This window comes from Hippopotamus amphibius, chromosome 15, assembly GCF_030028045.1.
Source record: "Hippopotamus amphibius kiboko isolate mHipAmp2 chromosome 15, mHipAmp2.hap2, whole genome shotgun sequence".
NCBI lineage: Eukaryota > Metazoa > Chordata > Mammalia > Artiodactyla > Hippopotamidae > Hippopotamus > Hippopotamus amphibius.
The window spans coordinates 15438085-15714952 of record NC_080200.1 but is presented as its reverse complement, the minus strand read 5'-3'; the positions used below and the strand labels follow the sequence as shown (position 1 = coordinate 15714952).

The following is a 276868-nucleotide window of genomic DNA, read 5'->3' as shown; positions in this document are numbered from 1 at the left end:
CTGGGGACTGTCTTTGCTATGAAGGAACTGAGTGACTCAGGCATGTTCCTCCCCCTCCCTTCTCATTAAAAACAGGAGTACAGATCTTCTTCAACTTACGATGGGGTTACGTCCCAATAAACCCATTGTAAGTTGAAAATATCATAAAATGAAAATACATTTAATACATTTAGCCTACTAAACATCATAGCTTAGCTTAGCCTAGCCTCCCTTAAACGTGCTCAGAACTCTCACATTGGCCTACAGTTGAGCAAAATCATCAAACACAAACCTATTTGATAATAAAGTGTTGCATACCTTATGTAATGTATTGAATGCTGTACTGGAAGTGAAAAACAGAACCATTGTAAATGTATCAGTTGTTTACCATTGTAATTGTGCGTGACTGACGGGGAGCGGAGGCTCACTGCCAGCCACCCAGCATCAGGAGAGGGTATCTTACCACATATCACTGGCCCAGGAAAAGATCAAAATTCAAAGTTCTGTTTCTGCTGGAGGATTGCTTTCGTACATCGTGAAGTTGAAAAACCTGAAGTCAAACCATCATAAGTCCAGGACGGTCTGCGATCATCTCTGCCAATCAGGGTTACTGTGTGGAGTTATCAAATGTGAAACCCGTAGTCCAGGGCGTCACAGCTGTCCTTCATGTCCTAGTTTGGGGTCTGCCCTTGTTGCAGAAATTGATCCCACGAGAAACCCAGCACCACACTCGGAGGGTTGGAGAACTCAGGTTTATTGAGCTGGCGGCACCAGAGGAGCTAACACTCCAAAATTCTGGGCCCCGTTCTAGGTGAATTCTCTCCTTATATAGGTTAAAACACATAGCTACAATTGGCATTAATTGATTGGATTATTTGATTGGCTACTCAGTTTCCATAGGTAACAGGTGATTACAGAGCACGGGCATTGCTGGGGGTTACATGCAAAGGGTTTTCAAACGAAGGCGAGCGGGCATAAAGCTATGAACTCCAAATTTCCTTCATCATTCCCCGCTCTTGACGCCCCTAAAAATCTTTATAAGGTGTCAACTTCTTTTTTTTTAATTAATTAATTAATTTTATTTATTTATTGGCTGCATTGGGTCTTCGTTGCTGCACACGGGCTTTCTCTAGTTGCTGCGAGCGGGGGCTACTCTTCATTGAGGTGCGCAGGCTCCTCATTGTAGTGGCTTCAATAGTTGTGGAGCACGGGCCCTAGGCGTGTGGGCTTCAACAGTTGTGGCACATGGGCTCAGTAGTTGTGGCTCACGGGTCCAGAGCACAGGCTCAATAGTTGTGGCACATGGGTTTAGTTGCTCTGTGGCATGTGGAATCTTCCAGGGCAGGGCTCAAACCCGTGTCCCCTGCATTGGCAGGTGTATTCTTTACCACTGCGCCACCTAGGAAGTCCGATAAGGTGTCAACTTCTTGATCGTTTAGACCCATGGGTTGATAACCTCTCAGGGCCAGAAAGTGTAACCAGTCTCTACAAGGCAGGATGTCATCATAACCCTGATTTTCAGATGTCCCTCCTCGAATTCCTCAAGCTTCCACCGTGCATAGACCGGTCAGCCCTGGAGTGACTGGAGCAGGGCTGAAACTCTTAGACTGGACTTGGTCGTCTCTGTAGGAAGACCCGAAGTGGCTGGTTCAGATGAGCTTTTGCAGTCCAGCTCTCGCCATTCCAGAGGTGCTGCTTTCTTTACCTGGGTGTGGTGGATTGTGTAACTCATCTCCTGGCTGATAGGGATGAACCCAATTGCCCAAAGGAATGGGAGTCCTTTCTAAGGCTCCTTGGGTAATATGGCGAAAGACCTTTCCCAGGGCCTGGAGGTGTCAAGGCATCTCCAGGTCAGCTAGTTGTTGGGGGTCTCCCTTGAGTCTCCCTATCACTTGGTGGCGGGGGGTGGGTGTCTCCCATATAAGATTTCAAAGGGAGAATATCCTGAAGACCTCGTGGTGCACTGGGCTCGGAGCAAGGCTAGGGGCTGCATGTCAATCCAGGGTAATTGGGTCTCCTGACAGAGCTTAGCTAACATAGTCTTAAGTGTCTGATTCATACACTCAACTTTCCCTGAGCTTTGTGGCCTGTAAGCAGCCTGACGCTTCCATTTGATTCCCAGTGACTTGGACAAGGTCTGGACTATCTCAGACACAAAGGCTGGCCTGTTATCAGACCCTATGGAGAGAGGTAGCCCATATCTGGAGACTATGTCTCTTAGCAAGGTCTTGGCTACCTCTTGTGCTCGCTCAGTGCGCGTGGGGTAGGCCTCAGCCCGTCCCGAGTAGGTGCAGACTATCACAAACAAATACCTACCTATAGCCCCGGCAAGGCTCATGGTATTGCTTTATTAGCTGAATGGCTATAGTACTAGGAACAAAGAGCCTTTGGTCTGGAAGCTTCCACCAGCCATCCTTCCCCTTAGTTCCTCCCTCATGTAAAGCCCATTGGTCTTCTTCTATGGTATACCTCAGAGACGAAGGCAATTCTGGTGCCAAGAGGATTTCAGAGTTTGGTTCAAGGCTCACTGTAGGACTCGGTTGGGTTGCTGCCTCCTTGGCCGCCTGGTCAGCCAACCGATGCCCTCTGCTGTTCGTAGTCCCCTTTCTTTGTAGATGGCCCCATGTACACGTGAAGTAGTGACGGCATGTCTTGAGTCTGTGTAGATGTGGGCTCGCTTCCCTTCGGCGTGCCTTAGCGCCTGGATGAGCGCCCATAGTTCAGCCGGTTGTGCTGACCACCCCTGGGGCAAGGGCTCCGCTTTTATTACTTCATCTGTTGTTGTGATGGTCCATAGCCTGCTTTGTGTTGTTCTTCCTGGACGAAACTGCTTAATTACAAGAATTCGTGAGTCACCAAGTGGCCCCCAAGTTGACACGAGCGGGCTTTATAGAATGAGCGAGCAGTCTTATCTCCTCTGGCCCCAGTGAGAGTTGCTGTCCGACCTGTAAGGGGAGCCACAGGTGTGGTCACCACAGAGTGTTCAGCTCCGGTGTCTACCATGAAAGTCATTGATTGGCCCCCAATTTTCATTGCAACAGTTGGCTCCCAGGGGCCCAGGGTCAGGAAGCCCAGTTTCTCCTATTCTGACTCTGTTCCAGCCAGGCCAATAAGGTCTCAGACGACTGGCTCAAGCTGGTACCTTCCTCTGCCGGGTTGATTGAACTTCTTTGACCCTTCAGTTGCCTCTCTGCGGTGGGGGCATTCATTTTTCCAGTGCCCGGTTTCTTTGCAACAGGTGCACTGGTCACAACGTAGCGATCTATTCTTGGTTTCCCCTTTCCGTGGGGGACAGCCTGCTTCAGCGGACCTGGGTTCCCCAGTGCGATGACCAGCAGGGACACCTTCTGCTTCATGCGCTTGTCAGCCATCTTTCGGGCTTCACGGTTGCAATTCACAAACGTCTTGTTTGCGACGTCCAGCAGTTGGGTGGCATGCACCCCAGCGAAGCCCTCAAGTTTCTGAAGCTTACGGAGGATGTCAGCATGAGACTGGGCCACGAACGCCGCATGAACCGTGCGTTGATTCTCTCGTGCCTCAGGGTCAAAAGGGGTATACACCCGGAACGCTTCACATAATCTCTCGTAGAACTCCACAGGTGATTCATCTGGCTTTTGGTGCACTTCCGTCGTCTTGGACATGTTGGTTGGTTTCCTAGCCCCTGCTGTCAGCCCCTGCAGCAGGACTCATCAGTACTTGTCAAGAGAGCCCTTCCCATCCGGGGTGTTGACGTCCCAGTTGTGTCGCACATCTGGTACGGCCCCCAGGGCCCAGGCTGCTGGATCTATTGTACCAGCTGGTGCCTGCTCTTGGAGCCATCTCCAAGCCTCTGACAGGATCCGGTACCGTTCCTCAGTGTTGAAGAGAGTCAGGAGGAGATGGCGACAGTCATCCCAGGTAGGTTGGTGGGTGTGAAACATGGACTCATTGCTTGTGGCTTCTCCGAATAGGACAGGGTATGGAGTTTCCAGTTGAGGAGGTCAGTAGTACTGAAGGGCTGATAATAAAGGACTGGGCGTCCTGGCTGGATGGAGCCATCCTCATTGATCTGAGGAGGTCCTCGGGCCTCTCGCAATAGCATCTGCAGGGCTATGGGCTGCTGCGCTGGTTGGCCAGCCGAGCGAAGCCACCGTGGGCTTGGAGGGGGCTCCGGATTTGGAAGTGGTAGAGACACAGAGGGCGGAGGGCTGTCTGGTAGAGGATGCGGAGGCTGAATGGGAGCTGGTGGATCTGGTGGTATATAGGGCAGAGGCAGAGGGGGCTCTTCTTCATGGTCCTCTTGGTGGATAACCTTGGCCAGTTTTTCTTTACTATTTCTCGGAGCCGGTTGGGCTACAAAAGATCCTACACTGTCCCTGCTTATTCGCACAGAACTGAACCCAGGGAGGCAGCTGAACAGCAATTTGTAACCAGGAATCTATGTATGGAAACTGGTCTGGGTGCCCGGGGGTCCCTGTCACGACTCGGTACACTGCTCTAACCATAGGGAGGTCCAGGGTACCCTCCATAGACCATCCTACCCTGAAGGTGGGCCACTCCAGCTCGCACAGCGTGTGCAACATTCCCATGGTCATCTTAACCCCATAGTCTCTGGAAAACCCTTTCTCAAAGTTTTTCATCATACAGTCCAAAACAGTTGGCTTTGAGGAATTTCCTCCCATCTTAACAAGTCAATCTGCTTCCTTAAACAGGAGGGAGAAGGGAAAACCCAATATACTGGCTCAGAAGGTTAGCGGAGGAAAGGGGAGGATAATCTAAAGTTGTAGGGGCTCTAAAACAAAGGGCAATTGTTCTTTTCCTCTCCGTGTATCCCACCCTGTGTTGATGATGCAGAGGCAAACAAGGATGGGTGCCCTCTCCGAAGAGGAGACCACTCAGGTGCCCACCTGCCTGCATCCCCGTGGGGAACTTAGGTGCCTCTTAGCTTTGGCGGGTGGTATAGAATCCTGACTTGAATCTGACTCACAGTGAGGGACTGGGTCCCCCAGAGGCAGATACCACCCTGAGCTGTATGAGGTCACCACGGAACCACAGGTTAGGGCCCACTCAGACTCTGTGGCCATGAAGGCAGTGGAGCCACACAATCGTCCTGGAGTGAGGATGAACCAGGGCGCTCACTCACACACGCATTCAGACCAGAGCTCATCACAGTGCCTCCCCACTCTGGGAAGGTCCCTAACTGGTGGTCTTCTTACCCAAGATCTTAGGAGGTGATCAAACTCCGCTTCCATCCGGAGACGGGACCTGACTGGGTTCAGTGCCCTGGGGCCTTACCTTATCCCGTGGCCATTCCTGGTGAGTTGGTCTGTCCCTCCAATGAGTCCGGTTGGGGCCCAGCTGTCCGGAGACTCGGAGCACTGGTCTGAAAGAGAACCTGGAATATCGTCAGGTGGCGCACCTCTTCTTTCGTCTCGGAGCTCCTTCTCCCCGACCCAGCCAAGCCACCAGTCTGGCGGCTCAAGGGGCCGGTGTGGTTGGAATCTTGCTAGGCCTCCAAAAATGTTGCAGAAATCGATCCCACGAGAAACCAAGCAACACATCCAGAAGGTTGGAGAACTCAGGTTTATTGAGCTGGCGGACCCAGACGAGATAACGCTCCAAAATTCTGGGCCCCATTCCAGGTGAATTCTCTCCTTATATAGGTTAAAACACATAGCTACAATTGGCATTATTTGTTTGGATTAATTGATTGGCTACTCAGTTTTCATAGGTTACAGGTGATTACAGAGCACAGGCGTTGCTAGGGGTTACATGCAAAGGGTTTTCAAATGAAGGCGAGCAGGCATAAAGCCATGAACTCCAAATTTCCCTCATCACCCTCCCCAGAAGCTGACCCTGAGATGAGGACACATAGAGTATTCAGGGGGTGACCCCAGGAAGTCCCACTGGGGATGGAGACCTGAGACAGGGAGGGAAGGATCCCTGCAGTGAATGCCAATGAGCAGGTGATACAGTGCGTCCCTGAGGGTTAATGTACCTGTGGACTTTAGGGAGATAGCACAAGAGCTTGTGTCTCAAAGTGGTCCCACCCAGGGTCAGGGCAGACTTTATTTTCCCCTCTATCATTGGCCTGGGGATGCTCCCAGGGGTGCTGGTGAGGTCAGGGGAGTGTGCAGGATGCTAGGAGGTGGCCAACAGTGATATGCCGATTGGGCTAGAGGGATTGGGGTGACCAGCCAAGACTTATTTGCCAAGGGGAAAGGCCGCTTTGCTGTAAACAACAGAAACTGGGGTACATGAAGTGCTCCAGCATTAACATGGTGGTGGAAGTAGGAAGAAAATTGCATGCTGGTTCACCTCTTTCTGACTTTTCTAGACTTTTCTATGTATAGTCTTTCTCCTTTTGCACAACTGACAAACTCCCATTCATCCTTGAAAACTCTGCTTGGGTGACCCCGTGTGGCGGACTGTGGGTACTGCAGATTTGGTCAGCTCGTTCAACATAGGGGTGGCCGATCAGAGTTCTCCCTCCACTTGGGCATGATTGGCTAAAGAGGAGCTAGTGACCAACCAAGGCCAATTAGAGTGTCCCATGGGAGGGATACTGAGGGCTAGAAGGGAGAAAAGCACTTTCCATAAAAGTTTTTTAAAGTGCAATAGTGAAAGCCCAGTGCCATCACGATTGATCTTCTGGAAGGAGCTCTCTGCAGGTTGAATCTAACATACACAAGAATTCCTCTGTGGAAAAGAGGCACGGTTTGAGCCCCTGGATCTAGCTATACCTGAAGTCATAAGGTGTGACTTTCCACTTATATAAGCCACGTTATCCTTTATTGCTTAATGCACTTGGAGTTTAGACTCTTTCTCTAGCAATTGGCAGGCCCTCCAGCTAATGCGTAGCTGCTCTGTGACTTCTTCAATGATTGCGCCCCCCAAATCTAATCATTTCTTTTCTTATACTTTGAACTTCAGTACCTTGCATTGATTTTCATCATTACCTGGTTTGTAACCGTACCACGCTGTAATAGCTTGTTTGTGCACTTAAGCCTTCTTGACCCAGACTTGTACAAGCAACATGAGAGTTTGCATGGGCCACTATTTGAGGGTGTCAGCACAGTTTTTCCTTCCCCCCATCAAGACCCAGGCTTAACCAATCAGAGTTCTTCCCTGGGAGTCCCCTGGAATTGCAGAGCTGGAGTAATGTGAGTCAGGTACAGACATGGCCATCTTTTCACTTCAGAGTCTTGGCCCTGTTTATTCCTGGATCCAGCTGTACCTGATGCTTCATAAATCGTCATCCTTTCCTATCGTTTGAAAATACTCCTCAATTTTTTTCCAGTCCAGTTTAAATTGTATTTCTGACAGCAGAAATCTAAAGAGTGTGAACCAATGTACCTATCAAATTTAAAAAGATACACTACCCTCCACTTTTTAGAAAAAGGGACGGGGGGAGGGAGATTGTAAAACTCAGTGCTGGCAAGGTAGTCCTGAAACTGTTGACATGTATTTTCTTTTAAGTGGTGGTGGTTGGGGGGGATGGCATTATGTTTCAAAATCCATAAAAGTGTTACACCCTGCAACTCAGTAATTCATTTCTGAAAATTTATAGGAAGGAGGTCTTACAAATGAAGGGAACTGCTGTATGCCAAGGCCTTGCAGCAATGTTGCCAATTTTAAAATAGCAGAAAGAATATAAATGTCTAACAGCAGTGGACTGGTTGAGTAAGCTGTTTCCTCCATTAGACAGACTATTTTCCATTCATTAAAAAATTATATGTAAATCCTCCCCACTCCCCTGGAGGGGGGAGCAGTGGGCTGAACTTAGTGGTTAGATTCTAAAAAACACAGAAAAGGGAAAACAGTAACTTGCCAGTGGAAACACTGGCAGATACCACCTGTAGTGGATTGAATGGTGGCCCCTTAAACACACATCCAAGTCCTGACCCCAGTAACTGTGAATGTGACTTTATTTGAAAAAGGAGTCTTTTCTGATGTAATTAAGTTAAGGATCCTGGGATCATCTGGGATTTAGGGTGGAGCCAGAACCCAATGACTGATGTCCTTCTAAGAGCAGGCAGAGGGAGATTTGAGACACAGAGAAGACAGAGGCAGGGATTGGAGTGATGCAGCCACAAGCCGAGGAACACCTGGAGCCCCCAGAAGCTGGGCAAGACAGAGAACGATTCTTCCCTAGAGCCCCTAGAGGGAATGTGGCCCTGCTGACACCTTTATTTTATTTTCTTAAAGATTTATTTATTTATTTGCCTGTGTTGGGTCTTCGTTGCTGCCCACGGGCTTTCTCTAGTTGCAGAGAGCAGGAGCGCGTGGGCTTTTCTTGTTGCAGAGCACAGGCTCTAGGCATGTGGGCTTCAGTAGTTGCAGCACACGGGCTCAGTAGTTGTGGTGCACAGGCTTAGTTGCTCTTAGGCAGGTGGGATCCTCCTGGACAAGGGCTCGAACCCATGTCCCCTGCATTGGCAGGTGGATTCTTAACCACTGCGCCACCAGGGAAGTCCTGACACCTTGATTTTAGACTTCTGGCTTCCTGAAATGTGAGAGAATAAATTTGTGTTGTTCAAGCCACTGTATTTGTGGTCATTTGATACAACAGCCATGAGAACCTCATACACCATCTTAACCAAGTGATTGAGATTACATCACTGTGATAAGTCATGTAGATATCAGGGATCCCTGATATGGTGAGATGAGAAGGGTGCCTTACCTGTGCGGTTTTCCCCAAACACCTATAACCCCATTCTAATCATGACAAGGACATCAGACAGACCCAGATTGGGGGCAGCCTGTAGGATGCCCTGCCAGTCTCCCCAAGACTGCAAAGGTCATAAGTGACAAGGAAAGCTCAAGGAGCCATCCCAGCCAGAGGAAACTGGGGAGATGTGACAACTTAATGTAACAGGGTTCCCTGGCCGGGGTCCTGTACCAGAGAGAGGTCACGAATGGAAGAACTGGTGACATCTGAGTGAGGTCAGATAGTTGGTTGATGGCAGTGCACTGCTGTTGATTTCTTAGTTATACAAATACAGTAAGTCCCCTACATACGAGCCTTTAAGCTGTGACCTTTCAAAGATGTGAACTGTGTTTCATCAATGTCAGGAGTGTGTAAAATTGCAGCTTGTCCCCCATCTCCTATTGCTGACGATCCTTCAGCTCTACCATCTCCCACCCCTCTCTCCCTCCTCCCAATTAGTCATCTTCTCGCCTGTTCAGTCGATCCCAGCCTCCGCATGGGAGCTGTTGTACTGTACTACCCTACTTTTCAAGATACTGTACTGTAAGATTAAAACTGTTGATTCTTTGTGTCTGTTTTTTATGTATTATTTGTGTGAAAAGTATTATAAAACTATTACAGTACAGTACTATATAGCTGATGGTGTTAGTTGGGTACCTAGGCTAACTTTATTGGACTTAGATGAACAAATGGGACTTATGAATGCGCCCTTGGAACAGAACTTGTCCGTCTGTTGGGGACTTACTGTAATACAATTGATAATGTAAGATGTTCACATGTGGTGAATATGGGTGAAGGGATAGGGGACTCTCTGAATTGCAACTTTTTGGTAGATCTGAACTTATTCCAATATAAAAAGCTTATTTAAAAAAATCAGGCTATGTTGGCAGGTCTTAAGATGGCTGCTGGGCGGCCGGCTCCGGACCGAAAAGATGTGGAGTGGGCTGTTACCTCCTGGCCTAAATGAAAGTGATGTTGAGTTGAATTCTGATGATGAAGCCACAGTAGAGAGGTCTGAACTTAACTTACAGGAAGATAAAGAAGATGGGACCATTACAAAAAAAGACATCTCAGATATCCTTACAGATGGACCAAAAACTGAAGCAGAGGCAAATGTAAATGCGTATGAAGAGTGTCCCTCCGGAGTTCCCTTAAATATGTGGAACAAATTTCAAGAACTGCATAAAAAACATTCTGAACAGAAAACCTCAACTTCAAAATCCAGAAAGAAAAAAAGAAAACGCTCCAGAAAAGGTAAATTGAAGAATGAAGAAGAATCTCGTAGTGAACAGTCCTCAAGTGAAACCCAGTTAAAGGAGCTTAGTCAGTATTTTGGAGTCAATGATAGGTTTGACCCCCCTGTTAAAAGGAAAAAAATTGAAAAGTCAGGTCTTGAGAAGAGCATAGACCAGGCTGTGGAAGAGTGGAACATTGAGAAGGCGGAGGAACTCAGCAACCAGCTAGCTACTCGAGAGCTTGGTGTAAAAATTGCCAAAGCGATTGCCTGCCACAACTTTGTAAAAGCCAAAAAGGATGCTGAAAATTCACAGGTTGCTCGAAAAAAGAAGAAGCTTGCCTGGGGGTTTGAAGCAAAGAAGAGATGGGAAACCAAAAGCAACATGGGGTATATGTGACTTGCCAGAGTTCTTCAAGACCTTTGAGACTTCACTTGCATCTTCAGTTGCTCAATTTACTGAAAAGGTTTTCCTGCTTATGTTAACTATGTTGGGAAATTGATGGAAATAGAAAAAATAAGCATAAAATTTGGGAGTTGATTATCCAAAAAAAAAAAAATCACATGATCAAGAGATGGAAGCAACCTAAATGTCCATCAACAGATGAGTGGATGAAGAAGTGATATATATATATAAATGTCAAACATATATAAATAAATAAAATGGAATATTACTCAGCCATGAAAAAGAATGAAATAATACCATTTGCAGCAACATGATGTGTGGACCTAGAGATTATCATATTAAGTGAAGTAAGCCAGACAGAGAAAGACAAATATCATTTGATATCACTTATATGTGGAATCTGGAAAAAAAATGATACAAATGAACTTATTTACAAAAGAGAAATAGACTCAGAGACATAGAAAACAACTTATGGTTACCAAAGGGGATAGCACAGGTGAGGGGAAGAGATAAATTAGGAGTTTGGGATTAACATATACACACTACTGTATATAAAACAGGAAAAGAGCAAGGACCTACTGTAGAGCACAGGGAACTATATTCAATATCTTGTGATAACCTATAATGGAAAAGAATCTGAAAAAGAATATGTATATACGTATAACTGAATCACTTCACTGTATACCTGAAACTACAACACTGTAAATTACTCTACTTCAATTAAAAAATCACATGTGACATACGCGATACATGTAGCAAAGGTTATGAGGTTATGTGAGATGCACTGTACAAAAGTAGCTGTGATAAAGAAGAGGAGGAGGGGGAAGAGGAGGATGAGGGCAAGGAGGGTGAGGTGGAGGTCGGGGGCCGCTTGTGCAGGTTAAGCACTCAGTTCCTCCTTGAATCCCGACATCCAACTCATGAGGTGTTTGCAGGGTTTTCCTCCACGTGAGAGGTGCGGAAACTGAGGCACCACACGTGCATTCCCCGTCAGTACCAATCTCTGAGTATCAGATGCTCCTGGGGTTCAAGGACCACCAGGGGAAACATCGAGGGTTGTGTGGGCTTCCTAGTGCATGAAGATTTATCTTTCTTAATTTTGTTTTCTGCTGTTTGAAGTTGCAGGTGGAAACCGCCTCCCCCCACCCCTCTCCTGCCACGATGTTCACAGCTTCTGAAGATTGCCAGAATCCACTCAGCAAAAGGAGTAGAGGAAAAAAAGAAAATTGTTAGAAAATTATATGCATCTTCCCTTCCTTCCTTCCTTTCTTTTTAAATTTTTGGTCATGTGACTTGTGGGATCTTAGTTCCCTGACCAGGGATCAAACCAGCGCCCTTGGCAGTGAAAGCGCAGAGTCCCAACCACTGAACAACCAGGAATCAGCACGAGCTGATCATATACCCTGCGACCTCCTCTCTCACTTGGCCTTTAAAAATGCTTTGCTGAAACCCTTCTGGGACTTTGGGGTTTTTGAACACAAGCCACCAGAGCCACCGTTCTCCTTGTCTGGCATCTTACAATAAACGCTGCACTTTCCTTCACCACCGCCCAGTGCCAGTAGATTGGCTTTACTGCACGGGTGAGCAGACCAAAGTTTGGTTCAGTAACAAAAGCACCCCTCCATCTTCTAGCCTGAACCCCCTAAAGGACTCACAGGTCTCAAGACCACCTGGAGAAAAAGAGGCATTCACCCTTTTAAATGCGCATGTCTACCCAGATGTCCCTCTGCCTAACTCAGCCAAAAGGCCCATCCAGTCCCTGAACTGGGCCCAGTTTGCCCCTGACAGAGCCAAAAGGAAGGAGACCCAAGAAGGAGCCATGGGGTCCCATGGGCATCCATTCTCTCCCTCCTCCCCCAAGGCCAAACCCGGCAGGAGCCGGCTATGCCAAGAGTCTTGGAGATCCCAGGGGCTGGATCTGAACCCAGCTCCAGTCCCAGGCTTCCCCATCTGGCTCTCTGTGGCCATGAGCCCCTCATCTCCCAGTGCTGTCAGGGTGGGAGCCCACAGAGAAATGCAGCTCCTTTCCCAAGCCAACTTCCAGCACGGTGGGTTCTGCTCTACTTAGCATATTTACTGAGCACCTACTGCGTGCTGGGCCCTGTGTGCAGTGGTGACCAAGTCAGATCAGGTCCTTGCCCTCCCAGGCTCACAGTCCAGAGGGAAGGACACTCAGCAGCTGTACAATCGCATGAATAAATGTGAATACCTCAGTGACGTGTGTTAGGAGAGATTGGAGATGGCATGGCAGGAGGGCACATGGAAGAAACTGGATAGACTGTGGGTTTGTTGATTAACTAAGCAATACATCACACTCATCTTTCTATATGCAAACACTCAGCCCATTCTATTAAAAACAATACTGTATAGCACAGGGTACTATATTCAATATCCTGTGAGAGACCATAATGGAAAAGAATATGAAAAAGAATGTATGTATACATATAACTGAATCACTTTGCTGTACAGTAGAAATTAACACATTGTCAATCAACTATATGGCAATAAAATAAGAATTTTTTTTTTAAAGATGCCCCTTGAAGACATTCTGTGCAACTACATTGTTACCTATGCTAATGCTCCTATTATATACTTTACCTTTCTTCCCAGGATTCACTGAGGCCCCAGTACTCTTTGATCCCCATTTTATAGATGAGGAAACTGAGGTTTGGAATGGGAAAATTACTCATCTGAGAGCAGGCACCACGTGAGGAGCCAGGAAGAACTTGAACCCAGGCCAGCTGGCTCTAACCACCATATTTGCTGCCATCCATTCTCTCCCTAAGAAAATTGCATAAAAATTTTAAGAGGAACAATTCTTTACAAATGAAATGATGTTTGTTTTTCTCTTTCTTTTCTTCTTCTTCTTTTTTTTTTTAACAACTCTGGGAAATAAGGTGTGGTACCTGAGTCCATTACATTGTACTATCAATTTCCTGGTTTTGACAATGGTTTAGTTGAGTTAAGCATCCATGGAAACGGAACTATTTTTGAAACTTTGTATCAGTCTTAAACTACTTCCAAATAAGAAGTTACAAAATAAGAAGTTACAAAAGTCGAATGGTCAAAAGAATTGAAAGCAAGATCTCAAAAAGATACTTGCACATCCACGTTCACAGCAGCATTACTCAAAATGATCAAAAAGTGGAAGCAACCCAAGTGTCCATGGACCGACAGATGGATAAACAAACGTGGTCCATTCATACCGTGGAATATTATTCAGCCTTAAAAAGAAAAGACATTCTGACACATGCTACAACATGCATGAACCTTGAAGACATCATGCTAAGTGAAATAAGCCAGTCACAAAAGGACAAATACTGTATGATTCCTCTCATGTGAGATCTCTAGAAGTAGTCAAATTCACAGCAAAAGAAAGTAGAATGGTGGGTGCCAGGTGCTGGGGGGAGGGGAATGGAGAGTTGTTGTTTCATGGGTACAGTTTCAGTTTTGCAAGATGAAAAGAGTGTTGAAGGTTGGTTGCACAACAATGTGAAGAATGTACTTTTAATACTGCTGAACTGTACACTTGAACATGGTCAATTTTATGTGTTTTACCGCAATTAAGAAAAATCTACTGGTGTTTTTTAAGAAAGAGAGTGTCTGTATCATCTTTATTTCTGAGTAGTTGATGTATGTACACAGTGGAAGAAACGTTGAGGGTGTCTCCCCTCCGCCCCCACGTTCACCTTCCCCACATCCTGATCCCCTCCCCAAACGCCCCACTGTTATCAATTTCTTACTCTTCTTTCCTCAGATATTTTCTGCGTTTGCAAACACATCTTTTCTTTCTCTTACATTTGTTTTTCATTCCATCAATGCTTCCATGCTGCTTTTTATTCTTAAATAATCATTGTGATAAAATACACATAACACTTACCACGTAAAGTGTATGAGCCAGCAGCATTACATACATTCACCACGTTGGGCAACCGACGCTTATCTAGTTTCAGAACACTTTCATCATCCCCAAAAGAAACCCTGCCCCCATGAGCAGTCACTTCCCATCTCCCCTCCAGCAGCCCCTAGCAACCACTAACCTGTTTTCTGTCTCTATGAATTTGCCTGGACATTTCATATCAATGGACTCGTACACCACGTGGCCTTAGGAGTCTGGCTTCTTTCCCTCAGCTTGATGTTTGTTCTGTTTTTGTTTGTTTAATATTTATTTTATTTATTTGGTTGTGCCGGGTCTTAGTTGCATCTTACCAGCTCCTTAGTTGCGGCATGCAAACTCTTAGTTGCGGCATGCATGTGGGATCTAGTTCCCTGACCCCACATTGAACCCAGGCCCCCCGCATTGGGAGTGCGGAGTCTTAACCACTGCGCCACCAGGGAAGTCCCCCAGCCTGATGTTTTTAAGGTTCATCCATGCGGTAGCATGTGTCAGTGCCTCATTCCTTTTCACTGTTGGGTACTATGCCATTATATGAATGGAACACAGTTTATGTCTCTGCTGATGAACACGTTTTCTTTTCTCCCTTTTAGCGATTGTGGCTAGTGCTCTCATGAACTTTCACCTACAGTATTTGAACACATTTTTTTTAAACTCTTTATTGGAATATATTTGCTTTACACTCTTGTACCATTTTGTGAGGTACACCAAAGTGAATCAGCTGTATTTATACATATATCCCCATATCCCCTCCCTCCTGCGACTCCCTCCCCCCCGCGACTCCCTCCCCCCCTCCCTGTCCCGACCCTCTAAGGCATCACCCATCATCAAGTTGATCTCCTTTTGTTATAGAGCAACTTCCCACTAGCTATCTATTTTACAGTTGGTGGTGTAAATATGTCTATGCTACTCTCTCACTTCGTCCCAGCTTCCCCTTCGCCCCCCCCACCCCAGCCCCGTGTCCTCAAGTCCATTCTCTACTTCTATATCTCCACTCTTGCCTGTCACTGGGTTCATCTGTACCATTTCTTCAGATTCCATATATATGTGTTAGCATACAGTATTTGTTTTTCTCTTTCTGGCTTACTTCACTCTGTATGACAGACTCTAGGTCTATCCACCTCATGACATATAGTTCAATTTCATTCCTTTTTATGGCTGAGTAATATTCCATTGTATATATGTGCCACATCCTCTTCATCCATTCATCTGTTGATGGGCATTTAGGCTGTTTCCATGTCCTGGCTATTGTAAATAGTGCTGCAATGAACATTATGGTACATGTTTCTTTTGGGATTATGGTTTTCTCTGGGTATATGCCCAGTAGTGGGATTACTGGGTCATATGGTAGTTCTATTTGTAGTTTTTTATGGAACCTCCAAACTGTTTTCCATAGTGGCTGTACCAGCTTACAATCCCACCAACAGTGCAGGCGAGTTCCCTTTTCTCCACACCCTCTCCAACACTTATTGTTCCTAGATTTTTTGATGATGGCCATTCTGACTGGTGTGAGGTGATACCTCATTGTGGCTTTGACTTGCATTTCTCTAATGATTAGTGATGTTGAGCATCTTTTCATGTGTTTGTTGGCCATCTGTATGTCTTCTTTGGAGAAATGTCTATTTAGGTCTTCTGCCCATTTGTGGATTGGTTTCTTTGCTTTATTGGTATTAAGCTGCATGAGCTGCTTGTATATTTTGGAGATTATTCCTTTGTCTGTTGCTTTGTTGGCAAGTATTTTCTCCCATTCTGAGGGTTGTCTTCTTGCCTTGTTTATGGTTTCTTTTGCTGTGCAAAAGCTTTTAAGTTTCATGAGGTCCCATTTGTTTATTCTTGATTTTATTTCCATGATTCTAGGAGGTGGGTCAAAAAGGATCTTGCTTTGATGTATGTCATAGAGTGTTCTGCCTATGTTTTCCTCTAGGAGTTTTATAGTGTCTGGCCTTACATTTAGGTCTTTAATCCATTTGGAGTTTATTTTTGTGTATGGTGTTAGGAAGTGTTCTAATTTCATTCTTTTACATGTAGCTGTCCAATTTTCCCAGCACCACTTATTGAAGAGGCTGCCTTTTTTCCATTGTATTTTCTTACCTCCTTTGTCAAAGATAAGGTGCCCATACGTGCTTGGGTTTACCTCTGAGTTCTCTATTCTGTTCCATTGATCTACCTTTCTATTTTTGTGCTAGTACCATACTGTCTTGATCACTGTGGCCTTATAGTATAGTCTGAAGTCAGGAAGCCTAATTCCACCAACTCCATCTTTCCTTCTCAAGATTGCTTTGGCTATTCGGGGTCTTTTGCGTTTCCATACAAATCATGAGATTTCTTGTTCTAGTTCTGTGAAAAATACCGTTGGTAATTTGATAGGGATTGCATTGAATCTGTAAATTGCTTTGGGTAAGATAGTCATTTTCACAATGTTGATTCTTCCAATCCAAGAACATGGTATGTCCCTCCATCTGTTTGTATCGTCTTTGATTTCTTTCATCAGTGTCTTATAGTTTTCTGCATACAGGTCTTCTGCCTCCTTAGGCAGATTTATTCCTAGGTATTTTATTCTTTTTGTTGCAATGGTAAATGGAAGTTTCCTTAATTTCTCTTTCTGTTCTTTCATTGTTAGTGTATAGGAATGCAAGAGATTTCTGTGCATTAATTTTGTATCCTGCTACTTTACTAAACTCATCAATTAGTGCTAGCAGTTTTCTGGTAGAGTCTAGGGTTTTCTATGTATAATATCATGTCATCTGCGAAGAGTGACAATTTTACTTCTTCTTTTCCAATTTGGATTCCTTTTATTTCATTTTCTTCTCTGATTGCTGTGGCTAACATTTCCAAAACTATGTTGAATAATAATGGTGAGAGTGGACACCCTTGTCTTGTTCCTGTCCTTAGAGGGAATGCTTTCAGTTTTTCACCATTTAGGATGATGTTGGCTGTTGGTTTTCATATATGGCTTTTATTATGTTGAGGTAATTTCCTTCTATGCCCATTTTCTGGAGAGTTTTAATCATAAATGGATGTTGAATTTTGTGAAAAGCTTTTTCTGCTTCTATTGAGATTATCATATGGTTTTTATCTTTCAATTTGTTAATATGGTGTATCACATTGATTGATTTGTGTATATTGAAGAATCCTTGCATTCCGGGGATAAACCCCACTTGATCACGGTGTATGATCTTTTTAATGTGCTGTTGGATTCTGTTAGCTAGTATTTTGTTGAGGATTTTTGCATCTATATTCATCAGTGAACACTTATTTTTAATTATTTTGGGTGTAGCCCTAGGAGTGGAATTGCTGGAGCCTATGGTAACTACCTTTAACTTCCTGAGGAACTGCCAAACTTTTCCACAGTAGCTCACCACTTACTGCACTTGGCTTTCCAATGTAACCATCTTGTTTTCTTAAAAAAAAAAGAGTTTTGCATCCTTCCCCCTCCTTCCTCCTAACCCCTCACAGGCACAGAGCTGCTGGTTACACTGCTGCAAAGCTACACTGAGTGAACACACAGCTTGGCCCCGCCAGTCAGCTTTCTTTGGCCCTGCTTGTCCTTCCCTAAGGACTCACCCACTTCTTTTTTTTAATTTTTAATTTTTTTGTAAAATTTTTGGCTGCATTGGGTCTTTGTTGCTGCACGTGGGCTTTCTCTAGTCATGGTGAGGGGGGCTACTCTTCCTTGCGGTGTGCAGGCTTCTCACTGTGGTGGCTTCTCTCGTTGCAGAGCACGGGCTCTAGAGCACAGGTTCAGTAGTTGTCGCGCATGGGCTTAGTTGCTCCAAGGTACGTGGGATCTTCCCAGACCAGGGATTGAACCCATCTGTCCCCTGCATTGGCAGGTGGATTCTTAACCAATGCACCACCAGGGAAGTCCCTCACCCATTTATTTCTGATCCAAATCCCAGCCCCTTCCATGTGTGGCTTGGGACCGGTGGCTTAGCTGCTGTGGGTTCCTTCTCCTAACCTGCAAAATGGGATTAGAATCATTCCTCCCTCCAAAGGTTTGTGATATTAAAAAAGAGAACACCAGTGACATGCTTAAACAGGGCCCACACCCAGTGAATATGAACTTTTAACCCAGGTCACTCTCGGCAACAGTGATTCAGTTTCTCACTGCTAACTCAGTGTCATCAGTTTCCTCTTGTTTTTCCCCAGTGTGATGGGGGGAAAATGAAACCCACTGTGGTTTCCCTCTCTTCACATCCCCGGCTTCTAGTAACATAAGCACTTTGTACCAGACACTCATTTACATGTTTGATTTATAAAACCTAATTCTTGGTGAGACTGTTCTTCCGTTCCTTTCTTCCACTTGGCTGAGGTCTTGCTTCCACAGCCGGCCCAGGCCAGATCTCAGATTTTCTGAATTCTACCTGAAGCTGCCAGAGACCAAAATAGCCACTGAGTGTGTGACCTCCCCTCTGAGTTTGCAAACAAGGCTCCCGGGCAGTTCAGAGAACACTGCCTTGGATATTCCGTGGCCTGGGCCAGAGGCAGACGGCTCTCGGTCAGCATCCTAGCTAATCCAGGCCAAGGCTGCTTGGAATGGGATGTCAGTGACCCAAGTCCAAGGTCCAGTCATGTTTCTAAGGATGTGGCCAGAAACTCAGCTTTATTTTTCTGGCTATTTTTGGAAGAATTCTGGCCTCTGCTGAACATGGGTTGGGGACCTACTGTGTGCCCCGCACAAGGCACTAATGGAGACATGGCTCCCCTCTGGAAGTCAGGGCAGGAAGTGAGAAATAAACCAGAAAAGCAGTGCCTATAAAGGAATGATTTCTGAATGTGATCAGTGCTCTGAAGAGGATGAAAGAAGGAAACGAGATGGACCTACTGGGGTGGTGATGAGGTGGGGTGGGGGATTTCAGCCCGGGTGAGGAGGACCCCTAGGAGGAGGTGATGTTCCAGCTGAGCCCTGAAGGAGAAGCTGCTAGTTTTGCAGGTACCTGCAGGGCGTGTTCTAGGCAGGCAGAACAGCAAGTGCAAAGGCCCTGAGGTTGGACTGTGTTGGGCCCTTGGAGGACTGCTGGGGCTAGAGCCGCTGTGTACTGGGGAGAGGGAGGGAGAGAAGGCCCAGGTAGGTCTCTGGGGCCACATCAGCCTCCTCAGCAACACAGGAGCCTGCTTTGGGTCCCACTCAGCCGTGGGTGCCAGATTTTCACTTTATTTCATCCCCCCTCAAACACCTGGACTGAATGCCTCGGGGCTTCCTAGGTGGCGCAGTGGTTAAGAATCTGCCTGCCAATCAGAGGACATGGGTTCGATCCCTGCTCCAGGAAGATCCCACATGCCATGGAGCAACTAAGCCCGTGTGCCAAAAAAAAAAAAAAAAAAAGAAAAAACAAAAAACAAAAAAAAACTATGGACTGAATGCCTCATCTGCGACCCCAGGAGGCTTTAGGTGAACGGCTTGCTGAACTATGCCTCAGCTTCCTCATCTGTAAAGGGGGCCGAATAATGGAGCCTGGCTCACAGGGAGATAGGGGGCACTCACCCACATAACTCACAGCAACCGGTCAGTGAACACTTGTAGAATAAACGACCGGCTCGCGACTCAGGGAGTTCAAGCGGCCACAGACTGCGGGACGAACCGTCCCCATCCTACAGGAGCTGAAACTGAGGGTGGGGAGCGCGGACAGCCACGCACCCCAGCGCTGAGAGTTAGGGGCCGGGCGCGCACGCTGCGTCTCGGGCTCGGGGACGCGCACGCCCATTGGTCCGGCCGGGGGCGGGGCCAGGGCGGGGCCAGGCTCGGGGGCGGGGCGGCGCGGGGACCGAGCGGCGGCAGCTGCGGCGGCGGACTCGCCAGTCGCGACAGGAGCCGGTCAGAGGCGCAGCCTGAGCCCGCCATGGAGCAGCCCAGGAAGGCAGTGGTGGTGACGGGTACGCGGGTAGTGCCCTGATGGCGGCCGCGGCGGCAGCGGCCCGGGGCAGGGGCGGGTCGGGAGGAGCGCGGTGGCCCGGGTGGGGCAGGTGCTGGGAGTCGTCCCATGTCTGGAAGATGTCATCGGCCACTGGAGCCCAGCTGAGTCCGCGCGACAGAGAAAGTGGAGGAGGGGGCGCCTCTGTGGTCCCACTGACCGGAGTCGGGGCGGGCAAGGACGTGGGGGTGCTGGCAAGTGCCCCCCACGGAGCAGGCCCCTCTGGCGTCCTTCTTTCCCCGGTTGGGGACAGTGACCCTCGGGGCACCTGTTTGTTGTGTCTGCCCGGCCGGCGGGCTGGAGTGGACTCCTCCCTACCCCTCCCGAGGTCGGGTTTGTCACCACCCCCGGTCCCAGGGGACAGAGGCCGATCTGCGGGCAGGAAGTGCCCCGTGACAAATTAATCTCTTGGCAGCCCCTGCTCCCCGAGCCCTGCGCCGATGCGGGGCTGCTCCCCCGAGGCAGGGGCAGATGGAGTTCGGGGGACCTCGGGCGCCCGGCCGTTCTTCCGGTTGTCCCAGGGACTGTCTTGGTCAAAATCTTTCCTGCCCAGGGCTGTCTGTGGGTGAACTCGCCTCCCTCCGCCCCCCCCCCCCCCGTTAATGTCACCAACTCCCCGAAACTAATTGCTCCTCCTCCAGGAGACTCCGCCTCGGAGCCTCGTGGGCGTCAACTTCCGCCGGGCCTCTGGTGGGGGGGTGCGGTTATTTTGACCCTCAGTCAAGAGGGGTCAGAGTGAGAACTCCAGCTAAGGTTCAGACAGGTGTTTTGTGGCCCAGGGAGGTTGGGGCTGGCCCTGGAATTCCCAGGAATATGGAAGAAGCCACTTATCTGACAAACAGGTGTGTCAGATTGCCAGAGGGTGGCTTTCCCCTGCAGCCCTCCTGTGTCTGCTTACTTATTACTTTAGGGCGGGCTCCGGACTCCGCAGGCAGCCAGGGAACCGGGCATTTTCTTACATGAGCTCATTAAATCTTTACTGTCTCCATTTTGCAGAGGAGGAAACTGAGGCTCACAGAGGTCACCTTGTTTGTAAGTGGCTGAGCCGGGACTCATGTTTGGTCCATGCAGGAGGGGGAAAGGGGTGGAGAGGTTCTGACCCCACTCAGGGGGCCCCTGCCGTTCCAGGGAACAGTATCACTCCCAGGGCCGTGATACCACTTGGGATTCTTGGCCCAGCTGGAGTGACCCATGGTTCAATGACAGCCTCTTTTAGAGAGGTTTATTTTTTAGGCTGTATGTTGGGGTGATTAGAAGAGGGAGACCACATACTCTCCCTCTGGGTTTGGGTTTGAATCTGTGCTCGTCTGTCTTATTGCTGTGTGACCTTGGGCAGCTGGCTTCACCTCTCTGTGCCTCAGTTCCGGCTCCCCTAAAATGGGCCCAGGAAATGTCCTTGCCTGAAAGGGAGGCACAGTGAGGCTGAATGCCACAGGGAGTACGGAGCACTTAGCACATCCTCAGATGACAGTCTGGTTTGTAAATGGGGTCTGGAAGTTTGAGTCATCAGGGAGGAGAGCGGCAGGATCATGTCTGGACAGCCTGACCTGGGAGATACCCACGTGCATCCCTTAGGGGCCGTTCCTTACCAGGTGGTGATTCACAGAGCGCCTACAGCCTTGCAGTTCCAGAGCCCAGGGAAGAGGCACCAAGACAATGATAAAATAATTATATTTGGGGAACAAATCAACAAGGGAATAAGGCTAGCCTTTTTGGGGGGGCAAAAAGAGAGCACTGGCCCCTTGCCGGGCATGAAGGTCAGATGAAAGTGAGGACAAGAAAGGACTCACAGCTTCTGTTAAGAGCAGACAAGTTTGTGAGGTGGAGGGCTTTGAAGGGCCACTGGGTGCACCCCAGACCTTGGGAGCAGGCCCCTGACACTATCCCAGGTGGCAGCTGCTCCCGAGACTCCCTGCTCCATTCTCCTGGATGAAAGCAGCAGCCTGGCCCTGGGCAGGCCAGGAGGGGCCACTGGGTGGTGACATGCTGCCTTTATTACTTTTTTTTCAGGGTTCGGCCCTTTTGGGGAACACACTGTGAACGCCAGCTGGATTGCAGTCCAGGTAACTGGATCCAGAGGGGAGGAATCAGGCTTGGGGCTGGGCTTCCCCTGGAAATACTTGGCACCAAAGAAGGGAAGGAACCTGTGAAGAGAACGTCTCCCGTGAAGCTTCGTGAGAGAGACTTAAGTTTGATATACACTCCTTCTCACAGCGTTATCACTGTAGCTTGCGTTTGTTGAGTGCTTGCTCTGAGCCAAGCTTTTTTGGCTGCCCAGCACGCAGAATTCTCCCAACAATCCTCAGTGCGGTTATTCTTGTGCCCACTTTACAGATGAGGAAACTGAGGCCCAGAGAGAGTGATCTGAGGTCATCCAGCTCAGAAACCAGAGTGGCATTTTTTCAGAACTGTCCCATGCCCCAGCCAGGTTTGGTGGGGGACCAGGCAGGGATATTGGGGGAGGTATTAACCTTACAGAGGGAGTGCAGTGACCCTCAGTGTTGCTTCCTGGCAGCTGGAGGAAGCAAACTGCATATTAGGAGGCGGGGGTTCTTTCCTGCTGTCTTGAGCCTTCCAGTTTCTTTGTCAGCTGGGGCATTTGAAGGGACAGACTGGGGAACAATGGGCAGAGAGAAAGAGAGAAGCGTTTTCTCCTTATATAAATCAGATCTGCAGAGACCGGAGCCAAACTCGTGTTAATCCTAGTCCATTAGCTGCTTGATTTAAAGCATCCCCTGCTTTCCACTCCAGAGCCCTGAATTAGAAGGAGAATTGAGTTGAAACCTCAGCACGTCTACTCCCAGTTGGGGCTCTCCACCTTTTTTGTAACCCTTCTTCCAGACCTCAGAATCTTGGCCACATTCCTCTCCCTTTGTAAAAATGTTCACCCCACTTCGCTAGTGGGACACAGGGACGGGATCCCCAGGACTCCGCAGATGGGAGCGTGTCTGAGGCTCTGCCCGTCGCACCCGCTCCCTGGAGCCCCAGACAAAAAGGAAACAGCGTGTTTCTGAAGACGTGTGTGTCTGGCTTTGTGCGAGTTTCAGACAGGAGTCTTCACGGGGCTGAGTGGACACAAAGCCATGTGTCTGAATTCCTGGGCCCCAGACACTACGATCTGCATCTAAATAGGAGAAAAATCAATTAAACAATCTTTGGAAATCCCTCCAAGCTTTGGGACTCAGATGGTGGAAGATGGTAGCTCTTCATCCTGCTGCCGGAGGTGAAATGCCACTTATATTTCAGTCGCCCATGTCTCCGGGCGTCACCTCTAGAAGACTTTCAGTTTTCTTCCTCAACTTTATGAGACAAGAAGAGAGGATTCTCCACCATTCCCCAGCTAAAAAGATGCCAGCCTTCCCAGATCCCATTGTTTCCCTAAGAAACAAAAACCTAAAAGTAACTGGAGCCGCACATATATACCCTGGGTGCGCGCGGCAGTGTTACTCCGTGAAATTTTACCCATGTGCACCTGCACGGCACCTGAGTCCAGATCAAGATCTAGAACATTCTCAGCCCCTTCTCTATTCTTCCCCATTGCAGAAGCCCCTTGTGTCCTTTCCCAGCTACTCCCACCGCACCCCCACCGCACGGGTGTAAACCTCTCTGCTGACTTTATGGCCGCCATAATGTGTTTTACCTGCTCTAGAACTTGGTGTTCATGGAATTGCACTCGGGTCCTGTGCCTTCTTTGCAGCAGAGGAACTGCAGGATCCACCTGTGGGGTGGCTGGGAGCTGCTGGTGGCGCTTTTCAGTGACTCTGGATAAAACAGATTTGCCCGTGGAAAGGCTGGAATCCTGGGATGGGTCAAAGCCACACCTCAAGGAAATATGCCTGGGAGTGTTCTTGGTGTGATCCAGACATAAGTTGCAGGCATCCATTGCTGTCTGTCACCTCAAACTGAAGATGGGTGTTTGGTGAGGCGGAGTGAGCAGTGGTTACTTCCTGTCCCAACTGATTGTTCTGAAGCTCAAGTTGCCACCTGTGGAGGGAACTCCTCCTCCTCTCCCAGGGACCAACTCATTTCTCTCTTGTCTTTCCTCTTCTCTCTGTCTCTCTGTTACTGTGTCACTCTCAGTCTCTCTCTGGGTGTCTCTCTCTGGGTCTCTGTCTCTCCCCTTCTCTCTTCATATCTCTCTCCATATATCTCTCTCCTCTTCTGTCTCTCTCTCTTTGAGTTTCTCTTGGCCTCTCTGAGCCTCTGTCTCTCCCTGTCTCTGTCTCTCACTCTCTCTCTCAATCTGTGTCTCTCTCCCCTTCTCTCTCCGTGTCTGTCTTTTGCTCTCTTCTCTCTCTCTCTGTCTCTCTCCTGTCTCTCATCTGACCTTCCTTCCTCATGCCCTGGATGAACTTGTGCCCTAGCAGAGAGTGAACTGTTCCCCACCAGCCACATTCGGGAGGTGGGAGCTCTGGCGACAGAGGGGCACTCCCCCCTTTCCTCTTTCCCAGCATGCCACTTCCCCTTGGCACCTCCTGCAGGAGGGACTGCATCGAGTGTCCTGTCTCCCCACGGGTCTTGGGTGGTGGGCGTGGGATGCTGGCTGCAGGTCTTTCTCTCCCTAGGAGGCTCAGGTAGGTGTCGAGGGCTTGGACCCGGTTGGCTTGGGGCCGTCTGGAGCCTTCCCTGCCCAAGCGGGGCAAGGAGGAGTCAGGTCACAGGTCCTGGTGACATCACGGGACAATTACTGCCACAGTGAGTCTAGACAGACCTGCTAAGGATATTAACCAGGGAACAAAGGGGGTCTTTGTTATGGGGTCAAGGGAATCGGTCAGACGCAGCCACGCGGCAGGGTCTTGTCAGGTAGACGGGGTGTGGACAATGTGTCGTCTGGGGCGCACAAGCCCCCTTCCTTTCACAGTAGGTGCGTGGTGGCTGCGCGCGCTGCAGACTGTGAGTCGTGGGGTGCGCTGCCACTTGGCCCCCCCACCCCAGGAGAACCATCCAGCCCTTTGGGAGCACAAAGTGTTCTAAGGCCAAGAATTTAGCTCGATTACGGGCCACCCACTTCTCCTACCTTCAGAGGAACGGTATAGCTGCTTCTCCCCCATCATTGCCCTTATTAAAATCAGGGACTCATTTCTGTAAAGACACGTGCAGATCTTCAGTGCACCAATCACGTTGGTGAAAAGTGTTCATGCCCGTGTCACCTCTACTTTGATCAAGAGAGTTGGTCGGTTTCCTTCAACCCGGAACATTCTTTCCTGCTCACCCCCCCGCCCCCCATCCCCCATCAGCCCTCATCCTGCCCCATAGGCAGCTGCTTCCTGAGCTCGGTCACCACAGATGAGTTTTGCCTGGTCTCAGGCTGCGAGCAAGTGAACGGGATGGCATCGCCCCTGTATTCCTCTTGCGCCAGCTGCTTTTGCTCAGCCCGTGTGTGGGGGGGGCAACTCTCTCCTTTCCCAACCCACCTCTCCTCCCATTGGCACTGGCACTGGGGGCTTCAGGGTTTGCTCCCCAAGAATAAAGCAGCAAGGATGCCCCTTTCAGGGTCTCTGGCAAGCATGTGGACGCCTCTCTGTGGGGATGCACGTGGGGGGCGTGTATCTTTGCTCGTGGTTTTCTTAATTTATTGTTTCCCCCAGTTGGGGAGGGGGTAGGTGGGGACCTAGAGGACATGCAGAGGAAAGGTTAGGACAAGAAGGCAACTTACTCCGTGGCTCGCTGGTGGCACCTGGTCATTGCCTACATCCAAAGTCGATGTGGTCGATTCTTCCCACTAATGCTTGGTAAACATCCCCCAGTGGGAGAGACCCTTGAGTTACTGTGGGCAGGCAAGTGTGCTCAGCGTGGAGCGCCCATTCTGCTGGGTGAAAGGAGAGGGGCAGAGAGAGGACCCACAGGGCGGGGCTTCTGCCCGGAGCTGGGGGGGGGGGGGGTCCGGCCTTGGCGTATCATGTGGCATGATGGCGACTGGGAGGTTTCTGCACCCTACAGAGGGTTCCTTGGCTTGGTCACTAACCGAATTAGCAGCATCCTCAGTCCCCACCCCATAGAGATGGTTCCATCAAATTGACTTGCCTGGGCAGATGGGTGGCTCATCCCTGAACAGCTTTGGGGACAGTTCCCGGAGTGAAACTCTGAACAAATGAAAGTGATCGTTTTAAGTCCTCACTTAACCTGGGAGATGGATTCTTTCCATTACTGGCCTTTCAACATGTTGCCAGAAAGGGCTGCCAGGGCCACAGGGAGGTGGGGGGGGGGACGGGGGGGGCGACGGGAATTTCAAGCTCTGGGGGACAGGTGGGTAAGAAAAAGTGGGTTTGTGGTTGACAGGATGTAAAGATAGATAAGATTATTAGCCTTTTTAAAATATAAACTCTATTTCTTTATTGGCTATGTTGGGTCTTCATTGCTGCATGGGGCCTTTCTCTAGTTGCAGAGATCGGGGGCTACTCTTCGTTGCAGTACTCAGGGTTCTCATTGTGGTGGCTTCTCTTGTTGTGGAGCACGGGCTCTAGGCATGCAGGCTTCAGTAGTTGTGGCATGCAGGCTCAATAGTTGTGGCTCGAGGGCCCTAGAGCGCAGGCTCAGGAGTTGTGACACATGGGCTTCGTTGCTCCAAGGCACGTGGGATCTTCTCGGACCAGGGATTGAACCCGTGTCACCCTCATTGGCAGGCGGGTTCTTAAACCACTGCACCACCAGGGAAGTCCCCAGAAGCAATCTTTATCTCCATTCAAGTAAAAAAAATTTTTTTGACAAAGAAGTCATTTCACACCCAGATTCCCCAAATGTTAACATTATATTGCATTTGCTCTCTCTATAGATAAATAGGTAGGTAGCTACATATAGTTAAAAAAATTTTTTTGACTTCTAAGCCAGTTTTTAAATTGTAATAAACTATATGTAACACAAACTTTACCACCTTAACTGTTATTAAGTGTGCAGTTCAGTGGCATTAAGTATATTCACATTGCTTTGCAACCATCACCATCATTCCTTTCCAGAACGTTTTCATCTTCCTAAACTGAAACCCTGTCCCCATTAAACACTAACTACCCATTCCTCACTCCTCCAGTCCCTGGCAACTACCATCCTACTTCCTGTCTCTATGGACCTGACTGTGCTAGGGACTTCATATAAGTGGAACCATACAGTTTTGTGCTTTTGTGGCTGGCTTATTTCATTTAGCATAATGTTTTCAGGGTTTATTCATGTTGTAGCAGGTGTCAGAATTGCCTTCCTCTTAAAGGTTGATTAGTATCACATTGCATGTGTATGCTACATTTTGCTTATCCATCAATCAGTCAGCAGACACCCAGGTCTCTTCTACATTTTAGCTCTTGTGAATAATGCAGCTATGAACATGGGCATACAAATATCTCTTTAAGACCCTGCTTTCAGTATACACCCTGAAGTGGAATGGCTGCATCCTATAGTAGTTTTGTGTTTAATATTTTGAGGAACTGTCACGCTCCGTGTCATTTAGGGGTCAGTTGCAGACATGATACCCCTCTATCCCTAAATAAGTCACTGTGTATTTTTAAAATTATTTGTCAGTTTGGTTGCACTGGGTCTTGGTTGAGGCTCAAGGGCTCCTTAGTTGCAACTTGAGGGCTCCTTAGTTGCGGCACGTGAACTCAGTTGCGGCATGCATGTGGGATCTAGTTCCCCAACCAGGGATCGAACCCGGGTGCCCCGCATTGAGAGTGTGGAGTCTTAACCACGGCACCACCGGGAAGTCCCAAGTCACCATGTATTTTGTAAAACACAGCCTTAGCACAGTGATCAAAATCAGGCTCATTGAACACTGATACAATTCTGTAATCTACAGCCCTGATTCGGATTTTGCCAACCACCCTGTTAATGTCCTTCACAGCAAAAGAATATTCCGGATTATATGTAGGGTTCAGCTGTCCCATTTCTTTAACTCCCTGTGATCTGGAACGTTCCTCAGTCTTCCTTTGTGTCTCATGGCCTGACACGTTTGCTAAGAACTGCTCAGTCCTTTAGAGAGTGTCTGTCAGGGGGGCTTCTCTGGTGTTTCCTCATGACTAGACGGAGGCTGTGTGTGCATTCGGGGCAGGAATCCCACAGAAGTGATGTTGTGTCCTTCTCTGTGCAGCATATCAGGAGGCACTGGGTATATTGATGTGTCTCATTCCTGGTATGGTTCACCTTGATCAGTTGCTAAAGGTGAGGTCTGATGGTGTTCTTCTCTGCAAAGTTACTATCTTGTGCTTTGTGATGAAAAAGCATCCTATAGAGAGATCCTTTGAGACCCTTTAAAGAGATACTTTGAGACCATCTTAGTATCCCCTGGTGAGTCTTGCCTGAAGCAGTTATTATTTTAGTACAGTGCTTGCCAAATGATGGGTTTCTAATTCCATCTTGCCTTCAACACTCTTTATGGCCTTCTACTGTATGTTTGTTTATTTGTATCTGTGTGGACTCATGGATATCAGCTCTCTTCAACAGATGATAATTTCTTACTCTCTTAATTTTTTAAAAAAATTTTATCTCATATTGGAGCATAGTTGATTTACGTTGTGTTAGTTTCAGGTGTACAGCAAAGTGACTCAGTTATACATATACATATAGCTACTCTTTTTCAGATTCTTTTCCTGCATAGGTTAGTACATCTTAGTCTCTTAATTTTGATGTTCAAATTGTCCCAGATTTGGCCCATGGCAGCCCCGTCAGGCTGGCTCCTGTGTCTTTTTGTCCAAGTGCCTATTGTTCTTGAGCACTTCCTTTCTTTTTGGTTCCAGGCTCACTTTTTGGAAATACATTTTTAATTTCACAGTAATTTTAGATTTCCAGAGAAATTACAAAGACAACGCAAAGAGTTCCCACATACCCCTCACTCGATTTCCCCTAGTGTTAACATCTTACCTTTAATGGCTACATTTCTCAAAATGAAGAAACCAACCGTTACTGTTAACTAAACTCCAGTCTTTATTTGAGTTTCACGAGTTTTCCCACTCATGTCCTTTCTCTGCTGCAGGATCCCATCCAGGACATTACATTGCATTCAGCAGGGCATCCTCCCCACCCATCCCCACTTTTTTTTTGGACTGGGTTGGGTTTTAGTTGCAGCAGGTAGGATCTTTCATTGCGTCGCGCAGGTGGGCTCTTCATTGCAGTGCACGGGCTTCTCTCTAGTTGTGGCATGAAGGTTTTTCTCTCTAGTTGTGGTATTCAGGCTCCAGGGTGCGTGGGCTCTGTAGTTTGCGGCACTCGGGCTCTCTAGCTGAGGTGCGGGAGCTCAGTAGTTGTGGCGCGCGGGCTTAGTTTCCCCACAGCATGTGGCATCTTAGTTCCCCAACCAGGGATCGCCACCAGGGCAGTATCTTGAGTTAGTTGTTTGTTTTTTACAAATTTTGTTTGTTTGTTTGTTTGTTTACTTATATATTAGCTGCGTTGGGTCTTTGGTGCTGTGCATAGGCTTTCTCTAGTTGCAGCAACCAGGGGCTATTCTTTGTTGCTGTGCGTGGGCTTCTGATTGTGGTGGCTTCACTTGTTGCGGACCTCAGGCTCTAGGGTGCACAGGCTTCAGTAGTTGTGTCACGCAGGCCCAACAGTTGTGGTGTGCGGGCTTAGGTGCTCCGTGGCATGTGGGATCTTCCCGGACGAGGGATCAAACCCATGTCCCCTGCATTGACAGGTGGACTCAACCACTGTGCCACCAGGGAAGCCCCTGGTTATTTTTTTAAAATTGAGTCATAAGCATTCTTCACATACAGCTGACACTTGAACAACTTGGCCGCTAGGGGCGCCAACCTCCTGCACGATGGAGAATCTGTCTATAACTTACAGTCAGCCTTCCACATACTTTGTCCCTCCGTATCCACAGTTCTGCATCCGCAGATTCAACCAATCTCGAATTGTGTAGTGCTGTAGTATTTACTGTTGCAAATAAGTCTGCATGTAAGTGGACCCATGCAGTTCAAATCCATGTTGTTCAAGGGTCAACTGTATTCCAGATATTGATCCTTTGTCAGATATACAGTTTGCAAATATTTTCTTTCACCCCAGTGCTGTCTTTTCACTGTTTCTTGTGTCCTTTGATTCACAGTTTTTTTCATTTTTATGAATTCTTAATTTCTCTATTTTTTTAAGCTCTTTATTGGAATATAATTGCTTTACACTCTTGTACCAGTTTTTGAGGTACACCAAAGTGAATCAGCTTTTTTTTTCTTTTATTGTCTATGCTTTTGGTGCCATTGAATGTGTTTTTAAGATGGAAAAGAGCTCAGTGGGTCTCCTTTTGGGGATTAAGGGAAGTTTCATTTATAAACCCTTAAGTTTTTCCCCTGCTTCTAGGATATACTGAGTCTGAGGTCAGAAAGGCAGACTTCAGGAGTTCCCTGGTGGCCTAGTGGTTAGGATTCTGGGCTTTCACTGCCGTGGCCCGAGTTCAGTCCCTGGTAGGGGAACTAAGATCCTGCAAACCGAGTGGCGTGGCCAAAAGAAAACAAAAATAAAAAAAAGCAGGCTTCAGGACTTCGCTGGTGGCTCAGTGGTTAAGAATCCACCTGCCAATGCAGGGAATACAGGTTCGATCCCTGCTCTGGGAAGATCCCACATGCCACGGAGCAGCTAAGCCTGTGCACCACAACTACTAAGCCCACATACTGCAACTACTGAGCTCGCGTGCCACAACTACTGAAGCCTGTGTGCCTAGAGCCCATGCTATGCAGCAAGAGAAGCCACCACAATGAGAAGCCCGAGCTGCACTGCAGTGATAAGTAGCCCCCTCTCTCTGCAACTAGAAAAGCACAGCAACAAAGACCCAACACAGCCAATAAATAAATAAATATTAAAAAGAGAAGTGGGCTTCAATTTGATAATATCACCCACTAGCATATATGTACAGATCTTGCAGTGCAACTAGGTCAGTTTTGAGCATTTGTGCTTTGCACATGGGCACGAGAAATGTGCACAAGGGTGCATTGCTGCGGCATGGCTTATAACTGAGGAAAATTGGAAGCCACTTAAATATTTCGGTGTAGGGGAATCTTTAAATCCAGCTAATTTCTGAGGTGGAATATTATGCAGCAGGGAAAAGGGAAGGAACAAGATTTATGTGTAACAATGTCTCTGGATCTCCAAAACCAGTTTCTGAGTGGAGAAAACATAGTTGCTGAAGAATGCAATTGATGTAAAAATAAATACAATGTGTTTTCTCTGATAGGCATGTATAAGGGGTAGAAATAGGTCTGGATGGGTGTGTGTGCAATTAACAGTGCTTTCTTCTGAAATGTCGGAATTGGACCCAGGCTCTGGGTGAGGGAGCTTCAAACTTGATCTGTCTGGCTTTTTTTTTTTAATTAAGTAATTTATTTTTTAGCTGCATTGGGTCTTCGTTGCTGCGCGGGGGCTTTCTAGTTGTGGTGAGCGGGGGCTACTCTTTGTTCTGGTGCATGGGCTTCTCATTGTGGTGGCTTCTCTTGTTGTAAAGCATGGGCTCTAGGTGCACAGGCTTCAGTAGTTGCAGCACACGGGCATCAGTAGTTGCGGAGCACAGGCCCTAGAGCCTGTGGGCTCAGTAGTTGTGGCTCGTGGGCTCTAGAGCACAGGCTCAGTAGTTGTGGCTCGTGGGCTCTAGAGCACAGGCTCAGTAGTTGTGGCTCATGGGCTTAGTTGTTCTGCAGCATGTGGGATCTTCCTGGCCTGGGGCTCAAACCCATGTCTTCTGCATTGGCAGGCGGATTCTTAACCACTGCACCACCAGGGACGTCCCTGTCTGGCTTTTAAAAAATATTTTAATTGTTTTCATGTCCTTATCTACTAATTCTACTGTCTGTTTCTAGTCCTGTTTTCTTTTTTGGGGGGTGGGGGAGGTGGGGGCACTTAGGGGCTTAGTTTCTTTTTTTAAAAAATAAATTTATTTGTTTGTTTATTTTATTGGCTGTGTTGGGTCTTTTTTGCTGTATGCGGACTTTCTTTTAGTTGAGGTAAGTGGGGGCTACTCTGTTGTGGTGCGTGGGCTCCTCATTGAGGTGGCTTCTCTTGTTGCGGAGCACAGGCTCTAGGCGCGTGGGCTTCAGTAGTTGCAGCACATGGGCTCAATAGTTGTGGCTCACGGGCTCTAAAGCGCAGGCTCAATAGTTGTGGCTCACGGGCTCTAAAGCGCAGGCTCAATAGTTGTGGCTCACGGGCTCTAAAGTGCAGGCTCAATAGTTGTGGCGCACAGGCTTAGTTGCTCCGTGGCATGTGGGATCCTCCTGGAGCAGGGATCGAACCCGTGTCCCCTGCACTGACAGGCGGATTCTCAACCACTGTGCCACCTAGGAAGCCCGGGGCTTAGTTTCTTGATCAGGGATTGAACCTGGGCCCTCAGCAGTGAAAGCATGGAATCCTCACCACAGGATCACCAGGGAATTCCCTGGTTCTGTTTCTATAAATTGATTTTCCTCTTCATTATGGGTGGTAGTTTTTGGCTTCTTTGCTTGTCTGGTAAGTTTCAGTTGATGCCAGACATATTGCTTTTTACACCATTGATCCCCTGAGAAGCTCTGGAGATTTTAATCTGTGCTCCTTGTTTCCACTCCCATGAGTTTATCAGTATTCACCCTGTTTCTGCTCGCTGCACACCTGGAGTGATTATTTTGAATGGTCACACATTAAAATTAATAGGATATTACAGACCACTGTTTGCTTGAGGTTTGTTGGAATCACCCAAGTTTTGTTTGGTAAATTGATTCGGAGACCAAGCCCTATCTCCTCCCCTGCACTGCCCCAGCCTCCTGATGCCCAAGCCAGAATCTAAAATCACATCACAGCCTTTCCCTACTTCCACCCTGCTGTGGCTCCTGCCATGCGCAGAATAAAAGTCTTAACTCCCAGGACTTCCCTGGTGGCGCAGTGGTTAAGAATCCACCTGCCAATGCAGGGGACACGGGTTCGATCCCTGTTCCGGGAAGATCTTACATGCCGCAGAGCAACTAAGCCCATGCACCATAACTACTGAGCCTGCATGCTGCAACTACTGAAGTCCTTGAGCCTAGAGCCCTTGCTCTGCAACAAGAGAAGCCACCGCAGTGAGAAGCCCATGCACCACAAGGAAGAGTAGCCCCAGCAACTAGAGAAAGCCTGTGCACAGCAACAAAGACCCAACACAGCCAAATAAATAAATGAATTAATTAAATTTAAAAAAATCCATCAACTTATTTCCTCCCCTTCCTCTGTTAAAAAAATAAAAAATAAATAAAATAAAATTGAGCCTAAAGCTGCTTAAGCAGCTTTAAAAACAAAACAAAACAAAACAAAACATTAATGTGTTTCCTTTTTTTTAAAAAAAAAACACAAGCCCAGTGACTTCTGGCTAATATGGAATAAGTTAAAAAAAAAAAAAGATAAAATGTGTAAAATAACAGTTTTCAGGCAATGAGCTGACAAGTCAAAGCTGAGGTTCTAGAAAGTGTGAAAAGGCTATAGTTTGCAAAATTTGTTTTAACTACCTTCTGAAGTTAAGTACTTTATTATTCCCCATTTTACAGATGAGTACACTGAGTCTTAGAGAGGTTAAGTGACTTGCCCAAGGTCACACAGGCAGGATTCAAATCCAGGAGCCTAGCTTCAGAGGCCACAGCACCATGCTGCTGCCCATGGAGATGCTGAGAGAGTGGGTGGGGAAGGGGCTGAGGGAGGAGCTTTGTGATAGACCAACACAGATGTCTTCCTGCTCTACACAGTGAGTCAGAAGCCCCCACCTGTTTTCTGAGGCTAGGTCAGTTTATCCTCAGGGATTGCATTATCCCTGCAGCCCTGACCTCATGCCACAACATTTCCTCTGCTTTTGCTCCCAGGAGCTGGAGAAGCTGGGGCTCGGTGACAGCGTGGACCTGCATGTGTATGAAATTCCAGTGGAGTACAAGACAGTCCAGAGGCTCATCCCTGCCCTGTGGGAAAAACACAGTCCACAGGTAAGTGGGGTAAAGATGAGTGCGGTGAAGGTAGGTGCTTCCCCATCAGCACCAGCAGATGAGTGCCCCACGCATGGAAGGTTTGTATGGCTTTGTTCCTGCTCTGATCACATGGTTGATGCCACAGCCTTATCTCCCAAAGTACCACACTTTCCTGAATTACCCTTGGAGGTGAGGGAGGAAAGCAAACACCTGGAACTTCACAGAGCCTGGTTCTGTCCCACTGGGGTTCTGTATCAGTCGTGACATGTCTGGTTATACGTGACAGTCAAAACACACCTCAGCCTAGCTTGAGCACAAATGTTTGTATGCTTCAGGTATAGCTTGATCCAGGTGCTCACCCAGTGTCATCAGCCTCCTCTCTTGACCACTCAGCTTTGCTTTGCTTTTGCTTTGGCAAAGATAGGTGGCTGCTGGCTGATAGCCTCCCAACTCAGCCCCTCAGCAGAAAGAGAATACTTCTCCTCCAAATAATTCCCCAAAGCCTATGGCTGATTCTTATTGGCTTGCTCTGATCTGTGAAGCTTGGGTCCCACATGCCCAATGTGGTGGCCATGGGGTGGTGTCACCTCTCTCCAAACCTCCTAGAATGAAAAGAAGTGGAGAGTGGTCCACAAAGGGAAAATGGCTGTGGGAAGGAGCTGTGGTTTTAACCAGATGTGATGGAATGGAGGCCAGACAAGCAGGAACCACACCCTCCCACCAGAGGTAGTTGTGGCTTGGTCATGACCTCAGGCAAGAGCTGTCTGAGAACTTACCTGGGCTGGTATCTCTGACAAGCAGTCCCAGTCCCCTTTGGGGGGGCCCACTCAGCTTCCTACCCTAGCCTGCTATTTCAGATTCTCCAGGGCTGGCTGAGGAATCTTCCTTTCTAAGGAGCCCTCTCACTGCACCTCAAGTAAAATATGTCCCATAAGGGTTGTGGGGAGGATAAATTGGGAGATTGGCATTGACATACACACACTACTATATATGAAATAGATAACTAATAAGGATCTACTGTATAGCACAGGGAATTCTACTCAATAGTCTGTAATGACCTATATGAGAAAGTAATCTAAAAAAGGGGTGGATATATGTATATATGTTACCGATTCACTTTGCTGTACACCTGAGACTAACACAACATTGTAAATCAACTATACTCTAATAAAAAAATTTTTTTAAATTTAGTTAAAAATTTCTCACTTTATAGAAAGGAATAAAGAAAAAGGATTTTGGGTCCAGGCTGCTGCTGCTGAGCTGTGAGGTCTCAGGCAATCTCCTTGAGCTCCCTGTGCCTCAGTTTCCTCCTGTGACAGGTGGAAATAATAATGGTTTGGATTCAAGCAAGCATAGATCAAAAATATTGGGAAAAAAATTTCAGGGAATTCCCTGGCAGTCCAGTGGTTAGAACTCCTGCTTCCACTGGTGGGGGCCCAGGTTCAAACCCTGGTTGGGAAACTAAGATCCTGCCAGCCAAGCAGTGAGGCAAATAAATAAATATATAAATAAAGTAAACAAATTCAGAAAGTTCCAAAGAGCAAAACTTGAATTTGCCTTGAGCCGGCAGCTATTTACTTGTATAGCATTTGCGTTCTATTAGGTATTATAAGTGATCTAGAGATGAGTTAGGGTATACAGGAAGATGTGCAGTAGGTTATATGCAAATACGATGCCATTTTAGATAATAGACTTGAGCATCCTCAGATGTTGGTATCCGAGGGAGGAGGGGGGAACCTGGCATCAATTCCCTCTGGATACCGAGTCAAGGGGTGACTGTAGTACTAAAATTCTACCACCCAATTCCAGTGTGTGTGTAGGGGGGATTTCCCCACACCAAGCAATTCTTGGACAACAGCTGGGGTCCTACAATTCAACTCAATTCTGACACTACCTACCTGGAGATAGAATCACATTCCAGGGACTTCCCTGGTGGCTCAGTAGTTAAGAATCCACGCCTGCCAACACAGAGGACGCGGGTTCAATCCCTGGCCCAGGAAGATCCCACATGCTGCGGAGCGACTAAGCCTGTGTGCCGCAACTACTGAGTCTACACACCTCAACTGCTGAAGCCCATATGCCTAGATCCTATGCTCTGCAACAAGAGAAGCCACTGCAATGAGAAACCCGCGCACCACAACGAAGAGTAGCCCCCACTCGCCACAATTAGAGAAAGCCTGCGCGCAGCAACAAAGACCCAATGCAGCCAAAAAAAAAAAAGAAAGAAAGAAAAAAAAAAAAGAATCACATTCCATAGGGTAAGGGCTCCATCCCACAGAACTACCCTCCACTTCAGATGCCCATCTTCTTTTTTTTTTTTTTTGAAATATAGTGGATTTACAATGTTGTGTTAATTTCTGCTGTACAGCAAAGTGATTCAGTTATACATATATATACATTCTTTTTTAAATATTCTTTTCCATTATGGTTTATCACAGGATATTGAGTATAGTTCGCTGCGCTATACAGTAGGACCTTATTGTTTATCCATCCTATATAGAATAGTTTGCAGATGCCAATCTTCAGTCCAGGTTGTTACCTGTGCTTCTGTTCAACTGGCTATAAATCAGGGGTTCCCACAACCCCTTCCTTGGGTTCGATTCATTTGCTTGAGTGGCTCACACAACACGTGAACCCCGTTTACTCACTGGATTACCAGTTTATTTTAAAAGCATATAACTCAAGAACAGCCAGCCAGATGAAAGAGAGGCATCGGACCAGGTATGTGGGAACATGTGCAGAGCTTCTACGCCCTCCCCAAGCACCCTATTCTCCCCAGCTGAACTCCATCTCCAGGCCCTCTCCCCTCCTCTGAGGTAGGGCGGTAGGGCTGAAGGTTCCAACCCTCTAATCACGTGGTTGGTTCCTCTGGCATCCAGCCCCCATTCTAAGGTGCTTTCCAAAAGTTACCTCATGAACACAACAGGGAACTTCCCTGGCAGTCCAATGGTTAGGACTCCAGGCTTCCACTGCAGGGGACACGGGTTCCAACCCTGGTCAGGGAACAAAGATCCCACATGCCATGCAGCAAACAAACAAACAAACAAAACAAAGCAAAACAGGACACCTTTATTACTCTCATCACTTAGGAAACTGTAAGGATTTTAGGAGCTCTGTGCCAGGAATAGTGAACTAAGAACAAATATATGTATATGTATCTATATTTATATACACATATTTATATTAATATTTATTTATTTATTTATTTATTTATTTATTTATTTATTTATTTATTTATGGTGCACCAGGTCTTAGTTGTGGCACGCGGGATCTTCGTTGTGGCATGTTTAAGTTGCAGCATGCAGGATCTGTAGTTGTGGCACGTGGACTTCTTAGTTGCGTCACGCAGACTCTTAATTGCGGTATGCTTTTGGGATCTAGTTCCCCAACCAAGGATCGAACCTGGGCCCCCTGCATTGGGAGCACAGCGTCTTATCCACTGGACCACCAGGGAGGTCCCAACAAATATATATTTCTTACTATAGATCACGATATCACAAGTACTAACATCATGAGTTTGTGGTGGGGATGAGGGAGATGAGGCCAGGAGGGCGATGGACAGTTCTCAGCCTACTGCAGGGTTTCTCAGCCACGCTGGGGCCAGAGGCTTCTCTGTGATGGTCAGGTGCTGAGCAGCGTCCCTGGCCGCCACCCATTACGTGCCAGGAGCGCTGTGTCTCCAGTTTGATACCCCATAATGTCTCGAGATGTTGCCAAACATCCTCTGGGGGCAGGCTCAGCCCTGGTTGAGAACTCCTGGTCTATAGTAAGGTCTTTTTTTTTTTTAGTATTTATTTATTTACTTATTTTAAGCTTTTTGTTGGAATATAATTGCTTTACACTGTTGTGCCTATTTATTTGTTTGTTTTGGCCGCACCGGGTTTTCGTTGCGGCATTTGAACTCTTAGTTGCAGCCTGCAGACTCTTAGTTGTGGCATGCGTGCAGGATCTAGTTCCCCAACCAGGGATCAAACCTGGGCCCCCTGCATTGGGAGCGCAGCATCTTACCCACTGGACCACCAGGGAAGACCCTATAGTAAGCTCTTAATGATGGTTAACTGGTACCATGTTTATTATCACTCACATCTTCTTCACATGCACATGTCTGTGTATAGGTGTGCTCACCCACAAGTGCTTTTTAAGCAGCGAACTGCATAGATTAGTGTCCTGTGGCTGATGTAACAATCGACTGCCAACTCTCTGTCTTAAAACTGCAGAAATTTATAAGCACGTAGTACTGGCAGCCAAAAGTCCAAAATCAAGGCATCAGCAGGGCCGTGGCTCCCTCCCAAGGCTCTAGGGGAGGATCCTTCCTTGTCTCTTCCAGTTTCTGGGAGCTCTAGGCATTCCTTGGCGTGTGTGGTTGCATCGCTCTAGTCTCTGCCTCTACCTCCATAAGACCCTCTCCTTCCCCCTCTCTCTGTCCCACCTCTCTGTGTCTCTCTCTCTTTTTTTAAAATTAGTTAATTTTATTTTATTGGCTGTGTTGGGTCTTTTTTGCTGTGCGCGGGCTTTCTTTTAGTTGCAGTGAGTGGGGACTACTCTTCCTTGTGGTGCTCGGGCTCCTCATTGCCGTGGCTTCTCTTGTTGCGGAGCACGGGCTCTAGGTGTATGGGCTTCAGTAGCTGCAGCACATGGGCTCAATAGTTGTGGCTCAGGCTGAACAGTTGTGGCTCACGGGCTTAGTTGCTCCATGGCATGTGGGAATCTTCCTGGAGCAGGGATCGAACCTGTGTCCCCTGCATTGGCAGGCGGATTCTTAACCACTGCGCCACCTAGGAAGCCCCATCTCTGTGTCTCTTTTAAGGGCATTTGTCAATGGATTTCAGGCCCATCCAGATAATCCAGGAGGACCTCATCTCGAGATCCTTTACTTAATTACATCTGCAAAGCCCCTTTTCCCAAATAAGGTCCCAGTCACAGTTTCCAGGTGTTAGGACAGGGACATATATTTATTTTTTTTTTGGTGGTGGTAGTGGTGGTGGAGTTGCCATTCAACCCTCTAGTCTACAGCTAGCTGCTATTTTGTTTCTGCATTCACAGGAATTACTGTGTTACCTGGTGTTCCACAGGTTTATGGAGGACCAGGTACCACAGTGTGGGTGCCAGGTGTCCAGTAGCAGGTAAAGTGGCCCAGGAGTGCCCGCTCCTGGCTAGTTATGTTCTTTTTTAAAAAAATTATTTATTTATTTTTTTATTTATTGGCTGCGTTGGGTCTTCATTGCTGCATGCAAGCTTTCTGTAGTTGCGGAGATCAGGGGCTACTCTTCATTGAAGTGCATGGGCTTCTCATTGTGATGGCTTCTCTTGTTGTGGAGCCAGGCTCTAGGCGCAGGCTTCAGTAGTTGTGGCACACGGGCTTAGTTCCTCCATGGCATGTGGGGTCTTCCTGGACCAGGGCTCGAACCCGTGTCTCCTGCTTTGGCAGGTGGATTCTTAACCACTGCGCCACCAGGGAAGCCCTAGTTATGTTCTTGAGTGTTGTGGCCCACTTAACGTTTCCATGCCAGCTATATAGGACAGATTAAACTTTCTAGAAACCACAGTTAGAAAGCATACAAAGAGGAAGTTCCCTGGTGGTCCTGTGGTTAGGACTAGGCTCTTTCACTGCCTAGCTCGGGGTCAATCCCTGATTGGGAATTAAGACCCCACAAGCCACATCCAAAAAAAAAAAAAAAGCATACAAAGAAATAGGTGAACTTAATTGTAATAATACCTTAAATGTCACCACTTATTTCTAAAATATTATGTCAACATGTAATCAACATTTAAAAAGTTATTAATGAGACATTTTCCTTTTTAAAAATTATTTTATTTTTTATTACTTTCTGGCTGCACCACGTGGCATGTAGGATCTTAGTTCCCTGACCAAGGGTGGAACCCACCCCCGCGTGCAGTCGAAGGGCAGAGTCTAAACCACTGGACCTCCAGGGAAGTCCCTACATTCTTTTTTTCATGCCCAGTCTCTGAAACCTGGTGTGTGTGCTACATTGACCACACATCTCAATTTGTACCAGCCACATTTCAAATGCTCAGTAGCCACATATGGCCTGTGGCTACCGTATGGGACAGTGTGCTCACCAGCCTATATATATATATTTTTTTAATTTTTATAAATTTATTTATTTATTTGGCTTCTTTGGGTCTTCGTTGCTGCACACAGGCTTTCTCTAGTTGCGGACAGCAGGGGCCACTCTTCGTTGCGAAGCACAGACTTCTCATGGTGGTGGCTTCTCTTGTTGCGGAGCATGGGCTCTAGGCACACGGGCTTCAGTAGCTGTGGCACGTGGGCTCAGTAGTTGTGGCTTATGGGTCTAGAGCGCAGGCTCAGCAGTTGTGGTACACAGGCTTAGTTGCTCCCAGCATGTGGGATCTTCCAGGACCAGGGATGGAACCTGTGTCCCCTGCACTGGCAGGCAGATTCTTAACCACTGCGCCACTAGGGAAGTCCCTCAGCCTATATTTTAGATGCTCATCTATTTTCTTACAGTGCCCCTTCTTTGTACAAGCATATACACAAATAATTAATATTTGAAGTTAAACTGTGTTGTTTGTATTCTGCCTCTTATAAATGTGTTATCATGAGCATTTAATCTCGCAGGTTATGAAAAATTCTCTCTAAACATTATTTTAACATCTGGGGTAGTATTTAGCAATTAATACAATCATTCTCCTATCACTGAGCATGCTAGTTGTTTTCATGTTGGTTTTTTCTTCTCGCTTTTATAAATAACACTGAAGTGACCATTGGCAAATTATTATCCCTTTGGTTGTTTTTAGGTTAGATTCCTGGGAATGATACCTTGCCTTTTGTATTTGGTGATATGTCTTGAAGATTATTCCATACAGAATTGCCTTGGACATGTTAATAGCTACACAGTAGCTCATAATTTATTTATCTAATCCCCGCCCACATGAATGGCTAATTGGGGCCTTTCCAATATTTGATTGTAATGACAAAGCTGCAATGAACATCATTGCGTATTTCACATTCTTGAGTGTTTCACTTGGCATACCTTTCTGTAAGAGTGACTGTAGGGTCTGTTCCAGCAGCAAGATGTCAGAAAGCATGTACCCCCAGCAGAGCTCTGCAAGGAGGCTGCCCTCTCCTTGGCCGGGGGGACTCCCAGTCCCATGACCAGACCCTATTAAGCCCTGCCCATCTGTCTGCAGCTGGTGGTGCATGTGGGGGTGTCAGGCATGGCGACCACAGTCACGCTGGAGAAGTGCGGGCACAACAAGGGCTACAAGGGGCTGGACAACTGCCGGTTCTGCCCCGGCTCCCAGTGCTGTGTGGAGGACGGGCCTGAAAGCATTGACTCCATCATCGACATGGATGCTGTGTGTAAGAGGGTTACTACACTGGGCCTGGATGTATCAGTGACCATCTCACAAGATGCTGGCAGGTAAGGCACCGTGGGGCCCTATGGTGTAGGTGTGAGTTGGGGTTTCCCTCCTACATCAGCCCAGGCTGAGTGTTGAGTACTGAATAAGCCAAGTGTGTTTGACTCTGGCTTCTTTGGGTCAAGCGCTCACTTTTTTTTTTTTTTTTACTTTTGAAAACATAATTGATGTACCACCACCTGATTAAAGCATGGAATATATATATATTTAAAGCATGGGATATTTTAACAGTATTATACATAATATTTTTACATAGAATTTCACAGTATATAATCCTCACCATGCGTGAGGCAAAGAGTGAAATATATACTTATACAGATTCCACGGATTTTGCTTCTGGAACTCACTGTGTGTGAATTCTGGCATCTTCCACCTGCATGTTGTTCCGGCTGCCTCCCTGCTGTTCCTCCTGCCACCTCTACCCCAACCCTGACAGTCCTTCTCTCCTAAGCAGTCAGTTTCTTTTTTTTCTTTCTTTCTTTTTTTAAAAATAATTTTTTTAATTTATTTATTGGCTGTGTCGGGTCTTTGTTGCTGCTTGGGCTTTCTCTAGTTGTGGCAAGTGGGGGCTAATCTTCATTGCGGTGTGTGGGCTTCTCAGTACAGTGGCTTCTCTTGTTGCGGAGCACAGGCTCTAGGTGAGGGGGCTTCAGTAGTTGCGGCATGTGGGCTCAGTAGTTCTGGCTCTCGGGCTCTAGAGCGCAGGCTCAGTAGCTGTGGTGCGCGGGCTTAGTTGCTCTGTGGCATGTGGGATTTTCCCGGCCCAGGGATCGAACCTGTGTCCCCTGCATTGGAAGGCGGATTCTTAACCACTGCACCACCAGGGAAGTCTAGCAGTCAGTTTCTATATTAGTTTCCTGTGGCTGTTATAACAAATTACCATGTTGGTGGCTTAGGACAACAAACATTTATTCTCTCCCAGTTCTGGAGACTGAAAGTCCAAAATCAAGGTGTCAGCAGGATTGGTTCCTTCTGGAGGCTCTCAGGGAGAATCTGTTCTATGCCACTCTCCTGGCTTATGGTGGCTGCTGACAACCCTGAATGTTCTGTGGCTTGAGATGCTTTACCCCAATCTCCACCTTCATCTCCACATGGCCTTCTTGCCTTTGAGCTACTCTTCATTGCGGTGCACGGGCTTTTCAGTATGGTGGCTTCTCTGGTTGCAGAGCATGGGCTCTAGGCGCTCAGGCTTCAGTAGTTGTGGCTCGTGGGCATTAGAGTGCAGGCTTAGTAGTTGTGGCGCACGGGCTTAGTTGCTCCACGGCACATGGGATCTTCCCAGCCCAGGGGTCGAACCCATGTCCCCTGCGTTGTCAGGCGGATTCTTAACCACTGCGCCACCAGGGAAGCCCTGTTTCTGCTTTATGTTTTGGTTTTTTGGCCCTGAGGAAGATGAGATCCCCGACCAGGGACTGAACCCACTTCCCCTGCAATGGAAGGCGAAGTCTTAACCACTGAACCACCAGGGAAGTCCTCACATGGATTTCTTACAAGGACACCAGTCATTGGCTTTAGGACCTACCCTAGTCCACTATGACCTCATTTTAACTAATTGCATCTGCAAAAACCCTATCTCCAAATCAGGTCACATTTTGAGGTTCTAGGTGAACATAAATTTGGGGGAGAAACTACTCAGTCTATAGGAGGGTCTTTTATTAAGTCTGATGAGCTCCCTAACTTGCATAATTCTTCCCACAGCTCCCACCGCACCTGGAATAAAATCCCCACTCGCCACCATCCACAGGTTCTGTGTGGTGTGGCCCCTGCCCACCTCTCTACCCTCCTCTGCCTTCACTCTCCCCTCACCCACTGCCCTCCAGACCCACAAACCAGCCTCCTCCTTTTCCTCAAACACACCAAGTTCACTCTAGCCTCAGGGCCTTTGCACATGCTAAGACCTCTGCCCAGAACTCACCTCCCTCTGATAATACCTCTTCCAGGTCTCAACTCCAACATGTTGCCTCCTTAGGAAGGCCTCCCCAGCCTCCCACACCTCTCTGTTCTATGCCCTCTCAGTACCGGCTACCCTGATGTCTCAACACTTTGTATGCCTCTCCAGCCCAAAGGTGGCAGGTGGCAAATTCAGTTGACAGAATGAAGAAGTAGCTGAATTTACCATCAGTCTTTTTTTTTTCTTTTTTATTATAGTTGATGTACCATAGTATATGTTACCGATGTACAATACAGTGATCCACAATTTTTAAAGGTTATGCTCCATTTATAGTTATTGTAAAATATTGGCTATATTCCCCATGTTGTATAATATATCCTTGTAGCTTATTTTTTACCTAATAGTTTGTACCCCTTAATCCCCTACTCCTATATTGCCCCTTCCCTGCCCCCCATCAATCTTTTTCTTAAACTTTTTTTTTTTTTTTTTGGCCAAGCCACATAGTTTGAAGGATCTCAGTTCTCTGACCAGGGACTGAATCCAGGTGCTGTAAGTGAAAGCCCAGAACCCTAACCACTAGACCATCAGGGAACTCCCCTAAAACCAGCTTTTATTTATTTATTTATTTATTTATTTATTTATTTATTTATTTATTTATATTTTTGTCTACATTGGGTCTTTGTTGCTGCACATGGGCTTTCTCCAGTTGTGGCGAGCGGAGGCTACTCTTTGTCGCGGTGCGCAGGCTTCACATTGCAGTGGCTTCTCTTCTAGAGCATGGGCTCTAGGCATGCGGGCTCCCATAGTTGCAGCATGTGGGTTCAGTAGTTGTGGCTCACAGGCTTAGTTGCTCTCGGCATGTGGGATCTTCCGAGACCAGGGATTGAACCCGTGTCCCCTTCATTGGCAGGCAGATTCTTAACCACTGCGCCACCAGGGAAGCCCTAAAACTAACTTTAAGTTACTCAGATAATTCTAGAATATATGCTCATACGTTTCCATTGTGAAAGATTCTCTTGCCCTCTCTTCTCCCCCACCCCAGGGATCCCTTGGTTAAATCAGAGACTTAAGTTGTGACCCTTCCTACTCACCTGCACATATATTTCCGTACATATGTAGGACACTTGGTGTGTGGCTTTTGAATTCCGTCCTGTTTTGCTTTGCTTTTATGTGGATGGGGTTACATGGTGTGCATTTTCATGAGAGTTCCCTTCCTCGGTTTCAGTTACGGGCATGCGACATAGGTCTTAGTGAGTTCTATCTTCCTGTGGCTTCACCACCTGCCTTGTACACTGCTGCATAGTATTCCACAGTGCAGATGGACCAGAGTGTATTAAGCCACTCTTCTGTCAGTGGACATTCAAGTGGTGTCTTAGTCTGTCCGGGCTGCTATAACCAAAGAAAAACAAAAACAAAAAAAACCCCAGACTGGGCAGCTTATAAAGAACAGAAAGTTATTGCTCACAGTCCTGGAGGCAAGGAAGTTCAAGATCAAGGTGCCAGCATGATGGTGTTCTTTTACTTACTCATTTATTTATTTATTTATTTATTGGCTGCATTGGGTCTTCTTGCTACGTGTGGGCTTTTCTCTAGTTGCAGTGAGCAGGGGCTACTCTTTGTTGCAGTGTGCAGGCTTCTTATTGCGGTCGCCTCTCTTGTTGTGGAGCCTGGGCTGTAGGCGTGGGCTTCAGTAGTTGCGGTGCGTGGGCTCAGTACTTGTGGCGCACAGGCTTAGTTGCTCCACGGCACGTGGGACCTTCTTGGACTAGGGCTCGAACCCCTGTCCCCTGCATTGGCAGGCAGATCCTTAACCACTGAGCCACCAGGGAAGTCCCCATGGTGGTGTTCTGATGAAGGCCTTCCTACGGAGTGTAGACTGCCGACTTCTGGCTGTGTCCTCACAGGGTGGGAGGGGATTTGGGGGAACATTCAGACCGTAGCAGTTTGCTTCCTGTTATTCTGCTTTTACGTGTCATGCTGCAGCAGATACCTTGTCCATCTTTCTTGCGCTCTTGTGCAGGGGGCTCCTGAGATAGAGTCTAAAAACTTGAAACATCAGGTCATAGAGTCAGTGCATTTGTAATTTTTTGAAACTTATTTTTAAAAAATTTTATTGAAGTATAGTTGATTTACAATGTTGTGTTAATTTCTGCTGTACAGCAAAATGATTCATGTATATATAGATGTAGATGTAGATATATTTTTTAGCTCTTTATTGGAGTATAATTGCTTTACACTGTTGTGCCAGTTTCTGCTGTACAACAAAGTGAATCAGCTGTATTTATACATATATCCCCATATCCCCTCCCTCCCGCAACTCCTTTTCACCCTCCCAATTATATATATATTTTTCATATTCTTTTCTATTAAGGTTTATGACAGGATATTGAATATCGTGCATTTGTAATTTTTCTAGCCTGCCAGATTGCCCTCCCCTGGGGCAATTTACATCCCAACCAGCAGCATCTCACACTGCTTCCTTCCCCACATATACACCAGCACTTGGAGTTATTGTTTTTTTGTGTTGGTGGTGGTGGTGGTGGTGGTGGTGGTGGTTTTTTTTCAACTTAGCCAGCCTGGGGAGTGAGAAGCAGTATTCCATCTTGCAGATGACTGGTGAGGGTAGGCAGGAGCGGGGGGCGGAGCTTATGATGCATTTGGATGGAACCGTCACTCTCTCACCCCATTTTGATCTCCCTCCCATCCCCCACGCCCTGTGGCTTAGGTACCTCTGCGACTTCACCTACTATACCTCTCTGTACCAGAGTCACGGCCGCTCAGCCTTTGTTCACGTGCCCCCTCTGGGCAAGCCCTACAATGCAGACCAACTGGGCCGGGCACTTCGGGCCATCATTGAGGAGATGCTGGACGTTCTGGAGCAGTCAGAAGACAAAATCAACTGTTGCCACAAACACTGATTGCTGCTCAGGCCTCCCAAGACCTCATCCTGGACCCTGAGAGAGATGTCCGCCCTCCGGGGCCTGACCGGGAAGCACAAGCCCATCAGCTGGGGATCTGATTTGGATCACACATGCCAACTTACACACCTCCTCTCCCTTTTTCTCTGCAAAAGCGCTGGTTGATTTGAAGGCAACAGCTGAAGATTTTTTCTCTGTTTCTCTTCACATCTGGAGATACAGCTGTGGCAGCCGGGAAGCCGGGAGGTCCTTATTTCTGCAGAGAACCCCGATCAGGTGTCTCTATTCTGTGATGCCACGGCTGGGGCCACCTGCTTTTCTAAGTCTGCGGTGGAGGGATTCCAGAGTTTCCTCCGTCCATGACTGGCTTTTCCCAAATTTCAAAGCCTCACGAAGACTCTTTGCCCTGATCCGTATCCCAGCAGCCTGGACAGCTCCAGCAAGGGCTGCCTTGGAATCTGGAATGGCTTTTTTTCTTTCTTTCTTATTCTCTTTTTAAAAACAATAGTGCTAGTTGGAGCACAGAGTAATTTATATTCCCTTTGGTTAAAATGCAGGCTGTAGCCAAACACAAAAGTGTCTTTTCGTTTTCCTGGGATGCAGCCTCTCTGCCTCCTGCCCTGAACACTGGACCTATATCTTTGTTTTGGGGGTGACATTGAGGTCCCCTTGCTCGGGGAGTGGGGGTCCATGGCCAGACCCTGGGGGGTGGTGTATGAATGCTGCCCCAGGAGACTGTAAGGGTTGGCTGATCCTTTCAACAACCGAGCTATGAGCTGCACCCACGGGGCCTCTGGGGCCAGGCTGCCGGTGAGAAGGCAGACTCTCATTTCATGACTTTTTTTTTTTTTTAATATGTAAAAACGTGTAGCAGCTGCAAACCTACCCCACATCTGACCTGGATTTTCAGTCTCGGTGGTGGGGACCAGCTTCTTGTTTTCCTTAAGAGGGGGTGGGCACAATGGAGGCTGGGAACTGAGCTCCATGTGTGCTGGTGTGTTTGAGCAGGAGGGCAGCAGGGCAGCCAGCGGGCTTTTGTGTAGAAGGTTTTCGGACGCGCCTAGGACTCAGTAAATTTTTATCGCACTCCCTGGTGACTTTGAACTTTCCAGCCAGGGATGAGAGTGACATCTCCCAGGAGGCAACTAAATTCAGCCGGACCTTGACACCCATCAGAGAGAGGGGGTGGCGGCAGCAGCCGTGAGGAAAACATGCATTTTGGAAGTGTTCTTCTATTTTTTGGGAGAACACGCGGTTTTATTGCTTCCCTAAGTGTGAAGCGTGCTGGAGTCTGATGCCATGTTGGATCCTGTCTCCCACCATGCAGTTCTTTTGAAAACAGCTGGGATTTTTGTTTTGTTTTGTTTTCTTAAACATTCACCCTCTTTCCCTCCTGTTCCGATGCCCAGGGTGGTTGCTGCCTCCGTTGAGCTGCTGTGTTGCTCGGAGACCAGGTTGATGGGTTTCTGAGTGAAATGCATTTTCTGAGGGGCTTTCTCTGGAGGGGATAGGTGGGCGTGGGTGGGTGATGTGAGGTCAGCGTGTGGCAGTGGGTGTGGGCCGTGGCCCTCAGGGTAAAATGATCAGGGCCCCGCTCCCCTCTCCGTTTCAGCCCTCCCTCTGCCAGAAATGCCCCCTCCACATCCCCAGTCCGAGTTTGCAGTCTCCTGAGAAATCTGGAGCGTAGGATGTCATTGCATCTACTCACTCAGCCTGCTTCCGTGAGCAGAGGTTGTGGCTCTTTTGGATGTAGGGGGCTCAAGTCCAGGGCATCCCCCAGAAGTCTTATTCAGAATGACATCAAACTCTAACTTGCTCTGTTCTCTAAAGGTCTGATCAGTGGGGCTCTGAGGAAGCAATGGTTCCAGGCAAGCTGGAGAAGGGAGGGGACACTGGAAATGAGCCAGGTTTGAGCTTAGGTGGGTCCCTGTGGAATCCAGACACACCATCCCCAAACTCTGCATTTTCATCTTTCTTTTGTCCTCACTTCTCCTCTCCGTTTAAAGCACCATGGGATTTAGCAACTTAGAGAGATAATTTATTGTCTGATCATTGTCGAATGTGTGTGTGTCATTTTTCTGTTCCTGCCATGGTTTTAGATTTCCTCGTCAAGTCAAGCCAGAACCCTGTCCTTGTCCACGATGCAGAGCACATAGCTCATTTTTATTTAATCGGACAGCCATTAAACATTTCACCCGCTCCTTGCCAGCTTTGAAATGTTCCTGTTTTAATTATTTTTATCTTTTTCTTTGGGGCAAATGCATCCATTCACTCCATGGTGTATCTGTCTGCATTTGTGGGGTCCCGGACGACAGTGTCCTTGTGTGAGAGGAGGGGGGCCACGTCCCATGCCTTCTCCTTTGTCATTTCAGAGTCTCAGGTTGTGGGGGGCACAGAATAGGGAAAGGGATGAGCCTGTGAGGTAGGTGCGGCTCGGCAGGTGTGGAGGTGAGCAGTGCCAGAAGGGTTGGGTGCGGTGAGTGTTAATGGTGGAAAGATGGGCTGAGGGATGTGGTGGGAAGGCCGGTAGAGGAAAGGTGAGAAGTGATGCTGGGGGTGGACTTGTAGGAGAGCGGAGGGGGCCTCTCTCTGCTGAGTCCCTGTACTGAGGTGGGGGATGGGGGCAGAGACAGTGATCTGGGTGTCAGGTGATGGCATCTCCTTTAAGATGCTAGAGCCTCTGCTCCTTATAACTTGATTCTTCCCTCAGCCCCTTTGACCCCCTGCTTCCCACCAAAAAGAAGGTCGGTGGTCTGCGTGTTGCGTACGCAGCTTGAAAAAGAAATAAGACAGAGTGGAATGAAAGAAGAGTGGGAAGAAGCAGCCGTTCCAGTTGGTGGACTAGGCTTGGTGCCTCCTGGCCGACCTGGTCCAAGCAAGGCACAGCCAAGGGCTCCTGGTCACCGAGAGAGACGGGGCCACGGGGCAGCAGGGGGTAAGGGGCAGAAATCATGGCTTCCCAGTCGGTGCCCGGTCTTTGGGGAAAGGTCAGACTCTGATAGTTTCAGCCAGAAAAATAGTTTTCAGCTACCCTGCTCTTTGCTGGCGTGGAAACTTCTAGAACAGAAAGGGCCTGCTCAGGGGGATGACTGGAAAAGTATCCTCGTGATGCCTTTTTGTTATCTTAGAAGTTTCTGCCAGGAAGCCAGGCCAGTGGGTGTGTGTGTACGCCCGCAGGCCTGTGCCCCCCGGGGGTGACCGGGAGGGGGAGGGGAGCTGCTCGTGGAAATCCGCCCACCCCACTGGCTTCTTTTTTCTGCCACTGTCTAGACTGTTGACCTTTGACCTCTCTGCCTCTTGGAGCGTCTGAACCCAGAACTCCCCTTCAGGGATGGTGGGACAAAGCCCCATTCTTCTCTGAGGCCCCAGCCTCCACCCTGAGACCACCAGAAGCCCTCCTGAGCCCGCAGCCGGCGTGAGGCGCTGAGGGTGGTCATACAGGCAGGTCACCCCTCGTGGCCAAGAGTCTCATGGCCTCCACAGACATGTGGGAGCCGAAAAGGGCTTTGTTTTTATATCTGCCGTTAAATTCCCCTTCTCATGGAACAAGTGCCTCGTAAAGGGACCGGGGCCGCCACTGGGAGGAAACACATCTCCATTTTTGCAGTGAGGACGTGCATTAAAGGCCAGGGTCCCCCTTACCCAGGGCACGGTGGCTGTTGAGGGGGAAGGACTTTTGCCAAGAATCCATATCTCGAAAGTTAGTTCTTGGATGGATGCTGGACATACCGGCTAAGAGACCCTGTCCTCCAGTTCGGGGGCAGCTGTCACCGCTGCGTTTCAGGGGCTCCCAGACCTCCAGGGGCTCCAGTCCAGCCCAAGCTGCTCCCCGCACTTAAAATCCGTTTCTCCTCCTCCCTCTCCTCACCCAAGCCTTCCCTTCAGCTGCCCAGAGACCCACAGAAGTGCCTGCAATACACATGAGACACAGAGAAAGGGGACAGGAACGGGAGGGAGAGAAGCATCCCCCAGGTCCTCGTTCCCCACTGCCCGGGTCAGGCTCACCCTCATCTGTAGGGGTGGGACCTGCGGCCACTGGCTTTTGTGTTCTGCATGATGTGAGGAAATCCCAGACAAAGCCAGGTTGGAATTGGGTGCTCTGCTCCCGAGGCCTGGCTGGATGCCACGGGAGACCCACCTGGATTCTGGAAAGCAGAGCTGGCGTTCCGCCTGCCCAGGGGGTACCTGGCATGTTCCCGGGACTCCCTTAACATCTCAGGTTTCTATCTTGTCCTTAGTCTCTCTCTAGGAAGAACCCTTCCTGCTGAAGGTGACCCTGTGTTCTGTCCCCAGAGGAGAGTCCAGCCCCTGCAGCTTCAGGGTGGCTTCTCCCTGACCCCAGGGAGACTCCTATGAGTGCCTTGTCTGAAAGCCTTGTGTCTGGGACCCCAGGCCGGGCAGGGGTCCACCGGGCTTTGCTGGGGGCTGGGCCCTGGGAGACCCCAAACTTGACACCCCAGAAAGCAAATAAAACAGTTGAAATATGCAATTTCTTGCGTGTCTTTGTGAGAAGCTGGCGTCCGCCAGGGTCATCCTCAGCCTGGGGGCATCAGCTGGCAGAGGGGGCCTCAGATCACCAGTATTTCTGTCCTTGGTGCTTGGTGTGTGACCTGGTATTTGGTTTGCGGCCTTTGCAGTGAGTGCGCCGAGTGGATAATGATAACAGGATTTCTATATTGAGTTTTCTCCCTCCTACAACCCACTGCCTTGGTTCTGATGCACAGAGAGGTTGAGTAACTTGCCTATGGTCACACAGCAAGGGGGGTGGGTGCTGGGATTTGAACTGTGATCATGTTGACCCCCAGTGTGTGCAGAATTCCCCTGTTGGGGGGTGCTGTTACCACATTTTACAGATAGGGAAACTGAGGCTCTGTCAGTTGAAGCCCCTTGTTCCAAGGAGAGGAAGGGCAGAATGTGAACCCAAGCTGGCTTCTCTGGAGCTGAGGAGCTTGAACACTGGAAACAGGATTCGATTATCCCCCCATATCTGTCCTCAGCAGGAATGGGGACACCCCAGAGTCAGTGGCCTTCAAAAAAGAAGGGGCTTGCGGAGCAACTAAGCCCATGGGCCACAACTACTGAGCCTGTGCTCTAGAGCCCATGAACCACAACTACTGAGCTTGCGTGCTGCAACTACTGAAGCCCACACATCTAGAGCCTGTGCTCCGCAACAAGAGAAGCCACCACAATGAGAAGCCCGCTCACCACAAGGAAGAGTAGTCCCCGCTCACCACCACTAGAGAAAGCCCGCTCACAGCAATGAAGACCCAACGCAGTGACTTCCCTGGTGGCGCAGTGGTTAAGAATCTGCCTGCCAACGCAGGGGACACGGATTCGATCCCTGGTCCGGGAAGATCCCACATGCCGGGGAGCAACTAAGCCTGTGCACCACAACTACTGAGCCTGCACTCTAAAGCCCACAAGCCACAACTACTGAGCCCACGTGCCTAGAGCCCATGCTCTGCAACAAGAGAAGCCACTGCGCTGAGAAGCCCGTGCACCACAATGAAGAGTAGCCCCTGCTCTCCAGAACTAGAGAAAGTCCACATGTAGCCACAAAGACTCAACACAGCCAAAATAAATAAATAAAATAAAATAAAATAAAAAAAGAAGGGGCTTCAGCAATAAAGAAGTGGCTTGTCTTTGGGAACATGGATCCCAGGGGAGGGGGTACCGCCTCCAAGTCCCTGAGCCCTCAGGGTCTTTGCACTCCAAGATGAGATGTCTATAGCTCAGTGGTTTTGCTCCTAAGGCTGGCTCTTTCTACGGCCCCAGGGTGTGAGCTGGGTCCCAGGTACCATATAGATGCTCCTGTGGTCACTGGAAAGGGCTGTGTCCTTTTTAGATGGGGACTCCTTTTCAAAATCCTGGACACCTCCCCTCGCCTCCTTGGTTCAGCAGGACCCCCCCCCCTTGGCTACTCTGCCCAGTTAGCAACCCCCTGACCTCAACCATACCCTACAAGTTGCAGGTCAAGAGGCAAGGCTGTGTGTGGAGGGGAGTGGGTAATCCAGGTGGAGGGGGTGTCGGGGGATGGTGGTGGTGGCAGGGCTGATGGCTCAGGGCCTCAAGGCTTGGTGAGTGGTTGGGGTGTTATTCCAAAGGCCATGAGAAGCTGGGAGGTGGGGGACGATCTGCATCCCACTTCCTTGAGCCTCAGTTTCCCCACGCTCATGGGGCTTGTGTGAGAATTCAGTGAGATTCTGTTTTCATCGCTCTGGCACATAGTAGTTACTTAAGTACAATTACTATTACTTCTTCCTCCAGGAAGCCCTCCTGGCTGTCCCGGCACCTCCTCTGCCTCCCATAGCTGCCCGGTTCCCCCACCCCCCACCCCCGTGCCAACATACTCTGGGTAGTAACTGACTGGTTCCATGGGAGCCCCGGAGGACAGGTAGATCTGTCTGGGGTCCCCTGTGTCTGTTGCACCCAGCATAGCACTGGGCACGTGATAGGTGTGCGATAAACCACAGGAGAGAGGAGAGGAGTCAGTGCTGGGTGTTCCGTTCTGAGGCCAACAGGGGGCGCAGGGAGGCGCGGGAGGCGCAGGAGCCTCCGGCGAGGGGAAGGGGGATGACCCGCCCCTGAAGGCCAGGCATCTCCTCCAGCTGAGGGCCCCAGCTGCCTTTTCCCTGCTTCTAGAGCCCCATCTCCTCTTGGCTGCGCCAGGAGCTTATAAATTACCTACTGTGCGCTGGGCTTTGGCCTGGGGATGCACCAGGAATCCAGCAGCTCCCAGGCTGGGAGTACAGTGCAGGGGTCCCAGCTGTGATGGGAGACAGACAAGCAGCTGAAAGGTCTGAGGCATGTTCAGGGAGGTTCATTCAAGAGTAAGGCATGGCCCCATTCAACAGAGTTTCCCTCAGCTCTTGCCCGGATGTTCTCAGTCCTAAAGGTGAGGGTCTCAGACAAGAGTCTATCCCATTCCAGCGATCTGCCTGGGCCCCTCTCCACCTCTCCCACCCTTGGCGGCTCCCCTTGGCCCACAGGAGAAAGCCAGACTCCTCTGCTGAACATCTGAATGCTTTGTCTCATCTTTTCTGCCTGGAAGTCCTCCCCCCCCCACCCCCCATTTACATCTAGAGAACTCCTATGCATCCCTCAAAACCCAAACTTTGGGGGGAAGATGCTGAAGTCATCTTGGGACACTTTGAGTGTGGCAGGCCTGAATAGGGATAAAAGGGGCAAAGTACCACACTGGAAATCCCAAACTAGTGCTTCTCCCACACCTTCTTCAGCCTTCCTACTGGCTCCTTCCTGCCCTGGCAGCTTGCCACTAGGCATTCAGCAGTTTCTACAAGGAGTGCCCAGACCTGCCCGGACATGTCCTGGTCCCCCGGAAGAGCAGAGGAATGGGTTCAGGCTGCCCCCACCTCCAGCGCACGCGCACACACATACACACACACACACACACACACACACACACACTGATGGGCGTGGTGGTGAGAACTGAAAAACAGAGATGCAGAGAGGACGAGAGAGAGAGAGAGAGGGACTGCAGGAGGCAAAGAGAAAAAATGTGGAAACTTCCAAGCTGCTTTTTCTTCCACCGTGCCGTGTGTAGGGTGAGGACACTGAGAGGCAGAGAGGGCGCCCGCCAGCCAAGGAGGAGCACTTGGGATGTTGGGTGACTGGCGCTCCATGCTGTGTGAGTCACGCACAGGGCTGCTCTGTTCTGGGCCTCAGTTTCCCCCGGTGTCAGGGAGCCGATTCCCACACCCACCTGGCAGGGCTGGGTGTCCACACTCAGCCAGGCCCTGGCACACCGCAGGCACTCCATAAATGCACACCATGGTCCATGAAACCATTACAGAAGCAGGCATGCAAACCAGGGTGCTGGAGAGGGGAGGGCGGGGGCGGGAAGTGGGGAGGGGGGGCTCAGGGTTCCGGGCAGCAAGCATGTGGGGCCCCAAGCCTGATGCCTCAGCTGACCCACTTCCTGCCCAGCCTGGGCTGTCCTGGTGACCCCCTGCAGCCAGGAACCCGCACAGCCGGTCCCAGGGCCTGAGCTGACCACTTCCGTCCCCCCTCACCCCTGCAGCCCAGGCCCTGCTGACTCACACTCAGCTGTCCCCATTCTTCCTCCACTGAGCTCTGATTTTGGTGGAGGGGGGGATGCTGGCAGAGGTCCAAACCCAGAAGTCCGGGAAGTCACAGCTGGCTGGGAGTATCACAGAGGAGTGAGAACCATACCCCGGGCTTAACTGCCTGAAAAATGAAAACCTGCCCTTAATAAGGAAAAAAATGAATACTTTAGGGACAGCCCATTGGAATCGATCACAATTTCAAACTTTCAGCCACCAAAAAAAATCCATAAAGAAATTGAAAATATAAGCCAGGGAAGAGAGGAGATATCTGAGATGCATTTAACTGACCAAGGAATAGCTTCCAGAACATATGAAGCTCCCCCCCCCGCACCCCCCCCCCCACACACACACCAGACACACTAGGCAGAAAGAAAAAACGCCAAACAGAAAAATGGGCAGATGGCATTGTTTTTGCCCTAACAATGACCACGAACTGGGTCTTACATTTCTGGCTTACAACAGCAGAAATTCCCCCTCTTGCAGTTCTGGAGGCCAGAAGTCTCACGTTAAAGTGTCAGCAGGGCTGGAGGTTGTGAGGGAGAATTGGTCCCAGGCCCCTCTGCTGGCTTCTGGTGGTTTCTGGCACTGCTTGGCATCCCTTGGCTTGTGGCTGTCCCACTGCAATCTCTGCTTCCATCTTCACGTGGCCTCTTACAAAGAAATCAGTCACTGGATTTAGGGCCCACCCTACTCCAGTATGAACTCATCTTAATGTAAATGATCACATCTACAAAGATCCTCAAGGTGACAACCTGAGGCTCTGGGTGCCCATGAATTTGGAGACATACTATTCAATGTAGTACAGGTGTGAACAGGCAATTCCGGGAAGATGAACCCAGGACAAAGAATAAATAGAAGCTCAATCTAGTCATCAGTGGAAAAAAATCATTGAGACCCCTCTTCACTCTTAGGCAGGGGACGGAGGCACTGGTGATGGGCGTGGGAATCGGCTTGACCACTCGGAAGAACAATTCGGCCACACAAATGTAGCTGAGGATGGCTGGACTCTCCCTCCTGGCTGTTCTGGTCCTGGTGTGAGCCCCAGAGAAACCTACATGTGCATGCCTTCCCAGCAGCATGATTCATAAAAAGAAGGAACTGGAAACTAGGGAGATGTTAAGGTGTGTTCTTACGATGGAGTACTATACAGCAATGGAAAAGGATGAGCCAGACCCGCAGGCAAAAATCTCCAACCCAGATCCTTGAGTGAAAATAATTGTAGCAGTGTGATACCATTTTTACAAAGTTTTTTTAATTTGCATTTCTGTATTGTGGTAAAATATATATATAACATGCATAGAATTTGCCATTTTAACCACTTGTAAGTGGACTGTTAGTGACATAAAGTACATCCAGTGTTGAACACACACACAGTACATCACCACTATCTACTTCCAAAACTCTTCCATCACCCCCAAACAGAAATTCTGTAACCATTAAGCAATAATTCCTCATTTCTCCCCTTCTTCCTCCAGCCCCTCGTAACCTCAAATCTACTTCCTGTCTCTATGAATTTGCATATTCTAGACATTTCATATCAGTGGAATCATATAATATTTGTCCTTCCGTGACTGGCTTATTTCATTCAGCAAAATGTTTCAAGGTTCATCCTCGTTGGGGCATGGATCAGAATATCATTCTGTTTTTATGGCTGAGTAATATTCCATTGTGTCTGGGCTTACCTGGTGGCACAGTGGTTAACAATCCACCTGCCAGTGCAGGGGACATGGGTTCGAGCCCTGGTCCGGGAAGATCCCACCTGCCCCGGAGCAGCTAAGCCTGTGTGCCACAATGACTGATCCTGCGCTCTAGAGCCCAAGAGCAACAACTACTGAGCCCACGTGCCACCACTACTGAAGCCTGTACGCCTAGAGCCCATGCTCCGTAACAAGAGAAGCCCTCACACTGCAACAAGGAGTAGCCCCTGTTCACCACAGCTAGAGAAAGCTGGCGCACAGCAGTGAAGACCCAACGCAGCCAATAGATAAAAAAATAAATTAAAAAAAATTCCATTGTGTGGCTATACCAAATTTTGTTTCTCCATTCAGCTATTGGTGGACATTCACGTTGTTTCCACCTTTCAGCGATCATGAGTAATGCTGCTGTGGACATTGGTGTACAAGCTCAGTTTGAGTCCCTGCTTTTAATTCTGTTGGATATATACCCAGAAATGGAGTTGTTAGATCATATGGTAATTCTATATTTAGCTTTTTGAGGAACTGCTAAACTGTTTTCCATGGCAGCTGCACCATTTCACATTCCCCCCAAGAGGTGCAAGAGGGTTCCAATTTCTCCACACCAACACTTGTTATTTTGCTAATCGCCGTGCTAATGGGTGTGAAGTGGTACCTCACTGTAGTTTTCATTTGCATTTCCCTAATGATTAATGATGTGAGCACCTTCTCACCTGCTTATTGGTCATTTGTATATCTTTCATGGATATAAAATCCTTTGCCCATTTTTACAGGGGTTTGTTTTGGGTTGTTTGTATTTTTGTTGTTGAGTTGCAGGTGTTCTTTATATATTCTGGATATGAAACCCTCATGAGATATATGATATATAAATATTTTCAAGCTTTCTTTTTTTTAAGTCTTTTTTTAAAAAAAGATTTATTTATTTATTGGCTGCGTTGGGTCTTTGTTGCTACGAGTGGGCTTTCTCTAGCTGCGGTGAGAGGTGGCTACTCCTTGCGGTGCGTGGGCTTCTCATTGCAGTAGCTTCTCTTGTTGCGGAGCACAGTCTCTAGGCACATGGGGCTTCAGTAGTTGCGGCTTGCAGGCTCAATAGTTGGGGCTCACAGGCTTGGTTGCTCCATGGCATGTGGGATCTTCCAGGACCAGGGCTCGAACCCATGTCCCCTGCATTGGCAGGCAGATTCTTAACAACTGTGCCACCTAGGAAGTCCCTCTGAGGGCTTTTATCATAAAAGGATATTGGATTTTGTCAAGTGCCTTTAATGCCTCCATTGAAATGATCATATCGGGGTTTTTTCTCTTCATTCTATTAACATGATGTGTTATATTGATTGATTTTCTTTTTTTTTTATGTGGACCATTTTTTAAAAGTCTATTAAATTTGTTGCAACATTGCTTCTATTCTATGTTTTGGTTTTTCAGCCGAGAGGCCTGTGGGATATTAGCTCCCCAACCAGGGATTGAACACACAACCCCTGCATTGGAAGGCAAAGTCGTAACCATTGGACCACCAGGGAAGTCCCTGATTGATTTTCTTATGTGGAACCACCCTTACATTCCTGAGATCAGTCCCACTTGGCTATGGCATGTAACTTTTTTTAAAAATTAATTAATTTATTTATTTATTTATTTTATTGGCTGTGTTGGGTCTTTTTTTGCTGTGCACAGGCTTTCTTTAGTTGCAGTGAGCGGGGGCTACTCTTCGTTGTGGTGTGCAGGCTCCTCATTGCTATGGCTTCTCTTGTTGTGGAGCACAGGCTCTAGGCGTGTGAGCTTCAGTAGTTGCAGCACATGGGCTCAACAGCTGTGGCTCACGGGCTCTAAAGCACAGGCTCAATAGTTGCGGCGCACAGGCTTAGTTGCTCCGCGGCATGTGGGATCTTCCTGGAGCAGGGCTCGAACCTGTGTCCCCTACGTTGGCAGGCGGATTCTGCATTGTTTTTTTGTTTTGTTTTTTGTTTTGGCACACGGGCTTAGTTGCTCCACGGCATGTGGGATCTTCCTGGAGCTGGGATCGAACCCGTGACCTCTGCATTGGCAGGCGGATTCTTAACCACTGGGCCACCTAGGAAGCCCCATGTAACTTTTAATATGCTTTTGGATTCAGTTTGCTAGCATTTGGTTTAGGAATTTTGTATCTTTATTTGTAGGGGATATTGATCTGTGTTTTACAAAAATCCTCAGTCCTCTTCCTGTATTTCTCTTTTATTCTCACACTACTATCACACTCACAACACTTCTGACCCAGAAAAAACACTTCTGACCCAGAAAAAACGCTTCTGTGTTTTCCTCCCCCGCAACAAGCAGTTCTCTGTGATACCACCTGGGTGTCTGACAATTTAACTCCATTGTGATACTATCGACCTGGAGATAGCATCACATTCCACGGGTTAAGGGCTCAGTCTCACAAGACGGCCCCCACTTAAGATGCCAATCGCGAGTCCAGGTTGTGACCTGTGCTTCTGGCCAATTGGTTATAAGTCAGAGGGTCCCATGACCCCCTCAGGTTCAATTAATTTGTTAGAGCAGCTCACAGAACTCAGGAATTTACTTAGTGTTGACCTGTTTGTTATAAAAGAATATAAGAGCTGAGGGTGGGGATATGTGTATAAATACAGCTGATTCACTTTGGTGTACCTCAAAAATTGGCACAGCAGTGTAAAGCAATTATATTCCAATGAAGAGCTTTTAAAAAAAAAGAATATAAGAGCTGAAAGCTCACAGAAGCTTCCAACCCTGAAGCCACACAGTCCAAGGTAAATTGCTTACTCATTTGGTGAAAATAAGAGAAAAATTGGAATGACTTCATTGGAATGGTAAATTTATGGAGGATAACTTGGACGTGCTCTCTCAGTTCTTCTCTTTTCTTTTTGGGGAGGACTTTTGAAAGGGGCAGGCCCTCCCATGGGGAGACCCACTGAAGAGCTGATTGACAGATGAAATCCAGTTATAATGAAGTCATTCTGTAGTAGCGTGGACCCTTAATCCAATATGAATGATGTCCTTATAAGAAAGGAGAACAGACAAGGAGACAGGTACATACAGGAAGAAGAAAGCCATGTGACAATGAAGGCAAAAATTAGAGTCATACATCTACCAGCCAAGGAACACCAAGGATTGCCAGCAAACAACTGAGGTTAAAAGAGGCAAGGAAGGGGACTTCTCTGGTGGCTCAGTAGTTAAGAGTCTGCTTGCCAATGCAGGGGACACGGGTTCGATCCCTGGTCTGGGAAGATCCCACATGCCACAGAGCATCTAAGCCCATGCACCACAACTACTGAGCCTGCGCTCTAGAGCCCACATGCCACAACTACTGAGCCTGAGTGCTGCAACTACTGAAGCCCTCGCGCCTTGATCTCGTGCTCCTCAACAAGAGAAGCCACTGCAATGAGAAGCCTGCGCACTGCAACGAAGAGCAGCCCCTGCTTACCACAACTAGAGAAAGCCCACACATAGCAATGAAGACCCAACATAGCCAAAAAAAAGAGACAAGGAAGAATTCTTCCCTATAGGTCTCAGAAAGAGCATGGCCCTGTCAATATTTCAGACTTGTATCCTCCAGAACTATAAGAAAATAAATCACTGCTGTTTTAAACCAAAAAAAAAAAAGAATAAGATACAAATACAGGGATGCGGAAGGCAAGGCATACAGGAAGCGGTGCGAAGCTTCCACGCCCTCTGCCTGCCGGCACTCCCACACGTTCACCAGCCCGGAAGTTCTCTGAACCGGTCCTTTGGGGATTTTTCTGGAGGCGTCATCACATAGGCAGGATCAATCATTAACTCCATTTACTGGCCATCTCCCCTCTCTGGAGAATGGGCGGCGGGGGAGTGTGGCTGAAAATTCCAAACTCCTAATCACGGCTTGCTTCTTCTGGTGACCAGCCCCCACCCAGGAGCCATCCACGAGCCCATCCAGAGTCGCCCCGTTACAACGAAAAACACTCCTATCACCCAGGAAATTCCAGAGGATCTAGGAACTCTGTGTCAGGAACTAGGGTCAAAGACCAAATATTAGAGCAAAAGATGCTTCTAGTGTTCTTATCACGTGGGAAGTTACAAGCGTTTCAGGAGCTCTGTGTCAAGAACCGGGGGCAGAGACCAATAGATATATATATATTTTTTCCTATTATCTCACAGTGTGCAATTTTCTTTTCTTGTGACATGTTTGTCTGTCATTATTATGAGAGTAATTCTGACCTTGTTAGAGCTGTTGCTTCCTGTTCCATTTTTTGGAAGAATTACATAAGAATTGGTATTATTCCATAAATGATTCAGAATTCACCAGTGAAGCCATCTGGTCTTGGACTTCTCTGTTGGAAGGTTTTTTATTATTATTATTATTTATTATTATTAGCATCACTGCACAGCATATGGGATCCTAGTCCCCTGACCAGGGATCGAACTCAAGTCCACTGCACTGGAAGTGCAGAGTCTTAATCACTAGATGGCCAGGGAAGTCCCAGAAGGTTTGTTTGTTTTTTTGTTTTTTGACTTTTTTTTTGGCTGCGTTGAGTCTTTGCTGATGAAGAGTAGGCTTCCTCTAGTTGCAGCGAGTGGGGGCTTCTCTTGTAGCAGAGCACGGGCTCCAGGTGGGTGGGCTTCAGTAGTTGTGGCATGAGGGCTCAGTAGTTGTGGCTCATGGGCTTAATTGCTCCAAGGCTTGTGGGATCCTCTTGGACCAGGGCTCGAACCCGTGTCCCCTGCACTGGCAGGTGGATTCTTAACCACTGCACCAGCAGGGAAGTCCCTCCCAGAAGGTTTTTGATTTTTGATTCCATCTCTTTATTTGTTATAGGTCTGTTAAAGATTTTCTATTTCTTCTTGAGCCAGTTTAGGTAATTTGTGTGTTCCTAGGAATTTTGCCATCTCATCAAGGTTTTCTAATTTGTTGGCATACAATTTTTCATAGTATTCTCTTATCATCTTTCTTATTTCTATGGAGTCAGTAGTTATGCCCCACTTTGATTTCTTTTCTTTTTTTTTTTTATAAATTTATTTATTTATTGGCTGTGTTGGGTCTTCGTTGCTGCACACAGGCTTTCTCTAGTTGCCGCGAGCGGGGGCTACTCTTCATTGTGGTGCATGGGCTCCTCATTGCAGTGGCTTCTCCTCTTGTGGATCACAGGCTCTAGGTGTGTGGGCTTCAATAGTTGTGGCACATGGGCTCAATAGTTGTGGCTTACAGGCTGAGTTGCTCTATGGCATGTGGAATCTTCCCAGAGCAGGGCTCGAACCCGTGTCCCCTGCATTGGCAGGTGGATTCTCAACCACTGCGCCACCTAGGAAGTCCCCCACTTTGATTTCTAATTTTAGTTTTTTGCATCTTCTCTCTTTTTCTTTTGTCAACCTAACTAAAAGTTTGTTGATTTTGTTGATCTTTTCAAAGAAACAACTTTTGGTTTCATTAATACAAGTGATTCTATTATGTCTTTATTCTCTATTTAATTTATCTCTGCTCTAATCTTTATTATTTCCTTCCTTCTACCAGCTTTGATTTTAGTTTACTCTTCTTTTTCTACTTCCTCAAAGTATAAAGTTAGGTTATTGACAACTTTTAGTATGTTTGTAATTGACCAGGACTCTATGGGGCCTTCCTGGGACAGACCTCCCCCCCAACCCTGCCAATGCCCCCACCATGTCCTCTGCCTACCTCTTGTCTGTAGAAAAATATTAGCCTCCTAGGTCTTAAGTTCCAAAGAACACATGTAATCAGAGAAGTGAAAAAATGCAGAGAGAAGGGAAAACAGTCAAGGAAGACAAAATAATAATAGTTTAGCCATTATACAAAGTCAAGGACCTTTAGATCCATCTCAAGGTCTACAGATAATATTCTGAGCCATGTCCTCTGAGCTGTTTTCCAGATACTGAAACCTCCACCAGATGGAGGAAGTTAACCATATGCTGCCCGTGAGCACATAGACCTCAGACCAGTTGGAACCAGAAGGTTGATGATGTTGACTCCTGATTACCTCACCACCAGCCAACCAGAAGAATGTCCATGAGCTGATTGCACACCCACAACCACTCTCCCTCACCTTGTCCTTAAAAACCTTTCCCTGAAAGCCATCAGGGAGTTCAGATGGTTTGAACACAAGCTACCTGTACTCCTTGCGTGGTGCATGCAATAAATGCTGCACCTTCCTTCACTACAACCTGGTGTCAACAGACTGGCTTTACTGCACATGGGTGAGTGGACCCAAATTTGGTTCGTTAACATGTTGTATTTCTGTTTTCATTCATCCCTAAGTATTTTCCAATTTCTTTCGTGATTTCTTCTTTGATCCATTGTTTCTTTGAGTGTATTGCTTAATATCCACATATTTGCACACATTCCAGCTTTCCTTCTGTTATTGATTTCTAGTTTCAATTCATTGTAGTTGATTTCAGCCTTTTAAAATTTATTGAGTGTACACCTGTAACTTATTGTACATCAACTATACTTCAATAAAAAATAAAATAAAATAAATCAAAAAAATAAAATAAAATAATAAAATAAATCATGCCAAAAAATGTACTGAGAGTTGCTTTTTTGCTTAGTAGCTGATCCATACTGGAGCATGTTCCATGTGCATTTTTTTTTAAACTGGGCAGTCTTTTTTTTTTTTTTAATTTTTTTTTTTATTTATTGGCTGCTTTGGGTCTCTGTTACTGCACATGGGCTTTCTGTAGTTGCAGAGAGCAGGGGCTACTCTTTGTTGCAGTGCATGGGTTTATTATTGTGGTGGCTTCTCTTGTTGCAGAGCACAGGATCTATGTGCATGGGCATCAGTAGTTGTGGCTTGCAGGCTCAATAGTTGTGGCTCATGGGCTTAGTTGCTCCATGGCATGTGGGATCTTCCTGGACCAGGGCTTGAACCCGTGTCCCCTGCATTGGCAGGCGGATTCTTAACCACTGTGCCACCAGGGAAACCCTCCATGTGCCTTTGATAGAGATGTGTATTGTGCTGTTGAAGGAGTATTATATACATGTCTGTTTGGTCTAGTTGGTTTAGAGTATTGTTCAATCCTCCATATCTTTAATCTTCTGTCTAAATGTTCTATCCATTATTAAAAGTGGGGTATTGAAGTCTCCAACTGTTATCATAGAACTATTTACTTCTCCCTTCAATTCTTAGATACAGCTTTGAGTTACTGTTTAGGGTCCTTTCATTTCTACTGGCGGTACTCCCTTTAACATTTCTTGCATGGCAGATATGATAGTAACAAACTCCCTCAACTTTTGCTTACCTGAGAATGTCTTTATTTCTCCCTTTTTCTTCCCCCCTCCCTTCCTCTCCCCCCTTTCTTTCCCTTTCTTTCCTTCTTTCTTTCTTTCCTTCCTCCTTTCTTTCTTTCTTTCTTTCTTTCTTTCTTTCTTTCTTTCTTTCTTTCTCTCTCTCACTTCCTTCCTTCCTTCCTTCCTTCCTTCCTTCCTTCCTTTCTCTCTCTCTCTTTCTTTGTTTCTTCTTTCTTTAATGCTGCATGACTTATGGGATCTGGTTCAATTCCTGGTTTTCCCCAACCAGGAATTGAACCTGGGCCCTGGTGGTGAAAGCACCAAGTCCTAACCACTGGACCACCAGGGAATTCCCTCTCCCTTATTTTTGAAGAATGGTTTTGCTGGATATAGAATTCCTGGTCAACAGTTTTTCTTTCAGCAGTTTAAATATGTCATTTCATTGCCTTCTGGACTCTAGGGTTTCTGATGAGAAATTGGCTGTTGATCTTATAGAGGATCTCTTGTACTTGATAAGTAGCTTTCTCTTGCTACTTTCAAGGTTCACTTTTTGTCTCTGGCTTTCAACAGTTTGATTACAATGTGTCTTAGTGTGGGTCTGTTTGAATATATTCTGCTTGGAATTCATTGAGCCTCTGAGATGTGTAGATTTGTATCTTTCATCAAATTTGGGAAGTTTTTGGCCATTATTTCTTAAAATATTCTTTCTGCCCTTCCTCTCTCTCTCTCCTCCTTCTAGAACTCTCATAATATATATGTTGGTTCTCTTGATGGTGTCCTATGGGTCCTTTAGACTCAGTTCACCTTGCTTCATTCTTTTTATTTCTGCTCTTCAGACTTGATAATTTTAATTTTCCTGTCTTCAGATTTGCTGATTCTTTCTTCTACCTGCTCAAATCTTCTATTGAACACATCTAGTGAATTTTTCACTTCAGTTGTACTTTTCAGATTCATAATTTCTGTTTGGCTTCTCTTTATAATTTGTATCTCTTTATTGACAATCTCATTTTGTTCACAAACCATTTGCCTGATTTCCTTTAGTTCTTTTTTCATGTTTTCTTTAGCTTTTGAGGGTATTTAAGACAGTTGCTTTAAAGTTTTTGTCTAGTAGGTCTGATGTTTGGGCTTCCCTAGGGATGATTTCTGTCAATTACTTTTGTTCCTTTAAATGGACCATACTTTCATGTTTTTTTATGCGTTGTAATTTTTTTTAATGAAAACTAGGCATTTGAATATTATAATGTGGTAAATTCTGAAAATCAGGTTCTACGCCTTCCTGAGGGTTTGCTGTTTTGATTTTGTATTTGAATTGTTGAAGGCTGTAGTATTCCTTTTATTTAGGTACTTTTGCAAACTATTTTTGCAAAGACTGTATTCCTTTTCCATGTGTGGTCACTGAAGTCTCTGTCCCTTTAGCTCATGTTCGGCTAATGTCCTGACAGAGATTTCCTTGAATGCCAGAAGCTGAAAACGAAAAACTCAAACAAACAAACAAACAAAATCCACATCTCTCAGTGTTTGTAGATGGGTTCTGTGCTGGGATACTCCTTTAACTTTTAACCAGGTTTGTTCTGAGACTAGGGATCAGCCTGAGGTGAAAGCTTAGAGTCTCCTCAGTTCTTTACTGAGTATAAGTCTTGCCCCTGAGTGTGCACATAGATTTCTAAATTCCCTCCATATACACAGATGCTTCTGAATGTCCTAATCTCCCAGAGAAGATCCCCAGTTTTTCCTCCCAGGGTTGAAGTGGTTGATAATATGTTGTGACCATAACCTTTTGCCCTAGGTGTCTGTATGTGGTTGGTTCAGCTTGCAGTGTTTTTGAGCGACGCCCACCACTTTTCTAGCCTGAGCTCCAGGTTAGGCAATTCAAATGTGAGCACCCATGTCCGTCCTTCGAGAAGCCTCCAACAGGCTGGAATAGACCTACACAGTCATTTGTGAATAAGATCTGCGCTTCTCCCTCCAGTTCCAGGGACCAGGGTCCTGCGCTGGGAGCATGGGTTACTTCTGCTACAAAACCACAGCTGAGCTGCAGAGTGGGCGGGGCAAAGACAAGAAGAAATGCCACAGAGCTTTCCTACCATTTTCAAGTGGCCTTTTTCTTGTTTCAACATGTGTTTGTTTGCTGCGAACTTCTGACTGTTTTCCAGAGTTCTAACCAAGTCGATTGTGATAGTTTTTGTTTGATGGTCCAGTAGGGGAAGGAGAGGTTGGAGCTGCCTACTGCACCATTTTGTTAATGAAGATTTGAATACACTTACCATATACATATATATACACATATTTATGTAATATATATATTTATATGTGTAATATATATTTGTATTTGTATGTTATATATATATATATGTGGTGTGCATGGGAATGATGGAAAAATCCCAATTTTAGACAAAGGCTTGATGAGTGATGGATGGTGGAGGTGTACAGGGCCTTCAACTCTCTTGGGAATGTTTCTTTCTTCTTTGGGGTGCTGGGGATGTGGGTGTTTGTTATTTTATAATTTACACTTCTGTGTATGCCTGGGCTATTTCATAATGAAAAAATAAAACTTGACAGGAGAAGGCTTGGTGATTTCTTAACAAGTTAAACGTAAAATTACCACATGACCCAGCAATTCCACTCCTTGGTATATACTCAAGGGAAAAAAAACAGGTGTTCAAACAAAAACTCATACACACATGTTGATACCAGTGTTACCAAACCAGGTCCATTTGCCTGACACGCAGCAAGCCAAACGCTGAGACTCTGAGGTTTGCAGCAGAGAAAGAATTTAGTCACAAGGCAGCCCAGTGAGGAGATGGGAGAACCAGTCTCAGATCTGCCTCCCCAAAGGCGAGGGGGTTGGGATATTTACGGGATAAGAAGGGTGATCTTGGGCAGGGGGAAAGGTGACTGGAAGTAGGGAAAAGATGAGGTAGTTGGTGCTCTGCACAGACGTAGCTGCTTTACATGTATCTTAAAAAATGGAGGCACTTAGCCTGACTCTCTGACGTCAAAAGGCCATTCATCCAACACCTGCACGGGCCCAGTTTTAAGGTCAGTGGTTCCCATCAGCCTTAGTTGGACAAGAGCTGACTCCAAGTTTCTGTAAAACAACTGGGTTATGTGCTGCTGGGAAGGTATGCAATTAAAGAAAGGAAGAAAAAAATGAAAGAAAAAAATAACTAAAGCAAGCTTAATCAGTGAAGGAAGTTTACAAGCAGAGGGGTTTCAACAAGCTGTTCCCCTATCTGTTGCTCTGCAAGGCAAACTCATGAATTCCTGTTACCTGCTTCTGTGAACTCTCTGAGGCCGGTTTTCGTGGTTGCCAAGGGCTGGGGAGGGGGCATGGGAGTGACTGCTAATGAGGACATGGTTTCCTTTGGGGGTGATGGAAAAGTTCTGGAAATATGTAACAGTGATGGCTACACCACACTGAGAGTGTGCTAAATGCCACTAAATTGCACATGTTTAAATGGTTAAAATGATACATTTTATGTGATATATATTTTACCGTAATTAAAAAACTGTTTTAAAAACAAGGTCCTATTGTATAGCATAGGGAACTATATTCAATATCCTATAATAAAACCATAATAGAAAAGAATTTTACATTTATTTTTTAATTTTTAAAAACTTATTTATTTATTTGGTTGCACCTGACATCAAAAGGCCATTCATCCAACACCTGCACAGGCCCAGTTTAGTTTCGGCTCATCGGCTCCTTAGTTGCAGCAGGCATGCTCCTTAGTTGTGGCATGTGAACTCTTAGTTGCAGCATGCATGTGGGATCTAGTTTCCTGACCAGGGATTGAACTTGGGCCCCCTGCATTGGGAGCACAGAGTCTTAACCACAGTACCACCAGGGAAGTCCCAAGAATTTTTTGTTTTAATAATGAAATGAAATATGAAATGAAGTAAAATAAAATAAAATAAAGGTGACTTTACTCAAGTAACCCCGGCCATCAATTGGGCACTTTTGGGGGTGCGTTCACATGCTCACAGATGTTTTATAAACTTATCTTGACTGTGTAGCGCTGCAAAAAAAACCTCTCCAGGTGAGGAAAAATATCTTTGACAAGGAAAAGATTCTAGGATGTGGAGTGCTTGCTTGGTCAGGTCACAGAGCCAAGAAGAAGCCAAACTGGGATTTGAACCAGGCCTGCCTGCTGTGAATGGCCTTATGGGTCTGGGTCAGCTTTCAAGTTCCTTTGCCAGCCTGGTGTCTGGAGTTGCCTGTCTGACCTCAGGGTCTTTGAACATGCCTTGTTCCCCTGTCAGGATCACACTTTCCTCTACTCCTCCCATGCCTAGAGACTTTTCTTTTGCTGCTTGAAAGGAGGCCTGGCACATAATAGATGTTAAAGAAATATTTGTGGAACGAATGGATGAAGGAGTGAATGGGTAAATGAATAGATAGGTTCCTTTCAACATAAGGAGAAAGACTTGTGGATCCTCACAGCTGTGGCCTGTCCAGGGCTCAGGACATTGACGGAAGAGTGGCACAGAGAGGCCAAGCCACCTGCCCAAGGTCACATAGCCAGGAACTGGCAGGATCAGGGTTCGAGCCTGGATCTCTCTTCCCTGAGCCTGGGTTCTTTCCACAATGCCCAGGTATCGCAAGCCCATCATATACCCAACATTGCAAGTTCATCAGTCCCATCTGAAGGGTAGCGGAAGATGCCACTCCGGGGCCTGCCTCTTTGGCATAAGGATTCTTTTGAGAAACTTCAGGTACAGGAGAAGCTCTGAAAACAGAGTAGAAGTTATGCTTTTCCAAGGCATATTTACATTTATAAAAAGGAGTCTCCATTTGTAGGTGTGTCTCCCTCTCTGTACCAGGAGGAAGAGCATGGCTCTAAATCACTGGCGATTCTTTTTTTTTTAAATAAATTTATATATTTATTCATTTATTTATTCATTTATCAGCTGTGTTGGGTCCTTGTTGCTGTACACAGGCTTTCTCTAGTTGCAGCGAGCAGCGGGCTACTCTTCATTGCGGTGGCTTCTCTTATTGCAGAGTACAGGCTCTAGGCACGCAGGCTTCAGTAGTTGTGGCGCATGGGCTTAGTTGCTCCTCGGCATGTGGGTTCTTCCCGGACCAGGGATTGAACCCGTGTCCCCTGCATTGGCAGGCAGATTCTTTTTTTTATTATCATTATTTTTATTTTTTCCTTTAAGAACTTTTATTGATATACAATTGACATACAATAAACTGCATATATTTAAAGTGTACAGTTTGATTTTTTTTTCTTATTAGTAATGTATATATGGCAATCCCAATCTTCCAATTCATCCCACCCCAACAACCTGCCCTGCTTTCCGCACTTGGTGTCCCTATGTTTGTTCTCTACATCTGTGTCTCTATTTCTGGCAGGCAGATTCTTAACCACTGCGCCATCAGGGAAGTCCCAAAATCACTGGAGAATCTTATCAATGGAGAAAGCACAAAATAAAACCTGCAGAGCGAAACTTACCCTTATTTACTGTGCTTTTCCTGGTCACCTCCCAGAATTAGTCTCAACACCTACGCCCCCCCCCCCAACACCTTTCTTTTATCTTTAGCGGAAGATGGTATTTAAGGGAGTGGCTTGGGCTCTCTTAGGGAGTTTTACTCAATTTTCCTTCGTATCTCACATATATACACAAGATATACATGTTAAACGTCAATGTGTTTTTCTCTTGCTAGTCTGTTTTTTATAACAGGGGGTCTCAGCCAAGAACTCAGAAGGGTAGAAGGAGAATTATTCTTCCTTCCCTCTCCCCACCCACATCTCATGCTGGTCCCTGAGAGTGGCCATATCCCCTCTTTTTAGAGGCTCTGGGGGAGACGGAGCATGCTGGAGAGCTGGCTGCCTGGGGCTCCAAGCCCAGCTTCACTGGCTCCTGACTTTGGTACACCCACCTCTCCAGACTCAATTTGTCACCTGTGAAATGAAGATCATGGTCCTACCTCATCAGGTCTTAGAAGGATTATGTCTTACCTGCCGGACACATAGTAGTGAAACTGAGCGCCGCCCCCGCTCTAAAACCGAGTTCCCTTACGAAGTTTATGATCAAGCCCTCTGTCCCAAACTTCATTCCCTTTCTTGCCCTGTCTGACCTCAATCCTGTGCTGACTGAACACTAATCAACCAGAGTCAGATGATTCAAACTGCTGATGTTGATAACATCGTGAATGTACCAAAATGCTTGCTGTAGATTACATCGCTAACGTACAAACTCAGGTTGTTTCTCCGGGGCAAGATGAGCTCACAGACCGCACAGCTATGGACCACCTGGCCAGAGAATCATAAACCAGAGACATGCTGATGTCTGAAACTACAATTAAGAAATGTCACAGCAATGTCACAAGATGATTAATTTCAGCCACTGTTCTTCCCCTTTAAAAAACTTCTAGGGACTTCCCTGGTGGTCCAGTGGTTAAGAATTCACCTTCCGGGGCTTCCTAGGTGGCGCAGTGGTTAAGAACCTGCCTGCCAATGAAGGGGACATGGGTTCGATCCCTGCTCCAGAAAGACCCCACATGCTGCGGAGCAACTAAGCCCGTGTGCCACAACTATTGAGCCTGTGCTTTAGAGCCTGTGAGCCACAATTATTGAACCCATGTGCCGCAACTACTGAAGCCCATGTGCCTAGAGCCCATGCTCCACAACAAGAGAAGCCACTACATTGAGGAGCCTGCGCACCACAATGAAGAGTAGCCCTTGCTCACTGCAACTGGAGAAAGCCTGTGTGCAGCAATGAAGACCCAACACAGCCAATAAATAAGTAAATAAATAAATAAATTTATTTTAAAAAAAAAAGAATTAGCCTTCCAGTGCAGGGGACATGGGTTTGATCCCTGGTTGGGGAACTAAGATCCCATATGTCTTGGGCCAACTAAGCCTGCATGCTGCAACTACAGACCCCACACACTCTGAAGCCTGCATGCCACAACTAAGATGCAGCCAAAAAACTCTGTTTTCATAAATTATTTTAAAAATTATTAGGACTTCCTAGGTGGTGCAGTGGTAAAGAATCCGTCTGCCAATGCAGGGAACACAGGTTCAGGCCCTGTGCTGGGAAGATTCCACATGCCACGGAGCAACTAAGCCCCTGCGCCACAACTATTGAGCCTGTGCTCTAGAGCCCATGAGCCACAACTACTGAGCCCGTGTGCCACAACTATTGAAGCCCACATGCCTAGGCCTGTGCTCCACAACAAGAGAAGCCACTACAGTGAGGAGACTGCACACCACAATGAAGAGTAGCCTCCGCTCTCAGCAACTAGAGAAAGCCTGTGTGCAGCAATGAAGACCCAATGCAGCTAATAAATAAATAAATAAATAAACAAATTTTAAAATTATTAAATTTTTAAATAAATTTCTAAAATAAATTTTAATAAATTTTTAATAAATTAAAAATAAAAACAACTCCTAACTCGGGAGCCAAGGTGGAGCAGATTGGAGGCCTGTGTCCCACTCCCCTGCTTGACACCCTGAAATAAACGTGGTACTTTCCTTCAACACAACCTGGCATCAGTAGATTGACTTTGTTGTATGTAAGGTAAGCTGACCTGAGTTCAATTCAGTAACAGTAGATGCTCAAAATTTTTTCCCCCTGCTATTTATTCTTCGCTCCACATTCTGCTTCAGATGTAGGTGTCTCCCCACACCATCACCACCATTCACTACTGTGATGTTTCTCAGGGAATTTCATGGCCCTTCTCTGGACCGCACCTACCTTGATGAGCTGATAGGCATCCCTCAGTTCCCGTGAATGTGACCTAATGTGGGAAAAGGGTCTTTGCAGAGGTCATTAAGTTAAAGATCTTGAAATGAGATTGTTCTGGATTTACACTGGGCACTAAATACAGTAAGCCCCCTACATACGAACCTTCAAGTTGCGAACTTTCAAAGATGTGAACTGCAGCGTTCCATCAATGTCAGGCGGGAGTGAAATTGCAGCTTGTTCTCCATCTCCTGTTGCTGAGAATCCTTCAGCTCTACCATCTCCCAGCTCCTCTCCCTCCTCCAGTCAGTAACTCTTCTCGCCTGTTCACTTGATGCCAGCCCTTGGATGCCAGCTGTTGTTCCGTACTACTGTACTTTTCAAGGTACTGTACTGTAAGATTTTAAATGTTTATTTTTTGTACTTGTTTGTTATGCATTATTTGTGTGAAAAATATTAGAAACCTATTACAGTACAGTACTATATAGCCGATTGTGTTAGTTGGGTACATAGGCTAACTTTGTTAGACTTACAAACAGATTGGGCTTATGAACGCACCCTCAGAACAGAACAGGTTCGTATGTAGGGGACTTACTGTATACTGACATGTGTCCTTAGAGAAGAAGAAGAATATACAGAGAAGAGGGGAAAGCCATGGGAAATCAGAGGCAGAGACTGAAGTATATGCAGCTGCAAGCCAAGAAACACCTGGAGCCACCAGAAGCTGGAAGAGCCAAGGAAGCATCCTCCCCGAGAGACTTTGGAGGTATCACAGCCCTGCCAACCCTTGATTTCAAACTTCTGTCTTCCAGAACTGTGAGAGAATAAATTTATGTTGTTTTAAGCTGTCCAGTTTGTGGCAATTTGTTACAGCAGCCCCAGGAAACTAACACAGTGATATGGGGACTTGGTCCTTGAGAAGGCTCTGGTCTGGCAGGGCATGGAGCCAAACTCAGACACTCCGGGCTTCTGTAGTCAGCATGGGGGCCAGAGGGAGGCCCCTCAACCTGAGGGAACCTAGGCAGAGAACAAGGAAGGCTTCTTGGAAGATGGGGCATCAAAGCTGGGGTTTAAGAGGTAAATAGGAGTTTGCCAGTGGGGGCCATTCTTTCTAAGCAAGCTTGCCCAGACCTACCTGAACTCAACTCTAGCTGAAGTTGAGACATTATTGGCCAATTGCCTATGATAACAATAGTTATTAGTTCTAAAACATCAGGATTGTAGCTCCAATTGAACTCTGTCTACTCAGTTTTGCCCTATAAGAGGATAATACTGAGAAACAGGTTGCACTGAGAAACTGAGGTTTGGAGAGATTAGCAACGCTTCCTAGATCTGCTTGGCATCTCAAGGACTAACCCAGGATTCGAACCCAGGCTGCCCATGGACCCCCCTGATCCCCTTCGATGACGCAGGCACATGTTGGCCTGGAGAGACGTTCACAGCTACAGGACATCAGTTCTTCTTGTTCATTGAACTCAGAGATTTTTAAATAACCTGCTTTATCACTTCTTCCGGATCTCGTGCCATGACCATGTTTGCCTCACATCACGAGAAACAAACAACCGGGTTTCGTTTGTTTCTTCTGTGTCATGTGTGTTTGATAAGGGTGCCTATGGCCAGCAGTAGGTGGTGAGGAAAAATTCTAGGAGGTTGGGAGCTGAGCCAAGTGGAGGAAACAGCCTGACCCCGGGCCTCTGTGCTGTGTTTACCTCTGCCCTGGCTTGGCCTCCGGGGCTCGTGGAAGCTGCCAGTGAGGATTGCAGGGTCCCGACTGACTGAGCTCATCGTTGGCTGGCTGCCTGCAGCCTGCCCCACTGCTCCTCCCAGCTTGGCCATGGGACTGGCCATGAGGTCATCGGCTAAAGATGCTGTGAAGGGGAGCCAGATGGGCCTGGCTGCCAGCCCTATAAATTTAGTGAAGTTGGAAACCACCATGGAGCTAATGTCCCCCTTTCCTCTCCCTAGGGACCACCCACGGGCTGTGTCCCGTTGAGAAGTTCCAGGAATAATGGAACTGGAATTACTGGTCCTGCTCATAAAGTGACAGACACCCCCTCATGAATCAGCAGCTCCACTCCTGGATGTGCACCGTGTAATACTACACAGCAAGGAAAAAGGACAAGGCGCATAACAGGTGAAGAACACAGCCATTCACAGCCCTGGGGTTAAGTGAAAGTCACCAGGCAGAAAAGAAGATGCCCGGGCTGGTTCTGTTTACATCAAGTTAGGAAACAGGCAAACTCATCCATGGTAACAGAGGTGGGCACAGCTGTTATCTGAAGGTAGGGAGAGTGATGGAGTTGGGAATGTTCTGGAACCTCATTTCGGGAAGTGGTTATGTGAAATGTCATTGAACTGAACATCTAAGTTTAGGCCTTTTTGCTGTCTGTAACTCATACCTTGATAAAGTTTAAAAATGAAAAGGCAGAGTGCTGTAGAAAACATCCTTGTGATGCCTCAAAAAGTTAAACATAGAATGACCGTATGGGGGACTTCCCTGGTGGCGCAATGGTTAAGAATCTGCCTGCCAATGTGGAGGACACGGATTCAAGACCTGCCCCAGGAAAATACCACAGGCCGCGGAGAAACTAAGCCCGTGTGCCGCAACTATTGAGGCTGTGCTCTAGAGCCCGTGAGCCACAACTATTGAGCCCATGTGCTGCAACTTCTGAAGCCCACATGCCTAGAGCCTGTGCTCCTCAATAAGAGATGGCACTGCAATGAGGAGCCCACGCACTGCAATAAAGAGTAGCCCCTGCTTGCCGCAACTAAAGAAAGCCCGTGTGCAGCATCGAAGACCCAACACAGCCAATAAATAAATAAATCCAATAAATAAGTAAATAAATAAATTTATTTATAAAGAAAAAAAGAAGACTCTGCTTGCCAATGCGGGGGACATGGGTTCAATCCCTGGTCCGAGAAGATCCCACATGCTGAGAAGCAACTAAGCCCATGTGCCACAACTACTGAGCCCGTGTGCCACAACTACTGAAGGCTGCGAGCCTACAGCCCATGCTCTGCAACAAGAGAAGCCACCGCACTGAGAAGCACATGCACCACAATGAAGAGTAGCCCCCACTCGCGGCAACGAGAGAAAGCCCACACACAGCAACGAAGACCTAACACAGCCAAAAATATAAATAAACAAACAAACAAACAAATAAATAAAACTACAAGGCTAGACGAGAGGGGGAAAAAAAAAAGAATGATGGTATGATCCAGCAGTTCCCCCTCTGCGTACAACCTCAGAAGAATTGAAAACAGGTCCTCAAATCTTCATGGATGAAATTGGGAGACTGGGATTGCCATATATACATTACTAATAAGAAAAAAATATATCAGATTGTACGCTTTAAATATATGCAGTGTATTGCATGTCAATTATATCTCAATAATAATTCTTAAAAAAAAAGAAGAAAGCACTACTCACAATAGTTCAAAAGGCTGAAACAACCCCAATGACCCTGAGTGGCTGAAAGAATGAACAAAGTGTGGTGTCTTCAAGCACTGGAATATTATTCAGTCATAAAAAAAGAGTAAAGCAGTGACGCACCCTCCAACACAGATGAACCTTGAAAACATGCTAAGTGAAAGAAGCCAGATGCAAAAGGCCACATGCTCTGTGATTCCCTGTATATATGTGGTATTGTGACTTAGAATAAGAAATATATGTTTCTGGCATAGAGCCCTGTTTCTGGCATAGAGCCCTGTTTCCTGTGAAGAGAGAGATAAATATGTCTTCATTATGTTATAGAGATGACTTTTTATTCATTTATTTATGTATTTATTTATAGGCATGTTTTTTAATTAATTAATTAATGTGTTTATTGGCTCTGCTGGGTCTTTGTTGCTGTGCACAGCTTTCTCTAGTTTCGAAGAGCGGGGGCTTACCCTTCGTTGGGATGTGCAGGCTTCTCAGTGCAGTGGCCTCTCTTGTTTCAGAGCACAGCCTCTAGGCATGCAGGCTCCAGTAGTTGTGCTCAAGGGCTCAATAGTTGTGGTTTGCGGGCTCTAGAGCTCAGGCTCAGTGGTTGTGGTGCACGAGCTTAGTTGCTCCAAGGCATGTGGGATCTTCTTGGGCCAGGGATCGAACCCGTGTCCCCTGCAGTGGCAAGTGGATTCCTAACCACGGCACCACCAGGGACGTCCCTATTTATTTATTTATTATTTGGTTGTGCCGAGTCTTAGTTGTGGCAGGCATGTTCCTTAGTTGTGGTCAGCAGGCTCCTTCGTTGTGGCACCTGGGCTCCTTAGTTGTGGCATGTGAACTCTTAGTTGTGGCATGTGGGATCTAGTTCCCTAATCAGGGGTCCAACCCGGGCCCCCTGCATTGGGAGCTCGGTGTCTTAACAACTGTGCCACCAGGGAAGTCCTGAAGTGACTTTTGAAAATCAACTCAAGGATGGGGGTTGGTTGCTAGGAGCACAAACCATGTAATTAGAGGGTTGGAACACTCAGTCCCAACCTCCCTCTACCCCCCAATTCTGGGGATGGAAGAAGGGCTGGAGACAGAGTACAGTCACCAATGGCCAATGACTTAATCAACTGTGCTGGGACTTCCCTGGTGGCACAGCGGTTAAGAATCCGCTTGCCAAGGCGGGGGACTCGGGTTCAATCCCTGGTCTGGGAAGATCCCACATGCCACGGATGCAACCAAGCCCATGCGCCACAATGACTGAAGCCTGCACGCCTAGAGCCTGTGCTCTGCCACAAGAGAAGCCACTGCATTGAGAAGCCCGCATACTGCAACAAAGAGTAGCCCCAGCTCGCTGCAACTAGAGAAAGCCCCCATGGAGCAACAAAGACCCAATGCAGCCACAAACAAACAAACAAAAACTCCTTAAAAAAAAAATCAACTGTGCTTGTGTAATGCAACTTCCGTAAAACTCCAAAAGGATGGGCTTTGGAGAGCTTCCAGGTTGATGAATGTGCGGATGTGCTGGGAGGGCATGAGGTGCGCTCAGAGAGAGCGTGGAAACTCCATGCCCTTTCCACATACCTTGCCCTACGCATCACTTCCATCTGGCTATTGATCCATTTCCTTGAATATCCTTTGTAATAAACCTGTAATCTAGTGAGTAAATGGGTTTCCTGAGTTGTCCAACTTGCTCTAGCAAACTAATTAAACCCAAGGAAGGGTTCATGGAAACCTTTGATTTATAGCCATTGGGTCAGAAGTACAGGTGACAACCTGGACTTGTGACTGGCATCTGAAGAGGCACAGGGATGGAGGGCAGTCTTGTGGGACTGAGCTCTTAAGCCGTGGGGTCTGACGCTATCTCTGGGTAGACACTGCCATACATGAGTTGAAGTATAGGACACTCAGCTGGTGTCGGAGAATCATTCACGTGGGGAAAGAATGTTTAATATGGAATGTCCAGAACAGGCAAATCCATAGAGACAAAAAGCAGATTAGTGGTTGCCAGGGCCTGGGGGAGGGAGGATGAGGAGTGACTGCTAATGGGGACGGAGTTTCCTTTTGAGGTGATGAAAATATTCTGGAACTAGACAGAGGTGATGGTTACACAACATTGTGAATGTACTAAGTGCTACTCAATTGTTCACTTTAAAAGTTGCATTTTCTGTTAAATTTTTGCGGAGGCTCATATTTGGGAGGCATGAGATGCTGTCCGGTGACAGCTTTCCAGGAGAGGTAAGGAAGTGAGTGGAGATGTCTTCCGAGAAATCCTCCCAAGCCTCCAACCTCTGGGTTCCCAGGGAACCCAGGCATTCTAACAAGACTCAGATGAGGTCTGCATGGTCCGTGTGGACACATGCAGGATCTCATGGTGGGACTGTCCCCTACAACTCTAGCCACCTTACTTGCTGCTCAGAGTCTTGGTTTCCTTATCCCTGGAAAGGAAATGAGTCCTATGGAAAGAAGAGGACTGGTCCAGCCTCCCAACCAGCTGCAGTCAGGTGGACATGATGGTGACGTGAGCAGACAGATGTCTTTACTAAGCACGTGATGAGTGTCCTGGGTATCACGTCGAGAGCCTCAGCCTTCCACCCCCATAGCTGTGTGATACTCCCATTGCACAGAAGCCCTGGCTAAGACCCAGGGGGGCCTGAGGCTTGGTGGAGCTCACACAGCTGGAGGTTGGGAGGGCCGGGACCCCATTCCTCCGGTGGGAGCCTTGCTGTGTGACCCCCACCTCCATACCTCTTGTGTGCACAAGCCCTGTCACACTTTACACACTCCCACAGTCTCCCTCCCACAGTGGTCCACCCTCTCTGAAGCCAAGAAGCTGGGAGTAGGCACAGGGAAGGATGACTGGGGCCAGGAAGTTTGAGCAGTAGAGCAAGGGCTGGGTGCCAACGGAGGAAGGGTATTCCTGGGGCACCCCCTGCTCCTCCATCCTCTGGTGGCTAGACCTGACACCAGCCCGCCCTGCCCTAGGCCTCAGCACTCTAATTCCCTGCCACTTTCTCTTTGGGTCCAACCAAAGGATTGGGGCCCAGAGTAGCTTCATCCCTGCCCAAGCCTTCAAGAAGCCCCCAGCCTGGGGCTGACAGAACCAAGCACACACACTCCCAGTGCTGTGGGGTCAGGGCTGGGCTGAAGGAAGGGATGGGGTTGGACGCATCCTGCTGAGCCTGGAAAGGTAATGTCAGAGAAGCATTCCTAGAGGATGGGCTTTCTGAGTAGGGTTTTGAGGAATGGACAGGAGTTCCCCAGCTAAAGATGAGTAACTGCAAAAAGCACCTGCTATGTGCCTGGTCCTGTCTTTTATACCTCATTTGACCCCTCTCCAGTGAAAGTCTCAATCCTTATTTTTCAGATGAAGAAATAGAGGTGTGATGGAGAGGAATGACTTACTGCAGGTTGCACTTTCTGGCTCTTTCTGATCCTTTTTCCCTCTGCTTCCTGTTTTTCAACATCTTCAGCCTCTGATCCTAACCAGAAGGGGGAAAGAGGGAATCCCATGGGGGAAGAAGGCCACCACCTCTCAAGCTCTTGTTATGGAATTTAGCACACACTGGTGACTGAAAAGCTTTTTTGGTTTTTTTTGTTTTTATTTTGTTTGTTTGTTTGTTTTACAGAACCGTTCCTTCCACAAGCCCATCAGGCTGGGATGATGTTCTCAGTTAATGGACGCAGATACTGAGGCTCAGAGTGGTGCCTCTGCTTCCCCAGGAGGACATTCCTGGTACCAGGCCCAACGGTGACCTCTTGAGTGTTTATTCTTCACACAGAGGCAGACAGAGGATACTGGGCTGGGCAGGGTTAATAGGTTCAGACTATTCAGGGAGGTCCAGTGGTGTCAGTCCCAGCTCAGAGCACACCCAGCATAGCCATGCCTGGGCTTGTCACCGCCCTGCTCTGTGCTGCTGCTGGTGCTTTCTGGGGTGTATCCTACCACTGGCCCAAGGGGGCCTCCCAGCTTTCCTGGGACCCTCAGAAGCACAATCCAGCCTGGACATCTCCAGATTCCGGGAGGTGTAGAAATGCTACGAAGACTTGCTGATTAGGCTGCGGGTGAACCGGAACACGAAAGACTGGAACCTTGACCTCAGCCTAAAGCTTGAGTGAAAGTGCTGAGACCCTCCTGGGAAGCCCCCACATCTGACCAGTGTTTCCATGTCATAGGGACCCAGAGCTGCCACGAAGCCTCAGTTTCCCTGTCTGTGGACCCGGCAGGAACATCCCATTCTTCTTTGGGACGGATGGGGGAGCTAGTGGCCTCCTTTATGGCCGGACAGGGTGGGACTCAGGCACCATGGGATTGTCATAACCCCTCCCCAGATCGCAGATGGGGGAACTGAGGCCCAGAGAGGCCAGCGACTGTCCTGAAGGGGCACAGCACCTGAAGAACCCAGAGGCAAAGTCGCCAGGAGGGCGTAGTTCCTGCCCTTGGCTGAGGGGAGGAGGGAATCCAGGAGTAGGGGTCCGGGGAAGCTTGTGGGGGTGGGGGTGCAGGTGGGGGTGGGTGGGCAGATTGCTTCTGGATTTGAAGCAAACGTGTGTCAAAGACCACTGAAGCTGGCAGCAGCAGGAGCCCTGGAGAATTTTCCCCAATTCCTTGCATTCCAGGGAGACTCCAGAAGGGCAGGAGATGTGGGCTACACTAGGATCTAAAAGGAGTGTGTGTGTGTGTGTGTGTGTGTGTGTGTGTGTGTGTGTGTGTGTAGGGGAGGCGGGGGGGGGGGGTGTCATGCCCTGGAGAGTGCTTTAATCCCTCCCTAATCTCACCTGTGCTGTGTGACTCTAAGTAAACCCCTGTCCTCTCTGAGTCTAGCGACTAGGTTGAGGGCCCTAGAACCATAGCCCCACCTCACAACTGTGCCCAGGATCTGGACCACTCTGGGGTAGGCCTGAGGATCCTGGGGGATCCAGGGATTCCAGAAACTGGGTGACCTGTGTGGTCTGGTACTCTTCACTTCTCAGATATGGAAACTGAGACCCAGAGAGTTGAAAACACAGTAGCTGGTTGCCCTACTCCCAGCCCGGGGCATTTAGTAGACCTTCAGTAAAAATGATTTTGGCTGCCAGAAGGAGGAGGAAGAGCCAGCAGTGGAATCTCAGTCTGTCTAAAGATGAGATATGCATTCATTTCTGCAAGTATTAACTAAGCACCTACTGTGTGCCAGGCACAGTGGTGACCAAGCAGACAGAAATCCCTGCTGAGATTCTACTAGGAGAGGCAAATGTTAGACAACCAAATAAAATAAGGTGGTACCTATTCTAGGCAGGTGGGAGGTGATATGTAACCAGCTGTGCTGAGATTCAGGGGAAGAGTGTGGCTGGTAGCGGCAGTAGCCTGTGCAAAGGCCCTGAGGTAGGATCCAGCTTGGGATGTTGGAGGAAATGGGCTTCCTGGCACCTGGCACATAGAGGCCCATGGGTGACTGGCTTCCTCTCTCTCCCCCAGGGAACGTCTAGCCTAGCATCCCCCTTGCCCATGAGAAATCCCATTCTTTCTGGACCCTGCTTCCTCTGTCTCCAGTGGCACCAAGCCCACTGGGAGTCTCACGGTTCCCACAGCATCAGGTGGGCCTTGGGGGTCCGTTCATTCACCGACCTGAAGTGCTGGATCTGCCAGAGAGGGCACCTGTTGCCCAGTCTAGAGTTCCTGTCAGTCCCCTCGTCCAACCACGACTATGTCAGTTGAGGGTCTCAGTCGACACTAGACCCACAGGTCAGAATGGCAGCGTTTAGGGTGAGGGGACATTGGCCAGGGTGCATGCCTTGAAACTTAATTTTTTTCTTTTTAACTTACGTTTTTGGCTGCATTGGGTCTTCGTTGCTGTACATGTACTTTCTCTAGTTGTGGCAAGCGGGGGCGACTCTATTGTGGTGGGAGGGCTCCTCAGTGTGGTGGCTTCTCTTGTTGCCGAGCAGGGCTCTAGGCGCTCGGGCTTCCGTGGTTGTGGCTCACAGGCTCTAGAGTGCAGGCTCAGTAGCTGTGGTGCACGGGGTTACTTGCTCTGTGGCATGTGGGATCTTCCTGGACCAGGGCTCGAACCAGTGTCCCCTGCATTGGCAGACAAATTCTTAACCAATGTGCCACGAGAGAAGTCCTGAAACTTAATTGTTTTTTTGGTTTTTTGGTGGGTTTTTTTTGCCTCAAGGTTTGTGGTACCTTAGTTCCCCGACCAGGGATCGAACCCCTGCCCCCTGCATTGGAAGCATGAGTCCTAACCACTGGACCGCTAAGGAATTCCTGAAACTTAATTCTAATTGATGCTGAGCACACATTCCAACAGACCCTATCCCATGGCTCACTCAGTCACTGTGAGTCCTCCCACAGCCCTGTTAGGGGTGACATTAACACCTTGTACAGATGAGACATCTGAGGCTCAGTTGTCCCAAGCTGAGTTTTGGTGACTCCCAGACCTCCAGGGGCTCCAGTCCAGCCCGAGCTGCTCCCCGCACTTAAAATCCGTTTCTCCTCCTCCCTCTCCTCACCCAAGCCTTCCCTTCAGCTGCCCAGAGACCCACAGAAGTGCCTGCAATACACATAAGACACAGAGAAAGGGGACAGGAACGGGAGGGAGAGAAGCATCCCCCAGGTCCTCGTTCCCCACTGCCCGGGTCAGGCTCACCCTCATCTGTAGGGGTGGGACCTGCGGCCAGTGGCTTTTGTGTTCTGCGTGATGTGAGGAAATCCCAGACAAAGCCAGGTTGGAATTGGGCGCTCTGCTCCTGAGGCCTGGCTGGATGCCACGGGAGACCCACCTGGATTCTGGAAAGCAGAGCTGGCGTTCCGCCTGCCCAGGGGGTACCTGGCATGTTCCCGCGGCTCCCTTAACATCTCAGGTTTCTATCTTGTCCTCAGTCTCTCTCTAGGAAGAACCCTTCCTGCTGAAGGTGACCCTGTGTTCTGTCCCCAGAGGAGAGTCCAGCCCCTGCAGCTTCAGGGTGGCTTCTCCCTGACCCCAGGGAGACTCCTATGAGTGCCTTGTCTGAAAGCCTTGCGTCTGGGACCCCAGGCCGGGCAGGGGTCCACCGGGCTTTGCTGGGGGCTGGGCCCTGGGAGACCCCAAACTTGACACCCCAGAAAGCAAATAAAACAGTTGAAGTATGCAATTTCTTGCATATCTTTGTGAGAAGCTGGCATCCGCCAGGGTCATCCTCAGCCTGGGGTCATTAGTGGGCAGGGAGCCCCGAGTCACCAGTGTTTCTCCCCTTGGTGTGTGACCTGGTGCTTGGTTTGGGGCTGCTGCTACGAATGTGCTGGGTGAAAAGATGACAGGATTTCTTTCTTTCTTTCTTTCTTTTTTTTAGCTCTTTATTGGAATACAATTTCTTTACCTTCTTGTACCAGCTTTTGAGGTACACCAAAGTGAATCAGCTGTATATATACATATATCCCCATATCTCCTCCCTCCCACGACTCCCTCCCACCCTCCCCATCCTGGCCCTCTAAGGCATCACCCATCATCGAGCTGATCTCCCTTTGTTATACAGCAACTTCCCACTAGCTAGCTATTTTACAGTTGGTAGCGTAAATATGTCTATGCTACTCAACAGAATTTCTGTACTGAGTGTTCTCCCTCCTACAACCCACTGCTTTAGTTTTGATGCACAGAGAGGTTGAGTAACTTGCCCATGGTCACATAGCAAGGGGGGTGAGTGCTGGGATCTGAATCGTGATCATGTTGACCCCCAGTGTGTGCAGAATTCCCACTCACACCCGACCCTGTGGGGGAATGTCATTACCACCTTTTACAGATGGGGAAACAGAGGCTCCGCGAGTTGAAACCCTTTGTTGCACATGACACAGGGAGAGGAGGGACCGGAACGTGAACCCAGGCTGACCTCTCTGGAACCAAGAGCTGGCCAGATGGTTGGAACACTGATCAGGGCAAACTCTTCACAAGGCTTTTAAATTGGGGGAAAAAGGCAGTCACAGATGGAGGGAACTTCAGAATCCCATCACAAGCCTCGAAGTGCCAGGTCACAGATGGCCCAGCCAGAGGCTAGACATGTACAGCTCCCCTTTGTGGAGTCACCCCTTACAACCCTATGCATCTACTTGCCCCCTGAGGCTTGGTTCCCTTATCCATTAAGAGAAGTGCGTGTGAACTGTGAACACAGCCTAGAGTTCAGCAAATGTTGGCTTCTCACCATTATTGATCTTGCCGTGATGCCGCCCCAGACAGCATCCCCTTTGCCCCACCTCGAGTCAGGCCTGGGCATGGTGGCCCTTGCTGATCGGCCCCTGACTTGTTAGCATTACTCAGCACTCTGCCTTGCCTCTGGGGGGTGGGGGGGAGGGGGGGTGTTGAGCCTCTGCAGGGGGCCTGGCGGGGTGGCTACACAGCAACCCTTGTCCAGTCAGCCCTGCACCCTTTACTGAGCACTTACTACATGTGCCAAGTTGGTGGTGCAAAAGGCCCAGTCTCCCAACAGCCACAGTTGGGATGGTAGCGTGTTTACCCAGGTGTGTTTACTGAGCCCAGAGCATCGCCAGGGGATCTTCTGGACCCCTCCCATAGCTGGATGACATCCCACCGCACAGAGGCTGACACGGAGACTCGGGGGTGCTGGAGGCTTGCCTGGGCTCACGCAACAACTGGGTGTGTGCCAGGGGTGCAAGAGGCTGGGACCCCACTCTTCTATGGGGATCCTTGCTGTGTGACCTCTAATAAGACCTTGAATCTCTTACCTGCTCACAGCCTTGTCACACTTTACACACCCCCACGATCTGCTGTGCACAGCTGCCCACCCTCTCTGAGGCCAGGAAGCTGGGAGTAGGCACAGAGAAGGATGCTTGGGGCCAGGAGTGCTAAGCAGTAGAATAAGGTGTGGGTGCCCCAGGGGGAAGGGTATTCCTGGGGCACCCCCTGCTCCTCCATCCTCTGGCGGCTAGACCTGACACCAGCCCGCCCTGCCCTAGGCCTCAGCACTCTAATTCCCTGCCACTTCCTCTTTGGGTCCAACCAAAGGATTGGGGCCCAGAGTAGCTTCATCCCTGCCCAAGCCTTCAAGAAGCCCCCAGTCTGGGGCTGACAGAGCCAAGCACACACACTCCCAGTGCTGTGGGGTCAGGGCTGGGCTGAAGGAAGGGATGGGGTTGGACGCATCCTGCTGAGCCTGGAAAGGTAATGTCAGAGAAGCATTCCTAGAGGATGGGCTTTCTGAGTAGGGTTTTGAGGCATGGATAGGAGTTCCCCAGCTGAAGCTGAGTAACTGCCAAAACACCCAGTTGATCAAGCACCTGCTATGTGCCTGGTCCTGTCCTTTACACTTCATTTGACCCTCTCTCTAGTGAAAGTCTCAATCCTTATTTTTCAGATGAAGAAATAGAGGTGTGATGGAGAGGAATGACTTACTGCAGGTTGCACTTTCTGGTTCTTTCTGGCCCCTTGTCCCCCTCTGCTTCCTTTGCTTTTCACTATCTTCAGATTTTGACCCCAAGAAGAGAGGGGAGAGAGGGGGTCTCATCAGGGAAAAAAGCCACCTCTTAAACTCATCCTATGGGGTTTAGCACATAGTCATAAATCTATTTTGAGAAAGTTATTCTTCCCACTAGTCCACCAAGCTGGGATGATGTCCCCATTTCACAGAGAGGATACTGAGGCTCAGAGAGGTCTTGGGGGGGTTCCGCAGCATACCTAGGAGCACTGCCCCCCCAATCAAAAGCACCGCTCCCTGAAAAGCAGCCGAAGACCCCGCCCAGTTGTGGTCCCTGGAGTGTTTACTCTGCACCCACGGTGGGCGGGACCCGGCAGGCGGGGGCGGACAAAGTCCGGGGACTATAAAGGCTAGTCCAGCAGCGACCGGTCAATCCCAGCTATGAGCTTAACTAACAGAGTCATGCCCGGGCAGCGACCAACACCACCACACCGCTCTCCCATGCTGCTGATGCTGCTGATGTGCTCCTGGCTGCCCTCGGGAGGCGCCCTATCTCTGGCCCAGGAGCACCTCCCGGCTTTCCCGGGACTCTCAAACGTGCACTCCAGTCGGGATGTCTCCAGATTCCGGGAGTTGCGGAAACGCTACGAAGATTTGCTGACCCGGCTTCGAGCGAACCAGACCCGGGAAGACTCGAACCCGGATCTCACTCCCCCTCCTCAAATCCGAATAGTCACTCCAAAGCGTGAGTAAACTCTCGGAGACCCCACCCTGGGGAGCTCCCATCATTTAATCAGCGGTTCTTAGACATAGACGCTCAGACCTACCGCCGAGCCTCAGTTTCCCTATGCGTGAACCGGGCAAGAAAGTACCCCCCTCGGGGCTGTTGGGGGAACTAAAAGCCGGGTTTGCATCGGCACCAGGCGAGGCTTAGCCAACCTGAGATGTTACAACACCTCCCGGGGTCGCAGATGGGGAAACTAAGCTAGAGAATCCCGCGACAAGGTCGGGCGAGGGGGCGTGGTCCCTGCCATTGGATATAAGGAAAGGGTTGTAGGGGGATTTCCAGTGGGAAGGATCCAGGGGTCCGGCGGAAGGGAGGGGCGGGGGAGGGGACCGAGCGGTGCGCAGAGATGCGCAGAACCTGCTTGGGCTGGTTCCGAATCTGATGCAATCGCGCGCCAAGTCACTGCTAAAGTTGCACGTGACTGGTAACTTAGGTAGTGGAGTATTTTCACGCCCTCCACCGAGCCTCCGGTGGGCGGAGGGGGTGCAAGGAGATCTCGGCTGCGCTAGGAACTGGGAGGAGCTGAAGGGAGGGTGTCAGGCCAGAAGGGAGCGCCCTAATCCCACTTATGCTGTGAGACTCCAGGAAAACCTCTGTCCCTCTCTGAGCCTATCGACTAGGTTGCAAGCCCTCAAACCTCAGTCTCTCCAGTATCCCCAACATCTGTACCAGCCTGGAGGTCTGAGAATCCTGGGGAGTCAGATACCCTTCATTTCTCAGATATGGAAACCGAGACCCAGAGAGTTGAAAACACAGTAGCTGGTTGCTGCATCCCGGGCACTTAGTAGACCTTCAGTAAAAATGATTTTGGCCGCCAGATAAGGAGGCAGAGCCAGTGTTGGAATCTCAGTCTGTGTAAAGATCAGATATACATTCTTTTTGTGCAAATATTAACTAAGCACCTACTGTGTGCCAGGCACAGTGGTGACCAAGCAGACAGAAATCCCCGCTGGGATTCTGGTGGGGGAGGCAAGTGATAGACAACCGAATAAAATAGGGCGGTACCTATTTTAGGCAGGTGGGAGTGGTATGTAACCAGGTGTGCTGAGATTCAGGGGCAGAGTGTGGCCGGTAGAAGCAGTAGTCTGTGCAAAGGTCCTGCTTGGGATGTTGGAGGAGATGGGCGCACACACACCACCATCACCCTGCGCCCGGCACACAGCAGGCCCGTGAGTGACTGGCTTTCTTCTCTCCTAAAGTGCGACTTGGGCCAGGCGGCCACCTGCACCTGCGCATCCCCCGGGCCAACTTAACTGGGGGACTCCCTGAAGCCTCCCGCCTGCATCGGGCACTTCTCCGGCTATCCCCGAAGTCTCGGAGCTCGTGGGACGTGACGCGGCCACTACAGCGTCAGCTCCGCGGAGGCTCCCGGGCTCCGGCAATACGCCTGCGACTGATGCCGCGAGCGGACCAGCTGCTGGGGGAGTTGCCTTCTGCCCAGCCCCAGCTTGAGCTGCACTGGCGGCCCATCGCCACCAGGGGGCGCCGACACGCGCGTGCTCGCAGCCCGGACGGTTGCCCGCTCGGGGAGGGGCGCTGCTGCCGCCTGCAGAGCCTGCGCGCGTCGCTCGAGGACCTGGGCTGGGCCGACTGGGTGTTGGCGCCGCGCGAGCTGGACGTGCGCATGTGCATCGGCGCGTGCCCGAGCCACTTCCGATCGGCTAACACGCACGCGCAGATGCAGGCACGCCTGCATGGCCTGAACCCTGATGCTGCGCCTGCCCCGTGCTGCGTGCCCGCCAGCTACGAGCCGGTGGTGCTTATGCACCAAGACAGCGACGGCAGCGTGTCACTCACGCCCTTCGACGACCTCGTGGCCAAGGACTGCCACTGCGTGTGAGCGGCCCTGGGCCTTCACTTATGGCACGAACGCCATGGAAACGACTTCATTCGTCCTTGCCTGTCTCATGGGCTCGTGAAACCTGAAACACCCTATTCCTAACCATTGCTGTCTGCTCCCTCCCGCCCGAACCTATGTATTTATGTTTGTATTTATTATTAATTTATTGGGGTGATCTGTCTGGGGACTGGAGGGCTGGGGTGGCATGGTCTGACAGGGTGTGCGTTTATGGAAAACTCTGGTAATAAAAATGAAGCTGTCTGACCTGATCCCTGCGGTGTCCAGGATGGAGCTGGTGATCTTGGGAAGAGCCCACCCCTGCTGGCCTCAGTTTCCCCAGGGGACCTGATATGGGATGATTGGAACAGCCCAGGGAATGGGTGGCAGGATACTCTTGGGGATGCTAAGAAATTGAATGGTGGTCATGATGCCAGTGGTCTTCAAGGGCAGCCAGGGACATCCCTCTCTCTCTTTCTGTGCTTCTCTACCTCCCTGTTCCTCTGCTTTTGTTTCTGAGACCCTTTTGGGTCTCAGACTCCCTCCATCTTCTCATCTCTCAGTACTCCTGTTTTTGTAGCTATCTGGCCCTGTCTCTATCACCATGCTGTCTCTCCCTCCATGGGGGTCACCTTTCCAAACACATGCAGCCCAGAGTCACATCCATCTACAGTCAAGTGCATTGTGGGTGAATCTGACCTAGAAGAGTCCCATTACTTCTCCTGTCTACGGTACCTCCCTTCAAGTTCATGATGTCTCTATCCTTTCATATACAAAGAGCAGGGAGAAGTAACTAAGTTGTGAAGAACATTTTCATCCACACCACGTCTCCCAGGTTATATCTTTTCCTACTTAGGATCTTGGAATTGCTGAGATGTGCCAAGTCCAGCCCCCTACCCCCACACCCACTTGCCTATTCACCCCGAAGAAGTGTTACGAGGGTCTGGAGGACAGAGCACCCAGCTCCAGCAGTGAGTGAGACATGTCCCCTGTGAACCCGACCATCCAGAGGCAGATCTGAACGACTGTAGGTGCCCCTGAATGTGTTCAGCGAGTACCCACTTTTGTGCTAGGCCTTGGCTGGGCACTGCAGACACGAAGTAACAACGCAGGCAAAAACCACTCCATTCAAGCTCAGCTGAGTGCAGAGACAAGGGAATATAAGATAAATGAGTAAAAGATAAATCATAAGGAAGTGGCTGATTGTAGTGAGAACCATGCCAAGAAGTCAACCCAGGCAATGCATTAGTGAGCGGAGGAAGACAGATATTTGGTGGCAGGAGTAGGGGCTCGAGTAGTGTCTAGGGCAGGGATGCAGGGGAGCAAGGAAATTGAAGACCCTCATCGGTTACCTCTCCCACCCCAGGTTACTCCCAGGTGTTGGGAAAGCCAAGGGGGCCTCAAAATTAAACTCAATTTCAGGATCACCCAAAGGTAGCAGATGCTATACTGAGTCTCTCCGCAAACATCATCTGTTGCCTTTGCTGGTCACTGCTGCCCATGTGCATTTTCACACCTCCAGGCTGGTCCCCCTGCCCAGTGTGCCCTGCCCTTTCCACTTCTTGAACACCTATGCATCCTTCAAAACCCACTCCAGATTCCCCTCTTACATACAGCCCTTTTTTAACTCCTTCATTCATCTCCCTCTGGGGACCCTGGCTCCATCTCTCCCTCTGGCCCAGGCTTGACCTCCCAGGACTAGGGGTGTCTGTGTCCAGCTCTGGCTCCCTTAGTTTGGGGGCTTGCAGGAGCCGGGCAGGGAGCAGCTGACAGGAAACCCAGCTGAGGCATGAACTTGAACAAACTCTTGAAATACACTGAGCTCTGGGAGTGATGAACTCTGCCTGAGGAGGAACCAGGGAAGGCTTCTCAGAGTGGCATTGGCATTGCACCTGGGATGAATTAAGGTATCTCAGCATATTAGAGAGGAAACAGCCTTAGAGACCAATTCTAAACACCTTGTTTTACAGATGGGGGAATTGAAGCCCGGAGAGTTAACGACGGAGTCAGGAAGTGGACCCATGCCTCCTGATGCCCAGACCAGAGTTCTGTATCTGCATTCAGATGCTTAAGAGTGAGAAAATGCGGTAAGGGGATGGCAGTCTGGTCGAAAGGAATGGCATCAGTAAATGGCATGAGAAAATGACAGCTTCAGGAGGCAGGGTGAGCTTGATGGGGTGGAGGCCCAGACCAGAAGGGCAGAGGAATGGGAGAGGACAGTGAGTTGGGCGGAGCTGGGTCACCCAGGTCTCAACCACCAGGTTGAGACTCTGGGGGCAGTAGGGAGCCATGGAGTGTGTGTGAGCAAGGGAGGGGTGCAGTCCCATTCATAAGTTATAAAGATCCCTTTGAGGCTAGTGTGGGCTGTCGGGGGGGGGCCCGAGTCTGGATACCAGACACCTGAGAAGGGGGCCTGAGAGGGACAGAGAGGAGAGACTGGGGTTGGGAGCAATTTGGGAGTCTCAGAGCTCTTGTCTTGGGGGCTCAAGAAATCTGCACCGTGAGGAACCCACTCGCCAGCAGCCTCATCTGTCCTGCAGAATTTATTGGGTAATGCTTGCACACCGACAGAAGGATGACAACAGAATTCACACACTGCCCCTCCCATCCCTCTGTTGGGGTCTCTCCTTCTCCTCTTCTAGCAGCTGCAGGGCCTGAGGAGCAGAGTGGTCTAGGGAGGGGGCTGCAGAGCCTACCTGGGGCCTCAGGGATGATCCTTCCCTGGCCCCATTTCTCAGATGGAAGGACTGAGGCCAGGGAGGATCCAGGATGCCCCAAGTCACACGGAAGGGGGCAGGCTGGAGCCTGAGATGTTGAAGGCTCAGCGCCCAGGGATCACGTACTCCTCTTCATCCAATGCGTCCTGGCCCAGCGACTGCAGGTTGCAGTAGACAGGCTGGGAGTCATGCTGGAGGCTCTCATAGGTCATGTAGAAGTTGCTGTCCTCTGAAGCGTTAGGCCTGTGGAGACAGACAGATGGGAGGGCAGGTAGAACTCAGAGAGGAGGCACATCAGCTTTGAGAGGCAAAGTCGCTCAGGGCTCTTGAGTCCACTCCTAATATTTACATATGGGAAAAGTGAGGCATAGGGCAGTGTTCTCACAGCCTGGCCCAAATTTCTGTGAGGACAGCAAGTAACAGGCAGCGATTCATGGAAGAGTCTGTGGATTCAGCATTATAACACTGTGGTCCAAGGAACTTGAGTCACTGTGGGGTTTTTTCTTCCTTAAAGTTGAGATAGTTGCCCGTGTTTTACATTAACATCTAGACTTTGGTTTCCTCTTGAAAAACTGGAAGCTCTAGTCACACCAGCCACATAAACACAAGTGGCTGGAGCTGAACCAGCCCTTCAGATGGGAAATGTTTTCGCCAGGTCTCCTGCAGCAACTGACTTTGTGGCCTGGATACAAAAATAAATCTCTGAGCCTCAGTTTCCCCATCCATAGAACAGATCAGGGAGGAAGTAGCTTCTTAGGAATGTCTTGCTATGGTGGGCAAGACACCCAGAGAAGAACTTTCCTGCCTCCAGAACATCCTAACACACCCTCCACCCCTTCACCCTGCCCCGGCTCCTCTTGTAACAAAGGCCATTTTGGGTAAGTGGTGTCTATCAGTCATTTGTACTTTAGTATAAATTACTCCAAATGCATAGATGGTTGTATGGGGATGGAAGTCAGGGTTTGTTTCTTGCCTCTGCTTCTGACCTTGGGCAAGTCATTCCCCTGCCTCCCAGAATCTTCATTTCTCCCTTTCTTTCCTTCTTTCTTTTTTTTTCTTTTTTTTTTTCTTCTTTTTTTGACTGCACTGCATGACTTGTGGGATCTTAGTTCCCCGACCAGGGAGTGAACCCATGCCCTCACCAGTGAAAGCGCTAAGTCCTAACCACTGGACCGCCAGGGAATTTCCAGAACCTTCATTTCTGCCACTGTAAAATGTAGGTCGGGATTGACACATCCAATTCTAAACAGTGTTTTTAGAGGAGACTGTCCCAAGGTCTTGGTGACAGCAAGGCAGAGGTGAGCATCAGAACACAAGCTGCCTTAGGGACTCTGATGCCTTCAACTCCTTACCGCAGCACACTTCTGCTTTTGAGCCATGTTTGCATCTGCTTTGCATATTCTCTCATTTCCCACCAAGAGCCTCCCACAGGCCTCCCCACCTTTTGGATTCTGCTGCCCCAGAACCCGGCCATCACCCTCTTCCCTTCCTGCTTGGATCCTCCCCACCCTCTCCAGCCTCAGCCATGATGTCTTGCCTTCTCAAAACACATCCATAGCAGATTCTCACTTCTCTTCCACCTCTGGGCCTTTGCTCTTCCTTGTGCCTGCCCTGCTGAAATCCCCTCCACTCCTTCATCCAACCTGGAAGAGTTGAACCTATCTATCTAAGCCTGGCCGATTTTGGAGGCAGGGCTTTGTAGGGGTAGAGAGACACAGATGGCTTTCTTAGCATCTCCTATGTGTCAGAGGGAGATGGGAGTGCTGTCCCATTTTATGGAGACAGAAACAGAAGTTCAGCGACAGCCCCGAGTCACATGAGATCTGAGCCCAGCCCGCTGACCGAGACTGCAGAACCCCCACTCTGCCTTGAACACCTGCCTCCTCTCTCCCCATGCCTGGCAGCCTGGAACTGGGTTTGCAGGTCATGAAGCGGGATGCTTGTCTCATACACAGGAACTCACTTAATTCTTATCCCAACTCCATGAGGCATAGGACTGTTATTATCCCCATTTTATCGCTGAAGGAACGGTGACCCAGAGAGGTGGAAACTACTTGCCCAAGATCACACAGCCTGGAAGAGGCAGAGCTGGGAAATTGAACCCTGGCCATCTGGCTCCAGATGTGTGTGGGGCACTCACCTGTGTTCAGCCCACTGGTGCCCGGCAGCTGGTGGGCCCACGAACATGTTCTCATAGTCAGAAGTGGAAGATCTGGGTGGCTGGGTGGCTGCTGCGGGCTTAGAGCTAAGGCTCCGGCTACTGTACCTTGGCTGCTGGCCCGAGCCAGACCTGGGACCATCCTGCGCAGCCCACGTTTTGCTCAAGCCCCGGCCGCTGCCCATCCGATGCCTATAGAATCTCCAGGCCAGCACGGCACCAGTGACAGCAAGCACAAGCATCAGGCTTCCACTGGCCGCCAGGGCTGCTATGGTCGTCACGGGCAGGCCATGGGGACAGTGCACTTCCAAGAAGGCAGACAGGTTTTTCCAGGCGCTGGCGCCCACATCCAGGCATAGCAGAGGCAGCTGGCTAGAGCAGTTGCCCTGCCAAACGTCGTGCCAGGGTGAAAGGACACAGCTGCAGTCAGCCTTCAGTTCAAGGTCACAGCGTTTGGCCAGCTCCCTGTCCACGGAGCCCAGGGAGTTGTTGGTCACATCCAGGGTCTTTAGCTCACGCAGGTGAGCGAAGAAAAGCTGTGGGAGCTCTCGAAGGCCATTCCCAGACAGGTCAAGGTGGACCACCTGCCTGGCCTGCAGAGACTGGTTCTGAGGCAGCTGGTTCAGGCTTTGGCCACTGAAGTTCAGGCATGTGTCCGTGAACTCCCTGGTCCAGTCCACGACCCCCGAGTACACGCTGCAGATCTCCTGGCTGCCTGGATGGAGTAGTAGCAGCAGCGGCACCAACAGCACCCACACCAGGGCGCCCCCCATTCAAGCAACCTAGGCAGAGACACCGGAATCCAAGCCCTGACCTCAGCCTGTGGTCACCCTCCCCCTCGCCACCTATGTTTATTATATATATTTTTTTACAGCTGAGAACAGCTCAGGCCACTTCTGAAGTGTTAATACGTAGCCCTTCGCTGGTCGCTTCTCTTTGGTTGGCTCTGGCCCCCAGCCTCAGCCTCCCCATCCAGGGAATGGGTATCTGACCCGGATGCCTCAGGGGTTTGGAAGGTGAGGAGGAGACCTGACCCAGTCACCCCCTTCCCCTTCTCTCAGATAAGCCCCTTCGGGCTAAGTTGACCAATTTCCCCCAGCATTCCGGGAGCCCTCATTCGCCAAGACGGGACATCTGCAAATGAGTTGTTGCCCCGGAAACGACCCCGCCCCTCTGCCTTTCTTTCCGAACTGCAGGCGGCTGGGAGTCTTGGGCTACGGGTGGGGTGGGGGCTGCTGAAGGGCCTCCCCACCCTCCTCAGCTCTGGTTTGCACAGACCCAAGTTCCAGTGCCTCCATCCTACCTTTCTGGTCCTACTGCTACGCCTTGGCCTCGGTCGTACGGGAAGTCTCCGGCGCGGAGGGGCTGCGTCCTCAGCTGGACGCGGGGGTCAGAGGGTCTGACCCTCCGCAGTTCCGATCCCACTGTGGTCCCTGGCGCTCCTCAGGCTCTGCACCCAGCGACTCAGGGGGAAGAGGAACTGGTGTCGGCTGAAATGCAGAGGGGAAGAAAGAAGACACAGAGACCCGCCCCCCCCCCCGCCCCTTCCCACCCCCGCAGAAAGGCCTCAAGGACCAAGATTCTCACGGGAGGGGCAGGGGCAGCCTGCTTCCTTCTTACTGAAACCCAATGCCTACATGTCCCCCAATAACACCCCAACTGCTACCTCATCAACTCACTTCCTGAGCTCAGCTCAGTTGACTCCCAGCCCATGCATTCATTTATTCATTCAAGAAATATCATCCATGCTATAAGAGGCTTCAGCCAGGAGCATCCAGTCTTGGGAAAAGACGGATTTGGACACAGACAGCCCCAGTCTGATGGAGTCAGGTCAAGGCCAGAGTGAGGGACGAGGTACTGGAAGGCTTCCTGGAGAAGGAGGCATTCGAATTGGGGCTTCAACACATGAGTAGGAGTTTGCCGAGGATTCCTAAAACCTGCCTTTGACTTTCCAAGCTCCTAGCCTCTCCCACAAACTCAGAGCTCTCCATATGTACAATCATGCCTCTGTGCCCCAGGGAGATGTGAGGAGGGCTCCCTGGGGGAGAGGACATTGAGTCTGGGGCTTGAAGGATGAGTTGCAGTGGAAGGCAGAAACAAGTGCATTGCAGATTCCAGGCAGAAGGCACAGCAGGGGCAAAGGTCCTGTAGCTTGAGAAAGCATAGCCGGCTGGGACAGCGTGGTTAGGAGTGGAGGGGCTGGAGGGGAGAAGCTAAGTAGAGGAACTAGTAATGTGGCCGGGTGGGGGAGGCGGGGGGAGGCGGGGGGAGGCAGGCAGCACAGGCCTCCGAAACCAAGTTGAGGAGAGGGGCTTTATTCTCAGGGCCAAGACAGGTATGTGATCAGGGGAGAGGCACTGTGTCAAAAGATTCTCCTGGAGTAAGACTGGGGTCTGGAGGTGGGGAACCTTTCAAGGAGCCCGGAGTCCCAGAGGGAGAGGGGGAACTGAGTCAGACCCAAGGGACAGTGACACAAGAGAGATTGAGGAGGGAATGGGTACAGGTGGGCAGACTGGGAATGGGTGGGAATGGGTACAGACCCTGGCAGAGGGTCTCAGCCTCACTGGGGTCCTAGCTTCAGGTAGACCAGGTTCAAATCCTTTCCAGCCCCTTGCTCACTGCTTGACCTGAACTGTTCCGTACCTCAGTTTCCACATCTGGAAAATGGGATAAATGTCAAGAGTCTTCTCCTGGATGCTGGGAGGCTGGAGTCTATTCCCCCATGCTTTCCCCTCTCCTCAGACTCTGCCCCTTTCCATCTCCAAACATGGAGGAATGGTCAAAGGTCTTGAACTGAAACTTTGAGGAAGGGCTGCAAACTGTTTTTCAACAACCCAAAGATACTCACGCCTCGTAAAAAAAAAAAAAAAAAAAAAAACCAGCAGATCACAACGACTCGGAGGTACTGTTTAATTCCATCTATCAGATGGGCAAAAATTCAAAAGTGTGATGACACCCTGTGCTGGCCAGGCTGTGGGGAAACAGGCAGCGCACACGTTGCTGGGGGAGCATCTGTAGTGCAGCTGGACAGAAGGCATCCCGCCATGGGAATTACAAATGCACGTGCCTACTGATTCAGCATCCCATTCCTGGGACTCTTGAATATTTGCATGTTTACAAAATGACAGGGGCAGGACCTGATGAGTGGATAAACTAACTGTGGTCCATTCATACAATGAATATTATTAAGCCATGAAAAGGAATGAAGTTTTGATACATGCTGCATCGTGGATGAACCTCGAAAACATTATGCTTGGACTTCCTTGGTGGTGCAGTGGTTAAGAATCCGCCTGCCAATGCAGGGGACATGAGTTCCATCCCTGGTCCGGGAAGATCCCACATGCCACGGAGCAGCTAAGCCTGTGAGCCACAACTACTGAGCCCACGCACCTGAGAAGCCCTCGAACCGCAACAAAGAGTAGCCCTTGCTCGCTGCAGCTAGAGAAAGCCTGCACGCAGCAACAAAGACACAACACAGCCTAAAAATAAGAAATAATAATAATAATTAAAAAACCCATTATGCGGAGTGAACAAAGTCAGACACAAAAGACCACATCGTGTATGATTTCATTAATATGAATTGTCCAGAACAGGCAAATCCAGAGAGACAGAAAGTAGATTAATGATTGTCAGGGGCTGGGGAGGGGGATTTGGGGAGGGACTGCTAATGGACGGGGTTTCCTTTTGGGGTAATAAAAATGTTCTGGAACTAGATAGGGGTGATGCTTGCACAACACTGTGAATGTGCTAAAAATCACTGAATTGTTCACTTTAAATTGGCTAAAATGGTAAATTTTGTGTTAAGTATACTTTGCACAATTAAAAAAAAAAGGCACCTGAAACTTGACATGATACCTTCAACTATACCTTTTTTTCTAAGGTTTTTAAAATAACATTTATTTCTTAAAAGTTAACGCATGCATAGTAGGAAACCAAAGAACACAAGAAGCAAAAAACAAAGTCACCCATCGTCACGAGCAGTGGTTCAACTACACTTTAATAAAATTCTTTTTTAAAAGGCAAAAAGATGATACAGCTACAGGGTGATTCACTGCAGCAATGTTTGTTTTATGAAAGCAAAAACTGGAAACCACCTAAGGGATTGGGTAGATCAATAACAGTTCATCTATCCTGGGAGGTGCTAAGAGTCAGGAAAATGAAATTATAGATTTCTATGAAACAATAAGACTCATTCATTTGCTCCACAAACCTTTATTAAGATCCTACTGTGTGTCAGACATTGGTCTAGGAGCTGCAGATACAGCCATGAACAAAACAGACAAACTCTCAGTCCCCGTGGAGTCGGCAACATGCAGGCTCTATGAAGAAAATATGTACAAACAAGAAATGCGGGAGATGGTGTGGAGAAAAGAGAACTCTCTTGCACTGTTGGTGGGAATGTAAATTGATACACCCACTATGGAGAACAGTATGGAGGGTCCTTAAAAAGCTAAAAATAGAACTACCATATGACCCAGCAGTCCCACTACTGGGCATATACCCAGAGGAGACCATAATCCAAAAAGACACATGCACCCCAACGTTCACTGCAGCGCTATTTACAATAGCCAGGACATGGAAGCAACCTAAATGCCCACCAACAGATGAATGGATAAAGAAGACGTAGTACACGTATACAATGGAATAATTACTCAGTCCTAAAAAGGAACAAAATTGGGACATTGGTAGAGACATGGATGGACCTAGAGACTGTCATACAGAGTGAAGTGAGTCAGAAAGAGAAAAATAAATATTGTATAGTAATGCATATATGTGGAATCTAGAAAAATGGTACAGATCAACCAGTTTGCAAGGCAGAAATAGACACAGATGTAAAGAACAAACATATGGACACTAAGAGGGGGAAGCGGGGGGTGGGGGGGTTGGGGGGATGAATTGGGAGATTGGGATTGCCATATATACATTGCTAATAAGAAAAAAATATATCAAATTGTACACTTTAATTATATGTAGTTTGGTGTACGTCAATTATATCTCAACAAAGTCCTTAAAGATAAAAGAAAATATGTAACAGGTGGCAGAGAAAATAAAGTCAGGAAGCAAGCAGTGAGGGTGGCAAATTTTTCATGGGATGATCCAGGAAGACTTTATTGCAAAGGATAAGGGGGCTTATTGAGTAAGGAGGTGGGGGAAGGCCATTGGGGATTAGAGCCTATGCAAAGGCCCTGGGGCGAGAGTGAGCCTGGTTGAAAGCAGATGTCTCCAAATGAATATGTTAACTGGAAAAAAAAAAAAAGCAGCTTCCTATAGAAACTTTTGATGAAACAGGAAAAACAAACACCTCTTAGTGGCAGATGGATGCGAGGGAGAAGCTCCCCATGTATGTTTTTATATATTTTTTTTTCTTTTAGAATCCTATCATATCATGTGAATATCAATCATAGTCAACACATTCAATCCAAACATTGAAATCAGCAAGCACACACACGACCTCAGGCTTCTAGGATAGGAGGGACAGAGGGGCGCCAGCCAGCTGCGGGCCTGGGTGTGGGTGGATTCCCATGCTGAGGCCTCTTAGAATAGGAGGAAATGAGGAAATGAAGAAAATGAGGAAATACAGGGCCAAACGCTCAGGCTTGGGGTAGGGGATGAGGGGTGTGGGGGACAGGCAGGCTCAGGGCCTGAGACAGTGGGTTCTAGAGGTGATCTGGGGGCACCTGGGGCTTGGGCCTTCCTGCTACAGCCCCAGCAGGCCATAGCTAAGCTGTGGGAAGAGGGGCGGCTCTGGGTTACGCTGGCCCCCCACCCTGGCTGAGAGGAACCAAAAGCTTCCAGAAGGCACATCTTCTTACGCCCCCTCCTGCCCATCTGAGTCCCAGGCAAGGGCCAGCCTGTGAGCACGGAGACCTCTGGTGAGCCTCAGAGACACCTAAAGACCTTCAGAAACCCCTCAGAGACACCCAGAAAAACTCAGCCATCCCCAAGGCCCCAGAGATACCTAGAAAAATTCTGAGACCACCCTCAAAGACAAAGACAGAGATGCAGGGAGTTCCCTGGGGTAACCCAGCCTTAGGGCCACCAATTTGTGGTCCCTCAGTTCGACCACATTCGTCCAACACCCTCTGATCCCCCTGTACACACCCAGTGCTGGGTGAGGCCTCATGTGCCCCCAGGAGCCCCTAGTCTGGGGAGCTGTAGAGAGGCCATGGGTGTCCCCTCCCCCACATCCACCTCCAGTCCTGTCCCAAGGCTCTCACGCTGATCTGGAATCAGCCGCCTCGCCGAGCCTCCCCAGGGCCAGGACTCTTAAATCTCCGGCCTCAGCCCCTTCCTGCCATCACCATTCTCCCTATGACAGCCCTTGAACTACCGATACCCCCATCCCCTGGCCCTGGTCTAGCTATTCTTAGAGACCAGTCTCACCCCAGGAAGGGTGGAGGACAGGATGTTAGGTGGTCTGAGCCACAGTAGAAGCCATTTACAGGACCTGGGGATCTGGAGGCATCTGAAGGGCTCTAGGGCTAGCAGGTCAGGACCAGAGGCAGGTATGATGCCCAAGGGCTTGGGCTAAGGTGGCCACGCTGACTTATGAGCAAACCTGGGATGTGAGCAGACTCCAGCGACGGCAGCCCTCCATGCATTAATTCAGCTGACTCACTTCATGGCTGTGTGTTCTGGGGCCAGTACCTTAAACCCTCTGGGCCTCTGCTTCCTCCTTTGCAATTTTTTTTTTTTTAGGATTTTGTTTTTTAATGCCAACCATTTAAAACGTCTTTATTGAATTTGTTACAATATTGCCTCTGTTTTATGTTTTGGTTTTTTGGCCCTGAGGCAGGAGAGCTCCCCTATCAGGGATCCAGCCCACACCTTCTGCACTGGAAGGCAAAGTCTTAACCACTGGGCCGCCAGGAAAGTCCCTCTGCTTCCTCCTTTGTAAAATGAGGACAGTAAAACCACCGTGCAAGGTGGCTGTGAAGCACTGGGAGACAGAGGTGAACGTGAGCATGTGCCTGGTCCCCAGGGACGTGTGTCACCAATACACCAGTTGAGTGTCCCCAGGGTGGGGGAGGGGTAAACGGTCCATCACGCACAAAAATCGAATCCAGAAAGTAAAGCTTGATTTTTAACGAAATGGCAAGAACTTATTTGAGGTCCCATGGCTCATGCTGGTTATAGTAAAATTTGAGAAGCCACAGAATGCCTTTGGGGGCGGGGGGTGGAGGGGCAAACAAAATGTTGCCTCGGGGCAGCTGCGGTCTGCAAGCTCGCTCCACCTGGCAGACGGGAGGCTGCTCTGGTCACAGGAGGCCAGATTGCTGGCCCACACGGCTCTCCTGGGAGTAGCCCTGACCACAGACGGAAGCAGAGCTGATTAGAAACGCCTCGGCTCCCTCCTCCCTCGGGTAAGGACGTCGCTGAGCCAAGGGCTCTCCGATGGCTCGCTGAGGGCCCCCTGCGAACCCAGCCCCGCGGCGCCTGCTCTCTGGCGGCCCCCCTCCCCCCCCCCCGCAGGCCCCCGTCTCCTTCTCACCCGGACCAAGGCTTCCTCCCAAATAATTACGATTTTTTTTTAAACATCTTACATAATTATAAATAGCAGCAGCTAAGCACTGGCTATTTCAGTAGCATTAAGCGATGTCATCTTCACTACAGCTTCTTGAGGTAGGAACTGTCATGACCCCCATTTCACAGACTGGGAAACTGAGCCACAGTGTGTTTGAGTAGCTTGCCCAAGGCTCTACAGCAAGCGAGGGTGAGCCCCCAATCCGTGCGGTTGACCATTTTGGCTACACTGTGCTCAGATAAGACTCATTTGTCTGCATCGACCTAGAAGGGTGTGCAGAGCCATGACACGGCACACGACGACAACCTGTCGCTCCTGGACGTGCAGATTTAGACTCGATTTCATGGTAGTGACTACCTGGGGGTGGGGGCTAAGAAGGTTATTTAGCTTTATTTGCTAGGTTTTATTTTTTACTCTTGGTAAGATTTCGTTCCATCCAAAAATATTTACTGAGCGCCTACCGGGTGCAGTAAAACTCTTGCCCTTAGAAAGGTGACACTGGGGGCGGGGGGCGGGGTGCTGGGGGGCAGATGCGATGAACCGTAAATTAGCAAATTTAAAGGAGATTAGGAAATAATAGTGCTGGGGAGAAGAAAAGTTAAACAGAAGTTGGGGGATTTGGAAAGCGAAACGGGGCAGTTTGCAGTTTTGAAGAGGGTTCGTCAAAGAAGCCCTCTCGAGAAAAAAAAAACAAAAGAAACAAACAAACAAGCAAAAAAAACAGATAAAAAAGGAAATAAAAGATGTGCAGGTAAGAGCCCAACATGAGAACACACTTTTGGGGGTGGATGGGAGAACTGGGTGATTTTATCTGTATTTTTCTTTTTTGCCATGAAATAATTCAGTATATAAGTATGTAAATATATATTTGGAAGCCTACTTAGGGGCATGTGCAAGGTCAAGAGAGGTGGACCAGATTCCAAGCCTGAAACTTGGGGTCTCAAGAACCACTTCAAAGGGCTCTAAGGCAGGGCCTGCTGGGACCCTCCGGGGTTGGACTTGCGAATCTCTGCTGCCCTCGTGTGGCCACACTCGAGCTTGCAGGTCCTGGTGGCCTTGGCAGAGGTAGAAAATTGGTCCCTCCCACTTCTGACCCCCAGACTCCACCCCGACCAACACCGGAGGGGGGGGAGGCGGAATTTAAGAAGATCTGTGTCACTCTCAGGCCGAGATCCCTGAGGAAGGGCAGTGGAGGCCTCAGACTCCAGCCCAGAGGGGGGCACTGGTAATTTTTAATCCATTCGTTCAGCAACAGGTATTTATTAAGCGCCTACTGTGCGCCAATACTTGTTCTAAGTGCTAGGGACAAGGCACTGAACAAAATAATCAAATTCCCTGCCCTCATGGGTTACCGGGGACATGGTTCAATGAACATGCAAAAACAATATTTGCGAGACAATCCAACAGGGCAGTGTGACCCAGGTCGTTGGAGGACCTCTCTGAGGCCTGAAGGACAAGGGCAGGCAGGCCATGGGGAAGGGTGCCCGCGCAGACGCTTTGGGGTAGGAATGAGCTGAGTGCGTGCAACAGTATCATAGGCAAAAGTGCCCAGTCTCTGGCGCTTAGGAAGCATCCACTCTCCAGTGTTATTATTCAGCAGAGGAACACTGCCCCCGCCCCGCCCCCGCCCGCCAAAAAAAAAAAAAAAGGGAAGAAAAGACCCCTCCCCCTGTACCGCCCGGGAGCTTAGGACTTTAAGTTGTTATGGAAACCCCTCCACCACAAGAAGAGAGGCAGAGCTCCAGAGACAGGCGGTGAGGAGGGGCGTTGCCAGGGCACCCCAAGTGGGACCCGGTGCCACCATACTCTGCTGTGTGTCCCGGGGCAAGTTGCTTCCCGCATATGAGCCTCAGTTTTATCTGCATAACTTTCTCTGTAGCTGCTATAAGCTTCTCCCTCCCCCATTCCTCCCTTCCCTGCTCTTGAGGTTTCCACAAAATGCCTCCAATTTCCCAGAGTATCCCAGACCCAGACTGGGAGCTGGGGGCACTCCAGTGAGTGGGGTGCTGCCTCTGGGTCGCCCATGTAGCTCCCTCCATGCTTCTCTGAGCCTCAGTTTCCCCATCCTGTAACATGGTGAGAAAAAAATGCTGCCTTTCTTAGGAGGCTGCTGGGACGACTTTCAGGGATGATCCGAGCTGGGCGCACCAATTCCTACTGATCAGTTTGACTCTGGAAAGTGCAGGGCAGAGGGGCGGGGTCTTGATTTTGGGGCTGTGGAGCCACGGAAGGTGCTAGAAGCAGGGCAGTGTACTGGCTCAGGTTTAGCTTTGCGGAGGATGAACGGGGGGTGGGGGGTGCTGCAGGTTCGACTGAGGCTCCTCCGCTCAGTTCCTTCTCTCGCCTGGAGTTCCTCAAGACTCTGAGAGCCTCGGGGCTGAGGTTCCGTCGGCTCCCGTTCAAGTCCACGCAGCCGGACTGACACCACCAGGGTTCAAACCCAGGTCCAGATCCTCCATCCGGGCAGTTCCGCCTCCGGGTGATCGGTCTTGGGGTGTAACCCCCATTTCGCAAACCACAGACTACAAGGGGTTGCTGGCTGTCCAAAGAGTCCAGCCTTTGTGCAAGACCCTCCGCCCTGCGTCCCTTCACAACCCCTTCTCCCCCCGCCCCCCCCCCCCGTCCTTGCTCCTCCCACCAGGTCTAGGCTGGAACCCGCAGCCTAGCTTGCGCCGGTGCTCACCAGCTGCTGCGGCTTCTTCCCTCCCGGTGGTGTTTGGGTTTTAATTTTTGTGTTGCAGTTAGAAAATTACCCATAATTACAGCTTCTGAGAGGAAACGTCTCATGGCGCAGACCCTGCTCCCAGCTGTGGCCGCCTCCCACGCAAGGCTGGGGAGGGGCTGCAGGGGTCTCCGGCCTGGACCCTGGCCCCTCCCCGAATCCCTCCCCGACTCCCTTCCCCCCTCCCCACTTACGCGCTGCTTCCACCTCCTGTGGAGAGGAAAAACCATCAGCGGGAAAACCCAAACTAGCTTTCCCAACGACTCAAGCAACATATTCGTGGACCCCTACCGCTGTGTCTGCAGGGAGGGCAGATCCAGAGGGAGGCGGGGGCTGCCAACAGATGACTTACGCATTATTTTATCGTAACAATGACAAGTCCAGCCAAGGCTAGTTGCACAACCAGTAATCTGGAGGAGATGGCCGGGGAAGGCGAGGAGGAAGGGGGAGGGAGAGATGGAGGAGAAAAAGAAGGGGAGGTAAAAGAGGGAGAGGAGGAGAAAGAGAAGGGGGCTGAGGGAGAAGAAGGAATATTGCGGCCTTGGCCGAAGGAGGAGGCCAGAACAGGCCAGGCCAGGAGCCAGAGAAAGAGCGCTCCAGGCGGCAGGAACGGCCAGTGCAAAGGCCGGGAGGTGGGTCTGAAGAATGGAAGAGCTGGAAGGGAGAGAGTGAGGGGAAGAATGCTTCCTCCAGGCAATCCCTCTGCCCTACAAGCAGGGCCGACTTCGGGCTCTGTCAGGCACCGACCCCGAACGCGCGGAGCTGGGGTTTGGGGGCGTCGATGCTCCCAATTATCAGAGACCCAGCATAGGGCTGCAGTCCCCGCGCAGCCACACGGGGGCGATCGGGAGCCGGCAAAGGGGCCGCCGGTCTGGGGCCCAGCCTTGACCCTCAGCGCTCCTCGCTTACTATACCCCACCCCACCCCCGGCCCCACTCCGGCTGGCTCCTAAATCAATTCCCGGGCCTGCCCTGTCTACCTGCGCCTCTTCCCGGGTCAACCTCCCTGCCTCCTCCACGCCATACCAACCTACCCGGCAGCCCTATGGAGCTTCTTAAAATCCTGATGCAGATGCCACCCCTCGCGGCTACACACCTTCCTGTGGTTCCCTATTCCTTTTAGAACAAAGCCCAACCAGTCTCTGCCAGGAATGGCCCGGCCCCTCTGCTCCTTTCCCCCCTGCTCCAGCCACACTGCCCTCCGCGCACTGCCTCCAACACTTTAACCGTGTGCCCACCTCAGGGCCTTTGCACTTGCCGTGACTACAGTCTGAACATTCTTCTCCCAGATCTTTCGCATCCAGCCCCTCTCCTTCTTAAAATTAAAAAAAAATTTTTTTTTCCTTTTCCTCTCATGCCCCTCCCTCGCAAGAGTGCAGGGCGGGGAGTGTTTCTATGGGTTCTGCTTTTGCAAGGCGTGCGCTCTGGCTGGTTGTGTGCGCGGCTCAGCTCCCCGGACGCCGCATGGGGCCCAGAGCTTCATCTACTCGGACTTTTCCACAGGCGCCGAGACTGTGTTTTGGAGATCCTTCCCTGTTGCCATGAGAACCGCGCTAGTCTCTCCTGCCTCCCCCTCCGCAGCTAGCCCTGCCGCGGGCGCCTCCGCCTCCCAGCCTCCCTCCCTCCGCCTTCCGCCCCAGCGGTCGTCCCGTCCTCTTCACCCGGGTGCCCTCCCTCTGCCCAGCACGTGGCACTCTCTGAAATTATCCTACTTTTCGCCAGTGTTGGACTGTCCGCCTTCCCCATCAGACCCTCTGCTCCACAAGCAGTAGAAACGTGTCCACCGAACCCAGTACACAGCTCAATAAATGTTTGTGGGGAGGATGAAGACACATCGACTCAAGGAACCGCAGCTCAGAGAGGGCCATGGACCTGCCCAGGGCACACAGAATCCTGGGGAGAAACAGAGCATTAGGAAATAAATAGGGGTGCCTGGGGGTGGTTGTGGGAGCGTCCGTGGGACCCGGGAGTCACAGCTGTCACCAATACACTGTGACGTGGGTGAGTCACACCCTCTCTGTGTTTGGCTGGGAGTAGGTGCTGGAGAGCGGTGATCGGAACGGGTATTATGATGAGGGTGTCTTTAACGTCCACGTCCACCGGTGGACCCCGGGGCACTGGGCAGTCCCCAGCTCGACGCCCGACGGAAGCGGGCCGGCCGCGCCCCCATTAGGGCGCAGCGCGGGCCCCTCCTCCGCGCCGGCCGGGGGCCTGGGAGGCCCGCGGGAGAGGAAGTTGGGGGAGGGGACGACCGGCTGGACAGGAAGTGGGAAGGGCTGGCGTCCCCCCTCAACCCCCGGCCGGGGCCCCTCGGGATGGAGGCGGGGCTGGGGCCGGCCTGGCCCTTCCCTTCCTCTTCGCCTGTCTGGAACCCCAGCGGTTCATGACTTCCCGCCCGCCAGAAGGCCTGGGTTGGGGGGAGGCTGTTGGGGGGGCTTCTAAGAGGGAAGCATAATGGGGGGTCGGCCGACAGCGGGAGGGGCGCTCTGATCAACACACACACACACACACACACACACACACACACACACACGACATAGGAAATCTGAGCGCACAACCACACAACACAGGTCCCGGGGGCCAGCAGTCCACCTACTCGGGGAGGCACACACACTAGTGCGCAAAACCTGACGCGGCGTCACTCGGCCCCGCTCGACCGCCGCGGACACACAACCACCATCGCAGATCCAGGGACAGTGGCCCGGACAGCGACTGGGTGCCGGATAAACCCCCACGCCCAACGACACACACGTGCACTCACACAGGAACCGCGTGTTTACACACACACACACTCGCGGTGGTACAAAGCAAAAAAAGAATACCTATGGCAAACATTCACAGAAGCATCTAGACCTAGAGTCACAACTGGACTGCCTCCCCTCACCTAGCCGACGCCCGTCCAGCGCACACTGCGCACGCGTACCCTGGCACACAGGCCTCCACCCCCACCCCAGACACCCCTGCCCTGGGGGTGTCCTTGCCTCGGTGTTGGCCTCCACCTCCTCTGCACTCTTCCTGGGGGGAGAAGGGCCCCATGAGGGAGAATGGGGTGCCCAGTGCCTGCAGCCCTGCCTCCTGCAGAGGTGCTATTAAAGGTGGCATATTTACAGCTGGCAGCACCGGCTGAGAGGCAGAGCCAGCGCGCATGACCCAGTCCGTCAAGTCACCCAGCACCTACAACTGACACGAGGTGTGACTGTGGGGCAGTGCAGGCTAGCTCCCAGGGTGTGGCCTGGGTACCCCAGGAGCGTCTTGTCTGTGTGGTGTCTTTGTGTTGCATGTGTGTTGTGTGACTGTGTGTTGCGTGTGACTGAGTCATCTGCGGTTCGGTGAGACCCCAGGTCCCTGTGCGGAGCCCACGGGAGGCTGCGACGGTGTGCCCCAGGGTGACAGCGAGTAGCTGCGTGGGCTCTTTCCACAGCTGTTGGAAGCTGTGGCACAACGGTGCTGATGGGTGTCTCTGCGGCTGTGTGCCTGTGTGAGCCTGGATCTGTCCCTGTGGAGTGTGTGTTTCAGTGTTCCATAACAGCCACGGTATGAGCTGTGTATACCTGCGTGTATGACAGTGTGTCCCTGGGCGGACTGTGTGTGTGGCGGTGCCCACCCGTGCTGGGTGCGGGTAGCTCTGCGGGGTGATACACCCAGTGTAACTGCCTGTAGCTTTACGGGGCACTCAGTGGCTGTTCCAGTAGCTATGCGGACTTTATGTGTGCAGAGTCCTCTGTCGAAGAGTGTAGCCGCCACTAAGTGTGTGGCTGTGTTCTCGGGTGTACAATCTGGGTGTACCTGGACGGTGTGTATGTAGCCGTGATGAGCTGTATCCCGCTGCGTGCTCCCGGGTGGCTGTCCCCACTCGCGCCCTGAGTATGTGTAGCCCCGCGCCCCCTCCCCCGCGGCGGGCACTGCGCGTGCGCGCCCGGCCCACGGTCCCGGCGGCGGGACCCACCCGCGCTCCTGCCATCGCCCCTTTAAGAGCGGCGCCCGCGGGCGACGGGGAGGCGGCGGGCGGGGGCGCGCGCGGCGGGAGAAGGGGGGGGGGCGCGCTTCCCGGAACAGCCCGCGCTGAGGGAAGAGAGGAAGAAAATAAAACCCGCGGCCGGAGCCAAAGCTGGAGCTGCCGCCGCCGCCGCCGTCGTCTCGGCCGTCTGGAGCTCCCCCGCGCGGACGATGCCCGCGATGCCCGCGCGGGGCTCCGGGCGGTGAGGCCCGGGGCGCGGGGTAGCTATGGCGACCGGGAGCGCGGCCCGCGGCGCCGCCTGACAGGTGTGGGGCCCCGGCGGCGGCGGCGGCGGCGGCACGGAGCAGCATGTACGCCAAGGGGGGCAAGGGCTCGGCCGTGCCCTCCGACAGCCAGGCACGCGAGAAGTGAGTCGGTGGGCCGGGACCGCGGGAGCCGGGGGCGGGGCTGGGCGGCCGCGCCGCTTCCGTGGGCCCCTGCGCCGGCGGGCACCGCGTGGGGCACGTGGGTGCGGGGCCGAAGCGAGATTTGAGGGGGCGCGCGAGACCGGAGGGGCTCCAGGGGTCGCGAGCAACGTGGGAGCGCTCTGGACCCAAGGGGCGTGAGGGGCTTAAGGGGTCGCGAGATTTGCGGGGGCGCGCGAGATCCGAGCGGGACTAGAGGGTCGCGAGTCCTCCCCCGACGGTTGAGACTTGGATGTGCGAGGTTGCGAACGCGTGTGCGCAGAGAGGCGCAATTCGTTTCCCCCATCCTCTGGGGAAGTTTCCCCGGGCAGGCGGGACTGGCCGCTCTGCGACCCCCACTCCTTGGTGAAAGCTCGAGAGATGGGAGAAGGGCATGAGGGGCGCCGGCTCCGCCCCCGCAAGGCCACCTGTCCAGCCGGGCCTGGGGCAGCTGGGTGGGGCCTTCGGGGGAAGCAGCGAGGCTCACAGTCCTGGGGCCCCCACTTGTTCTGGGCATGGCGCTGGGCCGTGGCTAGCAGATGCTCTCAGGCTGGTTAGAGGGACAGATAATCTAACTCCCAGACTCTGCAGTGAGGGGCTGGGAGTGCTCAGAGCTTCTTGGGGTGGGGAGGCAGCTGAGCTGCAGCGCCTGCCTGCTGGCACAGCCACTTACCTGCTCTGTGGCTTTGGGTGAGGGAGCACCGCCTCCTAGGCTCATCTTCCTATCCTGAGAAATGCAGACGTAATAACAATGCCATCTCTGAGGTTTGGGGAGCGTTCAGAAGGTGCTTGAACCTGTGACTGTCTCGCAGCAAGGGCACCCAATGGTCTGCGATACTGTTAAAGTGCCAGGGGAAAGGGAAGGCTTGTGATGGCTGATGGCCAGTTGGCTGATTTGCAGGACTAGAAGTCAAGCCACCTAGGGTAGGAAACCAGCTGCTGGAGCAGTCAGGAGGCTGGGCTATCAGGGAGCGATCCCATGATGACTCTCTCTGAGGGCCAGAGCAGGAGTGAGGACTTGAACGTCTGGGCAGTGAAAAGGAGCCCTGAACATGGGCTCTCTCCAGTCCTGTCTTTTCTGACTGGGCTAACATGGGGACCTCCCCACCCTCCAAGGAGGGCGTCTACCCAGCAGCCTTGGGGTCATTTTGGAGAAGAGATGCTTCCGGCCAAAAGATGCTAGACAGGTGACTGCCCTTCCAGACCGCTCTTGTCTGTCTGCACTGTTAGGTGGGACTCCACTTCTAAGTACCATTAAGCAGGAAGACTTTTTTGACAGTGGCACCTGGCTCATGCCCAGATTAGAAGTAGGGGGTGTCCAGCTACTGCACTCTTGGGGATCCTGGCACATCTCCAGCCATCCTTGTAACCCTGGCTGCTGGGGTCTGGGGGCTACCTCTCCCCCAGTGGGAATCATTCGCTTCTTCAGACATGTGCTGGGCTGGGTCTTGGGCTGTAGTGGTAGGGAAGGCACTCAAGAAGCCCACATCCTAAAAAAAAAAAAAAAAAAGATACAATGAGAAGATCGCCATCTGCAAACCAGGAAGAGAGTTCACAGCAGATGCCTAACTTCTTAGCACCTTGATCTTTAACTTCCCCATCTCCAGAACTGTGAAAAATAAATGTTTATTGTTTAAGCCAAAAAAAAAAAACCTCAATCCTCTCCCATATTAGAAAACTTCAGGACTTCCCTGGTGGTGCAGTGGTTAAGAATCCGCCTCCCAACACAGGAGACGTGGGTTCGAGCCCTGGTCCGGGAAGATCCCACATGCCGCGGAGCAACTAAGCCCATGTGCCACAACTGTTGAGCCTGTGCTCTAGAGCCGGTGAGCCGCAACTAATGAGCCCATGTGTCACAACTACTGAAGCCCGAGCGCCTAGAGCCCGTGCTCCACAACAAGAGGAGCCACTGCAACGAGAAGCCTGAGCGCCGCAACGAGGAGTAGCTGCTACTTGCCACAACTAGAGAAAGCCTGTGCGCAGCAGACCCAACACAGCCAAAAATTAATTCATTAAAATTTTAAAAAAAGGCCCACATCCTAGCTAGGAGGCAAGTGAGTTACTCAGCAAGCCAATGGGAGGATCTGGAGCTAAGCTATGAAGAAAGCAAAGTGGGAAAGGGGGTGGGTAGTGAAGTGACAGGTGTGCAGAGACCTGGGGGAAGACCTGATGACCGAGGGCACAGCAAGTGCAAAGGCCCTAGGGTGAGGCCAGGCCAAAGAGCTGGGGGCTGGTGCCCAGGGTGGGGGTGTACCGTGTGGGCCAGAGAGGCTTGTGTTGGAAAGTACACTCCTTCTCCTTTGTGGAGTGGGGCTTATTGGGGGTTGGGTGGGGGGAGAGGGCCAGGAGACCTGGGGGAGGCAGGCACAGTTATCTGGGAGAGAGCTAAGGGTGGCCGCTTAGGGGATGGCTGTGGAGATAAGAGAAGGGAGGAAATAGGTTTGAGCTGGGGTGGTGGGGTTTGGAATTCAGTTTCAATCCCACTGGACAATCCAGGAGAGATTTTGATTCTTCGAACCCGGCCTCGACTCTTGGCCAGGGGCGGAAGAGGGGGTTATCTGAGTTCTTGGCCAGAGCCAGCCTGCGCTCCTCCATTTCTTTTCAAGAGGGTCCTGTAGCAGTGTTGGCTTGGAAACGAGGGTCTGCTGCTAAAGAAAGTTTGGAAAACACCAGATGGTGGCATCCACTTCACTGATGAGGATGCTGGGCCCTGAAGAAAGACCCTGCTGAAGCGTCAAGTTCTGGGGCACAGGGGAGCTCTCAGAAGTGGGGGTCTAATACACTAGAGAGGCAGGCTGGTTGCTAAGAGCCTCAGTTTCCCCTCGGAAAGGCAGACAGCCGGCCTTGCAGGATTCTCACGAGGACTAGGGGGGAGGCTGCAGGTAGAACACCCTTCCCAGGCAGCCACTGACCAAACCACTTCCTGTCTCTGGGCCTCGGTTTCCTCCTCTGTGAAATGGGGTGAAGGGGGTTCCACTGCTCGACTCTCCAGGACTGTTTTTGCCTCCCTGTTCTCACCCTCCTGACTCCTCCTGCCCTTCCTCTCCTTCCTTTTTGGGCCCCTGTCCTGAGTCCCCTCTGGCTCCCCATCTCAGCACTAGGACTGGGCCAGCCTGTCCCAGAAATGGACTTAGTGCCTGCTGGGTGCACAGACGGTGGCTCCCTGCCCTTGGGGCTCACAGCAAACAGTGGTGACTGCTGGGTCCAGGGAACACAGTGAAGGGATGGCAGGGTGGGCGAGAGGGAGGCTGGGGTCTGAGTGGGCTGGCTGCAGGAAGACGTAGCCTCTCCTTCTGTAGACGATGAACACTCCAACCTACAGGGAAGCCCCGAGAGCACTTCCCACCCGGAACTAACTAGTGCTTGCGTTTGGTCATTGGTTTCAGGTCTTTTTAAATAAGGAGATGAAGGTGACAGGGACAGTTGAAGGCCCCCATGTCCCCTTTGCATCCCTTCCCCCTACCAGCCCAAGAGGCTATGCTGTCCTAAATTGAGGGGAGAGATCTAAACGTTTGCTTCTTGTGTGTATATCCTTGAACACTTTAAGTGCTGCCACGTGGCTTTAGAATAGTTCTATAAATGACAGTTGTAGTCAGTGTCACTGGGCATCTTGTGTTTTTCTCCCAGGATTAGTTTCGGTGCGGGCACATGGCCTCAGGTAGTTTGTTCATCCTCCCAGGGGGCAAGAGCATCACCATGTGTCTGTCCCATCTCTAGCTGGGCTTCCGGGTGTGGCCGTGGCATCCCTGTTGGAGGGGGGTGCATGGGTAAGAGGTTCTTGAGAAAGGAGCCCCAGAACTGAGTCCCGGAGGCTGAGCAGAGCCAGTGGACACAGGGGAGCTTTCTGGGAAGATCTTGAGGCAGTATCTGGGGGGCATATACTGGGATGGAATTTATTAGTGGGGGTTGTTACTTTGGCTGCTGGGTGGGAGAAAGGCTGTAAGGGGCTCTTGAGGCTGCCAGGAGGCTGGTGAGGAGGGTGGCCACCGCCCTGGCTCTTAAGAACTGAAGGCCTGGCCGTGAGAGTGGCAGAGGGGAGGGAGGAAGTGTGTGGGCTGGAGAGTCCCTAAGGGGTATTGGTGGGGGGACCTGGTGATGGATTAGACACCGGCGGGGAGGGGCTCGTGTAGAGGGCTTCTTCAGCCCCCAGCAGCATGTGACTCCAGGGGCTTTAAGGGGGATGGGAGCTGGGCAGGGAGCACCTGTTGCCTTAATTCTTGGTAATTATGGTAATTCTTGATAAGGAAGGTAGGCCTGTTGCGTTTCAGTCCGGGAGGCTCCGGTACCCCATTCTGTCACCACTTTCCTGCGCAGCGGCAGCCCCGTGAGCACTCCAGGGCCGGGCACCCTGTATCCTCCAGGGCACCCTTCCTTGTGGAGGGAGGGCCTCCGGTGCGCCCCCCGCTCCCTCCCACCTCCTGCCCTCTTGCAGCGGGAGCCCCTCTGACAGGTGGGCTCTTCATACTGCAGGTTGTTTGCTGACCAGGCGTGGGGTGGGGCTGGGATTTGCATCCAGAGCCCAGGCCCTTTCTTCCCACAGCCCAGCTCAGGGCCTGGACAGTGACCCCCAAGCCAGAAGCCCTTCCTGAGGGGCGGGCCCTGAAGGTCCCAAAACAACCCAACCAAATGTCAAGGCTTCAGAACTTTTCACCGAAAACAAACAAAGAAAACTGCTCACAGTTCTGAGACTCAATCTTGATAAAAATTAAAGTACCAGCATGTAGAAGAAATCAAGCAAAACTGAAAACCTTCTCTGGCTTCTCTTTGTTCTTGGGATAAAACCCCACATCCTTAACATCAGAATAGTAAGTAAGTGCTGAGCTTCATCAGCGCCTGCTGGACATCCGGGGAGGGAGGGGGCTCAGGGTTGGTTGATTCATCCTGGGCTGGGGGCCCAGGATGCCCAGCGGTATGTAAGCTCAGAAGTGAGATAAAGTCCTTGCCCTCCCAAAGCTACGTCCAGTGGGGGCTGCAGGCGGTAAGGAGAGAGCCTTGTGTCAAATGGAGATAAGATGATGGGGGGCGAGGGGAGAGTGGAGCAGGGCTGGACTTAGAAGTGATAGGGAAGCCTCTGCTCGGTGACATCGGAGACATAAGGGTCTCTAGCAGGGAAACAGCCTGTGCAAAGGCCCTGGGGTGGAGAGGTAGAGAGTGGCCAATGTGTGCGGGGGCACTGGAGGGTCTGAGTGAGGAGTGCTGGTGGGCAGGGGAGGAAGCAGCTCCTGGAGGGGCCTTGTTGAAATCCAGGTAAGTGACAGTGGTGGCCTGGACCAGGTATGTGCTGAGGAAGTCAGGGAGAAGGCTCAGAATCAGGAGAGAAAGTGCTTTCTCCTGAAGTTTTTTCCCCTAAATTCAATAAATGCAGTGCTCTCTGGGGGACAGCTGGGTGGATCTTCACACTTGCACCGCACCCCTGTGAGTCAAGACCACCCAGGCTGGGGAACAGGAGGGGAAGGAGAGGAAGGAGCTGGGGTGGGGCCGGGCCTTCAAGATGTCAAGTGGACGGTAGACCCTGAGATCCTGAGTTCCAGGGGGAGGCCAGGCTGGAGCAACCCTGTGGGCAGCTGCACCGCATCAGCCATCAAAGCAGGAGGGGAGGCCACCCAGGGAGAGGAGAGGAGAGGGGAGAGCTGGGGCAGGGCGGGAGGAGAGAGGAGAGCAGGCAGGGGTAGAGAGCAGGCTCCAGGACGTGCATCCTGGGTCAGATGTTACCGCTGGACGGTGGAGGGTGAGGTGATGGAGAAGGACCCGATGGGCCGGCAGCGTAGAGCCCCTGGTGGGCTTGGTGGGAGCCAACATGCTCTTCTTCAGCAGGCTTCCTGAACCCTGAGGAGAGCCTTCTGCCCTTGGTAGGGTGGGGGGTGGCCAGACTGCAGCCCCCCATGTGCTCCCCCCCACCCGGCCATGCTTCCCTTCTAGGACAGCCTACCCGGATCCCCCGACTCTGTCTTGTTCCCTGTCTCTGGGTGTCTCATTCCCTGCACTGTTCCCCAAGGTGGCCAGGGGCCAGCTGGATTTCTCGAAACCTCTCTATTTGCCTGGAGGGTCAGGTGGTGAGCAGGCTGGGGCTGGTCAGGTCTCCTCCAGCCTCATTAACTTTTCATGTTCATTCCTTCACTGATGGACTCGGGCCTGGTAGATGCAGGCCCTTCGTGAAAGCCCAGGAGGTCTCTAGAAAGGGAGGGGGTCCCAGGAGTGAGTTGGACAGGTCAGCCTGGAGGCCGGAGGGTGAGGAAGACCACTGGGCTGGAGAAGGGCAGATGCTGGAGACTGCGGGGTGCGATGTTGGAACCTGGGGGCGCTTGGGCTGAGGGCACTGCTGAGAGGGGTGTGATGACAAGGCAGGAACCTTGGCCAGTCTTCGGGAAACCCACGCTCAGAACTACGTGAGCCCCACAAATCCTACCCCTCTGTGCCCTGTTTCTGTCCCTCCAGTGGCTGTCACAGCTCACGTGGTGTAATGTGAGCTGTGGACATAGCTTGCCCTGGGACAGCCGCCCACCCTGACTGCCTAATATCCCCCCTCATCCTTCTATAGCACACGCTACCTTCCAACCCACCAGATGACTTACCTACTCCTTTGTATTTTTGTTCCTCCGTCTCTCCCGATGAGCAGGTAGCCTCCAGGGAGACAGGGGTCTTTTGTGTTCCCTGCTCAAGGAGGTGCTGGGTGAATGTTGAATGAATGAATGAATGACTGAAAGGATGGATGGATGGATGAAGGGAGGGAGGTGGGGGTCCAGGGCAAGGGCAGAAGCCGTGGGGTGGGGGCTGGGATGGAAGGGCTAGAACTGCCTCAGTGAGGTCTGACCCAGAGCTGGGGGTAGAGGTGGTGGAGGTGGTCTGCTGAGAGGCTGGGATGTGAGGATCGAGCAGCCTGGCTGGGAAGGGTGAGAGAAAGCAGGAGCGTGAGTCAAAGCAAGGTTATTTTAGGATGGGGCCGGCAGCCAGGGGAGGGAGGCCAGCTGAGCGGAGAGACATCTGGAAGGGCCTCAGCTTTCACTGGAGCATCCTCAGGCTGGCCCTTGGGAAGCCCCAAGTCTTTTCTTTTTTTTTTAATTTTAATTTTTATTTATTTTTTATTTATTTTTGCATTGGGTCTTCATTGCTGCATGTCGGCTTTCTCTAGTTGTGGTGCGTGCTCTTTGTTGCGGCACGCGGGCTCTTCAGTTGCAGTGGCTTCTCGTTGCGGAGCACAGGTTCCAGGTGCACAGGCTTCAGTAGTTGTGGCACATGGGCTTAGTAGCTGTGGCTCGCGGGCTCTAGAGTGCAGGCTCAGTAGTTGTGGCGCACGGGCTTAGTTGCTCTGCGGCATGTGGGGTCTTCCCGGACCAGAGATCGAACCCGTGTCCCCTGCCTTGGCAGGCGGATTCTTAAAACACTGCACCACCGGGAAAGTCCCAAGCCCCCCCGTCTTGGATCCAGACTCCCCTTGGCCCACCTGGGGCCTGGCTGGGCAGTAGGAAGACCCTGGGGGTGCCCCGAGGGGCCAGTGCTGGTAGAGTGGGTGGCTGAGGAAAGGGTGACCCTAGCAGGTGGGGGATCGTCCCTCCGCTGGCTGGTGTGGAAGATAGATTTGGGGATGGTGGAGGCCAAGGATGGAAAGGTGTGCAAGGCAGCGTGGATGGTCTGGCGGCCCATGGATGGTGGTGCTGGTGGGAGCGTTTCGTGGCCTGTGCTCTTGGGGGGGTCAGTGGCCGAGTTGCTGTGTCCAGGGGTACTGGGCACTGTGGGCATTTGGACAAGGCAGTGCCATGGCAGCTGAGTGCCACTGCTGGCCCTACCTCCCATTTCCCCAGACTTCCCCTGGGGGGGCTGGTGCGGATGTGTCATAACCACTGCTGATGGATGAGAACTGATGCTGAGGAAAAGGATGGGGTCCAGGGAAACCTGGAGGAGGAAGACCTCGGGTTAGGGAGTCCCTTTCCTTTCCTGGCAGGCGAGGCTGCGAGTGAGTTAGGCACTGGGCCCTGGACACATGGCCCAGGGTGCCTGCTGGGAGACCCCACCCAGAACACAATCTAGAGTAAAGCCCAGGAGCCCTTTTTCCAAGCAGAGGACCTCCCAGGGGCCAAGGCTGCTCTGAGGTCTCAGCAATGGCAGGATGGGGTCAGGACTTGGTCCATCAGGGGGTGTTGAACGGAGCAGAATTTGGCCTAGAAGTGAGGGGCTGGGGACTGCTAGGAGTAGCTGCCTAGAGGCGGGGCCTGCAGGCTGGGTGTTGATGTGTGTGTAGGAGTTGGCCAGGCTGAGCAGCTAGCGAGGAGGCCATCTCTTCTGAGGGGTGGGGGAGACGGGGTGATGGGGGGACCAGCAGAGGAAGATGAGTGAGGCTGGCAGTAGGTGGTACGTGCAGTGAGGGGCTTACTGTGGGCCCGTGCCCGTCTCTACCTTCCCACTGGAGGGCAGGTGCCTCACCTGAGAGCCCTTCCCAGGGACCCTTGGGGTGCGGCTCTGGGTCTGGCCCAGGCGTCCTGAGAGCCTAAGCTGGCCCCCACCTCACCCGCCTGCAGGTTGGCGCTGTACGTGTATGAATACCTGCTGCACGTTGGTGCCCAGAAGTCAGCCCAGACCTTTCTGTCCGAGGTAAGCTGGCCTGGCCAGGCAGCGCCCCACACAGCCAGGCCCTTCCTTGGCACCTACACCCTGGGGTCTTCCCTACCTCATTTCTATCAGGTCTCCCATGGTGGAGTCGGGTCATGTCCTGGAAACTGAGGGCTGGGGCGGGGCCCACAGGCTGGCATCCTGGTGTCTGTCCATCCATCTGAGGCTCTGCCTTGTGCTTCTCTGTCGCTCTCCTCACTGAGCTGCCCCCCCTTCTGGCCTCCTTGCTCTGATGCGCTGCTTTCCTGCCCCGGTGTTCCCTGGGCCCTGGGCTGGGCTGGTGCTGCCTCTTGGGAGGGGAAGGGGTCAGACAGGGCTGAGCAGTGAGACCCTCACCTTCCTTCCCTCTCCCCTGCAGATCCGATGGGAGAAGAATATTACACTGGGGGAGCCCCCTGGCTTTCTGCATTCCTGGTGGTGGTGCGTGCGAGGCTGGTGCGGGTGGGTCACGGAGGGGGGCTGGGTGGGGGCGCGTGGGGAAACCATCGTCCCCCCCTGCCGCCCACAGCGTGTTCTGGGACTTGTACTGTGCAGCGCCCGACCGCAGAGAGGCGTGCGAGCACTCGAGTGAAGCCAAGGCCTTCCAGGACTACGTGAGTCCTCGCCCCAGGGGCTGGGACCAGGGCTCGTGGGTGTGGGCAGGGGCCTGTGGTCTTGGGGGCACTGCATGACCTGAAGCTGGCTCTGGTGGGCTGGTAGACCGGGCTGTGGGGTTTGACCTGAGAGCACGGCTTCTGTGGGGTCCCTGTGCTCCCCACTGCGCCCAGCTCCTGAGGGTCCCCATGAGCCCCACACCTTCCTGAGGCCAGCCCCTCCTTTGCTCCCTGTCACATGAACCCCACGTAGAACCAGGTAGACAGAACCACAGTTCCTGCCTCCCTGGCTCTATGTATGCGGGACGGGGTGGGGCCGGATGGCCACCACGGCTTGTCCCCTCCCACCCCAGCCTTTCCAAGGCTTCTGAGGTGGGGGCCCAGGCAGGGGTGCTGGGGGATGGCTAACTGCCCGTGCACCCTGGAGCAGGGGAGGCCGAGCCCTTGGCAGACCTCCCAACCTTGCTCTGCGACTGGGGCTGCTGACTTCACTGACCTCACGTCTTTGGCCTGTTTCCTAGCAAGTGGGAGTCAGAGGCCTGTTGGGAGAGGAGGGTGGGTTACATGAGGGGCGGGTGGCACCTTGTCATGGCGGAGCAGATGGCAGCCCCCTGTCTTCTACCTCCTCGCCCTGGCCTGTGGGGCTTGGCCACCTGGCCCCTCAGAGAGGTTCCCCCTGCCCTCCCCTTCTCCCTTGCACCCATTCTCCTGCAGCGGCGCCTTCCCATCCTGAGCCCTCCGCCCTGCTGTGCCCCTTGGGGCCTGCCAGGGTCACATACCACGCACCGCCTCCCAGCAGAGAGGCCCCCCTGTACAGGAGTGCAGGCCTCTGCAGGGCCAGGGTGCAGCCCGAGAAGGCCGGGATTCACCCTGTCCCTGAAGACGCCCCAGGCACGCCGTATGCGCATTTACATATAGGGAGGGAGCCGAGGTCACCGCTCTTCACCCCCATCAGGTCCCACTGTTCATGTTGTGGTCCAGCCAGAACTGGGGTAGCAGAAGTGTCTGGAACAGAATGCGTGCGTGACTCCGCGTGGGCCCGGCTCTCTCTCCCCAGTGTAGCCCCAGCTCCTCCCTGTGCCTCTCCGGGGTCCCTTGGGCTGTGTTCCCCTCCCAGGCTGCGCAGCCCTCCCTTCCCCCGCCCCGCCCCCGCCCGGGCCCAGCGCCTCCGGGGAGGGGAGAGCGCGGTCTCCCAGCAGAGTGAGCGCGCTTCCTGGGGCGCGCTGGTTACCATGGCAGCGGGGTGCGTCAGGGGAGGGGGGTGGCGCCCCGGCCCTGGGGTGACAGGGTCCCTGTGTCAGCACACCGCAGCCAGCTACATGTTCTGCCCCACCTCCGCAGTTACTGGGGGGTGGGGTGAGGGGCGTCCTGCCGCCTCTCCCCCTCGCAGTCGGGGCTCCCTCCTCCCGCCCTCCGCCCTCCGCCCTCGGAGGGGGGCTCCGTCAGCGCCTCGGGGCTGGGGGCCGACCTCGGCGTCTCCAGGAAACGCAAGCGCGCGCCCAGCCTGTTGTCATGGCAACGCAGGCCGGGCTGGCGCCTCTGGGTGGATGATTGACGTGGGGGGTCCATCTCAGGTCATCCGCCCCGGGAGGGTGAGCCCTCCTCCTCCCTATCCCCTCCCCCCCCCCAGATTAACCCTTCAAGGCCTAGAGTTGGGGAGACTCATCTCCCCGCCCCCACACCTCAAAGTCTGGAGCAGCGGCCACCCGCACCGTCACTTTCCCTAACCAGGAAATGCTCTGGCGCCTGCTGTGGCTGAAAGGGGGGCTGCCCTCCTGCCCTCCCTATGCGTTGGGGAGGGGTGGACAGACTCAGGGCTCAGTGCTGTTCCCCTCCAGCCACTGAGGCAGGCGCCAGCCAGCAAGAGTAGCTGCTCTACGCCACCAGGCTGTGTTTGTGGGAGAGGGTGAGGTAGAGGGCAGGGGTGACCCAGCAGTTTGAAGGGGGTCCAGAGCTTTGTCCCCCCACCCCCACCCCCAGGGTCGCATGTGTTTTCAAAGATTTGTGCTGGGTCCTGGGAGCGCTCCCACTGGTACCCTCCCAGCTTGGGCCTGGGCAGAAATCCTTCAGAGGCTGACCTTTGAGAAGGAGCAAGAAGTGGGGCAGGCGTCAGTCCACAAAGGGAAGGGTGTGTCTCCAGGGGCCCTGCTCTAACCCAGACATGGGGCCCCTTTCCCCACTCCTGTAGGGCAGGATGTGCTGTGTGACCATGAGCAAAGTGCTTAACCGCTCTGAACCCAAGTGGCTGCCGTTCCACAAAGTCCTAAGTGCCCCTCTGTGCTGGCTTGTGCCAGCTCCAGGGACAGCAGTGCCCCAGACAGACCATTCCCTTCCTTTTGGGGCCTGGAAGGGGAGGGGGGAGGGGCCTTAAGAGAAGTGCTCGACTCAATGCCTGCAGTGTCTTCCCTCTTCCCTATCCTTTTCATGTGTCTCCTCTGCCCTAAAGACTAGGCCTCTATCTCCCCCTTTCCCCCTGCTCTGTGGGCCCCAAAGGCAGACAAGCCTGGGACTTGGAACCGACCAGAGGAAGTGGCCTGTCATCCTGTCCCCCTGCCAACTCCGGGCCTGCCACCAGCATCTCCTCCCTTGGCAGACACGGGAACTCCCCTCTCAGACACCCAGTCCTCTCCCCTCCCCCATCTGAAGAGAGGTTGGGGGCCTGGAGACCCCACTGCCAAGTTCTGCCCTTCCTTCCCCTCCTTCCTGGAGGAGGAGGGGGAGTGGTCTGTACAGTAGCTCCAAGGAGGAGCCCTCTGGGAGAGAGGTTCATCTTGAAGCTGCCTATTGATTTTTTTGTCTGTTGATCTGAGGTGTCTTGGGGGCCCAGCTAAGCGGCCTTGCCAGCCAGGAGGACTCAGGGCTGGTTAGGACTGTGCCCCCACCCATCTGAAGTTAGATTCAGACCAAAAGAACAAGCTTGTGCTAGAAGGATGAGACACACCCTGGAGTCCTGGGTGGATGGCGTTTTCAGACCCCCAGAATTCTCAGGATGGGGACTCATTGGGCGCTGAAGTCCCTGATCACCTGGGGTGGGCTCAGCGGGGCTGGGCCTTGATCACCTCCAGGGTCATGGGCGCAGCAAGGAGGCATAGCCCTTGCTGAGGGCCACTCAGCACATCGGGTTGGTAAGCCAGGGTAGGGACAGGGGCAGCTGCTCTTCCCTCACCTAGAGCCCCCCACCCCCAGATCCTCCCATGCCTGAGTCGTTAGATGGCTTGGATTCCTTGTTCCGGGGGGCCGGCTGCTAGGGGAGAGGAGGAAAGACTTGGGCAGGAAGTGACCTGACGGGGCTCTTGCCATCTCCCCTACCCCTGCAGAGCGCTGCAGCGGCCCCCAGCCCAGTGATGGGGAGCATGGCCCCCAGTGATGCGATGGCATCAGGCCCCATGGCAGCCGGCTTCTTCCAGGTATCGCCAGGACTGGGGCTCCCTGTCCCCCGACCCTGGGTGGGCTTGTGTCGGAAGGTGACAGGCGTGGGCAGTGCGGGGTGGGTATGTGCCTGCGGGCTTCGGTAGGGCCAGTGAGGGAGGGGCCACATGGCCTGGGCCCCGGTGCGGCAGAGGGTGGGGTCTCTGCACTAGGCCTGCGCGCGCGCGCGCGCGCGCGCGCGTGTTTCAGGGTGCCTGGGGTCGCAGAGCTTGGCTCTCTGAACCACGAGTCCTGCCCATGACCCTCCCCTTAGGGTCCACCCCCCCACCCCCGCCTGCGTCCCGCAGATGGGGCCAGTTGGCCCACTCTCCTGCCTCCACGGTGTCCCCTCTTCTCCCCGACCAGGCTCAGCAGAGCCACGGGAAACCGTGGAACTGCGGGGGACCTCGCTCCTCCCAACCCACCTGGTTCTGTCCTCCTAGGGCCCCCCCGGCTCCCAGCCTTCCCCCCACAACCCCAACGCCCCCATGATGGGGCCTCATGTTCAGGTAAGGAACTGTGATGCCCTGCCCCCTCGAGCACGCACACCGCCCCCCCTGGGCCCTGGGCCCGTCCACTGCGCTCCCACGCACCCGGCACCCACCCCGGCGCAGCTAGCTGAGGTTTGCCGGCTGGTCTTGGAGGAGGGGACTGTCCACGCTGGGGGCCCGGGTGCAGTAGGAACCGGACAGCTTTGGGGGCGGAGCAGGTGGGGGGAGGCGCTGACCCCCGGCCCACCTCTTCCAGCCTTTCATGTCACCGCGGTTCCCAGGGGGCCCCCGGCCCACCCTGCGGATGCCGAGTCAGGTGAGAGAGGGATGAGGGGAGGGGGGGCAGGAATTGGGCCAGGGTGGGGGCACCCACACTCAGGGCTGCCACTCCCCTTCCGCAGCCTCCCGTGGGCCTCCCCGGCTCCCAGCCCCTCCTCCCTGGCGCCATGGACCCCTCCCCGCGTGCTCAGGGTGAGTCGGGAAGCTCCACCGGCTGTCCCCCCCCACCCCTCAGGACCCCAGAATCAGTTCCCCGCTGCCTAACTGCAGGAACACCCCCCACCGCCACCCCAGCCCGGGTCCACACTGGGGAGTGCTGCCGGCCTGAGCCCTCTTCTTTGTGCCCCCAGGGCACTCGAGCATGGGCCCAATGCAGAGGGTGACACCTCCACGGGGCATGACCAGCGTCGGGCCCCAGGTAAGGGCTGGACCCAGACATCAGGGGAGCTTCAGGGACTGCCCTCCCTTGGCCTGCACTCACGGCACCTTTTCCTTCACAGAGCTATGGAGGTGGCATGCGGCCCCCACCCAACTCTCTTGCTGGCCCGGGTTTGCCCACCATGAACATGTAAGGCCCTCAGGGACCCCCAGGAGTGTGCCCATGTGGGCCACCACCTAGCTTCATGGGCTGCGTATGCTGGGGCAGACCCCGAAGCCGCACAACAGCCCGATACTGTTTACTCCACTGCTGGGTGGGGAAACTCAGGCTCAAAGACCAGCGAGTGATGGATGGGTTGGGATTTGAAGGCTGGCCTGGAATCTGTGTTTGGTTACTTCTCGGCCAACATATGCTGCCGTGAGGGCATGTGGGGCAGGGTGGGAGGTGTCAGGGAGTTTGTGGTGGGGGACTGGGTACCGCCTGGCTGAGACCCAGGGCCCACCACTGTCTATTCTAGGGGACCTGCAGTGCGTGGTCCATGGGCCAGCCCCAGTGCCAACTCGGTGAGTGTCGGGATGAGGGGTGGAGGGCTTAGGAGTGTGTGAGGTGGTAGAATGGGCGGACTGCTCACAGCTGCCCCTCTCCCTAGATCCCCTACTCCTCCTCCTCCCCGGGCAGTTACACGGTGAGTGGGGCTGAAGCCGGGACTCTCGACCTGGGGGCAGGGGCTGTGGGGTGGCAGATGGGGGTGCCTTTCTCATCTTCTGTGTCTGCCTCTATGTGCAGGGACCCCCAGGAGGAGGCGGGCCCCCTGGAACACCCATCATGCCCAGCCCTGGAGGTACTACAGCCTGGGCGGGACATGGGGAGGGGTATACTTGGGTGAGGCTTTCTCACACCTCAGCCCCTCGTGTGCTGCCTCAGACTCCACCAACTCCAGTGAGAACATGTACACCATCATGAACCCCATCGGGCCGGGCGCCGGCCGGGCTAATGTAAGTGGGGGTTTGCGGGGCGGTTGCGGGGTGGGGGCGGAGAGCTGGTGGCCCCAGCCCCAAGCTGCTCCTCTACCTGCAGTTCCCGCTTGGCCCTGGTCCGGAGGGCCCCATGGCCGCCATGAGTGCGATGGAGCCTCACCACGTAAACGGATCCCTGGGTGAGTGGGTGGGGTCCCTGGACGCACAGACACCCCCGCCCCGCCCCGCCCCGCGGCTTCGCGAGCCTCGTGCGCCCCCTGGCGGCCTTCTTCAGCTCCTCCGCCTCTGTGTGCTGGGCGGGCGTGGCGGGGGTGGGGGGGGGGCCGACTTTCTCGAGGCTGCTCAGTGACTGGGGCTACGCTGGGGGAGGGTCCAGTAACAACCGTGGGGGCGCCGGGCCGCCGGCACTGACCCCTCCGCCCCCGATCTGGGCCCTTCGCCCGGGACCCCCCCAGTGGGCTGGGCGGAGGGAGGGGGCGCGGGCGCGGGGGCAGCTTGGGAAGGGGTCCGTGGAGCCGGCTTGACGGCGCAGGGGCGTCTGAGCCGCGTGTCCGCCGTCTGTCGTTCCACAGGCTCGGGCGATCTGGACGGGTTGCCGAAGGTGAGGGGGCCGCGCTCCGGCGGGCGGCGGGCGGCGGGCGGCGGGGGCGGGGGCGGCCCGCGCGGAGAGGCCTCGTCTGGGTTGGGCCGCGCGGCGGTGGGGGCCCGGCCCGCGGGGCGGGGTGTTCCGCGCTGACCGCGGCCGCCCCCAGAGCTCCCCCGGCGCCGTGGCCGGCCTGAGCAACACCCCGGGCACCCCGCGGGACGACGGCGAGATGGCGGCCGCCGGGACCTTCCTGCACCCGTTCCCGAGCGAAAGCGTAAGCGACTGCGTCGACTCCCCCCCCGCGGCGGCGTCGGGCCGGAGGGGCCTGGCGGGCAGACCCCGGCGGGGCGGCCGGGGGGCCAGAGCAAGACCGTGACCGCGGCGGGCCAGGTGGGGGGGCGGCCGCGGCATCCTTCCCTTCCTCCCCCTTTCCCCCTCCCCAGGCCCGCCCTCTCTCACCGCCCCGCCCACACCCCACCCCCAACCCTGGGACCCGCGGCCCAGGGCGGCCTCCCCTCGCCTCGCTCCCTCATCCCTTCGCTCCCCATGTCCACACCGCCCTGTCCCCCATTCCCCCCCGGGGGGCGGGTCCCAGCCTAGGCCGGAACTGAGCCGGCCCCCGCGCGCCACCCCCTCGTCTTTCCGCAGTACTCCCCCGGGATGACCATGAGCGTGTGAAGGGGCCGCAGCCCCTTGCCCACTGCCGACCTCGGCTTCTGCCCAGCGCCCCTGCCCGGGGCCAAGGTCCAGGGGCTCGGGTGGTCTGCAGGGTGAGGGTCTGAGGTCACACCGCGGGCAGCTGGACTCCCGGTCAAGGCTTGGATGGCTGGGAGGCCCCGCGCGAAGGACTCATTCATTTTATAAAAAAAAACAAACACAAGGACCTCAGAGACGTTCTTTTGTGTATGGGCCCTTCCCGCCATTTCTGTTTCGTCCGGGGGGACTCCTTGGGGGACCTCCTTTCTCCTGGACAGCAGGGGTGGGCCCCACCAATAAACGTAACTTGATTTTGGTTTTTGGTATCTTGGTCTCGGATCTCTTCACTTTGGTTTACAGCCACACCCTGCTTAGCCCAGTCTTGGGCAGATGCCCTCCCCCCGCCCCGCGGGGGGTGGGGGCGGTTCTGGAAAGCTCCTGAGAGTTGGGACAAGATTGGAAGGTAAGAATCTACCTGGTGAAAACTGGAGATGGGGCTGGAGTTGGGGGCAGTTAGGATTATTAGGTCGCAGGCGTCAAGAATCCACAGGTGTGGTTCATGGTGGCACTGGCTTTATTGTCTTCAGGGGGTCTGGAAAGGTCGGGTCCTGAGGAGCAGCGGGGGCAGGAGTTACAGGGGAGCTGTTCAGCCATGGCCTTAGGTGGTGGGCATCTGGGGCGCCTCAGCCTGCGGGTGCCCATTGGCGTCACCAGCACAGCCATTGGGGGCGGTCGGCGCGGATCCTTTCTTGCAAGGTACGGGGCAGGTGGTGGCCACAAGCCCAACTCGCTTGAGGCCAGGGCGCTCCATCTTGTGCTCCAGAAGCATGTGGTTCTGCGGCGGGAGGCCCACGCAGGCCCTGGGGGATGGTCAGGGCTCAGCGGGGCCAGACCCTGAGACTGCCCTGCAGTCCCTAGGCCCTGCGCACAGCCCCGCCGGTGGCCATGCGGGCCGTGGATGGGGACCCCCAACGTCAGGGCACACCTGAGGATGTTCTCGATGCAGCTGCGCTGGCGGAAGAGCGCATTGACCACCGGGCTGCCTGGCGGCGCCAGCGGCGCCTTGAAGAGGAAGCCGAGCAGCGACAGCACCGGGTGGAAGCTCTGCGGCTCCGGGTCGACGTCAGTGCAGAAGCGCACGCGCTGGCACAGTTCAGTCAGCAGGGCCAGGTCCAGCATGATGGGTGCGGCCAGGAGCGAGTCCTGCGGGGCCAGCGGGTCAGGAGGTGGGCTGGGCTGGTGGGCAGCCCCACTCCTGCCCCCTCGTGTCCCGCACCTCGCACGTGTTGTGCAGCACCAGCGTGTTGGTACCGCCCAGCATCAGCTCCGATGTGTACTCATCCAGGGCACGCTTGCTGTCGCCCACGTATGGCACGTACTTGATGACCACCTGGGGGGCAGCACGAGGTCACACGGGTCCCTGCCCTTCTCTGTGGGGAGCACCCCACCCCCCTCCCCACTCCCCACCGCGCCTGCGCCCCACGCACGCAGTGGTCGGGCTCTTCGCCCGGCGAGTAGAGCACTGGGTTGCTGTGCACCATGTCGTCCACCACGCTGCTCTTGGACACCTCCTTGGAGCGGAACTGTGGCGGTGCCGACAGGTTCTGCCCGTCGTTGTTGCCCAGGTGGTTGTAGCTCACGATGGACATGGTCTGGGGGGACAAGGAGACCCGCGGCGGCTGCAGGCCCCGTAGCGCACAAGCCCACCCTTCGGGGGTCCAGGCCCCCCATCCTGAGCTGAGCAGCCCCCCAGACCCACACACCTTGAGGCCAGAACCAATAAGGAAGTCCACGAGCACGGACTTGACCTTGGTCTGCCCCGACTTGAAGTCGTCGCCACCCACAAAGACACGGCGCTGCCACGCGAGCTCGAGAGCACCAGGCACCAGCGTGTTCTGTGGGGACCCATTGAGGAAGGCGCAGCCCTCCAGGATGCTGGCCACGGCAAAGAGCGTGGAGGGCGACACTTCCAGGCCCAGCTGTGGGCAGAGGCGAACAGTCAGCACAGAGAAGTCCTTGGGGGCTGGCCCTGACCCCACTCCACCCCTGGGCGCGCCCACCTGGATGGTGCGCAGCAGGTTCTCAGCGGTGTCATTGAGGCCCGGGACCACTTCGCAGAAGCGCTCCGTGTTCGCTGTCCACAACACGATGACTTTATCCAGCCCGGCACTGGATCGGAAGTCGCGGATGTCCTTACGGATCTGCTCCAGCTAGGGCGGGGGGGAGGAGAAGGTGGGGGGAGGTTGTACAGGCTCCGCTGACCTGTGGAGGCCTGGGCTACTCAGTTACCCAAGTGCAAAGTAGGATCTGGACCCTCGGGATGGGAGCATGGTGACAAAAAGAGGGATAACAGGTGGTGGCGGTGGGGGAGGGCAAATGGCGGGGGAGAACAAGTGGCAGGGGAGAAGGGGCGCGGGGAGGGGTTGCACCTGCTGCGCGCGCGTGCCCGGGATTACGTTGTCGGCGCGCGCGCTCTGGTTAGCTGCGATGAACTCAGGGATGTAGACGGAGGGCCGCGGGCGCAGGGCCTCCATGTGCGGCCACAGTTGCTCCTGCAGCCCCCAATCCAGTACCTGCGCGCGCCGCATCGCCTCCGCCAGGTTCAGCGACGATATGTCCCAGCCTGGGGGGGACCCTCAAGCTCGGCCCGGCCCCAATCCTGGGCCCCTCTAGGCCCCGCCTCCCACCCCACCCCCGGCCCAGGGCCCCGCCCACCGTCGAACACGAGGTCGTCGGGCGACACCATGGGCAGCAGCGAGCTGAAGGGCACGAACACCTCCTGGCCCTCGGCGTCCAGGCCCAGGCTAACGGTGCCCGCCTGCGTCAGCGAGCCGTAGTAGTTGGCCTCCTGGAGAGGGGCAGAGGGGGCTGAGGGTAGGGTGGGCGTGGCGTGGGGAGGGCCAGGAGCTGACCGGGGCCCCATCCGGCACCCTCAAGCCCCGCCCTACTTTGGGGCACCGCCCCTCGGCGCTCCAAGCCTGGGCGGAAGCCGCTCCCCTCCGGAGGTCCCACCCCGAAGCCCGCCCACACTTCAGGCTCCGCCCCCGCAAGACCCCAGAGGAGTCCCCGCCTCCTCGCGGAAGCCCCTCCCCGGAGCCCGCCGGCGGCTGGAAACCCCGCCCCCTGTGGGCCCACTCCTCCGTAGAGCCCCTCCCCCTCCGCACGGATTCCTGCGAAGCCCTCTGCCTGACCGAGCCTCGGCCGACCCCCCACCTTGCGGCCCGTGCGCGTGGGCCAGGACAGGCGCAGTCGGTTGGCCAGCACGGCAGCAGTCAGCGTGGAGCCGTTGTTCCCGCCCCAGCCGACGAGCATGACCCCGAGCCGGGGCACCTGCCGGGCGGTCCGGAAGGTGAAGCGAGTGGACGTGGGGCGCACCTGGGAGCAGGCAGCGCGGTGAGCCGAGGGACCGCAGGCCCCTCCCCGCGCACCGCAGGGCGGGAGGCGCAGACGCTGGCCAATTCCCGCTCCCTCCCGGCTCCCCGGTTCCTCCAGCCCCACGGCCCGCCCGGTCGGCCCCTCGCCTACCTGGAGGACGCCGCCTTCGCGGCTGACGCACGTCGTCCGGTACTCGTACTGCGCCTCGATGGCCTCGGGGCTGTAGACCACGTCGGGGCTCTCGACCACGAACTCGGTTGCGGCCTCCATCGCGACGAGCTGGGGGCGCGGGGTTGGCAGGAGGTCAGCGGGGACCCGAGAACCGGCCGGGCCGAGCCGACTTCGGTCCCCGGGGAGCCTGCACCCCTCCCGCGGCGGCACTCACCGGCGCGAAGTCGGCTGGGACAGCGGCGGACGGCTAAGGCTCCGGGCGCGCGAACTCCAGAGAAAAGAGCCGCGGCCCTACCCCCGCCCCGCCCCTCGCTCCGCCCGCGCCGGGGAGGAGGGGCGCTCGCGGGGAGGGGGCGGGGGGAGGGCGCGCACCGGCCTTGGGCTCGGGTTCGAAGCCCTTCTGCCCCGAGCCTCCGCGGCTGTCTGGTCCCCGGCCGGCCGGGCAATCACGTGGGCCGCAGACCCCCGGCCCTAGCTCGGCGCTCGGGATTCACTCAGGGCCCGCGGCCGTTATCCCCATTTTACAAAAGAGGACTTGAAGGCTGTCAGTGAGCGCCCGGCCCCAGCCACAAGGCAGGAGGTGGAGCTAGGCTAGAAAGCTCGTTCTTTGCGGGATGGGGTGGGGGTGAGGGGGGAGTGCGTCTCTGGGGAAACTGAGGCAGGGGACACTGAGGCAGAAGACTAAGCCAGGATTCGCATTTCACAGCGAGACACTCCTCCCGCCCAGGCTGCCTCTGTCTCCCCATTCCTGAACAGCAGCGCCCACCAGGCACTCCACCCCCCACAGGGCTCGCATGGAGCGGAGGGGTGGCTGCGAGTCCTCCTCGAGTCCTCGGTGTCCCCACCTATAGCAGGAGGGCTTGATAGGGCCGGGCTGCAGTGGGGGCAGGGGGAGAGACTGTTCTGTGGGGAAGGGAGGGAAGGGGATGGGCCGGGCAGAGGCGGCCAGCTGGGGAGGAGCTGGGCCTGCACAGCACTGAGCCCCTCGAAGCGTCCAGTGATAAAGGAGCGTGGGAACCCGGCAGGCGGGCGGGGGCGGCTCCCCCAGGAACTTTCCAAAACAAGCGGCCTCCTCCGGCTGGAAAGTTTCCACCACTGGAGCTGGCCCAAAAGGTGGATCGTTGGGAACGTTTGCAGGAAACATGGTCAGAGCCTGGCCTTGGGGAGTGGGGGCTCTAAGACTCTAGTCCAGGCTTTGCCCTCAAAGGGCTCCAGTGCAGGGAAATCAGAAGTGGACTGGGGCACTCCCAACCAGAGGGACCTAAGAGGCAGGGGTGGGCAGGGCAGACTGCCTGGAGGAGGTGGCTGCTGGAAGGGGTCTTGAGATATGAAGACATCTCATCAAAGACATGAAGAGCTGTCCAGGCAAAAACCTGGGGGACTGGTTTCAGGGGCAGATGAAAAGGGGCTGGGTGTGATGGGGAGGGGAGCAGTTTGGGGACCAGGGCAGACCCTCAGGGCTGGGGACAGGGAATTCAGTATAATAAATATTTGGGTTTTGCCCCCAGTTCCTGGCTGGAGATTGAGTTCGATCACCAATGGCCAGGGACTTCCCTGGTGGTCCAGTGGTTAGGATTCTGCGCTTCCACTGCAGGGGCCACAGGTTCGATCCCTGGTTGGTGAATAAGATCCTCCTTGCCACGCGGTGTGGCCAAAAATTAGAGAAACAAAAAGCTCACCAAGCAGTGATTTACTGCTTCATGCCTATGTAACGGAACTTTGGTAAAAGCCCCTAAACAATGGGATTCGGGTGAACACGTGGAGGTGCCACACCTGGAGAAGTCATGGCAGCCCCGTACGGTTCCCCACACCCTGCTCTCCATGTCTCCTCCATCCAGCTGTTGAAGTGTTTGCCGCAGCACTGTGAGCCATTCTAGCAACTTACTAACTCTCTGAGGGGGCGGGAGGGAACCCCTGATTTATAGCGGGTTGGTCCGAAGTATGGGTGGCCAGGGACTTGTGGCTGGTGTCTGAAGTGGGGGCCTGAGCCCCTTAACCTGCGGGGTCTGATGCCAGACCTGGGAATGGAATTGTTGGACCTCCAGTTGGTGTTGGAGAATCTTCAGGAGCCTGCACCTCCAGGCCACATGCAACATCACAGGAATGTGTACAGAAAGGTCCCCAAAGACCCAGCCCTGGGGAACCCCAGCATTCACAGTGCAGTTTGGGGAGGTGCTGGCAGGAGGGTGGTGGGGGCAGAGTGGGCCCAGGCAGGCCCCTTGGAGGGGCAGTGTTGGGGCACCTGGGAGGGACGTGGCTGCTTTGATTCCAGGCAATCAGTTGGTGCTGTAAGGTGATGGCAGGGACCGCCTGGGTGTGTGACACGGGGTGAGTGTGCCACCTGGGGGTGAGCAGTGAGCTGTGGGAACCCTGATCCCACCAGACCGCAGGCTTCCGAGGGCAAGGGCAGAGCTGTCGAGGTCACTGCTGAGTGCCAGCGCCCGGATGGAGCCCGGTGCACAGGAGGGGTTGCAGGTGTTGGCAGAAGAATGTTGTCCAGCAAGTGGCAGGGGCCGGTGGGCACCCCCAAGCTCCTTGGCTACGGTGCAGGTTGTGAGGGTGGCAAGACTCTTCTGGGCCCCTGGGGGACTGGACTTGGGTGTCTTCGGCTCCCGAAGGGTGGTCAGTGAAACGTCTGTGGCCACGGTGTCTTGGGGCAGCGTGGGGCTTGTGGGGGAGGCTGGTGGAAGGCTGGGGGAGGCAGGTGGGCAAGGCAAGGCTGAGGCGTGAGAGGCTGAAGGAGGCAGGGGGTGGCCCTGGGCCCGGGGGTGTGGGGACAGAGATGTTATCCCCTTAGAACGGCGTGGCCAGGCCACCGCCTGGGGAGTAGGGTACATTCTGCCCTGCAGGGCCTGCCCAACCTCCCCTCCCGCACCTCTGAGATTCCTGGGCCGCCTCAGAACTCAGGCCAAGGCCACTGGCCAGCAGGGCCACCAGAGAGGCTAAGGCCCACAGTCCCTGACCCCTGGACCCCTTTAATCCTGGTCTTATTCTTTGTCTGTTTTTCCTTCCTAAAATAAACATCCCCCCCCCACCCCATGTCCTTGGAAGGTAGAACCTGCCCCCTGCCTTCCACTCCTCACCTACAACAAGGGGCAAGGATGGCCACCCGGCTCGTGTCCTGAACCTGTGGGGCTCCACTGGGCCTCGGAGTCCCTGTTCCCATGGTGGGGGGCAAGGTGACCCCCCCCAACCCAGCATGCAGCCTGGGAGGAATAACCCAAGCAGCGCTGTTACTCACTGCTGTTTTCATCAGTCAGTCACGGCTCGTTACCCTAAACAAGGGCATTCCCTTTGCCCCAGGTGGCCCTACTACTGGGGGCTTTGGCCCTGTGGGAAGCCCAGGGGTCCCCCTGCTTGGCTCAGCCCACCCTGTCCACGCCACGGGGGCACTGCCCTGCTCACACACCAGCCATGTCTCCCCACTGCCTCCGCCTCCGTCTCTGACATTTACTTACCTATGACCAGACTGCCTGGCCTCCTGCCCTGGCACCTGCAGGGCCCTCCGCCTCAGGTCAGCCCTCCACCTGCCGGCTTCATTCCTGGGCAGTGGCTCTGGCAGGCTGCCCAGGATGCGTTCTCTGCCCAGTACCAGCCTGTGCCCCACCCATCCCCACGGTCGCCGCATGGCCAGGTTGCCTCCTGACCCCAGCCCACCCCAACATGGAGCCGCCCCCAACCCCCGGGGAACGACACATACACTCCCAGCTTGGGCTAACAGGTTCAGTTCAGTGAAATTTATTGTAGGTTGAAAAACTCAGCATTCACCTGTTTAGTGTACAAAAAGGACACTAGATCTTTTAAGAAAATATTAGGAAACTGAAGATGCAGGTGCCTTTCAATTGTAACATTTTGGCAAAAGTGAAAAGTTCTTGTAAACACCAACTCCATGGCTCAAAATAGTTTTTTTCTCCACAGTACAATATGAAAAGGAAAAACAAAACAAAAAAGAAAACAAAAAAACCCCCCACAGTATCAATAAGTTAGACCATATTTAATCAGAACTTTTGTCCATCAACCCCCAAAGCACAAGACTTTTCTTAGCTTCATAATTCCTTAAGAGGAGAAAATAAACAACAAAACACAACAAGGAGGAGGAAATTCAGCAGAGTCCCTTGAACTGGATCCCAGGGCAGAGGGCAGGTCGGCCCTCCAGGGTGGGGCCTCCTCGAATGATCCCGGTTCACCTGAGTCCGCAGGTGCAGGCCGAGTACAAGACGGCTGTCGGCGACACCTGGGGTCCCAGGGTCTGCTCAGCCCTTCCCCCTCTCCATCCCAAATGAAAAACAGAACGACAGCTACTGAAACATAAAGGATCGGCATCCTCGGTGCTCCGGGCACCCCAGAGGTCCCAGAGAGACTTTGGGGTGGGGTGGGCACGCGGCAGGCGCACCTGCTCTTTGGGAAGCCGTTAGGAGACACCCCCACAGCTTAGAAAATCAGACGTGTCTCTGGGAGCGTTTCCGCTCTCCCTGCCTCACTATCGTTCCTGGCAGCAACCACCCCCCCCCCCCCCGCCCCGTCCTGCCCCGTGACCCCTGGGCTGTGGGTGGCAACCCCCTCCACGGCCTTCCCCAGTCGTGGCTTGGCTGAACGTGGCTCTGAATCCACGTGAACGCTCGCTGTAGACACCACCATGCCCTGGCGGGGCCCCTCACTCACTCACTCACACACGCACGCACGCATGCACGCCCCCTGACGCTCTGGGGGACATGAGACTAGGCACAGTGACTAAGCAGCAACTGGGGTGTCCTCGGGCCAGCACCCCCTGAACGGGTGGATCAGGCGCCTTTTCTGAGCTCACTCTTGGGCTGCCCCCCCACCCCCCCCCGCCCCTGGCTCCATCGACCCCCAGCCCCTCCCTGAGTGCAAACCCCGTGGTGGCTCTGCAAAGACGACCCCAGGACCCACACGTGGGCTGAGGGGCGGAGCGAGGTCGACAGCATGGAGACCACCTTGGTCTCAACAGTGCGAAATGAAGAGCAGCAGCGAAGGGGGGACTTGAGAAGACAGTAAAATAAAATCCGACACTGTTGCTGCAGAGCGCGGGCTACAAGCACAGGACTCCAGTGACCGACAGCTGAGGGCCTGGAAGAGCAGGGCGGGCCTGGCGGCTCCCAGCAGCTGCTCCCGGGCCAGCTGCAGTTTTCCAAATAGAGCCGCGGGGGTCGCCGTGCCCTGCCCGCCCCCTTAGCCGAGGGAGATGCTGTGTGTGAGGGACCGGTGTGGGACAGGCCCCCCACCCGCCCCCCACGGGTCTCTCCTGGGAGCCCCGGAGCTCGCAGAAACAACGCGGAACTTCCCGAGCATCGGTAATACTGTAGAAAGGACACAGGGCAGCGTCTAGACCCTGCGCGTCCAAGGAGGGGAGGCACAGGTTTAGAAAAAAGATGCTTTCTCTTTCGTATAAAAATAGACTCAAGTCTCACAAGCAGTAGCTAAAAGTGGCTGTCTCTGTATAAAACTAGAAAAGGCAGGCAGGCCGGCCTTGGAGTCTTTCACTGACAGGAAGCCGAAGCCCCTCTGGGCGGGGCGACTGGCGAGGAGGCGGGCTTCTTGCGCAGCCCGTCCAGGGTGGGGGGCTGCTCAGGAGGTGTGTGGGGCCCCGGGGGAGCTGGACGCCCACCGGGTCTGTGTGACCTGTGGGCGCCAGGGCTGCAGGGGTTCCCCTGAAAGCCGGCGTTGCTGGCTCAGATGACTGCGTCTTCCTCACGTTTATTGTTTTAAATAAATCTCCTTCCCTTGTCTTTAGCGCCCCCTTGCCCCCAGCTCCCCCGCCATCCAGAACGGTCAGCCCGGTGACGCGAGCTGGCCTGGCTGGCCGAGCGGGACCTCCTGCCCTGCAGCCGCGGGCTAAGGCCAGGCCTGCAGCTGCCGCTGGTCGTACTCAGCGATGAGCCTCTTGATGTGGGCCAGCTTGCTGTGCAGGTACTCGCAGCGGTGCTTCTCCTGGCTGTAGTTGGTGTTGGTCTGTAAGAGAGCAGCCGGGGGTGAGCCTCATCCATACGGCCAAGGCTGAGCGCCCACCCCGACCTCCAGCTGTCCTGCTTGGCTGCCCCGGGTTCCCACTTGCCCTGCTCGCAGACCAGAGCCCTCCCTGCCATGACAGGGACCCCTGCTCTGCCCCTGGACTCCACCCTGGGAAACGGTCACGGCCAGGGTGAGAGGCTGAGGCAAGACAGGTCATGAAGCTTCCATGCTGGGCGGGGGCCCGGCTGGCAGGGAACCGCCCCAGCACGCGCGGCCCTGAGCAACGAGCACTGCTGTCGTGGAACCACATCACAGGAGACTGTCAGGGAGCCCAAGGCTGGGGGCTCGGTGCTCCCTGAGGAGACGGCCTGAGCCCAGGAGGCTGGGCATTCCTCCCAGACTCTGGCAGCTGCGGACTCAGACGGGGCCAGGATGGGGGCAGGGAACTTTGGTTCCTCCTCTGGACCTCGGAGGGAGTTGGAACAGGCCTGGCTATACCCGTCAAAGAGTGGGAAAGCTGGGGTGGGAGGTGCAGGGGTGCCTGGTGAGGTGCTGTGGCGAAGCTCACAGGACAGGCTCAGTTCTGCAGCTGTAAACAGGGGCAGGGGCTACTCTACGGGCCTGAGACCAGCCCAGCAAGGCCCTCCCTCCCTCCCCTCCCAGACTTTGGGACCCCTCGCCTTGAAACAGCTTCTTCTGGCCCTACCCCACCCTACCCCCACTCCAATGGGATGGAGACTCACCTTTTTGATTTTTCGATACTCCTGTAAAATCTGCCCACGAGTAGTCTGGAGGAAAAAAAAAAGAAAAAGTGAACAATCCATCACCTGCAGGACACCCCAACTGAGTGGCCCCTTCTCCCTGATAACCTGTAGCCTGCAAGGTCACTGCAGGCTTGGGGACAATGGCCTCAGCGTGGCGTGATGGCGTGAGGGAGTACAGAGGAGGGGCAGGGGCAGGCTGGGGGATAAGCAGGGCAGGAGGTGGGGGAGGAAGCCGGGCCAGAGGCCCAGCCTCAGGGACAAGCCAGAGGCCACGCGGCGGGAGGAGGCCACGAGCAGGTGGGACGGGCTCCTTCCCTCGCACCCAACTGGGCTGTGCCCTGTTCAAGGCCAAGCGCAGAGGCCCCCCGACCACCTAGGGAGTGTTCCTGTGGGGGCTGCAGGGAGGAGGGAGGACAAGGATTCCCTGGGGGCTTGTCTGTCCCAGACGTTCAGAACCCCCACTGCTCCTCCAACCACAAGCCTTCTCCTCTGGAAACCAAAGGGGCCTCCACCAGGGGACACAGACCCCAACACCGTGATTAATCAGGGCTGATCCTGCAGTCAGGTAACCAGCTGCGAAAGGCGGCACAAGGAGGAGGCTGGTGTCCCAGGGCTGGTGACCAAGCCCCCTGCAGTGAGCTCCCACGTGGGATGGCTTGGGGGACCCATGTGCCCTAGGCCAGAGGAGGGGTGGGGGGACCCCAGGGACCCTCCCTCCCCTCCCATCTCCCACGGTGGCTGTGACAGCTCTGATGGGCCGTGGCGTGTGGCCTGCCCAGCCCCTCCCGGCTGGGGAGCTGAGGATTCTCCTGTGGCGTCGTAACGGGCTGCAGGGAGGACCCCGGGCGCTCTCAGAGGTGGGGACGCATGTACCCCAGCCCACTGTTCCCAGGCTGCCTCCGCTGCTCAGAACGTGCACCCCCACAGGTCACCTCCCACCTACGGAGTCGGTCACGACTGGCCTCCCTGCTGAGGAGGCTGAGCTCCAGGGGCAGGCCTAAAGCACTCGGAGTGGGAAAGAGGGGCTGGCAGGGCCCTCAGCCCAGGATACAAGGGAACGTGTCTAAGGATGCCCTCCAGCACCAGGCAGAGCCGGCGGATGCGTGGGCAGGGGCTCTACCTCATACTCCTCAGAGCCCTGGGAGAGCTGCCGGAGCTGGGCATCAAGCTGCGTGAAGCGCCGCGTGATCTGCTCGATGCGGGCGTGCAGGTCTCGGTACTCGCTATATTCGGCATTGAAGTCGTTCTTGTAGCTCTGGCGCTGCTCCGAGGAGGAGATGGTCGCGTATTTTCTGGGGAGACGGGAGAGAGGGGCCGGAGGGGCTCAGGGGGCAGCAGCACAGAGCCTGGAAGTGCCCACAGCTGTGAGGCCGGACCCACCCAGGAAGCAACCCCGACTCCGAACAGACCAGGCCGTCAGGAATTCATACACACGGCCATGGGGTCAGCTCTGCTCCTGCTAACCTGCAGGGCAGGGGCGGGGCGGGGAGGGGAGCAGCCGGCACGGGAAGTACTCACAGCAAGTAGTCGGGCGTCTCCGAGGTCGACGTGGGAACGCTTGAACTGCTGCACGTCCCGTTTAAACCTACAGAGAGCAAACGCATGTCTCCTGAGTCCACGCCTCGTGTGTGCACGGCCAGACCTGCAGAAGGCTGACGCCTTGTTGTCTGAAGTCCCTGGAGGGGAGGCTGCGTGGAGAGGATTGCTGAGGCCACACAGTGAGAGCCAGGACCGGCAAAGGAGGCGTGAGCGCTGGGCAAGCGCTGTCTGGCCACCCCGGGGGTCCAGCTGGAACCGGGAGTGCCCTCGCCCATGGGGGGAAGTGGCGAGCCAGCATGGTGTGTGTCCCCAAAGCAGAGATGGCATCGTGGGTGGGTTTTCAGTGAGCGGCCGAAAGCACAGGTTCGTTGCAGGGCCAGAGCCCGGGCCACTCGTCCAGAGCCTCTGCTGCCGCCACTGACTCGGGTAAAAGACCGCTCAGCTGAAAACCAGTGACCCCGGGCCGGTCAAGCCCCGGGGGCATCCCGGTCTCCTGCTCCGCAGGACAGAGGCAGCTGGCCACCAGGGAAAGCCCTGGCTCCTGCCCATGCCTCTCCCCGCGGGCGGAGCCGCAGGCCCCGCAGGCTCTGGTCCCCACTCTGAGCGGCCCACCGCCCCCATCCTCCTGCTCTTCCCGCCAGAGATGGGGCGGCAGGGTCAGGGCAGCAGCCCCGGAACAGGGCTGCGCGGCAGGCTTAAGTACCCAGGGGCTGTGACACAAGACTGTCCACAGTGCTCGAGGCCTGCCTGGGCTGCAGTCAGCCAAAGCCACAGTCCTGTCCTTTTCCCCTGGGGAATTCTTCTAGATGGCCTTTTCTTCCCCCAACATAGAAGCAATTTTATCACTTTGCAGCATATCCTGAGTGCATATTTTTGTGCCTCTTTCAGAGGAAAGCAGTTTGCTGAGCCCTCGTGTGGTTTTTATACTTCAGAGCAAGGACTCCCACCCATGGATGGAGCCCACCCACTGCCCCCATCCGGATGTCGTCTTTGAAGAGGCTGTGGCCTCCCCAAGATGCAGCCCAACAGGCACATACGTGAGGGTTTCGTCTACACTCCCACCACCCACACCCCATGCATGACAGGCCTCCTGGGGTGTTTCGCCTTGAGGCTTAGGGTCAGATCGACCTGGCACCCAAGACACCACTGGGGTCTGGCCTGTGGCGAACCTCTGTGGTCCCGCTCCCGCTCCGGCACTGGCTGCGTGAGGCTGTCACTCGGCTGCCCCACACTGGCCGAGCTGGTTCCCACCCCCACGTATCCCCTCCACTAGCTTCTGTGCCTCCCCAGGGCTCGCAGCGCAAGGACACGTCTGCAAGTTCACCCTGCAGGACCCAGGTCCGAGTGCCAATGAGAGAGGGTGCCCCAGTTTCCACACAGGGGTCAGTGGGCCTGGGCTTGGCCTGGCTGAGCCCAAGGCCCCTACCCAGCACGCTGGCCTGCCCAGGAAAGCACCCTTCGGCCACAGCAGGGGTCCACAGCCTGAGTAAGAGCTGGGGGCAGGAGTGGGCCTGCAGCACTGGGGGACGAAGGTGGCCCGAGGGGGGCCTCGAGAGGGAGGGCCACGGGTAGGCTGAGCTGAGCCACCTGCCCGACAGGTGGAGGCCGCCACACGTGTCAAGGTCAGAGGCGATCACAGGCAGGGCTGGGACAGCAGGGCCAGACTAGGCGGACAGCATCACGCAGAAGGGTGGGCTACACGGATGCCCATCCCTCCACCCCACAGGACACAAGGGTGAGGACGCGTCCTCGGACGCTGACCTGGAACCCTCTCCCGGGAGGCTGGGGGAGCGTTCAGAGCACCATGCTGTTAGTAAAGGGGGCGGGGGCGGGGGGAGCTCCTGCCTGCACATACCCCCAGCGGGGAAGGAGCCACAGCAGCGTGGGGGTGGGGGTGTGGTGGGAGCTTGCAAGGAGGGGTGGGCAAGGCCAGTTAAGGTGGATCACCTGGCACCAGACCCAGCTCCTGGTGCCTCAGTTGTCCCTTGCCGTTTCCTTGGGGCCTCCACTCCCTGGTTTGCCTGATCCCAAACCTCACGTTCTCACCTCGGCCTGGGGATGAGCTGCCTGGGGCTGATGCATGCCGGGTAGGATCCAAAGCCATCTGAGCCCTGCCTGTGGGGCCAGCCTGCTGGGCAGCATCTTCTTGGCCCCAGCGGATGCCCGGCCCCACAGTCCTCCTACCCAAGGCCCTGCCGGAAGCACACGGGATCTCGCTTCCGCCATCTGGGACAGAACGCGCTGCCTGGCTGCTCAGGGCCTGTCTCCCTGGGCAGGACCCAGATCAGACGGTGTGCGCTCATGGAACCAGGCCGCCTTCTCCCCTGAGGCCCGCCCACAGGGGCTGAAAGCCGAGCATGCAGCAGCGCTGAGGGATCCCAGAGGACTGTCGGAACTGCAATGTCCGCCCTCACTGGACCCAACAGACGGACCCTGCACTTCTGGGATCTGCCCTCCAGCCACAGAGGGAGGGGCTGGCATGGCCTTTCTGGAGGACGGTTGAGGGACAAATTTAAAAGCCTTAAGGAGAAGTGGCTCCATCCCATCCAGGAATGCCCCCTGCTGGGGATCCTCCTGAGGAAATAATCGGAAAGCTGCAGCAGGGGACATGGCCCACGTGGCTGGAGTGGCAGCGTCTCTGTTGCTATGACATGCTGATTAGGTTAAGTTGCAAGAAGAGAAAATCACAACGGAGTCAGTATTGCTAAGAGAGCTCTCTAGAAATGGAACCAAGAGGCCATTAAGGAAGTGTGACTTGTACACAACACAGCCAAACAGAAGGAATCCAACCTTCTGACCCAATGACGTCACCTGCCAGAAACTCGTGACAGCCTATCTACTTATCAGACCCCTACCCTAAAAACACTCATGACACTCTGTCTACTTAATTGGACCCCTAACCTAAAACAAATATTTTCTGACTTGCATCAGAGTTAAACCATTCTCACCAGGCAACCTTTAACAAACTCCTGGCCTTTTGTCTTTATAAGCCCAACTCTTTCTCTTCCTCAGAACACCCTCCTGTGGCCACCTGAATCTACGTCTCCTGAACTGTAATTCTTAGGAGCCCCAAAGAAACTGTTTTCTTATTTGCAGCCTCGTGAGTTATTTTGGGGACTGACAGGAGCCAGAAGGGATGCTCAGCTCAGGTGCCTGAGGCTATAACTGGGGGGGCCAGGGGGCAGGCTCTGGGGATGATGTCCCCACCCCCAGCACATCCCTGCGCCTCCCTAGTGCCCTGAGCTCCCGAAGGTTTCCCTGCTCAGCACATGGCCCCGGCCAGCCTTGCACCCCTCATCTTGCTGAGGGTCTCTTACTGCCAGCTTCCCCACAGGCTGCGACTGCAAGATTTGTTCTGGCTTTACCGCCTGCTGTTCTACAGACAGTCTCCCACCTCCTTCTGGACCCACCTCCCAGACCCTTTCTCCACAGGCTGACATGTTTGCTCAGCAGGTCCATGGTGATGTGGGGGCTGCCCACCTCTCTCTCCGAAAGCAGGCCCTGCCCCTCCCTGCCCTCCCTGAGCCCCAGTCCCACCTTGCTCTTTCTCAGCGTCTGGGGCCTCCCTGCAGCCAGTGCTGGGCCCTGGAATCGCTCCACTCCCGGTGTGACGGCCCCTCCTGGGAGCCTCAGCTCCGTCAGGCTGCAGGCCCCTGGCCCCCAGAGCTGGCCCAGCAGACACAGGACTGCAGGAAGCTCCAAGAACGACACCGCCAGAGCAGTCAGACAAGCGGTGTGAGGACACAAGGGGCAAAGGCGCTTCGTGTGCAGGGAGAGCCAAAGTGGGGGCTCGTGGGCGGCCCTCTGTGGAGTGAGGGTGGGTGGGCACGAAGCCGGCGCTCAGGCTCCTGGCAACATCCTCCTGCAGAGGCCCCGCCCCTGCCCCTGCCTCCTGGCACCTACCTGGGGCGACTGGTGGGGCTCCAAGGGGGCCCGGCATCTGGGCGGGCGGCCGGGCCCGGTGCCTGTCCTCAGCCGCCCTCTCCTTGTCTTTGTGCTTCTTTGATTTCTTCTTGGACTTGCCATGCAAGGAGCTGCCGTGGGGCCTGCTGGGCTGGGCACAGTCCGTCAGCAGGGGCAGGCTGAGGCGCTCGGTAGGGGCTGGGGCGGCCACTTCCCCACGCTCACAGTCCCGGCCACTGTGGTCCAGGTCGTTGCTGACATCAGCCAGGGGGTCATGGGCCCGTGGGGGCTCCAGCCGCAGGGGCAGGTGGGTGTCCGTACCGGCCAGGGGCCCTGGGGCAGGCAGCAGGGCCTCGCGGCCTTGAGGTGCACTCAGCTTCCCATTGACTGCAGGCTGAGCTCTCTGGGCGAAGTGCGATATCCTGGGTTTCTTGCTGGCCAGAGGGTCGATGAAATCAGGAGCCTGTGGCCGTTTCTGGGAAGGAAAGGAGACAATTTTAGCAAGGAGCCTGTGCCTAGAGCTACTGTGTCCCCTGGGGAGGAGCTGGGCAGCAACAGGCCAACCTTGAGTTGAGTGAGACCTGGCACCACAGGCCCTGAGGAAACCCAGTGCCCACATGCAAGGCCCGCTCTGACCACATGGGGGCGCGCGAACACCAGCCAGGCCCAGGATGCCCAGAGCTCAGTGGGGCCCACCCAGGCGCTCCGCTCTCCGGGGGGCCCAGAGGCCACCAGAGCAGAGGAAGGGGGGCTGCGTCATGAGTGGACCTAGTTTCAGCCCATAAGGGCCACCTCTGGGAACGTGTCTAAAACATCACTGTGCTCAGCATCTTCCCTGGACAACGGGAAGAGTGACAGGGCCAAATCTGCGTGACACAGGGCAGCCCCATAGGCCAGGACCTTCACCCCCAGGCCCTTGACTACCTGGATCCCCGCAGCAACCTTGTGACATGGTGCGGGCCTCCTCCCATTTCACAGACAAGAAGATTGAGGTCTGTGAGGCAAGGCCAGACCACAGGAACGAAGCCAAGATCGGACCAGGTAGGCCAGGCCCAGGGAAGCAGCTGAAGGGAGAGAGACGGCAGACGGGCAGGCCCAGGCACCCACAGGGAAGCAGTGGGGACGCGAGTGAAACGAGGCCCTCTGTCCTCCACGACAGCCCCACAAGCCACGGGATGATGCACACAGAGGCTTTAGGGCCGGGGATCTGGGCTGGGTGCCTCCAGGGCAGAGGAGGAGGAGGGAGAAGAGGGGCTGGCCAAGCAGGGGATGGAGACGGGGGACTCACAAGTCACAGCACACAGGTGGGTGGGGAGAGCTTTCACCAAACAGCTCAAACGACAGCGAGGAGGGTATTGCTAAAGACCAAGCCCCCAGCAGAGAGCCCCCACCCCCACCCCGCCCCCAAACGCCCTTCCCGACCACTGACTAACATGGCAGTGGCTACTGCTCATGTGGCCCCGCTGGGCCCCGGCCGGGCTGCAGCCATACACCTGACTTTACAACAGCCCTGGGAGGCAGCAGCGCCCACCGTACAGGAGAAGCATGAGGCTCGATGTGGTCTAGCAGCCTGCCCTCCCTCAGCCACATACCCACAGATAAACTAGGGAACCATAACCCAGCTCCCAGGCCCGGGACCCCCAATCCCGTCAGCTGCTCACTAATTCAAGAACACTTGCCAGCCCTGAGCTGAAGGCCCAACGGGCTCCCCAAGAATCAAGGTTGGGTCAGGCCCACCGGCTCTGGTGAGACCCACCGTCCCTCCCCACCACCCACTCCTACCTGAGGGGGTGAGGCTGAGCTCCCATGCTCGCCTGGAGGACTGTTGGCAGCAGGGTCCCCAGGGAGGCCGCCTGTGCTCTGTGGCTGGCACAGCTTCCTGCAAAAGAGCAGCAGGGTAGGTTGGAGGGCTCCGCAGCAGTGCCCTGTGGGGCACACCCGGGCCCACCTGTCTCTGCATCGACACCATGCTGTCCCATTCACGCCCAGGGCAGGGGAGGGCCTGACTCTAGAGCAGAACAAGAGCAGGGCTGCGTGCAACGGGTACACCAGGGCCTAGCAGGCAGAGAGCAGCCTGAGCACATCCCACCCTGGGTTCATCCACAGCTGCCCTGTGGCCAAGGCCTCAGCCTCACTGCTAGGAGCACTGTCCCAGTTGGTGTTCGGCACCCAGAGAATGGTCAGATGGCCACCCACTCATCTAGACTCTCATTACCAAGGACCCATGTAAAACTGACCAGATACTCAAGATTCATGCTGTGTCCCCAGGGGACCTGCTGTCACAGGGGTGCTGGTCCTCCCTTTTTATTTTTGAATTTTAAAAAAATATTTATTTTCTTTGTTTTTTTGGCTGTGTTGGGTCTTAGTTGTGGCACGCAGGATCTTCATTGGACACATGGGCTTCTCTCTAGTTGTGGTGTGCACATTTTCTCTTCTCTAGTTGTGGCACGCGTGGGCTCCAGAGCACGTGGGCTCTGTAGTTTGCAGCACACAGGCTCTCTAGTTGAGACATGCGAGCTTAGTAGTTGTGGCGTGCGGGCTTAGTTGCCCTGCAGCATGTAGGATCTTAGTTTCTAGACCAGGGATCGAACCCGTGTCCCCTGCATTGGCAGGCGGATTCTTTACCACTGGACCACCAGCGAAGTCCCGGCCCTCACTTTTAAAAACAACTGTCAGGACTTCCCTTGTGGTGCAGTGGTTAAGAATCCGCCTGCCAAGACAGGCAACATGGGTTCGAGCCCTGGTCTAGGAAGATCCCACATGCCATGGAGCAACTAAGCCCAGGCACCACAACTACTGAGCCTGAGTGCCACAACCACTCAAGCCCACACACCTAGAGCCCGTGCTCTGCAACAAGAGAAGCCACTGCACTGAGAAGCCCAAGCACTGCAACGAAGAGTAGCCCCCGCTCGCTGCAACTAGGGCCCATGCGCAGCAACAAAGACCTAATGCAGCCAATTAAAAAAAAAAAAAGTTATAAATTGGCCAATAAGCACATGAAAAGATGCTCAACATCATTATTCATCCAGGGAAACATAAGTCAAAACCACGATAAGATATCATTTCACACCTGCTAGGATGGCTAGAATCAAAACAAAAATGGAAAATAACAACTGTCGGTGAGCATGTAGAAAAACTAGAATTGTGTACTGCTGGTGGGAATGCAAAATGACGTACGTAGCCACTGAGAAAAAGAGTTTGGCAGTTCTTCAGAAAGTTAAATATAGGATTACCACAGGGCGCAGCAGTTCCACTCCTCAGCATGTATTTGAGAGAGCTGAAAATCTGTGTCAGCTATATTCGGGTCCTGGTCCGTGAGTGCTCATGGCAGCACTACTCATAAGCACAAAAAGGTGGAAACGATCCAAGTGTCTTTTGACGGATAAATGAATAAACAAAATACCCACACAACAGAATACTACCTGGGCGTAAAAAAAGAATGAAGCTCTAGACTCCGTGCTCCCAATGCAGGGGGCCCGGGTTTGATCCCTGGTCAGGGAACTAGATCCCACATGCATGTCGCAACTAAGAAGCCTGCCGGCCGCAACTAAGATCCAGCACAACCAAATAAATACATTTTAAAAAATAAATAAAATAAATACTAAATTGCATGTAATAAGAAGAAGAAGAAGCTCTGACACTTGCTATAATGTGGATGAACCTTGAAAACCTAATACCAAGTGAAAGAAGCCAGACACAAAAGGCTACATAGTACATAATCCCATTTATATGAAATGTCCAGAACTGGCAAATCCATGGAGACAGGAAGCAGATGAGTGGTTGCCAGAGGCTGGGGGAGGGGGAATGGGGAGTGACTGCTAATGTGGGGTTTCGTTTCTGGGTAAATGCTTTGGAACTAGATAGAGGTGGTGGTTGCACCTTGGGAACTAGAAACAATGGCAAAAACAGAGACAGATGGGAGAAGCTGAAGAAATCTCCCAAAAGTAGACGAAATAAAAGGAACGGGGAAGACAGGGGTGACCAGTGCAGAAGCACAGCCCCCAGCGGCAGAATCAGAGGAAGCACAAGGGAGGACCGTGAGGCCGTGCACAGCCATGCACAGGACGGGAAGAAGGACGAGGCACGTTTTCAGACTGCAGGGGCTGAGGTGCCGGCGTCAGCCCGGGGCCCTTGCCAGGCCATCCTGAGGCCATACAGATGCACACAGGGCCAGGAAGGGAACCTCCGGGGCTTCCCGGGGGCCGCGCCTTCAACGTGGAGGGAAAACGCCTTCCAATCTGGAAGACTAGACTCGGCCAACTGTCAATTCAGTGTGACGGCCACGCAGGTGTGAAGATATGAGTGGGACCTCCCAAAGCCCTCACCTCAGAGAGACGCTCCAAGAGCTGTGTCCCTCCACCCCCACGGCAGAATCACAGACCCAGGAACAGGAGGACCCGCAAGGGAGGGGGGCAGCTCCCGGTGGAACCCCTGATCCCTCAAAAGTGATACAAGGCCATGGGACAACCAGGGGGAGCCTGGGGTTGGACGTGAAGGACAGAGAACGCTGAGCGGAGAAAGTAACAACTCAGCCAAGTAGGTTACCAACTCTGGAGAAAGCATGACGCGTGTGAGACAGACCGAGGCTCGGGCTCTCTAGGCCCTGGGGCAGGGGAGGCCAGGACCCACGCAGGTCAGGACTTATTTCAGGGCCAGGTGGGGTCGAGGTTTCATACTGCACTGGGAGGTCCACAGACTCTGCCTGGGACAGGCCAGGCCCGGGCAGTTACACACATGGCGACTAAAAGCACAAAAGAAGCATTCAAAGAAATAGCCACGATGCTGGGAGCGCATGTCTGCACAGCACAAAGCCAGGGGACCCAGGCAGACCCTGGAAGCAGGAGCGTGCTTAATTCAGGTACGAGTTTAGAACAAGCTGTAGGAAAAGGAGGTGTTGCAGCACCTGGGGTGACACGAGTCCCCATGCCCTGCCTGTAACAAAAGAAACACCCCAAGATCCTATTTTCTTCCTTCTTGCTGTGAGACCACAGCACCAAGACCTGCTGTAATTGGGGCTTCAGGGACGGAGCAACCTAAACAAGAAAAAACACCTGTGCAGAGGGGCACTTGGTTGTGGGCATCAGGAATGTTGGCCCTGACCTCTGCACACCAATCAGTCCAAGCTTCCAAGAGCAGCGGGTGCTGTCAGCTTCCCGAGAGGATTCCGGCAAGGCCGATCCCCTGGCTGGCCCATGCAGAGGGAAGAGCGCCAAGACGGCCCAGAGCAAACACGAGGGAGGAAACGTGAGCCTCGCACTGCACTGAGCTCCAGAGTCCACGTCCCTAGGAACACAGGCTGCTTGCCCTCAGCCACGCCCCTTCCCAGGAGCTCTGAGAGGCCAAGGCCCTTAGGATCTGAGATCAGTGGGCACCTGATGAGAGGGCTCTGAAGGAAGGAAGGGCGGAAGCAGCCTCAAGGTGCCCCCCACGTGCCCCTCGCCACCTCAAAGCACTCGGGTGAGTATAATCAACTATTTCAACACTAGACCCTTTGCCAAAAAATGTGATAGGTGCAAACACCTGCAGGAGCTGACAGTGCCTATCTGAGATGTGCTCTGCTGGGGCAACAGAGGACCCCCAGAGAGGGGACAAGGGGGCGGGGGCGTCTTCTGCCAAGACCGTCTCCTCTCAGCCTCCCTGAGCACCCAGAGACCTCCAGACAGCTGGAGCAGGGACCCCAGGACAGCAGGTGAGTGCCCCACAGGGCCAAGGAGGAACTCAGGGTTCACCTAGAGTGGCCCCCAACTCGGCTCTGCTTTCCAGATGCAATTACTGCTTTAAACAGCTAAACTTGAAAAAAAAAAAGTGCCTTCATAAATAGCTCCAAGTCCCTGAGAAATCACTTAAGGACTAATTAGCATATCAGGCTGCTCTGAACAGCACTTCACAGCCCAGGCTCCCAAGCCAGGCATCAACTGAGAAGGAAATCATTAATTGCTTGCCTGAGACAGGGGCCTACTTAACCACGTCTCCCCAGAGCCACCGTTGCCACTCCTGACTTCGGGTCCCAATTAACCTGAGAGGGGATACATTTAATTAATGCCGCTTAATCGTGTCTGTGGGGAGTTTTGTTGTGCTTTGTTTCTTTCTGCTTCGCGTTCTTGAGAGGGTCTTTTTAAGAAAGGGGTGGCCTGCAGCAGAAGCCTGTGGGGTTGTGCAGGTTTTGGAAGGAAGCTTGGTAGGAAGGGAAGGAGGAGGCAGCAGGATTGGTCTGGGGACTTCTGCCCGGGCATTCTGGTGTTCAGGACCGTGACTCACGCCCTCCACTCCACTTGGCAAGGGCTAGCCTTTTCCCTACAGGAGGCCACAGGGGGCCGCTCAGGAGATCTCTACAGACCCCTTCCATCCTGCTTGCAGGCCCTGCAGCCTCTGGGGCCAGATGAGGGCACCCCAGCAACCTTGGGATGAGATGTGCCCCAGGCCCAGGAGGTGGACACTCGCTCAGGGCTGGGGAGGCAATGTTACCGGATGAGCATCCGCTTCAGCAACTGCTGGTCCCCCTCCGAGTAGCCAGGCCAGTCCTTCTGCACATCCTTGTACACACAGTCCTTCAGTGTGCACGTGCCGTCCTTGGCATTCACGTTGGCCACCTGCAAGACAGAGCCAGTGTCACCTTGTGTGAAGCCCAAGAGACAGCTGTTCCTGAAAGCATCTGGGGGTGGGACAGGGAGAGGCGGAGACAGACACGAAAGGGGAAAGAGGACACCTCAGCCCCAGCTCCCCTGCAAGCCAGGGCAGCGACCCTTGGGGTGTAAAAGGCGCAGGACAGCAGGTCCAGACACATGTCTTACAGCTGCTGGAGGCCAGGCTAGCTCCAGAAAGGGGGGCAGCCATCTATACTCCTAAGACTCTCACCAGCCCATCCCCCTGCTATGGACCCAACCTTTCTTTTTTGTGTGTGTGTCATGCTGTGTGGCATAAGTGTGGGATCTTAGTTTCCCAACCAGGGACTGAACCCACGTCCCATGCAATGGAAGCCTGGAGTCCTAGCCACTGGACTGCCAGGGAAGTCCCTGGACTGAACCATTTTTGTCCTCCAAAATCCATGTAAAATCTTAAAACCTTTAACCTAAGGTGATAGTATTAGGAGGTGTGGCCTTTGGGAGGTGATTAGGTCGTGAGGGTGGAGCCCCCATGATGGGATTACTGTCTTTTGGTGGGGGGGGGGGGGGCTGTGTTGGGTCTTCACTGCTGCACTCGGGCTTTCTCTAGTGGCGAATGGGGGCTACTCTTCATTGTGGTGTGCGGGCTTCTCAGTGCAGTGGCTTCTCTTGTTGTGAAACATGGGCTCTAGGCACACAAGCTCAGTAGTTGTGGCGCACAGGCTTAGTTGCTCCACGTGCAACCAAGGATGAGGCCCTCACCAGACACCTTGATCTCGGACTTCCCAGCCTCCAAAGTTGTGAGAAGTAAATGTCTATCCTGTATAAGCCACCCAGTCTGTGGTACTCTGTTACCACAGCCCAATGGACTAAAATGCCCACTCTTGGATTCACAGCTCCCGTAGCAGAGTTGGCTAAGGCTGGGGTGCTGGGTGAGGGGTGCCTCCAGGGGCCAGGCTGAGCCTCCCGTCCCTGCAGCCAGCGTGCCCTGCTGCTGCTGGTTTATAAAAGCTGAGCTTATCTCTCAGACTCTTTGTGAACGTAGATTTAAAACCTTTGCCTTAAGGTGCTTGATTGAGTTCAGGCCCCTGACCCAAAGCGGGCTCTTCCCTGAGTGTCTCGCTGGGCACCGTGGTCTCCAGGACACGCGTGTGTAGCTGTGGGGCTGGCACCGCAGCCACGGTTTTTCGCTCTTCCTGAGATTAGGAGTTGTACACATCACAGTGGTTTCCACAAGGAGCATTTTTTAATGGTTGAATAATATTCCACCCAGTGGCTGCACTGTGTTTACTCAAACGTTTCTCCTTCGTTGGACGCTGATGCCGTTTCCAGTTTCTCTGCAGCATAAACAGACCTCACTTATGCAGGTTTTTCCATGCTGGTGACGGTTTTCTTCGGCCAGCTTCCCAGAAGGGGGATTAGTGGGTCAAAGGCTCTGAACATTTTTATGGCTCCTGATACAATTTGCTAAAATGCTCTCCAGGAGAGCCACCCACCCATCCACACTCCCACCAGGAAGAGGGAACGCCTTAAATCTTTTCTTTGGGTGTTTTCACAGAAGGAAAAGAGGAAGCGGCGCGGTTTTGTCAGTGCTGTTCATCAGAGTCCCTGGTCACTTGCGGGGGCGGGAAATGAGCATCCTGGGGGAGGCGCAGCCCCCGACACCTTCCCATCCCCGAGCTGGCGGAGTCCTGCTGCCCCCCACAATTGCTAGGGAGAACAAGTTGGGTAGTAAACACAGAAGCACAAGACGGACGGGACAATTTAGGAGAAATCAGAGCAGGCACAAGGAGGACGGTCTACCCCAAGACACCGGCTGGGCCACCCCCAGGAGGTGCCAAACCCAAGTCAACTGGAGAAGCCGCAGCCCAGCGCCATGCCTCTCTGGTCCCGGGAAAGGGCCTGGAGTAACGAGAATGTCCCGGGGGTTCAAAAACGGAGCAGGTGCCCCAAGCAGACTTGTGTCAGCACCACCAGACCCCTCTCTCTCCAGGGAACTGAGCCTGGCGTCCCTGCCGTGTCTGAGGGTTCCTCAGCGAGTAAATCTCAGGTGGAATCAAGTGCTTGGTCAGCTAAGGTTCACATTCTGCATTGTGCTTCTGTTTGATTCTGGGCACAAACAGAATGAGATTAGAGGGCGGGAGCAAGGGCATGTCTGAAAATGCTACACCAGGGGCTGAGGGCCCAGCGGGGCGGCAATGCCCCAAGGCGAGCTCAGGCACATCCAGGGCGGGCACGGCTGCCACCCTTGTCTTCAGTCCCAGCTCACGGCTGATGACTCTGTCCAGCTCCCCTCAGCCCTGCGGGGGTCACCCCGTGCTGCAGGAGGCAGTTCTGGGTGGCCTCCAGCCCAGGGAAAGGGCCTCCCGCGTACTTCCCCCAATTTCCCAGGGGCAAGGCCGGCACATGACTTTCCAAGGAAACGAGCACCCTGGGAATGCCACTCCTGGTTCTAGAGCTTTCCGGATGCTTTGGCAAGCCCCTTTGCGAAAGAAAACTTCTGGGCTACAGAGCCACGAATCCATCTTCTAAGGGGCCCCGAGCCAACCCCTAATCTTGTGGGGAGAAGCCCTGCTGCTCAGTCCTTGCCAGCACGACCTCCACGTGGGGGACAGTGGCTCAGGAGGCCAAATCCGCACAAAGGCACCCAGTGAGTGGACGGGGCGCTCCTGATGGTAACATGAGGCTCTGGTGAGCCCCTCACCCTCGGGACACAGGAGGAGTCTCTGCCAGTGAAGCAGGTCAGGGAGGCACCTGCTCTGTGGATGGGGCCCCGTCCCAGCCCAGACCCACATCCAGGCTCAGAGTGCAGGGGAATGTCGCGGGAGCCTCCCTTCCCTCTTCACTCCTGCCCTTTGCCCTGAACTTTCTGGGGGGGGGGGGGGGGGGGGGGGGGTAACACAGGGACCCCAGCCAGAGCACGGGGGGAAGAGAGCCATGCCGAAATCCTCCTAACAAATGTGCTGCACTGGGAACGGGAAGAGGAGCGCCAAGAGGCCCGCTAAAGAACTCAGTAAATCGGAAACTCATCCTCAGACACAGCTACTGACGCTCACGGCGTGTACTTTCTGCTACAGGAGGCACCATCCAAGTGCCCAGAGTACCTGAGGCAGGGCCACGCCTCCTCCTCAGGATGCTGGAGGGATTGCTGCCGGCTGTGCCATCCGCACAGCAGCGCTCCGAGGCGGCCTGTCCCCACGTCACGGCAAAGTGGCACGCACATGGCCCTGCTGACGTGGTGAGGCTGGAGTGAGCCACTCACCCTCTCAGGGGTCCTCAAGCTGCCTCCTCTAGGGCAGGGCCTCAGGAAGGCGCTGGGGCCAGAGCTCTGGCTCCAAGACCCCGGCTGTTCAATAGCAGGCGCCACCTGCTGGCACCACGCTCCTGCCCACGTAGCTCTTGGCCCCAAGAGAGGCACTGCGGGCATGCCCCGGCCCCAGATGGAAGCCTGAGGGTCCGGACACGAAGCCCCTTGCCTGGAACCACAACGGATAAGCGACAAGGAGGCCTGCCTGACGGTGAAGACCGAGCTCTTGCTAACTCACGCTTGTGGGTTCCCAGGCTTCACTCAATTGCAAAAACCTTGTGCAACCGACGTCCGGGATCCCCCATGCTACGCCTGCTGCCTGTGTGTCTGCAGCTGGTGAGGAGGAGGGCCTTGGACAGCGAGTGCCACATGCCTAGCCCAGCCCCGCCCCGGGCAAGCACACACCTGCTGGAGGAGGCCGTCCAGCGCGTCCTTGTCCGCCTGCGCCAGGCCGTCCTTCTGCAGCCTCAGCAGCAGCTCGGCCTTCCGGTAGGGCCTCAGCGCCAGGAGGTGCAGCACCCGGTCACGGAACGGCCTCTGAGACACCCCGCTGCCCCCGCTAACGCTGCCAGTGCTGGTCTTCTTGATGGCGCTTGCCAGGTTGATGGGGGTCGCCCGCTTCCGGGAGGGCACAGCATCCACGGCCCCTGGGGCTGGTTTCCGAAACTGAACCTTCTTGCCTGCAATAAGAGCTAGGAGTCAGGGACTGGAAGGGGTGAGGGGGTGACCACCCTGTCGCACGGCCTGGGACCGACACCAAGTTCCTGAGCAAGTGCATGGACCCCCCTGGATGTCTGATGGCCGACAGCCCCAAGCTCTCACCAAGCCCAAGAGGAAGGCAACTGAAGCCTCACCCAGCCCCACCTGCTCAGTGGGGCCCTTGGACAGCCGAGACTGCCACCTGCTGACCACAAATAGCTCAACTTGCAGCACCCCCCAGTCTCAAAACTGGAAGCTACAGGAAATAGAAGCGTGCTCAGAGCCTTCACTGACTTCATCAAGGGCAGCCTACATCCTGGGGACCCAAAACGTCTGACCCATGTGGGGAGAGGGGGCTGATATCAAAAAGGGAGTCCAAGGACGGCCAGAGGCGGGCACCCCCAGAGCCTCACTTCACAGCACTACACTGGCCCCCTAGGATCCGCCGTTCGCTTTTGTGAAAAAGGAGGAGAAAAAGGTGTCAGGGCCACTTGGCAGCTGCTCTGGAGACCCCAAGGTGTGAGCAGCTCCCCAGCTGGGGCCCTGGCAAGTGCTCCCTGGGCAGACCTGGCTGTGCTCAGAGGCCCGGGGGCAGCAGGCTGATCCCCCACCCTCCTGGTGCAAACAGAGATGTACAAGGGGATCCTCCACGGAGCCTCCAGTACCGCTCTCAAGGGAGAGCGTTTCCACTCCTAAGTCATTAACTCCACCTTGGACAGCAGCCCTGCCACCACAGGAACAAGGACCGCTGAGTAAAGTCAGCGCTCATTTTAAATCCTGGGGCCAGAAACCTCTCCACAACGACTTCCTTTTGTACGTATCCCTCGAATCTGATTTGTGAAATGAACAGAGGGAGAAGCACTCTTAGAATCTTCAGGGCCAGACTTCGTCCCCAGAGGACCTATCTGACGGGCCAACATGGGGTGGGGGAGAGGCCTGACACAGCCAGGACGTGCACGCCTGTGGCTTCAGAGGACAGGAGACGAGCGCTTCCACCAGAACGTAAACCACTGCAAAAACCATCATTGTACCCAAAGTGGCACAGTAAGACGAATTCTGGACCAAGTTTTTGACTGAAAGACCTACCTAAAATTTATTAAAATGTGTACAAATGCCCACATTTGCACCTTGAGGCAAAAGCAGGCAGCCGAAGCCCTTTTGGATTCTAGCTGGTACCTCTTGGGCAGCTTACAGCCCAGGGCCCAGGCTCCCTGACCACTCACAGCCACGTCCACTGGGGCCCAGCACTGACATACAGGACGGATTCCTGCACCGCCTGGGGTTTCATTCAGAGCCAGCCCCACTGCCAAACAAGGGAAATCACATGCTCTTTGGAACAATGTGAAACGCTCTTGCTTTTTCTTAAAGAAGGGAAAAAACCCCCAAAGCCATTAAGATTCTCCTTCGCTATAAGCCGTTGCACGCCTCTCTCAGGCCTTTCTTGCTTGGCGACGAGGTGCAGTGACTCTTTAACTTCATGTGCATCCAGGAGGCGGGAAGACTACAGCAGGATGGTGGAGCTTTCCAAATAAACAGACTCGTCGCCCTATTTTTAACGTTCTCAGTGTCTCAACTTCACTGAAATTGTTTCCAAGCAGACGCTGAAGGGCCGGGCCCTTCCCAGTGAACAGGGATCAATGCATTTCCGTTATGGCCTCCACCCTACGGTCCCTTGCTGGCCCCAATACAGCAGCAGGCTGCCCACCACAGGGCACGTCTTGCCATCTGTACCTTGTCCCTTAGGAAGGAGACATCTGGGCAGGTGAGGGCAGGGGTGGCAGCTAAAGCACAGACAGAAGCTCGGGCTTCATGTAGGGGAAGTACCCATGACAGGTAGAGGTCCCTGAGGCTACAGCCTGGGAGAGAGGCCCCGGGATTCAGAGTTCCTGGAATTCTCAGGCCCCTTAGTCCACCCTGAGTTCAGAAGGCAGCAGATGCCACCTAGGACAGACCTTCTGACCCAACACTGACCCAGCTCATCCTACCTCTGTCAACCCGTCACTCCCACTCCTGGTCTGGATGGGCCCTGAGTCTCCCCTGCTCCCCCGACAGCTGCCCAGCAGGCACAAGACCCCCACGGGTGGAGCCCCTGGGCCCCGATCCTCACCCAAGTAACGGCCTCCAGGCTTGATGACGATGGCGCCCCGACTCCGCGTCTCCTCCTCAGCCTGCGCCAGGCTCTGCCGTGCCTTCTGGTACGAGTCGTCGGTGGCACACACGGTGATTTTGTCCTGGATGCTGCCCAGGCAGTCCAGGTGGACGTCCCCATGGCTGCAAGACAAGGGGCGAGAAGCTGAGATAAGCACCTGGGATGACAGGGAGAGAGGGCCTCGGGACCTGCACCACCGCCACCCCCAGCCAGGAAATGGGATTTGGTACTGACTTGGGCAACAGGGTTTCCTCAAGGCACATCTTGACCCAAGAGAAACAGGGGAACCCAGGTCCCTGGGCCACAGGCCAGGACCTGCACCTGTGCCGTGGACACAATTTAAGGAGCCAGGGTAGCTCATCTGAGAAGGGGGAGAGGGGGCATGGGGGCTGGAGGTGGGGGACACTGTGGGGGAAGTCGGGGGAGGCAGGTCTGCCCATCAGGAGACCTGGGGCAGCCTGGGTAAGGCTTACCTGGAGACGTACTGTTGGATGCAGTCGAAGCTGCCCTGGGGGCTGTCACGGCCGATGTTGGAGAGGTAGAAGGAGAATGTCCGCGCCTCCGTGGGGCAGTCAGGCTGGGGGATGGAGATGTGCTGTGTGGAGAGGGGGGGACGTCACCAGCAGGTCAGCAGCACAGAAGGGACCACCGGATGGGCCAACGTGGGCCCCCGGCCCATCCCTGCAGCAGGCCCATTACCATGGGAACCTGCAAGCACATTCCTCTGAAATGCATCTCTGTTTTCCTGACAGTGACGGGACCAGCATGTCACCGGGGACAGGCTGCTGGTGTGTCCTGGGCTCCCACACAGCAGCTGGCGGGGGGGGTCCTGTGTCTGGTTTCTAAGCAGCGACGGCAGCGCAGTCTGAGGAGCACAGAGCACTCAGCACACACCCAGAGGCAAGGACCCCACCCCAATGTGGGCCACGACTCAGTTTCCCCACCAAACAGGGCAGGTCTAACTCAGGACAGCCATAAAGATGAGATGAGACGAGAGGAGCGGGCGTCAGCACGGCACTGCGCAGGGCACGCTGAAAGGCCGAGACGCCCTGGCCCACGCTCCCACTCAGCAACACCCTCCCCACCTGCTCCAGGCCAGACACAGGCTCCGCCTGGTGTCTGTGAATAAGGCAGCCACGGGCCCAAGGGGCTCACAGACGGGCAGCGCTTGCCCCCAGTCAACCATGACGTGGGATGCGCGCGCGGTGGTTTACGTAACCCTGACTTCAGATAGCACTGCTGTAGCTTTAGCGAGGCAAAGCCACAGACTCCTGAGGGAACAGACAGACGGCCTGGCCAACAGACAGGCAGACAGACAGCACTAGCTCGGGCCAAGGTGCAGGGCTCAGTGCAGGCAGGACGCCCAGAGGCCACTTTATTCCAGGCCGACCCTCTGGCCCCCTGCCCATACTGGGTGAAGGCCAGCGGCTGCTGAAAAACAAAGACAGGAAAACCTCACACTCCGGCTGCCAGCCCCCGTGAGGGCACAGGAAGTGCCTCCAGAACCCTGTCACCAGAGATGACCAGCCTTAAAGTAATCCCTGGGCTTCAGCACAGGAGCTCATCACAGCTAGGCAGACACACAAGGTGGAGTCACAAGTGGTCAACAAGAAGGTGCAGCACCAGGGGTCAGGGGGCAGCAGCCTCGCCCCTGGGCAGGGGCACCGCCGCAGCAAGCCGAGCCGAGCACGCCTCCTCTGGTGACGTGAGGACACTAATCCGCCTCATCAGCGCTGGACAGAATGTGGCTCCGGGCTGAGTCCCCTGCCCCCTGTCCAGCTGTCATACGTGACTGCAGGCAGCTCAGCCTGCCTGAGCCTTGTCTGTGAGACCGAGGACACGCCGCCTCGGGCCACAGGGAGGGATGCGGCTGCCCCGCCCCAGCCCTCAGGGTGGTGTGTAGACCCGTGAGGGAAACTGGGAGGTCACACGGCGCAGGGCTGGCTCAAAATGCTGTGGGACCCCCTCAACGCACAACCAGTCCCTGCTTCAAAGAGAGGCCCCCCGCCATGCACAGTGAGAGCCAAGGCGTCGCAGAGTGGCTCCCAGGCACGGCCACTCAGGGCCGTTAGAGCCTGGCCTGGGGGAGAGGGAGAGTCTGCACCAGCCGTGCAAGGGCTGCCAATGACCTTGGGCTGATGATCATCCCTGAACCCCACCTCCCTGCCCCAGGATGAATGCTGCCCAGGAGAAAGGCCACCCCGTTGGCCCAGCGCCATCCAGCCACCCAGCTGGGGTCTGTCCAGCACTCCCTCCTGGCCCTCCGGCATGTTCCTGCCGATGCAGCTGGGGGGCAGGGCCCACCCAGGACACACACCCAGGGGCGGGCAAGGCCAAAGCCCGTGGAGGAGTCCAGCAGGGCGACAATGCCAGGTCGGCCGTGGCCAGCCACGCAGGCCCTAATCGCAACACAAACACGTTTCTTTATTAGAGTCAAAAAGGGATGGAGCAGCTCACATTCAGCGTCTAAAAAATTCAAATGCAGACTGCGTGCTATGACTCACCTCGGGCAGGAAAACACACACGTGTACACACACACGCGCGCGTGCTCGAGTGCGTGTGCAGCATCGCGTTGTCCAGCACTAGCAGCCACCCTGTGCTGTCTGCCCGTTCCTTTGCACATGTGACTTCTGCTCTCCATTACAGAAGCAACTGGAAACCCAGCACCCAGGCACTTCTGAGGGTCACTGTGGGAGATGCACCCACAGCCAGGCACACATGGATGCGCTTACCCAGAACGCAGCAGGAAGACTGTGCACCACAGAGTCCGCAAGATCAAAAGGCACTTCCGATGGAGCCTGAACCCCAACACAGGTGGCTCTTCCTCCATCCCGACCCTGACCCTCTCCCTCACCACGTCCTGGCTCTGGCAGAGACCTGGCCTCCCCAGGCGGCATTTTTCCACCCTCAGTCTGCTCAGAGGGCAGTGGCTGCCATGACTGCCGCAGTCCCCATTGGGCTGTCGCCCCTGAGAGGAAAGGAGAGGGTGCAGCCTGAGTCCTGACACAACCGTGCTTCTCTCTGGGCAGGGGTGCGGGGGACCCTTCACCGTGACCCTTTTACCCTGTGAGAACCGTTTCCACATGGGTACGTGTGGCCACTGCCACAATCCTGAAGGGGGGAGCTCGGCACAGAGCCCAGGAGAGGGTCTGTGCAGCTACTGGGGCCGCAGGATGGTGGGAGAGGGAGGCTTGCTCGGAGCCCGGCACGGCAGGGTCTCGGAGCCCCAGCCCCTTCCCAGCTCTGCGGCACCACTGCCCGTGGAATCCTCTGGTTAATGGGCTGTTTTGCTGCCGGTTACTGATGCTGGCAAATGGCTACCAGTCACTGGAAACCATCAGGGACACCACCCAGCTGGGCATGAATGGCCCAGGAGTGCGCGGCTTTCTCTGTGACAGCAGAGAGCTCCACACGTGCCGAAACTCAGTCTCTGCTGAGCAGCGCATGAGCCTTCTGGCCTAAGGCTTGGCTGTTCCATGGGGGCCACCATGTGGCCCTCAGCTGGCCTGAGCATGGCAGGTCTGGGTGCACCTGATGGCAGCCCCAGCTCCTGGCGATGGGGAGGCAGAGCGAGCTGCCATAAACTTAAGCATGTATCTGTGTACAGACGCACAGACAGACCTGGAGCAGCAAACAGCCCGGTCCCATCCCACGACGGTCCTGAGCACCCGAGGGGCCGACATCCACCTCTGAGGCCTGAGGCCAGAGAGGGGGTGTTGGTTCTGCTGCGAGAAGGTCAAGTCCCTGCCAGAGCCCTGAAATTAACCTCCTTTGAAATCTGTGCCAAGTCAGGCCGGCAGCCCTCCCCCAGCCACGCGGGGCCTGGTCTGTGTGAGGCGTAGGTGGGAGCTTCCATGAGATAAATCGAGTCCCGAGTGGGGCGGGGGATAAACGGTGGGGGAGCACTTGGTATTCCATTCAGGTCAAAACAAGACAAAACAGGCACACGCAGGAACGAAACACCAGCTAGCCAGGCTCTCTCTGGGCAGAGAGGTTTTCAGGGAACATTTGTTTTCTTCGTTCTTTTTATTTTCCAGGGAACACTCAGAATAAAATATATTTTGGGTAAAGAGTTACTACTTGCACAGCTGAATACGACTCCCAAGAGCAAAGCACAAAGCAGCCTCTTCCGCCCACTGGGAGGCCCTAGCTGCCTCAACCCCAAACCCAGGGCGCTTTCTAAGCACCTATTTCCTTTCTGAGAGCCGCTCTAGCACACGGTGGACGCTCAGAAGAGGGAGGGCACAACCCCTGCCCACCCGCCACTTTCCGGGCTTTCCGAATTGTCCCCGTGACACAGCAGTCAGCACCGCTGTGGCTCAATCTCGTGTACATCCCTAATGACTCCCGCAGGGTCGGTCCCTAGATCACAGACAGATACCGGTCAAAGGCCTTTGACAGGGCCACCAAACCTCGCTCTAAACCCAAACTGCCATTTGGGTTCCTGCTGCAGCACATGGAGACGCCTTGAACAGCCCTGGATGCCAACCCTACCTCCCTTTCTTTTTTCAACAACTGAAGAGTTTTGGGGTGGGGCCGGCCAGGTGGGGTTTTCTTTTCCCCTCTGGAAGTTGACGCTTCACCATCTGTCAGGGGTTGACAGCTTAGAAGCGACCCCTGATGGCAGAGGTGCCCAGGTCAGCCAGCTCAGTGTCGTGAGAGGGCAGAGAACACAAACGCACACGTGTACATGGCGAGTTAAACAAAGGTGAGCGTTCTGCTCCAAAGATGATGCCCTAGACACTGGATGTGCTACAGGCTCTCCAGGGAACCTGGCAAGTGCCACAGTGGCCCCAAGGAACCAGCCAACACCAGGGCCTGGCCACACATCACCATGGCCCGGCCCTTGTGGCACTCACAGCACAGGCGGGGAGGTGGCGGACCCGATCTGACTCCCAACTCAGTTGATGAGTGACACCGAGACCCAACACCGGCTGTACTGCACTCACATCAGGTTAGCACCAGGAATCGAGTGAGCGCGTTCTGGACTGCAGGGAGGACTCTGGTCCTCCTAAGGCCATGTTAGCCTGTATATAACCCTTGAGATGGACAGCCCATCTCCTGGGTGGGGAGGCCAAGGGGCAGAGGGAGAAGACTTGGCCAAGGTCTCTGAGCTAAGGAGCAAACAGGGTCTCAATCTTCAGTCCGCCAGCTCCATGGGCCTCTGGGAAGCGGGCTCCGTCAGCCCACACAGGGTCCAGACGTGGAGTCAGCCCAGGCACCAGGAACACGGCGTGAGCCTGCCCAGCTCCACGCGCCAGCCTCCTGCTCTATTCCCAACCTCGCAGGAGGAGTGTACAGCGCAACGAGGAGAAGTGGGAGCGGAGGGCGGGGCCCCCTGCCTCCTCCCACTGCTGCTCTGAGTGACCATGCAGATGAGGCCTGGCCAGGACAGAGTCTACTGTGCGCCTGGCACCAGGCCAGACCTCTCACATCTGGCAGGGAGGAATGGTCACGTTCCATCAACGCCCAGGAGGAGAAGGACAAGGTCCAGAGGTCACACAGGGCAGACCTGGCGCCTGATCCTTCACGGCGAGCTGGGAAAGAACAGCAGCCCCCCCCCCCCCCCCCCACCACCCGGCCCCCTCCATTCCTCACATGGTCTCATGAGGGGAACAGCCTCTTAGTGGAGACTCACGGCCTGGCTTGCCCCGAGCTGCAGCACAGGGGCTCCACACCCTCACAGCCTTCTAGGAACTCCATTACACATGAGAATGCCCAGAAGGAAGGACATGCAGGCAAAGCATAATTCTGAAAGTAAGATGTTGGGGCCCCTGACTTGAATGGATGTGGCTCTTAGGTTTTGCACAGGAATTTGGGCGACACAGGGTACAGCCCAGGAGAACCTCACAGCACTTCTGTGAGCAGCCGAGTGGTGTCTCGCTGCCTAGAAAGCATCGCTCACTGGATAAATGAACACCAATCCGTTCACTGGCTTCCTCATCTTCCCACGGCTGCTGAGGGCACAGCACGACCATGGGCCACAAAAGGGCCCCACTGGACCAGTCTGGCAGCAAGCCCAGGCCAGCCCCGCCCCCAACACTGACTTCCAACCCCTGGGGAAACGTCTCAGGGAAGATAAAGTGGAGGCTGCAAAAGGGTGGCCAGCAGAAGACTGATGGACTGAGGGGGCCAGTGAAGGTGCAGAAGCCCCAGAGGAGGCGCAGGTTGGGGGCGGGGGGGGTGTTGGGGTCGGGAAGGAAGGCCTGGGGCCTTTAAGGGCATCTTATCGACCCTGACTGGTATTGGTGTGCAGGTCAGTTCATGTGTCCCCCTGGCCAGGCCACAGCCCCCAGTGACTCTGTGAACGGTACTCTGGGTGTGCCATGGAGGTATTCTGTAGATGCAGTGACATTCACCGCTGACTTTAAGTAAAAGAGATGACCCTCCGCGGTCTGGGTGGGCCTCATCCAATCAGCTGAAGGCCTTAAGAAGGTAACTGAGGCTTCCCTGAGGACGAAGAAGCTCGCCTATGAACCTCGGTGCCAGCTCCTACTTGCCCCGTGGAATTCAGACTCATCAGTCCCACAACTGCATGAGTCAATGTCTTGCAATAAATCTCTTAATATCAAAGTATCTGCACATGCAGACAAGTATCTCCTCAAGGCTCGATCTCTCTGGAGCACCCTGGCTGGGGCGAAACCCACAGAACCCCCAGTTATGTAGGAAGTGAGCAGGCTGTCAGGTGGAAACAGACACATGTGGCAACTCTTCGGAGAGTTTAAAAAAAAAAAAAAAAAAAAAGGACTTGCAATAAAGACTAGAAGAAAAACTAGGGACTTCCCTGGTGGTCCAGTGGTTAAGACTCCATGCTCCCAATGCAGGGGCCCAGGTTAGATTTCTGGTCAGGGAATTAGATCCTGCATGCTGCAACTAAGAGCCCGCATGCCACAACTGAAAGATCCTGCATGCCACAATGAAGATCCTGCACGCCACAACTAAGACTCGGTACAGCCAAATAAACATTTTTAAAAATTTAAGAATTAACAACAACAATAAGCTAAAGTGTTCCAAAGCACCTTTGGTGGGCGGACAAGATTGGGGGTCCTAAGACCTGAGTGGGTAAGGATTACGGACAACCCCCTGCTCTTTCTTCCATTCCCCAATTTTTCTATAAGATGGTTATACCTTTCACGAAAAAATGGGAGTGCTGAGTTTCTATAACCCCCCTGCCCAGTACCAAAAGCCAGACAAACACCCATGGTCCCAGGTCCACTGACACAGACAAGTGCCCCACCCGGGGGGCAGGGGGCAGTTTCGGGCTGGCTTGGGCTCTGGGGCCAAAGTTTCAAATCAGCACAGAGATCAAGTCAGAATGGGTTTGGCGGCTACAGGAAGGAAGTGGGAGACTCTGAGGAGCTGCTGGACAGGAGAGTGGCCTTCAGCCCATAGATGGCCTGTTGGTGTGGCTCCAGCCACGGGACCAGCCTGGAGGCTACCAGAGGCAGACATTGGATCAGCAGAGGGCACGGCCTGGCACAGAGGTGAATGGGGCCAAAACGCTGTTCCCAGCTGGCTGTTGTGCCCAGCAAGCCCTGACAGGGCAGGGAGCACACCAGTTCTACAATTCTATATACGATTAAGACCAAAAGAAAAAAAAAAGACTCACCCCTTGACTTCCCTGAAATCGGATCGAAGGTCTCAATGAAACAGAATCCTGCAAAAAAGCAAGATGGGAAAATGTCAATAAAGATATCTGGAAATCCAAAGACACACTTCCCAGTCATACAAGGAGCAGGATAAGGACAGTGTTTTCAGGAGGGGTGAAAAAAAAAACATGTTGACAATTACAGGAAAGGTCACTGGAACAGGGTTTTGAAGGATCAACAGGAGTTCCTCAGATGGCACAGGGGCCAGGGCTGAAGTACATGAGAGGCAAGAGTGAAGATACAGGCAATGGGCAGCTCTTCACCATTCTCCCCCAACCAGTATCAGCCCAGGCCACCCTGCCTCAGAGACATCCTGTTGGAATGGAATCCGGATGGGTGAGTACCACCAGCCAGGAGGCAGGGTGATGAGGTGACGCCCCAGCCCCAAACACACCAGCAGGACAGAGCCCAATGCCTGCCCAGCTCCCACATCACAGCTTCAGAGCAGCTTGTCACTGCTCTTGGGGCGGTGGAATTTCCAAATGTCACAAGAAAAAATACACTAAAAACTCAAAATAATTTAAGCTTCAGCTATTCAGAGATCAGCCTTCTGGTGGAATTTTAGAATTCCAGATGGAGGGTCGCACCTCTCTTTCTCATCTATCTTGGGGCCCTTAGCACCCACCTTCTGTGCAGCATACATCACCCCACAGGGTGGTGCTGGTTTGTCACCACAACCCTCTCCCTCTACCCCAAATCCATAGGGCCCAATTCGGCCTCTGTGTCAGTTGTCCTCCCCAGTTTCCTCCACAGCAAGAGGTCTTGGGCTCTCCCACTTCCATCAGAGCCCACCTCTCAGACCTCCACCCTAGTGCCCCCTAGAGTGAGGGGAGGCTCTCCCACCTGGCCCCCCACACGTCTCTCTCAGAGTGTCTGGAGTGGCTACCTGTCTGCTGCCCACCCAGAATGTCAGGCCCATCGCAGTCCCTGGGTGGGTAAAGTAGCCCCACACATGTCGGGGAAAATCAACCAATGGGCAGGCTGGCCTCTCGGGGCCCATGACCCTGTCAGCCACTGGGCCGAGGACTGTAGGCGTGTGAGGGAGACAGGGCTCACCCAGCTTGAACCATGCGGGCCACACGCTCACCCCACTTTGCTTATTACCAGGAGCCACCCTTTTGCCAAAAATATCCAAGGACTCCGCCATCTGGAGCAGACCTGAGAGGTCACACTGAGCTCCAGCACTTACCTTCATGTGATCTGACACCCCAGAAACCACCCACACTTCCAAAGCACATCACCCCTCACCGCCAAGCTGGCAGGTTATGGGAGGTGCTCCAGTCCCTTACGCTGTTCCAAGACTAGGAACCAGCCCGTGCAGGCACAAGGGGCACTGTGCTGCTGAGACAGGGGCCAGGCTCCCTTAAAAGCAGACTCAGGACCAGATGACCTGTCCCACAAACCACAACCAGACCACTGCCAGGCTGCTGTTTAGAGAATTAGAGAAGCAGCACCGGTGTGGCCCCCGCCTAGCTGGGGATATAACATTTAAGCGGCCTCTGCTTGGAACTGGGTTAAAGACAGCAATCAAAAAGGAGATCTGCAGGTGGCCAATAAGCATGGGAGAAGCCCTTACTCATCAGTGAGCTGCAGACTGCACACGCACCTACTGGGATAGCTAAAAGAAAAAAGACATCCCAGAATCTTCGTCCCTTACTGGTGGGAGCATACAAGGTGCTATATAAAAAAGTCTGGCAGTTTCTTTAAAGGTTAAACACGGAGTTACCACATGACCCAGCAATTCCATTCCCAGGGATATACCCAAGAGAAAAGAAAATATATGTCTGCACAAAAACATACATAAATGTGCACAGCAGAATTACTCTTACTATTCAAAAAATAGCCAACACAAATGTCCATCAGTTGGTGGACAGAGAAACAACAGAATACTATCCAGAAATAAAAAGAAAAGAACTGCTGGGACTTCCCTGGTGGTGCAATGGTTAAGAATCCGCTTGCCAATGCAGGGGACACGGGTTCAATCCCTGGTCCAGGAAGATCCCACATGCCGCGTAGCAACTAAGCCTGTGTGCCACAACTACTGAGCCTGCACTCTAGAGCCCACGTGCCACAACTACTGAGCCCACGTGCCACAACTACTGAGACTGTGTGCTGCAACTACTGAAGCCCGCACGCTTAGATCCCATGCTCTGCAACAAGAGAAGCCACCGCAGTGAGAAGCCTGTGCATTGCAACTTAAGAGTAGCCCCCACTTGCCACAACTAGAGAAAGCTTGTGTGCAGCAATGAAGACCTAATGTAGCCAAAAAAAAAAAAAAAAAAACCCAAAAAAAGAAACAAACTCCTGATGGACATGACATGGATGGACCTCAAAGCCACCAGCTAAGCCTAACATACAACATCACGCGATGGATGAGTCCATCTACATAAATTTCCAGAAAAGGCAAAACTAAAGAGAGAGCAGGTCAGTGAGTGCCTGGAAGTGGGGAGTGGCTGCAGATGGGCTGGAGGGAACATCTCGAGTGGAATATTAACCCTCACTGACTGCACCTAAAATGGCTAAGTTCTATGGGTTGTAAATGACACTCTCCATAATGCCGTGACCTGCCCTAGGGCACACAGGGGGTTTTTCTCTGAAGACTCGTGTGGGCTTTGAGGAACATCACCCGAACATACGGAAGATGACTGAATAGGCAGGGGAGAAGACCCCCCTCTGTGAACCATTTTCAGTGCAAGAGTGATGTAAAGTGGGTGGAAGGGAAACAGCAGAACACACAAGAACACCGCAAAGACAAGGCCAAGGTAAAGCCCGTCATCATTAGGGAGCTCTCTACTGACATCACCGGATCGTGAAAGCTAGGAAGGCGGGCTGTTCTTGGCTGGAGAACAGCGAGTGCAAGGCCCGGAGCATATCCGTGGGACACCACGGTAGCAGAGAGCACGCAGGACTTGGTTCTCGTGCCCCTCGGTCTCCCCGCCCAGACCTCCATGCAAGACTTATCGGAGCTAACCACAGCACCATGTGCATCTGCTGTCCACACACACAGCAAGGCCTCTGTATCCCTCTTGGGGGACAGGGGCCATGACAGCGTGACGCAAGCCCGGAGTTAGGGTAGCGAAGGAGAGGAATTAAGAAGGGCGCACCTTCCCAGAAGAGACTCCGTCAAGGCAGCCCCACCGGTGCCTGATGGTGTGCTGGGCTGTCCTCCCCCGGATCACACGCTCCCTGTGGGCCATCTAGTGAAGCATTTAATTGGCTTAGTAGCTGTCAAGCAAGTTATTTGGAAGACTCCTGTCTTACAAAGTCATTCATTCCCCAAGGGCACCAAGAATAAGACTTTATACTGTAGAGAGGTTGGCCAAGAGGCCTAAAAGCCCAAGCTTCCTACACTATGCCAGGAGGGCTGGCTTCAAGTGCGTGTCCCCATGCTGCCTGACTTTCATCATAGAACCAGGCTCCAGGCCACATGGGTTCTCATGGTGTCTCCTCCCTCCAGCGAGAGGACCAGGCCACCTCCTTCTCGTCAGCAACAGAGCAATTCACTATGCCATCATGCATGAACACGTGCGTGGACACACGCATGCACACACGTCGGTGACGCCCCACAGGCCACCTGTCTATAGCCATCAGCAAAAAAACACCAAGCCAAGACCTGTCTAAATTCCACCAGCCCCTGTGCAGGCAGAGGGGACAAGTGCCCCATTTGGAAGACTTTAGAACAAAAGGAAGAGTAAACAACACTTGGTCAGTGACTGAGGTGTAGCCTTTTTCTTTCCCCCCATTTTTTTGGTCCACTCCCAGCGGCTGTTGGGATCTTAGTTCCCTGATCAAAGGTGGAACCCGTGCCCTCGGCAGTGAAAGTGCGGAGTCCTAACCACTGGACCGCCAGGGAATTCCCCTGAGGTGTGTGTGTGTTTGTTTATTGATGGATTGGCTGTGCCTCGCAGCTTATGGGATCTTACTTCCCCGAACAGGGACTGAACCTGCGTCCTTAGCAGTGAAAGCACAGAGTCCAAACCACTGGACCGCCACGGAAGTCCTCCCCTGAGATGTATTCTAATGGTACTCTGCCCAATGCCGCCTAACAGCTGGCAGCCAACAGCAGTCAAAAGCACATCTGCTGGCACCAGAGGGCCCACCCTCAGAGATCTGGGTTAATTCAGCTGCCTAAGCTAGCTGTGGCTCTCGCCCATCAATTCTCCTCTGTCCTGGGGGCAACAGCATTGACCCTTTGTGCAGACCTTTCCACATGGGGTGCCTGAAGGTAAGCTGCCTGCTCACCACTGTGCCCCCCCATCAGGTTTCCAGGAGGAAACACGGGGAGTGGCCAGGGTACCTCTCCAAGGGCTGCAGGAGTCTCTGATTTTGGAGTGTCCTGTGCTGGCACGTGACCATCCTTTCTGTCACAGACTTCCAGCTCGGAGGCTCAATAACATTTTAATGAAACACAAGAAAATTAAAATGGTTACAAGAAGGTTTAAGACAAGAGAATTTTTCGGACTTCCCTGGTGGTACATTGGTTAAGAATCTGTATGCCAATGTAGGGGACACAGGTTCAATCCCTGGTTTGGGAAGATCCCACATGATGAGGAGCAACTATGCACATGAGCCACAACTACTGAGACCACGTGCCACAACCACTGAAGCCTGCGCGCCTGGAGCCTGTGCTCTGCAACAAGGGAAGCCATTGCAATGAGAAGCCCACGCACCACAATGAAAGTGGCCCCTGCTCGCCACAACTACAGAAAACCCATGTGCAGCAATGAAGACACAACGCAGCCAAAAAATAACAAAGTTCTAAAAAAAAAATAAAAAAAGAAAGAAAGAAAAAGCAAAGCAAAGACGATTTTCTGAAGAGTTCTAAAATGTACTAAAAGTATTTGTGCGTCTTCAACCTCCACCGAAGCGGCGCCTGGCACGTACTGTTTTGCTGTGTGGCTGGGGCTACTTGAAATGAGGATCTGTTTTAGATCAAAGTAAGGTTTTTATTTTCTTAAACAAACGTTTTCAGGTGTTTACTGTGAAGCAAATACACTTCATCTGAATGACTCAACGTGCATCCAGGCTTGTCACCTCCAAGAACCGACCGGAAGGAAGCTGGCTGTGTGATAACTCACTGGCTCTCTCCCTTCCCTCTGAGGCAAGCTCAAAGTGGGGCAGGTAGTCTGAGGGGAACCCCAAGTGCCGTGGGCCCCTCTGGAAACCCTGCCACACGGGTCAGTCACACTGACAGAGGTGGCTCTCAGCACCTGCGGACATGGCCCCACCTCCTCCCTCTGCTGTTAAGGCAGGGCAGGGCCATCTGGGCTTCTTCGTGCTCTGAACAGCAAGCTGCGGTGGATGCCAATGGGGACCCTCACCTGGAGGCTGCTGGGTGTCCACTGGGTGCACTCAGGACACAAGCCCCACCCATCAAAGGCCTGTACCTGACTCCAGTGGGTGGCCACCGGGCCGGTGCGAGCAGGAGTGACTGCAGGTCTGCTCGTACCAGCAGCGCTGCACACCCTGCAGGTCTAGTTGTTCCCGAAGGCTCCGGAGAAACCTAGGCAGAGCAGCCTCAAGGCCCCAGGCCAGCAACTTCCAAACTCCTGTAGGCAGGGCACACTGAAAGCCAAAGATCCAGGATCCCTGAGGTACTTCCCTTGACTTAACAGCCTCCATGGCTGGTGAAGCCTTGGGACCCAGAGCCATCCTGAGCCGGGGGCACCAGGACCAGGGCACAAAGCACCCAGGAACACATCCTGCAAGCCACAGGCTGAGAGCTGCATTCTAGGCTTGTTATCACTAAGCTCCACCACAAACTTCAAGTATCAGAGAGGGTCAAATGACCCGCCCAAACCCACACAGGGCCAGGATCCAACTCCACCTGCCACCTCCAAGGTTCTCTGCACCAGGTGGTATACAAATTCGCAGCCTCCTTTTCTCCGAGCCCTGCAGGGGTGTGTAAGCTGACCCCAGGAGGACACAGCCAGGTCTGCTGCAGTCACCGCCAACCTTCTGTCTGGAGATTTTGGTGATTAGGCTGGCGACTCATGCCCTCCACTCCACTTAGAGGAGGCAGGCCTTTCCACCACTGGAAGGCCATGGTGGGCCACCGGAGGCCAGGAAATATTCACTGGATGGATGGAGAGGTGAATGCACAGACAGCTGTCCTATTGAGTCGTCTCGGCTTCTTCACAAGCAGGCACCCATGTCAGGGCCAGAGAAACCACCTGGAACCAGACAAGCCGTCCACTGGCGACAACCAGGGTGCTGGACAAAACACAACAATGCTTTCAAAGTGAATGCAGGCAGCACTGGCCAGAAATGCCTGAAAGAAAGGAAATGGCCAAGGGAGCTTGTGACGGCTTGGCCCACTGCCTCCAGGAACCCTGGACCATGGGGCTGGGGAGGCTGAAGGAACTGATGCGCAGGCAGAGGCCCACGAGGGCAGGGACAGTGCAGAGGGACTGCTCCTGGCACCGGCACGGGGCCTTGAGCTGCTGCCCAGGAGGCTTCAGGACTCTCCCTGAGGAGGGGCCCCAAGTCCGGGGATGTGGGCCAGGAGATGCCCTACACAGCCAGCCCAGGGGAGTGCACCGTACTCAGCAGTGCCGCTAAACCAGCCCTCATTTAAGGGCCTCTCTTATTCCCCTCACTAAGAAATTTCAAAAACAAGCTTTCCCCGAGATCAGCTGATCCACTGCTAACCTAACTGCCTGCCAGCAGCCAGGAGAACCGATAGGCTTTAAGAAAAGACAACAAAATCCAGCACACAATCCCGTGCAATCTACAACACTCAGTATCCAAAACCAAAACTCCCTATACACGTGAAGCTGTAGAAAAATGTTACCCGTAACCCAGGGGAAAAATCAGTCAATGGAAACATACAGAAAGGACGGAGAAGATGGAATTATCAGACAAGGGTTTCACTTCAGAGCAACTATTCTAAATTTAAAATGCTCAAGGGCTTAAAAGGAAACTTAAACCGGTGAGAAGAGGAATAAAAAGAACCAGAGTAGAGTCACATGGAACTTCTTGAGCTGAGAAACGCAGTATCTTGATGAAATACTAGGTGGGATTAACATTAGACACTAAAAGGTTAGTGAATCTGATGACAAAGCAATATCAATTTATCCAAAATGAATCACACAGAAAAAAATCTACAAGAAAATGAACAAAGCCTTGGTGAACTGTGGGACAGTACTAAGATATTCATTATACGTGTCACCAGAATCCCAAGGGCATTGTATCCAAAGAAATAATGGCCTCAAACCCCCAAATGTGACAAATACTATAAATCCACAGAAACAAAGAACCACATGGCAACACACCACAAGCAAATGAACACAGCGGCTGAGACACTACAAACAGAGACGCACAGATGAGACTCACGAGGCCAAATGTCAGAAACAAGCTCAGAGACCGTGGAAGGACATCTTCCAATTATTGAGGAAAGAACACTGCCAACCTAGAATTCCAAATACAGTGAAAAGAGAAGGTGACATAAAGACCTGTTCAGACAAAGGCTGAGAGAGTCTGTTTGCAGCAAATCTGCATTACGAGGAAGGTTCTGGAAGCTCTTTAGTAAGAAGGGAGAGTGACACCAGATGGACACGCAGATCTGCATAGAGGATGAAGAATGTCAGGTCATGGTGAACACGTATGAACATGCAAGACTTTTTTCTCATTATGTTTCTGTAAAAGATAACTGACAGTTTAAGGCATAAATAACAATAACGAACTGCAGGACTAAATGGGTGGCAACCAGGGGCAAGGACGAGGAGGCAGGAGCAGACTGTCCCAGGGTCCTGACAGCGTCCGACCCACGGCAGAAGGCTAACCGGGAGGGCGTGGTCCCCGGTGCCCAAGCCGACCCGGACCTCCCTGCAGCTCTGGGGGTGCGGAGCACATGGAGTCACATGATTTGCCTCTGCACGTGCTGAACGTGCACCTCCGGTCTGGTCTGACCATTTACGCGTTCTTACACTCAAGGGGTACTTCCCGAGCCTCGAGGGTCCCAGGCCATGCCTCACGGAGTGGGACAGCTGGACGCAGAGAGGACACCACACGGCCATGCCTGCACATGGAAGGAGCAGGTAAGGAGCACAGTGCACACGGTGTAAGGAGACGAAGTGGAGACACTGAGCTGTACGGCAGGCAGCAAGGGTGGCAGAGGCAGCGACCATGGGTAAGAAGGCATGGTGCAGAGGGCAGCAGTGGTCTGAGGGGGGACAGGGTCCTCCTGGGCTCGTGGGCTCCCCCCCCACCCCCCAGAAAGCAGATGTAGTACCAACAGTGTCTTCTGAGCAAACAGGCAGAGCCTGCATACACAGACATCCTTACAGCAAGACCAGCGTCTCCCTCCAGAGCCACCCAGCCTGGCCTGGCCCCCAGCTGCTAGGACGCCCCTGGTGGTACATGGGCTCACCGTGCAAACATGGTCCTTCCTTGACTTCTGGCTGGCTGTTCCCTACAGGGACTGACAGCTCACACGATCAGGGATGCACCACGCGTCTGGGGTGCCCTGCCACCCTGTTACCTCCTCTACATGTCTAGGGACCAAGAGGGTCTGACAATTGCCTGGGCAATGCCCACTTCTTCCCTGTCTCCTCGGCAGCTTTGGGGTCAGCCCCCAGGCTGTGATTAACAAGCCACCAAGTAATGTAACCTCCCATGACACCCCCCCCACACACACACACACAGAAGGCACAACACCGTCCATCTCCATGCCGGTCACACTCGGTACTTGAATGGGCTACACCTCATGACGCACCTAGTCTCAGACCCTCTGAGGGCTCGTGTCACTCATACCGCAGGCTCACAGGTCACACCCTCCCCAGGCCAAGCTGCCCAGTGTGGCACCTCCCGAGCAGCAGGCAACGACCCCCACACTGGCCCTGCCGGCACCCCGCGTGGCAGAACACCCCCCCCATGAGCAGCGCAGGGCAGATGAAGCCCGGGGCTCCTCGGGACGAGTGTCACTGCTAGTGCTATGCTTTGGCTGAGAGACTGAGCTGCGAGGCCTGACCGGCGTGGGCAGTGGGAAGGCCTCAACACAGCAGGGCAGGGGCATGAGGGCACTCCATCCCCAGGCAGCGCCCCAACGTGGGGGGGAGGGGGCGGGCGCAGCGCGGATGAAGAAACCCGTGTCATAAAGACGTTGATGCGTGTAAGGAAAAAAAGGGCGGGCACAGGGCAGTGACCGGCGGGGGAACAGGCGGGCCTGCGGGAGAAGGCGTGAACCCTGGCCTGAGATCTCTTTCCTCAGACGGGGCGAGGGCGAGGAGGAACCTTACGGCCGGAATGCCCTTATCTCTGCCTACGGAGAAGAACACTTCGAGGGTGAAGCAAGAGGAAGTGACTTACGAAATCTACCTCCAGGTCAAGCAACCAGTCTGTCAGGAGGCACAGTGAGTGAGGCATGGAGTTACACTTGCAGTTCTTCACTGGGTGATTCTGCCCCGGGGGACACTGGCGATGTCCAGAGACGTGTTTGGATGTCGTGACTTGGTTGTGGGGGGGTTGCTCCTGGCATCTGATTGATGGATGGAAGCCAGAGACTCTGCCCAACGGACTACAGTGTACAGTGTACAGGTCACAGAGTGACCCAGCCCCAGATGTCAGTGGAGCCTAGGCCGAGAAGCCCTGAGCTAGCTGCTGCCACGTGGAAAGCAATGAGGACAGTGATTGGCAGAGCAGAACGTGGGAAATTCCATGGGACCATGAAACTGGTATCTTCAACAGATGAATGGCTCGAGGGGAAGAACAGAGTGCTATAAATTACCACAGACTTGACCTGAATGTCGAGTGTGGCTCTGTGTGGACCCTACTTGACCTAGTCATAGTGAAGAGCCTGTGGAGAGCCAGCAAGGGTGCTCTCAAGGAGCTGCACGGCGGCGACGTCTAAAGAACACACAAGTCTGCATCTGCTGACATTCAACACAATGACTGAAAAAGCCATGGGTGAAATGAAAAGATACCTGGGATTGTTTTAAAGATGCTCTAGCAAAACCAAACCAACCAAAAACGGGGGGAAGAGGAGGGCACAGGGAAACGTTGAGACAAGATGGGTCAAAGCTCAGAGGGTGAGACTGACACCTCCGTCCCATCAACCTGTGAACATTCCCATGTGCAAGGTTTAAAATAAAAAGTGCACGAGGACAAGACCTCTGACCCAAGGCACACAGAACGGATGGCGGGGGAGGGTTGTGAGGATGGTGAGCACAGAGCTGGTGCTTCATCTGGGGGAAAGGGATGGAGCCAGTGGAGGTGGAAGGACCATCAAGGACAGGACAGATCTGGACACAGCCCCAGGATGCCTGCCACGGGCCTGAGCGTGGGGAGCAGTATCCAATGCCGCCCCTCCCGGTCCTGCAGTGCCCTCTGGGTGCAGTGGCAACTCTGCCCAGGCTGCATGCTGCGGAAAGCGATGGAAGGGAAGGCTTCAGTTCTTCCTTAAAGAGTTTGTCTTTCTGATTCTACAAAACACAAACAAAGCCCATGAGCTGATTCTCAGAGCTGGGATCCAAACTCTCCTGAGTACTGCGTGGCCAGCAAAGCGGGGAGGTTAAGTCCTGAGAAAAGGCCTGGCTGCCGACCTCCTGGCAACTGTCCCCCAGTTTCCAGTAAAGCAGAGATGATTGGGAAACGCCTTTCAGGAATCCTCCCTGCGACTTCCTGGCAGGTTCCTAGTGGGATGCAGAGGCCACAGAGAGTTTAAACAGCGTCTGGGACCAAGAGGGGACATTTCTGTGAACCACAGGCAGGGAGAGAGGCCTGGGACACATCCCCAGATCAGTCCAGTGGGCATGGCCAGCTCAGAGCTGTACTGGGAAAGGTGGGCAGACGCACTGAGATTCTATGCTTACTTGATGCGGTCACGGCAGAGCAAGGGCGGGGAGGGCCAGCATAGGGGCCCACAGCGGCTCCTCCCCCTGGCCGGGAGGGAGGTACAATGTTCATCATTATGTGAAAGGACACGTAAAGGCAAGAAAAGGGATTCCAAGTGGCCACAAGCCAGGTGTGAATCAGGACCCACATGGTGGCCAGCACAGTAAATATTTCTAAAGTCACACAAGTGCACAGAGAGCTTAGGGAAAAAAATCTTAGGACATCCTGAGGATTAGAAAAACAGATGCAAATCACCTGCGACTGGCTCTGACACCCTCCCACACATTTCTGTTTGCTCTTCTTGGGTCAGCAAATAAACACAGCCAGCACTGGACGGGCCACCTTCCTTTCTGTTGGAATTCCCAAGTGGCCACCTGTACTCCAGCTCTCCCTTCACCCCCAGCGACCTCCAATCTGTGTTCTGTCCCTAAGGTTGCACCTTTTCTAAAAGGTCATATAAACAGAACCATACTGCATCAGTTTTCTGTGGCTATGTAACAAGTCATCACAAACTCTGTGGCTTAACGGAAATTTATTCTCTCAGTCCTGGAGGCCAGAAATCAGTACCCTTGGGGTGAAATCAAACTGTCCCTGGCAGGGCTGCATTCCCTCTGAAGGCTCTAGGGGAGGATGCTTCCTTGTCTCTTCCAGCTTCTGGAGGCTCCAGGCATTCCTTGGTTTGTGGCCGCATCACTCCAGTCTCTGCCTCTGTAGTCCTATCACCTTCTCTTCTGTCTGCACCAAATCTCTCTCTGCTCTCTCTTAAAAGGTCACTTGTGATCACACTTAGAGCCCATAAATCCAGGATAATCCCATCTCAGAACCCTTAACTTTTTTTTTTTAATATTTATTTATTTTTTGGTTGTGCTGGATCTTGGTTGTGGCTGGCAGGCTCTTTAGTTGTGGCATGTGAACTCTTACTTGTGGCGCGGACGTGGGATCTAGTTACCTGACCCACCTGGCCCCCCCCCCCAACATTGGGAGTGCAGAGTCTTAACCACTACGCCACCAGGCCAGTCCCTCAACTTTTAAAAAAAAAATTTTTTTTTGGTCTATACACAGATTTACATTTATCATATTTTATTTTTTAAACTTTTAAAAACTTTTCTTATTAAATGAAAGATTCTTCAAACTTTATAGCACTTTAAAATTTTCAAAAGTGTCACACACATGATTTCACACAATCCCATAATAACCCTTTTTTACAAATCCCCCACTCCTATATTGTGTCTCCCCGGCCACCCCCCGCCCTGCCCCGCCTCGGGTAACCACTAGTTTGTTCTCTATATCTGATTCTGCTTTAGCATCCTTAACTTACTCCCACCTGCAAAGTCCTTTTTCATACATAAGGTCACATTCACAGGTTCCAGGGGTTAAAACCTGGACATCAGTAGATAAGGGGGCCCTTATCCAGCTGACCACACAATACTTAGCGTAATGCCTTGGAGATTCATCCATGCTGCTGTCACCGGAAGTTCATTCCTTTTTAGTACTTAGTATTAACCCACCATATTATACTACAGTCTCCTCATCCACCTGCAGACTAAAGGACACTGGGGTCACTTCCAGTTTGGGGAACTAAAAAATCAACTGCTATAAATATTCACATGCAGGTTTTTGTGCAGATGTGAGTTTTCATTTCACCTGAAGAACAGCCAGAAGCGTGACTGCTGGGCCCTAGTGGTAAGTGTACATTTAACTTCATGAGAAGCTGCCAGACTGTCTTCCAGGGGGCTGTACATTTTGCACTCCTACCAGCAAGGAAGGAGAGTCCCACCTGCTCCCCATCCACGTCAAGATTTAGCGTTGTCAGATTTTCTATTTTAGCCATTCTCATAGGTGTGAAGCAGTATCTCGTGGTTTCAACTTGCATTTCCCTAATGACTAACGACATGAAGAATGTTCTCATGGACGAATCTGCCATTCTTGTATCTTTATGGTGAAGCTATACAAATCTCCAACGCATTTTTAAAAACTGGATCATCTTCTTATTGCATTTTGAGAGTTCTTCATATATTCTAGATACCAGAGCTTTAGTAGATGAGTTTATTTATTTATTTATTTTTGGCTTAGTTGCTCCGCGGCATGTGGGATCTTCCTGGGCCAGGGATCGAACCTGTGTCCCCTGCATTGGCAGGCAGATTCTTGACCACTGCGCCACCTAGGAAGCCCAGTAGATGTGTTTTACAAAGATTTTTCTCCCAGTCCACGGCTTGTCTCTTTATCCTCTTTAACAATGTCCTTCACTAAGCAGTTCTTAATTCTGATGGAGTGGCACTTAACCATTTTTTTCTTTTATGGGGCTTGCTCTTTGGTGTCACAGCTATCCCCCTTTCTTTTTTTCCTTTTTTATTTTTCTTTTTTAAAAATCGCTCCATTTTATTAAAATCTAAATTCTTACCAACTTCCCTCTCCTCTTCCAAAAAAGAAGTTCCAGAGAACCGCCGAGTCCAACACCATCCCACCCCAGATGGCACTGACGGGTCTCTCGGATGCCCATGTGTGCAGGCTCTCTGGATCATGACACAGACACTCCCTGGGTGCTGCCCACCCAGATGGGGCACGGTTTGAGGACATCGTCTGGTTTGAGCCTCACAACCCCCATAGGGTGGGGTAGATGGTGTCTTCCCTGCCCCTGACACCCCCACCTCACCCTGAGCTGTCGCACGTGCTGCTCCACAGCTCACATACCGATAAAGCCAACACGTCAGGCCTAAGCCATGTGGAACCAAGAGCACTCCCCTGCCAGGTCCCCTGTGTCCCTCATGTGGCAGCCGACACGACCACCCCAGGTATCCAAAGCAGTGACTCTACAGACGGGGCATCGGTACACTGGGAGGACAAAAGGACCTGCAGGGCAGGGTCTGATGTGCGCTCTACTTAGATGTGGGTGGGTGGGTGGCATCTGAGCCCTGACTGGAGGGGGGCTGCACGGACTTGCTAGGCACAGGCTCTCCATGGAAATCACAGCCAAACTGAACATGATGACTTGCGGTATCAAGGACAGCCAGCCTCTATCAGGAAATCCACTCGCATCTTCAACTACTCAGATATCAGGGCTCCTGTTGTCATGACTGAGGAAAATGAGGTGGCAGAGGGGGGACAGGGCTGCTGGAGGTGACAGGGCAGGGCTTAGGTCCCCACTCCACCAGCAGAGCTGATGCCAACCTCACAGGAAGACCAGTCCTTGGGCCTCCACACGGCTCACGCTGGGTCACCACCCCAATAGATTGTATCCCAATTTCACAACTTACCCAAACTCTCTGCGAAACGCACGTGATGCTGTGGTAATGGGATGAGACCAATATCTGCCAAACAATTCTTCACGTTAAAGCGCTTCTATTCCACTGAGCCCTGTTCCATCCACACCTGCCGGCAGCACATTCCAGGCCTGCCCCCAGGGGAGTGCGGCTGTCATGAGCCACCAACCCTGCCACCTCTCTGAGCTCTGCAACCCACGCCTATGCCAGGCCCTCTTTTCAACACCTTTGCCTATTATTCCATCTCTCCCATCTGCCTTTCCTCAAATAGAAAAATTAAGAAGCCGCCCCTTGTCTGTACCTGCTGCACGCCCCCAGCACACGCAGCCTGCAGCACTGAGCACAGCCTGCTGAGGGGCCAGGTCCACACACTGGACGCAGCCCCCTGCCCCCACGGTGGCGCAGATGGCCAAAACTCAGATCTCATCTCACCTGTGTTACCGCTGCCCTGTGAGGACAGAGCAAGCTTGCACAAAGAACCACAGCACCGTGTCTCGGAGTTCGCAGCCTCAGGCCCCTTGCTGTGCTCTGGGGACCTGAGGACCCCTTCTCTGAGCAGGAGCCCACCTCAGGGAGTTGTGTCCTTGACCTCTCTCTCCCACTCTCTCTCAGCGAGCCCTTGACGAGGCTGATATAAGCACTCAGGAAATGCAGACAAATGGGCAAGAAAATAACTGGGCACTCGGCACCACTGCGCTTCTGACGTGCCTCACCAGGAGCCTGAGTGTTGGGTGGGCTTTTTTCCTTTTCAATTGTTCACCAGAACTCATCAACAGGCACTGAACTCGGTGTCAAACTTCACTCTGCCCAAACCTGTCCTCTACCCATCGCCTGAAGGCAACAATGACCACACACACACACACACCCCTGCCCAGACAGCACTGACAAGGATGGAATCTTACAGCGGAGGACGCTGAGGCCTTGACCCAGATGGCCAGGGTCCTCTGGGGCGCAGCCCAGGATGCTAGTTGCCCGGATGCTCTGCATCTTGGCACAAGGCTCAGTTCGGGTTTCTCCCTTCTCATCACCTGCAAAGCGCCACAAACCCGTCCCAGGAGATACAGGCACAAATCACAGACAAATAAAAGCCACGGCTGAGAACTCGGTCTTCTCTTCCCTTTGGGATGTGATCCCCCACTCTACCCCGTGGCCTCCAGCTAGTGCCCACAACAGGGTCACTCTCTTCTATCTCCTTCTCATACACATACATGACCTGCAACCAGGGATCTGCCAGGTCAGGGACCTGCCTTCCCAGCCTAGGAGCTCATTCAGCACTGCTCCCACCGTGTCACCTCGAACACATGCTCCAAGTCCATGAACCTTTCCACCCCACCAGCCTCTGATCAGTCTCAGGCATCAGCTCCAGGCCATGTTCAACACCCTCCACCACTCCCACCACCGCAATGGAGTAAATCCTAACTGCTCAGGAACACAGAAAGGACTGCACCTTGCAGACCCTGCCTCAAACGCACCACCACTCACCAGCTAGGGACCTCAGGAAGGGGGACTGACTCTGAGCAGAGCCGATTCTCAAGCAGCTGGGCGGTAAAGGCTGCCTCCACCACAAGGGAGACCCTTCCCGAGGGGTCCAGAGACATCCTGGAGGCCTGGAGAAACGTCTGGACAAGCCAACCTCCCCGGAGAGCTGGGTAACCTCTCTCTTTCTAGCAGCTCTGATATTTTGAGCCAGAAAACTCCAAAAGTCTCGAAGAGCCATCAAAATCTGGGAGAAGAGAATTCCCTGGTGGTCCAGTCATTAGGACTCCACGTTTTCACTGCCGAGGGCACGGGTCTAATCCCTGGTCAGGAACTAAGATCCCACAAGCCACATGGCATGGCCAAAAAAATAAAACAAGAGTTTAAAAAAAAAATCTGGGAGAAAAGGCGGCCTAGGGCTCGAGATCCGCCCACAGGTCCCTTGGTCACTGGCATCCTCTTGTGGCACCAGGGGGTTGGGCACTGACTGGGCCCAGGGCTCCACCTGGCCTGCCCTCCAATGTGTGGGGCAGGAGAGCAGAACAAACGTGACAAACACGTGTGAGGTGTGTGTGTTGGGCAGCGAGGCCTCAGAAAGCCAACCCCGCTGAGTTCAGCCCACAGTCTTCCTTCTCCTGGAGGAGCACGAGGGCGCCAGGCACGGAGCTGAGCTTGGGCGCAGCCTGCAGTTCAGGGATAGGGCTTGGAACAGCCAGGTGGCTGGCTCCGATATGGGCCCCTAGTTAATAGCTACGTGTCCCAAGAAAGTCTTCACCCTCACAGGGTCTGACGTGGAGCAGGCTGCATGAAGTTGGCACATTTTTAAACTTTTCTTTGAGAAACAGAACCTGACCTGGCTGAAGCCGGGCTGTGCCGGACCCGTGTGGAGGCCTTGGGACCAGGAGCCGCCCTGAGTCCCGCACCCGCAGGGCGTCTCCAGAGTGAGGCACCGTGTGCCTGTCGGGCACTCAGGTTTCATCACTAACAGAGCCAAGAACAGATCAGTCCCTTCCAATCCTCACCTGGCCTTCGACAGACCCAGGTGTCAGTCTTTGGGAACAACAGGCTCCTCTATCACCCGGACAGACAGAACAGACCTTCCTGGAACAACCTGGCCTTTCAGACGCCGGACACTCAGGAGCCACTGGAGCCCAGGGAGGGCCGGGTACGGCTGCCCATCCAGCTGTCATCCCATCCACTGGCTTCAGACTGACCCCTCAAGGGGCTCTCTGCCAGCTGCCCCTGCCAAGTGGTGAGCACAGCCCCCTCTGAGCACTGACGGCCGGCTGGAAAGTCTGGGGGGTGGGTAGCCTCAACCACCCTCTACCTGCCCTGGAGTTCTGAGAAATATGCCCGTGGGCCCCCGGCAGGTGAGCAGCAAGTGAGGCTCGGCCCAGGCTGCCTCTCCACGCACATCAGCTGCCACCTGGCAGAGACTCAGCAAAAGGATCCGCCCTTTCTTGGGTTAAGTTGTACACAGGTGTCCACCAAGGTCCACCAACTGACTACTCCCCAGAAACATGACCTGCCCCCAGAGCAAACAGCCCAACAAGAAATGTCACCAAACTGGGCCCGTCCCGCAGAGCAGGAAGGGCAGCAAATACTAGTCTCTTCGGGGGTGGGAGCAGCGTGCGTTCTGCCAGGTGCCTGGCACCCACTGGCCCTCAAGAGCCTGACCATGGGGACCTCCTGTGGACAAGGTCATGCATTTCCATGACCAGCTCTGGGTGGATGAGGAAACTGAGACTCGGGGAAGCCAGCAGCTTTGCTCAAGGTCACCGGCTCAGGAAGTGGCAGAGCACACACTCAAACCCAGGAAGGGCCCCCAAATCAGGCGGCAGCGGGCCCGCTACTACTTTAGGACAGATCTTTTCCTGACTGCCTTTCCTTCAGCATCAATGGGGTCACGCTGCTTTGGATACTCCTGTCACCCTCCTCAACTGGCTGACCAGCATCCTCCCTGGAGCTGCAGGGGCGCTCCTGTTTCTGCAGATCCATTCTCATTCAGCAGCCTTGCCCCGAAGGCACAAATGAGCCAGAAGTCTGAAACCATCAGCCACCTTTTCACAGAACATCTTGTCACCTGCCTAAAAGCAAAAGTGACTGATCTTGGCTCAAAGTGACAAGATTAAGCATTGTGTATTTGCCTAAAGCTGATGTGCCCCAGAAACCAGGAGGCAGCTGGAGTTCCGCTGAGCAAACAGCCTGTAGATGTAAACGAGGAGGAGTCCTTCCAGGACTCTCATAAACCTCCGTTGAATCACCCTCTGCAACCCTGGGGGCCCACGGCGACCCCCTTTATGATACTCAAACCCAGCACTTGTGTGACCACCGCCTCGCCCCCCCCACCTCCACCCCTCCACCACTGTCCAAGGCATTCCTCCCTGGATCCATCGGGCTCACTCCTCAACTGACGCTTCCCCAGAAAGGCTCCCGGTGGGGCACTCTCACTCGGACCCGTCACCAGGTGAGGATATCTCCCTGACTGAAACGCTGGGCTGGTCTTTCCTCACCTGAAGATGAGTCCCAGGAGGGAGGATGTTGTATCACTGCTGGTCTCCAGGGTGGATGGTCTGGTACCAGGTCACTTGAGTCAGAGCTCAGCCGTCTGCAGAGTAGAGTCTCAAACAGGCCCTGACCATACCCTGTGACAGGTGAGATGCTGCTTCTGGGAGCAAGGAATAAACGCTTCTGCCTGGCTCTCTCTCCTAGACATGATCTGGAAAGAATTCCAAGCTCACAGAAAAGCTGCCACAGCACAAAGAATACCCAAATACTTTTAAACCCCACAATGACCTGCTGTTAAGTTTTCCCCAGAAAACTGCCCACCAGCTCTCTGCCCCTAAGCACACATGCACACCATGACATATAGATTTGCACACACTTGCTTTCTCAAACCAATTGAGAGGGAGCTGCATACACCACTGAGCTACATCCCTAAACACTCAGTGCCTCTCCTGGGAGTAAACCACACGACAGCCGCCAGCTTCACCATGTGCATTATCGACAGGACACTCTGCACCACTGTACCTGCCACGTTGCCACCTGGCTCGGTGGTGACCTCCCACTGCCCTCCCTCCAGTGAGGAGAAGAGCACACAGCACTGAGCCACCCCATCTCATCAGCCACCTTTAATCTGGAGGTTTCTTGGCTGTTCTTTGACATTTAGCACATTGATATCTTTGGAGGATACAGGACCCACCCCCACCCCCACCCCACGGTCTTTACTAGAGCATGCTACATTTTGGGCCTACCCAGTGTGACTGTGATGAACTGTGCTGTGCTCCAGCCGCATCCCTGGAGGTGACCGTCATCCTCTGTGGCACCCCACCCAGAGGCACTCCCAGATGGCTCTGTCTGCCCTTATGGGACTGTTAACCCTGTTCGGTCTGCCTTCTCCCCGTGCAGCTCACAAGAGATGCTTGCTCCTCCCCCACAGCCCGGGTTCAGCCAGCCCCAGCATCCAAAGCTTCACAGTGGTGGCTGTAAAACACAGCTCCTGTCTCTGCCAGCCTCGCATCCCACCATAAGCAGAGCCCTCCCTTTCCCCCACTAATTTATTTACATGCCACCACCAGCAGTGTGATGGTGAATTTTGTGTGTCAACTTGGCTAAGCCATGGAATCCAGTTGTTTGGTCAAATACCAGTTGCAGTGAAGGCATTTTTTAGATGAGATTAACATTTAAATCAACAGACTCTGAGTAGATACCCTCCACAACCCCGCCCCCACCCCCTCATCAGTTGAAGACTGGCAAGAAAAAAAAAAAAGGACCAAGAATCTCTGGAAAAAGAAGGACTTCTGCTCCTACACAGCCTGTGAACCTGAGATACAACATCAGCTCTTCCCCAGGCCTCCAGCCTGCCAGCCTGCCCTACAGATTTCAGACTTGCCTGCCCCCATGACTGCATGAACCAATTCTTTAAAACAAGTCTCTTCTCAGACCTTCCCTGGAGGTCCAGTGGTTAAGACTCCATGCTTCCACTTTGGGGGGCCAGGTTTGATCCCTGGTGGGGGAACTAAGAGCCCGCATGATGTGAGGCGCAGCCAAAAAAAAATTTTTTTACATTTAAAAAAAATTATACAAAACAAGACTCTTCTCAAACACCAATGGCCAACAGGCACATGAAGAGATGCTCAACATCGCTAATTATTAGAGAAATGCAAATCAAAACTACAATGAGGTACCACCTCACAACAGGTTAGAATGGCCATCATTAAAAACTCTACAAATAACAAGTGCTGGAGAGGATGTGGGAAAGGGGCATCCTCTTTCACTGCTGGCGGGAATGTAAGTTGGTACAGGCAATATGGAAAACAGTACGGAGGTTCCTCAGAAAACTAAAAACAGAATTACCATATGATGCAGCAATCCCACTCCTGGGCATATATCCAGACAAAACTAATTCAAAGAGATATATGCACCCCTATATTCATTCACTATTTACAATAGCCAAGACATGGAAACAAACTAAATGTCCATCAACAGATGAATGGATAAAGAATACGTGGTACATATCTACAATGGAATACTACTCAGCCATAAAAAAAAGAACGACATGCCATTTGCCGCAACATGGATGCAGCTAGAGATGATCGTACTACATGAAGTCAGAAAGAGAAAGACAAACACCATATGATATCACTTATATGTGGAATCTAAACTATGACACAAATGAACTAAAATATGACACAAGGGGGAGGGGGTTGGGGGAGGGATAGAGTAGAAGGTCGGGGTTCGCAGATGTAAGCTATTATATGTAGGATGGATAAACAACAAGGTCCTACTCTATACTACAAAGAACTATATTCAATATCCTCGGATAAACCATAATGGAAAATAACTTTAAAGAATGTACATATGTATGTTTACCTGAATCACTTCGTATACAGCAGAAATTAACATGTTATAAATCAATTATACTTCAATAAAAAGAATTCTTTTTTTTTAAACACACGAGGGAATTCTCTGGCAGTCCAGTGGTTAGGGCTTGGCACTTTCACTGCCGTGGCCTGGGTTCAATCCCTGGTCAGGGAACTAAGATTCCACAAACCACACAGCTCAAAAAAGAAAAAGAAAAAACCAACAACAAAATACACACACACACACACAAAGTGTCTTCTTACTCTTTCGTTCCTATTGATTCTGTTTCTCTGAAGAAGCCTGTATGGACAGACTCACAGACTGCCTTTTGCAATAGTCTCAAAAGCATTCCAGTCCTTAATTATCCCGATACTCAGATTGTCTCAGGCTGGCCCTGGGGCCCTTGGTGCTGGCTCCTGACTCATCCCCGCCCTCCTCTGAGCTTTCTCTGACACTCTAGCACCACAAGAGGCTCTGGCCAGGGCCATGGGGTCACCCACCTCTCAAAGGAACCCCGGTTCTGAGACTGAGACCAGGAAGCTTCCTCATTCGTCACAGCGTTGGATGAATGTGGATTACAGAGGTCCACGCCAGTGACATCTGCTAAGGGCCCCACATCAGAGGAAGTGTACAGAACAGGGCTCACATTTGGGGCGTCCTTGAATTTGGGTGAGAAGAAAAAACACACCTATTTCCCCTAACCGTAACTTGGCATCTCCTTCAGTTACAAAGGCGGGCAACAAACTACACCAGTTATGAGCAGTATCAACTAATGCGCTTCAGCGCATCAAGCGATAGTTCGTTGCTGTCTTCAAACCTTCAAAGGCCACTCTGCTCACCACGATTTCAAAATCACAGCAATTAGACTTGCTGCTAGATCTCATCACTTAACACATTCACATAATAAATTTGTTACTAGGGCACACATTCCTTTTTACTACTTTATTCACTCTCTGTGTAGCGCATTTCCTTGGTAAGTCTACACATTTCAGGCTTCTGAGAGGGATCAAACCCACAAAGGGCTGAGGCCCCTGCCTGTGACTTGAGGGCGCACCAGGAGCTGCCCCAAATAGGGTGTGGCCATGACAGCCTGACTGCAAAGGTGCTTATAAAGTAGGCTGTAGTTAAAAAAGACTACCTCCACTAATCCACTGTCTCTAAAATACTGTTTACTCCTGGCCTCAGAAAGTTAGGGGTGAGGACTCACTGGATAAACCACGTAAAGCGCTAACTCAGGCCTGGGATGTCAGCACCCCGACCCCAACACCAGTGCTGCTGGGGACTAACGTCCCGACTGCTTCCTGATGGCCACAGAGGTGGGGGGTGGAGGGGGGGGAATACCCATACAATGGGGAACACATGGCTGAGTTCTGGAGTATCTGGTTCCAGTTATTTTTTTTTTAATATTTATTTATTCATTTGGCTGTGCCGGGTCTTAGTTGCAGTATACGGGATCTTCGTTGAGGCATGTGGGATCTTTAGTTGCAACATACAGGCTCTTAGTTGTGGCATGCGGGATCTAGTTCCCTAACCAGGGATTGAACCTGGGTCCCCTGCATTGGGAGCTCGGAGTCTTAACTACTGGACAACCAGGCAAGTCCCTGGTTCCAGTTATTTAAAATGTCATTATTACATCATGAACACAGGTGCATGCAGGTGCCCCAAGATGTCACACAACTGAGAGGTCATTTGGGAATGAATGTCCCCTCCCCCACCCCCTGCCCAGGCCCCTCTCTAAAGCCCCGCCCTCTTACTCTAGGTGCCCCTCTGCAGCATCAGGCTGCCTCCCCCAACCCCGCACGGGCACGCTGCGCTCCCTGGAGTGGCCGTCCCTCCTGCCCCATCTCCCCAAACCCCTTGGAGGGAAGAGCCTGTGTGCTGACCTCTGCAGCTGGGCTAAGATGACACCAAGGAAGGTTAAAATAAGTATGTGCTCCCCTCACACCCAACGATTCCTCCTAAGACCCCCTCCCACCCCTAAAATGAAAAGCACGGCTCTGAATACCTCACAGAGCAGGCTGGGCCACACTGCTGCTCCTGAACCATGCGGTTCCCAAAGCTGACCTGCACAAGCAGAGGCGAGTGCAGGCTGCCTGCATCTTCTGCACCAAAACTAGACCAGGAGAGCAACTAAGAAGGAAAGGATGGGACGTACCAAAGACAAACCATTTCTACAAGCCCAGGGATTTGTATGAGAAATTAAAAAGGAAAGAAGCAGGAGACCATCACAGGCAGCTCAGAGCCCAGGGTGATAAGAAGGGGCAACTGTCACCAGAGCTGCCCACCAGGCCATGCTGGGAAGCACTGCCCAGCACCTACCAAAAAGCACCCTCTCTGTACTGCAGCTCTGCAGAGCTCGCCTGGGCTCTAGGCGACACAACGACACCTTTGTCCCCTCTGAGGCTGCTGGCCAGAGCAGAGAGTGCTGGGCTCCCCTGAGCGCAGAGCGTGGGGCTTCATCCTGGGCAAAAACTAGAAACCATTAAATGGGAGCGAGATGCCCCACTCAGGAGGATGAAATGACAAGAATGTAGCATATTTTTCCATCTCTAACCCTACCCAAAGCGTAGGGCAGGCAGGACAAAGGGAGGGGCCTACCGGCCACCTGGTCCCTGGGAAACACCTGGGTCCTTTACTCTGCAGTCTGGGAAAGGCCTGCTGGGTCACTGATCACTTTTCCCAGTGTTCTGTCTGCTCTGGTCCCAGCACACAGATGCCCTCCAGAGGGGACAGTCCCAGAGACCCCCAGGAGGTGACCTCTCCGACAAGGACACAGTAAAGCCTCTCTCCCCAGGCAGGTAGTCAGCCACAAAAATCAACACCAGAAATGTACCCCAGGACCGGAGGATCCCCAAAGACCAAAGACCCTCCTGAAACCCCCCCAGGTCTTTCTACCTTACTGTGGCCTCGTCTCTCCTCTCTGCTGCCTAGCACTAAAGACCACAAGAGAAAATTTCCAACTCCTTATATCTGTTTACCTCCACTTCCTTCCACCACCCCACACTCATTTAGCAGCATTCTAGGCGCCAGACCAAGTAACAACATCTTCCAGAGTCATCTTTGCCTTCAGAGCTGGAGCAGCTCTGCCCATGCCAGACTGGAATCCTCTCCCTCCTCCACTTCCTGAGCTGGCAGCACCTGGACCCCTGGCACCTTTGGCAGGTGCAATCTCAGAACCACCTCGCCTGGGACTTAATAGTTGGGAGAAGGCACCAGAAGCACTACAGCAAGCTGGAAGGATGCAGCCAATGAGACAGATGCTGCCCTGTCCACTCAGGGTCCCTCAGCACAGTTTCAGAGTGGGTAACAGAGTGACACTGGAGATGCTGTCCTGACAGGGGGTGAGAGGGGGCGCTGAGCCGAAACCGCAAGGACAGGAGGCACACAAACCTTAAGCAGGCCAGGGAAAGGGAGCAGGGAGAGAAGGGCCTGAGCACCAAGAGGGGCATTGCTTGGCCCCATGTGCTCGTCAACCAGTGCTCTGGGCAGCTGGGGCACAGAACAGGAGCCAGTAAGGAGCAGCATGGGACCCCCGATGGGAGGCGCTGGGCTCTGCCGTTCCTCCTCACTCATGTCCCCATTAGCCCCCCACTGCAGCTGAGGGAGGAAGGTGGGGGCCCCAAACACAGAGACCAGCCTTAAGGATGCTGAGCCGGACAGAGCAGAGTGACAGGGGAGGGGAAGAGGGGCTCCCAGCCCCAGACAAAGGTGGCAGAAGCCAGGTCCCTTGCACAGCCACTTCAGGGGAGTCTGTACTAGGGTAAGGGATGGGTCACTGGCCCCGAGTACCTCAGCCTGGGCTGCGGGGAAGATTCGGCAGTGGCCAGTGCCTCTGCTGAACTTCTGACCTGAGCCTGGGGCAGGGCAGCAGGGTTCGGGGCGGAGGGCCAAGGAACATAGTTCCCTGCACGCTCCAGAAGGGGCCTCTCTTGGCGCACCTGCTCCATGCCCTGACGGTAGGGAACTGGACACCCCAAAAGACGACGTCCAGGGTGTGGAGATGTGGCCGAGTGCCTCCTCTCCTCAGCAGAGGACACCCCTTCACGTGGCCCTTCATTTGATGCGCCACTCAGTCCCTCACAACCTCCAGGGCAGGGGCAACTGCTGCCTCCTTACAGACGGAGAAACTGAGGCTCGGGCCATGCCTGAGCCCTACGATGAGGGAAGGAGGACTCAACCCAGAGCAGCTGGATCCCCATGCAGGTGCCTTTCGGCATCACCAAGCCAAACAGATCATGACAGCCGTGAGCTGCAACAGCCATGCCTGAGTGTGTGGCACATGGCATGTCGGAGCGGAAGAGAGCCACGCGTGAGCCCAGGAGCGGTGCGGACCCTGTCTCACCCAGAAGCTTCCTCTGCACACAGGAGAACCTCAAGCACGGACGCTGGTTGAGATTCCAAATGAGGCAGGAGGCTCCTGCAGCGAGCATTCTGTAATCTCGGAGACAACGGAGCAAAAGCAACCGCCAGGCTCAGGAAGCAGCAGGGTCTCCCGAGGGGTGACCCGGGGAAGTGCCACCTCCAGCACTGGGCTGCTCCCCGAGCCAGACCTGAGGAGACCCAGCCACGTGCCAGCACATCCTCCTGGGCTCGAAAATAAATAAAACTAGGTCAGGTGCGAGAAACAACTTTCTTTAAAGTTACTAGAAGGGTAGTCTGTGTAGGAGACACAGTGAGGCCAGCCCCAGTGACGGCAGGAGCACAGTGGCCTCTCACTGTGGCCAGAATACCGAGTCTTCTAAGGGAGCAAACATCGCTCGGGCAACACGAAACACCTAGAAGGAAAGCTCAAGCCTCTCGCCTTCCTACTCACCAAACCCAGGTCGACAAAACCATTTTATCTTAGGCCTGAAATTAGATTTCGGGAGCAGCGTACAATCTGCGCCATCACAGAAGTAGAACCTGGCAGGACTCCAGGCCAGCTGCCTCAGCGGAAGGAGGACCAGAAGGTCTATGGAGGAAAGGAAGACGGAACTGTGTCGCTCGCACTGACAGTCGCATGCATCAGCAGTGAGACTGCACAGTACAATCCAAACTCTTTCTGGACTTCTGGGCTAGGAACCCAGAATCAACCAGGGTAAGAAGTCAGGTTAACGTGGGGGTCCTTGGCTGGTCCAGCCTCACACCACCACCACGCTGCCCCGGGGCCTGGGTTAAGGAGAATGCAACGTGAAACTCACTGCCAACACGAATGCAACATGAAACTCACAGGAATGACAGCCAAGAGATGCTAACCCCTACCCCCAAGGTCCAGGGTCCCCTCCTCCACACCACTCCAAGCCATTCAAACCCAACGCAGAGCTGGGGGGGGGGGGGGGGCGGGGGCAGGGGGGTTGGGCTGGGCATTGCTTAAGAGCTGAGGCAGCACCTGGAGGTGTCCCGTCCTTTCCTTATATAGAAGACAGGAGCAGTGCACCTGCCCAGCTTCCACATCAATCAGCTGGTCCTGGCGGAGACAGGGAGCCCAAGGCTTAAGAACAAGAAGGATACACTGGGGTTCTCAGCACCTGCTGGGAACCAAAAGCAACTTCCGTCTCAGGGCCCAGAACTAAGATCAGAAGATTCGCATCCACTTCGGGATCTGCCACTTAAAAGCTGTGCGACCTAAGTAAGGTACTTAACCTCTCTGGCTTGGTCGCACGGGGCTGGCAATAACTCACTAAGCTGCTGAAACAATGTAAAGAACAGCACAAACCGGCTCTGCCACGCACGTGACCTCCAGCTCCTGCCTCTCAGTTTCTGAACGCTGGAAAATAAAGCATTGCAACACTCTTTAAAAAAAACAAAAAAAAAAAAACAAAAAAAAACTCTGACACAAAGAAGAATGCAAGGCCAAGGAGGCCTCCAAGGACCTCTAGGGTGAGGGAGACCACCCTCTAACCAGCTATTTGGCCTTGGGTGACAGACCTCATGCCTGAGCTGCTCAGTTTTCTCATCTGTAAAATGGAAATGACCTTGTCCCTGCCTTTCAAGGCAGTAAGGTTACACCCTCAACCCCATGGGCACTGCAGAGGTAGCCAGGATCATGTGATCTCAATGAGTCTGCTCTCCCATCAGGGTAACAACTGGCCGCAGGGGAAGAGGGCTGGGAGAAGGGACACCTGGGGGCCCTGGGCACACTAGGAGGCCCCACCAGGGATGGCTGACAGGACAGACCTGGACAAAGGGAGCGCTCTGCCATCCAAACCAAGGGAACCATCAGAACCACAGAACCCTTCCCAAAACTGTATTGATGACCTCAAATAATATTCGACAAAGTAATAACAAACCAACAATAATAATTAGTGCTCATTTAAGTAAAACATGACTACTGGCCACACTCATGTTTCCACATCTGTCATGTACATGGTGGGTATCTCCAGGAGGACCCCAGCACATGTTCGGCATTTGACTGAACCCCCTTAGACAGTGCTCACCAAGCACTCACCATGCAGACGTCTGTCGTGGATTCCTTTAACAGTCACGCCAACAACCCTCTGATCATGACATTTGAAATCCTGCATGCCAAACCCAGTTTTCTCCAAGAAGGACCTGTCAACAGATTCCTCCTAGAGGAATCGACTCTGACAAAGGTAGAAACAGGAACCTCCCTGGCAGGATGCAGGGGTGATGGGGGAGTTATGGGCGGACGGATGGCACATCATCCCAGCAAAGGCCAGCACAGGGGCCCAGACCTCTCAGCGAGCCCTCACTCTGCCCCAGGAACAGGCAGTGCCCCCCACGGCCTGGCACAGTGACCCTAACTGACCATCCCTCACTTCCTAACGCTGGCGTGGGCTCAAACACTCTACATATATGGAATAACTTTGGGAACCAACAGAGGCCATACAGAATGTAGTAGTTTCCGATCCGCAAGCACGTTTTTTCCACTAACATGTCACTGAGGTAAACGGAAGCAAATCCAATACCCTGGAAAATAGCCTAATAACACAGTCTAAGTGCTTCAAAATTATCGGCCAGCTGGGTCCACAGTCACACTCAAGAAAGTGACAAATGGCCAGCTGGTTGCCAATTTCACGCATCTGACTCGCCAGAGAAGAGCCTATGAGTAAGCACCGCTCACAGGCACAGCCAGGCCAAAACCTCCAGCAGGTGAGGCCATCTCGTTCTGTCAAGCATGGTGGGTCATACCTGGGAGAAGGAACGACCAGGCCACAACGCCGTCCTAGTGAGCAGACAGCACTCAGGTAGCACCCAGTGCGAGAGCTGCCAGGGGGGCCAATCGACGCTAGAGCGAGCCCCACTAGAAGACACACACCCCGACAGGAAAAGGTGATGAATGCGGCTCAGACTGAGAAGACAGTGCAAGTGGCTAAAACACAGGAGGAGCCACCAAAGAAAACACAAATGAGAGATGCCGTTTCTGCTGAGCACTACCACAAAATTAGGAAGAATAAGACAACCTGGTGTGCAAAAGGAAGTGGGAAACATCCTGGGACACACTTGCAGAGGTAGCATGAGAAGTCAGCTGGTGCTGGGGGGGGGTGCGGTGGCAGGGAACAAGGCAAAGCCCACAGGATGGCAGAGCCTGGCCCTCCCTCAAGTCTGTGGTTGGGCTGGCCAAGCAGCCTGAGCCAGGTGCCAGCTGCTCAGGGTAGCAGGCGAGGGTGCACCGGAGGCGCGGGGCAGGACCCGAAGGGCGTCGGCGTGCAGCAGGGTATGCTGCGTGGGAGTGAGGCACTTCCCGCTGGTCTGTCTGACACACCCGGCTGGTGCCCAAGAGCTAGCTGCACCACGTAAGAGTAAAACAAAGTCGGAAACCACTGATCCACAAAGGCAAGGCTCAATCAAATTCACAGGCTCCCGGTGAAGGCCTGGTGTGCGCCAGGCCCTCTCACGCACACTCTGTCCTTGGGGGGCATCCTGGGCTCCAGGAGTGTACTTCCGGGTGGGCGGCACGGAGGACAGCAGCAAGGGCACCGACACTAGAGAGGAGATTTGTTTTGGCAATCTGCACGGCCTGTGGGATCTTAATTCCCCAACCAGGGATCCAACCCAGACCCTCAGCAGTGAGAGCTCAAAGTCCTAACCACTGGACCACCTGAGAATTCCCGAGGAAACTTTCAAAGAAAGGCCTTCAGCAGTCAAGGAGAGAATGCTGGGCCAGAGCAGCAGGGTCTCCGGGAGCCCCGTGAATCACACATCGCTGTCCACAAGTGTCCCCAGCAGCAAGGAGCAGCACCACCGCCTGGCTGGCCAAGACAAGGCGTTTGTAACAGGTGGCAGAAACTCCATGTTAGGCCACCAAATGTCCCAGAGCTCTGAAGGTCAGGAGTGGCCCCTATCACTGTGGCTGGATATCCCGTTAAGAACCCACACTCCCAGTCTGATGGCCAGAGGTGAATGAGGACTCCAGGAAAGCAGTGGACCCAGAGAAGAGGCACAGCGACCCTGGGGTGCTGGGCCATGAGAACACACGGCAGGCCCCGTGTCTGTGGGTGCAGAGAGGCTTCCGGAGGCCATGACCACAGGGCCATCTATGCTGACAGAGCGCTTTCCATGAGTTGCGGGCGTGACAGGAGTGAGTCACGAGGGGACGGAGGGCATCCTGGTGAGGGAGGCAAGGGGCACAGACCCCCAGGGAGGGAGGGGCACAGGCCTGCACCAACTGCTCCAGGCAGGGGCACCAGCAACAGCAGTGCTGCAGACCGCTGGGCTGGCCAGAACCCAGAGTGAGCTCACCTTAGTCAATTCTGCAAACGGGGACGCCACCACTACAGAAAATCCTGCAACCAGCCAAATTAGGAACAAACCTTTAGAGTCAAAAGGTCAAATATCTCCACCAAGGACATTTCAGGACCCCAAACAGCGGCTTTGGGGGCTTCCCAAAATCCTATCCATGAAGGAAGACAACCAGCAGCAGCACCACCTGCCACCTGCCACACCCCCGATCTCCGGGACAGAGGTGCAGGAACACAGGGCACGCAGCATCGTCAGTGTTCTGCGAGGAAACTCAATGATCTTCCTCTTTTTGCTTCTGAGCCAACTTAGGGAAGAAATTCTGGGCCCATAAATGCAGAATTCAAAAGCCCTTGCCTGGGGAGAGCACTCGGCAGCCTAGCAAGGTTTGCCAATGCCCAGGAAGGAGCCTGGTCGTTAGCAACGACGCAGGGCTCCAAGCTAAGGCCCCAAAGCTGCCATCTGGGCTGCCCCCACCATGGGTAGGCTGCAGGGGCTGGGAATGCCCTGGGAGTGGAAGGACACTGCCCGGGACCCCATAAGGCCAGAATCTCACCAAGGGCCACCAGCTCCCGGGCAGAGCCGGGCCCAACCCCCATGGCATGGGCCACCCAGCAGGACTCCCTGGCCCCTACCAGAGTCACCCCTGTCACCTGCTTTATAAAGTGGAACTTCGAAGCTGGGTTTACTTGGTAAAAAGGAACCCAGCTCAAAAAGAAAAGCGTTGAACTTGGTGTACCCCCCAAAAAATAATAAATAAATAAAAAAAAGAAAGAAAGAAAAAAAAAAAGAAAGAAAAGCGTTAAAATCGGCATAACACACTAGGCCCAGGCCCACCACAGGGAAGGTGCTGTGAGCAGCTGGTCTGCAGAGCACCCTGGTGGCACCATCCACCCTGGGGCCTGTGCTGCCGCCCCAGGCAACGCCGGTGGGGGGGGGGGTGTTATGGCTCTCTGGGAGGGAACACCACCACTCTGGGGTGAGAACGGGGATAAAGCGGGTGAGAAGGAGGTGGCGGGGCTTTTATTTTTGGAAAGGAGATCTGGCAGAGCTGGAGAATGGGGAAGGGAAAGAATCAGAGACAGCAGACTGAGAGTCCCCCCACCCCCCGGCCAAGAACAGTCACGGCCCCCAGGGCAGGCTCTGCTGAGGGAGCTGAGCGGACAGCATCCTGAATCCGGAGCAGGATGCTGGCCCTTGGAGTGACAGAACAGACTGGGCAGAGTGAACTAGACAAGGCAACTACACAGAACCTGCGCCCCGCCTCAACACGGTCCCCCCGTGTTCACATGGTACGGTTCACCCTGCCGCTACGGCCCCAGACGCGGGGACAGGAGCACACACAGCTCAGGAGACACGCTGAGTGCTGGAGGCACATGGAGAGGGAGCTCTCAGAGCAGAGACTGCAAAGGTGGGAGGGGGAGGGGCCCATAAAGACCTAGAGGGAAGGTGTCTGAGGCACGGGCACACGCGCTGTCTCCTGAAGCTCTTGCCCTGCGATGTTGCGTGCTGGCCACCCTCCCTGACACTCTGACCTATCGCTTGGTTCTTGGCACTCTTAGGAGAGGGCCGGGCTTCTCCCTCAGCACAGCCTCCTGGACCTCCCGGGTTGGCTCTTCCCCACCTCCCGCTCTGGCCCCAGGAACTCCACTCTCCCAACAGGTCCCACCAAACGTTCCTTCTCCAGCAAGCCCTCCTGACCTGTAGGTGGAATTAGAGCCCACCGGGCTGTCACTCTTCATTCAGGACCCACACGGCCTGGCACCCCAAAACTGAGATGTCACGCCTGTCACACCTGCAGCCTGGCCAAGGTTGAGGACAGGTGCTCTGGGCCAGACGCCTGGGACCAATCAGGACCCCACACGTCAACATCCCACTTGCTTACTCCTTGAGGCCGGGGCCTCTCCTGGGCCACAGAGTCTGGGAAGGACTCACACACACACACTGCTTCAATTCAGGCCCTGGGTGATGGGTGCTACGCCACTGTGCAGACAGGCTAGGGCGGCGCAGGGGACTGAAGAGAGGCAGGAAGCTGGCCACCCTGTTGAGGGATCATCTGCCTGTGTGGGCTGACGCCATTCCTGTTCTGTTTTTTACATGCAGTCTTGTGACTCTCTGAGTTACCAAAATCTCAATGCACATCCTGAGTGAAAACGATGACATGGGGATCCCTGTTCTAAATTTCCCCTAAATTTTCTGCAGACTTCAGGATTCCTCCTGGACGCCTATATGAAACTGCTGTGCACATCTGATTTCTGTCATGTTCATCTATGACTGGGCCGGAAGGGAAGCAACTACAGGCTCCAGAAGCCTCAATCCCGGGACCCAGTTTTCAGAGCAGCAATCCTCTTCCCTCCAAAACTGGCCAGCTTACAGAGTTCGGACCCCACCTGCCAGGCCTAAGGCCAGCTCAGCACCGCCCACAAGATTAATCAATGCGTTAATAAGTAACAACAAAAAACACCACGAGGCCCAACTTTAAACAAACAGAGCTCCCCAGCCTGCATCCTGCCAAGTCTGCCCACGGGCCGTGTCCCATCTCCCCACCTCTAACGCGCTCCAAGGGCTGTCACGAGAAATGATACTTACACTGGAACCTGCCTGCTCTGCACAGCCACAGCCGAGTCCTGCCACCAATCTGTCCAGTCGACAGGCTTTGGGGCCAACCTGTCCAGTCCACAGGCTCCTGGGGCCCACAAAGATCCTGTAACCCTGAGCAGCAGAGGAGCCGGCTGGCCTGAGGTCTGATGCCTGCACCTGGGGAACGCCTGGCCGATGGCTCCAACAGAAGAGCAAACACCTACCTTTCAGAGACACCTCAGGCCTTGACTCTTCTGCTAGACAGCTAGGGCTGCAGCACAGAAGGAAGGCACAGGCCCCACAACATGACTCCATCCTGCAGGGGGCTAAACAGGTGCGCACACGAACATGGGGCATGGGCAGCCTCCCCTGGTCTGCAGGCTGGCTCAAAACCAGCCCCAGCTCAGCCAATGCAAGGCTTGGGCCCTGTGTTCTCCACTGACCTGCTTCGACACCTCCAAATTCACCCACCCCCTGAGCCATGCAACAGCAGAAAGATACCCACTCTGTGTGCTCACCCTAGGAACAGCACCTGGAGCTCCAAGAAGAGGGCCTGAAGGGAGACACCACGTCCACGTGGACCAGCCACTCACCGAGGATCACACACGTGGCCATTCCTGTCACATGAAAGCATCCAGGTCTCCGCGAATGCTCATGTGAGAGACCAAAACCAGGAGGAGGAGAGGCCGGTGGCAGGAGCTGTGTGAAGATCCCAGGATGAAGCGCAATCAGAGCCACAGCTCTGGAACACAGACCTCGGGAGAAAAGGGGACCAAAGCCTTGTGCCTCTGCAACACCGCATCAGTCCAGCTTCCAGGGATGCCTGCGAGCCTCGTCCTGCACATCCAGGCGCCGGCAGACTCCATTCACCGGCCCCACGCTTATGGTCCAGGCTCACCTGGGGGGTCACTAACCTCACCTGCTCAACAGCAAGGAGGGACCCTCCCCACAGAGATGCCAGACGGCAGGGCTGAGACCAGGGAGGGCCAGGGACCACATACCATTAACCCTATACTCCAGGCCAAACAGCACCTCAGAATCCTTCTTAACTCAGCCCACTTCCTGTCAAGAGAAGCTTGCGCATATCACGGGGTCATGTGGCTATACAAACAAGGCCCTCAACTAGCAGGACCCTGTGCACAGGTAGGGGAGCAAGCAGGGGCCTGGTGCCCTCCCCAGAACAGGCTGGAGACAAGCTGGATACAGGCGACCAGGGCTGGTTGTCCTCGTCCCACTTGCCAGATCCACAGTAAGCTGAGCATATTTTGCTGGAACGAGCAGACATCTGTGAGCGTCCAACACCAAAAATAGTACAACCAGGGGAGGAAGGAACACATTCTTCTAGCTGTGGCCTGTCCCTGCCTCAGACATCTCCAGGCAGCCTCTCCACCCTGGGACATCCCCAAATATGATTTCCCCTTCGGACCCCCCCCCTTCCCTCGAACTTCCCCCTACACCATTCCCCTGCCCACCCTGCAGCAGCTCAACAGTTCCATCCAACTCTCAAAAGAGAGAAACGACACCAGATAACAGCAAAATCATGCCGTTTCTGCGAACAGAACCCAGAAACCACAGCCCCTTGGCAGAGGTCTGCCCTTCTTGGGGCCTTCTTGGGGCCTTCTCCAATGTCTAATCCAGGATCATCTACAGGTGGCGCTTGTCAGAATCTAACTTCAGGTGGCACTCGTCCAGAGCTGAGAAAGCTCCAAAGGTTCACCAAGTGCCAACCCCTGGACCCTGTCTGGGGAGCAGGGGACACCTGCTGCCCACTGTCTCCACACAAGGGGCCCACCTGAAACCCACATCATTTGACTGTTCCTCACGCCATGAAGCACACATCTGAAAACACTGTGTGTACTGACCCCTTAGTAGGCACAGTCCCCACTCGGAAGGTGATACCAGCCCTGCTGTACGCCCGTGGAGCTGAGGCCAAGGGACCAGGGGGGGCTTCAGCCAGAGCCTGACTGGAATAAGAGGCAGACGTCCGCCCTCCCAGCTCTGCCAGGGACACGCACACAGCCGTTCCCACCGAGGCCACACAACTGTGTTTCCAGAGTACACCAGAAGATCTCAAATAAAAGGCCAGGCCCACTGGAAGCTGTGCCAAGCCTGACACTGTGCCTGAGAAAAGCTATTCCCAGGAAACCCAGGGACTCACAGGAAGCACTCGGAGTCCACATGAAACTGGGAGGGCAGGCAGTCCTAGAGTGGACACCCTTGGGTTTTAGGCTCAATTTAATCTATGCTGATGCGACCGTGGGCCGGCCACCATTCTCTAGACCTCCCATCCATGAAATGCAGGGGTCGGACAAAAAGCACTCTCTGAAGCATCGGTCCAGCCCTGAGACGCGATGGCAAGCTGTCTGCCAGGGCTCACAGGGCTGCGCGCAGCAGCACAGGGACCAGGGGCTCTGCCCCGGGACAGCGCAGTCTGCTAACACTCCCAACACTCCAGACCAGCAACTGCAGGGCCAGAGAGTCAATGTCTCAGGCTTTGAGGGCCAGACAGTCCCTGTGGCAAAAAATCTGCCACCACTGTAGTGCGAAAGCAGCCACAGACAACGCCACTGCGTCCCAATAAAACTTTATTCAGGGGCTTCCCTGGTGGTCCAGTGGTAAAGAATCCTCCTTCCAATACAGGGGACGTGGGTTTGATCCCTAGTCGGGGAACTAAGATCCCACATGCCGCAGGGCAACTAAGCCCACGTGCCACAACTATTGAGCCCACACACCTTAACTAAAGAGCCCGTATGCCACAAACTACAGAGCCCACATGTCCTGGAGCATGTGCACAACAAGAGAGAGAAAACCCACGCGCCACAACTAGAGAGAAGCCCGTGCACCACAACGAAGAGCCTGTCCACATGCCACAACAACAGATCCCATATGCCACAATGAAGATCCCACATGCTGCAACTAAGACCCGAAGCAGCCAAAAATAAATAAGTAAATAAAAATAAAATAAAATTTTTTTTTAATTTTAAAAAACGTTTATTTACAAACATAGGTGGGGGCCAGGTTTGGCCCTCATTTGAGTCTCTAATTGACACTGAAAAAAGGAACGTAACAGTGAACTTCATCAGCGTCCTTATCTGATTCTGTTCACCTAACATGATGGCAAACTGCCAAGGCCTTGGTTTTGGGGGCTGGCGGCTACAGCAGCAACGCTGGGCACAACAGACCTCAGCTTCTGCAGGGGCAGAAAGAGGACCTGTGAGTTCTACCACCTACTGCACAGGTAAAGGGAGCAGCTGGAAGGGCACGGCGGCACCAGCTCACTGTCAAGACCTTGAGAACATGGCAGGGAGGCACCCACTGTCAAGGGCGAGGCCAAGCTGAGCTTGCCCCCACGCTAGCCCCTGTGAGCTAGGCTCTCCTGACTCCATTCAGTGCTCCCCTTGTTGGATGTGTTGCACTGGGACCCTTACCTCACTCCCTCCAGATGTGGGGAGAACCACAAGGCCACAGCAGGAAGCTGAATTCCCCCAAAAAGTCAATGTATTTAAAAACAAACAAACAAACAAAATGGAGGAATTCCCTGGCAGTCCAGTGGTTAGGACTTGGCACTGTCACTGCCAGGGCCCGAGTTCAATCCCTGGTCAGGGAACTAAGATCCCACAAGTCACACAGTGCGGCCATAAAAAAACAAATAACAAGCACATCGATAAGTAAATTAATAAATAAATTTTAAAAAGGAAAAAGCAGGGACTTCCCTGGTGGTGCGGTGGTTAAGAATCCACCTGCCAATGCAGGGGACACAGGATCAAGCCCTGGTCCGGGAAGATCCCACATGCTGGGGAGCAACTAAGCCCATGTGCCACAACTACTGAGCCTGTGCTCTAGAGCCCAAGAGCCACAACTATTGAGCCTATGTGCCACACCTACTGAAGCCCACGCACCTAGACCCTGTGCTCCACAAGAGAAGACACCGCAGTGAGAGGGCCGCGCACCACAACAAAGAGCAGCCCCAGCTCACCACAACTAGAGGAAGCCCATGCGCAGCAACAGAAGGCCTAACTCAGAGAAAGAGAGAAAGAGAGGAAAGAGAGGAAAGGAAGGAAGGAAGGAAGGAAGGAAGGAAGGAAGGAAGGAAGGAAGGAAGGAAGGAAGGGAGGGAGGGAGGGAGGGAGGGAGGGAGGGAGGAACCTCCTGGTCCACTTACCCTCTTCAGGGCAGTGGGGGAAGGCAAGGGCACCCTAAGCCCCCTGGGTCCTAGAGGCACCCTCACCAGGAAGGGCAGGATGACAGAGTGATCACCCCAACCAGGACCCTTGGGCCCCCTCAGATCAGCCTCCCCTGGACTGAGGGAACCGAAAGCATGGGGGCCAGGGCGCACACGTGCACACACACACACTGTGCGAGAGGGGGAGAGGCAGAAGCATGACCAGACAGGGAGCCCAACTCCCCCTGCTGGAGTCCCCTCCGAGGGCAAGCGGGCTGCATTTGCCCACAGGGTGCAGAAAAAAACACTGCTCCTCCTCCCCTCTCACGCACCTTCACACAGGCCCTGAAGGCCAGGTCAAGGGCAGGAGCGAGGACAAGGGTACTGGAGATCCTGAAGGCTGAGGCTCAGCCTGCACCTGCCCAGTGCCCCACAAAGGGCAGTGCCTGACCCTTGGGGTCTCCAGGTCGCTTCCTACCCGGAAGAAAGCCCCGGGTGGGAAGTGACCTGTTTTCTTAAACAGTCCCCTTATGGTTCAACATGGGACACAAACTGCTAAACTCACAAAAGTAGAGTAGATCCTGCCCCATTCGAGCTTGTGACCTGGGAAGGGCCCAGCAGCCTCAGGTGTCTGCAGGGAGGCGCCCAGCCCCTCCCTGTCACATGACCTTGGGGCCTCTGGTTTTAGGGGCAGTGGGGAGCACAGAAGCCTTGTCTCTGGGAGGGCAGGAAGTGGTGAGGGAGACAGAGAGCTGAGCTATCTGGGCTGACCCCGGGTCACACACACTCCCCCACTCTTCCCTGGCCCTCAGCCTCCACTGCCTGCCCCCTCCCCACAGGTTCTCTAGACCACCCAAGGTACTCACTAAATAACTCACCCAACTTAGAGACCCGGGTCCTGACTGGGCCCAGGCTCCTGCGCCATCACTGCCATCTCTACTCACAACTGTTATCCTCCCCTTGTCACTGTCATGTCCACGTGACCACAGCTTCTCATTCAGGACAGGGCCATACCTGCTCTCCCTGCCCTTCCTGTCATCTGCTCCCAGGTAACCCTGCTCAAAATCTTCCCTCAGGCAGGACCTGAAGCCAGCCCAACCCCCATCAAGTGTGGGCGCCAACATGCCTCCATTCTGCTGAGGTCAGGTTCTCTGTCAACTTCAACCAGGGAACTCTTGAGCCTATCAATGGTCCAGCAAGTGCCAGAGACCCTTCAGACTATAACTCTAGCCAGAGAGTCACAAGTGTCTTAGTGCATTTTAAAGGCTCCAAGAACACTTCTCACCTGTCAGGATGGTTACTATCAAAAGGGGAGAGGGACTTCCCTGGTGGCACAGTGGTTAAGACCCTGAGCTCCCAATGCAGGGGGGTCTGGGTTCGAGCCCTGGTTGGGGAACTAGAACCTGCATACTGAAACTAAAAGTTTGCACGCCACAACTAAGGAGCCTGCCTGCCTCAACTAAGACCCAACGTAACCAAATAAATAAATAAATAAAATGTTTCGAAAAAAAAAAAGGAGAGGGACTTCCCTGGTGGTCCAGTGGGTAAGACTCCATGCTCCCCAGGCAGGGGGCCCAGGTTCAATCCCTGGTCGGCGAACTAGATCCCGCATGTGTGCCACAACTAAGAGTTTGCATGCCACAACTAAGAAGCCCGCATGCCACCACTAAGACCCAGCACAGCCTAAATAAATAAATAGATAGACAGCTATAAAGATAGATAGATAAATATTTTTAAAAAAAAGAAAAAGAAAATAACAAGTGTTGGTGAGGACGTTAAATTGGAACCCTTGTGCACTGTTGGTGGGAATGTAAAATGGTGCAGCTGCTACAGAAAACAGTATGGTGGTTTCTCAAGAAGCTCAACATAGAATACGACCCATATCACCCCGCAACCCCACTTCTACGTGTATACCCCAAAGAACTGCAAGCAGGGGCTCCAGTAACTACCCACGCCCACAGCAGCACCATTCACAGCGCCAAGAGGTGGAAACAACCCAAGTGTCCATCGACAGATGAATGGGTAAGCAAAAAGTGGTAGATCAAAACGATGGAATGTTATTCTGCCCTAAAAAGGAAGAAAACACTGACACATGCTACACCACGGACATACCTTGAGGACATTACACTAAGTGTATGATTATACAAATACTGTATGATTTCATTTCTATTTTTTTTTGATTCCGCTTTTAAGAGGTCCTAGAGCCATCAAATTCATAGAGACAGTAAATAGAACTGTGGTTGCCAGAGGCTGTAGGAGGGGAATGAGCAGTTAGTGTTTAATGGAGACAGGGTTTCAGTTTGGGAAGATACAAACAAGTTGTGGAGATGGATGGTGGTGATGGCTGCACAGCAATGTGAATGTACTTAATGCCACTGAACTGTGCGCTTAACAATGGTTAAGATGGCAAATGTATGCTATGTGAATTTTACAATTAAAGATAAAAATAACAGGAACTTCCCTGCTGGCGCAGTGGTTAAGAATCCTCCTGCCAATGCAGGAGATACTGATTCGATCCCTGGTCCAGGAAGATCCCACATGCCACAGAGCAACTAAGCCCATGCACCACAGCTACTGAGCCTGCGCGCCACAACTACTGAGCCCACGTGCCACAACAACTAAAGCCCGCACACATGGAACCCGCGCTCCACAACAAGAGAAGCCACCACACTGAGAAGCCAGAGCACTGCAACGAAGGGTAGCCCCCGCTCGCCGCAAATAGAGAAAGCCCACACCCAGCAACAAAAACCCAACGCAGCCAAAATTAATTAAATTTTCAAAAAAAGATAAAAAATAAAAATAATAAAACAATGTTTTTTAAAAAAGCCTCTGAGAGATCCCAGGTAAAGACTAGGGTTGACTGGTCTTAGCAGTCCCAAGGCCTCCCTGACGATAACCCCACCCCCAGTCCTGCCTGTCACAGGAGGAAGCCCCCAAGGGAAAATGTTCACATGTAGAGTGAAGTCAGCCATGGGGTCAAGCCTTCCACAGGGAGCCCGGGGAAGGGGCTGCAGCTGTCTACACCCACACAAAGCAGAGCAGCCACAGCCACTCAGTCAGGGATTCCCTGGATGATGAAATTAACCCCAACTTCCGGCTCAGGCACCCCTTACCCCCACCTCCTCCCGCTGCCCCACCACTCCCAGCCTCCCTCCCGCCTCCCTGTTTCAGCAGCTCTCTCAGATCTCACACTGACATTCTCGGCCTTTTCCAGGTGGTTTCACTTGCCCAGCTTCCCGAGGGCACCTCCTGCCCATCATCACCACTGCATTTCTCCCTCCCACAGCCATCGTCACCATGCCCTTGGTTGGTCTCCCCCACAGGGATGCAGGGGCCACAGGAAGAGGCCAAAGTCAGTCAGTCTAATAAAACAGGACATGGAGGCCACGGGCACACATCCAGGTGGGGAGAGAGGTAGGCCAGGGACTCCCCAGGCCCCTCATGCCCATGTCCTGCCTCTCCTGCAAGAAAGAAGCCAAGGGGCCCAGGAAAGGGCAGGGGCGGACAGTGGTGGCCCCTTGTTACCTGGTTTTTACACACCTTTGCCAGGGCCACACTCAGCCAAGTTGGATGATGGAAGGGGCAGAACCCCATGCTTCACATACCTGGGGAACAGCATTCTCAAATGGAGGAGGGGTTTGGCCCCTCAAGGCTGACCCCGTGTGACTCCCCAACACCCACAAGTTCGAGCACAACCTGAAGGCAAAGATGCAGCCACCACACCCTAGGCTCTGGGCCTGATTCCTCACACTCTGCCAACAGCAGCCGCCAGCCCAGCAGGCTCAGCAGTCACCCTCAGGCCCAGCCGGACATGTCTCCAGAAACCCGGCCATGACCTCCTGTCCCTCCTCCGCTCCATCTGGCCCCTGCTCCCTGCCTGCTCCACCATCACTGCCCACTGAGGCTGCTGGAGGGGTCAAGAAGGGGGATGGGATGCACAAGAGGGCCCAGCTCCCTCTGACACAGTGTGGTGGTCTTCCAGGCAGGAAAGTAGCTAAAAAAGACTGAGGAAATCCATTTAATCTAGCCATTCTTTATTTTACAAAGAAATCCTCGACACTAGAGGCAAAGAAATGGATATTTTTAATTCTGGAGGACTTTACTTTCTCAGGTGTTTACAGAATGCGCACCCGCGCACGTGGTTGGGGGGGGGGGGGCGGCAGGGCGGGGCAGGAGTGGCCAGCATCTACCAGGCCACTACAACTGCAGGTCTTGCTTCCACCGGGGAACCCGAGGCTTGGAAGGGAGCCAGCAGCCCGGGGCCCCCAGGCTGTCAGCAGGAGCTGGCTGGAGCCAGGCTCCCTGACCCCAAGGTGCAGCATCCTTCGAGGGAGGCACCTCCTTGTTAGGACACCCTCCCTGAGTATCTAAGATGGACACATGGGCAGCAAGGCAAACAGTGAGGAGCTGACACCCTCCCGACAGGCCTGGGTTAGGAACTGGGGTGGCTGGGAGGGCACATACTCAGGAAAGGCATCCCTGTGCCGAGCTTCAGTCTCCCTTTCTGAAGGTCTACCAGGAGAACGCCGACGACAGAGCAGGGACGTGGAGCATTAATCACAGCTCTCGATCATTGGCGGCTCATTAATTTCTCAAAAGCAGAGCAGTCCAAGGCAGGCTGAACTCCTCCCGGACCGCCTGCTATGGAGTGTGCCAGGGAACCCTGGCCAGTGGTAAGCAGCCCTCAGGCCCTTTACCCAATGTTCTCTGCGCTTGAATGGCATAGCCCACTTGCTCACCTGCCCAAGAGGCTGACTCCGGGTAACAGTGACCCCCAAATGCTGTCTCAGGATGCAGTCCCTTCGTCCAAGCCCAGCCTTAGCTCCCCCAGCAGCCAGAACACCCACTGTCCAGAAACTGGTCAACAGCAGCACAATAAAGGAAACCTGCCATCCAACTGCCCCTGAGCAATCCAAGAAGCAGGCAAAGAAAGGCTGCTGGCTTCCAGAGCCGCCACATCCGTTCAAACCACCTTCAAATTGCACTCGTTAGGACACTTGCAAGAACCTCAGGACGTCCACACCCTGAGACAAAGGCAGCAAATCAGAAAGACAAGGGCCCTGGAGAAGCATCCCCACGGCCACACGTGCACGCCTTCCGCCTCGCCCCGCGTGGGTGACGATGATGACGGTGTGGTTCACCCACCACAGACCTCCATACCCGCCACAGTCACCTTTCCTCCAGCCAAGAGTCACTCCAGAGGCGACCATCAGCATCTCTTCAAGCCCTGCAAAACCTGACTCTCACAAACCCAGCTCAGGTGTGATAACAAGCCGAGTGCACAAAGACATTTCCGCCCTATGGCCAGAATCCGGAAACGTTAGAAATGTCCACCTCCCCCAACCAGGTACAGGTGGCAGTCCAAATACTTCCCCATCTGTCCCCTTGCCCAACCCCAGTGGACCCTAGCTCGGGCCATCAAAGTCTCCACCCCGCAGCCTCCGCACCTCCAGGCCAGACCATATCCCTCCCGGGCCTCGAGTTCAACGTACAATAGTTGTACTGCTCAGCACCTGCAACCTCCAGCTCCACTCACAACTGCACAGGTAGGCCGGGGCGCCCCTCACTGCAATTCAGCATCTCTGCACAGCCCTCAGCACAGGAGAGCAGACTAGGCTCAGGCACCCGGGAATCCCCAGCATCACTGTGATGCTGGAGGAACATTGACCTCTTAAGAGTCCGCACTGCGTGGAAAATGCAGCCACTAAAAAGCAAAGGTTAGCACTGTGATAAAAAACACAGCTTATACGGTGTTGGGGAAGAATCGTGACCTAAGATTATATGAGGACACCACTGTGATAAGTTGGTGCCTGGATGCAAGACAGAGGAAGACGTCAAGGTGGCAACAACAGCCCACGGGAACAGGCAATCACTAGTGTTCTTTGCTGAGCTATACTGCTTTTGTGGTAAAAAGAAATAAACTTCTGACATGTGTCGCTTTTAAACAGGAGTTCAGTGACCCCACAAACATGCAAGGCCCCCTTCCCTCTGGAGGGGATGTGGCGAGTCACCAAGGCACCCCTCTGACCTGGTGACTCAGCCAGGAGCCACATCTCAACGTGGCCAGGGAGGGACCCAGCTAGGAGGATATAATTAGCATCAGACTCCAGTGCAGCCACTTAGTGTGGGGACAGGAGGTCTCCCCCTGGATGGTTTACTTGGACACCAGCTTACTTATTAAAAAGCAAAGTGACCAAAACTGCACATCGTGGCTGTCTGTGTCACTTACTGCACTACAGGTCAAAGACTGTTTGGAGGGATTGTTTTAGAAAGCATCCCTTTGGGCTCTGGGTGACCACAGAGTGGCCACATATCGCTAGAGATGAGATCTCAGACAACTCCGAGCCACGCAAATGACAGACCAAGGAGAAAGTCAGAAAGGCAGAGAGCAGGGAGCGAGGCCCTACAAACGCAGGACCCAGGGGAGGCAAAACCCAAAGGCATGGGATGGACTGCTAACCAGGCACACGGAGCAGGGCTGCTGCCACAAAGAAGCACGTTTCCCAAAACCAGCGTCTGCTCTGGGACCAGAGCTGCACAGAACACGAGAAGCAGTCTTGTTTTTCAAGGACTCCACAGAGATGTCACAATCCGGGTGTGATGTCAGAACTTCTTCAAGGGTGATGAACTCTGGCCTTGCCGATGAGTCAACAGGAGGTGGGTTTCTGAGAGCCGCCGCTGTTTACACACAATCACCATGGCGAACGGCTGCCACAAGCCTTGTCAAGGGTCACAGGAGCCGATGGAGGGCTTGGCCCCTTACACGCAGCCTTGTAGGCCACATGCACAAATGACCAGCACTCACTTCACACCCCAGGGAGCTCGCTTCCCTCAGTACCTATGAGACGTGCACCTTCTGGGAGGGACTCACCCCACCCAGAACTCTGGGTGCCCACCCTGAAACACACCGGCACACCGAACCCCTACGTCATGCTCCTGACACCAACGGGCCAGCCCAGTCTACCCGGTCACCACCCTTCAGAGGGGACAAAGCTCAACGCCACACACTGCATTCCAGCCGGATGCCCAGTTCCTGGCCCCATTCCAGCTAGGAGACTCCTTCTGGTGACTCGGCCTCCCAGAGTCTTTACCTGTTTCCTCACCTGAGAAATGGGAACCGCTCCCCAACACAGGGCTGACAGCCAGGGGACAAGATGTAGTAACATGTACATCTCAGGCCAGCGCTGGCATGCGGGGCACGTTCCACAGGCACTGGTTATCACCTGCAGGCTTTCTCGGGGTGGGGGTACGGCAGTCAAAGCTGGCAACTTCAGGAATTTGCAGGGCCACTCCTGGCACCAGCAGTCCCAGGAGCCCAGAATGCCGGCATTTCACGAAGACGTGAGACCACGGTGGGGCTCCCTTTCGTAGCTGTGTCCCAGTGGCTCAAACTCCCTCCCAACTCGAGAGGCAGCCTGGGCCAGCGAGGACAGTGCAAGTGCCCTCAGGCAGGCAGCGCTGCCCCTCAGAGCCTCAAATGCCCACAATGAACAGTGGGAACAATACGCTAGCCTTCCTGCCAAGACTGTCAAGAAGATGACACGTGCCTGGACAAAGGGCTTACGGGGGCCTGGCCAGAGGCCAGGAGGGGCAGCGAATTTAGCTATTCCTAAAGACAGCCCGTCTGAAAAACAGACCCGGCTGGCAAGAAGAAACCTGCTGAGGGCTGAGTGGAGAGGTCCCCCAGGAAGGGGAGACGAACCCATCTCCCGAGGCCTCACTGTGGGAGGGAAGCAGAGGCTAAATTAAGGCTCCTCCTGTCACTGGTGCCCAGGCTGACACCCACACAGCTAGCCCCTCAGCAGCAGGCAAGCAGCCCCCAGTGTGGGTCCAGAACAGTCACAGAGTATTTGCTGCAGACCTCTTCTTCCTACAGCCGTCCCAGGACAGAGCCCTGCAGCTGCCTCCACACCTTCACCCGGGCCCCGCTCCCTACCCAAACACCCTCCCCAGCCCTCCTGTCTCAAGGCCTGTGCATGTGCTGCGGCTGGAAGCCCCACCCCTTCCCCTCATGGGACCCCTCGCCCGGCAGACCTCAGCTCTGGCATCTCCTAGGAGCGCCTCGCTTCATCAGCGCCCTTTCACGTAACCCCATTTTATTTCCTTCCTGACACTGACTGCTGACAAGCTCTTCATGCTAATTTCTTCTGTGCCACCCTGTTCATTTTCTGTCTCCTGCCTCTAGAATGCCAGCTCAAGAGACTGGGGACCTATTCTGGTCACCTGTAAATGTCCAGCCTCTGAGCAGCGTCCCTGTATAGACCGGGCACTCAATCAGATTCAGGAAGATGCAGGAGCCCAGACTCCCTGTCTCCCATAGTCTCTGCTCAAACCTCCAGGTGGGAACCAGCTCTGAGGACCAGCACCAAGTGCTGAGAACACGGGAGAGGTCAGGGCTGTAGTGAGAGCCAACAGAATCCCAACAGCCCCAACAAGGGAGGGCAGAAAGGGCAGGGCCTGGGACCCTCAGAGGCCAAAGAGAAGGATTTGCAGCTGGGAGGGGTCAGGTACTGGGACCCTCACAGCCCCGAGAGAAGAAGAATCCAGAGCTTAGAGAGGGTTGGGCATTGAGACACCCACAACACTGAGAGAGGAAAGATTAGGCGCTGAGAGGGCTCGGGTACTGGGACACTCATAATCCTAAAGAGAAAGATTCAGAGCCGCCACTGGGCTCCTCACAACTCTGAGGAGGAGGAGGATCCGGACTGGGAGGGGTCAGGCACTGGCCCAAGGCCTCATGCAGGTAGAGCTGAGACTCAGAGATTCAAACCCAGAGAGGCTCCAATTCCCAGGTTGCTTGGGCCTCTCCCTGGGCCCTCAATTTTTTCCTGAAAAATAATATGCTCCTCGGGACTTCCCTGGTGGCGCAGTGGTTAAGAATCCGCCTGCCAGTGCAGGGGACACGGGTTCCATCCCTGGTCCGGGAAAATCCCACATGTCAAGGAGCAATTTAGCCCGTGCGCCACAACTACTGAGCCAGCACACCACAACTACTGAAGCCCACGCGTTCTAGGGTCCACATGCTGCAGCTAATGAGCCTGTGTGCTCCAACTACTGAAGTCCCATGCCTAGAGCCCATGGTCTGCAGCAAGAGAAGCCACCACACTGAGAAATCCGCATGTTGCAACGAAGAGTAGCCCCCACTCACAACTAGAGGAAGCTTATGCGCAGCAACGAAGACCCAACGCAGCCAAAATAAACAATAAACAAAAATAAATTATAAAATAAATTAAAAAAACAACAGTATGCTCTTCTCCATCAAGGGATTTTTAATCTGGGAGTGGAGCGGGTCACTCAGCAACAGAGCCCACCAAATCCAACAACGAAATACCCAAGTGGTAGAGGGAGGTGCCCCAGGGAAGGTCACTTCCCCAGAGTCACTATCAGGGCCACTCCTCTGGAAGGCGTATGATGTTGTCTTGGAAAGACGGGCTGTGTTTACGCTTCCCCTCTCTTCTCTCCCGGAAGTAACCCATGAGGGTGAAAACGGAGATCCATGGGAGCGCTGTGGGACTCACTCGAGGCTGCATGAAGCCCAAGTCTGGACAGTGGCAGCTGCACGTATTATTACATCTTTACCTTCCACCACGTTCCAGGCTGGTCACTAGGTCTGCACAAAGGCAGCTCTGACTCCAGATCCATCTGTCAGGGACTTCTACTTGGGCTACTCCAACAGCTAGGATTACAGGCTCCCGGGAGCCACAGAGAAAGTTCTGAAGGAAGCTCCTCTCCAGTCCCCTGCCACATCTGAGCCTGTAAAAACCTCTTTGCAATTACAGTTGACCCTTGGAACAACATGGGGGTTAGGGGCACTGACCCCCGAGCAGTCGAAAATCCCGAATAAACTTTACAGTCAGCCCTCCACATCCTGAGTTCTGCATCTGCAGGTTCAACCAACTGTGGGTCCCCTAGTACTGTGGTATGTGTTTAGTGAAAAAAATCCACGCGTAAGTGGACCCGGGCAGTTCAAACCTGTGTTATTCAAGGGGCAAGTGTAAAAAGTAAAAGTAAAAACCCTCTCCACAAGTTGCCACTGGCAAACCATATAACCACAGCGCTAGAAAAAAGTCTACATGCTGACAGTCACACACATGAGGTTTTGTTAATAACCAATAACCACTTCTCCAGTCACACAAACAAGTTCTTCAAGTCACCTTTCCCATGCCTACCACCCAAGAACACTGAGTGTGCCCAAGCTGTCCTCCTTTTTACCTCAGTCCACTACGACGCCCATCGGATAAGATTAAACACAAAACTGTCAGGTAACTTAAATCACCAGTCAGCCTCTGAGAAAAATGAAAGTTTGAGTCACCCCCAAAATTTAGCCCAGCCAGCCAAGTAACACGAATGGCTTGGAGAAGGAGCTCTTCCAGGGAGCCCCTTCCGGCTGATCAACACTGATGTACACAGCTGGGCTCTGCGTGGGATGAACTTGAGTCTGCAGTTATACCTTCACCCTCACAGGAGGAAGATCCAGCTTAGGGGATGTAACCAACACCCTAAATTAAAAATAGCAGCGTGACAGCATGAGGTGGACGCACAGGCGGGCCTTCCGGGCGACTAGATCAAGGGAGGGCAACATGGCAGGGAAGGCGGGGCTCCTAACTCGCAGTGACCAGGTACCAAGTCCACCTTATTTACATGACGCATGGGCTCTTCCCCAGCTGTTTCTAGGAAAGCCCGCCTTCCAGCAGAGCAAGTCAGAATTGCCCATGGAAAAAGACTCCGGGCTGGAACTCCACAAGGAAGGGAGGCTCAAGCTGGCCACCGTGCCCCCTCCTCCTCACCTGCCGTGGCACCCCAGCCTCACCTTGCGGAATCCCTTTTGACAATGTGAGAACTCGCTCTTCCAAAAAAGATGAAGTCCTGGTTCTATGAAGGAGAAACTGAGACACGAGGACAGGAAGGAAATTGCCCCAAAAAGCGGGAAGAAGCGCGGGAAGGGTGGGCACTGGGAACAAAACAGGGAAAGAAATTCCCAGCTTAGCTAATGGTGCCGAACAAGCCCAGAGCAGGAAGAAAGCCACATTCCTTCCTAGTTAGTCTCTCTCCTCACCCGCCCGAGGCCCCCCTCATCCCCAGTGTACACACACACACACACACATACACACACACACACACACACACACACAGGGCGGGGCCTCCCTGAAAGTGACACCAGACCCCTCCCCCTAGCCACTGACTGTGAAGCCCCCACTTTCAAGGCAGGGAGGAAAAGGGCTCCCAAACCACTTCCCCTCAGGACCTGACCACCGGGCACCTGCAACTTCTGTCCCAACACAGGAGGAGGGCGCCATGACACAAACGGAAATGGGAAGAAGCAGTTTCTGACCACGGGCCCAGATGTGCCCCAAAGTCAGGCCTGAAAGAAGGTACACAGAGGCCTCTCCCCACCCCCCACCCCACCCCCGGGCCAGGTGACAGAACTGAAACGCCTCGAACTTCCCCAGATGGGCCCAAATCAGTCCCTGAGAAGGCTGAGAGTCAGTGGCCAGGTGCGATGGCCAGAGCTCCTTCCCAGGTGCCCACCACAGGCTCCCATCCTGGGAAAGGCACCATGCCAGCAATTCCGCCCCCCCCCCAAAACACTCCCACTTTCTAAAGGTGTCTAGTGATTCAGGGTCACCTGGGGAGTTGGGGACGAGCTGCCAGGTTCTGCCCAAACTCCCCTTCTCAAGAACCAAGAGTGAACCCGACTCCAGGGGCCTCAGTGGAAAGCGTCAGAGTCGGCCCCCAAGTGTAGACACAACCTCCCCGCACAAACGGGAACAGGACCTCACAGGTGTCCCGACAGCGGTGCCCCACTGACCCACCCTGCCAGTGCCCTAGACGGAAAAGCTGCTCCCCACCCTGCCAAGGAGCCAGAGAAACCCCAAACCCCCACCTCCCGTGCTCAGACGGCGCTGCCTCCACCCCCTCCCCCGATCAGGTGAAAAAAACCAGTTCCTGCCCAGGTGCCCGGTGAAAGGCCCCGGACGCCTCCAGGTGCCGACACAGACGCCCCCAGGACCAGACGCGCGAGTTCGGGCCCCTCGGCCGCCCTGGGCCGTCCGCCAGGGTCGCCTCCCCGCGCCGAGGTTCCCCGCGCTCGGAGCCGGACAGGAGCCCACCTCGCGCCCCGCCGGCCCGGAAACCCGCGAGCAGCACCTCGGACGCCGGACCCCGCGCCCCCAGGCCAGGACGCCGAGGAGAAGGGCGCGCGAGGCCGACCCGCGCCCCGACGTCCCCGACGGCCGCGCCGAGCCCCGTGCCGCTCACCTGGCTGGCGCGGTAGCTCTCGAAGGCCCTCAGGGCACTGTCGGTGAGCTTCACGTGGAACACGGACACCTTGCTGCCGTCGCTCACTCGCCCGCACGACAGCCCGTAGCTCCGAGCCTCCTTCAGCGCCGCCATCTTGCGACCATCGCTCCCCCGCCCCCCCCTTCCCGGCTCCTGGGCCGGCAGCGCGCCGGCCCCGCCCCACCCCGCCGCCCGCTGACGTGCTGCATTATTCATGAGACGCGACTGGCCACGCCCCCTCCGGGTCCAGGACCGCAATCACCGCCGCACCGCCCGCCGACGTGCTGTATTATTCATAAGATGCGACTGGCCACGCCGCCCTACGGGCCTAGTGAGGCCCACAGTCACCGCCCCGACTTCCTGCATATTCATAAGGCGTGGATGGCCCCACCTCTCAGGCCCCACTTCCGTGCCCGGACTCCGCCCCGACACGCGCACCCCTTCAGGCCCCGCCTCAATGTGTATTATTCATGACTCTGACTCAGCCAGGCGCGTCGAAGCCCCGCCCCACCAGCCGCTGACGTGATGTATTATTTATGAGCTCTCTCCAAGTCTTCCGTCTTTGGCTTCTGCTGAGAGCCGCACCAAGGGCGTGGAGGAGGCGGGACCGGCGCAAAACACGTGGGGGGGCGGAACCAGCGGCTTGCTGGGTGGGTGGGCGTGACTTTGCAAACCGAGCGCGCATTGGACGCTGGGTTGGGCTGGTGGGGCTTCCCTCAGGTGGGCCCGGGGCTGTTTGGGCATTATCGGGGCTGGTAAACTTTGCATTTGGTAAGAGTAAACTTTTTTTTTTAAAGCTAGGTTTTTTGTTTGTTTGTTTTGGTTTGGTTTTTTTAAACATTTATTTGATTGTGCTGGGTCTTAGTTGCAGCATGCGAACTTTTAGTTGCAGGCATGCATGTGGGATCCAGTTCCCTGACCAGGGATCAAACCCGCGCCCTGCATTGGGAGCATGGAGTCTTAACCACTGCACCACCAGGTAAGTCCCAAGAGTAGACATTTAACAGACTAAAATCCTACATCCGCACAGGCCCTGAGAGATTGTGGTTGTCCAGCTCTCCCATTAAAAAAAATTTCATGTATCATAAAAATAACCTAAAGTGTACAATCCTTAGTACAGTCACAGTCACTACCACTATCTAATTCCAGAACATTTTCATCACCCTATAACCACTAAGCAGGTCACTCCTCATCCCCCCTTCCCAGACCATAGTAACCAGTATCTACTTTATGGATTTGCTTTTATTGGACATTTCATATTAATGGTATCATACAATATGTGACCTTATGTGACTGGCTTCTTTCCCTCAGCATGATGTTTTCAAGGTTAGTCCACGCTCTTATTAAATCTCTCAATGCTTCATTCCTTTTTATGACTGAATAATATTCCATTGTGTGGATAAACCACATTTTGTTTATCCATTCATCTATTGCTGGACATTTTGGCTGTTTCCCCTTTTTCATCATTATGAATAGTGCTGCTGTGAACATTCATGTACATGGTTTTGCATGGACAGATGTTTTCCCTTCTCTTGGGTTTATACCTGGGAATGAAATTGCTAGGTCATATGGCAATTGTTTTTTTTTTTAATAAATTTATTTATTTATTTTATTTTTATTTATTGGCTGCATTGGGTCTTTGTTACTGCACACGGGCTTTCTTTAGTCCCAGCAAATGGGGGCTACTCTTTGATGTGGCGCGCGGGCTTCTCTTTGCAGTGGCTTCTCTTGGTGTGTGGCATGGGATCTAAGCTCACAGGCTCAGTAGTTGTGGCACACTGGCTTAACTGCTCATGTGGGATCTTCCCGGACCAGGGCTCGAACCCATGTCTCCTGCAGTGGCAGGCAGATTCTTAACCACTGCGCCACCAGGGAAGTCCTCTATGTAATTCTATGTTTAAGCTTTTGAAGATGTGCCGAACTGTTTTTCACAGGAACTGCGCCATTTTATCAATTTCTTGTTTTACGGGTGGGGACCCTAAAGTTGAGACCAGCTCTGGCTTGCCCAGGAAAGCTCCTCCTGGACTCCTGGGTCTTCTGACCTGTGAAAAGTTGAGTTGTTTTCTTTTTCGCTTGAGTCTAATTTACAGACGGTGGTCATAGGATGAAGATTTTCAGGCAAGAGAGGATGGTGAAGATGTATGTTTCTACCCAGGGGATCTCATTAGTTCTGCCCACCACTGCCAAGCTGGCACTATCATATATTGACCCCCTGATCATGAACTGCTGACCTTAAAGGCAATGCTAGATTCCTTGCAAGCTTTTCCCACACCTGTCATTAATATCTCCATTTACAGATGGAGAAACTGAGGCTCAGAGGGGTGAAGCAGCATATGATGGTATTCACCCTGCCAGTGAATGGGCTGCTTGGAACTTTGAACTTGGATCTTTTTGCTCCAGAGCCCTCCTGATTACCCTTCATCCTGCCTCTGGTACCTGGGTCCCTTTCTATATTTCCTCATTGAACACCCCCAGCACAGGGCCTAGCACAGAGTAGGTGCTCAGGAAATAGGTGTTGAATTAATAAATGATCTCATTTAATCCTCACAACACAGCTGTCAGGCCATTTCAGGGATGAGGAGGGCAAGGCTCAGAGAGTCTGGAAGGTCTCACATACTGATGCAGAGATTCCAACTCCAGCCTGTCTGAGCTCAGGGCCAAAGCTCTGGGATCCTCTACCCTTCACCTGGGATCAGTCCATCCTACTACCAAGATGCTGGCACTTGCTCAGACACGCTGACCCGTCTGTCCACTGCTGTGTGCAACTGTTTATCCAGAGGGTGAGCCAGGTAAATATTGGAGCAGGCCAGGGCTGCACTGCCCCTAGAAGGGCCACAGAAGGGCAGGAAGGGTAGCTGGGGAGCAGGAGATCTAAAGTTAGAGGATGGGTAAGGGAGAGACAGCCAGACTGCGGAATAGAGTAGAACATGGGAAGAGCCAGCTGTGAGTCCTGACCAGCAGGCTGTGTGACATTGGGAAAGGCACTTCCCCTCCCTGAGCATAAGTGGATTCATCTGAGAAACAGACAACAGTACTAATAACAGTCACCCCATGTTGAGTGCTTAAAATGCACCACGCCCTATGCTCAGTGGCACCCATGACTGCCTTTTGGGGTGAATACTGTGGTTTGGTCCCGTCTGCCAGATGAGGAAACAGAGGGCTTAGAGAAGTTAAAAGAATTAGGAAAACTGCAACCATGGGCTGCATTGCTTGGTAACAAGTATTTCCCCACTTTACACGTAATGCCCCAGTGGCTCCCAGCAGGATCCCAGAAATGATAATGGAGGAAATCATCACGCATTGGCATGCTTTCCAAAAGCCTCTAAGAACTAGGTCACCCAAGAAACTGGAAGCCAGTTAATCACCTTGGGGGTGGGGCCTCTCAACATATACTCCACCTAGCAAGCCCATTGAGAAAGTTCTAGCTCTGTGATGGGAACAGTAACCCTAGCCTGACCCTAACCCCGTGTAACCTTGGATGTATCTTGCCCTCCCTATTCCTCACTTTGTTTATCCACAAAATGGGGGTAGTTTACGTAAGAGCCTGGCCCTAGATCAAAGGCAAATGGCATCATCATGGAAATCATTATCATTATTCATGGGTTTACAAGAGTTTATCTACATAATCCCTTTCCGTTAGACATTTATGTTGTTAGCAATTTACAGGGTTTTTTTACATTTTATAATAAAGTTATGTATTTATTATTTATTTATGCATTGGCTGCATTGGGTCTTCATTGCTACACGTGGGCTTTCTCTAGTTGCAGCGAGCGGGGGCTACTCTTCATTGCGGTGCACTGGCTTCTCAGTTAGGTGGCTTCTCTTGTTGTGGAGCACGGGCTCTAGGCACATGGGCTTCAGTAGTTGTAGCATGCAGGCTCAGTAGTTGTGGCTCTCAGGCTCTAGAGCACAGGCTCAGTAGTTGTGGCACATGGGCTTAGTTACTCCGTGGCATGTGGGATCTTCCCAGTCCAGGAATTGAACCCGTGTCCCCTGCATTGGCAGGCAGATTCTTAACCACTGGCGCCACCAGGGAAGTCATTTACAGGTTTTTAAACCACACTGGGATGAACACCTACTATTCATTAGTTGGCTATTGCTAATATATGTATTAGTTAGCTATTGCTGCCTATTGCTGCGTAACAAAATATCTCACACTTAGTGGCTTAATACAAGGAACGTTTATCATCTCTCAGTTTCTGTGAGTCCTGAGTCTGGTATGTTTTAACCAGTTCTTTGCTCAGGGTCTCTTGAGGCTGTGATCAAGGTGTTGGTTGGGCTGTGTCCTCATCCAGAGGCTCAACTGGAGAAGGATCTGTGTCCAAGCTCCTTCAGGTTATTGGCAGAACTCATTTTTTGGTGGTTGTAGGACTGAGGTCCCCACTTCCTTGCTGTCATCTGGGGGCCACTCTCAGGCGCTGGCCATGTGGCCCCCTCCATCTCAGTAACAGAGACTTCCCTCATGTTGAATCCCTCTGACTTCCTCTCCTACAACCAGCAGGGTCAGGCCCATCCAGATTATATCCATACCTTAAGGTAAACTGTGCCCGATAACAACACAATCATGGGAGTGAGATCCACCCCATTCCCAGTCCTGGAATGATGCAGGATGAGTAATCTCAGGAACGCCTTAAAACTTCTGCAACGCACAGCCCTTAGAGACGCATCTCTGCACATCTGTCCCACAACTTCCTGAAAGTTAAGTTGCTAGGTCAGAGCAAATGGGCCTTAGGGATTTTGAAGCAAACAATTCTGCAGCAGAGGCAACACAAGGATCCTTGAGAGCACTGTTTGGAGCTGGCCGCTCTACATGGTGGGGTGGCTAGCATGAAGCCTGCTCCACTACTCCCTTAGCTGGGCACCTCAGAGCCAGCAAGTCCACCTTTGGGGGCCTCAGGACTTATCTGTGCAATAGGGAGGCTCACAGCTCTTCTTGGGATGGGGGGTAAAGACATTTGTTGTCAGGGATCCCCAGGACCACCCTCAGGTTTGATAATTCACTAGAAGGACTCACAGAATTCAGAAAAGCTGTTATATTCCTGGCTATGCTTGATGATAGTGAAAGGATATGGTGTAAGATCAGCAAAGGAAAAGGGTGCATAAGGCAGAAACCAGGAGAAACTAGGCACAAGCTCCTGGTTGCAGACAGCACTTAATTTCTCCAGCAACGACTGTGACAACACACACACAATATTGCCAACTGGGGAAGCCCACCCAAGCCTTGTCCAGGATTTTTGTTGGGGAGGAGGGGTCAGTCATGGAGATATGGCTGACCATCCACGTGATTCAGCTCAGGCTGCAGCCCATCCAGAGGTTGGACTGATACCATGTGGCCAAAAGCCCCCACCCTAAACCATATTGTTAGCATGGGCTATCTGATGTGGCCCATGGCCTCAAGTAAACAGACACTCTTATCAGTCAGGACATTCCAGAAGTCTAGAGGTGACCTCCCAGGTGCCAGTCAAGGGTCAGTCCTTTAAATGTGCAGGGTTCAGACAACCCAAGCTTGATGAGTTATTTCTTTACTGCTCTACAGCAGGTGGGGCTCCAAGTGCCCTCATGGCTCCAGCAGAAATACCAGGGAAGGCTGTGATTGGGTCGCTGTGGGTCACATGACCACCCAGGAGCCAATCACTGTGGCCAGGGGGCTGGAATGCTCTGACTGGTCAGGCCTGGGTTGCAGATCATCCCCTGATGGCTGGTAAGGAAGCAGCCTCATCTGCATGGTAAGGAGTAAAGGTGAGTTCCACCAGGAGGAGAACTAGAGGACAGGCATTCAGAGACACTGATGATTCCACACTGGGTGACCCCAGCCAGCACTCACCTCCAGGAATTTGTCCTTTAAGGATGACACGAGATGGAGGCATGCAAAGGTCATCCCACTGATGTACTCAGCAAACGTGAGCTCTCACACACAGTGCTCATTCTACCATGTTCACTTCCAATTCACGGCCCCCTACAAGTCGCACCCCTCGAGGGCAAGAGCCAGGCTGAGTCATTGCCCAAGACAGGGTACACAGAAGGCACTGGTATATGTTTGGATGTGAAAAAACTCATCCTAGTTGTCCTCTGAACATATCACACACTGTCCAGCCAGCACACCTTTGCACGTGCTATGCCTGAACCAGGAGCAAGCACCATTTGCCACCCGCCAAAGGCCTCCTGTGCCTTTAGGGCAAGTTCAATGCTCCTCGTCCTGGATGCCCTGGCTCCCCACCCCCACCCTGTTCAGACCACTGAGAATGGAATGACCAAAGGGATGAACACATTAAAGTCCCACACCGTGGCCCTGGTATTCAACGACTTTCTCATCTCCTGGCCTTAACTTGCGGTAAGATGCAGAACCAGCTGGTGGGTGGAGCATGGGCTCTGGAGGCAGGCTGATCTGGGCCAAATCCTGCCTGTTGTTTCCAGGTGGTGGACCGTGGGCAGGAGCTGTCTCCTCTCTGGGCCTCGATCTGCTCAGCTAATAATGGACACAACCAAAGCAACCATGGATTAAAAGGGGCAAAGGTGGGAGGTACACCCAGCCTGACTCCATCATTATTAAAAAGCTACAGTCTTCAGGACAGCGTGGAACCTGCCAAGGGGAAAAAGAGACCCCCAGCATGGAGCAGAGTCCAGGGAAGACTCACACATGTGTGGTCAACTGCCTTTTGACAAAGCTGCTACAGTAACTCACTAGGGAAAAGAAAGTCTTCCTCACAGATGTTTCTGGAACAACTGGATGGCTATATGGAAAAAAATGAACCTCAACCCCAACCTCACACCACACACAAAAATTAACTCAAAGTGGCTCATAGATCTCAATGTAAAGGCTAAAGCCATAGGACGCTGAAAGAAAACCTAGGGATTTCCCTGGTGGTCCAGTGGTTAAGACTCTGCACTTCTACTGCAGGGGGCATGGGTTCAGTCCCTGGTCAGGGAACTAAGATCTCACATGCCATGTGGCACAGCCAAAAAATAAATAAATAAAACCTAGAACATCTCTACAAACTGGGCTTAGCAAATATTGACAAAAAGCACATGGAATGGAAGAAAACTGGCAAATTTGACTACATCAAATCTTATTTTATTTTTAAATATTTATTTTTATTTGGTTGCGCCAGGTCTTAATTGCAGCATGCGGGCTCCTTAGTTGTGGCATACAAACTCTTAGTTGCGGCATGCATGTGGGATCTAGTTCCCTGACCAGGGATCGAACCTGGGCCCGCTGCATTGGGAGCACGGAGTCTTAACCACTGCACCACCAGGGAAGTCCCGGACTGCATCAAATTTTAAATGTCTGCTCTTTGAAAGACATCAAGAAAATTAAAAGTGAGCAACAGAGTGGGAAGTATATTCACAATCTACCTATCTGGCAAAGGACTGGTATCCAGAATATATGAAAAATGGGCACAGGACAAGGCGGCTATGGGTACCCAGTGGACTAAAGCCACTGTCGGCACACAATCAGTGCTCAGGAATGACAGTGGTGATGACTCTCACAACCAGGCCTGAAAGTCACCCCAGCTGGCCCACAGTCCTGCTGGCCAACCCTCAGGCCAGCTTCCCAGCCTGAGGTCAAGGAGACCGAGGAAAGGGGGGTATCCTGCCTGAGATGCAGGCCTCCTGAGCCTGGCCAACCCACAGTCCCTGCCCCAGCACCTCCCACGGAGCCCCCGTCCTATCTTGAGGACAAAGTAGAAACCTAAGGGGGCTGAATGGTGGAGAAGAGAAGCAGGTCCAAGCCACCCCCAGATTTGTGACCTGAGAGTAATCAGGTAGCCCAGAGAGGGCCTCAAGCAGGCAGGGCAAAGACCTAGTTTCAAGGCCTGATGGCCACCTTCTGCTTGGGTGGCTGTGACCAGTGGCTTCCCCTCCTGGGTTGTAAAGGGATGGGCGCAGGCCAGACACTTGTGTGGTCTATTTCGGAGATCTCCTTTCCTGGAGGCAGGATAAAGCGACAAGAAGAAACTCAGGTTGATAAAGGTGCTGGTTGATAGAGGCCCAAACACTGGCTCTGCCTGTCCTGGTTGATGGCAGGCAGTGTTTTGAAGAGAAGCATCTACGGCCCCGGGTTGTAGGGAAAAGGAGATTGGATGGAGCTCCTGGAATCAACCCCAATCCCTCCCCGTAACCCCCGAGGCCCTGCAGGGTCCAGCTCTGCTGACCACCCGCCTTTATCAACCTTGAACGTGCCAGGAGGCTCCATCCTGCTCCAGGGCCTTTGCACTGGCTCTGCTGCTGCCCAGATGTGGGGCTGTCTGCTTGCTGCACAGCCAGACCCACATGGTCACTGAGGGCTCAGCACAGTCCCCAGTTAGGTCCCGTCAGGGTCCCCAATTTCAGATGAGGCAACAGAGTGAACAGAGGTGGGGTAAGGAGCATAGCTAACTGAGAAGTCCTACAGAGTCTGACCTGGGACCCTGAGCGCAACACCCCCCTGTGCCAGGTCTCAGTTTCCCCCTCGGTAAAGGTCTGCCGTGGCCTGAGAGCAGACAACCCCCGCTCTAGTCCTAGCTCGGCCACGTCCACAGCCCTGTGTGACCCTGGACGTGGTGCAGGCTGTCTCTGGCTTGGCCCCAAGCGACGGTGGAAGAAGGCTCCGGAGCCAGCAGGGTGCGGGGTGGGAGGCTTTATTTCACTGTGTGTTTGGGGGGCGGGGGGGAACTGGACAGAGGGCAGCAGGCGGGGCGAGAGGAGTTGGCGCTTGGACAGGGACTGGGTGGGGGAAGGGCTGCCCCCAGGCCTGTTGGGAAGGAGAAACTGAGGCTGGCCCCTGTGGGGACCTAACCCAGGGGGGTGGGGGTAGGGGTGGGAATTGGGTCTGGAGGAATGAGGGCCCCCTTGCTCCGGGCTGGACGTGGGGCCCGGGCCCTGCCTCACTTTCCTCCTGTAGGGCTCAGTCCCTCCTACTCGCTGGGCCACGCGACCCCCAAACCTCACTGCCCTCGCCCCAGAGGAGGGGGCCAGGCCAGTTAGGGCAGTGGACAGGGGGCCTGGGGGAGTTAGGGAGCGCAGGGTGGGGTCCACGGTGAGTGGAGGGGATGGCGGCCACCTGGGCGGTCAGTTCCTGGCAGCGATGACCACAGAGAGCGCCACGCCCCCCAGGGCGACAGCAGTTGCCCCAAACAGCCACTTCCATGGGATGGACTGTGGATAAAGGAGAAGGAAGGGGAGGCTGGACAGCGGTCAGGATGGCTGTCTTGCACTTCAGCTAGCAACACAGCCCAAACAGGCCTCCCAGGAAACCACTGCCTGACAACACCTTGCCTGACTCTTGGAAAACTACCCATGCATCAAAAGTCAGGCCAACTGTCCCCTCCTCTGGTATACCTCCCCTTCTCCTTTGGAGGAGCCATCATTCCCCACTCTGAGCTCTCCAGGTTATGTTTCGTCTTCTGCTCTGGTCCTGGTCACACAGCGCTGGGGCTTCTCTGTGTCCCCAGCATGGTCCAGCACACCCCAGTTCACGAGGACATCAATGTTCGCAAAATGAAGAAACTCCCCTGGCATGGCGTGCCCTGCCCACAGTCCCTGCCCCTCTTCTGGGAGCCTCCCTGTGCCCGCTGGCCCCAGCTCACCCAGGCACCCTTGCCAGGACACTTGGCAGGCAGCCGGCTGGGGTTGCCCAGCATCTTTCGGTACAAGGCGGTCTCCGTGCTCCGCTGGGCCGCGTGCTTCTTCACCAGCTTTGAGAGCTCTGCGTGGATCGTCTGGGGAGGGGGGAGGGTGTCTGTGAGCGCAGGTGGCAACAGAAGCCAACCATCACCGCTAGCAAGTCTGCCTTTCTGGGGCCCTTTGGGACTGGAACCACTGGGACATGGGAGTTCTGTCTGCTACCCTCTGGGCATCAGCAAAGTGGAGGCTGCTGGCTCCACCCTCCTCGGAAACCAGAAGATGAGGTGGAACAAGGGTGGCCAGGAGAGAGGAAGGTTCTGGGAAGAAAGCTGAAGACACTGGCACTGGCCAGGCTGGCAGTGCCCTTGGCCTCTGGGACCCTCGTTGGGGGTGAGCCCGGACTGCCCATGCAAGGGTCAATAAGAGTCTCAGCAGGCGGGCTGCGGCCCTTCAGCACCTACCCCGTCACTGCCCAGGCAGAAACACCACAGGGAGAGCCACAGCAAGAAGGCTAAGGAGCAGACCACAGAAAGAACTTCCCAGACAGGCTGGCATGGCAAGTCTCAGGGTGCCCCCAATTCTGCTCACCTTGTTGGAAGGTTCCAGCTTCAGGGCTGCTCTCAAGATGGGGATGGCCTCACTGTACTCGCCTTGCTGGGCCAGCACCTGCAGGAGGAAGTGGGGAGTATATCGCTCTGGACCCACACTGGGCCATTCTCCCTCAAGAGACCCAGCCCTGCCAGGCTGGCCAGGCTCCTGGCCACTTGACTAGATCCAAATCTATCGCTAGCAACAGCCCCGGGGGGTCCAGTCACCCCTACACTGCGCCACTGAGCCCTCAGAATACATGAGCAGCCCACCAGGCTTGGTGTCATTTCCCTAACCTGCTCCTTCCCGAGTGTCTGCCTCATCCTGTGCAGGAGACCCAGGCACCGGTCTCTCCTCCTCCTTCGCCACCTTGGCTGGCATGAGAAGCCAACTGGATGCTGCCAAAGCTTTGGCCACATCGAATGATTCAGAGCCAGGCATGTGACTTAAGCCAGCCAATGAGATCCAGCCTGAACTATGCTGGTACCACTGGGAGGCCAGTTGCTAAGTGGGAAGGATGGAAGCCTGGAGCCTTTGGCAGAGCGGGAGGGAGCATCTTTGGTCGCCCTGAGAGAGGAGCCTGCCTGAGAGAGAAACACGGCAGACAGACACAGCATCAGCACAACACTGCTAAACACCTGGATCCAGCCGTGCCTGAAGCCAGTTACCCCTGACTTGGCAGTTCCACAAGCCATTAACTCCTTTTACTTGAATCTATCTGAGTAGTTTTCCATCACCTTCAACCAGCAGACCCAAAGATATGTGAGGCTACATGAGTAGACAGTCTCACTCCCCCCAAGAGAATTCTAAACCCTTGAAAAACGGGGACAGCGTCTTTTCTCTCCTCTCCGTTTCTATGCAAAGCTCTACACACAAAAAGTACTTAAAAAATGCTGGCTGGCCTGCTCAGGCCTCTCACAAACACTTTAGGTGACCCAGCATTTGCTTGCACCTCAGTTTCCTTGGTTTACTGCTAAAAAATGCTGAAAGCATGCCCCATCCGAACAGAGTGAGGATGAACAGAGATTAAAGTCAAGTCCACTCAGGCCAAATTCACCCCTATGTTCCACCAGCACTTATTCAGCACCTACTGTATGCCTGGCTCTGTTTGGAGGACTAGACATTTAGCAGTGAACGAAACATACAAAATCCCCACCTTCCTAAAGGAGGTGGACAAGAGGCATGACACCTGCCCATGCTGACAATGACATGGGAAACATGAAGACAGGGCAGAAGGTCGGGGTGGGGGTTTTAGGGAGGGCTTCCTGAGGAGGTGAGATCAGAGCAAAGACTTGAAGGAGGTGAGGGAAGGACCCATGGGGGTATTTGGGGGTATGAATATGTCAAGCAGAGGGCACAGCCTGTGCAAAGGCACTGGGGTAGGAGCAGACCTGGCCCAGGCAACAAGCAGTGGAGAAACTGAGCCGGATGGAAAAAAGCAAGAGTATACCGGAAGATGACGGCAGGAGGAAGACCAGATGGCTCAGAGCCTCAAAGGCTGCAGTAAGAACGCAGCTTTTATTCTGAGGGAGATGGGAGCCACAAAGGGTTATATGCAAGGAACAGTGACCAATGGGCCAAAGGGCAGTGTCGGGGAGTAGAGGGAACCTAAGACCCAGAGTTCCAATCTGGCCTCAGTGAGGGGACTTCCCTGGTGGTCCACTGGTTAAGGCTTGGTGCTTCCAATGCAGGGGACAAAGGTTTGATTGCTGGTCGGGGAACTAAGATCCTACATGCCGTGTGGTGCAGCGCCTCCCCCACCCTCAGAAAATCTGACCTCAGTCAATGAATCGCTGTGACCCAGGCCACACCCCTGCACCTGTCTGGGCCTCAGTTTCCCCATCTGTACCCCAGAGAGCTCGGCTAGCTGATGCCTGTGCCCTTCTCAAATCTAGGGTTTGGGACCAGACTCACTGCCGCGGGGTGGGGGAGCCAGCCTGCCCGCCTGTTGCAGCTCACCTTGCCCTTGCGGAAGAGCGCCTTGATGTTGTCAGGCTGGTGCTCGAGCACGAGGCTGCAGGAGCGCAGCGCGGCACGGTAGTGGTCCAGCTTCAGCTGTGAGGCCGCCAAGTTGTTCAGACATTTCACCTTCAGCTGCAGGAGCTGCTCCTCTTCCTCGAATGTCATATCCACTGTGGGGGGAATGGCGCTCAACTGTGGCTGCTGTTACCATGCCACCAGCCCCCCACACCCTACCATCAGCAGACAGACTATGTGACCCAGGCCAAGGGCCACCCCTCTGCACCTGGTGCTGGAGGAGACTGGGGGACAGGGTCTCTGAGTGACGCAGTCACAGGAGGTAGGCGGTTTCCAAGCTCCCAGTGCTGGGGCCTCTACCATCTACTTCCTGGGGGACCTCAGGCCTCTCTGGCCTCAGTTTCCCCATCTCTAACACAGACTAAGACCAGCACCGTCCTCAGGGCACTCCCAAGGACCCTACAAAATGGAGCCTGTGAACAAGGCCCTGATGATGGGACACATGAATTGACAATGTTTGCAGTCACCCACGTTCCAACATCTACCTGCACCTCCGTAACATTCCACCAACCTGGCGCAGATCAAAAGTCCAGAGCTATCTAAAGACTAGGCATAGCTGAACATCTATCCATATTCTGGACTCTTCTAGAACATTTTGAATTTGGGGTCCTCTGTGGCTTGAAGTTTCTAGCACTAGTAGGGATGGCTCTGGGGGGGGGTGCTGGGATTCGGTCTGGCGGTCACCTTTGGCGCTGGACGTGATGGCCTTGATGGCGAGGTCGTAGGAGTTGGCGGCCAGCACGAAGTCGGCCCGCTGGTAGTGGGCGTTGCCACACTCGCGCTTCCGGTTGGCCAGGGCCACGCGCTCCTGCCCCGTGAGCATCTCCAGGTCAGGCCCAGCCACAGCAGTCTTCAGGGTCACCTCCAGGCACAGGGCCGCATGCGGGGGGATGTATGGGCTCCTGCTGGGGGATGGGGTGGGGATAGCCCTCAGACCCAGCCGCCACCATGACTGAACCCCTGACACACTGCGTTGGCTCGGGAGCGGGCGGGAAAGGGCTGTCACCCCCTCCTCAGGAAAACACAAGGGAAGCTAACTCTTACTACCCTTGAGCTCTGTGGCTTGGTATGGGAGTTCCCCTCCCTGAGCCTCAGTTTCCCTTTCTATAAAAGGTGTAGGTAGACAGGGTGAGACGGAGGAGCAACCTGTGCCACCCACTTCTGCACCCCTACGTGGACCCCTGCAGACAGCAGGCTCTCACCTGCCCTGGGGGCCATAGCAGTACTTGGAGTCAGCAGTGACCATAGCCGTCTCTCCCACGTCCATGAGCGGGACACTGAGATCCAGGGCCTGGCGGGGGAGGCCGCAGCATGAGTTGAGGGGGTCTGGGTGCCGCAGAGCAGTGCCTGCCCACCCAACCACCACCACCACCGCCCCCCATCGCCCCATCTCCCCCCCACCCCGCGCTTCCCCACCCAGAACTGCCCAGCCCTGCCCCACTTCCACCTGGATGACGTCACAGTCGCCCAGGGTGAACACCAGTTCCGGCTCCTCCTGTACCCGCGTGCCATTCTCCAGGGATGTCTGCAGCTGCACAGTGACCACCTGGCCCTTGGCTGGGCGGCTTGAGCCTGGTGGGCCCGGAACCAGCGTCTTCTTCCTCAACAGCCCGTTCCCTGCCAGGGAGCAGGGACAAACAGGCTGTCACCGAGCAGCTCAGATGGGCAACGGCGCCCTGGGCACCACCCCCCGTCCAGGATTGATGTGGGGAATGATGACACTGGCCCTGAGGGTGGGCTCAGTGAACACTGGCTGGTCCGTTATCTTAAGAAAATCAAGGGAGTTCCTGGTGGCCTAATGGTTAGGATTCCGGGCTTTCACTGCTGCGGCCCAGGTTCAACCCATGGTCAGGGATCTGAGATCCCGTAAACCACGTGGTGAGGCCAAAAGAAGAAAAAAAAAGGAAAGTCAAGGCTCAGTGAGGGCAAAGGGCTGAGAAAACCCATCCTGCCTACACAATCAGGGCAGCAGGGATGCCCAGAAAAGAAACTCTGGAGCTACCCTCTCCTCCCTCCTCTGGCTCCAATCTCAGCCCTGTGACATCTGGGCCTCAATCTACCCAGCCAGAAAATGGTGTGATCAGGGGTTGATCCTTGGTGACACCCAGTGAGTAGTCTGATTGGTTAGCAGAGCAGCTGTGATGCCAGGAGTGTGTCCCGACCAAAGCGCCACATCATGGAAGGACCTATAAGCAAAAGTAGCCCCAACAACCCCCTGGCCACCGAGGAGACCACTATGTTTCCCTCCGTACTCCAAGCAATCTAAGAATGGCCAAATAGCCATAGCCAACACCTACTGAGTACCAGGCATGAGGCCTTGTGCCCTCATGAATCCACTCAAGGAGCCCCCACGACAATGACACCCACTGTCATCCCGTGACAACTGCTGCGGCAACTGAGAGCTTACACCTAGGGGGCACATCAGACTGACATCATCTACAATCACCCATGTTTCGACAGGTACCTGTGTTCTGTAAGATCCCACTGGTCTGGAAAAAGTACCGCAAGTCTGAGTAGACCCTAGTCTAAACATTAGGGACAGGGAAGTCTATTCATATTCTGGAATATTCTAGAGTGTTCCAAATTTCTGCAGTGGTCCCCAACTTATACATGTCCCCGCATCCAGTTTGAGAACCACTGATGTAGTGGATGCTGAGGGACCCCTGTGTCTTGAGGTTTCTGAGCACTGACAGTGGATGTGCTAGTAGGATCTCAACCAGGCACTGCCTCTCACCCAGGTAAACTCTGGGTAAATCACGTCCCCTCTCAAGGCCTCAGTTTTCTTGTCTAGAAGCCTGAATTCTGACCTCAGAAAGTGGCTGGCTCGCATATAAACAAACAGAGCCATCCTCACATTCAGGTGGGGAGCAGGGCAGTTTTTAGTAGAGAAGAGCTTCCCAAACTTTAATACAGCCAAGGAGGCTGTGCAACCTTAGGCAAGAGCCTCCACCTCTGAGTCTGTCTCCCTATTTGTAAAACGGGGATATGGTAGGAATTACAATGTGGGGTTGTTGTGAGGATAAAATAAGACGATGCACAGGCCTAGCACAGAACCAGTGCTCAGTAAAAATCACCTGGTGTTATGTTTAAGCATAGGAAAGTTTATACCCGTAGTGGAGGTGAAATCAGTACCAATTTGATTTTACCAGTGTCTATATTATTCGATGTTACTCAATCGTTAGCATTACTGGTGGTAGTAACAACATTTTACTATTATTTGTGTGGTCATTAGCATTATTTAGTACATTAGATAACAGAACTAGGAGCACTGTTTATCTCGTAGAGCTGTTGTGATGGGGTGCATGTGGGGGGGGGCACATACATGGGTTCTCCTAGTTTCTTTCTTGCAGGACTTTTCTGAACAATTAGCACACTAAGGAACACTATGAACCAGACAGAGGGATAAACAAAATGGGATGTTCCACAGATCTATGTGACCTCAGGACACATTCTTCCGGGGACAGGCACTTGTTAGACAAATGCCAAGAAAAGGAGTGGGGGTTGGGAGCTGCCAGAGCCTGCTCTGCTGGCTGTGTGGCTCTGGGCAGGTGATTCAGCCTCTCTGAGCCCTGTCAGCAGCTCTGGGAAAGCAACTGGGGGGGTGGGGGGCAAGAAAAGGTCATAAATATGAAGTGTCTCAAGCAATTGCCTGTGGCTGGTGATCACTGTGGTTACCACATGCTTTACCTCCAACCTCCTTCACAACAGAGATGGGGAAATGAGGCTCAGGGGAGGAGAAGGCCTAGGCCAAGGTCACTCCTGAACCTGAGCTGTCCAGGCCCTGGGGATCAACCCAAGCCACCCCTGCTCCTTACCCAGGATGTCCAGCCACTCGTCCGGGGCCGGGGCAGGCTCAGGCTCGGGCTCCATGGCGGCCAGGAACTCTCGGGCCAGAGCCCCGGGCTGCTCGGCCTCCTCCAATGGGGGCTGCCCCACATCCTCAAGTGGCGGCAGCTCACTCAGGTCCTCCTCCTCCTCCTCCTCCTCCTCCTCGCCCTCTGCATCTTCCACCCCATCCAGCACCTCGAAGTCCTCAAGTGGTGGGACCCCAGCAGGTGGCGGGACAGTGGGCTCTGGGTCCGCAGCAGAGGGCTCGGCACAGGATGCCATGCTGCTGGAGGGATGGGAACTGGCCCTGGTGGGGGGAATGGATGGGGGTAAGGATCTCACCAAGGCCCTCAAATATCCTCTGCCTCCATTCCCTGCACCGCCAATCATTAACTGTGTGACTCACGGGCTCCAGGCCTCAGTTTCCTCATCTATACAGTGGGTAGAGTAACAACCCTGGTTTGTCCAAAGGACTTAACAACCCACTCACCAAGCCCTAGTATCAGGTTCAAACAGTGTTAGTTATGATTACAGTTAGTTATTATTTAATCTTTATAAACACCCTGGGGAAGTAGGGAACATCCCCCTGCAGAAAAGGAAATTGAGGCCCAGAGAGGCAAAGCCATTTGCCCAAGGTCACAGAGCAAGTCAACCACAGGAGGCAGGATTTGAACCTGGGGCTTTATCTGCTTAAATGCCCAGAGCAGGTGCTGGGAATTTTTTCAGGGGGACAACCCCGAGATCTTGGGGAGGCTATTTTTAGAGCCCAAGGGAAAAATAATTGAATCTTCACCAGGGCTCCCCACCTCCAGTTGTCCCTTCTCCTAAGGGGAGCCCCCCAGAAACCCCAAGGCTTTCCTTCCATACATTGAACCTAATGCCACCCCCCCAGCATCAGGGACCTTGACCCAAACCATTCCCTGGGAGCCCTTTCTCCTCTTCTCAGGCCTTCTTACCACCTTCTCAAAGTAGCCTCCTTTACAGGAGTGGTCGAGACCCCCACGGCTTCTTCCTTGGACCATCAAGAACTGTCCCCCTCCCCCAGGCCCCAAGCTCTGGCGGTGGTAGAGCCGTCTTTCTAACCCCCAGCATCCCCCCTCCCTAACTCTCACCAGCCTGCTCCTTTCGGGCTTGGGTCCCATTTTCTGAGACCCTTCCAGCCCCCACCCCCACAATCCCCTGCGCTCGCATTAGACGCCCTCCCCCCACGCCAACCACCGCCCCCAGCCCGGGCCAGCTTCCCCCACAGCTGCTCTGTCGCCCCTAAACACCTTGGTATCCCCAGACGCCCCCCTCCCCATCCCATAACACTCTACGCTCTCCAGACGCCTCCTGCCCCGGTCTGGCCCACCATCAACCTCCCACCCAAGTCCCCAACGCCCCACGCCTGTTTGACGCCACCAGTCTGGGGCTCCCGACCCCCCGCAACCCTCGGGCGCCCCCGGCCCTGCACATCTCCGCCGGCAGCGCTCCCACCCGCTGCCCTTGACCCTCCGTGGCCCCCACCCCTGGCTGCCCCCACCAGGCCGCGCCCCCTCCGGCACTCCGACCCCCCGCGCCCCCCGGCTCGCCTCCCCCGCGGCCCTTCACCCAGCCTAGAAGCCGCAGCCCCCGCCGCGCCGGCCCCCGGACTAGCCCAGGTCCGGGCAGCGCTCCTGGCCGGCGCGACCCCGCCGGCGCCCCGGGACACGTGCCTCCGGCTCCGGGACCCCCGCCTGGGGTCCTGCGCCCCCCTCCCCGCCCCCAGCCGCGGCCGCCGCGCCTCGAGAACCAGGCTCTGGCGCCCAGTCCCGCCCTCACCGCGCCCATTGGACGCCGCCTCAGTGACTGCAGCGTTCATTGGTGTGCGCGCACATCCGTCTCGGGCACAGGCACCACCCCCTTCCTGCTTGTATCCGTGGGGCGTTCTTAAAGGGGCAGAGGCCGTGGCACCACCCCCGGACGGAGGCGGAGGCGGGGGCAGGGGCCTGGAGCTGTGGATCCCAGTCAGTTCGCGGGTCAGCGCCTCGCAGTCTGGCTAGACTCTCCGCTCCTGTCTGAGCTTCATTCTGCTCATCTGAGAAATGGGGATAAACATCTCTATCCTTGTACTCTCACCTTGGGGGCTGTTGGGAGGACAGCACTAAATGGTATTTCCTTAAGGAGCTCAGCCTTGCCGGTTAGGGCAGCCCTGAGAAGCTGGATAACCCACCCTGAACCCCCAGTTACTTCTGTAGACCCGAGGCCCCGCGGGGGAGCGACGTGCCCAAGGACACACAGAACCTCCGCCACCCCACCCCCCCCACGTGGTCTGTCTAATCCCGGGAAGATTGCCTGGTGCATACAGGAGGGACTCAATAATGGCTAGGTTAACTGCTGAGAGAGCAGGGCCACTGGGAGAAGTACCTCCTCCCTGCATCCTCTGCTAGAGTATGATAAGGTGCCCACGGCCCCAGAAGAAGGTGGCAGCATTGATTAGGAGGGTTTTAAGGGCTCTTGTTTTGAAAGGGGAGGGTAGCACTTACTCCTCCTTCACTCTATTTTCTCCCTAGCAGTTACCCCCTTCCAGAATGATCTGGTTCATTCTTTTGCTTCCCCCCTTCCCCCTACTCTGCTCCATCCTGAAAAGAATTTTGCCTGTTTTGTCCTCATCACCTCCTTGAATGATGTTTAGGGCCTGTGGGAGTTCAATAGATGAATGAATAATCGGATGAACTAATGAATAAACGAGTGGGACACTGGCTTTTGGAGGCAGCTAACACTGGAAGAGGTAACTAGCTTTTGGAGGTAACTTGTCAGATAGGAGCTCTGAGGTCACCTCCTACTGGAAGCCCTCCCTGACCTCCCCAAGGCAAGGCCAGGTGTCCTGATTGGCTGCAGTCTTGGTACAATGAATGTTTACTTCGTAACTGATTCATTTGTGTCTGTACCATCAGTTGACTTTTGCTTTGCCCAATAGACTGGAAGACCCCCCAAAAGTGGGAAGCGTATGTTGTTTCTTATTGTTTTAGTCCTGTGACCTACATACTGCCTGGCACAAAAGATAGGGGAAGGTATTCAGGGAAACCATTGTGGAAGTAAGGGAGGAAAGCTGGCCAGTCAGAAGAGGTGGTAGCGCAACAGGATTATGTGAGAAATTGCCTGGGAAGGAATATCAAATAAACCTTGAGCCAGTCCTGGTCCTGAGGGACTTGAACTAACCTCTGTCCATCTCTGAATCTCAGTGTTTTTATCTGCACAGTGGTGTTACTTATTCACCCAGCCCCACCCCTGTTATAGGGGCAGAAGGAACTGTAGTAAACAACAACATAGAAACAACTAAAATAAACAAACACAAAGTAATAACACCAACAATTATGATAGTAATGACTGACAGGTGTCCCAGGTGTAGGCAAACACTTTACATGCACTTAATCCTCACATCAGCCTTATGAGACAAATACTCTGATATTTGGAGCCCATGTCACTGACTGCGTACAGAGCTGGAATTGTCATGTATCCTCCTGGTGAACTGTGCTTTTTATTGTTTTGACATGCCCCTCTGTATCTCCATGCTTCTTGCCTTAGAGTGGACTTTGATATAAAGATCACACACCTATTCTCTTTTGGTTCATTATTTTTTTTAGTTAATTTGTTGGCTGTATTGGATCTTTGTTGCTGCGCGCAAGCTTTCTCTAGTCGTGGCAAGCGAGCTTTCTCTCTTCGTTGCAGTGCACCGCCTTCTCATTGCGGTGGCTTCTCTTGTTCCAGAGCATAGGCTCTAGGTGCACGGGTTTCAGTAGTTGTAGCATATGGGCCCAAAAGTTGTGGCTCATGGGCTCTAGAACACAGACTCAGTAGTTGTGGCACGTGGGCTTAGTTGCTCTGCGGCATGTGGGATTGTCCCAGACCAGGGCGTGAACCCGTGTGCCCTGTGTTGGCAGGGTGGATTCCTAACCACTGCACCACCAGGGAAGTCCTGGTTCATGTTTTAAATGCTTCATTCTTTTCCACCTTTATGTATCCTTACGTTGTTCATGTGTCCCTTACAAGCAGCATAGAACTGGGTTTTGCTTTTTGAGTCAGTCTGTCCACCTTTGCCTTTTAACTGAGGCATTGGTCTATTTACATTTAATGTAATTATAGACATGTTTGGACTTAAATCTGCCTTCTTATGTGTTTTTTTTTATCTGCCCCACCTACTGTGTTCCTTTTCTTTCTCTTGCCTTCTTTAGGATTGGATGTGTATGTTTTGGTAAGACTCTTATTATCCTCATTTTATAGATAGGGAAACTGAGGCACAGAGAAATTAATTATCTTATTCAAGGTCACAGCAAAGAAAGGCAAGGTAGATCAGGTCTTTTCACCCATCGAACTTCTAGCCAGGGAGCCGGATATTGTGCAAACAATAATGCAGAGAAGTATCTAATTGCAGCTTTGATGAGTGCTATGCAGGAAATAAAACTGAAAAAGTGGCAGAGAAAAGCTTCCTGTCCCCAGTCTTAGGTCACCCCCTGCCCCCAATGTCCCCATCACTGGGCTGACTGAGCATTCCCATCACTTCCCATCCTCCCCCTCAAACACACAAAGGAGGAAAATATTTTCTTGTCTCTATTCCACTGCACACAAAGCATTTGGGGCCAGCCAATCCCTTTTGGCCCCAATGTGCAGCCCCCACCCCTTCCAGGACCCTCATAAATGTTTCCTGGCCTCCAACAGAGCCCAAGAGACCCATGAAAAACCTTGGTTTCTCCAGTCTGGGCCTCTTCTGCTACAGCTTGCAGACAGAGCCATGGTTTTACTTTTCCCAGCAACCGCCACCCAGGCTCTTCTCAGCATTGGCTGCTGTCTGGCTCATGGAACTCCACAATTCTTAAGAGATGAAATCCACACCATGTGCTTTCCCACCATCCTGTCTTTGCTCCTGTGATCCCCTCAGCCCTGAAAGATTGTCAGCACCTGTAAAGCTCCTAATTCTACCTCAAAACTCCATCCAGATGTAACTGTTTCCAGGTCCTCAGAAGTCCTCAAACCCCACTCTTTTTTTTTTAATTTAATTTTAATTTCAATTTTTAAAGTTTTGGCTGCGTTGGGTCTTCATTGCTGCACACAGACTTTCTCTACTGGTGAGTGAGGACTACTCTTCATTGTGGTGCACAGGCTTCTCATTGTGGGGGCCTGTCTTGTTGTGGAGCATGGGCTCTAGGCACACGGGCTTCAGTAGTTGCAGCACATGGGCTCAGTAGCTGTGGCACCTGGGATTAGTTGCTCCACAGCACGTGGGATCTTTCTGGACTAGGACTCAAACCAGTGTCCTCTGCATTGGCAGGCAGATTCTTAACCACTGAGCCATCAGGGAAGTTCACCCCACTCTTCAGTCTCCTTTAGCCGTGAGTCTCTCCTCCCTATAGCCCAACATTGTTCCCTTCAGGGCTGGGTGTGTCTGTGTCAGACTCCTTTATCCTCCAAGACTAGGTAAGGACCAAGTATTTTCTGGATTCTCAGAATATGGGGCAAACCCGGAAGGGGTGGCTAGAGGGTTTATTAAACAAATTTTAAAACTGTTGGTTGAACTATAAGAATGTATAAGAATCCTGATCATCCTTAACTTTTCAATGAATGAAGGCAGGAGATCGTGGGAGTAATAATATAGTTTACCCTGAATTTACCAAGTGCTTACAAATGGGCCAAACTTTATTGTAAGGAATTAACCTGCATGATTTCATAAGGTTAAGCCACTTGCTCAAGGCCACCCAGCTAGGATGTGACAGCTGGAATTAGAACTCAGATATGTCCAATTCCAGGGCTTTCAAAGAGTCTTCCACGGGCCCAAGGGCATGTGTGTATCTCTTAAGCTCTCAGCAACCTTAAGAGGCAGTATGTTCACGAAGACTCACAGTTAACAAACTGAGACCCAGAAAAATGAGGCATATAATATAAAACACACATCATAAGACCTCAAAAACTAATGATAATTGCTAATACTTATCAAGTAATTACTATTTGCCCCATTTTGTTCATGCATTTAAATCGGGTTATCTCACTTAAGAGTGCATCCTCGGGCTTCCCAAGTAGTGCAGTGGTTAAGAATCCACCTGCCAATGCAGGGGACACGGGTTCAAGCCCCGGTCTGGGAAGATTCCACACGCCACGGAGCAAACTAAGCCGGTGTGCTACAACTACTGAGCCTGTGCTCTAAAGCCCACCAGCCACAACTATTAAGCCCATGTGCCACAACTACTGAAGCCTGCACACCTACAGCCTGTGATCCACAACAAGAGAAGCCACCACCATGAGAAGCCCGAGCACCGCAACGAAGAGTAGCCCTCGCTCGCCACAACTAGAGAAACCCCGTGCGCAGCAACAAAGACACAATGCAGCAAGAAGAGGAAACAGGCTCCTTGGAGAAACAGCTGATTCCAGGGATATTCCAAAGCAAGCACAGAACATTTTGTGGTGCCAAAAGTAAAGAAGTACTCACAGAAACATGGAGACATATTACAAGGACATAGGAGCTACCTTAAAGGGGCAGCAAAATAAATAATATAGAAATTAATTATAAGCCACAGAATAAAATAAATACTCATGACTTCATAGTTACATAAATACTTGAATAAATACATAATTGAGGAGAATGGACAGCTCTTGTTTACAATGGAATTCCAATCAATAATTAAATTAAAAACCACCATTATGCAAACACATAGTAATAATTATTGCTGCCAAAAGCTATGGATGGATGCTAAAACTAAAGGGAGAAAAATTTATAAAAAGTAAAACAACAACAAAAAAAACGAACAAAAAGCCAAGGGTATTTACATGGTCTCTTAAGTATTCCTCCCTATAGGATCTTTATTAATTGCACAGGAAAATAGTAACTTGACAGTTGAGAAACTGATACACACTGCCTTAAGCAAGTAACCAAAGTTAATAACACCAACGAGACATAACATCCCAGTGCCTCCTAATATGATGCATTGAGGACACATCACTTTTGTAGGATTCTTTCCCAAACTGTTCGACTTCAGCCTAATCATGAGAAACTACTGAACAAACCCATAACGATAGGTATTCTACAAAACCAGTACTCTTCAAAAGTACTATGGTCATGAAAGATTAAGAAAGACAGGAATTATCACAGAGTGGAGGAGACTAAGGAGACACGAAGTGCAATGTAGGATCCTGGCCCAGAAAAAGTCACCAAAAACGGAGCAGGGGTTTTTGAACCCGAATGAGCCTGAGTCCCAGCCTGGAAACCAGAACATTTGGGCCTGGGTCCACCACAGGCCACCCGAGCACTATATGACCTTGGGGGAATGCCTGTCGCTCTCGGACCTCAATCTCACCATCTACAAAACTGATTCTTTCAGCCTCCCTCCTCACCCACCACCCTTCCGGTCTGCCTTGGAGCTCGGGCTTTGGAACCTACGCAGGCGCAAGAGGGGCTGCTTGATTGGCTATTTGTTGTGATGAGCCCGCAAATAGAAGCCGCATCTAAGCCCCGCCCCTTCCTGCCGCGCCTCCACGCACGCAAGTCAGCCCAGGGCACGTCGCCACCACGCGCGCTCGCACGCATGGTGCGTGATGACGTCGCGGCGGCGAGGGCGCCATCCCGGAAGCGCGAGCAAGGCCGCCAGATGTGCAGGTGCTGCTGCCACCGACGCCGGGGGCCGAGTTCAGGGTGGGGCTGGGGATGCCGGGACCTCTGGGGAGCCGGGCCGGGTCGAGCGCGGTCCCCGGGCTGTAGCGGGGTGGGGCGCGCCGCTGGCAACATCTGGGCACCCCTCCTGCGCACAGGCCTCAGTTTCCCCCTCTGCGCAGTGGGCGCGCGGGCGGCGACGTGGGCCGAATCTGGATCCCGGGCGCGGGAGTTGGAGCCGCCTGTGTGCGGGCTGTGCTGTGTCAGCCGGAACCGGGCGTTGTCCTGCTTGGGCCTCAGTTTCCCCGCTTCACAGGGGCGGGGCATGAGGGGATTTGTGAGCCTCGCCCCCCTCGCGGGTTTTGCTGAGCTTGGGCAGCCAAATTAAATTCTGTTAAATGACCTGGGTGGAGTCGCGGCGCCTCTCCTCATTGGTGTGTGTGTGTGACCTTGGCCAACTGAGCCCACCCCTGTGAGCCTTAGTTGACCTCGGTGATGGTAGTGTCTTCCTCGTAGGGGTGATTGGGGATTAAATGAAGTGCTATACAAGTGTTTGTTGTGTATTCATGGAAGCATCTGGGAGGCCTAGTTGGAATACTGATTCCTGGCCCCGTCCTAGGATTTCTTAACACTCCCCTTAGAGAAACTGCTTGCTCAGAGAGAGCCCAGCGCCTCTTGGAGGTGAAGGGATTCTCCCAAGGTCACACATCCTCTCTCCGTGTCCCCCATGAATATGTTTGGAACAGGAATCAGAGGCCATGCTGGGTCATTTTCACCCTGTATGTGGGCAAGACTAGCAGTTAGTCAGGGAAGGCTTCCTGTGAGAGGCAGCTGGTTGGGGGAGTGTACCTTGAATCCCTCTGCGCTCACACCTAGGAGCTAGAGACAGGAAAGAGCCCTGTTTTGTAGCAGAACCATTTCCCACAGGTCCAAATCCTGTGCCTGCCAGGCTCTGGGCTTCCGGCCACGTGACTCTGTCCTTTGTGAGCCTGTGTCCTTTTTTTTGTTTTTAGTGGCACACGGGCTTAGTTGCTCCGCGGCACGTGGGATCTTCCTGGAGCAGGGATTGAACCCGTGTCTCCTGCATTGGCAGGCAGATTCTTAACCACTGCGCCACCTAGGAAGGGCCCCGTGTCCTCTTCATACACGGTCTTCTATGGAAATGTGGAGTGTGTGGGTGTCCATACCAGGCACATAGTAGGAGCTCAAACATGGTGATGAGGAAGAGGGGTATTTCATCAGGTGTGGCAATTCATCTCCAGAAGGCACTTAGGATAGCCAGATTCAGGGCACAAATAGATATGTACTCTTGGCCTTTGTGGTGTTGGGGCAAAAGAAAATACTAGTTGCTAACATTTGTAAATGAGGTGATTTCACAGGAAAAAGAAATCCATATTTTAGTTTTTTTTTTCCTGGAAACAGTTAGAAGTCTGGCAGGAATCAGGTGCTGTAAGAAGCAGCTGTCCTGTCACAGGTAGATACTGAACATCAGAGTCCCACTTTTGTGGATCCTGTGGACGGTGGGCATTTGAGTTGTGACCCACGTTCACTGGCTGTGTGACAATAGCCCAGTTCCTTAGTCTCTGAGCCTCAGTTTTCTCATATATAAATAAGGCTGGTAACAATTGCCAGTATTTGAAATTGGTGTCTTGTTTAGCATACAGTAGGTGGGTAGATGAAGTGGGCTCTGAAAGCCCTTCCTGATCCTGTGTGTGAATCTTAACCAATTGCAAGTGAGCCTTTCTGTTGGCCATTAAATGTGCAGACCCCAGAGCCAAGCTATGTCAGGATTCTGGGTTTTTCCTGAACCCCCTCAGAAGTGTCAGTGCTGGAGTTGTGGCTCTTCCTGCCCTAGTATGGTCCAGGAAGTCCCCACCTGCCGGGATGGCATCTGTGTGCCACGGAAGCTGGGGACCAGGAGCCACAGAGCCATCTGGGTTGCTGAGGCCCACAGCTTGGCTGCCAGTGCCTGAAATTCTTGGCTTTAACTTGCTAGTATAAGTCTAGCTTCAGAGCTGAGTTTGAAAGTTTCTGTTTGCCTTCACCAAATTAAATTCTGGCAACCCCTTGCTGTGAACCAGGTTCCGGGCTGGGCTTTGGAGACAGAGCAGTGAGCAAGACACACACACCTCTGTTCTGTCGGAGCTGACATTGCTGTGGGGGTGACAGGCAAATGGGTCAACTGATAACCAATTTCAGGAAGAGATGAGACAGTGGAGCAATTAAAAAAAGGTGAAAGGATAAGATTGGCCAGAGTAGGGGGTAATCATCAAAGACCTCCTGGAAGAGAAGGCATTGGAAGGGGTGATGATTTGAGGGGGCAGCCATGGATGTTCTATCAGTAGGGACAGAAGGTGCAAAGGCCCTGTGGTAGCAAAGGCAGGGAGATGTGGGAGGAGGGTGGCAGATCTATGCTGGAGGAAGGTGCCTGTGGCTTCAGGCACATGGAGAGTCGGGTGTGGAGGTGGGAGGGTTGATAGAATTCTCATGTGCTTGGGTGCAAGTTATGAATAGAAACTCCTGTGGTTCTTGAAACACCCCTGAATTCCTGGGATGACAAAGCTGAGGCTCAGGTGGCATAACCCAGTTACGGATATGTGGCCTGCAGGGTTCCCAGCCCCTCCTCTCCATCCCACTTCCCCCACTTCCTGATGCAGACTGAAAACTCTTTCTTCCTGCCTATTTCAGGCAGCGGAGGAGGAGGAAGAGATGGACCCCCCGGACTCGGCCTCGAGGGTCTTCTGTAGCCGCATCCTGAGCATGGTGAACGCAGACGATGTCAACGCCATCATCCTGGCCCAGAAGAACATGTGAGTGGAGGCCAAGGGCCCTGGGCCCCCGGCGTGGGAAGGAAATCCATTTGCTGGCCAGCATTCTTGCTCTGCCCGCCTCTACCCCGGGCCCACACTGGTGATAAAATGAAGGAAATGAGCAAATCTGCTGGCTGGCTCCAAAGTAAATTCCTTCCTGGTCTGGAGGCGAGGCCTTGGCACAGGAAGCAGGGCTCTGGGACAGTTTCGCAGCTGTGGACAGTTTGGCGGGGGCCGCAGCAGCGCCTGTCCTGAGGTTTGGGGTGGGGAGATTTGTGGGGGATGAGGAAGGGGCTGCTGGGGGATTTAAGGGAGCCAGTCGGCTCACTTCCTGTTGGGAACCTATTCTCTCAGAGCCTAGGCTGTCTCTACAGAGCATCCTGGGTCACTTAGAAGGGCCATGAATGGCCTTTGCCCTCTTTGGGGCTTGGCATTGTGGCCACCACAGCCTTATCCTCATTCCGGCCTGCTCTGTGGGGAAGAAGGGCTGACACAACCTTGGGATGGAAGACGGTTTCCTGGGGCTTTATTATTCTTTTTAAGCCAAAGGCTCTTCCTTCCATTTACAACACAGCACAGACCTGATACCTTACCTTTCTCACCCTGTGACGGGGTGCTCTGTGTGTTTGGGTCTCAGCAATACTTATCTTCCTCCTAGGTCTTTAGGTCAGATTCAGACCAGGCCCTAGGGAACTCCCAGTCTGAGGGGAGACAAAGTCAGACTTGAACCTTCCTGACCTTAGGGTGTCAGGGCTGGGCCAGAGAAAGAACCAGGGGCTAGGGGAGTCAGAGAGTCAAAGAGTCTGCTTGAGGGAGAGGGTTAAGGCTGCATGAGAAGGGCACACTTGAGTAGGGTTTTTGAGTAGGGTTTTGAAAGTTGAATAGGAGTTTGCTAGCTGTCTCAAACACCAGGTAGAGCTCCATAGGACAAGGGAATGGTCTATGCAAAGGTCCTGGAGCAGGAAGGGGCCTAGCAGGGTCAGCTGGCAGGGCCCTGGAGGCTGAACAGAAGAGTCGGTGCCCTTTTTTCCACCGCCAGGTTGGACCGCTTTGAGAAGACCAACGAGATGTTGCTCAACTTCAACAACCTGTCAAGTGCCCGCCTGCAACAGATGAGCGAGCGCTTCCTGCACCACACGAGGACTTTGGTGGAGATGAAACGGGACCTGGACAGCATCTTCCGCAGGATCAGGTGGGTGCTTGGCCTTCCAGCCTCTGCCTCCCCCTCCAAGCCTCGGGTTCCTCCTCTTTTCAGTGTGAGCCGTCCTCTCCACGTAGCAGGGCGGTGGGGACATTCAGCTTGTTTGTTTTACGAGGCTTCATCGCACACGTAGTATTAGAGAAGATCTGAAACTCTTGGAGTTTCTGAATTTAAACTTTATTCCTTTTTTGAAAATGCAACATAGCACCTGACCCATAATGCAAAAGGCAGGCAGGAGCAGACAGTGAAAGGCTATCCTCTGTCCCCTTTGGCCTCCACCCAGGCCTTCCCTCAAGAGGAAAATGAGATTGCCGGGGTTTGTGAGTCCTTCCTGAGCCGGTTTCCTTGAGGCCAGGGAAAGACGATGTCCAAGTTCCCAGCCACACAGAATGCCTGACACGGCCCCTGGAGCTCGCATCAGCACTGCTGCTGCTGCTGGGGTGCCCAGCCTGGAACATGCTGGCTCTACAGCCGTATTTCTAGCTGACTGTGCCGCTTCCTCTGTCCCGGGGGCAGCTGCGTCTGCTGGCAGAGCAGGTGCCACAGACCGAGGGCAGCATGTTTCTTCGGAGTAAGCTCTGTGCAGAAATCATAAGACAGGCCGGATAAATCCTTTATAAAAGTGCATCTTTTCTGGGACATCTCACCAGGCTGGCTGCCCACGTGTGGTGCTGCAGGGGTGGGGGTAGAGCAGGAACCCTAAAGGTTGACACCTTTTGTGTGTATCTGTGTCAGTCGGGAAGGAGATAAGTGTGTCCACCCAGGCAGGGAGGCAGCAGCGGTGGTACTTCAGGGTGGGAGAGAGGTGGGGGGCGGGGCGGTGATGGCTGGCCATAGTCAAGGGTGAGAGGCTGCTTTGAAGACCCTTTTGTAATTCTTTGTAAAGGGAATTGCATTACTGCAGGTAAAAAGGCAAAACCAGCAGGTTAAAAAGGGAAGCAGATGCTTCTCTGTGAACTTCAGTTTAGTGACTGCCAGTGTTCGGTGTTTGGGTTTTGGAGTCAGCCCTCCTGGCCCCCATAGACATCCTCAACCCGGGGATGGAGGGACAGGCTGGGACAGGTCACCCAGAGGAGTGCCTGCTGAGGCACGGGGAAGGGGAGCTTCCTGGAAGGTTGTCCTGCTAGAAGAGGGTTAGACGTGAGGCACTGCAGGTAGAGGGCCCAGCCAGCAGGCAGACCCAGCACTGAGGACACGCGGAAGCTGGGTGACAGACAGCTGGGTAGTTGCCATCCATCCTGGGGGTGGGAGGTCCATGGGCTGAGTGCCTAGTCCTACCTCCAGCCCTGGAGCAGAGTATGACAAGCAGTGAGGGGGAGGTTCCTGGCCTGCACCAGACCCAGCCTGTCCACTCAGCAGGTTCAGCCCTGTGTGCCTTCCCTTCCCCTGCAGGACACTGAAAGGGAAGCTGGCCAGGCAGCACCCGGAGGCCTTCAGCCGTAAGTGTCACCCAGAGCTCCTGCATCCCGCTTCTGGGCTCTGCGCCCTTGGATGTCACTGCCCTCAGCCCAGGGCTGGCTTCTGGAAGATCACTTCAGGGGCTGACACCAAGTCTGGTCCCTGGTGGGCAGTGGGTCCAGCAAGACCTGGGGCAGGGACGGGAGTACTGGCCTGATCTTGGCAACCTGCGGAGCAGGTTTTGGGACCAGAGTCTCCTCCCTTGGGGGAGGTCACACGAGGGAATGTGGACAAGAATGATGACAGTCCTTAGCCTAGTGAATGTCACATACCCCTAGGAGCCAGACTGTTACCCACAACCACCTGGGAGGTGGGAGCTGTGCCTAGAGGGGCAGTGATTTGTCAGAGGAAGCACAGAGTCTGCCATGCTGAGCCTCAGTTTAGCCAGTCTACGGAATGGGGCAATAGCTCCCCACTCCAGGGCCGCTGACAACCACAGGCACGAAGGCAATGCCGTCATTCCCAGTTTATAGAGCAGGGAGCTGAGACACGGGCAGGTGAGGGGCCTAGCCCAAGTGACACAGTCGAGAGGGCAGAGCCAGGTTCAGGCTTGCCCCCAGGGCCCATGGAGGCCTGACCCCAGAGAACCTGAGTCTTTACCTCACCTCACCTTAAAGAGAGGCCTCTCACCTGCTTGGGGCTCAGCTTCCTCATCTGTAAAATCAACCAAGGCATGTGGCATGGGGTGGGGGTAGCTGTCAGGGGTCCCGGGCCCAGTTAATCCCTCATTACAGTGCATGACATGATGACTAAGCCAACTCCTGGGCCTGCTTCCCCCAGACATCCCGGAGGCGTCCCTCCTGGAGGACGAGGATGAAGACCCCATCCCACCCAGCACCACAACCACCATTGCCACCTCGGAACAGAGCACAGGCTCATGCGACACCAGTCCCGACACAGTCTCGCCCTCCCTCAGCCCCGGCTTCGAGGACCTGTCCCACGTCCGGCCCAGCTCCCCTGCCATCAATGGCCGCAGCCATACAGATGATGAGGAGACACCGGGCGAGTAGCCCTACTCCCAGGAGCTCCGAGGGGTCTCAGGGCAGCAGCGACACCACTCCCCAGATGTCTGAGGTGGCAGTGAGTAACCCTGCCTTGAGACGGTCAGCTTTGCCACCCTACTCTGTCATTTGGGGCTCAGTGGGGGACAAGGCTCCCTCCCTGGGGATCTATCATTCCCACTCCTTCCTCACTGAGAACCTCTCTCTTCTGTAGACGCCTCTGCCAGGCCAGGGAATGACCAGTCCAGCTGGAGTCATCGGGTTGGGCACAAGGGAGCTTTTCCTGAGCCAGGCCTGAGGTCTGCTCTGAACAACACTTAAAGGTTCCCAGAGACCAGAGCCAGATGTCCTCTGCCCAGCACCCTGGTCAGGACCTCCTCAAGGTGGCTACGCACTGTCATGTCGAGTCCACCCCAGCCCACCCCTGCGCCTACTAATTCTGGTCTCCTTGCCCCTTGCTCCAATGAAAGTATTGAATACTTTCTCCAGTCATTATCTCAAGGAAGTTTCTGAGACAGTTGTAGAAGGCTCAAGACGGAGATCAGCCATCCACTCAGCACCGAGCCTGGTTAGGTCCTGTTTCTGTGACCAGAGGTGTGGACCCTGGGGGCCCAGCAGGCTTCTCCTGGGGCCTCCATGGAGCAAGCTGAGCCACCTTGGAAAACAGAGTTAAGTGAAATATTTTTGTACCCGATGTTTACAGATGCTGTTGGGAAGTTATCAATAAAAAGACTCTGTTACTAAAAAGGGAAGGGTGCACTTAGCAGTGGCTTCCTTCCATCCTTGGGCCCAGCAGTCCAGAATGGGGGCAAGTGCTGGATGTGGGACAGGATGGTTATGGACAGCCAGGGACTATTGGGCTGGAAACAGATGTAGCTGCTTTGAGCGGGAATTTCCAGTGGCGGCACCCGTAACAACTCGACTTCCTATCACCACCTAGCCCTTCAAGCATGCTATTCCCACTGCTGGCAACATTATTTCCTTACCTCCTTGAATATCTCCTCTTCCAAATCTCAGCCCCAAGGTAGGCTCCTCAGGGAGCTAGGCGGGGCCCCATTCCCCATCAGACGCTCTCCCAGAGTCCCCTCATCTTGGAAGCACTTAGGAATTACGTTATTAAAGACCTCTTCCCAGACTTCATAGTGTCCGCTTTTGCCTGGTCCATAGGGGGCGCCCGGAAGTGCTCAAGGAAATAAGGTACCAAACCCACAGGTAACTTCTCAGCCCTCACCTCTTTCCGGCGCCCAGCACTTTTTAGCCATCCATGAATCTCCTCCGTCCTATATCCAAAACAGACCCTGGGTCCCACCCCATTTCCCTGAGTGAATGCACCAGCCCCACCTGGTCTTCGTGCTCCTGTACGGACCCGCCCCGAGATCCATCTGTGCGCAGCGGCCAAAGAGCCTCCAGTGGCTCCCAGGGGTCTAGCACGTTCGGCCCTTACTCCGCCTCCTGCCAAGACCCTTGCGTCTTGGACCCGCAGACCCCCTGCTTAACGCCTTCGCTTTAGCACCAAAGTCGCCCCTACTCTGTTTAAATATTTCCGGAGCACCCGCTGCGTGCTGGCAGTCTTCAAGCGGCCTGGAGACAGCGGGCAGAAACACCTGGAAAGGTGCGGCATCCTTCCTACGTGACCCGACGGGCGGGGCTCACACCCGGAAGCGCTGGGCCACGGTCGCCCACAGGCACCGGCGGCTTCATCCAGCCAGCACCCAACATGGGGGCGGGGCGGGGCGGGGCGCGACGCGCGGCGCGGATTGTGACGCAGGCGCGCAGCGTGCTCGGTGCGCAGGCGCTTTCGGCGGCGAATCGGCGGTTTCCGGCCCCGCCGCCCTCTTTCTCTTCAACGAGGCGGCCGAGCAGGTTGGTGGTGGCGGCCAGGCGGCTTGGCCCCGGGCCGGGTTGGGCGGTAGGCTGCGGGGGACCGCGGGGGCCCAGGCAGCGGAGGGGGCGGCCTGGAATCCGTCTAGGCGAGCTAGGCCCTGCGGGGCGGCTTAGCAAGGCGTATTGGGCCGGGTTTCGAGCCCGAATTGGGCCCCGCGGGGGGAATCCGGCTTGTGGAGGGAGAGCCTGCGCTCTCCGCCGTCCCCAGTTATCTGACGAGGCCTTGGGGCGAGGATGTGACCTTCGGGGCGGATCCGATTTAATGGCGAAGGGTATTAACTGTAACTTTTTCTCTTGCCAGTCCGTTTAAAAATAGCCTTTGCGGGGTTGGGGGGTGGGATGAATTGGGAGATTGGGATTGCCGTATATACATTATTAGTAAGGAAAAGAGTCAAATTGTATACTTTAAATGTACGCAGTTTATTGTATGTCAGTTATTTCCATAGAAGTTCTTAAAATATTAAGCTTTTGAGCTGAGTTTCTACCTACCTCCGTTTTTAAATCTGTAAGGAGAGTCTGGTAGTAGCAACAATTTTCTACTTGGAAAGTGAGAAAATGAAAACACCTGTGTAAACAAGTATCAGGCACGTTTGTTATTTATAGACTGGATCAGAGGAAGTGTGGTTTTAGGATTAGGGCATAACCCAGAAGGAAGCCAGAGTTTTGAGTGTCTGAGCTTGGACTTAGGAGACTGCACTGTAGGGAGGAAAGCCTGTGTGTTGGGATACCCACCCAGGCTGCAGAAAGAGCTGGGACTGATGTGGGAGAGGAAGGGTGGGACCTCCAGACCACGCTTGGGGAAGATATGCTTGGCCGGTGGTGCCCTGTACTTCTTGTTCCATCTTCAGAGTTGAAGCTGCAGACTTGATGGGGTGGAAGGAAACAGGCACTGGGGCAGACCTGCAGTTGAGGTCGATGCAGATACAGGGCAGGCAGGAGCTAAGACTGGCCAGCCTGTGAGCTCAGGCTGCTCAGACCTTTAGTGCTCACCACTCCACCCATCTGTTCTCCCCCCTCTCTCCCCAGCAGACGCAGAGATGCAGATTTTTGTGAAGACTCTGACGGGCAAGACCATCACCCTCGAGGTCGAGCCCAGTGACACCATTGAGAATGTCAAAGCTAAAATCCAAGACAAGGAGGGTGAGTTGAACTGGGTCTGGGTTCGCTGTCCTGTGTGGAATGGGTGCTTGGACAGGTATTAGCCGTGCCCATGCCTCCCCTGTGTGATCTCGGGAAGGCACAGCCTTCCCTTGTCCTCTCTACCTCAGTTTCCCTTTTGACAGATTGGGGGTGATCCTGGCACAGCCCTGTGGAGGGAGGGGAGAGCTGCCGGTGGTATGCTTGCCAGAGCTTCAGTAACTGAAGTACTCTCTCCTTAGGCATCCCGCCTGACCAGCAGCGTCTGATTTTTGCGGGCAAACAGCTGGAGGATGGCCGCACTCTGTCAGACTACAATATCCAGAAAGGTATGGGGTGGGGTGGCTAGACAGGACCTCAGTGAGGTCCAGGACCTGGGATGGGGCACTGACAGCCTCTTTGGCACCGGGAAGGGGCTGGAAAGGAGGATGGTTCTTAAGGTGAGGCTCAGATGGGGCTGAGGAGTGTTGGCTTTGTAAGGTACTGTTTTCATCGCTGGAAAGCATCTCATGATCTTCACCAGAGTTTCTAATTGATCATGGTTTCTCATGTTCTTATTCACTTTTTTTTCCTTAAGGTTTGTGTGTGTTTCTTAATGTGATAACTACTGTAAAGAAAATCGGCGCCACTCTGCATCAAAAGATTTAAATGTCTTGCTTAGCAAAGTAAAAGGTCATCCTTGCACCACTTAGAAATTGCCTTGCCCGTGGGGAAACCCAGATGGGCACCACCATTGATGTATATTTTATATTTATATTAGTCTCAGACTCCCCGAAAAATGGTGGCAAATGACAATGTGGAGGTTTTGTGGGGTGGGCTGGGCTGATGTGTCCCCCATCACATGTGAGAAGCTCTGGTCTACTGGGCACTGGAAGCTGCCCTGCACCTGTGGGACTGAGGTCACTGTCTCTCTCTGCCCTTCATCTCCTGTAGAGTCCACCCTGCACTTGGTGCTCCGTCTGCGAGGTGGCATCATTGAGCCTTCCCTCCGCCAGCTCGCTCAGAAATACAACTGCGACAAGATGATTTGCCGCAAGTATGCGCTTAGGTGTGGGGGGTGGGCTGGCCCTGGTGGGCATCGAGATGTGCCCTCACCACTCCTTTGTGTCCTTGAACAGGTGTTATGCTCGCCTGCACCCCCGTGCTGTCAACTGCCGCAAGAAGAAGTGCGGCCACACCAACAACCTGCGCCCCAAGAAGAAGGTCAAATAAGGCTCCTCCACCGGCTTCTCCTTTGCCCGCAGGGCAGCCTCCTGCCCAAGCCCCATCGCCCTGGGGCCTGAATAAAGTTTCCCTTTCGTTGACTGGAGCAGTAACTGGTGTCCATGTGGCTGGTCTGTCCAATGGGGAGGTGGCTGAGGTGCGGGCATCTCCTTTAGGGACTTCCCGTTACTCAATTCTTCATAGCCCTTGGGGGTCTTCTGTCCTGGGTTCCAGTGGTCTTATCTGTAAAATGGGCCATGGTTCCTGCTCTTCATGTCTGAAGTTGTAACCACAGCACAGGTAAGGCTCAGTCATGGCCCTCTGCACAGAGCCTAGTGAGCCCACCCATCTGGGTTTTGTCATCTGTAATATGGAAATAAAGACCCTCAGCCTAGGGACTGGTGGGACCTGGTGGGGCACATTAACCCTCACATGTGGGCCCTGGAGGTGTCCAGGGGTGGGTAGGAAGGAACACTCCCGCCTGGTGTGTGAAACACCTGTTCTCAATTTTGACTGACCGTTAGGAGCTCCTGGGCCCCATCCAAGACATGATGTCTGTCAGGTGAGGGTTGTGGTGCCTTGGCAAGGCCACGCTTTTCTTTGTCTTGGGGTGATTTGGGCTTGGTGTAGGTGACAACGCAGGGTTAGATAGTGATCCCTGAGAAGAGCTGAGACCTGGAGTGCCTCCCGTGAGTTTCATTTTTGTCAATTGCTCCCTCCTCCCTAAGGGCAGGCCACCACCATCTTTCTGGCCTACCACATGTCCACTCCTGGAGGAGGAAGCTTCTGAAGCTCAAATAAGGTGGTGTGTCTTCAGCTCCCGGGCCTTCTCAGAACCCGTAAGAGCCCCTGCCACACACACCTCTCAGCCCCTCCCCAGACTCCCACCTCAGGGCCTTTCCACAGGCGCTCCCCTTCAGCTCAGAACGGTGGAAAATCTGTGGGCTGGGTTCCAGCCACCTGAGCTCTCCAGTGTCAGAACCTGCGTTCAGGACCCACTCGTCACGACCTTGTGGCATTAGATGATGGATAATCACTTCTTGGGTTCAATTTTCCTTATTTGAGAGGGAATGGGATGTGAGGAAGTAAAGTCAGGTGTTGACAGAAACAAACCGAGGGGCAGCCTTGCTGTGTACAGAACCCTACATATAAGGTCGAAAACGTTAAGGCAGGTGCCGCACGGGAACAAGCACAGGGGTGGGGGGGGGGTGGGTGGAGGGCGTCAGGCCCGAGAATCCCCCAGTCTTCGTTTCCTTCCCATTCTTCCCCTGGGGTCTCCGGGTTAGCTGGCCGTCCCAGACTGGGTACAGAGGCCTCCGGGCCTGCAGGGGGCGCCAGGTGCAGCGGAGCAACCTGCTCCCGGGCGGGGCCAGAGCTGCGCAGTCATGATCACCACGGAGGCCGCGGCAGAGTCCGCTGTCCCCGCGGTGCCCAGTGATGCGACCGCCACTGGAATCCCGGAGCGCGAGGAGCTGGTGTGGCCCTGGGTGAGCTCGAGCCCGAGCGGGAACTGGCGTGGGGCGGGCGGTGCAGGCCCGGGGGCGCCGGCTTCATGCTCTAGCCATGCCCCCCGCCTCGCAGAAAGATGCCCCGATCCCGGCGCTGGTGCAGCGCATCCACCAGTTGCAGGCTGAGCGCGCGCAGGCCTTCCGCCGGCTGGAGGAGTAAGTGCGGGCGTAGGGGAGGGGAGGGGTCGCAGTGTTCAGCCCCAGCCCACTCCGGGGATGGGCGTGCCTTGGGGGAGGAACTGGGTCCCTGAGCGGCCGCGGTGGCAGAGGTGGGGCGGGGTTTGCGGGGAGACCAGATCGCTCCCTTCCCCACGCGCAGGGGTGGGCCCGTCTCGGGTTACCCCGGGGGAGTGAGAACGTCCTCCACACTCCGGGGTCTGGAGACACTTCTTGGGGGGCTCTCAGGTGGTCAGTGCGGGTGCAGGGCTTGAGAGCCGGGGCCGTAGCCTCAGGACCCCCACCTGCCGCAGAGGCCACCGCCAGTACCTGAGCAGCGGCCCGCCCTACGACTTCCCGCGCTACCGGAGCACAGTACACGAGGTGACCCAGGCCTTCGCCGCCGCCTCGCGGGAGGTGCTGGCGGTGGAGGCCGAGCTAGCCGGACCCCGAGCGCGGCCGCTGCTCGCGAGCCACGTGCGCAGGCTGCAGCAGCTGGAGGAGACGCGCCTGGCTACGGTGAGGCCCCGCCCCCCGGCCACGTGTGCCCCAACCCCGCGGCTTGTCTCTCTGGCCTTGGCCGACTGTGCACCCCTTGGGAGAGGGGGCCAGCTTCCGTCCCCCCAAACCCTGCCCCTGGCGCCCCAGCACCCCCTCTTCCTGCCCACCTCAGTCGTCCATTAAGATTCCACTCGAGAGTCTCAGGCTTAGCCCTCTCCTGCCCGCCCCCACTTTCATTCGGGTTTTTAGTCCCAGGACACGCCCACTCCACCCCAGACCGCGCCCCGCCAACGCTCCTCCCCGGGCTCCTCCCGGTGCCGCAGGTCTGGTACTCAGCCGCCTGCAGATTGGGGGCCTTGGATTTCCAGGCCACGTCCCCTTCCGAGTTAACCCTAGATCCCAGCCCAGGTTCTGGGCCTTTTCCTCCCGCTAGGGATCCAAGGCCCAGCCTGCTCTGCCTCTACAGCCAATCCTGACCGAGATACACTGCCATGCCAGGCCAAGTCCACGTGAAGCCACGCCCACATCACACACTTCGCTGGGATTCCCAGGCCACGCTGCTTTAGAGACCCAATCCCAGTCTAGGTTTTTGGCCTTTCACTCTGGGAGTAAAACGCTCTGGCTGGTCCCTGAGACTGTGAGACTCCGCCTACTTTACGCCCCACCGCCCCCGACACCAATCCCTGGCTGAGATTTCACCGTTCTTCCCCTTCCCCGCCTACATGTGGTCAGGCCCATGTTGCCCTCTGCACCGATTCTAGGGGCCTGACCGCTCCGCCCGGACCTCGGGAGCCCCTCTAAACCTAATCCTACATTCCTCCTGCACTGGATACCGCCCCTTGAGACTCCCGCCTGCTGTGGCCCCACCGTTGTGCCTTCTTTCTGGGTGCTTCACTGTCTCTTCCTCCCTACAATGTGGGAGGGCAGGGGGTGGCCTCTGCCGGCTGTGACATCCTCCTTGCTGCCCGCTCCCCAACCAGGTGGCCCTGCTGCAGCTGATGGGGACACCAGAGCTGACTGAGCAGGAGGACAGCCAGCAGATGCACCAGCTGAAGATGAAGTGAGTGCTGCCTCCCAGTGGGCTGACGATCTGCACATGCACCCTTGGGGCCCCCATCCCCAGCCAGGTGTGTCCCAGGGCTGGCAAGGTCAGACTGTGCCGACCCTCTGGACCTGCACACAACCCTTAGGGTGTGCACACCAGAGTCCTCACTTGGTGACTCCTAGATCTCCTATGTACACGCGCACATGCCCTGCAATTTCACACCAGACTCGCTGTGCATTTCCAGGACACAGCTGCGCCACCTCACAAACGCCAGTCCTGCTCACGTGGCTCAACTCCGAGCTTGGACACGGTCGCTTAGGCCCCACCAGGCACGTGCCTGCACATTCCTGCCTTTAGCCCTCCAAGCACACCCATGTGCCCATCCACTAGACATCTGCCACAGTCACCCTGCACACCGTCCTGATGGCACTCACCCACTCAAGATGGCCTTTCCTCTTGCCACTCTGACCCGAGGGACCATCCCTCCCCCCAGGCACCTAAATGGTCCTCCCGGCTGCTAGTGCTGCCTGGAGGTTGGGCGGCAGGAAGGAGGGCCCGGGCCTTGCCACAGCCCCCTTGGAGCCGCACAGCGGTGGCTAATTCGCACCATCTGGGTTTTATTTATAGTTTCCATCCACTCTTGTAGGGTAATTAAAACCATGGAAGCGATCAGTGAGGTTCTCCAGGACCTCAGGTTTGATGCGGAATCTGCTGAGTGATGGTGGCTCTCCAGGGACAAGTCAAGGGAGATGGGAAATGGGGCATACGGCGCCCTGCTGCCCTGACCGCCAGCTGGCTGGGGTCACTCCCCACCGGACCACTGACCCTCTTCGAGTTCGCCTCCCCTCTCATAATAAAGAACCTAAAGAACCTTTTGTCTGCAGCTGCTCCACTGTCTCTGTGTCCTGCGGTGCCGGGGTGGCATCCCACAAAGCCGGGGGTGGCGGGTTCAAGATTCCCCCACTCCATGACTGTAGAAACTCTGGTGTTTTGAATCACACTCTCCAAGGAGTTTAGAACCAGGTATTTCAGATCATGGAGAGAGTCAGAAATTCTGGGAGGTGAAGATTCTCATCCCAAAGGGTCTTCAGGATTCCTCGTGCCTCCCCTAAACCCCACAGCCCCCACCCTAGACCACTCTAGCCCCCAATTCACCTTCACAATCAGGGCACCTAAATAGTTTGTTTATTTAAAAAGACTCTTTGGAGGGGTCCTGGGTAGGGGGGAGTGATGAGTGATGACCCTTCTTCACCCCCAGTCCTGGCAGGCATTCTGGGAAGCTCAGCACCACCCCCCTCCCCACTAGGGTGCACCTCACATGGAGGCCAGAGCTGTTGTGGCCCTCAGAGCTCAGAGTGCTCACCGCAGCTGCTGCCGAGAGGGCTGGGGCACCCTGAGGTGAGGGTACAGAGGTGGCCCCCAGCCTGGGGGTGGCCCCTGCATCTCCATGCAGCAGGGAGGGCAGCCCCGGCCTCTAGAGCTTATCTGGCAGAACCTGCAGGCAGAGGGGAAGCCTGGCTTAGCAAGGAGCCTGGGTGGGGCCAGGACCACAGAGCAAATGAGGAGGCCCCAGTTCAGGTCCTCACCCCATTGATTTCAGCTGGGTGACCTTGGGTAGGCTACTGCCCCTCTCTGGGCACTGGTTTTCCCATCTGAGAAGTAATATCTATCCATCCCATGGAGTGTCCTGCAGGTAATGTGCTTGGCACAGGGCCAGTATGCAGTAGGCGCTCATCTAATGCTAGCCGGGTGGCTATGTGCATTCATTCCTGAGGACGACAATCCCCTCTGGACATCTTAAAGGGGTCCAGATGCTCTTACTAGGCTAAGGGCTACAGGGACAGGCACACAGTAGGTGTTAGGTAAATGCTGATAAATAAGAGACGGAGGAAGGGACTGCACCGCAATATCTCCAAGGCTGAGGGTGGAGGCCTGTGGCCACCAGGAGGGGCCCTCCTCTCCCTGCCTGCCCACCCACCTGGGCCGCCCCTTACCTCTCGCCGCGCCCCGTCGGCCCGAGGACAGGATCCCCTCGTCCTGTGCTTGGAAGGAAGGAGGCAGTGTCTCAGAGCCTAGGACCTACCTTCCCAGCCTGTCTACCCCCCTGGCCCCACCCCTCCACCCCTCGCCCGGGGGTCCCTCCTTCCTACCTGGTTGCGGGTCTTATGTGACTTCTGCATCCAGGCTCGCCACTGGTCATAAAGGCGGAAGCTGAGGTTCGAGCAGTACGCGTGCTTCTTGAGCCAGCCCAGAAACTGCTTGAGCTCGCGCCGCACCGGCCCCGAGCTCGGCTCGCCGCCCCGCGGCTCGCACGCCCCGCCGCCCGGGCCCGGGCGCTCTAATGGGGGCGGAGCGGCAGTGTCAGGGCGCGTCCGGCAGAGGGCGCGCGCGGGCAGGAGAGGGAGGCTCCCCCGCGCGGCGGGACCGCTTTCCCCTCGGGCACCTCCCTCCCTGTTTCAACGGGACCCGGTCCTCCCCACGGCCCGGCTCAGCACTGCAGCCCAGCTGCGCCCCCGAGGAGATAGGGGGCAGGGGAAGGAAGGGGCTCCTCCTCCACATCTCCTCCAGGAACCCGATTCCTGTGGCCTGAGCCAGGTGTGAGTGGAAGGGGCGCGGGGGGTGGGGTGGGGTGGGAATGGGGGGGGTTGGGCAGCTGGGGAGGAGAGAGGCCAGGGCCAGAGGGATGAGACGCAGACAGAGCAGGGGGCAGAGGAAGGAAGAGAGAGACGCTGATGAGAAAGCACTGGAGAGAGAGACAGAGACAGAGATTGAGAGATGGAGGCAAGAAGAGACAGAAACAGGGAGAGCGCTTTGGGGGAGAGCCAAGGAGAGGCAGAGGGCTGAGAGATGGAGAGAGAGCCAGAGCAGGGAGGGACAGAGAGGCTGGGGATGTAGGGACGCAGAAACCAAGAAAGGCAGAAGGACAGACACAGGAAAGGAGAGTGAGTGTCAGAGAGATGAAGGGACACAGACAATTCCAGGTGACTCTGAGGGGTGGGGCCAGTCCCCAGGACAGGCCTGAGAGTACAGCCGGTTGGATGGGGAGTAGGCCAGGAGGGCCAGGTGGGAGGCCGGTCTGTCGGTCCAGCCGCCCCGGCCGCAGCCAGCCCTGAGCAGCCTGAGCAGGCCGGCGGATAAGGACATCGGCCTCACGTCATAAATAACGCCGGGGACCCGCTGACAGGCCCTGGCACAGCCCCGGCCCCACCGCCCCTGCCGGCCTCCCCAGCCTCCCCAGCGGACACAGCCGCCTGCTGGCTCCCGTGCAAGAATCGCAGGTGCTGGGCACGAGCAGGGGCCAAGGCTCAAGCCCCTCCCAGCTGTGCTAGTTCCTGCCCACCCCTGAACCTGGAGGGGCCCTCGCATGGGGGCTGGGGAACCGGCTGGAGCCCTGCTCTGCCACTCCCTGACTCTGGGACCCTCTCTGGGCCTTGGTTTCCCCATCATCCCCAGAGCCTGGACTTCAAGGGAACTGAGTTCAGATCACTAAGTGACCTTAATGTCCTCATCTGAGAAAAGGGGGCCTCCCTTGGGTGAAACCATTGGGGGAGCAGGGGATGGGAGCCTCAGGAACTATTACTTGCAAACACTTGGGTAGCACCCACCATGACAGCACTTGCCGTGGGGTTCTCTCTCGCCTAACCCTCACAATAGCCTGAGGCAGGCACGATTATCATCCCCGCTTTCCAGATGGGAAAGCTGAGGCCAGAGGTACCAAGTAAGATTTCATACCATGTCACAAAGGAGAGAAGGGAGGTCTGTGGGCTTAGATAAACCCCAGACAGCGAAGGGAATCAGACCCAGGCCCCTGATCATCCCATCCCCCGACCTTGATCAGAAGGGGAAACCAAAGTCGGTCACAGGAAGAGTTGGCAGCCCATCGTCTTAGAAGCAGGGGTCTCAAACTCACTTGCCCTTAGGGGCTGGGGAAGGGGCGCATGTGGGTGCAACAGGCCAGGTGGGGATGCTGCACCCGAAAGAGTGAGGGCCCTGACTTAAGGGGCAGCCTCTGCCGATAGGGGCTGTGGAGTAACTCTGGCTGTGTCCTGTTACATTTTCTAGACAATTTTTCTAGGGAATCTAGGATATTTGTGTTAAAACTTACTGTGTTTAAAAGTCTGCCAGAAGGTCAGACTTTTTTTTTTTTTTCCCCCAAATGACAGGTCAAGGAAATAGATCCAAGGGCCACAATTGGCCCCCAGGGCCAAGAGGTTGAGACCTCTGCTCTCTGGAAGAGACAAGGAAACAGAGGCCCAGGCTGGTTTGGGGCTGGTCCCAGGACCACCCAGCCCTGTTGGGGTGCTCACCACTTCGGGGGGTGGAGGCGGCTGTGGGGTGGCTCCACTCGCTCCAGATCCCTGCCTTCTTGGAGCCGTAGATGCCAAAGGGGTTGCAGCGCACTTGCACGAAGTAGACGGTGCCTGGCTTAAGGCCCGCCAGGCGGCAGGAGGTCTGGTTGCTCACGTCGTCCACCACCTGGGTGACGAGGGCAGGGTCAGAGGCGGGGACAGCTTGTGGGGGGGGGAGGGGGAGAGGAGGAGGGAGGAGCGGAACTGGGCGGGGGTGGGTGCGGGCACCTTCCAATCCACGCTGTCCTCCACTCGGTAGCGGATCTGGTACTTGGCTTGGAAGAGGAAGTCCTTGAGGGCCGGCGGTGAAACCCAGCGCACGCTCAGCTGGTCCTCCAGGCCCCCTACGCGGCTCACGTGCACGTCGGGTGGGGGGTCGGTGGTCACTGGGGGGGCGGGGCTTAGTCACCAGGCTCTCTTTGGACCTGGCTGGCCCCGTCTGGGTCCAAATACCAGGGCACGTGGCTTAGATGGCACCTGCCTGCGTTCTACCCCCTCCCCCCCCTTCAGGGCGGGCGGATTACATTAGATAATATTCAGGAAACACTCAGCACCTAGAAGCATTCAATTAATGTTAGCTGTTATCACCATTATTATCTGTGACAGGAGAAACATAACCCTATCTTCAGGGAACTACGGAAAAAGCAGACACTGCCTGGATGATAATATTATTATTAGTATGCCCAGGAGACCAGGGGGCCCTCAGGCTGCCAGACCCCTAGGAAGCTCCCCCTGACCCCCTCCCCAGCCCCCACTGCCCACCTCCTGCTCCTTCCGACTTTACAAAGGTCCCCCATGTGACAGCTTTGCTGGGTGCCAAGGGACAACGGAAGCTTAGAATATGCCCACTGCAGGTTCAGGACTTAAGGAAGCAAAGGGGGAAGCAGGAGGAGGGCGTCACTGCAAGACTTCTGGGGATCGTTCTGGGAGCCCTGTGGGCAGCAGGGAGGGTTGGCCTCTTCCCCTGAGGCCTTGGTGAGGGGCCTAAAGGGTTAAGGCACAGGCCTGCTTGGGGCTGAGAAACACCCTAATTAGATTAGGCCCAATTCTGCTCGCAGATCATGCATTTCCTGCCTCCCGCCTGCACCCCCCCCCCACTCCCCAGCTCCAGGCCGCTGCTTCCTGGGGCGCCTCCCGACCTGGGCGCCCCCTCGCAGCTCCCCAGGGGCCCCCCTGCACACCTGGGCTGCCGAGGGGGAGGCAGCCAGGCCAGGTGTTCTCCGCAGAGTAGGGGTATCCTGGCTGCTTCAGGGGGCTGGGGACCAATGGGTGGATGTCTAGGTTCTTCGCATCCTGACATGGCTGGGCTGGTGGGGGCTGGGGGAGGGGTGGATCCCAGGTGGGCCAGGCTGGCCTTGGGGGGGCGGGGCTCACCCACATCCAGGATGTCCAGTGTCAGCACATCAGAGCGGGCTGAGCCCAGCCGGTTGGTGGCCTCCACCCAGATCTCATAGGGCGTGAAGAGAGCCAGGTCCTTGGGGATGTGGCAAGAGTGAGGTCCCACCGTGTGGTATTCCTCACATGTGTTGTCCTGCCCGTACCACCTGCACGGGCAGGAGGGGAGGAGGACACATGAGGGTCCCTTTGGGCCCCCAAACCTCCCCACGACAGCCCTGGAGTGCAGACAGGACACCAGAGCTCAGAGAGGGCAGACTTGGCCAAGGCCACACAACCAGGCTAGAACACGTCACCCGAGGGCCACCACCAACCTCAGCTTGTACTTGAGGGAGTAGTTGGTGTGGAGGAAGGTTTCCCCATGGGCCCCCGGCGTCCAGCGGCATGTCAGGTCCTTCATGTTCTTGGACCAGCAGCTGATGTTGAAGGGTTTCTCTGGGGGCACTGGGGAAGGGGGGTGCAGGGGCTGAGGGTCTGGACCAGCCGTGGACAGGTGGAGGGGGGAGTTGCTGGCTGCCAGCCGGGGCCCCCACCTTGGAGGGGAAAGAGGATGGACAGAGCGGATGTTGGCAGGACCACCTGCATGGCTCTCTTGAGGATGGTGTTAGGGGCGGGGGTGTCTTCAGGCTCTCATGCCCACCCCAGCGGCCCGTACCTCTCAACTTGTGCCAGTATACCTACTGTTCAGCCCCAGATCAGAGGACCCATGATTCATGGTCCCCTCCAGCGGGAGATGCTGCCCCCAAGAGCTACCCCTAGGTGTCCTGGGGGCCCACTTACGGCCAACGTAGAGGCAGGAGCCGGCCAGGATGCTGCCGTCGCGGGCGTGGCACACAAGGTTGTCCCCTGACTGTTGCCTGGATCCGTTGAGGTTGGCCAGGGCAAGGGCCAGAGTGGAGGCATTGAGCATTCGGGACAGCTCAGGGGGCAGGCGGCGCCCATTGAGGGTCCAGTAGAGGCCCTCGGCGGTAGCCCCTGGTGGGTCCCCGTGTACTGAGCACGTGGCCTGCAGGGAGGAGCCGATGAGGAGCGTGGGGTCCTGTGGACTGATCACAGCCGTATCTGGGGTCAGAGAGGAGCACCTGTCAGGCCTGGGATGGAGCTGCCCTGAGCCCGCCCCACCCCCCCCATCACCATCCTAGGTCCTCCAAGACTCATGGCAGTCCTGCAAAGGGGCTATGTTTGTCCCACATTTTACAGAGAAGGAGACTGAGGCTCAGTTAGGTCAAGTGACCAACCCAAGTTTATTGGCAAAGCCAAAATTGAGCCCCAGGAATGTCTGATTCCACAACTCAAGTCTTTCCAAGCCACTTGTTCGCTGACTTGCTCAGGGCTTTGTGAGTGGTTAGAAACCTCACTCAGATCCAAGTAACTCTTGCTTTGCACATACTTCTGACAACCACTACACTCTGCCTTTTTTATATTTCATTGCATTTTATTTTTGACAAGTAGAAATAACAGATTGTGTGTCCTTTCTCTGATACCCCCCAGAACCTTACACATCGTAGATGTCTCTGTGGGGAGGAAGGCACTTCTAAAAAGAGGTGCCCTGACCCCTACTAGAATCCTGCTCATGTTATAGATGAAAAAAACAAGACTCAGAGATCAAGCCTCTTGCCTAAAGTCACTGGATAGAAGAGGGACACACTATTTAAACCCATGTTTGTCAGTCTCCAAAGTTCTGCTCTGCGCTGCCACTGGAATTGAAGGTGACAGTGGCAAGCTCTAGGCATCCAACCCCAAACCAAAGGGACTTGCCGTCATCACGCTTTCCCTCAATTCAGTTTTCCTAATCTGCAAAATGGGAACAAGAAAGCTCATGGTCCTTAGGGCCATTGGGAAGATCACATGGGAAATGACTTCCTAAACTGGGTTGTGTGTAAATCGGGTGCTGGGCACAGCGGCCCCTGGGATGCTGCGATGGATGTCCTCCCTCCTGCCTTGCGCTGCAGCAGCCTTCTGAAGATTAGAACCTAAGAGGAAGAGGTTTTTATCCAAGGGGAGACCAAGGCACAGAACGGGGGAGGAGACGCACAGTTCAAGCTTCTGATGCCCCTCTGAGTCTCAGTCTCCTCATCTGGGAAATGGGTATCATGGTATCAGCCACATGAGGTTGTTTGAGAAGAGTGAAAATGAACTGTCTTAAGAACAACCGTGTGGGACCTTTCAGCCAGGCTGTCCTGGGTTCGAATGCCCTCAGCTCACTCTGGAGGTCTACCCCAGTTCCTTTACTTCTCTGAGCCTTTGGGAAGGGGCCTCTCCCTCCACCAAGCGTGGTTGTGAGGACTCCTTCACTCATTTTTTCATTCATTCGTTCCTTCGTTCCTTCATCGAGGAGCACCTACAGTGTGCCAGGGCCTGAGGGCACAGTGGTGACCAAGATACCCCAAAATTCATGCCCTTCTGGGCCTTGAATCCAAGGGAGCAGTAGGAAAAGGAACACATAAATATCTAAGAGAACAAATAAGAGAGAAAATAGAGCACAAACCAGTGGTGGCAGCTAAATGGCCCAAGAGGCCTGTCTTGGGAGATGGCATTTGACCTGAGATGTGAATAAAGTGAAAGAACTAGCCATGAAAAGATATAGAAGAGAGTGTCCAGGCAGTGGGAACAGCAAGTGCAAAGATCCTGGGGCAGGGGTGGTAGGAAATGAGGTCTAGGAGGTCGACAGGGGCCAGACCTGCAGGGAGGAGTTATTCCAGGGTTCTGAGCAGGGGAAGGATTTATATTTTAAAAGGCTCACTGGGCAGCTGTAAGAAGGGACTGCAGTGGGGCAGAGAGGCGGGGGCAGCCCAGCTTCTCTGGCAGCCAAGGACAGGGTGATCCTGGTCCCCTGGGAGGCCCCCTAAATGCCAGTGGCTGCCCTGTGCCGGCCCTCACTGCCCCAGATGGGCGAGGTGGGGTGGACACAGTTCTCGGGGCCGGGCCTGACGATTTTCCGGGGCAAACTTGGCTTGAGGGCCATGTCTTGCTGGAGCCTGGGATCGCAGTTGCGTTTGGGGCTTGGCCCAGGGCTCGCCGGAGGTCTCAGCGTCCGTGCGAAGGAGCCGGCTGAGCGGGCCAGAGCCGAGGAGGCGGGGGCGGCCGGGGGGGGGGGGGCGGGGGGCCAGGGGGCCGCCCCGGAGGTCCCAGGCAGCCAGCCGCCCGCTAATTCGGAATTCCTTCGGCATGAACTCGGGGCGTGCCAGCGTCTCTGCCCCGGCCCACCCACCGCTTCCTGCCTGGGCCCCCCCAGCCGGGTGGGAGGCACGGCCAGGCCTGCCCGGACCCCAGGCCCATTCTCAACCCTCTGGGGGGTGGGTCGCACCCCTCCTGTCCCTCACTCACCACCCAGGTCAGGCCAGGAAGGGGGCTCTCTGGGGGGTCCTGGCTCGGGGGGGTCACTGCCCCTCTGCCACACCCGCCTGGCCTGGGCTGGTGTGGCCGGCCTGCCTGCCAGCGGCGGCAGCTGCCCTCCTGGGGCTGGGCGGGGGACAGGGCGAGAGGGCAAGGCCAGGCGGGCCTGGACAGGCCAGTCCCGCACCCCAAGCTCCAGCAGGAGAGGCCACAGTGAGGCCTTCCCCTCCTGGGATGTGGGGTGACAATCTTGGCCAGAGCACCTGGGGAATTGGCCCTGTTCTCAGTTTCCCCCTCCGGAAGATGGGAGGAACATTTGTTTTACCTGCTGGGGAGGTGAATGAGAAGAGCTCACGATGCCCAGAGGGCCCAGCACACTTCCGTGCCTAGGAACTGGTGGGATTAGGGCCCCTCCCAGCTCTGGGGTCCTGGCTGGCTGGCGCACTCCCTGCAGGCCTCCCCAAACAATGGGCCAAGGCATTTGGGACCGGGATGCACACATTCCAGCCCAGGCAAAGCAGCTGGGACAGCCCACTGAGTTTGGGGAAGGGGGGCTTGGCCTGCTTTGGGGGGCTTCCTAGAAGGCTCCCCTCAGCAGATCCCTGGGCTAGGCTTTTGGATAGCCCCCCTCCCCTGCTCCCTGCCTCCCCTGCCTTTCCCGCAGAGCTGGGGCCTTTAAAAGTTTTTTCCTCTCCCCCTTCCCAATCTGGAGCCACTGCCGTTATTAAAAAGGAACACCATGTGTTTTAAAAGGGAAAAGTGTGAGATTCTCTGCAAACAAGGCAGGAGGGTGGCCTCCATCCCGGGGTCCCCACAGGGGTCCCCATCTCCTGTCCCGCTGGTACCTGCAGACACTTTACGACCCACCCGCCTGCTGGTCAGGTGCTAAGACACACCGTAAGTAGAAACATATTGCCGAGGTGTGAGAATCTTTTATTTAATTTCTTCCCCCTTAAAGGAAAAAACACACGCACAACAATCCTCCCACCGCCACCACCTTTGCCTGCCGCTTTGCTGGCTGGGAAACAAAGCCTGCCGCTAAAGGTGGCATTCACAGGTGCTGCCCACTGCCTGGCAGGGCTGTCAGGAACCCCAGGAGGGCCTGGGGCAGCCCCTCACCTGCCCAGGAGCCTTGGGCATGCTAGGCTTTCAGCAAGTGCCTCCAGGACACCGGACCCTGCCCTTTCTGGAAGAGCACCGCGGGAAGCCTGCAAACAGCTCCGTACAGTATGGGTCTGCCTGGCAAGCAGGGTGTGCCCGCCCCGGTGGACTTGTGTGCCTGGATGGGGTGCGTGGAGCGACTGTGAACATCCAGGGCAGGCGGTGCCTGCGTGTGTGCCCTGTGTTGCCTCCTCCTCGGAAAGAGTGTGTGACCATGCATGTGTGTGTGTCAGGGATGGAATGTGTGTGTGCGCGCCCCGATGGTGTGCGAATGTGCATCTGGGATGCAGTGTGCGCACATCTGAGGGCGAGGGTGACGGGCCACAAGCCAGTGTGAGTCTTTGTGTGTCTCTGGGTGTGTCCCAGAGTGGGTCTGGATGTGGAGACGGTGTCCTGGCGGGGGTGTGCATCGGGTGGGGGACCAGAGAGTCCCGGAGGCCAGGAGCTCCCAGCAGGGCGGGGGTCTCGGCCTGCGGGGGCTGTGGGTTCCCGGTGGCTGCCCCCCCAACCACCACGGCTGGGCCCGTGGTGCCCGGACTCGCTAGCTCCCGCTCCCTCTCCCTCTAACCCACTCTCTCACAAAGATTTCTCTCGCTAGAGTCTCCTAGCCCGGCGCAGCGTGGCCGGGAACGGTTCTGAGCGCCGCCAGTGGTGGGGACTCCGCGGACCCCCGCGCGCGGGGTCCCGCCGGGGGAGGGCGGCGGCGCCGGCCCGCGGAGAGGCGCGTCCCCAGGGACCCCGGGCCGCGCGCCAGGCGGCCAGAGCGGCCCCCTCCCGCCCCGCCTTCCTCACGGGGCTCATCCCTCCACCCGGGGGGGGGGGCCCGCTCAGGGCCGGCACCCAGCGCGCCTACCGCGTGCGCCGCCGCCCGGGAGCGGCGACCCGCGGTCTCAGCGTCTCCGAGTCAGCAGACGCTGTCGCGTGCGCCCACCGCGTCCCGGCGTGCAGAGGGTCCCAGGCCGCGGCCCCGCGACCCTCCGGAGCCGAGTCGGGTGTCCTCCACAGGGCAGCCCAGGTAAGAAGGCCTCGGTGGCGGAAGCCGGACCCTCGGGCCAAGGGACTTCGGCGCCGTGCGCCCCACAGGTGAAGGCGCCCCGAGGGCCGCGCCGGGGGCGCCTTCCTTTGTTCCCGGGCCGTCCAGGTGGCGCCCGCGCCCCCTCCCCCCGCGGCTGCCCCCGGGGCGCACGCTCTCGGCCCGGGCGGGGAGAGGGGAGCACGGCGCCGGGTACTCACCGGCTCCTGATCCCGCTCGCGGCGCCCCGAGGACGCAGAGCAGCAGTAGGGGCAGCAGCGGCGGCGGCCGCCGCGCGGATTGGGCGGCAGGGCCCGGGCGGCCGGCGGGCATGGGGCCGGCGCTGCCGGGGGCGCGCGGCGGGCGGCGGCTGCGGCGGCGGCGCGGAGGGACGCGGGGCGCGGGCCGGGCGCGGGCCAAGCAGCCCGCACGTCGCTGGGCGCGGGCGCGGAGGCCAGAGCAAGTCTGAGCAGCCGAATTGACAAGGGCGCTAATGCGCCGCTGGCCCCGCCCGGCCCCGCCCCCGGCCCGGCCCCGGGGGGGGGGGCGGCGGGCCCCGCACCGGCCTCCCCGCCGCCCGCCCGCCCGCGGGCACCGCGGGCCCCACCCGTCCGGCCTCCGCCCCGCCGCGCACCGCACGCGCCCTTTCCCGCGGCCCCAAATCCCCCACTCTACCCTTACCGACCTGGGACCTCCCTTTCCACCCCCGCCAGCTCCAGGCTCCCTACCCCCAACCTGGGACCTGACGCCCCCAATTGCGTTTCCATACCCCCGCCCACTTCCCTGCACCCTGCTCTCAGCCATGTGCCCCTTCGGCGTCCCCTGCGGCCCCCAGCCCTGGCCCGCTCCTCCCCCCCATCCTCTGTCTCGGCCCCCACCCGAACTCTGGCCCCGCCCCCCCCACTGAGCGGTCCCTGAGCCCCGCCTGCTCCCATCTCCAGCCCCCCGTTCCTCCCCAGGGGCCTAAAAGTCGCCCTCCCTCCCGCCCCACGCCATCGGCGCGCGGGTCCCACCGGTTTTGGCCCAGCGCTCCCCCTCCCACTTCATCCCGCCTCTTCTGGTCCTCCGCGCGCGCAGCCTTGGCCCCAGGCTTTGCTGGAGGGAAGACGGAGAAAAAGCTGCAAGGCGCGGCGTCCCCGGATCTCGCCCTGGCTCAGCTGTCCCCCTCGAGCGGGACCGAGCTGAGGCTCTTTGGGGGCACCCGGGGGCCTCAGTAGGGAGTCCCCGCGTGGGCAGGCGGGGAGAAATGGGCCCCCGTGGGAAAGGGCATGGGGGCCTGCGCGGGTCCCGTGTGCGGGGCAGGACAGATTCCCAGGAGGAGAGAGGTAAGGAGGCCCTCCCGACTCGCTGACAACCAACCACCCCCCCGGAAAAATCCGCTCAGCGGCCCGCGGGTGGGGTGCGCCACGCAGTGAGTAATCGCTCCGGCGGCCGCCGCCCGCCGACTCCAGGTAACGCCGGCTGCCCGGAGCGACTCACAGTTTGTCTTTTTCTTTTTTTTTTTTTGTAGGGATCCTTCTTCGTGTTATTATTTTTGGCCACTGCTTGGGTTTCGGGACCCCTCCCGGCCCGGGCGCCTCACCCCCCTCCTCTCGGTCCCCACCCGATTCGGGCGCCCAAGATAAAAGGGCTCCTGGCCTCCAAGGCCCGGGTGGGGCGGGGGGAGCCTGAAATGAGAGTTCGGGGGTCGGCTCCAGCCCCGCGGTTAGAGTCGCAGCCCCGCCCCCAGCCGCCTACCCTCAGAGGGGAAGGGCTCTAACTCGCCCTTCCAGGGGTTCCCTTAGAGACCTGGACCCTCCCCTAGGTCCCTAACTAACCAAGGGGGTAAAAGTGTCTGAAGAGGGCTCAGGAGTTCCCACCTCATTTGCTCAAGGCTGCGCTCCACCCCTGCTACATGGGTCCCCAACTCAGACCTCAGACTGTCAGAAAACAGGATTAAAGGATGGAGTCCCGCGTACGCCCCCTTAGCCCCCCATTTTGGACTCTGGATGGGTTTGTGAAGGAGAGAGTAAAGCCCTAGCATGCTGCACTGTCGTTTACTGGGGCAAAGCAGGCCTCTCTGCCTCAGTTTCCTCCTCAGCACAGTGGGTGACTCCTAGCCAGCATAAGGGTTTTTGTGGGCAGTTGGGTCAAAACACATGGTCGCATAGTGCCTGGCACCAGGGGCACATTCTTTTGGAGCCTGAGTTTGTCACCTCTGAAAAATGGGGCCATAGTCCCACCTGCGAGGTGGTCCAGAGAGTTAAGTGAAGGTGGCAGTTCTTGGCTGGAATTGTTTTTCCAGGATATATGCCACCCCTCCCCCACAACCTCTCCCCTGCAACGTTTGACTCCCTCCTGGAGGACTTCAGGCTCCTGGAGAAAAATCCTGATTATTTTTCCCCCCAGTCTCTGCTCCTCCCCCAGTCATTCCCCAGTCTGGGGAAAAGGCTCCCCCCGTTCACCCAGGTGCTCAGGCCAGAGACCTGGAGGTGCGCGTGACAACTCTCTCCTTCACTCATCCCCCACGTCCAATCCATCAGCAAATCCTGTTGGCTCTGATTCCAAAACATCCCCATGCTGAGATTCGGACCCCTTTTCTCCACCCCATCCGGGTCCAGGCCCCACCATGTCCGTCTAGGATGCCGTCCAGCCTCCTCCTTGGCTTCCCGGGTAAATCCTCTTGCCTTTGCCTGCACAGCAGGCAGAAGGAGCTTCTCAAAGGAGCAAAGCAGGTCATCTCTGCCCTGCCACCCTCTCCTCCCTCCTTTTCTCCTCTCTCCTCTTCTCCTCTCTCCTCATCCTCTTTCTTCCTCTTCCTCACTCCACTCCAGCTGCTACAGCCCTGTTCCCGCCAAACACATAGGCTTGTTATTATCACAGGGTCTTCGTACATTTGCTTTTCTCTCTGCAGGGATGCAGTTCCCCCAAGTCTTCCCCCAGTTAGCACCTTCTCTTCCATCAGGTCACAGGTCAAGTGTTCTCAGATGGCCCCCCAACCTTCCCAGGCACCCTCCATCCCTTTCCCCTTTTAAAATTATCTTTGTAACACAGTGCTTTGAACATCATCTTTCTCTTGAGACGTTTTCTTTAGACTGTGAGAACCCCGAGAGCCATTAGGGCCCCATGCTGGGCCCAGTGAGGACCACAGGAGAAGAGCTCAGTGAACATTTGCAAAATGAAAGGATGGAGAATGCTCAGCCCCTCTGAGTAACAAGAAAACTCAGTCCCAGTGAATCATGCTGTCTGGGGTCCCAGCCAGGCCCTGGACTTGCTGTGTGACCCATCCTGGTAGTCACCCTCTCTGGTCCTCACCTGTAGAAGGGTATGGGTAGTTTGCCCAGCCGCGCCCTGGAGCGTGCCCTCTGCCCTCCAGGTGACCTTTGCCTCAAAGCTTGGACTTTAAGGAAAGGGATTTGACCTCTGGGTGGCTTAACCCCTTCCTCATCAGTCCCACCACCTCTTTGTGCAGGAAAGGGAACCAGCATTGATGGAACTTCTGGCAAATATTGACCCAAGTCCTTGAAGGTGGCTGGGAATGTACTGAGGTGGCAGATGGAGGGAGGGCCCCACACGGGGGATGGCTCCTCCTTGGTCTTTGCACCTAAGGATTAGCTTGGGGGAGACCCTCCAGCCCAGCTCCCTACATAATTCCGGGGCACTGAGGGGGCCCCCGGGAGGGGCAGTGGTAACAGCATCTTCAGGGTCCCATAGGGAGTGAGGAGGGCACAGAGCTGTCTCTCCCATGCTGAGACCCCCATGGTCAGGGCCCCTTAGTATGGGATTAGCTACCTTGTGTTCCAGGCCAGCGCTCCCAGGAAGCAGGGACAGTGAGGGGCTACCCTGGACGTGGGCTTGGGGCAGCAGAACACAGGTTCAGGACTTGCGTGCAGGAGAAGGTGGGGCTTCATCATCATGTCCACCCTGAAGGTTCAGCCTGGGGAGCTGGAATGCCTGGGTCCCAAGTTTTGTGCGGTCTATACTTTAAAAATCCAGAGCTCATAGGCATTGGAGGTGAGATCTCAGGAGTGAAGAGCTGCCTCTGTCTAGGTCAGGGCCAGTGTTCACCGGGCCTCAGAGGTCTGGATTCCCTGCCCCTTCCACACCCTGGAGAACCTTGGATGTCTGGGTTCCAGGAGGCACCAGCTATGTTGGGGGTGACAGTTGTGCCCCTTCCCCTCCCCCCGCCCACTGTCAGCAAGCCGCCGGCGCCACGGTGCCGTGTCTGCTCCCCAGGCTGTACCCGGCTTGGGGGTGGGGGTCAGCGGGGTCGTGGCGAGGGCGGCAAGGGACAAAGGGCGCTTGTCCGATGCTCGCCCTGACCTCGGCCGCCGCTTCCCGGACGCCCGGCCCGCCTCTGATTCACGCCCAGGCGGGCCGCAGCGCCCCCCCACCCCAGCACCTCCCGCCTCCCCGCCTGCCGCCCCGGCCGGGCCGCCCCGGGGGGTAGGAAGTGGGGGGGGGGGTGAGGGGCGGCGCCGAGTCAACTTTCCCTCTTAAGCCCCGAAGGAATGTCGGCGGATTTCCTGAAACCCGACCCCGGCCGCCCGCCGGCCCGCCCGCCCCTCACCTGGACCTGCTCCCTCGGGAACGGCAGGAGGGGCGCGGGGGCTCACCTGGGGGGCCGGGGTCAAGTCCTCCTTCCGCTCTCGCCCCAGGCGGCCTCCTGCAGCGGAAAAGGGGGTGAGTGGGAGGCCAGCAAACCCTCTCACTCCTCTCCGGTGACCTAGGCCAGCGTCCCAATTCCTCCAGCCTCAGTTTCCCCTTCCGCTTTTAAAAGGGCGCGGGTTGCGCTTTAAGAGACACCTCTTAAGCCCTATTCCCCTGACTCCCCACCTCCTAGCCTAGGCAGCATCTGCCCACCTCTCTGCTTCTCTCATCACCTGGGCCAACCCCCTTTGCCACCCTGATCCTCAGTTTCCTCATCTGTAAATTGGACAACGCTGCCAGTTCTTCCTTACAGGGTTGTTGCAAGAAAATACTTGGGAAGTGTTTTGTTTGGAATGAATGAAGAACAGTAATTGTGTAAGGCTTCAGCGCGCGGGGTTCTGGAATTGACATGTGTGGGCTTGAATCCTGGCTCTGTGGAGGGGTCCTGGGACTAAGTTTCCCACCTGTGGATCGGGGGACAGTATTGGTCATAACCATCGGCTGTTTCCCAAGGGCACAGGCCTGGCGCGCGGTGGGTTAGACGCGGGGTACCCTGGCCCTCGCGCAAACCGCAGGCTGGAGGCCCTCGCCGCAGGGTCGCGGCAGCCTAGCCTGGGAGGGGCGGGGCGGGGCGGGGCGGGGGAGGGGCCGCGCGGGGATCCAGATGTTCAGGGTCCTCCAGGCACAGCCGCGCCTGATTAAGCCACGTGGGGGCTGGCCGAGGCCGCGGAGATGAAAGCGCGGCGGCAGGCCTGGGGAGGGGGCGCGCTAGCCCCCCCCTCCGCAGTCCCCTCCTCCCCGGCCGGAACCTGCGGCGCCCTCTGACCTGTTGACCCCGCGTGGCTGCCGCCGGGTCTACTGGGACAGAGCGTAGATGGAAGATGCGCAGGCGGCAGGCACCTGCGCGGGGCACGCCGGCGAGGGGGAGGGTGGTGTCATTTTTGCAAAGTCTCAGGCTTAGAAGGGCGCCACAACTCCCATGTCTGCCCGAGAGGAAGCTAGGGGACCTCCTAACCCAAGTTGCGTGGGGCTACACTCTGTCACCTTGGCGTGCGGGTATGAAAGCCAGAAGTGTTCCTGTTTGTCCCAAGTTTTCCCACGAGAATTAGAAATTTTAGCAGCACCCCATCGCCCCTATCAGCATCTCTGTGCCCCCTCCCACTCAGCCTCAGGTCGAGCGGCCCCTAGTCTGAGGGAGCAGGGGCCAGATCCCCCTGGATCAGGGCTGGGCCAGAGAGAGGTGAGGCTGGGGGAACCCTAGATGGTCTGGGAGGGCTCCTAAAGGAGGCAAATTGCACACATGTTACCGGCTCTCTGATTTGGGTATCAAAGGAGATGATGTCACACACCTTCGGAAGGCCTTCTTTAATCCAGCTTTGCGACCCTCACGACCCTTCATCTCCAGTCTCTGGCTGGGTTCCAGCCAGATCCACCGCCGTCCTACTTCCTTTTCCAACAAACTCATCCCCACCTCAGGGCCCTTGCTTGTTCCTTCGGCCTCCTAGCGTGGCCAGCTCCAAAGCTGCCTACAACGGAAGGCCTTCCCCTGGCGAATAGATCTGCCCCCCATCCTATCACCCTATTTGTCTCCTTTTGGCCCCTAGCGATGGCTGAGATTCCCCCACCCCCCCCGTGGATACTAGGGAGGTGCCACGGTACCCCCGAGATGGGACAGACGGCAGGGGCCACGATCCACCTGCCTCACCCTGCCCGCACCCCAACGGTGCCGCAGCGCCTCTCCCCCGCCCGTTCTCCGCATCCCCCACCCCCCCTTCCCAGGCTGCCTCGCTCGGGTGACGTCAGCGACCCGGTCCCCGCCGCCGCCGCATCCTCTGCGCCTGCCAGGAGCCGGCGTCCCCCGCGCTCTTTGCGCCCGGCCTGGCCATGGCTTCGGTCGCGCTGATGCCGCTCCTGCTGCTGCTGCTGCAGCCTCCGCCCGCCACCCCTGCACCGCCTGTCCGCGACCCCTTCGCCCTGCAGCTCGGGGATACGCAGAGCTGCCAGCTGCGGTGCCGAGACCGCTACCCTAAACCGCAGCCGGCTCAGGTGAAGCGCTTGCGGCGGCAGCGGGAGGACCAGAGATCTCTCCAATGGGGGATGGGTTGAGGATGCGGTTCCCTCCATCGGGAGCGGGAGACAAGGGTTCCTCGGAGGGGGAAGGGGTTAGGGGAGGGGGTTCTCCAATGGGGGTGGATCCCTCTAGTGGGGGAAGGGCTGAGGTTCCTTCCATGGGGGTGAGCAAAGGGGTGGGGGGTCCCTCTGATGAGGATGGGGATGTTCCTCCCACAGCAGAGGGGCTGTGGGGGCCCTCTGATGGGGGAGGGTTTAGGGATGCGGGTCCCTCCAAGCCTGAGGCTCCTTCTGCCTCCGCTCTGCTGAGCAAGGACCCTTGGGGCCCCCAACCCCCACCTCCCTCAGGCCTGACAGTCCCCTTATCCTCCCCCTCTACCCAAGCAGCTTCCACATCCTCCTCCCTACCCCCCTCAGAGCTACCAGCCCCCACCCCTATCCTCACCACCCCACAGTGGGATCCCAATTTTCCCAGTCCTGAAGGGTGACAAAACCTCCTCTGATCTCCCCCCCCCCTTACTTCTTCAGGCCTGAGAATCCCTCCTCCCTGGAGCCTTAGGGGGGGACCGTTTTCCTCCATTTTCCCCAGTTTTCCAAGCATTACCCAAACCCAGCAACCTCCGTTGTTTATTCTCCTTCTCAACCCCCCTCCCCCTCTCTCTTCCTCAGAGCTAAGAGCCCCCACTAATATTCATAGCGTCCTCCCCAACCTCATCCCAGTCCCCTTAGAAGACATGGGGGGGAATCAAATCTTCGATCTCCTCGCATGAGGGCTTCCAGCGCTGACCTCCTCCTGCCCTTTCCCTGGCCTGAGCCCCACGTCTTCGCTTCCAGGAGGAGCCGGAGGAGGACCCCATTGAGTCCCGGAAAGCCAATGCGTATGACAGGGCCGTCCTCATCAGTGCTTGTGAGCGAGGCTGCCGCCTCTTCTCCATCTGCCGATTTGTGGCCAGGAGCTCCAAGCCCAATGCCACCCAGGCTGAGTGTGAAGCAGGTAAGGGCTGGCGGAGTGGGTGAGGGTGGGGAGAGGAGGCCTGGGGAGGGCTGTCCCCCAGTCACCCCCTCCCGCCCCCTGCAGCCTGCGTGGAGGCCTACGTGAAGGAGAAGGAGCAGCAGGCCTGCAGCGAGGGCTGTTGGAGCCAGAACCCAGAGCCGGAGCCTGAGCCCCAGCCTGAGCTGGAGCAGAAGGTGGGCGCCCTCCCACCTGTGGCCCCACGCCCATCCCCCCTCTCCTCTCCTCCCCGCCCCCCCCCCCCCCCCCCCCCCCGCCTAATCTGCACTCATATCTGGAGTCTCCCAGGCTCTCCGTTCCATTCCAGGCCTCCTGGGTATCCTTGATTAAGCCATTTTACATCTCAAGACTCAATTTTCATCCCCCACCCCGCCTCCGCCCCTGCCCCAAACAGCCACCGTTTACATTATTTACCAAGCATTTTTCCTGGTCTGGGCCTGACCTCAGCCTGTCCCAAATTCCTTGTGCCACCTGGAGGCACATGAGCTGGTGTCATCCCTATTTCATGCCCGCAGAGCAACTGGCCAAGGCCACACAGGGCTGTACAGAGGTGGGATTTAAAGCCAGTGCCACCAGGGCTTGTGACCATCCCTCACCTCCCTCATCTTCAGTGCCACCAGAGCTGACTACTGAGCACCTACATGCCAGCTACCGGTCTAAGCACTTTCTCTATGAACAGGTGGCCACTGTCATCTGGGGCAACTCAGAACGGAGGTACGGGGAGGAGCAGCCTCCCACGCACATGTGCAGTACCCCTCTTCCCACCCCAGGGAGAAATAATGACTGATCACCTATCAGAGTCTGTGAGTGATTCCAGACAACGCTGCATCAGGGGAAACTGAGGCACAGGAACTCCTTCATTACAGCCAGAAACCCAGGGGCTGGGATTCCCCAGAAAGCCCTTTCCCTCTTCACTCATTTTCTTCTACCGTGTCTGGGCTTTCACTGTTCAGAAAGGCACAATGCCCTATCATTTCTTCCTATTCGGAATTCTCGCCTGATGCTGTCAAAATAAGAACAATGATGGTGACATTTTTAATAATAGCAGCTACTACATGTTAGGCACTTGTATCATTGTCTAGTTGAAATCGCATAGCGACCCCATGAGGGAAGAGAATCATCCCTGTTTTTGGGCTCAGAGAGGGCAATCCACTTCCCCCAGGGCACACAGTCAGCTAAATGCAGTGCTGAAGTCTGTGTTCATTTTATGAAGCGCTGTTGCCTCAAACCACTTGGTGAATTTTGATCACAGTGAATTCTCCCAGCTCCCTTCCCATTGGTTAATGCCCTACATTGGTGACATTTCTGTGCCTTGGGCCTCCCCCTGGCAGAGAAAGGTCCTGGAAGCTCCGAGTGGGGCTCTCTCGCTCCTGGACTTATTTTCCACCCTCTGCAATGACCTTGTCAACTCGGCCCAGGGCTTCGTCTCTTCCACCTGGACATACTACCTGCAGACTGACAATGGGAAGGTGGTGGTGTTCCAGGTGAGGGCTCTGGCAGGGGCCGCACCAGAGTAGTGGTTGGGTGGTCAGGTTAAGAAGGTGGGATGAGTTGGTTCTTGGCTCATGGGATGCAAAGTCCACAGGTGTGCAAGCTTCAGGCACAGCTGGATCCAGGGGTTCAGTGTCTCACTCAACCCCCTGGACTCTGCTGTCCTTTTTGGTGGCTTCATTCTCAGGCAAGCACTTCCCTCCTCGCAGCATGGTGGATGCCTGAGGCTCTAGGTGACAACCTCTGAGGTTGTAACTAAGCTGATTGGGCCTGGTTGAGTCACGTGATGACCTCTCAGCCAATCCCTGTGATTCTATTGGCTTGCCCTGGATCACATCCCTACTTAAGGAGCTAGAGGATGGGGTCAAGACAAATCAGGGCCCCACGATAGCAGGGAACAGCATCCCTCATATCACAGCCCACAGCTCCACAGAGGGTGTCCTCTCAGTCCCCAGCACTACTAGGTGACAGCTGGGCATGGGACAATGTAACCTACATGGGGCACAGAAAGGTGCCTCCTGGGCCAAGGTGGTGCCTTTCTAAAGGGTTTCTCTGTGCTGTCTTGTTCCTGGCCCAGACCCAGCCTGTGGTAGAGAGCCTGGGGCATGAGGGGACCCGTCTGCAGCGAGTGGAGGTGACCTGGCGGGGATCCCACCCTGATGCCTTGGAGGTGCATGTTGGTAAGGTCCAAGCCTAGACCAGTGTTCCTTCCACAGCTGGCTCCACTGCCACAAGGGGTTCTCCTGATGAATGAACCCTTGAGGATTGGGATTTCCAACTCGCAGCTCCTGGGGTTCCATGGTCCATCTCCCAAGTTTCCATGGTCCATCTCCCAGGGTTCCACGTTCACCTTCCAGGGGTCCGTGGTCTATCTTTCAGGGTTCTGATTTATTCCAGCACCCCAGGCCCCGTTGCCCCAGGTCCTGGCCTCCTTTCTGTTCTCTGCTGGCACCTCTTGGCGAAGGTCTGGAGGCTGCTGAGAGGTGACCTATTCTCTCAGACCCTGTAGGCCCCTTGGACAAGGTAAGGAAGGCCAAGATTCGAGTCAAGACCAGCAGCAAGGCCAAGGTGGAGTCGGATGAGCTGCAGGACAACGACTTCCTCAGTTGCATGTCCCGGTGGGTTGGCCGAACCCTGGGGGTGGTGGAGGGGGGTGGGGCCAGAGGTGAGAGGCTCTCTGGCCCCCTGAGGGCCCCTGAATGTGCCTGCTGGGTGGGGCAGGCGCTCGGGGCTTCCTCGCTGGATCCTGGCCTGCTGCCTCTTCCTTTCCGTGCTGGTGATGTTGTGGCTGAGCTGCTCCACCCTGGTGACGGCACCCGGCCAGCACCTCAAGTTCCAGGTGGGCGGGGCCTGCGGGCAGGGGTGGGAGGAGAGCTGCTCCCTCATCTGCATAGGGCGGCCCCCTCACCCCTGGAGGCAGGGACCCCTGACTTGCTGCCTGACATTAGGCAAGTTTCTTCACTCCCTTAGGAAATGGGGGAAACAGCTCCCACCCTTAGTAGGGGCGACCTGAGATCCGGGGTGGGAAGGAGTCTTGCCAGGGTGGGGACTCAGAGCTCTCGCTCCCTCTTTCTCCCCCTGCAGCCCCTGACTCTGGAGCAGCACAAGGGCTTTATGGTAGAGCCAGACTGGCCCCTGTACCCTCCCCCGTCGCACGCCTTTGCGGACAGCCCCCCGCCCTACAAGCTGAAACTGGACCTGACCAAGCTGTAGGCCTCCATTGCCAAGTTCAGGGGCTCCTTGGGTCGCACTTGCCCTTTGCCTAGGAGTCTGGGTCAGGGTGGGATCGTCCTTGGGCTCTTTCACCCCCCCAAATTCTTCTTCTCTCCTCAGCCCGGCACCTCACCCCCCGGGATCCTGGGGTTGCCATGCCCCTGCTGGGGGGGCGGGATCTGACCTTGGTTCCTCCCTGCCCCCCTTCCCCAGAGTGTGTTACTTTTGTCTTCTATCGTGTAGCTTCTTGAGTATTTGAACCCCCGTCCTGTGCTGCCTTCCTCCTCCTTCCTCTCTCCCCTCTCTGGGGGGCTGAGGCCACAGGGGAGCCGCTCTGTGTGAGGGCTTCCCCCTTTCTCCCCACCCCACCTCTGGAGATGTAGCCCCGTGAGAGGAGGCCCCCCGCCCCCCGCAAGAGAGGAGGCGGTAGGAGGGCAAAGGAGGCTGGAGTTGCAGCATGGGGGTTGGGAGGAATAAACCATGTATATAAAAACCATCTTGGACTAAGCCTGCTTCTGTTGGTCTTCCCGTGTACCCCTTGGGGAGTGGCCTGAGAGTGGCCATGACCCCCGTTCACCAGGCCCTTTCTGAGATGGGGGAGGGGAACCCCAGGAGCTCCCTGTGGCTTGCGTGGTGCGAACCAGCTGCCACCTGGAAGGACAGCCCCTCTGCCACCCATCGCACATCACACTCCTAACTAGGGGTGACTCTGGGAAAGTGGCTTGTGCCACCTGCATGGCCCAGATGGGTCAGTGCCCCTTCCTGGGCCTCCATGTTGCTCCTGTGAAATAGACAGGTCACATCTTGAAAAGGACATTTGTTAATTTTGTTGCCACCTGGCTTCCATCTCCCTTTCTTTGGGGGATGGAGTTCTGCCCCTTTGGGGGCAGTCTCCGGGCCCTGTCCACAGGTTCTCTCCCCTTCCCTACCCAAGGAATCCAGACTTGGTGTTCTTTCCCTGCACTTTGCATTCAAAAGGAGTCTTGTAGGACAGGAACAGGCCTCCCTGATGAGGCCACAGCCATGGCACTCCATCTTTCCTGTCCATTGTGCAGACTTCCCAGGATTCTCTGAATAAATCTTTTGGTTAAGTAGGCTAGAGTTGTTTCTGTTGCTGGCAACCGGAGATTCTTGGCTGATGGGGGCCACATCTCCTGGGAAGTGTCTGGGATGAGGGGCATGGTGGTCAACGGGGCAGAGGTTTCTAAGGGCTGATGGAGGCGTGTGGGTGATGGGTGGGTGGTTGGGAGGAGGTGAGTTAGAGAGAGCTGAGTGGGGCTGGTTATCTGTCTCTCCACCCTTCACCCCGCCCTGTGTCCTGGGAGGTTGATTCACTTGGGCCCTCAGTCTTCTGCTAGAGTCAGCCAGGGGGACCACCAGCAGGAGGGGGAAGGAAGGAAGAGTGAGAGGTCGGGGGTTTTTCTCCCTGTTTCCCTCCCTGTATCCTCCAACCCAAGGCCACAGCTCCACCAAGTGAGACTTCAGCCTGGGTGTGTTAATAGCTCTCCACTGTTCCCCATCCATGGGGTGCCGCACCACCCCATGTGGTTACCCAACCCTACCGAACCTTTGTAAATATCCTCTTTATTACCACTCTCCTGAATGTCCATTCTGACTAGCTCCTGCTTGCTGCCTGGACCATGCCTGACATCAGGAGCATCAGGATTCAGCATAAACGCAATTTAGGCCCCTGAGTATCTTTCTGGGCCCAGCATGGGGTTTCAGGGCAGCCCCTAGGAACTTTGCCAGGAAATAAGCCCTGGGCAGAGGTGAGAAGTGACAGCAGGCCAACGTTGCCCAGTAGAACAATCTGTGATGACGTTCTGTCCGCGCCACCCCCAGCCACGTGGTGTTTTCAGAGCCCTTGCCATGTGGCAAGTGCGACTCAAGGACTGTGTTTCTTGTTTCTCTAGTTTGAGTTGATGTATATTTAAGGTTTTTCCTCTGTTTTTTTGTGTTGGTAAAAAATGCACATCAGGAAATTCCCTGGTGGCGCAGTGGTTAAGAACCGCCTGCAAATGCAGGGGACATGGGTTCGATCCCTGGTCTGGGAAGATCCCACATGCTGCGGAGCAACTAAGCCCGTACGCCACAACTACTGAGCCTACATGCCACAGCTACTGAGCCTGCATGCTGCAACTACTCAAGCCCACGTGCCTAGAGCCCGTGCTCTGCAACAAGAGAAGCCACTGCAATGAGAAGCCCGCCCACTGCAATGAAGAGTAGCACCCGCTCACCACAACTAGAGAAAGCCTGTGCGCAGCAACGAAGACCCAACACAGCCAAAAACATAATAATAAAATAAATAATAAATAAATAAGTAAGCATCACATAAAATTTGTCATTTTAGCCAGTTTTTAAGTGTACAATTCAGTGGCATTAGGTACATCTGCAATGTTGTGCAGTTATCACCACTATCTATTTAGATGGTTTCCGTGATTCCTCAGCCCAGCTCAAAGGGGACCTTGGCCATCCTTTCTCCTACAGACCTGCTCTGCCCCTGGCTTCCCCATTTCAATGGCTCAAGACACTTGGGTGGCATCTTGATTCTTCTCTGTCCTCACTCCATCATATCCTATCAGCAGGGCCTGTCCCCTCTGCCTCCAGCTCACATGCGTCTCTATATCTCCATGGCAACAGCCCAGGTCCAAGCTGCCGTCATCTCTTACCCAACAAATGTACCCATCTCCACTCCCTGCTTCCCTTCCAGCCACTCTCCAGCTCCAGGCATCAGCTGGGGAGCTGTCAGTATAAAGCAAATCTGATCCTAGACATCACCGCCTTCTGGGGTCTAGTGCTGCCATAAGGAACCCAGATACCCACATGAACTTTGCACTTGCATTTCTCTGCCAGGAACATCCTCGAAGCCCTGCTCTACCCAAGTTCTCAACGAAAAGGGCTTCTCCTCAGCCAAAGACATCCTCACCTTCCCAGACTTGGTCAGCATCCCTGTTTGTCTTTCTCTTCCCTTACCACATTTATACTTGATTAATAATTATTTCTTTTTTTTTTAATAATTATTTATTTCAATGTCGGCTTCCTTTAACATAATTTTATGAGCTCCATGAAGGCAGCTCCCAAGAGTCTCACATGCAACCTGGCATTGAGCAGGTGATCAGTAATTATTTTTGCTTCGGTGTCTCCCTGCTTCCCTCTCAGACTGCAGAAGCATCCTCACCCAGTCAAGTCCATTCCCTACATGGGGTCTGACATTGTCCCTCTCCTGCAAGCTCCCTGTTGCCCTTGAACACTACCTAATTTTCTCTGCTTATCTTTTAAGGGCTTTGAATCCTTGCCAAGCTGGCAGCCACTGCCTCCCATGTTCCTCCAACCTTTTATCCTGAAGACATAAGGGACATCAATGTTCCAGCCTCCAGACTTTGTTATAGCTGCCTCCTTCTGCTCAGGATACCATCATAGACTTGGTAGGAATCCACCAGGCAGCTGTCACCCTCATCTTCCTTTCTAACAGAACTCTGATTTGGTTTGATCAAATCTATGTGGCTCAGGGGAAGTTGAGCAGCGTGACCTAAGCCTCCTCGAGTATTGGAGGGATTTATTGGAAGAGAGACATGCCCTATTAACTGGGTTGTTGAGCTAGGAGAATGTCAGTCTGAAGCTAGAGGGATGGAGAGAGACAGTATCTTCACACCATTGCTGGGAGTCCTGGATCAAGCTGTGCCTGAAGCCATCTTGTCCTTCATTTTTGGCTTACGCCAGTTTGCGTTGGGCTCCTTAGAATGGAAGAATTGTGAATGATCCCTGTCTCTTTGTTTTCCCTCACCTCTCTCAAGACTGAGCTGCAAAGGCAAAGGCAGAGAGTTCTGTTTGTATGCTGCTGTGTGTTTAGTGCATTAATTCTTTTTTTTTTTTTTTTTTTGCCATGCCAAAGGTCCCACAGCTTGCAGGACCTTAGGTGCCCAACCAAGGATTGAACCTGGGCTCCTGGCAGTGAGATCATGGAATCCTAACCACTGGACCACCAGGGAATCCTCTAGTGCATTAATTCTTCTTTAAAAAATTAATTAATTTATATTTATTTTATTGGCTGCATTGAGTCTTCGTTGCTACACAGGGGCTTTCTCTAGTTGCAGTGAGCAGGTGCTATTCTTTGTTGCAGTGCGTGGGTTTCTCATTGCAGTGGCTTCTCTTGCTGTGAAACACAGACTCTAGGCGTGTGGGCCTAGAGTGGGCTCAGTAGTTGTGGCATACGGGCTTAGTTGCTCCGTGGCATGTGGGATCTTCCCGGACCAGGGATCAAACCCATGTCTTCTGCATTGGCAGGCAGATTCTTAAACACTGCACCACCAGGGAAGTCCCCTAGTGCATTAATTCTTGAAATCCCAGTGACCAGCCCAGGGTTGGGCCCAGAGTGGATGCCTCATAGATGTGGAATGAATAATACTGGATGGTATGGGTAGAAACTGTGAGCCCTGTGGATGTGTGGAAGTGGAAGAGGAGTCCTTTCCAAGCAGGTGGTGAGTGATGGTTGCCTGAAAGAGGTAGCAGCTGACTTGGGCTTTGAAGGATGGGTAGAATCCAGGGAGAAGGGAGGGTGACCCAGGTGCTTGGGTGTATGTGTTGGAGGTGTGCATATACATTCAGAGAAAAGTAATGCCTACTCACATCACCTGCCTTCTGAGGGCTTCACTGGGGGAGGGGCCCCGAGTGCCAAGTGAAGGCTCTACTGGAGTCTCAGGAAACAGGGCACCCTTCACCTCTAACAGAGGCTCCTCCTGGGGGCAGAGGCTCACAGGATAAGTAGTGACTTGCTGCAGCTCTCCGAGCCTCAGTTTCCTCATCTGCTCCCTCCAGCTCCACGAGGCATCTGGAAAGCCACCCTCTCTGCCCCTCCCTCTGCCTTCCTCCCGAATCCCAGTGCAGACCTGGAGGAGGGTGGGTGGGTGGCTGGTGTCATGGCAACAAGCAGGAGCGCCCATGTGTCTGGGTAGTGAGGGTTGCCTTGGCAACCGGCGGTCCTGGTTCCCTGGCGACAGGCCTGAGTTCTGGGCCTAGGGGTGGGAAGGGAGGGAGGGAGGCGTCCCTAGAGACACTCTGTAAGAGCTTGGAGGGAAGGATGGGGACTCATGCCTTTCTCTCCTGTGAGGGGGAAGATTCAGGCCAAATCCCAGCTGAGGATTGCTTAGGTCCCTGCTTGGGGCCAGGTGTGAGCCCCAACAGGGAAGCTGCAACCTCCAGGTGTCCTGCGTTACGTGATGCCACCCACCACCCCCTTCACATACCCAGTCCCACCAGGCTCCAAATGGCTCCTGGCACGCTCCCTCCTCAGGGTCCCCTCTGTCTGTTTCCTCTGGCTGGAAGGCTTTGTTCTCTTCCTAGACAACTCTTCAGCCTGAACATCCCTCCTTGCCTTTGTGGCTTAGCCCAGCCCCTCTAAATCACTATGCCCCAGCTCGAGCCTCTATCATGTTGACAATTAAGTTATTGCTTCTTTGCTTGTGTGATGATTGGTTTAATAAATGTTCCCTCTGCCAGATGAGACACTGTAGCAGTCTCGGTCACAGCTGTGTCCCACACACTGAGGAGGCTGCTCTCAATACATCTTTGTCAACACTCTCCCTCCTAGCTCCAAGCCTTGCCATGTCAGCCCAGCCAATGTGGTCTTGTCTCTGTCCCTCAGGCTGTTTTGGGCACCTGGCTTGGTTCATCCACATTACTGCCACCTGGAATGTTCTGGAACATTCTGGGCCCTTCCACAATGTTCTGGAATGTCCCAGAACACCCTAGAACATTCTGTCACCTGTTTTTGTGAAAGCTGGGACATCACCTCCTCTAAGAGGCTTTCCCCAGCTTCTTGGTTAAAGCAGTCCCTCCCTCCTTGGTCACTCTCAGCCCATTGCCTTCATGGCAATTATCACCATCTGGAAAGGTCTTGGGCATTGATTGGTTTGTATGTCTCAGTTTTGTCCTTCTCATTAGAATATACATTCCAGAATATTTTGGAACATTCAGGGCAGGGATCGTGTCTGGTGTGTTTAAATTGAATTCCTAGCCCCTATTGCATAACAGGTTCATAATAAGTGCTTGTTGATTAAATGGAGGGAGGGGGTGATGAGACCAGCAGGTGGTGATGCGCTCCAGCTCTGACACTGTCCTGCTGGAAACTTGGGTAAGTTACTTACCCTTTTTGAGCCCCACAGGATGTTTCTTTCCAATCTGAGTGTAACTTACAAACAGCAAGGTGCACCCATTTTTACTGGGTAGCCCAATGAATGGTAACGCACCTGGGACCCAGGTAGAGTACCAGCCAGCCCCCAGGAGCTCCCTTGTGCCCCCTTCCAGTAACCTACCAGAGGCAGCCCCAGGTCTGACATCTATCCTCTTGGTCCCATCTGACCTTTTTTTTTTCCCTGCCTTTCTGCGTGGCTCGCAGGATCTCAGTTCCCCAACCAGGGATTGAACCTGGGCCATGGCAGTGAAAGCCCAGAATCCTAACCACTAGACCACCAAGGAACTCCTTATTTTTGTTGAATAAATCAGCTTTAATGAAGCAAACTTTACATTTAATAATGTAACCATTTTAAGTGCTTAATGAATTTTGACAAATGTAAACCCGGCTGTTGCCCCATAATCAAGATATAGGACATTTCCATCACCCCAAGGCCCTGTGCTCTTTTGTGGTCCTCCCTGATGATCCCCACCAGGTGGCCCCTGGTCCAGCCTCTGTCACCATAGATTAGTATGGCCTGTTTGTGAATTTCATGTAACCATTTACACATCACAACAGGTGTCCTCTTTGTTTCTTTTGCTCAGTGTTGGTGAGATACCTTGTGGGATACATGTAGCAGCAGGTCATTCTTTTTTTTTTTTTTTTAATGGCTGCATTGGGTCTTAGTTGCGGCATGTGGACTTCTCTCTAGTGGCATGTGGGTTTTCTCTTCTCTAGTTGTGGTGTGCGGGCTCCAGAGTAAGTGGGCTCTATAGTTGCAGCATGTGGGCTCTCTAGTTGAGGCATGTGAACTCAGTAGTTGTGGCACATGGCTTAGTTGCTCTGTGGCATGTGGGATCTTCATTCCCTGACCAGGGATCCAACCCGCGTCCCCTGCATTGGAAGGCAGACTTTTTTTATATAAATTTATTTATTTATTTATTTAATTGGCTGTGTTGGGTCTTTTTTGCTGTGCACAGGCTTTCTTTTAGTTGCGGTGAGTGGGGGCTACTCTTCGTTGTGGTGCAGGGGCTCCTCATTGCCGTGGCTTCTCTTGTTGTGGAGCACAGGCTCTAGGCGTGTGGGCTTCAGTAGTTGCAGTACATGGGCTCAATATTGTGGCTCACGGGCTCTAAAGCGCAGGCTCAATAGTTGTGGCACACGGGCTTAGTTGCTCTGCGGCATGTGGGATCTTCCTGAAGCAGGGATCGAACCCGTGTTCCCTGCATTGGCAGGTGGATTCTCAACCACTGCGCCACCTAGGAAGCCCAGAAGGCAGATTCTTTACCGCTGGACCAGCAGGGAAGCCCCCTTGCAGCAGGTCATTCTTTTTCCTTGCTGCATAGTGTTCCACCAGTGAACATGTCATTGTCTGTTTATCCATCAACCTGTTGATAAACCTTTGGACTGTTTCCAGTTTAGGGCTATTATGACCATTTGTGTTTATATCTTTTCGTGAAACCATGTCCTCATTTCTGTTGGATAAATACCTGTAGTGGGTTAAGTGGTGCCCCAACCCCCCTCACTTCACGTCCACCTGGAACCTCAGAATGTGACTTTGCTTGGAAATAGGATCTTTGCAGATAGAATTTATTTACTTTTTTAAAATTTATTTATTTATTTTATTTATTTATTTATTGGCTGTGTTGGGTCTTCGTTGCTGCACACGAGCTTTCTCTAGTTGCTGTGAGCAGGGGCTGCTCTTCATTGTGGTGTGCAGGCTCCTCATTGTAGTGGCTTCTCTTGTTGTGGAGCACAGGCCCTAGGCACGTGGGCTTCAATAGTTGCGGCACATGGGCTCTATAGTTGTGGTGCATGGGCTTAGTTGCTCCGTGGCATGTGGAATCTTCCCAGAGCAATGCTTGAACCCGTGTCCCCTGCATTGGCAGGCGGATTCTTTACCACTGCACCACCTAGGAAGTCCTGCAGATGGAATTTAGCTAAGAATCCAGATCAAACTGGATTAAGGTGGGCCCTAAATCCAGTGAGAGTGTGTTGGTAAAAGACAGAAATTAATACACAGAGAGACACAAGAAGAAGGCCATCGGAAGATGAAAGCAGAGATTGGAGTGATGTAGCCACAAGTCAAGGGATGCCAAAGATGGTAGACGACACCCGAAGCTGGGAGAGAGGCATGATTTTCCCTCAGAGCCCCCCAGAAGGAACCAACTCTGCCAACATCTTGATTTTGGACTCTGGCTTCTTGAACTGTGAGAGAATAAGTTTCTGTTGTTTTATACCATCCAGTTTGTGGTCATTTATGAGGGCAGCCCCAGGACACTCATAAAATGCCCCAGGATGGAATTGCTAGGCCACAGAGTGTATGAACACTCCCTTTGAGCAAATGTTGCCAAATGGCTGTCCCAAGTGATTGTACAAATTGACATTCCCACCAGCTGAGTGTAAGAGCCATCGCTTCTTTATCTCTAAAATGGGAACAGTAATAACTGTTCAGGGGTGTGGTGAGAATACACAGTTCTGGACATTGAAAACACTCTGTAAATAGTAACTTAAAAAAAATTGCAGGACTTCCCTGGTGGCACAGTGGTTAAGAATCCGCCTGCCAATGCAGGGGCACACAGGTTCGATCCCTGGTCCAGGAAGATTCCACATGCCACAGAGCAACTAAGCCTGTGCTCCACAACTACGGAAGCCCATGCGCCCTAGAGCTTGTGTGCCACAACTACTGAGCCCATGCACCACAACTACTGAAGCCCGAATGCCTAGAGCCCATGATCTCCAAGAAGAGAAGTCACAGCAATAAGAAGCCCACGTTTCGCAGAGAAGGTGCAAACTTGGCTTTATCTGTCTTCAATGATGGGTTTTCTACTCTTCCCTAGAAGTCACACACAGGGAGCTCAGGGCGGGGACCCTCTCCTCCTATAGGAGGATCCAGTGGGGACTGGATTCTGGGGTGATAGTGGGGACCTTGGGAGGCCCAAGAAAGGCTGCAGGGCTGGAAGCAACTAAGGAAAGCCAGAGGAGAGCCAGCACAAGAAAATCGCATTCATTCATTCACCAACAAATTTGCTGCCAGTAGATGCTGGATTCAAGAGGCTGGAAGCCTGGCAAAGCCCCAATCTGGACACAGGCTAGGCAACTAGACTGGACAGAGGGGAAATGGGAGCTCTGCTGAGCAGCCAGGAAGGCTTCCTGGAGGAAGAGACCTGTGGGGGGTTGGAAGAACATGGCAGAGCGCACAGGACCACCCCGACCATCTCTTCTGCCATGCCTGAAGTCTGAAATCAAAGTGCTGGCAGCTGTGCTCCCTCTGGAGGCTTCACAGGAGGATCCTTGCCTCTTCCAACTCTGACAGCCCCAGGCATTCCTTGGCTTGTAGCCACATCACTCCAATCTCTGCCTCTGTCTTCACATGGCTTTTTCTCTGTTTGGATTTACCTCTTCTTCTAAGGACACTGGTCATTGGACTCAGCTTCCTCACCCAATCCAGGATGATCTCATCTCAAGATCCTTATCTTAATTGTATCTGCAAAGCCTCTTATTCCAAAAAAGGTCATATTTCGAGGTTCCAGATGGACACGTCTTTGGGGGGGACACCGTTCAACCCAGTACAGTGAGGGTGTTTGTTCAATTTCTTTTCAGTGAGACTGTTCTCCTGGGGGTAGGGCTGTCTCAGCCTTGTCTGGAGCATGTACTTTGTGCCCATCACAGGGTCTGGGGCATAGGAGGCTGTCAATAAGTGCTCGTGGGACTTCCCTGATGGGGCAGTGGTTAAGAACCCGCCTGCCAATGCAGGGGACATGGGTTCCATCCCTGGTCTGGGAAGATCCCACATGCCACGGAGCAACTAAGACCATGTGCCACAACTATTAAGCCTGCGTTCTAGAGCCTGTGAACCACAACTACTGAGCCCATGTGCCACAACTACTGAAGTCCACGTGCCTAGAGCCCGTGCTCTGTAACAAAGGAAGCCACTGCAATGAGGAGCCTGTGCACCACAATGAGGTGTAGCCCTCGCTCGCCACAACTAGAGAAAGCCCGAGCACAGCAACAAAGACCCAATGCAGCCAATAAATAAATAATAATACAAAATAATAAGTGCTCATTGAATGCCTGAATAAAAGGAGGAAAGGGAGTCAGCATGGAGTGCTGGAGAGGGCGTAGCCTCGGGGTCAGAGAGTAGGGGTTCCATTTCCTGCTCCTGAGCCTTGGCAGACGTTTCCACTCTCTGAGCCTCACTTTCCCCACTTTGCAAGGTCTTTGTGAGGATGAGGGTCAAAGTCTGGAGGTCACCAAGGACCCAGTAGGATCTTAGGAGGTTTAGCTGTGGTGGTGATGGGGGAAGGCGACCCAGAGAGGAAACGTTCTAGACCACAGGTAAAGTCAGAGAAGGTGGACCCGGTGCAGACCTAACTTCAAGGGGGCGCTGCAGTGCAGCCGGCTGGGAGGACAGCGAGAGAGTAAGATCAAAGGCAACTCTGTTTATTTGTCACTGAGCTCTGCTCGTGATCCTGGAAGGAAATGGTCTACATGCCCCTCTTATTTTTTTTTTCCACTGGAGTGAGATTCACATAATGTAAAATTAACCTTTTCTCTTTGGCCATGCTGTGCAGGTTGCGGGATCTCAGTTCCCGGATCAGGGATGGAACCCGGACCCTCGGCAGTGAAGCACCAAATCCTAACCACCAGACCACCAGAGAACGCCCTAAATTAAACTATTTTAAAGTGAACAATTCAGTGGCATTTAGTACATTCACGATATTGTGCAACCGTCACCTCTGTTTAGTTCCAGAACATTTCCATCCTTTCCAAAAGCCAGCACTGTTCCCATTAGCAGCCACTCCCCACCCCCCACCCCCAGCCCCTGGCAACCACTAATCTGCTGTTTCTCTCTATGGATTTGCGTGTTC

At 54.0% G+C, this 276868-nt stretch overlaps 13 protein-coding genes, 1 long non-coding RNA gene and 2 other non-coding genes across 34 annotated transcripts; 9 read left to right on the top strand and 7 right to left on the bottom strand.

The window, feature by feature from the left end:
* Positions 1 to 9556: 9556 nt before the first annotated feature.
* Positions 9557 to 10445, top strand: LOC130836938 (protein FAM204A-like). The gene has a single exon (XM_057709619.1). The coding sequence runs from the start codon at positions 9601 to 9603 to the stop codon at positions 10300 to 10302; it is 702 nt and encodes a 233-aa protein (XP_057565602.1). The 5' UTR covers positions 9557 to 9600; the 3' UTR covers positions 10303 to 10445.
* A 9505-nt stretch (positions 10446 to 19950) lies between these two features.
* On the top strand, positions 19951 to 46756 carry PGPEP1 (pyroglutamyl-peptidase I). Of its 4 annotated transcripts, XM_057709624.1 has the most exons (6): positions 20836 to 20957; positions 21112 to 21147; positions 22126 to 22178; positions 33876 to 33992; positions 41148 to 41380; positions 45995 to 46756. In XM_057709624.1, the coding sequence occupies exons 5-6, from the start codon at positions 41175 to 41177 to the stop codon at positions 46185 to 46187; spliced, it is 399 nt and encodes a 132-aa protein (XP_057565607.1). In that variant the 5' UTR covers positions 20836 to 20957; positions 21112 to 21147; positions 22126 to 22178; positions 33876 to 33992; positions 41148 to 41174; the 3' UTR covers positions 46188 to 46756. The 4 variants fall into 4 exon arrangements, with proteins under 4 accessions (XP_057565606.1, XP_057565609.1, XP_057565608.1 ...); XM_057709623.1 differs by lacking the exons at positions 20836 to 20957; positions 21112 to 21147 and adding an exon at positions 19951 to 20077; XM_057709626.1 differs by lacking the exons at positions 20836 to 20957; positions 21112 to 21147; positions 41148 to 41380 and adding an exon at positions 19951 to 20077 and having other exon boundaries at positions 45995 to 46126.
* Positions 46757 to 63464: 16708 nt separating this feature from the next.
* On the bottom strand, positions 63465 to 63536 carry TRNAE-UUC (transfer RNA glutamic acid (anticodon UUC)). Its single transcript has one exon. It is a non-coding gene; the product is annotated as a tRNA-Glu (tRNA).
* A 20600-nt stretch (positions 63537 to 84136) lies between these two features.
* Positions 84137 to 86439, top strand: GDF15 (growth differentiation factor 15). Its single transcript, XM_057709614.1, has 2 exons — positions 84137 to 84429; positions 85671 to 86439. The coding sequence occupies exons 1-2, from the start codon at positions 84147 to 84149 to the stop codon at positions 86309 to 86311; spliced, it is 924 nt and encodes a 307-aa protein (XP_057565597.1). The 5' UTR covers positions 84137 to 84146; the 3' UTR covers positions 86312 to 86439.
* A 2406-nt stretch (positions 86440 to 88845) lies between these two features.
* On the bottom strand, positions 88846 to 92625 carry LRRC25 (leucine rich repeat containing 25). Its single transcript, XM_057709613.1, has 3 exons — positions 92487 to 92625; positions 91166 to 91965; positions 88846 to 89268 (listed from the first exon to the last, which is right to left on the bottom strand). The coding sequence occupies exons 2-3, from the start codon at positions 91954 to 91956 to the stop codon at positions 89130 to 89132; spliced, it is 930 nt and encodes a 309-aa protein (XP_057565596.1). The 5' UTR covers positions 91957 to 91965; positions 92487 to 92625; the 3' UTR covers positions 88846 to 89129.
* A 1960-nt stretch (positions 92626 to 94585) lies between these two features.
* Positions 94586 to 102718, bottom strand: LOC130836943 (uncharacterized). The gene is made up of 3 exons (XR_009049234.1): positions 102668 to 102718; positions 95394 to 95502; positions 94586 to 94662 (listed from the first exon to the last, which is right to left on the bottom strand). It is a non-coding gene; the product is annotated as an uncharacterized LOC130836943 (long non-coding RNA).
* Positions 102719 to 105476: 2758 nt separating this feature from the next.
* On the top strand, positions 105477 to 122160 carry SSBP4 (single stranded DNA binding protein 4). Its single transcript, XM_057709611.1, is given in 19 exon segments — positions 105477 to 105794; positions 114344 to 114416; positions 114793 to 114854; positions 114943 to 115027; positions 118345 to 118434; positions 118879 to 118944; positions 119183 to 119242; positions 119328 to 119397; positions 119556 to 119623; positions 119706 to 119773; positions 120102 to 120147; positions 120234 to 120269; positions 120371 to 120425; positions 120509 to 120579; positions 120662 to 120740; positions 121134 to 121162; positions 121314 to 121437; positions 121440 to 121537; positions 121796 to 122160. Coding segments are annotated over 19 exon segments (1269 nt in total). The 5' UTR covers positions 105477 to 105735; the 3' UTR covers positions 121826 to 122160.
* A 242-nt stretch (positions 122161 to 122402) lies between these two features.
* ISYNA1 (inositol-3-phosphate synthase 1) lies at positions 122403 to 125679 on the bottom strand. The gene is made up of 11 exons (XM_057709610.1): positions 125604 to 125679; positions 125369 to 125497; positions 125057 to 125218; positions 124559 to 124691; positions 124273 to 124466; positions 123904 to 124053; positions 123607 to 123822; positions 123331 to 123495; positions 123120 to 123233; positions 122829 to 123046; positions 122403 to 122703 (listed from the first exon to the last, which is right to left on the bottom strand). The coding sequence occupies exons 2-11, from the start codon at positions 125486 to 125488 to the stop codon at positions 122502 to 122504; spliced, it is 1674 nt and encodes a 557-aa protein (XP_057565593.1). The 5' UTR covers positions 125489 to 125497; positions 125604 to 125679; the 3' UTR covers positions 122403 to 122501.
* Positions 125680 to 130220: 4541 nt separating this feature from the next.
* ELL (elongation factor for RNA polymerase II) lies at positions 130221 to 206235 on the bottom strand. The gene is made up of 12 exons (XM_057709609.1): positions 206083 to 206235; positions 157932 to 157979; positions 150796 to 150917; positions 150281 to 150444; positions 147880 to 148154; positions 144031 to 144155; positions 139348 to 139444; positions 137566 to 138040; positions 133642 to 133708; positions 133244 to 133415; positions 132103 to 132147; positions 130221 to 131359 (listed from the first exon to the last, which is right to left on the bottom strand). The coding sequence occupies exons 1-12, from the start codon at positions 206215 to 206217 to the stop codon at positions 131243 to 131245; spliced, it is 1842 nt and encodes a 613-aa protein (XP_057565592.1). The 5' UTR covers positions 206218 to 206235; the 3' UTR covers positions 130221 to 131242.
* Positions 193198 to 193269, top strand: TRNAD-GUC (transfer RNA aspartic acid (anticodon GUC)). Its single transcript has one exon. It is a non-coding gene; the product is annotated as a tRNA-Asp (tRNA).
* An 8474-nt stretch (positions 206236 to 214709) lies between the features above and the next one.
* FKBP8 (FKBP prolyl isomerase 8) lies at positions 214710 to 223947 on the bottom strand. 4 transcript variants are annotated; one of them, XM_057710099.1, is made up of 9 exons: positions 223854 to 223947; positions 222147 to 222466; positions 219779 to 219948; positions 219534 to 219622; positions 219016 to 219236; positions 218254 to 218426; positions 216295 to 216372; positions 215670 to 215801; positions 214710 to 215238 (listed from the first exon to the last, which is right to left on the bottom strand). In XM_057710099.1, the coding sequence occupies exons 2-9, from the start codon at positions 222439 to 222441 to the stop codon at positions 215152 to 215154; spliced, it is 1245 nt and encodes a 414-aa protein (XP_057566082.1). In that variant the 5' UTR covers positions 222442 to 222466; positions 223854 to 223947; the 3' UTR covers positions 214710 to 215151. The 4 variants fall into 4 exon arrangements, with proteins under 4 accessions (XP_057566082.1, XP_057566084.1, XP_057566081.1 ...); XM_057710101.1 differs by having other exon boundaries at positions 219016 to 219233; XM_057710098.1 differs by lacking the exon at positions 223854 to 223947 and adding an exon at positions 223116 to 223338.
* Positions 223948 to 229650: 5703 nt separating this feature from the next.
* On the top strand, positions 229651 to 237552 carry KXD1 (KxDL motif containing 1). Of its 7 annotated transcripts, XR_009049231.1 has the most exons (7): positions 229651 to 229762; positions 232445 to 232566; positions 233606 to 233758; positions 235160 to 235206; positions 236142 to 236305; positions 236441 to 236609; positions 236716 to 236978. XR_009049231.1 is itself a non-coding variant. In XM_057709545.1 (6 exons), exons 2-6 carry the CDS (start codon positions 232466 to 232468, stop codon positions 237550 to 237552), a joined length of 624 nt encoding a protein of 207 aa, XP_057565528.1. In that variant the 5' UTR covers positions 229651 to 229762; positions 232445 to 232465. The 7 variants fall into 7 exon arrangements, 4 of the variants coding, with proteins under 4 accessions (XP_057565528.1, XP_057565530.1, XP_057565532.1 ...); XR_009049230.1 differs by adding an exon at positions 237394 to 237532 and having other exon boundaries at positions 236142 to 236894; XR_009049232.1 differs by having other exon boundaries at positions 236006 to 236305; positions 236441 to 236978.
* A 402-nt stretch (positions 237553 to 237954) lies between these two features.
* Positions 237955 to 240563, top strand: UBA52 (ubiquitin A-52 residue ribosomal protein fusion product 1). Its single transcript, XM_057709550.1, has 5 exons — positions 237955 to 238089; positions 239137 to 239250; positions 239490 to 239576; positions 240181 to 240283; positions 240366 to 240563. The coding sequence occupies exons 2-5, from the start codon at positions 239148 to 239150 to the stop codon at positions 240457 to 240459; spliced, it is 387 nt and encodes a 128-aa protein (XP_057565533.1). The 5' UTR covers positions 237955 to 238089; positions 239137 to 239147; the 3' UTR covers positions 240460 to 240563.
* Positions 240564 to 241798: 1235 nt separating this feature from the next.
* REX1BD (required for excision 1-B domain containing) lies at positions 241799 to 244534 on the top strand. Of its 3 annotated transcripts, none has more exons than XM_057709283.1 (5): positions 241799 to 241937; positions 242032 to 242114; positions 242429 to 242633; positions 243596 to 243675; positions 244307 to 244534. In XM_057709283.1, exons 1-5 carry the CDS (start codon positions 241836 to 241838, stop codon positions 244377 to 244379), a joined length of 543 nt encoding a protein of 180 aa, XP_057565266.1. In that variant the 5' UTR covers positions 241799 to 241835; the 3' UTR covers positions 244380 to 244534. The 3 variants fall into 3 exon arrangements, with proteins under 3 accessions (XP_057565266.1, XP_057565265.1, XP_057565267.1); XM_057709282.1 differs by having other exon boundaries at positions 242405 to 242633; XM_057709284.1 differs by having other exon boundaries at positions 242405 to 242633; positions 244288 to 244534.
* Positions 244535 to 244832: 298 nt separating this feature from the next.
* CRLF1 (cytokine receptor like factor 1) lies at positions 244833 to 255283 on the bottom strand. Of its 3 annotated transcripts, none has more exons than XM_057709994.1 (9): positions 255135 to 255283; positions 250185 to 250466; positions 249719 to 249848; positions 249384 to 249553; positions 248238 to 248395; positions 247968 to 248136; positions 245811 to 245998; positions 245655 to 245702; positions 244833 to 245155 (listed from the first exon to the last, which is right to left on the bottom strand). In XM_057709994.1, exons 1-9 carry the CDS (start codon positions 255244 to 255246, stop codon positions 245135 to 245137), a joined length of 1278 nt encoding a protein of 425 aa, XP_057565977.1. In that variant the 5' UTR covers positions 255247 to 255283; the 3' UTR covers positions 244833 to 245134. The 3 variants fall into 3 exon arrangements, with proteins under 3 accessions (XP_057565977.1, XP_057565978.1, XP_057565979.1); XM_057709995.1 differs by having other exon boundaries at positions 245655 to 245697; XM_057709996.1 differs by lacking the exons at positions 244833 to 245155; positions 245655 to 245702; positions 245811 to 245998 and adding an exon at positions 246325 to 247888.
* Positions 254802 to 266319, top strand: TMEM59L (transmembrane protein 59 like). 3 transcript variants are annotated; one of them, XM_057709998.1, is made up of 9 exons: positions 254802 to 254916; positions 261322 to 261588; positions 262447 to 262606; positions 262691 to 262800; positions 264043 to 264108; positions 264693 to 264795; positions 265116 to 265233; positions 265337 to 265454; positions 265700 to 266319. In XM_057709998.1, exons 2-9 carry the CDS (start codon positions 261427 to 261429, stop codon positions 265826 to 265828), a joined length of 966 nt encoding a protein of 321 aa, XP_057565981.1. In that variant the 5' UTR covers positions 254802 to 254916; positions 261322 to 261426; the 3' UTR covers positions 265829 to 266319. The 3 variants fall into 3 exon arrangements, with proteins under 3 accessions (XP_057565981.1, XP_057565980.1, XP_057565982.1); XM_057709997.1 differs by having other exon boundaries at positions 263956 to 264108; XM_057709999.1 differs by lacking the exon at positions 264043 to 264108.
* The last annotated feature ends 10549 nt before the right edge of the window (positions 266320 to 276868 follow it).

Bases quoted from the DNA above. Each gene is read 5' to 3' on its own strand.
- REX1BD (XM_057709282.1), top strand. From the start codon at position 241,836: ATGATCACCACGGAGGCCGCGGCAGAGTCCGCTGTCCCCGCGGTGCCC. The intron at 241,938-242,031 runs GTGAGCTCGAGC...CCCGCCTCGCAG, and splicing joins AGGAGCTGGTGTGGCCCTGG to AAAGATGCCCCGATCCCGGC. The intron at 242,634-243,595 runs GTGAGGCCCCGC...CTCCCCAACCAG, and splicing joins AGGAGACGCGCCTGGCTACG to GTGGCCCTGCTGCAGCTGAT.
- KXD1 (XM_057709545.1), top strand. From the start codon at position 232,466: ATGGACCCCCCGGACTCGGCCTCGAGGGTCTTCTGTAGCCGCATCCTG. The intron at 232,567-233,605 runs GTGAGTGGAGGC...TTCCACCGCCAG, and splicing joins ATCCTGGCCCAGAAGAACAT to GTTGGACCGCTTTGAGAAGA. The intron at 236,306-237,393 runs GTGAGTAACCCT...CCTGGTCCATAG, and splicing joins CCCAGATGTCTGAGGTGGCA to GGGGCGCCCGGAAGTGCTCA.
- CRLF1 (XM_057709994.1), bottom strand. From the start codon at position 255,246: ATGCCCGCCGGCCGCCCGGGCCCTGCCGCCCAATCCGCGCGGCGGCCG. The intron at 250,467-255,134 runs GTGAGTACCCGG...CTCTGACCCCAG, and splicing joins GCGAGCGGGATCAGGAGCCG to ATACGGCTGTGATCAGTCCA. The intron at 245,156-245,654 runs GTAAGGGGCGGC...CTCTGCCTGCAG, and splicing joins CCGACGGGGCGCGGCGAGAG to GTTCTGCCAGATAAGCTCTA.
- FKBP8 (XM_057710099.1), bottom strand. From the start codon at position 222,441: ATGGCATCCTGTGCCGAGCCCTCTGCTGCGGACCCAGAGCCCACTGTC. The intron at 219,623-219,778 runs GTGGAAGTGGGG...CTCCCCCGCCAG, and splicing joins GCGACTGTGACGTCATCCAG to GCCCTGGATCTCAGTGTCCC. The intron at 215,239-215,669 runs GTGAGCTGGGGC...CTTTATCCACAG, and splicing joins GTCCTGGCAAGGGTGCCTGG to TCCATCCCATGGAAGTGGCT.
- TMEM59L (XM_057709997.1), top strand. From the start codon at position 261,427: ATGGCTTCGGTCGCGCTGATGCCGCTCCTGCTGCTGCTGCTGCAGCCT. The intron at 261,589-262,446 runs GTGAAGCGCTTG...CTTCGCTTCCAG, and splicing joins CTAAACCGCAGCCGGCTCAG to GAGGAGCCGGAGGAGGACCC. The intron at 265,234-265,336 runs GTGGGTTGGCCG...TGGGTGGGGCAG, and splicing joins TTCCTCAGTTGCATGTCCCG to GCGCTCGGGGCTTCCTCGCT.
- LRRC25 (XM_057709613.1), bottom strand. From the start codon at position 91,956: ATGGGGGGCGCCCTGGTGTGGGTGCTGTTGGTGCCGCTGCTGCTACTA. The intron at 89,269-91,165 runs GTGAGTGCCCCA...CTGTCTCCACAG, and splicing joins CACCAGTGGGCTGAACACAG to GCCTAACGCTTCAGAGGACA.
- LOC130836938 (XM_057709619.1), top strand. From the start codon at position 9,601: ATGTGGAGTGGGCTGTTACCTCCTGGCCTAAATGAAAGTGATGTTGAG.
- GDF15 (XM_057709614.1), top strand. From the start codon at position 84,147: ATGCCCGGGCAGCGACCAACACCACCACACCGCTCTCCCATGCTGCTG. The intron at 84,430-85,670 runs GTGAGTAAACTC...TCTCTCCTAAAG, and splicing joins CCGAATAGTCACTCCAAAGC to TGCGACTTGGGCCAGGCGGC.
- ISYNA1 (XM_057709610.1), bottom strand. From the start codon at position 125,488: ATGGAGGCCGCAACCGAGTTCGTGGTCGAGAGCCCCGACGTGGTCTAC. The intron at 124,692-125,056 runs GTGGGGGGTCGG...GCCCCTCTCCAG, and splicing joins CCACGCGCACGGGCCGCAAG to GAGGCCAACTACTACGGCTC. The intron at 124,054-124,272 runs GTGCAACCCCTC...CCCCCGCCCTAG, and splicing joins CGGGCACGCGCGCGCAGCAG to CTGGAGCAGATCCGTAAGGA.
- ELL (XM_057709609.1), bottom strand. From the start codon at position 206,217: ATGGCGGCGCTGAAGGAGGCTCGGAGCTACGGGCTGTCGTGCGGGCGA. The intron at 148,155-150,280 runs GTGAGGATCGGG...CTCTTATTGCAG, and splicing joins GCCTGGAGGCCGTTACTTGG to GCAAGAAGGTTCAGTTTCGG. The intron at 133,709-137,565 runs GTAGGTGCCAGG...TGCTCTCTGTAG, and splicing joins AGCCCCACCAGTCGCCCCAG to GTTTAAACGGGACGTGCAGC.
- UBA52 (XM_057709550.1), top strand. From the start codon at position 239,148: ATGCAGATTTTTGTGAAGACTCTGACGGGCAAGACCATCACCCTCGAG. The intron at 239,251-239,489 runs GTGAGTTGAACT...CTCTCTCCTTAG, and splicing joins TAAAATCCAAGACAAGGAGG to GCATCCCGCCTGACCAGCAG. The intron at 239,577-240,180 runs GTATGGGGTGGG...CATCTCCTGTAG, and splicing joins AGACTACAATATCCAGAAAG to AGTCCACCCTGCACTTGGTG.
- PGPEP1 (XM_057709623.1), top strand. From the start codon at position 20,044: ATGGAGCAGCCCAGGAAGGCAGTGGTGGTGACGG. The intron at 20,078-22,125 runs GTACGCGGGTAG...CTTTTTTTTCAG, and splicing joins GAAGGCAGTGGTGGTGACGG to GGTTCGGCCCTTTTGGGGAA. The intron at 33,993-41,147 runs GTAAGTGGGGTA...ATCTGTCTGCAG, and splicing joins GGGAAAAACACAGTCCACAG to CTGGTGGTGCATGTGGGGGT.